Raw genomic sequence first — 288,358 nt, forward strand, 5'->3', positions numbered from 1 at the left:
AAAAATGTAATGGAACAGTTTGATGACATGTGTTATAGAATATTGTGTTGCCAGGGATCATGGATCTTTGGGATGAAAAGGGTCATGGAGCATTTTGATGACAGCGGTTATGGAACATTGTGATGTCAGGGGTCAAGGAAAATTGTGCTGATAAGGGGATGCAGCATTGTGATGACAGGGGTCATGGAACATTGTGATAACAGGGTTGAGCAAGGATTGTGATGACTAGTGATGGAACATTGTGATATCACATGTGAGAGAGCATTTGGATGAGAAGTGCATGGAGCATTGTGATTACAAGGTTTATGGAGGATAGCGATGACAACGTTGTGGATCATTGTGATGAAAAGCGCATGGCACATTGTGATGAAAAGGGTCATGGAGCATTGTTCTGACAAAGGCATGGAGCATTGTGATGACAAGGGTCACGGAGCATTGTGATGAAATGTTCATGGAGCATTGTGGTTACAAAGGTCACAGAGCCTTGAGATGACGCGGGCATGGAGTGTTGTGATGACAAGCGTTATGAAGCATAGTGATGACTGGAGTCACGGGGCATTGTGATGACAGGGGTCATGGAGCATTGTGATGACAAGGGCATGGAGCATTGTGATGACAGGGGCATGGAGCATTGGTCTGACAAGTTTCATAGATTATTGTGATGACAGTTGACATGGTGCATTGTGATGACAAGGGCATAGAGCATTGTGAAGACATGGGCATGGAGTATTGAGAAGACAGGTGTCAGGGAGCATTGTGATGACCTATGCCATGGTCCATTGCGATGACAATAGCATGGAGCATTGTGATGCCAAATGTAATGGAGGATGTGATGACAAATATAATGGAGTATTCTGATGATTAGGGCTTGGAGCATTATGTTGACATGGGCCATTGAGAATTTTCATGACAATGTCGTGAAGCATTGTGATGACAGGTCCTGGAGCATTGTGATGAGAAAACCATGGAGGCTTGTGATGACAAGTCTCAAGGAGCATACTGATGAAAAGGGGCCTGGAGCATTCTGATTACAGGGGACTTGGAACTTTTTGATACAAGGGCATGGAGCATTGTGATGACAAGGGCCTGCATTATTGTGAAGAGAGGTGTCAGGGAGCATTGTGATGACAAGTGTATTGAGAATTGTGATGACAAAGGTCATGGAACATTGTGATGAAAAGGGCATGGAGTATTGTGATGACAGGCATCATGGAGCTTTGTGATGACAAGTGTTACAGAACATTGTGATCACAAGTGTTTGGATCATCGTGATGACAGAGGTCATGGATCATTTTGAATTCAAGGAACAGGGAGCATTGTGATGACAAGGGCATGAAGCCATGTGATCCCAAGTTTCATGGAGGATTCTGATGACTATGGTAAATGTGTATTGTGATGACAAGCGCATAGAGAATTGTAATGACAAGGTCATGTAGCATTTTGCTGACAAAGGCATGGAGCATGGTGATGACATGTGTCATGGAGCACAGTGATGACAAGCGTCACGGAGCATTGTGAATACAGGTGTCATGGAGCATTGGGATGACAAGGGCATGGATCATTGTGATGACAAGCGTCATGGAGCATTGGGCTGAAAATGTTAATGGAGTACTGTGATGACAGGGGTCATGGAGCATTGTGATGATATTGGTCATGGAGCATTGTGATGAGAAGGTCATGCATCAATGGGCTGAAAATGTTCATGGAGTATTGGTATGACATGGGTCATGGAGCATTGTGATGACTAGGGAATGGAGCATGGTGATGACAAGGTCCTGGAGCATTGTGATGAGATGACCGTGGAGATTTGTGATGACAAGTCTCATGGAGCATTCTGATGAAAAGGGGCATGGAGCATTGTGATTACAGGGGTCTTGGAGCATTGTGATGACAAAGGCATGGAGCATTGTGAGGAGAAAGCCATGGAATATTCTGATGACATGCGACATGGATTTTTGTGATGACAAGTGCATGGAGCATTGTGATGACAAGGCCGTGGAACACTGTGATGGCAGGGGTCATGGAGCATTGTTATGACAGAGGTAATGGAGCATTGTGATGAGAATGGCATTGACCATTAGTCTGAAATGTTTCATGGATTATTGTGATGAGTGTGGGCATGGAGCATTGTGATGACAAGGGCACGTTACACTGTGATACTTGGGTCATGGATGATTGTAATGACAAGGGCATGGACATTGTGATGAGAAGGGCATCGAGCACTGTGATGACAAGTGTCATGGAGCTTTATGATGACAAGGGCATGGGGCAATGTGATGAGAGTGTTCATGTAGCATTGTGATGGCAATGATATGGAGCATTGTGATGCCAAGGCTCATGGAGCATTGTGATGACAATTGTCAGGGAGCATTTTGATGACAAGTGTGTGGTGCATTGTGATGAGAAGGGCAGGGAGCATTTTGATGACAGGGTCATGGAGCAATTTGATGAAAAGTGTAATGGAATATTTTGATGACAGTGGTTATAGAACATTGTGATGCCATGGGTCATGGAGCTTTGGGATGAAAAGTGTCATGGAGAATTCTGATGACAGTGGTTATGGAACATTGTGATGTCAGGGGTCATGGAACTTTGTGTTGATAAGGGGATATAGCATTGTGATGACAGGTGTCATGGAACACTGTGATTACAGGGATGAGGGAGGATTGTGATAACTAGTGAGGGAACATGGGGATATCTCAGTTGAGAGAGCATTTGGATGAGAATAGCCTGGAGCATTGTGATTACAAAGTTTATGGAGCATAGCGATGACAAGGTTGTGGATCATTGTGATGAAAAGCACGTGGCACATTGTGATGACAAGGGTCATGGAGCATTGTTCTGACAAAGGCATGGAGCATTGGGATGATAAAGGTCACAGAGCATTGTGATGAAAAGTTCATGGAGCATTGTGTGTACAAAGGACACAGAGCCTTGTGATGACGTGGGCATGGACTGTTGTGATGACAAACGTTATGAAGCATTGTGATGACTGCCATCACGGAACATTGTGATGACAGGGGTCATGGAGCATTGTGATAACAAGGGCATGGAGCATTGTGATGACAGGGGAATTGAGCATTGGTCTGACAATTTTCATAGATTATTTTGATGACAGTGGACATGGTGCATGGTGATGACTAGGGCATGGGGCATTGTGATGAGAAGGTCATGGAGTATTTTGAAGACAGGTGTCAGGGAGCATTGTGATGACATATGTCATAGTCCATTGCGATGACAATGGCAGGGAGCATTGTGATGCCAAATGTAATGGAGGATTGTGATGACAAATATAATGGAGCATTGTGATGACTAGGGCTTGGAGCATTATGATGACAAAACCATGGAGCCATGTGATGACAAGTCTCATGGAGCATACTGATGAAAAAGGGCATGGAGCATTGTGATTACACGGGTCTTGGAAATTTGTGATGACAAGGGCAAGGAGCATTGTGAGGAGAAAACCAAGGAGCATTCTTATGGCATTCGTCATTGAGCTTTGTGATGACAAGGGCATGGAGCATCGTGATTACATGGGTCTTGGAGCATTGTGTTGAAAAGGGCATGGATTATTGTGATGAAAAAGGCATGGAGCCTTGTCATGACAGGGTAAAATGAGCATACAGACAACAAGTGTCAGGGAGCATTTTGATGACAACTGTATTGAGCATTGTGATGACGAAGGTCATGGAGCATTGTGATGAGAAGACCATGGATAATTGTGATGACGAGCGTCATGGGGCATTGTGATGACAAGTGTTATGGAATATTGTGATCACAAGTGTTTGGAGCATTGTTATGACAGATGTCATGGAGCATTTTGATTTCATTATTATGACAATAGCAGGAAGCATTATGATGATGGGCATGGTGCATTGTGATGACAGGGTTCATGGATCACTGAGATGAAAAGGGGCATAGAGCATTGTGATTACAGTGTTCTTGGAGCATTGTGATGAGAAGGGTCATGGAGCCATGTGATGACAAGTCCATGGAACATCGTGATAGCAGGGGTCATGGAGCATTGTTATGACAGGGTTAATAGAACATTGTGATATCAAGGGCATGGAACATTGTGATGAGAAGGTCATGGACCATTCTAATGACATGTGTCATGGAGCTATGTGAAGACAACTTCATGGAGCAATGTGATGAGAGCGTTCATGGAGCATTGTGATGACAATGACATGGAACATTGTGATGCCAAGTGTCATGGATCTTTGTGATGACAAAGGTCATGGAACATTTTGGTGGCAAGGGCGTTGTGCATAGTGATGCGAAGGACAGGGAGCATTATGATGACAGGGTCTTGGAGCTATTTGATGAAAAGTGTCATGGAACATTTTGATGACAGGTGTTATAGAACTTTGTGATGTCATGGGTCATCGAACATTGTGATGATAAGTGCATGTAGCATTGTGATGACAGGAGTCATGGAACATTGTGATGACAGGGGTGAGGGAGTATTGTGACAAATAGTGATGTAGCATTGTGATATCAGTGGTGAGAGAGCATTTTGATGAGAAGTGCATGGAGCATTGTGATGACAAATTTTAAGGAGCATTGTGATGACAAGATTGTGGAGCACTGTGATGACAAGCGCATGGTGCATAGTGATGACATGTGTCATGGAGCATTGTGCTGAGAAGCGCATGGAGCATTTTGATGACAAGGTTCATGGAGCATTGTGCTGAGAAAGGCATAGAGCATTGTGATGACAAGGGTCAAAGAGCATTGTGATGAAAACTTCATGGAGCATTGTGGTTAAAAAGGTCACAGAGAGTGTTGATGATGAGGGCATGGACCATTGTGATGACAAAGGTCATGACGGACTGTGATGACTGGGGTCACGGAGCATTGTGATGACAGGGGTCATGGAGCATTGTGATAACAAGGGCATGGAACATTGTGATGACAAGGGCATGGAACATTTGTCTAATAAGTTTCATGGATTATTGCGATGACAGTTGGAATGGCACATTGTGATGACAAGGGCATGGAGCATTGTGATGACCAGGTCATGCAGTATTGTGAAGACAGGTGTCAGGGAGCATTGTGATGACATATGTAATGGCCCATTGTGATGACGATGGCATGGAGCATTGTGATGTCAAGTGTCATGGAGGATTCTGATGACAAAGGTAATGGAGCATTGTGATGACAATGGCTTGGAGCATTGCGATGCTAAGTGCATGGATTATTTTGATGGCAAGTGTCATGGAGCATTCTGATGACAAGCTTGTGGAGTATTTTGATGACAATGGCATGGAGCATTGTGATGAAAACGGCATGGGTCATTGTGATGGAAAAGCCATGGAGCCTTGTGATGAAAACGGCATGGGTCATTGTGATGGAAAAGCCATGGAGCCTTTTCATGACAGTGTTCAAGGAGCATTCTGAAGACAAGTGTCAGGGAGCATTGTGATGACAAATTTATTGAGAATTGTGATGACAAAGGTCATGGAGCATTGTGATGAAAAGGGCATGGAGTATTGTGATGACAGGTATCATGGAGCGTTGTGATGACAAGTGTTATGGAACATTGTGTTCACAAGGGTTTGGAGCATTGTGATGACAGAAGTCATGGATCATTTTGATTTCAAGGAGCATGGAGCATTGTGATGACAAGGGCATGAAGCAATGTGATCCCAAGGTTAATGGAGGATTGTGATGACAATGGAAAAGGAGTATTGTGGTGACAAGCGCATAGAGCATTGTAATGACAAGGTCATGTTGCATTTTGCTGACAAAGGCATGGAGCATTGTGATGACATGTGTCATGGAGCACTGTGATGACAAGCGTCACGGAGCATTGTGAATACAGGGGTCATGGAGCATTGGGATGAGAATGGCATGGATCATTGTGATGACAAGTGTCATGGAGCACTGGGCTGAAAATTTTCATGGAATGTTGTGATGACAGGGGTCATGGAGCATAGTGATGACTAGGGAATGGAGCACTGTTATGACAAGAGTCCCGGATCATTGTGTTTTCAGGTGTCAAGTAGTGTTGTGATGACAGTGGTCATGGAGCATTGTGATGATATTGGTCATGTAGCATTGTGATGAGAAGGTCGTGGATCATTGGGCTGAAAATATTCATGGATTATTGTGATGACAGGGGTCATGGAGCATTGTGATGACAAGGGAATAGAGCATGGTGATGACAAGGTCCTGGAACTTTGTGAGGAGAAGGCCATGGAGACTTGTGATGACAAGTCTCATGGAGCATTCTGATGAAAACTGGCATGGAGCATTGTGATTACAGGGGTCTTGGAGCATTGTGATGACTAGGGCATGGAGCATTGTGATGAGAAGGCCATGGAACATTCTGATGACATGCGTCATGGAGTTTTGTGATGACAAGGGCATGGAGCATTGTTATTACAGGGATCTTGGAGCATTGTGATGAAAAGTCATGGATCATTGTGATGAAAAAGGCATGGAGCCTTGTCATGACAGGGTTCAAGGAGCATACTGATGACAAGTGTCAGGGAGCATTGTGATGACAAATGTATTGAGCATTGTGATGACAAACATAATGGAGCATTTTGATAAGAAGACCATGGATAATTGTGATGATGAGCGTCATGGGGTGTTGTGATGATAAGTGTTATGCAACATTGTGATCACAAGTGTTTGGAGCATTATGATGACAGGGGTCATGCAGAATATTGATTTCACTCTGTTGACAATAGATTGAAGCATTATGATGATGTGCATGGTGCACTGTGATGACAGGGTTCATGGAGCATTGAGATGAAAAGGGGCATGGAGCATTGTGATTACAAGGGTCTTGGAGCATTGTGATGACAAGGGCATGGAGCACTGTGATGAGAAGTCCATGGAACAATCTGATGACATGCGTCATGGAGCTTTGTGATGACAAGGGCAAGGAGCATTGTGATTACAGGGGCCTTCAGCATTGTGATGACAAGTGTCATGGAACCTTGTGATGACTAGGCCGTGGAACATTATGATGGCTTTGGTCATGGTGCATTGTTATGACAGAGGTAATGGAGCATTGTGATGAGAAGGTCATGGAACATTGGTCTGAAATGTTTCATGGATTATTGTGATGAGAGTGGGCATGGAGCATTGTGATGACAAGGGTACGGAACACTATGATACATGGGCCATGCAGGATTGTAATGAATAGGGCATGGAGCATTGTGATGGGAATGGCATTGAGCATTGTGATGACACGTGTCATGGAGAATTGTGATGACAAGGGCATGGAGCAATGTGATGAGAGGGTTCATGTAGCATTGTGATGACAATGACATGGAGCATTGTGATGCCAAGGGTCATGGAGCTTTGTGATGACAAGTCATGGAGCATTTTGATGACAAGGGCATGGTGCATTGTGATGAGAAGGGCAGGGAGCATTTAGATGACAGGTTCATGCAGCAATTTGATGAAAAGTGTAATGGAACATTTTGATGGCAGGGGTCATAGAACATTGTGATGTCAGGGGTCTTGGAGCTTTGGGATGAAAAGGGTCATGGAGCATTTTGATGACAGGTGTATGGAACATTGTGATGTCAGGGGTCAAGGAACATTGTGATGATAAGGCGATGAAGCTGTGTGATGACAGTGTCATGGAACATTTTGATTACATGTGTGAGGGATTATAGTGATGACTAGTGATGTAGCACTGTGATATCTCTGGTAAGAGAGCATTTTGATGAGAAGTGGATGGAGCGTTGTGATTACAATGTTTATGGATCATTGCAATGACAAGGTTGTGGACCGTTGTGATGAAATGCGTGTGGCACATTGTGATGACAATGGTCATGGAGCATTGTTCTGACAAAGACAAGGAGCATTGTGATGACAAGAGTCACTGTGAATTGTAATGAAAATTTCATGGAGCATTGTGGTTACAAAGGTCAAAGAGCCTTGTGATGACGCGGGCATGGACCATTTTGATGACAAACGTTATGAAGCATTGTGATGACTGGAGTCACGGAGCATTGTGATGACATGGGTCATGGAGCATTGTGATGACATGTGTCATGGAGCATTGTGCGGAGAAATCATAGAGCATTGTGATGACAAGGGTCAAAGAGCATTGTGATGAAAAGTTCATGGAGCATTGTGGTTAAAAAGGTCACAGAGACTGTTGATGACGAGGGCATGGACCATTGTGAGGACAAAGGTCATGAAGAATTGTGATGACTGGAGTCACGGAGCATTGTGATGACAGGGATCATGGAGCATTGTGATGACAATGGCAAGGAGCATTGTGATGAGAAGGGCATGGAACATTGGTCTAATAAGTTTCATGGATTATTGCGATGTCATTTGGAATGGCAAATTGTGATGACAAGGGCATGTAGCATTGTGAGGACCAGGTCATGCAGTATTGTGAAGACAGGTGTCAGGGAGCATTGTTATGATATATGTAATGGCCCATTTTGATTCCAATGGCATGGAGCATTTTGATGCCAATTGTCATGGAGGATTGTGATGACAAAGGTAATGGAGCATTGTGATGACAATGGCTTGGAGCATTGTGATGACAAGGGTCAGGGAGCATTGTGGTGACAAGTGCATGGAGAATTTTGATGACAAGGGTCATGGAGCATTCTGATGACAAGCTTGTGGAGTATTTTGATGACAATGGCATGGAGCACTGTGATGAAAACGGCATGGGGCATTGTGATGAAAAAGGCATGGAGCCTTTTCGTGACAGGTTTCAAGGAGCATTCTGATGACAAATGTCAGGGAGCATTGTGATGACATGTATATTTAGAATTGTGATGACAAAGCTCATGGAGCATTGTGATGAAAAGGGCATGGAATATTGTGATGACAGGCATCATGGAGCATTGTGATGACAAGTTTTATGGAACATTGTGATCACAAGGGTTTGGAGCACTGTGATGACAGATGTCATGGATCATTTTGATTTCAAGGAGCAGGGAGCATTGTGATGACAAGGGCATGAAGCAATGTGATCCCAAGGTTCATGGAGGATTGTGATGACAATGGAAATGGAGTATTGTGATGACAAGCGCACAGATCATTGTAATGACAAGGTCATGTAGCATTTTGCTGAAAAAGGCATGGAGCATTGTGATGACATGTGTCATGGAGCACTGTGATGACAAGCGTCACGAAACATTGTGAATACAGGGGTCATGAAGTATTGGGGTGACAAGGGCATGGATCATTTTGATGACAAGGGTCATGGACCACTGGGCTGAAAATGTTCATGGAGTGTTGTGATGACAGGGGTCATGGATCATTGTGATGAATAGGGCATGGAGCATTGTAATGAGAAGGCCATGGAGGATTCTGATGACATGCATCTTGGAGATTTGTGATGACAAGGGCATGGAGCATTGTGATTCCATGGATCTTTGAGCATTGTGATGAAATGGGCATGGATCATTGTGATGAAAATGGCATGGAGCCTCGTCATGACAGGGTTCAAGGAGCATACTGACGTCAAGTGTCAGGGAGCATAGTGGTGACAATTGTATTGAGCATTGTGATGACAAAAGTCATGGAGCATTGTGATGAGAAGACCATAGATAATTGTGATGATGAGCGTCATGGGGTGTTGTGATGATAAGTTTTATGGAACATTGTGATCACAAGGGTTTAGAGCATTATGATGACAAAGGTCATGGAGAATATTGATTTCTTTGTGATGACAATAGCGTGAAGCATTATGATGATGGGCATGGTGCATTGTGATGACAGGGTTCATGGATCATTGAGATGAAAAGGGGCATGGAGCATTGTGATTACAAGGGTCTTGGAGCATTGTAATGACAAGGGCAGGGAGCATTGTGATGAGAAGGCCATGGAACATTCTGATGACATGCGTCATGGAGTTTTGTGATGACAAGGGCATGGAGCATGGTGATTTCAGGGGTCTTGAGCATTGTGATGACAAATGTCATGGAACCTTGTGATGACTAGGCCGTGGAAAATTGTGATGGCAGGGGTGTTGGAACATTGTTATCACAGGTGTAATGGAGCATTTTGATGAGAAGGGCATGGAACATTGGTCTGAAATGTTTCATGGATTATTGTGATGAGAGTGGGCATGGAGCATTGTGATGATTAGGGCACGGAACACTGTGATATATGGGTCATGCAGGATTGCAGTGACAGGGGCTTGGAGCATTGTGATGAGAAGGGCATTGAGCATTGTGATGACAAGTGTCATGGAGCTTTGTGATGACAAGGGAATGGAGCAATATGATGAGAGGGTTTATGGAGCATTGTGATGACAATGACATGGAGAATTGGGATGCCAAGGGTCATGTTGATTTGTGATGACAACTCATGGAGCATTTTGATGATAAGGGTGTGGTGCATTGTGATGAGAAAGGCAGGGAGCATTTTGATGACCGGTTCCTGCAGCATTTTGATAAATAGTGTGGTGGAACATTTTGATAGCAGGGGTTATAGAACATTGTGATGCCAGGGGTCATGGAGCTTTGGGATGAAAAGGTTCATGGAGCATTGTGATGACAGGGGTTATGGAACATTGTGATGTCAGGGGTCATGCAACATTGTGATGATAATGGGATGTACCAGTGTGATGACAGGGTCATGGAACATTGTGATTACAGGGGTGAGGGAGTATTGTGATGACTAGTGATGGAACATTGTGATATCTCTGGTGAGAGAGCATTTTGATGAGAAGTGCTTGGAGCATTGTGATTACAAGTTTTATGGACCATTGCAATGACAAGGTTGTGGACCGTTGTGATGAAATGCGTGTGGCACATTGTGATGACAGTGTTCATGCAGCATTGTTTTGACAAAGACATGGAGCACTGTGATGACAAGGGTAACAGATAATTGTGATGAAAAGTTCATGGAGCATTGTGGTTACAAACGTCACAGAGCCTTGTGATGACGCGGGCATGTACCATTGTGATGACAAACGTTATGAAACATTGAGATGACTGGCGTCACGGAGCATTGTGATGACAGGTGTCATGGAACATTGTGATGACAAGGGCATGGAGCATTGTGATGACCGGGTCATTGAACATTGGTCTGACAAGTTTCCTAGATTATTGTGATGACAGTGGACATGGTTCATTGTGATGACAAGGGCATGGAGCATTGTGATGTCAAGGGCATGGAGTATTGTGAAGACAGGTGTCAGGGAGCATTGTGATGACATATGTCATGGTCCATTGTGATGACAATGGCATGGAGCATTGTGATGCCAAACGTAATGGAGGATTGTGATGACAAATATAATGGAGCATTGTGATGGTTAGGGCTTGGAGCATTATGATGACAAGGGCCATTGAAAATTTTCATGACAAGGTCGTGAAGCATTGTGATGACAAGGTCCTGGAACATTGTGATGACAAAACCATGGAGCCTTTTGATGACAAATCTCATGGAGCATACTGATGTAAAGGGGCATGGAACATTTTGATTACAGGGGTCTTGGAACATTGTGATGACAAGGGCATTGAGCATTGTGAGGAGAAGACCAAGGAGCATTCTGATGGCATGCGTCATTGAGCTTTGTGATGACAAGGGCATGGAGCATTGTTATTATATGGGACTTGGAGCATTGTGATGAAAATGGCATGGATCATTGTGATGAAAAAAGCATGGAGACTTGTCATGAAAGGGTTCAAGGAGCATACAGACAACAAGTGTCAGGGAGCATTTTGATGACAAGTGTATTGAGCATTGTGATGACGAAGGTCATGGAGCATTGTGATGAGAAGACCATGGATAACTGTGATGACGAGCATCATGGGGCATTGTGATGACAAGTGTTATGGAATACTGTGATCACAAGGGTTTCGAGCATTTTTATGCCGAAGGTCATGGATCATTTTGATTTCAAGGAGCATGGAGCATTTTGATGCCAAGGGTCATGGATCTTTGTGAGGACAAAGGTCATGGAGCATTTTGATGGCAAGGGCGTTGTGCATTGTGATGAGAAAGGCAGGGAGCATTCTGATGACCGGTTCATGGAGCAATTTGATGAAAAGTGTCATGGAACATTTTGATGACAGTTGTTATGGAACATTGTGATGTCAGGGGTCATCGAATATTGTGAGGATAAGTGCATGTAGCACTGTGATGACAGGAGTGATGGAGTATTGTGATAAATAGTGATGTAGCATTGTGATATCAGTGGTGAGAGAGCATTTTGATGAGAAGTGCATGGAGCATTGTGATGACATATTTTAAGGAGCATTGTGATGACAAGCGCATGGAGCATTGTGATGACAAGTGTATTGAGAATTGTGATGAAAAAGGTCATGGATCATTTTGATTAAAAGGGCAAGGAGTATTGTGATGACAGGCATCATGGAGCATTGTGATGACAAGTGTTATGGAACACTGTGATCACAAGGGTTTGGAGCATTGTGATGACAGAGGTCATGGATCATTTTGATTTCAAGGAGCATGGAGAATTGTGATGACAAGGGCAAGAAACAATGTGATCCCAAGGTTCATGGAGGATTGTGATGACAATGGAAATGGAGTATTGTGAGGACAAGCGCATAGAATATTGTAATGACAATCTCATGTAGCATTTTGCTGACAAATGCATGGAGCATTGTGATGACATGTGTCATGGAGCACTATGATGACAAGCGTCATGGAGCATTGTGAATACAGTTGTAATGGAGGATTGGGATGACAATGGTATGGATCATTTTGATGACAAGGGTCCTGGAGCACTGGGCTGAAAATGTTCATGGAGTGTTGTGATGAAAGGGGTCATGGAGCATTGTGATGACTAGGGAATGGAGCATTGTGATGACAAGAGTCCCGGATCATTGTGTTCTCCGGAGTCATGGAGTGTTGTGATGTCAGTGGTCATGGAGCATTGTGATGATATTGGCCATGGAGCATTGTGATGAGTAGCTCGTGGAGCATTGGGCTGAAAATGTTCATGGATTATAGTGATGACAGGTGTCATGGAGCATTGTGATGACAAGGGAATGGAGCATGGTGATGAGAAGACCATGGAGACTTGTGATGATAAGTCTCATGGAGCATTCTGATGAAAAGTGGCATGGAGCATTGTGATTACAGGGGTCTTGGAGCATTGTGATCACTAGGGAATGGAGCATTGTGATGAGAAGGCCATGGAGCATTCTGATGACATGCATCATGGAGGTTTTGATGACACGGGCATGGAGCATTGTGATTACAGGGGTCTTGGAACATTGTGATGATAAGGGCATGGATCATTCTGAGGAGCAGAACAAGGAGAATTCTGATGGCATGCGTCATTCAGCTTTGTGATGACAAGGGCATGGAGCATTGAGATTACATTGGTATTGGAGCATTGTGATGAAAAGGACATGGATCATTGTGATGAAAAAGGCATGGAGCCTTGTCATGACAGGGTTCAAGGAGCATACAGACAAAAAGTGTTAGGGAGCGTTTTGATGACAAGTGTATTGAGCATTGTGATGACAAACGTCATGGAGCATTGTGATGAGAAGACCATGGATAATTGTGATGACGAGCGTCATTGGGCATTTTGATGACAAGTGATATGGAATATTGTGATCACAAGGGTTTGGAGCATTGTTATGACAGAGGTCATGGAGCATTTTGCTTTCATTGTGATGACAATAGCATGAAGCATTATGATGATGGGCATGGTGCATTGTGATGACAGTGTTAATGGATCATTGAGATGAAAAAGGGGCATAGAGCATTGTGATTACAGGGTTCTTGGAGCATTGTGATGAGAAGAGTCATGGAGATTTGTGGTGACAAGGCCATGGAACACCGTGATAGCAGGGGTCATGGAGCATTGTTATGACAGGGGTAATGGAGCATTGTGATGGCAAGGGCATGGAGCATTGTGATGAGAAGGCCATGGAGCATTCTGATGACATGTGTCATGGAGCTTTGTGAAGAGAAGGGCAAGGAGCAATGTGATGAGATTGTTCATGGAGAATTGTGATGACAATGACATGGAGCATTGTGATGCCAAGGGTCATGGATCTTTGTGATGACAAAGGACATGGAGCATTTTGATGGCAAGGGCGCTGTGCATTGTGATGAGAAAGGCAGGGAGCATTCTGATGAGAGGGTCATGGAGCAATTTGATGAAAAGTGTCTTGGAATATTTTGATGACACGTGTTATGGAACATTGTGATGTCAGGGGTCATCGAACATTGTGATGATAAGTGCATGTAGCATTGTGATGACAGGAGTCTTGGAACATTGTGATGACAGGGGTGAGGGTGTATTGTGACAAATAGTGATGTAGCATTGTGATATCAGTGGTGAGAGAGCATTTTGATGAGAAGTGCATGGAGCATTGTGATGCCAAATGTCATGGAGCTTTGTGATGACAAATCATGGAGCATTTTGATGACAAGGCCATGGAGCACTGTGAGGAGAAGGCCATGGAACATTCTGATGACATGCGTCATGGAGCTTTGTGATGACAAGTGCCTGGAGCATTGTTATTACAGTGGTCTTTATCATTGTGATGACATGTGTTATGGAACCTTGTGATGACTAGGCCATGGAACATTGTTATGGCAGGGGTCATGGAGCATTGTTCTCACAGGCGAAATGGAGCACTGTGATGGCAAGGGCATGGAGCATTGTGATGAGAAGGCCATGGAGCATTCTGAAGATATGTATCATGGAGCTTTGTGTAGACAAGGGCATGGAGCAATGTGATGAGAGCGTTCATGGAGCATTGTGATAACAATGACATGGAGCATTGTGATGGCAAAGGTCATGGATATTTGTGATGACAAATGTCATGGAGCATTTTGATGGCAAGGGCGTTGTGCATTGTGATGAGAAGGGCAAGGAGCATACTGATGACAGGGTCATGGAGCAATTTAATGAAAAGTGTCATGGAACATTTTGATGACAGGTGTTATGGAACATTGTGATGGCAGGGGTCATCGAACATTGTGATTATAAGTGCATGTATCATTGTGATGACAGGAGTCATGGAACATTGTGATGACAGGGGTGAAGGGGTATTGTGACCAATAGTTATGTAGCATTGGGATATCAGTGGTGAGAGAGCATTTTGATGAGACGTGCATGGAGCATTGTGATGAGAAATTTTATGCAGCATGGTGATGAGAAGTTTGTGGAGCACTGTGATGACAAGTGCATGGTGCATTGAGATGACTTGTGTCATGAAGCATTGTGCTAACAAGCGCATGGAGCATTGTGATGACAAAGGTCATGGAGCATTGTGCTGAGAAAGGCATAGAGCATTGTGATGTCAAGGGTCAAAGAGCATTGTGATGAAAACTTCATGGAGCATTGTCGTTAAAAAGGTCACAGAGACTGTTGATGACGAGGACATGGACAATTGTGATGACAAATTTCATGAAGCATTTTGATGACTGGAGTCACGGAGCATTGTGATGACAGGGGTCATGGAGCATTGTGATAACAAGGGCATGGAGCATTGTGATGACAAGGGCATGGAGCATTGTTCTAATAAGTTTCAAGGATTCTTGCGATGACAGTTGGAATGGCGCATTGTGATGACAAGGGCATGGAGCATTGTGATGACCAGGTCATGAAGTATTGTGAAGACAGTTGTCAGGGAGAATTGTGATGACATATGTAATGGCCCATTGTGATGACAATGGCATGGAGCATTGTGATGCCAAGTGTCATGGAGGATTCTGATGACAAAGGTAATGGAGCATTGTGATGACAATGGCTTGGAGTATTGTGATGACAAGGGTCATGGAACATTGGGCTGAAAATGTCCATGGAGTATTGTGATGACAGGTGTCATGGAGCATTGTGATGACTAGGGAATGGAATATTGTGATGACAAGTGTCCCAAATCATTGTGTTGTCAGGTGTCATGGAGAGTTGTGATGACAGTGGTCATGGAGCATTGTGATGATATTGGCCAATGAGCATTGTGATGAAATGACCTTGGGTAATTGTGATGTCGAACATCATGGAGCACTGTAGTGACATGGGGCATGAAGCATTGTGATGACAGGTGTCAGGGAGCATTGTGATGACAGGGGTCATGGAGCATTGTAATGACAAAGGCATGGAGCTTTGTGATGACATGTGCATGGAGCATTGTGATGACAAGTGCATGGAGCATTGCAATGACAAGTGGATGGAGAATTGTGATGACAAGAGCATGTAACATTTTGATGAGAAGTGTCATGTAGCATTGTGATGACAAGGACGTGGAGAATTGTGATGACAAGGGACATGGAGCATTGTGATAACCAGGGCATGGTGCATTGTGATGACAGGGGACATGGAGCATTATTATGAGAACGGCAATGGTGCATTCTGACATAAGATATCACTTATGAAGGGAATGTAAACATGGCTACATATGAACTGATTTAGTGAAGAGAACAGAGTCTCAGATTTAGAAAACAATCTAATGCTTGCTTAAGGGGAATGAGAGGTGGGGAGATGCACAAAACATAAGATTGATATTAGCACAGGTACCGTTCCATAATCCAAAAACAGAAGAGACAAGCCCTACTCCTTCCTCAGTGAACGGAACTCAACATCCCTATTCCCCGCAGAGAAATATATCTGACTAGTAAGAATTTTAAAACCTATGTATTGATATGTCTCCGTAAGGGAACCAAGTGTGTCTAAAATGACATAAACATGGCAGTGAGAATCAGCTCAAACACACTATAAAAATGAATTTCAAAACAAAACATAAAAACAGTAAAATTCTTACACAATACCTTCAGGGGTTCTGATGAAACCTGGAATGACCCTATCTACAATGACAGCTGGATGTGGCATAAGGCTGGTCACTTGGGACTGAGAGGATTGTTGAGATTGGGTGAAAAAATGCAGACCCTTTAAAGCAATAATGCCTGCCACCCATTCCATGGTTCCCAACTCTCCAGGTAGAAGGGAATATCACTACAGTTATAACGTGTATGGGAACCTAGAGAATGGAAACCATCTGATGGTGAAAGGTTTCTAAAACTCTACTTGTACTCCAGTTTGACATACCAATTGCTTTACTATCAATCTCCCAACTTGGAAAGTCAGCCCCTATAACCTCCTGGTTCGCACAGTTGGCAAATTGTGCACAGGATATAAGGGAAGAGAGAGAACCAATGAGAGAGTAGCTGTAGGCATTTGGACGGCCACATGTCTCTCTAATTTCCCGTCACAAAGAGGAATTAACCAAAGTCTCAGCCTGCCCCCCAGAACCAGTATAAGTCCAGAAGCAAAATTGTTGATTTGCGGTCAGCTCACAAAAACGCGAGTTGAAAAATGGAGCTCAGGGCCACAGCAATTCACTAACCTGCAGAGTTATAAAGGACTACTCGCTGCTAAAAATCTGTTGAGGGAAAGCCACGAGGCGGAAGAGAAAATGAGGAAGAATGGCATGAAGCAGATTTCAAGAGGTACATTGGAATCGCCTTTAAACACAGGAAAAGCATTACAACTTCGAAAATAATGGAAATGGCCATAAAGGGCATATGGGTTTTCACGTGAATATATTCAGGAGAAAACACATATGCCCTTTTTGGACAAGCAAGCAAGCGGGCAATGCAAATCAGCACTACAACTAAGTATCACTTCCCACCGGTCAAAAGGGACATCCGCAAAATGTGTAAAAACCAGAAAGGCAAGACAGGCCCTGGAGAACAGGGAGCCTTGTTATGCTGATGGGCGGGATGTAAATTGCCAACTGCCTCTCTGGAGGTGTGCATTGTGTTCCCTAAAACAAGTAAACAACAGAGCTACAGAGCCAAGGGCACTTCCAGTCTAGGGAATATACCTTGGGAAAACTGAAAATAAATAAGACAGATCGACACCAAAATTCAGGGCTGCACTGCTTACAAAAACCTCAACTTGCGTACACCTTAAATATCCCAGGAAAGACAAAAATGGTTCAAGAAACTGTGGTACTTACATACGATGGAATATCCCTCAGCCATGAAATCAATGTCATAAGGCCAGTAGCAGCAAAATGAGTGGATTCAGGTACGATAATTCTAAGTGAAAAAAGTCACACAGAAAAAGAAACTTATCATACGATATCAGTTATGAAGATCCTGTAAACATGGCTACACATGAACTGAGTTAGGAAAGAGAAGAGAGACTCACATTTAAAAAACACGCTTATGCCTGCTTAAGGGGGAAGGAGAGGTGGGGTGATGCATAAAACCAGAGTTTGATATTAGTACAGGTACCTTTCCAAAAACCAAATACGGAATAGACAAGACCTACACCTTCCTCAGTGAAAGGGACTCAACTCCCCATATTCCATGCGGAGGGATATATATTACCAGTAAGAATATTAAAACCTATGTATTGATATGTCCCCGTAATGGAATTAAGTGTGTCTAGACTGGCATAAACATGGCAGTGAGAATCAGATCAAACCCACTATAAAATGGAATTTCAAAAACAAAACAAAAGAACAGGGAAAGTCTTTTCAATTCCTTCAGGGTCTCTGATGAAACCTAGAATGACCCTATCTACAACGACAGCTGGATATGGCATAAGCCTGGACACATGGGTCTGAGAGGATTGGTGAGATTGGGTGAGCAAATGCAGACGCTTTAAAGCAACAATGCATGGCACCCATTCCATGGGTCCCAACTCTCCAGGTTGAAGGGAATATTACTACAGCTATAACATGTATGGGAAACCTAGAGAATGGACACACTGTGAATACGAAAGGTCTCTAAAACTCAACAAATAGTCCCTATCCTGGTGCTCCGGTTTGACTTTCCAACTGCTTTACTATCAATCTCCCAAATTGGAGAGACAGCCCCTTTAACCTCCTGTTTCACACAGGTTGCCAATTTGGCAGAGGATGAAACGGAAGAGGGAGAACCAATGAGAGAGTAGCTCTTAGGCATTTGGACGGGCACATGTCACTCTTGTTTCCCGGGAGGAAGAAGTATTAACCAAAGTCTCAGCCACCCACCCGGTACCAGTATAGGTCCTGAACCAAAATTTTGGACTTGCGTTCAGCTCACAAAAAACGAGTTAAATAATGGAGCTCTGGGGCACAGCAATTCTCAAACAGGCAGAGTAATAAAGGACAACTATTTTCGAAAAATCTGTTGAGGAAAGGCAACGAGGCGGACTTGAAAGTGAGGCAGAATAGCCGGAAACAGATTTCAAGAGGTACGTTGGATTCGCCTTTAAAGCACAGAAAGAGGGGCACAACTTCGACAATGATGCACTTGGCCAAAAAGGGGGTATGCATTTTCTCCTGAATATATTCAGCAGAAAACGCATATGCCCTTTTTGGCCAAACAAGCAAGTGGGCAATGCAAATCTGCACTAAAAAGAAGTATCACTTCCCACCGGTCAAAAGAGACATCGAAAAAATGGGTAAAAACCAGAAAGGCAAGACAGGTCCTGGAGAACAGGGAGCCTTGTTATGCTGATGGGCATGATGTAAATTGCCAACTGCCTCTCTGGAGGTGTGCATTGTGTTCCCTAAAACAAGTAAACAACAGAGTTACAGAGACAAGGGCACTTGCAGTCTAGGGAATATACCTTGGGAAAACTGAAAATCAATAAGACAGAGCCACCCCAAAATTTAGGGCTGCTCTGCTTACAAGAACCTCAACTTGGGTACACCTTAAATATCCCAGGAAATATAAAAATGTTTCAAGAATTTGTGGTACTTAGATACGATGGAATATCCCTCAGCCATGAAATCCATTTCGTAAGACCAGTAGCAGCAAAATGAGTGGATTCATGTACGATGATTCTAAGTGAAATAAGTCACAAAGAAAAAGAAGCTTATCATAAGATATCACTTATGAAGATCCTGTAAACATTGCTACACATGAACTGAGTTAGGAAAGAGAAAAGAGTCTCACATTTAGAAAACACTCTCATGCCTCCTAAAGGGGGAAGGAGAGGTGGGGTGATGCATAAAACCAGAGTTTGATATAAGCACAGGTACCGTTCCCAAAACCAACTATGGAATAGACAAGACCTAGCTATACCTTCCTCAGGGAAAGGGACTCAAAACCCTATATTTCCTGCAGAGGAATATATCTGACTAGTAAGAACCTTAAACCCTAAGTATTGATATGTCTCTGTAAGGAATCAAGTGTGTCTAGACTGGCAAAAACATGGCAGCGAGAATCAGCTCAAACCCACTATAAAAAGGAATTTCAAAAACAGAACCAAAAAACAGAGACATTCTTTACAATTCCTTCAGGGTCTCTGATGAAACGAGGAATGACCCTGTCTACAAGGAGAGCTGGATGTGGCATAAGGCTGGACACTTGGGACTGAGAGGATTGGTGAGATTGGGTGAGCAAATGCAGACCCCTTAAAGCAATAATGCATGGCACCCATTCCATGGGTCCCAACTCTCCAGGTTGAAGGGAACATTACTACATCTATAACATGTACGGGAAACCTAGAGAATGGACACACTGTGAATACGAATGGTTTCTAAAACTCAGTGAATAATCCCTCCCCTGGTGCTCCAGTTTGACTTTCCAACTGCTTTACTATCATATTCCCAACTTGGAGAGACAGCCCCTTTAACCTCCTGGTTCTCACAGGTTGCCAATTTGGCAGAGGATGAAAGGGAAGAGGGAGAACCAATGAGAGAGTAGCTGTTAGGCATTTGGACGGACACGTGTCACTCTAATTTCCCGGCAGGAAAAAGAATTAACAAAAGTTGCAACCAACCACGGGGAACGAGTATAGGTCCTGAACCAAAATTTTGCACATGCGTTCAGCTCACAAAAAAACGAGTTGAAAAATGGAGCTCAAGGGCACTGCAATTCACAAACTTGCAGAGTAATAAAGGCCAACTATTGTCCAGAAATCTGTTGAGGGAAGGCAACGAAGCGGACTTGAAAGCGAGGCAGAATAGCAGGAAACAGATTTCAAGAGGTACGTTGGAATCACCTGTAAAGCACAGGAAGTGGGGCACAACTTCAACAATGATGCACTTGGACAAAAATGGCATATGCATTTTCTCCTGACTATATGCAGGGGAAAACACATACGCCCTTTTTGGCCAAGCAAGCAAGCGGGCAATGCAAAACTGCACTAAAAAGAAGTATCACTTCCCAACGGTCAAAAGGGACATCCACAAAATGTGTAAAAACCAGAAAGGCAAGACAGGCCGTGGAGAACAGGGAGCCTTGTTATGCGGATGGGTGGGATGTAAATTGCCAACTGTCTCACTGGAGGAGTGCATTGTGTTCCCTAAAACAAGTAAACAACAGAGCTACAGAGCCAAGGGCACTTCCAGTCTAGGGAATATACCTTGGGAAAACCGAAAATCAATAAGACAGAGCCAACCCCAAATTTAGGGCTGCACTGCTTACAACAACCTCAACTTGGGTACACCTCAAATATCCCAGGAAATATAAAAATGGTTCAAAAAATTGTGGTACTTACGTACGATGGAATATCCCTCACCCATGAAATCAATGTCATAAGACCAGTAGATGCAAAATGAGTGGATTCAGGTACGATGATTCTAAGTGAAAAAAGTCACACAGAAAATGAAGCTTATCATAAGATATCAGTTATGAAGATCCTGTAAACATGGCTACACATGAACTGAGTTAGGAAAGACAACAGAGTCTCACATTTAGAAAACACTCTTATTCCTGCTTAAGGGGGAAGGAGAGGTGGGGTGATGCATAAAACCAGAGTTTGATATAAGCACAGGTACCTTTCCCAAACCCAACTATGGAATACACAAGACCTACCTATACCCTCCTCAGTGAAAGGGACTCAAAACCCCATATTTCCCGCAGAGGAATATATCTGACTAGTAAGCATCTTAAAACCTATGTATTGATATGTCTCCATAAGGGAATCAAGTGTGTCTAGACTGGCAAAAGTATGGCAGCGAGAATCACCTCAAACCCACTATAAAAAGGAATTTCAAAAACAAAACAAAAAAACAGGGAAATTCTTTACAATTCCTTCAGGGTCTCTGTTGAAACCTGGAATGACCCTATCTTCAACGACAGCTGGATGTGACATAAGGCTGGACAAGTGGGACTGAGAGGATTGGTGAGATTGGGTGAGCAAATGCAGACCCTTTAAACAATAATGCATGGCACACATTCCATGGGTCCCCTGTCTCCAGGATGAAGGGAATATTACTACAGCTATAACATGTACGGGAAACCTAGAGAATGGACACACTGTGAATACGAAAAGTCTCTAAACCTCAAAGAATAGTGCCTCTCCTGGTGCTCCAGTTTCTCTTTCTAACTGCTTTACTATCAATCTCCCAACTTGGAGAGACAGCACCTTTAACCTCCTGGTTCGCACCAGTTGCCAATTTGGCAAAGCATGAAAGGGAAGAGGGAGAACCAATGAGAGAGTAGCAGTTAGGCATTTGGACGGGCACCTGTCACTCTTATTTCCTGGGAGGAAGAAGAATTAACCAAAGTCTCAGCCACCCACCAAAAACCAGTATAGGTCCTGAACCAAAATACTGGACTTGCATTCAGCTCACAAAAAACGAGTTAAATAATGGAGCTATGGGGCAGAGCAATTCACAAACTGGTAGAGTAATGAAGGCCAACTATCATCCAAAAATCTGATGAGGGAAGGCACTGAGGCCGACTTGAAAGTGAGGCAGAATAGCAGGAAACAGATTTCAAGAGGTACGTTGGAATCACCTTTAAAGCACAGGAAGAGCGGCACAACTTCGACAATGATGCACTTGGACAAAAAGGGCGTATGAGTTTTCTCCTGAGTATATTCAGCAGAAAACGCAAACGCTCTTTTTGGCCAAGCAAGCAAGTGGGCATAGCAAGTCTGCACTACAAAGATGTATCACTTCCCACTGACCAAAATGGACATCCACAATATGGGTAAAATTCAGAAAGGCAAGAGAGGCCCTGGAGAAAAGGGAGCCTTGTTATGCTGATGGGTGGGATGTAAATTGCCAACTGCCTCTCTGGAGGAGTGCATTGTGTTCCCTTAACAAGTAAACAACAGAGCTACAGAGCCAAGGGCATTTCCAGTCTAGGGAATATACCTTGGGAAAACTGAAAATCAATAAGACACAGCCACTCCAAAATTTAGGGATGCACTGCTTACAAGAACCTCAACTTGGGGACACCTTAAATATTCCAGGAAGGATAAAATTGTTTCAGAAAATTGTGCTAATTACGTACGATGGAATATCCCTCAGCCATGAAATCAATGTCATAGGACAAGTAGCAGCAAAATGAGTGGATTCAGGTACCATGATTCTAAGTGAAATACGTCACACAGAAAAAGAAACGTATCATAAGATATAACTTATGAAGATCCTGTAAAGATGGCTACACATGAACGGAGTTAGGAAAGAGAACAGAGTCTCACATTTAGAAAACACTCTTATGCCTGCTTAAGGGGGAAGGAGAGGTGGGGTGATGCATAAAACCAGAGTTTGATATAAGCACAGGTACCGTTCCGAAAACCAACTATGGAATAGACAAGACCTACACCTTCCTCAGTGAAAGGGACTCAAAATCCCATATTTCCCGCAGAGGAATGTATCTGACTAGTAAGAAATTAATACCAATGTACAGATATGTCTCCGTAAGGCAATCAAGTGTGTCTAGACTGCCATAATCATGGCAGCGAGAATCAGCTCAAATCGACTATAAAAAGGAATTTCAAAAACAAACCAAAAAAAACAGGGAAATTCTTTACAATTCCTTCAGGGTCTCTGATGAAACCTGGAATGACCCTATCTACAATGACAGCTGGATGTGGCATAAGTCTGGACACATGGGACTGAGAGGATTGGTGAGATTGGGTGAGCAAATGCAGACAGTTTAAAGCAATAATGCATGGCACCCGTTCCATGGGTCCCAACTCTCCAGGTTGAAGGGAATATTACTACAGCTATAACATGTATGGGAAACCTAGAGAATGGACACACTGTGAATATGAAAGGTTTCTAAAACTCAAAGAATAGTCCCTCTCCTGGTGCTCCAGTTTGACTTTCCAACTGCTTTACTATCAATCTCCCAACTTGGAGACACAGCACCTTATACCTTCTGGTTCGCACAGGTTGCCAATTTGGCAAAGGAGGAAAGGGAAGAGGGAGAACCAATGAGAGAGTAGCTGTTAAGCATTTGGACGGGCACATATCACTCTTATTTTCCAGGAGGAAAAATAATTAACCAAAGTCTCAGCCACGCAGCGGGAATCAGTATAGGTCCTGAACCAAAATATTGGACTTGCGTTCAGCTCACAAAAAACGAGTTAAATAATGGAGCTACGGGGCAGAGCATTTCACAAACTGGCAGAGTAATAAAGGCCAATTATCATCCAAAAATCTGTTGAGGGAAGGCAACGAGGCGGACTTGTACGTGAGGGAGAATAGAAGGAAACAGATTTAAAGAGGTACGTTGGAATCGCCTTTAAAGCACAGGAAGAGGGGCACAACTTCGACAATGATGCAGTTGGCCAAAAAGGGCGTATGCGTTTTCTCTTGTGTATATTCAGGAGAAAACTAATACGCCCGTTTTGGCCAAGCAAGCAAGCGGGAAATGCAAATCTGCACTACAAAGAAGTAGCACTTCCCACCTGTCCAAATGGGCATTCGCAAAAAGGGTAAAAACCAGAAATTCAAGACAGGCCCTGCAGAACAGGGAGCCTTGTTATGCTGAAGGGCGGGATGTAAACTGCCAACTTCCTCTCTGGAGGAGTGCATTGTGTACCCTAAAACAGGTAAACAACAGAGCTACAGAGCCAAGGACACTTCCAGTCTAGGGAATATACCTTGGGAAAACTGAAAATCAATAAGACAGAGCCACCCCAAAATTTAGGGTTGCAATGCTTACAAGAACCTCAACTTGGGTACACGTTAAATATCCCAGGAAGGATAAAATTGTTTCAAAAAATTGTGCTACTTACGTACGATGGAATATCCCTCAGCCATGAAATCAATGTCATAGGACAAGTAGCAGCAAAATGAGTGGATTCAGGTACCATGATTCTAAGTGAAATAAGTCACACAGAAAAAGAAACATATCATAAGACAGCACTTATGAATATCCTGTAAACATGGCTACACATTAATGGAGTTAGGAAAGAGAACAGAGTCTCACATTTAGAAAACACACTTATGCCTGCTTAAGGGGGAAGGAGTGGTGGGGTGATGCATAAAACCAGAGTTTGATATAAGCACAGGTACCGTTCCAAAAACCAACTATGGAATAGACAAGACCTACACCTTCCTCAGTGAAAGGGACTCAAAACCCCATATTTCCCGCAGAGGAATATATCTGACTAGTAAGAATCTTAAAACCTATGTATTGATATGTCTCCGTAAGGGAATCAATTGTGTGTAGACTGGCATAAAGATGGCAGCGAGAATCAGCTCAAACCCAGTATAAAACGATATTTCAAAAACAAAACAAAAAAACAGCTAAATTCTTTACAATTCTTTCAGGGTCTCTGATGAAACTTAGAATGACCCTATCTGCAACGACAGCCTCAGGTGGCATAAGGATGGACACATGGGACTGAGAGGATTGGTGAGATTGGGTGAACAAATGCAGACCATTTAAAGCAATAATGCATGGCACCGAGTCCATGGCTACCAACTCTCCAGGTTGAAGGGAATATTACTACAGCTATAACATGAATGGGAAACCTAGAGAATGGACACACTGTGAATACGAAACTTTTCTAAATCTCAACGAATAGTCCCTCTCCTGGTGCTCCAGTTTGACTTTCCAACTGCTTTAGTATAAATCTCCCAACTTCGAGAGACAGCACCTTTAACCTCCTGGTTCGCACAAGTTGCCAATTTGGCAGACGATGAAAGGGAAGAGGGAGAACCAATGAGAGAGTAGCTGATAGGCATTTGGACGGGCACATGTCACTCTTATTTCCCGGGAGGAAGAAGAATTAACCAAAGTCTCAGCCACCCACCAGGAAGCAGTATATTTCCTGAACTAAAATATTGGACTTGCGTTCAGCTCACAAAAAACGAGTTAAAAATGGAGCTATAGGGCAGAGCAATTCACAAACTGGCAGAGTAATAAAGGACAACTATCATCCAAAAATCTGTTGAGGAAGGGCATCAAGGTGGACTTGAAAGTGAGGCAGAATAGCAGGAAACAGATTTCAAGAGGTACGTTGGAATCGCCTTTAAAGCATAGGAAGAGGGGCATAACTTCGACAAAGATGCACTTGGACAAAAAGGGCTTATGCGTTTTCTCCTGAGTATATTCAGGAGAAAACACATACGCCCTTTTTGGCCAAGCAAGCAAGCGGGCAATGCAAGTCTGCACTACAAAGAAGTATCACTTCCCACCGGTCAAAAGGGATATCCACAAAAAGGGTAAAAACCAGAAATTCAAGACAGGCCCTGGAGAACAGGGAGCCTTATTATGCTGATGTGCGGGATGTAAACTGCCAACTGCCTCCCTGGAGGAGTGCATTGTGTTCCCCCAAAAAAGTAACCAACAGAGCTACAGAGCCAAGGACACTTCCAGTCTAGGGAATATACCTTGGGAAAACTGAAAATCAATAAGACAGAGCCACCCCACAATTTAGGGCTCCACTGCTTACACGAACCTCAACATGGGTACACCTTAAATATCCCAGGAAATATAAAAATGGTTCAAAACATTGTGGTAATTAGGTACGATGGAATATCCCTCAGCCATGAAATCAATGTCATAAGACCAGTAGCAGCAAAATGAGTGGATTCAGGTACGATGATTCTAAGTGAAATATGTCACACAGAAAAAGAAATGTATCATAAGATATCAATTATGAAGATCCTGTAAACAAGGCTACACATGAACTGAGTTAGGAAAGAGAACAGAGTCTCACATTTAGAAAACACTCTTATGCCTGCTTAAGGGGGAAGGAGAGGTGGGGTGATGCATAGAAAAAGAAACTTATCATAAGATATCATTTATGAAGATCCTGTAAACCTGGCTAAACATGAAATGAGTTAGGAAAGAGAACAGAGTCTCACATTTAGAAAACACTCTTATTCCTGCTTAAGGGGGAAGGAGAGGTGGGGTGGTGCATAAAACCAGAGTTTGATATAAGCATGGGTACCATTCCAAAAACCAACTATGGAATAGACAAGACCTACCTATACCTTCCTCAGTGAAAGGGACTCAAAACCCCATATTTCCCGCAGAGGATTATATCTGACTAATAAGAATCTTAAAACAAATGTATTGATATGTCTCCGTAAGGGAATCACGTGTGTCTAGACTGGCATAAACATGGCAGCGAGAATCAGCTCAAACCCACTATAAAAAGGAATTTCAAAAACAAAACTAAAAAGCAGGGAAATTCTTTATATTTCCTTGAGGGTCTCTGATTAAACGTGGAATGACCCTGTCTACAATGACTGCTGGATGTGGCATAATGCTTGATACTTGGGACTGAGAGGATTGGTGAGATTGGGTGAGCAAATGCAGACGCTTTAATGCAATAATGCATGGCACCCATTCCAATGGTCCCAAATCTCCAGGTTAAAGGGAATATTACTACAGCTATAACATGTATGGGAAACCCAGAGAATGACCCCTATGTGAATACGAAAAGTTTCTAAAACTCAACGAATAGACCCTATCCTGTTGCTCCAGTTTGACTTTGCAACTGCTTTACTATCAATCTCCCAACTTGGAGAGACAGCCCCTTTACCCTCCTGGTTCTCACAGGTTGCTAATTTGGCAGAGGATGAAAGGGAAGAGGGAGAACCAATGAGAGAGTAGCTGTTAGGCATTTGGACGGGCTTATGTCACTGTAATTTCCCGGCTGGAAGAAGAATTAACCAAAGTTGCAACCACCCACAGGGAACCAATATAGGTCCTGAACCAAAATATTGGACTTGCATTCAGCTTACAAAAAACGAGTTGAGAAATGGAGCTCAGTGGCAGAGCAATTCACAAACTGGCAGAGTAATAATGGCCAACTATAGTCCAGAAATCTGTTCAGGGAAGGCAACGAATCGGACATGAATGTGAGGCCAAATAGCAGGAAACAGATTTCAAGAGGTACGTTGGAATCGTCTGTAAAGCACAGGAAGAGGGGCACAACTTCGACAATGATGCACTTGGCCAAAAACGGCCTAGGCATTTTCTCCTGAATATATGCAGGAGAAAACGCATACGCCCTTTTTGGCCAAGCAAGCAAGCAGGCAATGCAAATCTGCACTACAAAGAAGTACCACATCCTACCGGTCAAAAGGGACATCCACAAAATGTGTAAATACCAGAAAGGCAAGACAGGCCCTGGAGAACTCGGAGCCTTGTTATGCTGATGGGCGGGATGTAAATTTCCAACTGCCTCTCTGGAGGAGTGCATTGTGTTCCCTAAAACACGTAAACAACAGAGCTACAGAGCCAAGGGCACTTCCAGTCTAGGGAATATACCTTAGGAAAACTGAAAATCAGTACGACAGAGCCACCCCCAAATTTAGGGCTGCACTGCTTACAAGAACCTCAACTTGGGTACACCTTAAATATCCCAGGAAATATAAAAATTGTTGAAAAAATTGTGGTACTGACGTACGATGGAATATCCCTCAGACATGAAATCTATGTCATAAGAAGAGTAGCAGCAAAATGAGTGGATTCAGGTACGATGATTCTAAGTGAAATAAGTCACACAGAAAAAGAAGCTTATCATAAGATATCACTTATGAAGATCCTGTAAACTTGGTTAAATATGAACTGAGTTAGGAAAGAGAACAGAGTCTCACATTTAGAAAACACTCTTATGCCTGCTTAAGGGGGAAGGAGAGGTGGGTGATGCATAATACCAGAGTTTGATATGAGCACAGATACCGTTCCAAAAACCAACTATGGAATAGACAAGACCTACCTATACCTTCCTCAGTGAAAGGGACTCAAAACCCCATATTTTCCGCAGAGGAATATATCTGACTAGTAAGAATATTAAAACCTATGTGTTGATATGTCTCCATAAGGGAATCAAGTGAGTCTAGACTGCCATAAACATGGCAGCAAGAATCAGCTCAAACCCACTATAAAACGGAATTTCAAAAACAAAACAAAAAAACAGGGACATTCTTTGCAATTCCTTCAGCGTCTCTGATGCAACGTGGAATGACCTTGTCTACAATGACAGCTGGATGTGGCATAAGGCTGGACACTTGGGATTGAGAGGATTGGTGAGAATGGTTGAGCAAATGCAGACCCTTTAAAGCAATAATGCATGGCACCCATTCCATGGGTCCCAACTCTCCAGGTTGAAGGGAATATTACTACAGCTATAACATGTACGGGAAACCTAGAGAATGGACCCACTGTGAATATGAAAAGTTTCTAAAACTCAACGAATAGACCCTATCCTGTTGCTCCAGTTTGACTTTGCAACTGCTTTACTATCAATCTCCCAACTTGGAGAGACAGCACCTTTAACTTCTTGGTGCGCTCAGGTTGCCGATTTGGCAAAGGATGAAACGGAAGAGGGAGAACTAATGAGAGAGTAGCTGTTAGGCATTTGGACGGGCATATGTCACTCTAATTTCCCGGCAGGAAGAAGAATTAACCAAAGTTGCAACCACCCACAGGGAACCAATATAGGTCCTGAACCAAAATATTGCACTTGCATTCAGCTCACAAAAAAACGAGTTGAAAATGGACCTCAGTGGCAGAGCAATTCACAAACTGGCAGAGTAATAAAGGTCAACTATAGTCCAGAAATCTGTTGAGAGAAGGCACCAAATCGCACATGAAATTGAGGCCGAATAGCAGGAAACAGATTTCAAGACGTACGTTGGAATCGTCTGTAAAGCACAGGAAGAGGGGCACAACTTCGACAATGATGCACTTGGCCAAAAAGGGCCTAGGCATTTTCTCCTGAATATATGCAGGAGAAAATGCATACACCCTTTTTGGCCAAGCAAGCAAGCGGGCAATGGAAATCTGCACTACAAAGAAGTATCACTTCCCACCGGTCAAAAGGGACATCCACAAAATGTGTAAATACCAGAAAGGCAAGAGAGGCCCTGGAGAACAGGGAGCCTTGTTATGCTGATGGGCGGGATGTAAATTGCCAACTGCCTCTCTGGAGGAGTGCACTGTGTTCCCTAAAAAAAGTAAACAACAGAGCTAAAAAGCCAAGGGCACTTCCAGTCTAGGGAATATACCTCTGGGAAACTGAAAATAAATAAGACAGAGCCACCCCCAAATTTAGGGCTGCACTGCTTACAAGAACATCAACTTGGGTACACCTTAAATGTCCAAGGAAAGATAAAAATGGTTCAAAAAATTGTGGTACTGACGTACGATGGAATATCCCTCAGCCATGAAATCAATGTCATAAGACCAGTAGCAGCAAAATGAGTGGATTCAGGTACGGTGATTCTAAGTGAAATAAGTCACACAGAAAAAGAAACTTATCATAAGATATCACTTATGAAGATCCTGTAAACATGGCTACACATGAACTGAGTTAGGAAAGAGAAGAGCGTTTGACATTTAGAAAACATACTTATGCCTGCTTAAGGGGGAAGGAGAGGTGGGGTGATACATTAAAGCAGATTTTGATATTAGTTCAGGTACTGTTCCAAAAACCAAATACGGAATAGACAAGAACTACACCTTCCACAATGAAAGGGACTCAACTCCCCATATTCCAATCAGAGGTATATATCTTACTAGAAAGAATCTTCAAACCTATGTATTGATATGTCCCCGTAATGGAATCAAGTGTGTCTAGACTGGCATAAACATGGCAGTGAGAATCAGCTCAAACCCACTATAAAATGGAATTTCAAAAACGAAACAAAAAACAGGGAAATTCTTTTCAATTCCTTCAGGGTTTTTGATGAAACCTGGAATGACGCTATCTACAACGACAGCTGGATGTGGCATAAGGCTGGACACATGGGACTGAGAGGATTGTTTAGATTGGGTGAGCACATGCAGACCCTTTAAAGCAATAATGCATGGCACCCATTCCATGGGTCCCAACTCTCCAGGGTGAAGGGAATATTACTACAGCTATAACATGTATGGGAAACCTAGAGAATGGACACACTGTGAATACGAAAGGTCTCTAAAACTCAACAAATAGTCCCTCTCCTGCTGCTCTGGTTTGACTTTCCAACTGCTTTACTATCAATCTCCCAACTTGGAGAGACAGACCCTATAACCTCCTGTTTCACACAGGTTACCAATTTGGCAGAGGATGAAATGGAAGAGTGAGAACCAATGAGAGAGTAGCTGTTAGGCATTTGGACGGGCACATGTCACTCTTGTTTCCCGGGAGGAAGAAGAATTAACCAAAGTCTCAGACACCCACCGGGTACCAGTATAGGTCCTGAACCAAAATATTGCACTTGCGTTTAGCTCACAAAAACGAGTAAAATAATGGAGCTCTGGGGCACAGCAATTCACAAACAGTCAGAGTAATAAAGGACAACTATCGTCCAAAAATCTGTTGAGGGAAGGCATCGAGGCGGAATTGAAAGCGAGGCAGAATAGCAGGAAACAGATTTCAAAAGGCACGTTGGAATCGTCTGTAAAGCACAGGAAGAGGGGCACAACTTCGACAATGATGCACTTGGCCAAAAAGGGCATATGCATTTTCTCCTGAATATATGCAGGAGAAAACGCATACGCCCTTCTTTGCCAAGCAAGCAAGCGGGCAATGCAAATCTGCACTACAAAGAAGTATCACTTTCCACCGGTCAAAAGGGACATCCACAAAATATGTAAAAACCAGAAAGGCAAGACAGGGCCTGGAGAAAAGGGAACCTTGTTATGCTTATGGGCGGGATGTAAACTGCCAACTGCCTCACTGGAGGAGTGCATTGTGTTCCCTAAAACAAGTAAACAACAAAGCTACTGAGCCAAGGGCACTTCCAGTCTAGGGAATATACCTTGGGAAAACTGAAAATCAATAAGACAGAGCCACCCCCAAATTTAGGGCTGTACTGCTAACAACGACCTCAACTAGGGTACACCTTAAATATCCCAGGAAGGATAAAATTGTTTCAAAAAATTGTGGTACTTACGTACGATGGAATATCCCTCAGCCATGAAATCCATGTCATAAGACCAGTAGCAGCAAAATGAGTGGATTCAGGTATGATGATTCTAAGTGCAATAAGTCACACAGAAAAAGAAGCTTATCATAAGATATCACTTATGAAGATCCTGTAAACATGGCTACACATGAACTGAGTTAGGAAAGAGAACAGAGTCTCACATTTAGAAAACACTCTTATGTCTGCTTAAGGGGGAAGGAGAGGTGGGGTGATGCATAAAATCAGAGATAGATATAAGCACATGTACCATTCCCAAAACTAACTATGGAAGAGACAAGACTTACCTATACCTTCCTCAGTGAAAGGGAATGAAAACCCCATATTTCCCACAGAGGAATATATCTGACTAGTAAGAATCTTAAAATCTATGTATTGATATGTCTTCATAAGGGAATCAAGTGTTTCTAGACTGGCATAATCAAGGTCGCGAGAATCAGCTCAAACCCACTATAAAACGGAATTTCAAAAACCAAACAAAAAAACAGGGAAATTCTTTAAAATTCCTTCAGGGTCTCTGATGAAACTTGCAATGACACTATCTACAACTACAGCTGGATGTGGCATAAGGCTGGACACATGGGACTGAGAGGATTGGTGAGATTGGGTGAGCAAATGTAGACCCTTTAAAGCAATAATGCATGGCACCCATTCAATGGTTCCCAAATCTCCAGGTTGAAGGGAATATTACTATAGCTATAACATGTATGGGAAACCTAGAGAATGGACACACTGTGAATATGAAAGGTTTCTAAAAATCAACAAATAGTCCCTCTCCATGTGCTACAGTTTGACTTTCCAACTGCATTACTATCAAGCTCCCAACTTGGAGAGACAGCCCCTTAAACCTCCTGGATCGCACATGTTGCCAATTTGGCAAAGGATGAAAGGGAAGTGGGAGAACCATTGAGAGAGTAGCTGTTATGCATTTGGATGGGCACATGTCACTCTTATTTCCCAGGAGGAAGAAGAATTAACCAAAGTCTCAGCAACCCACCGAAAACCAGTATAGGTTCTGAACCAAAATATTGGACTTGAGTTCAGCTCACAAAAAACGAGTTAAAAAATGGAGCTCAGGGGCACATCAATTCACAAACTGGCAGAGTAATAAAGGGCAACTATCGTCCAAAAATCTGTTGAGGGATGGCAACGATGCAGACTTGAAAGCGAGGCAGAATAGCAGGAAACAGATTTCAAGAGGTACGTTGGAATTGCCTTTAAAGCACATGAAGAGGGGCACAACTTCGACTATGATGCACTTGGCCAAAAAGAGCGTATGCGTTCAGGAGAAAACGCAACGCCCTTTTTCGCCAAGCAAGCATGCGGGCTATGCAAATCTGCACTACAAAGTAGTTTCACTTCCGACCCGACAAAAGGCACATCCGCAAAATGTCTAAAAATCAGAAAGGCAAGACAGGCCCTGGAGAACAGGGAACCTGGTTATGCTGATGGGCGGGATGTAAATTGCCAACTGCCACTCTGGATGAGTGCATTGTGTTCCATAAAACAAGTAAACTACAGAGCTACAGAGCCAAGGGCACTTCCAGTCTAGGGAATATACCTTTGGAAAACAGTAAATCAGTACGACAGATCCACCCCATATTTAGGGCTGCACTGCTAACAAGAACCTCAACTTGGGTACACCTTAAGTATCCCACTAAAGATAAATATGGTTCAAAAAGTTGTGGTACTTTTGTACGATGGAATTTCCCTCAGCCATTAAATCAATGTCATAAGATCTGTAGCAGCAAAATGAGTGGATTCAGGTACGATGATTCTAAGTGAAATTAGTCACACAGAAAAAGAAACTTATCATAAGATATCACTTATGAAGGTCCTGTAAACATGGCTACACATGAACGGAGTTAGGAAAGATTACAGAGTAACTAATCTTATCATAAGGTATCACTTATAGCGGGAATGTACACATGACTACACATGAACTGAATGACAAACACAACAGTTTCACACATTTAGAAAACATCTTCTGCCTTCTAAATGGGAAAGCCGATGTGGGGTGATGCATAAAACCACAGTTTTAAATTAGCACAGATACCGTTATATAAACCATGTGTCTAATAGACAACACCTACTCCCGGCACAATGAACTGGACTCAACACCCCCTATTCATTGCAGAGGAATATGTCTGACTCTAAGTATTTTAAAACATATGTATTCTCATGTCTCCATAAAGGAATCATGTGAATGTATAAATGCATGAACACAGCACTGAAATTCAGTTAAACCCACTTATAAAAATAAATTTCAAAAGCAAAATGCAAAAACAGATAGAAAGTTTTAAAAACTATGTTCAGGGCCTGTGATGCAAGCTAGATTGACCACCTTTACACCCCCAGCTAGATGAGACATAAGACTGGACACTTGGGGCTGACAAGATTGCTGAGGTTGTGTGAACAAAAGAACACCACTTAGAGAAATACTGTGTGCTATCCATTCTAGTGGTCCCAACTCTCCAGGTTTAAGGGAATCTTCTTCCAGTTAAAACATGCATGGGGGGCTTCCCTGGTGGCACAGTGGTTGAGAGTCCACCTGGCGATGCAGGGGACACGGGTTCGTGACCCGGTCCAGGAAGATCCCACATGCCGCGGAGCGGCTGGGCCCGTGAGCGATGGTCGCTGAGCCTGTACGTCTGGAGCCTGTGCTCCACAAAGTGAGAGGCCCGCGTACAGAAAAAAAAAAAAAAAAAAAAAAAAAAAAAAAAAAAAAAAAAAAAAAACATGCATGGGAAACCCAGTGGATGGTACACTGTGTAATTGGGAAAGTTTTCTATAAGGTACCTCATTTTTCCTTTTGTCGTGCTCGGCTTCGCCATTCCAGCTGCATTACTCAAAATCTCCCCACTTGGAGTGTCAGCACCTTTACCCTCCCGTTATGCACAGTTTGCAAATTGTGCAGAGGATGAACAGGAAGAGGGGAAATAAATGAGAGATTAGCTGTAGGTGTTTGGATGGGCACATGTCACTCTAGTTTCCCATCAGGAAGAAGAATTAACCAAAGGCTCAGCCTGAAGCCCCAGAACCAGACTAGGGCCTAAAGCCATCCTGCGGTATTGCAGCCAGCTCACAAAGAGGCGAGTTGAAAAATGGAAATCAGGGGCACAGCAATTCACAAACTTGCAGAGTTATAAAGGACAACTATCATCCAGAAATATATTGAGGAAAGGCAGTGAAGAGGATTTGAATGCAAGGCAGAATTGAAGGAAACAGATTTCAAGAGGTAGACTGGAGTCGTCTTTAAAGCACATGAAAAGCGACATAATTTCGACAATGTTGCCCTTGGCTGAAAAGGGAGTATGTGTATTTTCTTGAATATATTCGGGAAAAAATGCATATGCCCTTTTTGGCCAAGCAAGCCCTCAGGCTTTGCAAATCCACACTACATAGAAGTGTCCCTTACCTCCAGTCAAAAGGGCCATCCACAAATAGTGTAAAAACCACAAATGCAGGACAGGCCATGGAGAAAAGGGAGCCTGGTTACGCCGATGGACAGGATGTAAATTGCCAACAGCCTCTCTGGAGAACTGTATGTTGTTTTCTAAAACAGAGCTACAGAACATAGCACACTTCCACTCATGGGCGAGTATTTTGAGAAAACTAAAAATCCACAACACACAGACAGCCCAAAGTTTAGGGCTGCTCTGTTTACAAGAACCTCGACTTCGGTACACTTTATATATCCCAGGAAAGAAAAAAAAAATGGATATAGATGTTGTGGTACTTATATACAATGGAATGTCACTCAGACATAAAATCAATGTCATAAGGCCAATAGCAGCATAATGAGTGGCTTTAGGTACGATGATGCTAAGTGAAATGAGCCACAAAGAAAAAGAAACTTATTGTAATATATAACTTATAGAGGAAATGTAAACATGGCTACACATGAACTGAATTTCAAAAGAGAACAGAGTTACACATTTAGAAAACACACTTATGCCTCCCTAAGGGGAAAGGTGACATGGGGTGATGTGTAAAAGCAGAGTTTGAGATGAGCACAGATCCCATTCCATATACCAAATATGTAATAGACAAGACCTACTCCTTTCTCAATAAACTGGACACAAAACACCCTATTCACTGAAGAGGAATATATCTGACTGGTAATAACCTTGAAACCTATGTATTTATATGTCTCCATAATGGAATCAAGTGTATGTAGATTGGCATAAACACAGATCAATGGAACAGGACAGAAAGCCCAGAGATAAACCTACATACCTATGGCTATCTCATCTATGACAAAGGAGCTAAGGATATACAATGGAGAAAAGACAGTCTCTTCAGTAATTGGTGCTGGAAAAACTGGACCCTTACACATAAGGGAATGAAATTAGAACACTCCATAACACCATACACAAAAATAAACTCTAAATTGATTAGAGATCTAAATATAAGACCAGACACTATAAAACACTTAGAGGAAACCATAGGCAGAACACTCTATGACATAAATCACAGCAAGGTCCTTTTGGACCCACCTCCTAGAGAAATGGAAATAAAAACAGAAATCAACAAATGGGACCTAATGAAACTTAAAAGCTTTTACACAGTACAGGAAAACATAAACAAGATGCAAAAACAACCCTCAGAATGGGAGAAAATATTTTCAAATGAAGCAATTGACAAAGGATTAATCTCCAAACTTTACAAGCACCTCATGTAGCTCAATATCACAAAAACAAACAACCCAATCCAAAAACTGGCAGAAGACCTAATAGACATTTCTCCAAAGAAGATATACAGATTACCAAGAAACACATGAAAGGATGCTGAACATCACTAATCATTAGAGAAATGCAAATCAAAACTACCGTGAGGTATCACCTCACAGAAATCAGAGTGGCACTCATCAAAAAAATCTACAAAACAATAAATGCTGGAGAGGCCTTTATTGGAGAAAAGGGAACACACTTGCACTGTGGGTGAGAATATAAATTGATATGGGCACTAAGGAGAACAGTACGGAGGTTCCTTTAAATAACTAACAATAGAAGTACCATACGACACAACAATCCAACTACTGGGCATTTGCCTTGCGAAAACCATAATTCAAAAAGAGTTATGTACAAAAATGTTCATTGCAGCTCTATTTGCATTAGCCAGGACATGGAAGCAACCTAAGTGTCCATCGACAGATGAATGGATAAAGAACATCTGGCACATATATACAATCAAATATTACTCAACCATAAAAAGAAGCAAAACTGAGTTATTTGTACTGAGGTGGATGGACTTAGAATCTGTCCTACACAGTGAAGTAAGTCAGAAAGGGAAAAACAAATACTGTATGTTAACAGAGATATATGGAATCTAATGAAGAAAAAAAAAAGATTTTGAAGAACCTAGTGGCAGGACAGGATTAAGGACACAGACATAGAGAAAGGACTTGAGGACACTGGAAGGGGGATGGGTAAGCTGGGACGAAGTGAGAGAGTGGCATGGACATAAATACATTACCAAATGTAACACCGATAGCTACTGAGAATCAGTCACATAGAACAGGGAGATCAGCTCGGTGCTTTGTGACCACATAAAGGGGTGGGATATGGAGTGTGGGAGGGAGATGCAAGATGGAGGGGATCTGGTGATATTTGTATATGTATAGCTGATTCACTTTGTTATACAGCAGAAACGAACACTCCATTGTAAAGCAATTATACTCCAATAAACGTGTAAAAGGAAAAAAAAAAAAAGAAAGCCCAAGGATAAACCTACACACCTATGGTCAACTAATCTATGGCAAAGGAGGCAAGACTATACAATGGAGATAAGACAGTCTCTTCAATCATTGGTGCTGGGAAATATGGAGAGCTACATGTAAAAGAATGAAATTAGAACACTCCCCAACACCATACATAAAAATATATTCAAAATGGATTAGAGACCTTAATGTAAGACCGGACAGTATAAAACTCTGACAGGAAAACTTACGAAGGATACTCTGACGTAAATCACAGAAAGATCTTTTTTGATCCACCTCCTATAGCAATGAAATTAAAAAGAATTCTAAACAGATGGGACCTAATGAAACGTAAAAGCTATTGCAAAGCAAAGGAAACTACAAAGAAGAAGAAAAGACAACCCTCAGAATGGCAGAAAATATTTGCAAACGAATCAATGGACAAATGATTAATCTCCAATATATATAAACAGCTCATGCAGCTCAATATTAATAAAACAAACAACCCAATACAAAAATGGAAGATCTAAATAGACATTTCTTCCAAGAAGACATAGAGATGGCCAGTACGCACATGAAAATCTGCTGAACATCACTAATTATTAGAGAAATGGAAATCGAAACTACAATGAGGTATCACGTCACACCTGTTAGAATGGGCATCATCAGAAAATCTACAAACAACAAATGCTGGAGAGGGTGTGGAGAAAAGGAACCTTCTTCCACTATTGTTAGGAATGTAAATCGATACAGTCTCTATGGAGAACAGTATGGAGGATCCTTAAACAACTAAAAATAGAATTACCATATAATCCAGCAATCCCACTACTGGGCATATACCCAGAGAAAACCATAAATCAAAAAGACACATTCACCACAATGTTCATTGCAGCACTATTTACAATAGACAGGTAATGAAAGCAACCTAAGTGCCCACAGACAGACGAATGGATAAAGACGTGGTACATATATACAACGGAATATTACTCAGCCATACATAGGAATGAAATTGGGTCATTTGTAGAGACCTTGATGGATCTAGAGACTGTCATACAGAGTGAAGTAAGTCAGAAAGAGAAAAACAAATATTGTATATTAATGCATATATGTGGAACCTAGAAAAATGGTACAGATGAACCAGTTTGCAGGGCAGAGATAGAGACAGATGTAGAGAACAAACATATGGACACCAAGGAGGGAACGTCATGTGAGGGTGGTGGTGGGATGAATTGGGAGACTGGGATTCACATGTGCACACTTATATGTATAAAATAGATATCCAATAAGAACCTGCTGTATAAAAGAAATAAATTAAAAAAAACTAAAAATAAATAAATAACATTTAATAAAATAAAACAGAAAAAAAGTTTTTCCCTTCACATAGACGTCTTTATATTAATGCATTATTTCCATGTTTATATCTCCAAATTAAAAAAAAAAGAGGAATAAATAAAATCTAACTTGAACCAAAAAGAAAAAAAGGAAAATAAAACAGAACTCACCAGTTATACAGAGGAAAATCGTATCAGGGCACTTGCTCCAGTGGTAAAAAATTCTTATGTTGGTCAGAGGTGGGAAATCGTCTCCCATGCACTCAGCAGCGCTGCCCCCTACAAGGAGCATCCTCATTGCAAAGCTTGGGGACTGTGTCGAGGCGTCTGTGAGTAAATGTGAGCTGAGCCCCTGTCCTGCTGCAGCTGAACTCTTCCCAACCTTTCCAGGTAAAACACCTGAATATGTACAAGCACTTGCAAGCCTAGAGGAAGGGCTGTGGAGCCACACTAGTGAGAGCACGCAGGCTGACTTGGTGCCTGCAGGCCAGCCAGGATGGTCCTGGCCCCAGATGCTCTTCTGGAATCTTTCCATTTCCCTGCCTGAGATACGCCTCCTGCCACGGCACCCACTGCTTTTTGACTTCCTCACCTCTGCCTGGGGAGAAATTCCAGTGGCAGGTATGGGGACACATCCTCTTCTTTAGCAGGTGGCAGCCTGGCAACTCCTGCAGAATGTCCAGCAGAGCCCCACTCACACTGGGCCACCCACAAAGCCATGGCCCCTCACTCCCTCCCACCACTCCAGCCCCGACACTGCTGTCGGGGCAGAGAATATGGCGTCAGGCACAGCTACAGGGGCTCTTCCTGACTGGAGATGTGTTTATACTGACCTCAACCCAGGCACACCTGTGGGGGGGGCTGGCAGGCAGTGTCAGGCTGCCCAAATCAGCCAATCCTCACCTCTCAGGGGCTCACAGTTGCAGAAAATGAACCTTGCTAAACGGGTCAGTCCCAAGGAACAGGTGTGGGCTCTTGAGAGTCAGGCTAGACAAGGGGCTGCAGCTGCGGCTTGTTTTCTTATCATTTTATCTGGTCCATGAGTGGAAAACAACTTCAAGAAGACCCTATCCTAATGAGAGGAACCCAAGAGTGAGGGAGAGGAGTGATGGTGGGTGGAGACAGAGGCCTGGTGCCCTGGCTGCAGTGGAAGTGTCTGGAAGACCAGGCAGAGAGAGGCTGCACAGAGTGATAGCCAGGGTCACAGACCTGTCAGAGCTGCTGTTTGTTAGTTCAAGTCCTGCTCTGAGGTGTTCTGTGTCAGCTGTGAGTGACAGGTGAGCTGGGGTTTCTCTGCAAGGTGGGCTATGTGCACAGTTCCTGTGTGTCCAGCCCTCCTGTGGTACCTGCCCAGGGGAGTTCTGTATCCTGGGAAGGGCCTGACTATGAGAGCCCCATGGGCTGCTGGGTAGCTGCACAGGTGAGCTCCGTACCCTGGGAGGGACTTGAACACGAGAGCCCCGTGGCCTGTTGGGTGCGGGATGCAGCCCAGGTGAGCTCCATATCCTGGGATTGGCCTGACCACGAGAGCCCCATGGGCTGCTGGAGACCTGGTAAAGGATATCAGGACAGTCAGTGAAGCCACCGAGGATATACATCCAGTAGCTCCTATTTCCTACACACTGCTGCTCATTCTACCATCCACCAGGCCATGGCATTCTGTATTAGACTTCAATGATGCCTTCTTCTGTATTCCATTCATCTCAGAGTCACAAGAATATTTGGCTTGTGAGTGGCAGGACACAACATGCAACACAAGCAATAATGCTGGGCCGTCCTGCACCAATGGTTCAAAAATCCCCACACCATCATTGGGGAAATGACCTCTAAAGACCTAAAAGTTCTACCTCTGTAAAAGGGAACCCTCCTTCAATATGCAGATGACATTCTGATCGCCAGGCCTACTAAAGACGCCTCTGAACTACCTAGCCAAGAAAGGATAGAAGGTGTCCAAGAAAAAGGCTCAAATATCCCAGGCCCAGGTGACATGCCTGGGGTTCAGTCTCACAGATATTCGGAGAAACATATCCCAGGATAGGGAAGAAGCCATTTGCAGCCTTACCTCTTCTAAAACTAGAAGACAGCTTAGGGGTTCCGGGGGAGGCCAAGGTTTTCTGCATCTGGATCCCTAACTACAGTCTAATAGCTGGGCCTCTATATGAAACACTGACACGAAAAGATGATGATCCTTTTGAATAGAATCCAGAATCAGCCTTCAAGAATGGAAAGAACAGTCAATTCAGACCCTTGCCCAGGAACTCCCTAATTTAGCTAAGCCGTTTGACCTTTACATACCCGGTCAAAGGTTAATCGCCCTTGGAGCCTTAGTGCAAAAACTGGGACCACTTGAAATGGAGCAACACAAGAATGCCCTTCAGGTATGATAAACTATGGTCACCAAGGGCTTTGCCCACCGACTCATCAGGCCAGGATACTGGGGTATCTAAAAAGCTGGAAATCAGCAGCCCACATGGCCAGCTCCCTCCTAATGGAAAAGAGCCCACGTGGTGATCCTAACCACCCATCATGCCCTGAAGTTGCAGGGCTCGCTCTGTGGACACACTGACCTCGAGTGAGGAGGCCCTCCAACTCCAACCTCTAGAGAGAAAAACGGGGGCAATGGGCCCCCAAGTTTACTCATGTTACGATCACTTGACCTGGAGTTTCTCTCAGAAAACAAGAAGACTGTGCCCCGAAAGAGCAGACTACTGCTTGCAGGACTTACTGCACCCAGAGGGGAGCTAATAAGCTTGGCTGGGGAAACGTATATCACGCTTTCACAATAGAAAACCCTACAGACACTGCGGTGATGGTGGCCAATATGACCGGCTGGACTGCTGGCTACTTCTAAAAGCCATTGACTCAGTGGACGTCATGGTCCTGGATCACCAATGACCCTGGACTGTCTGGGAGTTGTACGGGCAAGGCTCTGACACATGGTGCTGTTTGTACATTAATTCAGGGACCTAATTAAAGAAAGCACAGACTACTGGTCAGAGCATCTAGGCTGGCAAAACCCGTCAGCCTAAGGTCGCCGAACAAATGTGGGGTGGGGTGAAACCTGCCACCTCAACATCTATGCGCATCTCTTTCCTGGACGCTTAAAGGTCATTAGAATCTATAACACTTCCAATGCTGGTGCTCAGGCGGACGAGAAGTGAGGCAGGAGGCCTTGGGACAATCAACCTCACCTGGAGGCTGGTGGGGAGACGTTTTTCCCCTCCCCCCAGGTATCAGGGCTGCCACCACAGCATGAAGCAGTTACAAAAGAGGTGTCTGCACCCTCAACACCCCAAGAATGAGGAACGGAACAAAAAGCAGAGGAGGTGTTCGTCTCTGGCAACGTTCATTAAAAATTCCTGGGAGATAAAAAGAGAATCTGAGCAATAAAATAAAGTTTAACATGTTTTTCCTTTGTGATTTGTCTAATTCACGTGCGTCTAGGGTTCCGTATGCAGAGGTCCCACACCCAGCACTTCAGACCAGATTACCTAGTGCAGAATGGCTGGGTCGACACCTCAGCTAGCGGGGTCCCATGCAGACTCCGAGGCTCAGTGCCTGAGCTGCAGCCAACCCAGCCCTCGAGAGCTCCATCCCCTCCCTCCCACTGACGCTGCTGGGATCCCTACACAGCAGTCCAGCCCAGAACCCATGGGGGTGTGCACGCTCTCACCTCTCCATTCTGTTTTCAAAATAATGTTTCCTTTGCTTCTGAACCAAACTGTCTTGATCTGTTGGCTCCAGGGACACTGGGCATGGGGACTCCTGTAGGGGTCCACTCTGGAGGATCAGTAACAGAAATTGAGAACCTTGTAACTTCAATGAACAGATGTGTGAGCCAAACTGTAGTTAACATAGAGCAGTGTATAATGCTCGGGTAAAATAAGATGTTTCTAAGACTTACATTTGATATTTCCATCACTTTACTATAAGCAAGTTCAGTGAAGACATCTGTCTTATTTGTCAGGTCAACATTAGAGAAATGAAGTGATTTATTTCCATGGATGTACATCGAATACTCTTGGCTGAAGCTTCAATCTTGTTTTGAATGCTTTTCCATTGAAAAGGATACCTCTCTTTCAGCTCCCCCATTTCTGAGAAGTATAAAATCTTATAATTTATTATTACCAAAGGGGAAAGGTAGGAGAAGGGATAAATTAACAGTTTGGGATTAACACATACACACTGCTATGTATGAAATAGATCATAAACAAGGAACTACTGTATAGCACAGGGAACTACACTGAATATTTTGCAATAACCTATAAGGGGAAATAATCTGAAAAAGAATCAATATTTTTATTGACATCATCTATCAATTACAGATAAAATGTAACCTAAGCAAGGCCGATGGTGAACGCTTCTGAACCTGAAGATTTCAGTCATCTAAAATTTGGGCTCTGCCTATTTCCCAAGGCTCTTAATGGACATACGTGTAGCTGTAGCTTAAAAATTCCCCAGTTTGGGTACGGGGAGGCACTGATTTGGAAAAATCCCTGGTGTTCTCCTTCCATGCACGGGACCCTTCCTACAGCTAAAACATGCTTGTCACACCTAGAGGATGGTACACCATTTAATCGGAGAGAATTTGGAAAAGGCACCTCATTTCCTCATCGCCTGGTGCTCGGGTTCACCCCTCCAGCATCTTTCCTGACAATCTCCTCACTTGGGGATATCAGCACCGTCAACATCCTGTTGCACACAGTTTGGAATTTGTCCAGAGGTTGAAGCGGAAGGATGAGAAAAATTTAGAGACAAGTCTTAGGTGTTCGGACAGGAACATGTCACTCTAATTTCCAATCTGGAAGACAAATTCATCAAAGGCTAGAATTGCCCATGGGAACAGAATATGTCTAGAGGAAATCCAGCTGTTTTGTGTCCAGTTTCCAAAAACACAAGTTGAAAAATGGAACTCAGGGGCACTAAAATTCATGAAACTGCAGAGTTGAAAATATCTATCATCAAAAAATGTCTTGAGGTAAGTCATAGAAAAGGAGTTGTATGCAAGGGAGAGTGGCAGGAAACAGATTTGAAGAGGTAGAAAGGACTCCCCATTAAAGCACAAGAAAAGGGGCTGAACATCGCCAATGATGCAGTTGGCCCAAAAGGGCGTATGCATGTTTTCTGAATATATTCAAGTAAAGGCCATACACACTTTTTATCCAACCAAACAGGTGGGCACTGGAAATCAATACTACAAAATGTATCACTTCACATCAGTCAGAAGGGCCATGCACATAAAGTGTAAACACCAGAAATGCAGGACAGGGCAAGGAGAAAAGGGAGCCCTGTGAGGCTGATAGTGGAAATGTAATTTGCCAACGGCCACTCTGGAGAAGTGTATTGTGTTTGCTAAAACATCTGAAAACTGAGCTACAGAGCATAGGGCACTTGCACTCATGGGCGTATATCTTGGGAAAAACAAAAAATGACAGAAAACAGGCACCCCGACGTTTACCACCTCTCTGTTAAAAAGGGCCTCCACTTGGATATAACCTAAATGTCCCTGGAAGGATAAAATGGATAAAAGAGATGGGGTACTTATGTAGAGTGGAATATTACTCATCCCGAAATCAATGAAATAAGGCCAGTTGGAAGAACTCTGGAGGAGTTACATACGATCATTCTAGGTAACATATGTCAGAAAGAAAGAGACACATATCATAAGATGTCACTTAAAGGTGGAATCAAAAATGGCTACACATGAAATAAACTACAAAACAGAAACATAGTCAAATATGTAGAAAATAGACATAAGGCTGCTAAATGGGAAAGGTGGGGAATGGTGTGGTATTATCCAGGAGGTTGAAATTAGCAAAGATACCATTCCAAGTACCAAACTGAATAACTGACAAGGCCTACACGGTACCTCAAAGAACTGCACTCAGCCCACTCAAGTCACTGGACAATAATACATATTACTCGTAAGCATCTGAAAAAGAATTTATTGTTGTCTCACAGTACATGAATCAAGTGGATGTACAGCAGCAAAAAACAGAGCTTTGAAAATCAGCTGTAACCAATATAAAATAAATTTAAAAATATTTATAAAAACAGTGAGACAGACAAAAATTCTTACAACTTTTGTTGAAGCGCTACGATGTAACATGGATTGAACACATGTAGACCCACAGCAGGATGATATATAAGGCTGGAAGCTATGCACGCTAAGAGATGTTAGAGAGGCTGGGTGAGGAAATGCAGACGTTTTAAAGTAATGCTGCCTGGTACCCATTCCATGGGTCCCAAATCTGCACTTTCAAGCGAATCTTCTGACAGCGAAAACATGCCTGGGAAACCGAGATGAATGTACACCGTGTGCTCAGGAATGGTGTCTAAAATGCACCTCATTTTTGATCTCCTGGTGCTGGGGTTCTCCATTCCAGCCACATTACTAAAAATCTCCCCAGTTGGAGAATCAGCACCTTTAACCTCCTGTTTCACACAGTTTGCAATTTGTGCAGAGGATAAATGGGAATGGGGGAACCAATGAGAGATTAGCTGTAGGAGTTTTGACAGGCACATGTCACTCTAATTTCCCATTAGGAAGAACAATTTACCAAAGGCTCAGCCTGCCTCCTCAGAACCAGAATAGGGCCAAAAGCAATCCAATGGTTTGGCGGTCAGCTCACAAAAAAAGCGAGTTGCAAAGTGGAGCTCAGGAGCAGACAATTCAAAGATCTGCAAAGATATAAATGATAACCAACGTCCAAAAATATATTCAGGTAAGGCAACAAAGAGGATCTGAATGAGAGGCAGAATTGCAGGAAACATATTTCAAAAGGTAGATTGTACTCACATTTAAAGCATATGAAAAGTAGCAGAATTTCTCAAATGATGCAGTTGGGCAAAAGGGTGTATGCCTTTTTATCGTGAATATCTTCAGGAAAAAAACACATACAGAGTTTTTGGCCAACCAAGCAAGCGGGAAATGCAAATCCTCACAACAAAGAAGTCTCAATTTCCACTGCTCAGAAAGGCCATCCAAAAAATGTGTACAAACCAGAAATGCAGGAGAGGCCATGGAGAACAGGGAGCCTAGTCACCCTGATGGGTGGGGTATAAATATACAAGAGCCACTCTGAAGAAGTGTATGCTGTTTCCTAAAACATTTAAATACAAAGTCCCCGAGCAAAGGGGATTTCAACTCATGGACATATAACTTGGGAAGACTAAATATCGACAAGACACAGGCTCCCCAAAGTTTAGGGCTGCTCTGCATACAAGAACATCAACTTTGGTACACGTAAAATATCCCAGGAAAAAGAGAAATGCATAAATAACTTGTGGTAATTTTGTACAATGGAATATCACTCAGACGTGAAATCAATGTCATAAGGCCAGTAGCAGCATAAAGAGTGGATTTAGGCATGATGATTCTAAGTGAAATTAGTCACACAGAAAAATAATCTATTCATAAGATATCACTTACAGAAGGAATGTCAACATCACAACACATGAACTGAATTAAGAAAGAGAACAGAGTCTCACATTTAGAAAACACTCTTATGCCTGTTTAATGGGAAAGGAGAGGTGAGGTGATGCATAAAACCAGAGTTTGATATTAGCACAAGTACCATCCCATAAACCAAATAGAGAATAGACGAGACCTACACCTTCCTCAGTGAACGGGACTCAAAACACCTATTCCCCGCAGAGGAATATATCTGACTAGTAAGAATCTTAAAACCTATGTACTTATATGTCTCCGTAAGGGAATCAAGTATGTCTAGACCGGCATAAACTGGTCAGTGAAAATCAGCTCAACCTCATTATAAAAATGAATTTCAAAAACAAAACAAAAAAACAGCGAAATTCTTACACAATTCCTTCAGGGGTTCTGATGAAACCTGGAATGACCCTATCTGCAAAGACAGCTGGATGAGACATAAGGCTGAACACTTGGGACTGAGAGGACTGGTGAGATTGGGAGAGAAAATGCAGACCCTATAAAGTATCAATGCATGCCACCATAACATGGGTCCGAAATCTCCAGGTAGAAGGGAATATCACTACAGTTATAACATGTATGGGAAACCTAGAGAATGGACACCCTGTGATGGTGAAAGGTTTCTAAATGTCTCCTAATTTTTCCTCTCCTTGTGCTCCAGTTTGGCATTCCAACTGCTTTACTATCAATCTCCCAACTTAGGAGAGCCAGCCCCTATAACCTCCTGGTTCGCACAGTTTGCTAATTGTGCAGAGGATGAAAGGGAAGAGGGAGGACCAATCAGAGAGTAGATGTAGGCATTTGGACGGGCACATGTCACTCTAAATTCACGTCAGGAAGAAGAATTAACCAAAGCCTCAGCCACCCACAGGGAACCAGTATAGCCACCCCTGGAACCAGTATAGGTCCTCAAGCAAAATTTTGGATTTGCGGTCAGCTCCCAAAAATGGGATTTGAAAATTGGAGCTCAGGGGCACAGCAATTCACAAAACTGCAGAGTTATAAAGGATAACTCTCTTCCAAAAATCTGTTGAGGGAAGGTAACAAATCAGACTTGAAAATGAGGCAGAATTGCACAAAACATATTTCAAGAGGTAAAGTGGAATCGCCTTTAAAGCACAGGAAAAGCATCACAACTTCGACAATGATGCACTTGGCCAAAAACGGCGTATGCCTTTTCTCCTGAATATATTCAGGAGAAAACGCATACCCCCTTTTTGGCCAATCAAGCAAGCGTGCAATGCAAATCCACACTATAAAGAATTGTCACTTCCCACCGGTCAAAAGGGACATCCGAAAATCTGTAAAAACCAGAAAGGCAAGAGAGAGATGAGAAAGGCATGAAGCAATGTGATCCCAAGGGTCATGGTGTATTGTGATGACAAGTGCATGGAGCATTTTGATGACAAGAGTTCCGGATCATTGTGTTGTCAAGGTTCATGGAGCATTGTGATGACAGGTGTCATGGATCATTGTGATGACAGGGGTCATGAAGCATTGTGATGAGAAGGTCATGGAGCATTGGGATGAAAATGTTCATGGAGTACTGTGATGAGAGACGTCATGGAGCATTGTGATGACAACGTACTGGAACATTGTAATGAGAAGACCATGGAGCCTTGTGATGACAAGTCTCATGGAACATTCTGATGAAAAGGGGCATGGATCATTGTGATTACAGGGGTCTTGGAGCATTGTGATGACAAGGGCATTGAAGATTGGGATGAGAAGGCCATGGAGCATTGTGATGACATGAATCATGGAGCTCTGTGATGACAAGGGCATGGGACATTGTGATGAAAATTGCATGGAGCCTTGTCATGACAGGGTTCAAGGATCATACTGACGACAACTGTCAGGGAACATTGTGATGACAAGGGTATTGAGAATTGTGATGACAAAGGTCATGGAGCATTGTGATGAGAAGACCATGGATAATTTTGATGATGAGCATCATGGGGCATTGTGATGATAAGTGTTATGGAACATTTTGATCACAAGGATTTGGAGCACTGTGATGACAGAGGTCATGGAGCATTTTGATTTCATTGTGATGACAATAGCATGAAGCATTATGATGATGGGCATGGTGCATTGTGATGCCAGGATTCATGGATCATTGAGATGAGAAGGGGCATGGAGCATTGTGATTACAGGAGTCTTGGCGCATTGTGATGACAATGGCATGGAGCATCGTGAATGAGAAGGCCAAGGAGCATTCTGATCACATGCGTCCTGGAGCGTTGTGATGACAAGGGCATGGAGCATTGTGATTACAGGGTTCTTGGAGCATTGTGATGACAAGGGTCATGGAGCCTTGTGATGAGAATGCTGTGGAAGATTGTGATGGCAGCGGTCATGGAGCATTGTTATGACAGGGGTTATGGAGCATTGTGATGACAAGGGCATGGAGAATTGGTCTGAAATGTTTCATGGATTATTGTGATGAGAGGGGGCAGGGAGCATTGTGATGACAAGGGCATGGAACACTGTGATACATGGGTCATGGAGGATTGTAATGACAAGCGCAGGGAGCATTGTGAGAAGAATGGCATCGAGCATTGTGATGAAAAGCATCATGGAGCCTGTGATGACAAGGGCATGGAACAATGTGATGAGAGGGTTCATGGAGCATTGTGATGACAATGGCATGCAGCATTGTGATGCCAAGGGTCATGGAGATTTGTGATGACAAAGGTCATGGAGAATTTTGATGACAAGGGTGTGGTGCATTCTGTTGTGAAGGGCAGGGAGAATTGTGATTACAGGGTCATGGAGCAATTTGATGAAAAGTGTCATGGAACATTTGGATGACAGGGCTTATGGAACATTGTGATGTCAGGGGTCATGGAACATTTTCATGACAGGGGTTATGGACCATTGTGATGACAGGGGAGTGAGTGTATTGTGATGACTAGTGAGGGAACATTTTGATATCAGTGGTGAGTGAGCATTTTTATAAGACGTGCATGGAGCATTGTGATGACAAGCTTTATGGAGCATTGTGATGAAAAGGTTGTGGAGCATTCTGATGCCAAGTTTTATGGAGGATTGTGATGACAAAGGTAATGAAGTATTGTGATGACAAGGGCTTGGAGCATTGTGATGGCAAGGGTCATTGAGCATTGTGATGACAAGGGAATGGAGCATTGTGGTGACAACGGCCATTGAGAATTTTGATGAAAAGGTCGTGAAGCATTGTGATGACAAAGGCATGGAACTTGCTATGACAGGGTTCATGGGTCATTGCAATGAAAAGTGCATGGAGAATTGTGATGATAAGAGCATGTAACATTGTGATGAGAACTGTCTTGGAGCATTGTGATGACAAGGACGTGGAGAATTGTTATGACAAGGGACATGGGGCATTGTGATAACCAGGGCATGGAGCATTGTGATGGCAAGACCGTGGAGCACTGTGATGAGAAGACCATGGATAATTGTGGTGACTAGCATCATAGAGCACTGTAATGACAAGGGGCTTGGAGCAGTTTGATGACACGTGTCATGGAGCATTGTGATGAGAGGCGTCATGGATCATTGTGATGACAAGGGTCATGGAGCATTCTGATGACAAGATTGTGGAGTATTGTGATGACAATGCATGTAACTCTGTGATGAGAAGTGTCATGGAACAGAGTAATGCCAAGAAAGTGGAGAATTGTGATGACAGGGAACATGGAGCATTGTGATGACTAGGGCATGGAGCATTGTGATGGCAAGACCGTTGAGCATTGTGATGAGAAGACTATGGATAATTGTGATGACAAGCGTCATGGAGCACTGTAATGACAAGGGGTATGGAGCATTGTGATGACAGTGGACATGGAGCATTGCGATGGCAAGGGTCATGGAGCATTCTGATGACAAGCTTGTGGAGTATTGTGATGACAGTGGTATGGAGCATTGTGATGAAAACAGCATGGGGCATTGTGATGAAAAAGGCATGGAGCCTTTTCGTGACAGGGTTCAAGGAGCATTCTGACGACAAGTGTCAGGGAGCATTGTGAGACAAGTGTATTGAGAATTGTGATGACAAAGGTCATGGAGCATTGTGATGAAAAGGGCATGGAGTAATGTGATGACAGGCATCATGGAGCGTTGTGATGACAAGTGTTATGGAACATTGTGATCACAACGGTTTGGAGCATTGTGATGACAGAGGTCATGGCTCATTTTGATTTCAAGGAGCATGGAGCATTGTGAGGAGAAGGGCATGAAGCAATGTGATCCCTAGTTTCATGGAGGATTGTGATGACAATGGTAATGGGGTATTGTGATGACAAGTGCATAGAGCATTGTAATGACAAGGTCATGTAGCATTTTGCTGACAAAGGCATGGAGCATTGTGATGACAGGTGTCATGGAGCACTGTGATGACAAGCGTCATGGAGCATTGTGAATACAGGGGTCATGGAGCATTGGGATGACAAGGGCATGGATCTTTGTGATGACAAGTGTCATGTAGCATTGGGCTGAAAATGTTCATGGAGTGTTGTGATAACAGGGGTCATGGAGCATTGTGATGACTAGGGAATGGAGCATTGTGATGACAAGAGTCCCGGATCATTGTATTGTCAGGTGTCACGGAGTGTTGTGATGACAGTGGTCATGGAGCATTGTAATGATATTGGTCATGGAGCATTGTGATGAGAAGGTCATGGAGCATTGGGCTGAAAATGTTCATGGAGTATTGTGATGACAGGGGTCATGGAGCATTGTGATGACAGAGGTCATGGAACATTTTGATTTCATTTTGATGACAATAGCCTGAAGCATTATGATGATGGGCATGGTGCATTGTGATGACAGGGTTCATGGAGCATTGAGATGAAAACTGGCATGGAGCATTGTGATTACAGGGGTCTTGGAGCATTGTGATGACAAGGGCATGGAACATTGTGATGAGAAGGCCATGGAACATTCTGATGGCATGCGTCATGGAGATTTGTGATGACAAGGGCATGGAGCATTGTGATTACAGGGGTCTTAGAGCATTGTGATGACAAGTGTCATGGAGCCTTGTGATGACAAGGCCGTGGAATATTTTGATGGCAGGGGTCATGGAGCATTGTTATGACAGAGGTAATGGAGCATTGTGATGAGAAGGGCATGGAGCATTCAATTAAATGTTTTATGGAGCATAGCGATGACATATTTGTGGAAAGTTGTGATGAAAAACACGTTTCACACTGTGATGAAAAGGTCATGAGGCATGGTTCTGACAAATGCATGGAGCATTGTGATGACAAGGGTCACCGAGCATTGTGATGAAAAGTTCATGGAACATTGTTGTTACAATGGTCACAGAGCCTTGTGATGACACGGGCATGGACCATTGTGATGACAAACGTTATGCCGCATTGTGATGACTGGAGTCATGGAGCATTGTGATGACAAAGGCATGCAGCACTGTGATGAGAAGTTCATGGAGTATTTTGAAGACAGGTGTCAGGGAGCATTGTGATGACATATGTCATGTTCCACTGTGATGACAATGGCATGGGGCATTGTGATGCCAAATTTAATGGAGGATTGTGATGACAAATATAATGGAGCATTGTGATGACTAGGGATTGGAGCATTATGATAACAAGGGCCATTGAGAATTTTCATGACAATGTCATGAAGCATTGTGATGACAAGGTCCTGGAGCATTGTGATGAGAAAACCATGGAGCCTTGTGATGACAAGTCTCATGGAGCATACTGATGAAAAAGGGCATGGAGCATTGAGATTATAGGGGTCTTGGAACATTGTGATGACAAGGGCCTGGAGCATTGTGAGGAGAAGGCCAAGGAGCATTCTGATGACATGGGTCATTGAGATTTGTGATGACAAGGGCATGTAGCAATGTGATGATAGCGTTCATAGAGCACTGTGATAACAATGACATGGATCTTTGTGATGACATAAGTAATGGAGCATTTTTATGACTGAAGTCATGGAGCATTGTGATGACAGGTGTCATGGAATATTGTAAAGACTGGGGAGAGTGATTATTGTGATGAATAGTGATGTAACATTGTGATATCAGTGGTGAGAGAGCATTTTGATGAGAAGTTAATGGAGCCTTCTGATGACAAGTTTTAAGGAGCATTGTGATGACAAGATTGTGGAGCACACTGATGACAAGCGCATGGCACATTGTGATGACAAGGGTCATGGAGCATTGTGCTGAGAAAGGCATAGAGCTTTGTAATGACAAGAGTCAAAGAGCATTGTGATGAAATGTTCATGGAGCATTGTGGTTAAAATGGTCACAAAGACTGTTGAGGACGAGGGCATGGATCATTGTGATTACAAAGTTCATGAAGCATGGTGATGACTGGAGTCATGGAGCATTGTGATGACAGGGGTCATGAAGAATTGTGATAACAAGGGCATGTAGCATTGTGATGACAAGGACATGGATCATTTGTCTAATAAGTTTCATGGATTGTTGTGATGACAGTTGGAATGGCGCATTGTTATGACAAGGGCATTCAGCATTGTGATGACGAGGTCATGCAGTATTGTAAAGACAGGTGTCAGGGAGCATTGTGATGACATATGTAATGGCCCATTGTGATTACAATGGCTTGGAGCATTGTGATGACAATGGTCAGGGAGCATTATGCTGACAAGTGCATGGATAATTGTGATGACAATTGTCATAGAGCATTCTGATGACAATCTTGTGGAGTATTTTGATGACAATGGCATGGAGCATTGTAATGAAAACGGAATGGGACATTGTGATGAAAAATGCATGGAGCCTTTTCGTGACAGGTTTCAAGGAGCATTCTCACGACAAGTGTCAAGGAGGATTGTGATGACAAGTGTATTGAGAATTGTGATGACAAAGGTCATGGAGCATTGTGATGAAAAGGGCATGGAGTATTGTGATGACAGGCATCATGGAGCGTTGGGATGACAAGTGTTATGGAACATTGTGATCACAAGTGTTTGTAGCATTGTGATGACGGAGGTCATGGATCATTTTGATTTCAAGGAGCATGGAGCATTTTGATGACAAGGGCATGAAGCAATGTGATCCCAAGGTTCAAGGAGGATTGTAAAGACAATGGTAAAGGAGGATTGTGATGACAAGCGCATAGAGCACTCTAATGACAAGGTAATGTAACATTTTGCTGCCAAAGGCATGGAGCATTGTGATGATGGGCATGATGGATTGTGATGACAGTGTTCATGGAGCATTGAGATGAAAAGGGGCATGGAGCATTGTGATTACAGGGGTCTTGGAGCATTGTGATGACAAGGGCATGGATCACTGTGATGAGAAGGCCATGGAACATTGTGATGACATGCGTCATGGAGCTTTGTGATGATAAGGGCATGGAGCATTGTGATTAAAGGGGTCTTGGAGCATTGTGATGACAAGTGTCATGGAGCCATGTGAAGACAAGGCCATGGAACATTGTGAGAGCAGGGGTCATGGAACACTGTTATGACAGGTGTAATGGAGCATTGTGATGAGAAGGGAACGGAGATTGTGATTACAAGGTTTATGGAGCATTGCAATGACAGATTTGTACACCATTGTGATGAAAAGCGCGTGGCACATTGTGATGACAAGGGTCATGGATCATGGTTCTGACAAAGACATGGAGCATTGTGATGACAATGCTCACGGAGCACTGTGATGTAAAATTCATGGATCATTTTGGTTACAAAGGTTACAGAGCCTTGTGATGATGCGGGCATGCACCATTGTGATGAAAAACGTTATGAAGCATTGTGATGAATGGAGTCACGGAGCATTGTGATGACAGGGGACATGGAGCATTGTGATGACAAGTGCATGGAGCATTGTGATGACAGGGGCATGGAGCATTTGTCTGACAATTTCATAGATTTTTGTGATGACAGTGGGCATGGTGCATTGCGATGACAAGGGCATGGAGCACTGTGATGAGAAGTTCATGGAGTATTGTGAAGAGAGTTGTCAGGGAGCATTGTGATGACATATGTCATGGTCCATTGCGATGACAATGGCATGGATCATTGTGATGCCAAATGTAACGGAGGATAGTGATGACAGATAAAATGGAGCATTGTGATGACTAGGGATTGGAGCATTATGATGACCAGGGCCATTGAGAATTTTCATGACAAGTTCGTGAAGCATTGTGATGACAAGGTCCTGGAGCATTGTGATGACAAAATCATGGAGCCTTGTGATGACAATTCTCATGGAGCATTCTGAAGAAAAGGCGCATGGAGCATTGTGATGATAGGGGTCTTGGAGCATTGTGATGACAAGGGCATGGAGCATTGTGTGGAGAAGGCCAAGGAGCATTCTGATGACATGCGTCATTGAGCTTTGTGATGACAAGGGCATGCAGCATTGTGGTTACAGGGGTCTTGGAGCATTGTGATGAAAAGGGCATGGATCATTGTGATGAAAAAGGCATGGAGCCTAGTCATGACAGGGTTCAAGGAGCATACAGACAACAATTGTCAGGGAGCATTTTGATGCCAAGTGTAATGAGCATTGTGATGATAAAGGTCATGGAGCATTGTGATGAGAAGACCATGGATAATTGTGATGACGAGCGTCATGGGGCATTGTGAGGACAAGTGTTATGGAATATTGTGATCACAAGGGTTTGGATCATTGTTATGACAGAGGTCATGGAGCATTTTGATTTCACTGTGATGACAGTAGCATGAAGCATTATGATGATGGGCATGGTGCATTGTGATGACAGGGTTCATGGAGCATTGAGATGAAAAGGGGCATGGAGCATTGTGATTACAGGGGTCTTGGAGCATTGTGATGAGAAAGGTCATGGAGCCTTGTGATGACAAGTCCATGGAACATCGTGATGGCAGGGGTCATGGAGCATTGTGATGAGAAGGCCGTGGAGCCTTCTGATGACATGTGTCATGGAGCTTTGTGATGACAAGTGCATGGAGCAATGTGATGAGAGCGTTCATGGAGCATTGGGATGACAATGACATGGAGCATTGTGATGCCAAGGGTCATGGTTCTTTGTGATGACAATGGTCATGGAGCATTTTGATGACAAGAGTGTTGTGCATTGTGATGAGAAGGGCAGGGAGTATTGTGATGACAGTGTCATGGAGCAGTTTGATGAAAAGTGTCATGGAACATTTTGAGGACAGTGGTTATGGAACATTGTGATGTCAGGGGTCATGGAGCATTTTGATGAAAAGGGTCATGGAGCATTTTGATGACAGAGTTTATGGAAGATTGTGATGTCAGTGGTCATCGAACATTGCGATGATATGTGCATGTAGCATTGTGATGACACGGTTTATGGAGCATTGTGAGGACAAGATTGTGGACCACTCTGATGACAAGGGCATGGCGCTTTGTGATGACATGTGTCATGAAGCACTGTGCTGACAAGCGCATGGAGCACTGTGTTGACAAGGGTCATGGAGCATTGTGCTGAGAAAGGCAGAGAGAATTGTGATGACAAGGGTCAAAGAGCAATATGATGAAAAGTTCATGGAGCATTGTGGTTAAAATGGTCACAGAGGCTGTTGATGAGGGGGCATGGACCATTGTTATGACAGGGGTCATGAAGAATTGTGATGACTAGAGTCTCAGAACATTATGATGACAGGGGTAATGAAGCATTGTGATAACAAGGGCATGGGGCATTGTGATGACAAGGGTCAGGGAGCATTTTGCTGACAAGTGCATGGAGAATTGTGATGACAAGAGTGATAGAGCATTGTGATGAAAAGCTTGTGGAGTATTTTGATGACAATGGCATGGAGCATTGTGATGAAAATGGCATGGGGCATTGTGATGAAAATGGCATGGACCCTTTTCGTGACAGGGTTCAAGGAGCATTCTGACGACAAGTGTCAGGGAGCATTGTGATGACAAGTGTATTGAGAATTGTGATGACAAATGTCATGGAGCATTGTGATGAAAATGGTATGGAATATTATGATGACAGGCATCATGGAGCATTGTGATGAAAACTGTTATGGAACATTGTGATCAAAAGGGTTTGGAGCATTTTGATGACAGAGGTCTTGGATCATTTTGATTTCAAGGAGCATGGAGCATTGTGATGACAAGGGTATGAAGCAATGTGATCCCAATGTTCATGGAGGATTGTGATGACAATGGTAATGGAGTATTGTGATGACAAACGCATAGAGCATTGTAATGACAAGGTCATGTAGCATTTTGCTGACAAAGGCATGGAGCATTGTGTTGACAGGTGTCATGGAGCACTGTGATGACAAGCGTCATGGAGCATTGTGAATACACGGGTCATGGAGCATTGGGATGACAAGGGCATGGATCATTGTGATGACAAGAGTCATGGAGCATTGGGCTGAAAATGTTCATGGAGTATTGTGATGACAGGGGTCATGGAGCATTTTGATGACAGAGGTCATGGAGCATTTTGATTTCATTGTGATGACAATAGCCTGAAGCATTATGATGATGGGCATGGTGCATTGTGATGATAGGGTTCATGGAGCATTGAGATGAAAAGGGGCGTGGAGCAATATGATTACAGGTGTCTTGGAGCATTGTGATGACAAGTGCATGGAGTATTTTGGTGACAATAGCATATATCATTGTGATGAGAAGTGCCATGGAGCATTGTAATGACAAGGACGTGGAAAATTTTGAGGACAAAGGACATTGAGCTTTGGGATGACCAGTGCATGGAGCATTGTGATGGCAAAACCGTGGAGCATTGTCATGAGAAGACCTTGGGTATTTGTGATGACGAGCATCATGGAGCACAGTAATGACAAAGGTCATGAAGCATTGTTATGACCGGTGTCAGGGAGCACTGTGATGACAGGATTCATTGAGCATTGTGATGACAAGGGCAGGGAGTATTGTGATGACAAGGGCATGGAGCATTGTGATGACAAGGGCCATTGAGAATTTTGATGACAAGGTCGTGAAGCATTGTGATGACAAACAATTGAAGCTTGCTCTGACAGGGGTCATGGAGAATTGCAATGACAAGTGCATGGAGAATTGTGATGACAAGAGCATGTAACATTGTGATGAGAAGTGTCATGTAGCATTGTGATGACAAGGACTTGGAGAATTGTGATGACAAGGGACATGGAGCACTGTGATAACCAGGACATGGAGAATTTTGATGACAGTGGTTATGGAGCATTATTATGACAAGGGCCATGGTGCATTCTGACATAAGATATCACTTATGAAGGACATGTAAACATGGCTACATATGAACTGAATTCAGAAAGAGAACTGAGTCTCAGATTTAGAAAACACTCTTATGCTTGCTTAAGGGCAAAGAGACGAGGGGAGGTGCACAAAACCAGAGTTTGATATTAGCACAGGTACCGTTCCATAATCCAAACACAGAAGAGACAAGCCCTACTCCTTCCTCAGTGAACGGAACTCAACACCCTATTCCCCGCAGAGAAATATATCTGACTAGTAAGAATTTTAAAACCTATGTATTGATATGTCTCCATAAGGGAACCTAGTGTGTCTAGAATGACATAAACACGGCAGTGAGAATCAGCTCAAACCCACTATAAAAATGAATTTCAAAACAAAACAAAATAACAGTGAAATTCTTACACAATACCTTCAGGGGTTCTGATGAAACCTGGGATGACCCTATCTACAACGACAGCTGGATGTGGCTTAAGGCTGGTCACTTGGGTTTAAGAGGATTGGTAAGATTGGGTGAGAAAATGCAGACCCTTTAAAGCAATAATGCCTGACACCCATTCCATGGTTCCCAACTCTCCAGGTAGAAGGGAATATCACTACAGTTATAAAATGTAATGGAAACCTAGAGAATGGACACCCTCTGATGGTGAAAGGTTACTAAAACTCTACTAATTTTTTATCTCCTTGTGCTCCAGTTTGACATTCCAACTGATTTACTATCAATCACCCAAGTTGGAGAGTCAGCCCATATAACCTCCTGGTTCGCACAGTTGGCAAATTGTTCAGAGGATATAAGGGAAGAGGGAGAACCAATGAGAGAGTAGCTGTAGGCATTTGCACGGCCACATTTCACTCTAATTTCCCGTAAAGAAGAATAATTAACAAAAATCTCAGCCTGTGCCGCACCCCTGGAACCAGTATAGGTCCTGAACCAAAATTTTGGGCTTCTGCTCAGCTCACAAAAAACTAGTGGAAAAATGGAGCTCTGGGGCACAACAATTCACAAACTTGCAGAGTTATAAAGGACTACTCTCTTCCAAAAATCTGTTGAGGAAAAGCCACGAGGAGGACTTGAAAATGAGGCAGAATTGCACGAAACAGATTTCAAGAAGTACATTGGAATCTCCTTTAAACACAGGAAAAGCATCACAACTTCGACAATTATGGAATTGACCATAAAGGGTGTATGCGTTTTCTCCTGAATATATTCAGGAGAAAACGCATACACCATTTTTGGCCAACCAAGCAACTGCACAATGCACTTGTGCACTACAAAGAAGTATCACTTCCCACCAGTCAAAAGGGACATCCACAACTGTGTAAAAACCAGAAAGACAAGACAGGCCCTGGAGAAGAGGGAGCTTTTTTATGCTAATGTGCGGGATGTAAATTGCCAACTGCCTCTCTGGAGGAGTGCATTGTGTTCCCTAAAACAAGTAAACAACAGATATACAGAGCCAAGGGCACTTCCAGTCTAGGGAATATACCTTCGGAAAACTGAAAATCAATAAGACAGAGCCACCCCAAAATTTAGGGCTGCACTGCTTACAAGAACCTCAACTTGGGTAAACTTTAAATATCCCAGGAAAGAAAAATATGGTTCAATAAATTGTGGTACTTATGTATGATGGAATATCCCTCAGCCATGAAATCAATGTCATAAGGCCAGTAGCAGCAAAATGAGTAGATTTAGGTACGATGATTCTAAGTGAAATAAGTCACAGAGAAAAAGAAACTTATCATAAGGTATCACTTATGAAGATCCTGTAAACATGGCTACACATGAACTGAGTTAGGAAAGAGAAGAGAGTCTCACATTTAGAAAACACTCTTATGCCTGCTTAAGGGGGAAGGAGAGGTGGGGTGATGCATAAAACCAGAGTTTGATATTAGTACAGGTAGCATTCCAAAAAACAAATACGGAATAGACAAGACCTACACCTTCCTCAGTGAAAGGGACTCAAAACCCCATATATCCCGCAGAGGAATATATCTGACTAGTTAGAATCTTAAAACCTATGTATTGATATGTCTTTGTAAGGGAATCAAGTGTGTCTAGACTGGCATAAACATGGCAGTGAGAATCAGATCAAAACCACTCTAAAAAGGAATTTCAAAAACAAAACAAAAAAACAGGGAAATTCTTTACAATTCCTTCAGGGTCTCTGATGAAACCTGGAATGACCCTATCTACAAAACAGCTGGATGAGACATAAGGCTGGACACTTGGCACTGAGAGGACTGGTGAGATTGGGAGAGAAAATGCAGACCCTTTAAAGTAGTAATGCATGCCACCATTCCATGGGTCCCAAATGTCAAGGTAGAAGGGAATATCACTACAGTTGTAACATGTATGGGAAACCTAGAGAATGGACACCCTGTGATGATGAAATGTTTCTAAGAGTCTCCTAATTTTTCCTATCCTTGTGCTCCAGTTTGGCATTCCAACTGCTTTACTATCAATCTCCCAAGTTAGGAGAGTCAGAACCTATAACCTCCTAGTTTGCACAGTTTGCTAATTGTGCAGAAGATGAAAGGGAAGAGGGAGAACCAATCAGAGAGTAGATGTAGGCATTTGGATGGGCACATGTCACTCTAAATTCCCGTCAGGAAGAAGAATTAACCGAAGCCTCAGCCACCCACAGGGAACCAGTATAGTCACCCCTGGAACCAGTATAGGTCCTGAAGCAAAATTGTGGATTTGTGGTCAGCTCCCAAAAATGGGATTTGAAAATTGGAGCTCAGGGGCACAGCAATTCACAAAACAGCAGAGTTATAAAGGACTACTCTCTTCCAAAAATCTGTTGAGGGAAGGCAATGAAGCGGACTTGAAAATGAGGCAGAATTGCACAAAACATATTTCACGAGGTAAATTGGAATCGACTTTAAAGCACAGGAAAAGCATGACAACTTCGACAATGATGCACTTGGCCAAAAATGGCGTATGCATTTTCTCCTGAATATATTCAGGAGAAAACACATACGCACTTTTTGGCCAATCAAGCAAGTGCACAATGCAAATCCACACTACAATGAATTGTCACTTCCCACTGGTCAAAAGGGAAATCGAAAATCTGTAAAATCCAGAAAGGCAAGAGAGAGATGTCAAGGGCATAAAGCAATGACTTCCCAAGGGTCATGGAGGATTGTGTTGAAAAGCGCATGGAGCATTGTGATGACAAGGTTCATTGAGCACTGTGACGACAAGCGTCACAGAGCATTGGGATTACAGGTGTCATGGTGCACTGGGATGACAAGGGCATGGAGCATTTTGATGACAAGTGTCCCGGATCATTGTGTTGTCAGGGTTCATGGAGCATTGTGATGACAGGGGTCATGGAGCATTGTGATGACAAAGTACTGCAGCATTATGATGAGAAGACCATGGAACCTTGTAATGACAAGTCTCATGGAGCATTCTGATGAAAAGGGTCATGGAGCATTGTGATTACAGGGGTGTTGGAGCACTGCGATGACAAGGGCAAGGAGCATTGGGATAAGAAGGCCATGGAGCATTGTGATGACATGCATAATGGGGCTTTGTGATGACAAGGGCATGGAGCATTGTGATTACAGTGGTCTTGGAGCACTGTGAGGAAAAGGGCGTATTACATTTTGATGAAAAAGGTATTGAGCCTTGTCATGACAGTGTTCAAGGAGCATACTGACAACAAGTGTCAGGGAGCATTGTGATGACAAGGGTATTGAGCATTGTGATGACAAAGGGCATGGAGTATTGTGATGACAGGCATCATGGAGCATTGTGATGACAAGTGTTATGGAACATTGTGATCACAAGGTTTTGGAGCATTGTGATGACAGAGGTCATGGATCATTTTGATTTCAAGGAACATGGAGCATTGTGATCACAGGCGCATGATTCAATGTGATCCCAAGTTTCATGGAGGACTGTGATGACAATGAAATTGAGTATTGTGATGACAAGCTCACAGAACATTGTAATGAAAAGGTCATATAGCATTTTGCTGACAAAGGCATGGAGCATTGTGATGACATGTGTCATGGAGCACTGTGATGACAAGCGTCAGAGAGCATTGTGAATACAGGGGTCATGGAGCATTGGGATGACCAGGGCATGGATCATTGTGATGACAAGGTTCATGCAGCACTGGGCTGAAAATGTTCATGGCGTGTTGTGATGACGGGGGTCATGGAGCATTGTGATGACTAGGGAATGGAGCATTGTGGTGACAAAAATCCCGGATCACTGTGTTGTCAGGTTTCAAGGACTGTTGTGATGACAGTGGTCATGGAGCATTGTGATGATACTGGCCATGGAGCATTGTGATGAGAAGGTCGTGGAACATTGGGCTGAAAATGTTCATGGATTATTGTGATGACAGGGGTCATGGAGCATTGTGATGACAACGGAATGGATCATGGTGATGACAAGGTCCTGGAGCATTGTGATGAGAAGGCCATGGAGACTTGTGATGACATGTCTCATTGAGCATTCTGATGAAAATGGGCATGGAGCTTTGTGATTACAGGGGTCTTGGAGCACTGTGATGACAAGGGCATGGAGCATTGTGATGAGAAGGCCATGAAGCATTCTGATGACATGCGTCATGGAGCTTTTTGATGACAAGGGCATGGAGCATTGTGATTACATGTATCTTGCATCATTGTGATGAAAAGGGCATGGATTATTGTGATGAAAATGGCATGGAGCCTTGTCATGACAGGTTTCAAGGAGCATACTTACGACAAGTGTCAGGGAGCATTGTGATGACAAGTGTATTGAGCATTGTGATGACAAAGATCATTGAGCATTTTGATGAGAAGACCATGGATAATTGTGATAATGAGCGTCATGGGGTTTTGTGATGATATGTGTTATGGAACATTGTGATCACAAGGATTTAGAGCATTATGATGACAGAGGTCATGGAGAACATTGATTTCACTGTGATGACAATAGCCTGAAGCATTATGATGATGGGCATGGTGCTTTGTGATGACAGGGCTCATGGAGCATTGAAATGAAAAAGGGCATGGAGCATTGTGTTTACAGGGGTCTTGGAGCATTGTGATGACAAGGGCATGGAGCATTGTGATGAGAAGGCCATGGAACATTCTGATGACATGCGTCATGGAGCTTTGTGATGACAAGGTCATGGAGCATTGTGATTAAAAGGGTATTCATCATTGTGGTGACAAGTGTCATGGAAATTTGTGATGACTAGGCCAGGGAACATTGTGATGGCAGGGGTCATGGTGCATTGTTATGACAGAGGTAATGGAGCATTGTGATGAGAAGGGCAAGGAACATTGGTCTGAAATGTTTCATGAATTTTTGTGATGAGAGTGGACATGGAGCATTGTGATGACAAGGGCACGGAACACTATGATACATTTGTCATGCAGGATTGTAATGACAAGGGCATGGAGCATTGTGATGAGAAGGGCATCGAGCATTGTGATGACAAGTGTCATGGAGCTTTGTGAGGACAAGGGCATTGGGCAATGTTATGAGAGGGTTCATGGAGCATTGTGATGACAATGACATGGAGCATTGTGATGCCAAGGGTCATGGAGCTTTGTGATGACAAGTCATGGAGCATTTTGATGACAAGGGCATGGTGCATTGTGATGAGAACGGCAGGGAGCATTTTGATGACCGGGTCATGCAGCAATTTGATGAAAAGTGTAATGGAACATTTTGATGGCAAGGGTTATAGAACATTGTGATGTCAGGGGTCTTGGAGCTTTGGGATGAAAAGTGTCAAGGAGCATTTTGATGACAGGGGTTATGGAACATTGTGATGTCAGGGGTCATGGAACATTGTGATTACAGGGGTGAGGGAGTATTGTGATGACTAGTGATGGAACACTGTGATATCTCTGGTGATAGAGCATTTTGATGAGAATTGCATGGAGCATTGTGATTACAAGGTTTATGGAGCATTGCAATGACAATGTTGTGTACCACTGTGATGAAATGGGTGTGGCATATTGTGATGACAATGGTCATGGAGCACTGTTCTGACAAAGATTTGGAGCATTGTGATGAAAATTTCGTGGAGCATTGTGGTTACAAAGGTCACAGAGCCTTGAGATGACGCGGGCCTGGATCATTGTGATGACAAACGTTATGAAACATTTTGATGACTGGAGTCATGGAGCATTGTGATGACATGTGTCATGGAACATTGTGCTGACAAGTGCATGGAGCATTGTGATGACAAGTGTCTTGGAGCATTGTGCTGAGAAAGGCATAGAGCATTGTGATGACAAGGGTCAAAGAGCATTGTGATGATAAGTTCATGGAGCATTGTGGTTAAAAATGTCACAGAGACTGTTGATGACGAGGGCATGGAGCATTGTGATGACAAAGGTCATGAAGCATTGTGATGACTGGAGTCACGGAGCATTGTGATGACAGGGGTCATGGAGCATTGTGATGACATGTTTCATGGAACATTGTGCTGACAAGTGCATGGAGCACTGTGATGACAAGTGTCTTGGAGCATTGTGCTGAGAAAGGCATAGAGCATTGTGATGACAAGGGTCAAAGAGCATTGTGATGATAAGTTCATGGAGCATTGTGGTTAAAAATGTCACAGACACTGTTGATGACGAGGGCATGGACCATTTTGATGATAAAGGTCATGAAGCATTGTGATGACTGGAGTCACGGAGCATTGTGATGACTGGTGTCATGGAGCATTGTGATGACAAGGGCATGGAATATTGGTCTAATAAGTTTCATGGATTATTGTGATGACATTTGGAATGGCGCATTGTGATGACCAGGGCATGGAGCATTGTGATGACCAGGTCATGCAGTATTGTGAAAAGAGGTGTCAGGGAGCATTGTGATTACCTATGTAATGGCCCATTGTGATTACAATGGCATGGAGCATTGGGATGCCAAGTGTCATGGAGGATTCTGATGACAAAGGTAATGGAGCATTGTGATGACAATGGCTTGGAGCATTGTGATGACAAGGGTCAGAGCGCATTGTGCTGACACGTGCATGGAGAATTGTGATGACAAGGGTCATGGAGCATTCTGATGACAAGCTTGTGGTGTATTTTGATGACAATGGCATGGAGCATTGTGATGAAAACGGCATGGGGCATTGTGATGAATAAGGCACGGAGCGTTTTCATGACAGTGTTCAAGGAGCATTCTGATGACAAGGGTCATGGAGCATTGTGATGACATGTATATTGAGAATTGTGATGACAAAGGTCATGGAACATTGTGATGAAAACGGCATGGAATATTGTGAATTACAGGCATCATGGTGCGTTTTGATGACAATTGTTATGGACCATTGTGATCACAAGGGTTTGGAGCATTGTGATGAAAGATGTCATGGATCATTTTGATTTCAAGGAGCATGGAGCATTGTGATGACAAGGGCATGAAGCAATGTGATCCCACGGTTCATGGAGGATTGTGATGACAATGAAAATGGATTATTGTGATGACAAGGGCATGGAGCATTGTGATGACCAGGTCATGCAGTATTGAGAAGAGAGCTGTCAGGGATCATTGTGATGACATATGTAATGGCCCATTGTGATGACATATGTAATGGCCCATTGTGATGACAATGGCATGGAACATTGTGATGCCAAGTGTCATGGAGGATTCTGATGAGAAAAGTAATGGAGCATTTTGATGACAATGGCTTGGAGCATTGTGATGACAAGGGTCAGGGACATTGTGCTGACAAGTTCATGGAGAATTGTGATGACAAGGGTCATGGAGCATTCTGATGAGAAGCTTGTGCAGTATTTTGATGACAATTGCATGGAGCATTGTGATGAAAACGGCATGGGGCATTGTGATGAAAAAGGCATGGAACATTTTTGTGACAGGGTTCAAGGAGCCTTCTGACAACAAGTGTCAGTGAGCACTGTGATGACAAGTGTATTGAGAATTGTGATGACAAATGTCATGGAGCATTGTGATGAAAAAGTCATGGAGTATTGTGATGACAGGCATCATGGTGCGTTGTGATGACAAGTGCTATGGAACATTGTGATCACAAGGGTTTGGGAAATTGCGATGACAGAGGTAATGGATCTCTTTGATTTCAAGGAGCATGGAGCATTTTGATGACAAGGGCATGAAGCAATGTGATCCCAAGGTTCATGGAGGATTGTGGTGACAATGGTAATTGAGTATTGTGATGACAAACCCATAGAGCATTGTAATGACAAGGTCATTTAGCGTTTTGCTGACAAAGGCATGGAGCATTGTGATGACAGGTGTCATGGAGCACTGTGATGACAAGCGTCACGGAGCATTGTGAATACAGGGGTCATGGAGCATTGGGATGAGAAGGGCATGGATCATTGTGATGACAAGGGTCATGGAGCACTGGGCTGAAAATGTTCATGGAGTGTTGTGATGACAGTGATCATGGAGCATTGTGATGATATTGCTCATGGAGCATTGTGATGAGAAGGTCATGGAGCATTGGGCTGAAAATGTTCATGGAGTATTGTGATGACGGGGTCATTGAGCATTTTGATGACATGAGAATGGAGCATGGTGATGACAAGGGCCTGGAGCATTTTGATGAGATGACCATGGTGACTTGTGATGACAAGTCTCATGGAGCATTCTGATGAAAAGGGGCATGGAGCATTGTGATTACAGGGGTCTTGGAGAATCGTGATGACAAGGGCATGAAGCAATGTATGGAGAATGCCATGGAGCATTCTTATGACATGCGTCATGGAGCTTTTTGATGACAAGGGCATGGAACATTATGATTACAGGGGTTTTGGAGCATTCTGATGTAAAGGGCATGGATCATTGTGATGAAAAAGGCATGGAGCCTTGTCCTGACAGGGTTCAAGGAGAATACTGATGACAAGTGTCAGGGAGCATTGTGATGACAAGAGAATTGAGCATTGTGATGACAAAGATCATGGAGCATTGTGATGAGAAGACCATGGATAATTGTGATGATGATGGTAATTGGGTGTTGTGATGATAAGTGTTATGGAACATTGTGATTGCAAGGGTTTGGAGCATTATGATGACAGAGGTCATGGAGAATTTTTATTTCATTGTAATGACAATAGCCTGACGCATTATGATGATGGGCATGGTGCATTGTGATGACAGAGTTCATGGAACATTGAGATGAAAAAGGGCATGGAGCATTGTGATTGCAGGGGTCTTGGAGCATTGTAATGAAAAGGGCATGGGGCATTGTGATGAAAAAGGCATGGAGACTTTTTGTGACAGGGTTCAAGGAGCATTCTCATGAAAAGTGTCAGGGAGCATTTTGATGACAAGGGCATGGATCATTGTGATGACAAGGGTCATGTAGCACTGGGCTGAAAATGTTCTTGGAGTGTTGTGATGACAGGGTTCATAAAGCATTGTGATGACTACGGAATGGAGCATTGTGATGACAAGAGTCCCGGATCATTGTGTTGTCAGGTGTCATGGAGTGTTGTGATGACAATGGCCATGGAGCATTGTGATGATATTGGCCATGGAGCATTGTGATGAGAAGGTCGTGGATCATTGGGCTGAAAATGTTCATGGTTTATTGTGATGACAGGGGTCATGGAGCATTTTGATGACAAGGGAATGGAGCATGGTGATGACAAGGTCCTGGAACATTGTGATGAGAAGACCATGGAGACTTGTGATGACAAGTCTCATGGAGCATTCTGATGAAAAGGGGCATGGAGCATTGTGATTACACGGGTCTTGGAGCATTGTGATGACTAGGGCATGGAACATTGTGATGAGAAGGCCATGGAGCATTCTGATGCCATGCGTCATGGAATTTTGTAATAACAAGGGCATGGAGCATTGTGATTTCATGGGTCTTGAGCATTGTGATGACAAGTGTCATGGAACCATGTGATGACTAGGCCGTGGAATATTTTTATGGCAGGGGTCATGGTTCATTGTTATGATGGGGTAATGGAGCATTTTGATGAGAAGGACATGGAACATTGGTCTGAAATGTTTTATGGATAATTGTGATGAGAGTGGGCTAGGAGCATTGTGATGACAAGGTCACGGTACACTGTGATACATGGGTCATGCAGGATTGCAATGACAAGGACATGGAGCATTGTCATGAGAAGGGCATGGAGACTTGTGATGACAAGTCTCATGGAGCATTCTGATGAAAAGGGGCATGGAGCATTGTGATTACAGGGGTCTTGGAGCATTGTGATGACTAGGGCATGGAGCATTCTGATGAGAAGGCCATGGAGCATTCTGATGACATGCGTCATGGAGTTTTGTGATGACAAGGTCATGGAGCATTGTGATTACAGTGGTCTTGGAACATTGTCATGACAAGGGCATGGAGCATTCTAAGGAGAAGACCAAGGAGCATTCTGATGGCATGCGTCATTGAGCTTTGTGATGACAAGGGCAAGGAGCATTGAGATTACATGGGTTTGGAGCATTGTGATGAAAAGGGCATGGATCATTGAGATGAAAAAGCATGGAGCCTTGTCATGACAGGGTTCAAGGAGCATACTGACGACAAGTGTCAGGGTGCATTGTGATGACAATTTTATTGAGCATTGTGATGACAAAGGTCATGGAGCATTGTGATGATAAGACCATGGGTAATGGTGATGATGAGCGTCATGAAGAGTTGTGATGATAAGTTTTATGGAACATTGTGATCATAAGGGTTTGGGGCATTATGATGACACACGTCATGAAGAATATTGATTTCATTGTGATGACAATAGCCTGAAGCATTATGATGATGGGCATGGTGCATTGTGATGACAGGGTTCATGGATCTTTGAGATGAAAAGGGGCATGGAGCATTGAGATTACAAGGGTCTTGGAGCATTGTGATGACAAGGGCATGGAGCATTGTGATGAGAAGGCCATGGAACATTCTGATGACATCCGTCATGGAGCTTTGTGATGAAAAGTGCATGGAGCATTGTGATTTCAGGGGTTTTCGGCATTGTGATGACAAGTGTCATGGAACCTTGTGATGACTAGCCATTGGAACATTGTGATGGCAAGGGTCATGGTGCATTGTTATGACAGGGGTAATGGAGCATTTTGATGAGAAGGGTATGGAACACTGGTCTGAAATGCTTCATGGATTATTGTGATGAGAGTGGGCATGGAGCATTGTGATGACAAGGGCACGGAACACTGATACATGGCTCATGCAGGATTGTAATGACAAGGGCATAGAGCATTGTGATGAGAAGGGCATCGAGCATTGTGATGACAAGTGTCATGGAGCTTTGTGATGAGAAGGGCATGGAGCAATGTGATGAGAGGGTCATGGAGCATTGTGATGACAATGACATTGAGCATTGTGATGCCAAGGGTCATGGAGCTTTGTGATGACAAGTCATGGAGCATTTTGATTACAAGGGCATGGTGCATTGTGATGAGAAGGGCAGGGAGCATTTTGATGACCGGGTCATGCAGCAATTTGATAAAAATTGTAATGGAACATTTTGATGGCAGTGGTTATAGAACATTGTGATGTCAGGGGTCTTGGAGCTTTGGGATGAAAAGGGTCATGGAGCATTTTGATGACAAGGGTTATGGAACATTGTGATGTCAGGTGTCATGGAACATTGTGATGATAAGGGGATGTAGCATTGTGATGACAGGGTCATGGAACATTGTGATTCCATGGTTGAGGGAGTATTGTGATGACTAGTGATTGAACATTGTGATATCTCTGGTGAGAGAGCATTTTGATGAGAAGTGCATGGAGCATTGTGATTACAAAGTTTATGGAGCATTGCAATGACAATGTTGTGGACCGTTGTGATGAAATGTGCATGGCACATTGTGATGACAATGGTCATGGAGCATTGTTCTGACAAAGACTTGGAGCATTGTGCTGACAAGAGTCACAGAGAATTATTTTGAAAAGTTCATGGAGAATTTTGGATACAAAAGTCACAGAGCCTTGTGATGACGCGGGCATGGACCATGGTGATGACAAACGTTATGAAACATTGTGATGGCTGGTGTCACGGAGCATTGTGATGACAAGGGTCATGGAGCATTGTGATGACAAGGGCATGGAGCATTGTGATGACAGGGGCATGGAGCATTGGTCTGACATGTTTCATAGATTATTGTGATGACAGTGCACATGGTGCTTTGTGATGACAAGGGCATGGAGCATTGTGATGAGAAGGTCATGGAGTATTGTGAAGAGAGGTGTCAGGGAGCATTGTGATGACAAAAACATGGAGCCTTGTGATGACAATTCTCATGGAGCATACTGATGAAAAGGGGCATGGAGCATTGTGATTACAGGAGTCTTGGAACGTTGTGATGACAAGGGCATGGAGCATTGTGAGGCGAAGACCAAGGAGCATTCTGATGGCATGCGTAATTGAGATTTGTGATGACAAGGGCATGGAGCATTGTGATTACATGGGTCTTGGAGCATTGTGATGAAAAAGGCATGGATGATTGTGATGAAAAAGGCATGGAGCCTTGTCATGACAGGGTTCAAGGAGCATACAGACAAAAAGTGTCAGGGAGCATTTTGATGACAATTGTATTGAGCATTGTGATGACAAAGTTCATGGAGCATTGTGATGAGAAGACCATTGATAATTGTGAAGACGAGTGTCATGGGGCATTGTGATGACAAGTGATAGGGTATATTGTGATCGCAAGGGTTTCGAGCATTGTTATGACAGAGGTCTTGGAGCATTTTGATTTCATTGTGATGACAATAGCATGAAGCATTATGATGATGGGCATGGTGCATTGTGATGACAGGGTTCATGGATCATTGAGATGTAAAGGGGCATAGAGCATTGTGATTACAGGGTTCTTGGGGAATTTTGATGAGAAGGGTCATGGAGCTTTGTGATGACAAGGCCATGGAACATCGTGATGGCAGTGGTCATAGAGCATTGTTATGACTGGGGTAATGGAGCATTGTGATGGCAAGGGCATGGAGCCTTGTGATGCGAAGGACATGGAGCATTCTGATGACATGTGTCACGGAGCTTTGTGAAGACAAGGGCATGGATCAATGTGATGAGAGCGTTCATGGAGCACTGTGATGACAATGACATGGAGCATTGTGATGCCACATGTCATGGATCTTTGTGATGACAAAGGTCATGGAACATTTTGATGGCAAGGGATTTGTGAATTGTGATGAGAAGGGCAGGGAGCATTCTGATGACAGTGTCATGGAGCAATTTGATGAAAAGTGTCATGGAACATTTTGATGACAGGTGTTATGGAACATTGGGATGTCAGGGGTCATCGAACATTTTGATGATAAGTGCATGTAGCATTGTGATGACAGGAGTCATGGAACATTGTGATGACAGGGGTGAGGGAGTATTGAGAAAAATAGTGATGTAGCATTGTGATATCAGTGGTGAGAGAGCATTTTGATGAGAAGTGCATGGAGCATTGTGATGACAAATTTTAAAGAGCATTGTGATGACAAGATTGTGGAGCACTGTGATGACAAGCGCATGGTGTATTGTGATGACATTTGTCATGGAGCATTGTGATGACAAGGGTCAAAGAGCACTGTGATGAAAAGTTCATGGAGCATTGTGGTTAAAATGGTCACAGAGACTATTGATGAGGAGGGCATGGACCATTGTGATGACAAAGGTCATGAAGCTTTGTGATGACTGGAGTCATGGAGCATTGTGATGACAGTGTTCATGGAGCATTGTGATGACAAGGGCATGGAGCATTTTGATGACAAGGGCATGGAATATTGGTCTAATAAGTTCCATGGATTATTGCGATGAGAGTTGGTATGGCACATTATGATGACAAGGTCATGGAGCATTGTGATGACCAGGTCATGCAGTACTGTGAAGACAGGTGTCAGGGAGCATTGTGATGACCTATGTAATGGTCCATTGTGATGACAATGGCATGGAGCATTGTGAGGCCAAGTGTTATGGAGGATTCTGATGACAAAGATAATGGAACATTGTGATGACAATGGTTTTGAGCATTGTGATGACAAGGGTCAGGGAGCTTTGTGCTGACAAGTGCATGGAGAATTGTGATGATAAGGGTCATGGAGCATTCTGATGACACGCTTGTGGAGTATTTTGATGACAATGACATGGAGCATTGTGATGAAAATGGCATGGAGCATTGTGATGAAAAGGGCATGGAGTATCGTGATGACAGGCATCATGGAGCGTTGTGATGAAAAGTGTTATGGAACTTTGTGATCACCAGGGTTTGGAGCATTGTGATTACAGAGGTCATGGATCATTTTGATTTCAAGGAGCATGGAGCATTGTGATGACAAGAGCATGAAGCAATGTGATCCCAAGGTTCATGGAGGATTGTGATGACAATGGAAATGGAGTATTGTGATGACAAGTGCATAGAGCATTGTAATGAAAATGTCATGTAGCATTTTGCTGACAAAGGCATGGGGCATTGTGATGACATGTGTCATGGACCACTCTGATGACAAACGTCATGGATCATTGTGAATACACGCGTCATGGAGCACTGGGATGACAAGGGCATGGATCATTGTGATGACAAGGGTCATGGGGCATTGGGCTGAAAATGTTCATGGAGTGTTTTGATGACAGGGGTCATGGGGCATTTTGATGACAAGGGAATGGAGCATTGTGATGACAAGTGTCCCGGATCATTGTGTTGTCAGGTGTCATGGAGTGTTTTGATGACAGTGGTTATGGAGCATTGTGATGATATTGGCCATGGAGCATTGTGATGATATTGGCCATGGAGCATTGTGATGAGTAGGTCGTGGAGCATTGGGCTGAAAATGCTCATGGATTATTGTGATGACATGGGTCATGGAGCATTTTGATGACAAGGTCCTGGAGCATTGTGATGAGAAGACCATGGACACTTGTGGTGACAACTCTCATGGAGCATTCTGATGAAAAGGGGCATGGAGCATTGTGATTACAGGGGTCTTGGAGCATTGTGATGACAAGTGTCATGGAGGATTCTGATGACAAAAGTAATGCTGCATTGTGATGACAATGGCTTGGAGCATTGTGCTGACAAATGCATGGAGAATTGTGATGACAAGGGTCATGGAGCATTCTCATGACAAGCTTGTGGAGTGTTTTCATGACAGTAACGTGGAGCATTTTGATGAAAACGGCATGGGGCATTGTGTTGAAAAAGGCATGGAGCATTTTCGTGACAGGGTTCAAGGAGCATTCTGACGACAAGTGTCAGGGAGCATTGTGATGACAAGTGTATTGAGAATTGTGATGACAAAGGTCATGGAGCATTGTGATGAAAAGGGCATGGAGTATTGTGATGACAGGCATCATGGAGCGTTGTGATGACAAGTGTTATGGAACATTGTGATCACAAGGGTTTGGAGCATTGTGGTGACAGTGGTCATGAATCATTTTGATTTCAAGGAGCATGGAGCTTTGTGATAACAAGGGCATGAAGCAGTGTGATCCCAAGATTCATGGAGGATTGTGATGACAATGGTAATGGAGTATTGTGATGACAAGCGCTTAGAGCATTTTAATGACAATGTCATGTAGCATTTTGCTGACAAAGTCATGGAGTATTGTGATGACAGGTGTCATGGAGCACTGTGATGACAAGCGTCACGCAGCATTGTGAATACATGGGTCATGGAGCATTGGGATGACAAGGGCATGGAGCATTGTGATGACACGTTTCATGGAGCACTGTGATGACAAGCGTCACGGAGAATTGTGAATACAGGGGTCATGGAGCATTGGGATGACAGAGGTCATGGAGAATTTTGATTTCATTGTGCTGACAATAGCCGGAAGCTTTAAGATGAAGGGTATAATGCATTGTGATGACAGAGTTCATGGAGCATTTAGATGAAATGGGACATGGAGCATTGTGATTACAGTGGTCTTGGAGCACAGTAATGAAAAGGGCATGGAGCATTTTGATGCGAAGGCCATCGAACATTCTGATGACATGTGTCATGGAGCTTTGTGATGACAAAGGCATGGAGCATTTTGATTACAGTGGTCTTGGAGCATTGTGATGACAAGTGTCATGGATCCTTGTGATCACAAGTCCGTGGAACATTGTGATGACAGGGGTCATGGACCATAGTTATGACAGGGGTAATGGAGCATTGTGATGAGAAGGGAATGAAGCATTGTGATTACAAGGTTTATGGAGCATTGCTATGACAAATTTGTGGACCGTTGTGATGAAAAGTGTGTGGCCCATTGTGATGACAAAGGTCATGGAGCATTTTTCTGACAAAGGCATGGAGCATTGTGATGACAAGGATCACGGAGCATTTTGATGAAAAGTTCATGCAGCATTGTGGTTACCAAGGTCACAGAGACTTGTGATGACGCTGGCATGGACAATTGTGATGACAAATATTATGAAGCATTGTGGTGACTGGTGTCACGGAGCATTGTAATGACAGGCGTCATGGAGTACTGTGATAACCAAGGCATGGAGCATTGTGACGACAGGTGTCATGGAAGACTGTGATGACAAGCGTCACGGAGCATTTTGAATACAGGGTTCATGGAGCTTTGGGATGACAAGGTCTTGGAGGATTGTGATGTCAGGTGTCATGGAGCACTGTGATGACAATCGTCACGGAGCATTGGTAATACAGGGGTCATGGAGCATTGGGATGACAAGGGCATGGACCATTGTGATGACAAGGGTCATGGAGCATTGGGCTGAAAATATTCATGGAGTATTGGAATGACAGGGGTCATGGAGCATTGTGATGACAGAGGTCATGGAGCATTTTGATTTCATTTTGATGACAATAGCATGAAGCATTTTGATGATGGGCATGGTGCATTGTGATGACAGGGTTCATGGATCATTGAGATGAAAAGGGGCATGGAGCATTGTGATTACAGGGTTCTTGGATTGTTGTGATGAGAATGGTCAAGGAGCCTTGTGATGACAAGGCCGTGGAACATCGTGAGGGCAGGGGTCATGGAGCATTTTTATGACTGGGGTAATGGAGCATTGTGATGGCAAGGGCATGGAGCATTGTGATGAGAATGCCATGGAGCATTCGGATGACATGTGTCATGGAGCTTTGTGAAGACAAGGGCATGGAGCAATGTGATGAGAGCGTTCATGGAGCATTGTGATGACAATGACATGGAGCATTGTGATGCCAAGGGTCATGGATCTTTGTGATGACAAAGGTCATGGAGCATTTTTATGGCAAAGGCGTTTTGCATTGTGATGAGAAGGTCAGGGAGCATTCTGATGACAGGGTCATGGAGCAATTTGATGAAAAGTGTCATGGAACATTTTGATGACAGGTGTTATGGAACACTGTGATGTCAGGGGTCATCGAAAATTGTGATGATAAGTGCATGTAGCATTGTGATGACAGGAGTCATGGAACATTGTGATGACAGGGGTGAGGGAGTATTGTGACAAATAGTGATGTAGCATTGTGATATCAGTGGTGAGAGAGCATTTTGATGAGAAGTGCATGGAGCATTGTGATCACGAATTTTATGGAGCATTGTGATGACAAGATTGCGGAGCACTGTGACTACAAGCGCATGGTGCATTGTGATGACATGTGTCATTGAGCACTGTGCTGACAAGCGCGTGGGGCATTGTGATGACAAGGGTCAAAGAGCATTGTGATTAAAAGTTCATGGAGCATTGTGGTTAAAAATGTCACAGAGACTGTTGATGACGAGGGCATGGACCAGTGTGATGAAAAAGGTCATGAAGCATTGTGATTACTGGAGTCACGGAGCATTGTGATGACAGGGGTCATGGAGTATTGTGATAACTAGGGCATGCAGCATTTTGATGACAATGGCATGGAACATTGGTCTAATATGTTTCATGGATTATTGTGATGACACTTGGAATGGCACATTTTGATGACAAGGGCATGGAGTATTGTGATGACCAGGTCATGGAGTATTGTTAAGACAGGTGTCAGGGAGCATTGTGATGACATATGAAATGGCCCATTGTGATGACAATGGCATGGAGCATTGTGATGCCAAGTGTCATGGAGGATTCTGATGACAAAGGTAACGGAGCATTGTGATGACAATGGCTTGGAGCATTGTGATGACAAGGGTCAGGGAGCATTGTGCTCACAAGTGCATGGACAATTGTGATAACAAGGGTAATGGAGCCTTTTGATGACAAACTTGTGGAGTATTTTGATGACAATGGCATGGAACATTGTGATGAAAACGGCATGGAGCATTGTGATGAAAAAGGCACGGAACATTTTCGTGACAGGGTACAAGGAGAATTCTAATGACAAGTGTCAGGGAGCATTGTGATGACAAGTGTATTTAGAATTGTGATGACAATTTCATGGAGCATTGTGATGAAAAGGACATGGAGTATTGTGATGACAGGCATCATGGAGCTTTGTGCTGACAATTGTTATGGAACATTGTTATCAGAAGATTTTGGAGCATTGTGATGACAGTGTTCATGGATCATTTTGATTTCAAGGAGCATGGAGCATTGTGATGACAAGGTTATGAACCAATGTGATCCCAAGTTTCATTGAGGATTGTGATGACAATGGAAAAGGAGTATTGTGATGACAAGCGCATAGAGCATTGTAATGACACAGTCATGTAGCATTTTGCTGACAAAGGCATGGAGCAGTGTGATGACATGTGTCATGAAGCACTGTGATGACAAGCGTCACGGACCATTGTGAATACAGGGGTCATGGAGCATTGTGATGTCTAGGGAATGGAGCATTGTGATGAGTAGTTCGTGGTGCATTGGGCTGAATATGTTCATGTATTACTGTGATGACTGGGGTCATGGAGCATTGTGATGACAAGGGAATGGAGCATTGTGCTGACGAGGTCCTTGAGCATTGTGATGAGAAGACCATGGAGACTTGTGATGACAAGTCTCATGGAGCATTCTGATGAAAAGGGGCATGGAGCATTGTGATTACAGGGGTCTTGGAGCTTTGTGATGACTAGGGCATGGAGCATTTTGATGAGAAGGCCATGGAGCATTCTGATGACATGTGTCATGGAGCTTTTTAATGACAAGGGCATGGAGCATTGTGAATACAGTGATCTTGGAGCATTGTGATGAAAAGGGCATGGATTATTGTGATGAAAAATGCATGGAGCCTTGTCATGACAGGGTTCAAGGAGCATTCTGACGACAAGTGTCAGGGAGCATTGTGATGACAAGTGTATTGAGCATTGTGATGACAAATATCATGGAGCATTGTGATGAGAAGACCATGGATAATTGTGATGATGAGCGTCATGGGGTGTTGTGATGATAAGTGTTAAGGAACATTGTGATCACAAGAGTTTGGAGTATTATGATGACAGAGGTCATGGAGAATATTGATTTCATTGTGATGACAATAGCCTGAAGCATGATGATGTTGGGCATGGTGCATTGTGATGACAGGGTTCATGGAGCATTGAGATGAAAAGGGGTATGGAGTATTGTGTTTACAGTGTTCTTGGAGCATTGTGATGACAAGGGCATGGAGCACTGTGATGAGAAGGCAATGGAACATTCTGATGACATGCGTCATGGAGCTTTGTGATGAAAAGGGCATGGAGCTTTGTGATTACAGGGTCTTCAGCATTGTGAGGACAAGTGTCATGAAACCTTGTGATGACTACGCCGTGGAACATTGTGATGGCAAGGGTCATGGTGCATTGTTAGGACAGGGGTAATGGAGCATTTTGATGACAAGGGCACGGAATACTGTGATACATGTGTCATGCAGGATTGTAATGACCAGAGCATGGAGCATTGTGATGACAAGGCACGGAATACTGTGATACATGTGTCATGCAGGATTCTAATGAACAGGGCATGGAGCATTGTGATGAGAAGGGCATCGAGCATTGTGATGACAAATGTCATGGAGCTTTGTGATGACAAGGGTATGGAGCAATGTGATGAGAGGGTTCATGGAGCATTGTGATGACAATGACATGGAGCATTGTGATGTCAAGGGTCATGGAGCTTTGTGATGACAAATGTCATGTAGCATTTTGATGCCAAGGGCATGGTGAATTGTGATGAGAAGGGCAGGGAGCATTTTGATGACTGGGTCATGCAGCAATTTGATAAAGAGTGTAATGGAACATTTTGATGGCAGGGGTTATAGAACATTTTGATGTCAGGGTTCTTGGAGCTTTGGGTTGAAAAGGGTCATGGATCATTTAGATGACAGGGGTTATGGAACATTGTGAAGTCAGGGGTCATGGAACATTGTGATGATAAGGGGATGTAGCATTGTGATGACAGGTTCATGGAACATTGTGATTACAGGGGTGAGGGAGTATTGTGATGACTAGTGATGGAACATTGTGATATCTCTGGTGAGCGAGCATTTTGATGAGAAGTGCATGGACCATTGTGATTACAAGGTTTATGGAACATTGCAATGAGAAGGTTGTGGACCGTTGTGATGAAATGTGTGTGGCACATTTTGATGACAATTGTAATGGAGCATTGTTCTGACAACGACAAGGAGCATTGTGATGACAATGGCCACAGAGAATTGTGATGAAAAGTTCATGGAAGGACTTCCGGGTAAGATGGCGGAAGAGTAAGACGCGGAGATCACCTTCCTCCCCACGGATACACCAGAAATACAGCTACACGTGGAACAACTCCTACAGAACACATACTGAACGCTGGCAGAAGACCCCAGACCTCCAAAAAGGCAAGAAACTCCCCACATACCTGGGTAGGGCAAAGCGGAGAGATCCCCACACAGAGGATCGGTGACGAGCGGCACTCACCAGCCTGAGAGGCTTGTCTGCTCGCCCGGCAGGGCGCACAGCGCTGGAAGCTGAGGCTCGGGCTTCGGTCAGAGCGCAGAGAGAGGACTGGGGCTGGCGGCGAGAACTCAGCGTGAAGGGGGCTAATGTGCCACAGCTAGCCGGCAGGGAGTCCGGGAAAACTCTGGATCTTCCGAAGAGGCAAGAGACTTTTTCTTCCCTCTTTGTTTCCTGGTGCGTGAGGAGAGGGGATTGAGAGCGCTACTTAAAGGGGCTCCACAGATGGGCGCGAGTCGCGACTGAAAGCGCGGAGCCCAGTGACGGGCGTGGGACGCTGGGGCTGCAGCTGCTGCCGCCAAGAAACCTGTGTGCGAGCGCAGGTCACTGCCCACACCACCCTTCCGGGAGCCTGTGCAGCCTGCCACTGCCAGGGTCCCGGGATCCAGGGGCGGCTTCCCTGGGAGAACGCACGGTGCACCTCGGGCTGGTGAAACGTCACGCCGACCACTGCCGCTGCAGGCTCGCCCCGCACTCCGTCCCCCTCACTCCCGCCCGGCCTGAGTGAGCAAGAGTCCCCAAAGCGGCTGCTCCTTTAACCCTGTCCTGTCTGAGCGAAGAACAGACGCCCTCCAGCGACCTACACGCAGAGGCGGGGCCAAATCCAAAGCTGAGACCCAGGAGCTGTGAGAACAAAGAAGAGAAACAGAAACCTCTCCCAGCAGCCTCAGAAGCAGCGGATTAAAGCTCCACAATCAACTTGATGTACCCTGCATCTGTGGAATACATGAATAGACAACACATCATCCCAAATTGAGGAGCCCGGAGTCAGTGCTGTGCCTCTGAGTTGGGAGAGCCAACTTCAGGACACTGGTCCACAAGAGACCTCCCAGCTCCACATAATATCAAACGACAAAAATCTTCCAGAGATCTCCATCTCAACACCAGCACCCAGCTTCACTCAACGACCAGCAAGCTACAGTGCTGGACACCCTATGCCAAACAACTAGCAAGACAGGAACACAACACCACCCATTAGCAGAGAGGTGGCCTAAAATCATAAAAAGTCCGCAGACACCCCAAAACACACCACCAGACGTGGACCTGCCCACCAGAAAGACAAGATCCAGCCTCATCCACCAGAACACAGGCACTAGTCCCCTCCACCAGGAAGCCTACACAACCCACTAAACCAACCTTAGCCAAAGGGGACAGACACCAAAAACAACGGGAACTACGAACCGGCAGCCTGCAAAAAGGAGACACCAAACACAGTAACATAAGCAAAATGAGAAGACAGAAAAACACACAGCAGAAGAAGGAGCAAGATAAAAACCCACCAGATCTAACAAATGAAGAGGTAATAGGCAGTCTACCTGAAAAAGAATTCAGAATAATGATGGTAAAGATGATCCAAGATTCTATTTCCCAGATCCAAAATCTTGGAAATAGAATAGACAAAATGCAAGAAACAGTTAACAAGGACCTAGAAGAACTAAAGATGAATCAAGCATCAATTAAAAACACAATACATGAAATAAAAAATACTCTAGATGGGATCAACAGCAGAATAACTGAGGCAGAAGAACGGATAAGTGAGGTGGAAGATAAAATAGTGGAAATAACTGCTGCAGAGCAAAATAAAGAAAAAAGAATGAAAAGAACAGAGGACAGTCTCAGAGACCTCTGGGACAACATTAAACGCACCAACATTCGAATTATAGGGGTTCCAGAAGAAGAAGAGAAAAAGAAAGGGACTGAGAAAATATTTGAAGAGATTATAGTTGAAAACTTCCCTAATATGGGAAAGGAAATAGTTAATCAAGTCCAGGAGGCACAGAGAGTCCCATACAGAATAAATCCAAGGAGAAATACGCCAAGACACATATTAATCAAACTGTCAAAAATTAAACACAAAGAAATCATATTAAAAGCAGCAAGGCAAAAACAACAAATAACACACAAGGGAATCCCCATCAGGATAACAGCTGATCTCTCAGCAGAAACTCTACAAGCCAGAAGGGAGTGGCAGGACATAATTAAAGTGATGAAGGAGAAAAACCTGCAACCAAGATTACTCTACCCAGCAAGGATCTCATTCAGATTTGATGGAGAAATTAAAAGGTTTACAGACAAGCAAAAGCTGAGAGAGTTCAGCACCACCAAACCAGCTTTACAACAAATGCTAAAGGAACTTCTCTAGGCAAGAAACACAACAGAAGGAAAAGACATACAATAACGAACCCAAAACAATTAAGAAAATGGGAATAGGAACATACATATCGATAATTACCTTAAATGTAAATGGACTAAATGCTCCCACCAAAAGATACAGATTGGCTGAATGGATACAAAAACAAGACCCATATATATGCTGTCTACAAGAGACCCACTTCAGACCTGCAGACACATACAGACTGAAAGTAAGGGGATGGAAAAAGATATTCCATGCAAATGGAAACCAAAAGAAAACTGGAGTAGCAATTCTCATATCAGACAAAATAGACTTTAAAATAAAGACTACTAGAAGAGACAAAGAAGGACACTACATAATGATCAAGGGATCGATCCAAGAAGAAGATATAACAATTGTAAATATTTATGCACCCAATATAGGAGCACCTCAATACATAAGGCAAATACTAACAGCCATAAAAGCAGAAATCGACAGTAACACAATCATAGTAGGGGACTTTAACACCCCACTTTCACCAATGGACAGATCATCCAAAATGAAAATAAATAAGGAAACACAAGCTTTAAATGATACATTAAACAAGATGGACTTAATTGATATTTATAGGACATTCCATCCAAAAACAACAGAATACACATTTTTCTCAAGTGCTCATGGAACATTCTCCAGGATAGATCATATCTTGGGTCACAAATCAAGCCTTGGTAAATTTAAGAAAATTGAAATTGTATCAAGTATCTTTTCTGACCACAATGCTATGAGACTAGATATCAATTACAGGAAAAGAGCTGTAAAAAATACAAACACATGGAGGCTAAACAATACACTACTTAATAACGAAGTGATCACTGAAGAAATCAAAGAGGAAATTAAAAAATACCTAGAAACAAATGACAATGGAGACACGACGACCCAAAACCTATGGGATGCAGCAAAAGCAGTTCTAAGAGGGAAGTTTATAGCAATACAATCCCACCTTAAGAAACAGGAAACATCTCGAATAAACAACCTAACCTTGCACCTAAAGCAATTAGAGAAAGAAGAACAAAAACATCCCAAAGTTAGCAGAAGGAAAGAAATCATAAAAATCAGATCAGAAATAAATGAAAAAGAAATGAAGGAAACGATAGCAAAGATCAATAAAACTAAAAGCTGGTTCTTTGAGAAGATAAACAAAATTGATAACCCATTAGCCAGACTCATCAAGAAAAAAAGGGAGAAGACTCAAATCAATAGAATTAGAAATGAAAAAGGAGAAGTAACAACTGACACTGCAGAAATACAAAAGATCATGAGAGATTACTATAAGCAACTCTATGCCAATAAAATGGACAACCTGGAAGAAATGGACAAATTCTTAGAAATGCACAACCTGCCGAGACTGAACCAGGAAGAAATAGAAAATATGAACAGACCAATCACAAGCACTGAAATTGAAACTATGATAAAAAATCTTCCAACAAACAAAAGCCCAGGACCAGATGGCTTCACAGGCGAATTCTATCAAGCATTTAGAGAAGAGCTAACACCTATCCTTCTGAAACTCTTCCAAAATATAGCAGAGGGAGGAACACTCCCAAACTCATTATACGAGGCCACCATCACCTTGATACCAAAACCAGACAAGGATGTCACAAAGAAAGAAAACTACAGGCCAATATCACTGATGAACATAGATGCAAAAATCCTCAACAAAATACTAGCAAACAGAATCCAACAGCACATTAAAAGGATCATACACCATGATCAAGTGGGGTTTATTCCAGGAATGCAAGGATTCTTCAATATACGCAAATCAATCAACGTGATACACCATATTAACAAATTGAAGGAGAAAAACCATATGATCATCTCAATAGATGCAGAGAAAGCTTTCGACAAAATTCAACACCCATTTATGATAAAAACCCTGCAGAATGTAGGCATAGAGGGAACTTTCCTCAACATAATAAAGGCCATATATGACAAACCCACAGCCAGCATCGTCCTCAATGGTGAAAACCTGAAACGATTTCCACTAAGATCAGGAACAAGACAAGGTTGCCCACTCTCACCACTCTTATTCAACCTAGTTTTGGAAGTTTTAGCCACAGCAATCAGAGAAGAAAAGGAAATAAAAGGAATCCATATTGGAAAAGAAGAAGTAAAGCTGTCACTGTTTGCAGATGACATGATACTATACATAGAGAATCCTAAAGATGCTACCAGAAAACTACTAGAGCTAATCAATGAATTTGGTAAAGTTGCAGGATACAAAATTAATGCACAGAAATCTCTGGCATTCCTATATACTAATGATGAAAAATCTGAAAGTGAAATCAAGGAAACACTCCCATTTACCATTGCAACAAAAAGAATAAAATATCTAGGAATAAACCTTCCTAAGGAGACAAAAGACCTGTATGCAGAAAACTATAAGACACTGATGAAAGAAATTAAAGATGATACAAATAGATGGAGAGATGTACCATGTTCTTGGATTGGAAGAATCAACATTGTGAAAATGACTCTACTACCCAAAGCAATCTACAGATTCAATGCAATCCCTATCAAACTACCACTGGCATTTTTCACAGAACTAGAACAAAAAATTTCACAATTTGTATGGAAACACAAAAGACCCCGAATAGCCAAAGCAATCTTGAGAACGAAAAATGGAGCTGGAGGAATCAGGCTCCCTGATTTCAGACTATACTACAAAGCTACAGTAATCAAGACAGTATGGTACTGGCACAAAAACAGAAAGATAGATCAATGGAACAGGATAGAAAGCCCAGAGTTAAACGCACGGACATATGGTCACCTTATCTTTGATAAAGGAGGCAGGAATGTACAGTGGAGAAAGGACAGTCTCTTCAATAAGTGGTGCTGGGAAAACTGGATAGGGACATGTAAAAGTATGAGATTAGATCACTCCCTAACACCATACACAAAAATAAGCTCAAAATGGATTAAAGACCTAAATGTAAGGCCAGACACTATCAAACTCTTAGAGGAAAACATAGGCAGAACACTCTATGACATAAATCACAGCAAGATCCTTTTTGACCCACCTCCTAGAGAAATGGAAATAAAGACAAAAATAAACACATGGGACCTAATGAAACTTAAAAGCTTTTGCACAGCAAAGGAAACCATAAACAAGACCAGAAGACAACCCTCAGAATGGGAGAAAATATTTGCAAATGAAACAACTGACAAAGGATTAATCTCCAAAATTTATAAGCAGCTCATGCAGCTCAATAACAAAAAAAACAAACAACCCAATCCAAAAATGGGCAGAAGACCTAAATAGACATTTCTCCACAGAATATATACAGACTGCCAACAAACACATGAAAGGATGCTCAACATCTTTGCTCATTAGAGAAATGCAAATCAAAACTACAATGAGATATCATCTCACACCAGTCAGAATGGCCATCATCAAAAAATCTAGGAACAATAAATGCTGGAGAGGGTGTGGAAAAAAGGGAACACTCTTGCACTGCTGGTGGGAATGTGAATTGGTACAGCCGCTATGGAGAACGGTATGGAGGTTCCTTAAAAAACTACAAATAGAACTACCATAAAACCCAGCAATCCCACTACTAGGCATATAACCTGAGAAAACCATAATTCAAAAAGAGACATGTACCAAAATGTTCATAGCAGCCCTATCTACAATAGCCCGGAGATGGAAACAACCTAAGTGTCCATCATCGGATGAATGGATAAAGAAGATGTGGCACAAATATACAATGGAATATTACTCAGCCATAAAAAGAAATGAAATTGAGCTATTTGTAATGAGGTGGATAGACCTAGAGTCTGTCATACAGAGTGAAGTAAGTCAGAAAGAGAAAGACAAATACTGTATGCTGACACATATATATGGAATTTAAGAAAAAAAAATTGTCATGAAGAACATAGGAGTAAGAGAGGAATAAAGACACAGACCTACTAGAGAATGGACTTGAGGATATGGGGAGGGGGAAGGGTAAGCTGTGACAAAGTGAAAGAGCGGCATGGACATATATACACTACCAAACGTAAGGTAGATAGCTAGTGGGAAGCAGCCGCATAGCTCAGGGAGATCAGCTCGGTGCTTTGTGACCGCCTGGAGGGGTAGGATAGGGAGGATTGGAGGGAGACGCAAAAGGGAGGGGATATGGAAACATATGTATATGTATAACTGATTAAATTTGTTATAAAGCAAAAAAATAAAAAAAATAAAAAAAAGACTACTAGAAGAGACAAAGAAGGACACTACATAATGATCAAGGGATCGATCCAAGAAGAAGATATAACAATTGTAACTATTTATGCACCAAACATAGGAGCACCTCAATACATAAGGCAAATACTAACAGCCATAAAAGGAGAAATCGACAGTAACACACTCATAGTAGGGGACTTTAACACCCCACTTTCTCCAATGGACAGATCATCCAAAATGAAAATAAATAAGGAAACACAAACTTTAAATGATACATTAAACAAGATGGACTTAATTGATATTTATAGGACATTCCATCCAAAAACAACAGAATACACATTTTTCTCAAGTGCTCATGGAACATTCTCCAGGATAGATCATATCTTGGGTCACAAATCAAGCCTTGGTAAATTTAAGAAAATTGAAATTGTATCAAGTATCTTTTCCGACCACAATGCTATGAGACTAGATATCAATTACAGGAAAAGAGCTGTAAAAAATACAAACACATGGAGGCTAAACAATACACTACTTAATAACAAAGTGATCACTGAAGAAATCAAAGAGGAAATTAAAAAATACCTAGAAACAAATGACAATGGAGACACGACGACCCAAAACCTATGGGATGCAGCAAAAGCGGTTCTAAGAGGGAAGTTTATAGCAATACAATCCCACCTTAAGAAACAGGAAACATCTCGAATAAACAACCTAACCTTGCACCTAAAGCAATTAGAGAAAGAAGAACAAAAACATCCCAAAGTTAGCAGAAGGAAAGAAATCATAAAAATCAGATCAGAAATAAATGAAAAAGAAATGAAGGAAACGATAGCAAAGATCAATAAAACTAAAAGCTGGTTCTTTGAGAAGATAAACAAAATTGATAACCCATTAGCCAGACTCATCAAGAAAAAAAGGGAGAAGACTCAAATCAATAGAATTAGAAATGAAAAAGGAGAAGTAACAACTGACACTGCAGAAATACAAAAGATCATGAGAGATTACTATAAGCAACTCTATGCCAATAAAATGGACAACCTGGAAGAAATGGACAAATTCTTAGAAATGCACAACCTGCCGAGACTGAACCAGGAAGAAATAGAAAATATGAACAGACCAATCACAAGCACTGAAATTGAAACTGTGATAAAAAATCTTCCAACAAACAAAAGCCCAGGACCAGATGGCTTCACAGGCGAATTCTATCAAGCATTTAGAGAAGAGCTAACACCTATCCTTCTGAAACTCTTCCAAAATATAGCAGAGGGAGGAACACTCCCAAACTCATTCTATGAGGCCACCATCACCTTGATACCAAAACCAGACAAGGATGTCACAAAGAAAGAAAACTACAGGCCAATATCACTGATGAACATAGATGCAAAAATCCTCAACAAAATACTAGCAAACAGAATCCAACAGCACATTAAAAGGATCATACACCATGATCAAGTGGGGTTTATTCCAGGAATGCAAGGATTCTTCAATATATGCAAATCAATCAACGTGATACACCATATTAACAAATTGAAGGAGAAAAACCATATGATCATCTCAATAGATGCAGAGAAAGCTTTCGACAAAATTCAACACCCATTTATGATAAAAACCCTGCAGAAAGTAGGCATAGAGGGAACTTTCCTCAACATAATAAAGGCAATATATGACAAACCCACAGCCAGCATCGTCCTCAATCGTGAAAAACTGAAACCATTTCCACTAAGATCAGGAACAAGACAAGGTTGCCCACTCTCACCACTCTTATTCAACCTAGCTTTGGAAGTTTTAGCCACAGCAATCAGAGAAGAAAAGGAAATAAAAGGAATCCATATTGGAAAAGAAGAAGTAAAGCTGTCACTGTTTGCAGATGACATGATACTATACATAGAGAATCCTAAAGATGCTACCAGAAAACTACTAGAGCTAATCAATGAATTTGGTAAAGTTGCAGGATACAAAATTAATGCACAGAAATCTCTGGCATTCCTATATACTAATGATGAAAAATCTGAAAGTGAAATCAAGGAAACACTCCCATTTACCATTGCAACAAAAAGAATAAAATATCTAGGAATAAACCTACCTAAGTAGACAAAAGACCTGTATGCAGAAAATTATAAGACACTGATGAAAGAAATTAAAGATGATACAAATAGATGGAGAGATGTACCATGTTCTTGGATTGGAAGAATCAACATTGTGAAAATGACTCTACTACCCAAAGCAATCTACAGATTCAATGCAATCCCTATCAAATTACCACTGGCATTTTTCATAGAACTAGAACAAAAAATTTCACAATTTGTATGGAAACACAAAAGACCCCGAATAGCCAAAGCAATCTTGAGAACGAAAAATGGAGCTGGAGGAATCAGGCTCCCTGACTTCAGACTATACTATAAAGCTACAGTAATCAAGACAGTATGGTACTGGCACAAAAACAGAAAGATAGATCAATGGAACAGGATAGAAAGCCCAGAGATAAACCTACGGACATATGGTCACCTTATCTTTGATAAAGGAGGCAGGAATGTACAGTGGAGAAAGGACAGTCTCTTCAATAAGTGGTGCTGGGAAAACTGGATAGGGACATGTAAAAGTATGAGATTAGATCACTCCCTAACACCATACACAAAAATAAGCTCAAAATGGATTAAAGACCTAAATGTAAGGCCAGACACTATCAAACTCTTAGAGGAAAACATAGGCAGAACACTCTATGACATAAATCACAGCAAGATCCTTTTTGACCCACCTCCTAGAGAAATGGAAATAAGGACAAAAATAAACACATGGGACCTAATGAAACTTAAAAGCTTTTGCACAGCAAAGGAAACCATAAACAAGACCAAAAGACAACCCTCAGAATGGGAGAAAATATTTGCAAATGAAACAACTGACAAAGGATTAATCTCCAAAATTTATAAGCAGCTCATGCAGCTCAATAACAAAAAAACAAACAACCCAATCCAAAAATGGGCAGAAGACCTAAATAGACATTTCTCCACAGAATATATACAGACTGCCAATAAACACATGAAAGGATGCTCAACATCTTTACTCATTAGAGAAATCCAAATCAAAACTACAATGAGATATCATCTCACACCAGTCAGAATGGCCATCATCAAAAAATCTAGAAACAATAAATGCTGGAGAGGGTGTGGAAAAAAAGGAACACTCTTGCACTGCTGGTGGGAATGTGAATTGGTACAGCCGCTATGGAGAACGGTATGGAGGTTCCTTAAAAAACTACAAATAGAACTACCATATGACCCAGCAATCCCACTATTAGGCATATACCCTGAGAAAACCATAATTCAAAACGAGACATGTACCAAAATGTTCACAGCAGCCCTATTTCCAATAGCCCGGAGATGGAAACAACCTAAGTGTCCATCATCGGATGAATGGATAAAGAAGATGTGGCACATATATACAATGGAATATTACTCAGCCATAAAAAGAAATGAAATTGAGCTATTTGTAATGAGGTGGATAGACCTAGAGTCTGTCATACAGAGTGAAGTAAGTCAGAAAGAGAAAGACAAATACTGTATGCTGACACATATATATGGAATTTAAAAAAAAAATTGTCATGAAGAACATAGGAGTAAGACAGGAATAAAGACACAGACCTACTAGAGAATGGACTTGAGGATATGAGGAGGGGGAAGGGTAAGCTGTGACAAAGTGAAAGAGCGGCATGGACATATATACACTACCAAACGTAAGGTAGATAGCTAGTGGGAAGCAGCAGCATAGCTCAGGGAGATCAGCTCGGTGCTTTGTGACCGCCTGGAGGGGTGGGATAGGGAGGATTGGAGGGAGACGCAAAAGGGAGTGGATATGGAAACATATGTATATGTATAACTGATTAAATTTGTTATAAAGCAAAAAATTAAAAAAAAACTGGAAAAAAAAGAATGAGAGTTTAAAAAAAAAGACTTAAACAAGCCATTTGTCATACAAGAAATTGAAGTAGGAACTGGAAAATAGTCTTATCTAAATGAAAATGGGAATACATCTTTGCCAAAGTAGTCAAACTTGTGAGACACAGATAAAGCACAGCTTAGAGAGAAATTCATAGAACTAAGTGCCTATATTAGAAGAGAAGGAATATTTGAAATCAATGACTTCAGCTTCTACCTTTAAATATTAGAAAAAGAAGAGCCCATTAAATTCAAAGTAAGCAGAAGAGTAAATAAAAAGTTAAGAACAGAAATCAATAACATAAAACACACACATGAAAGTAGAAAAAATAAATGAAACAAAAAGCTGATTCTTTGAGAAGATGAGCAAAATTGATAAATATCTAGCCAGACTGATTAGGAGGAAAAGGAAATAAGGCACAAATGACCAATATCAGGAAGAGTAGAGGATGTCATTACAGACTTTATAGATGTTTAAATGATAATAAAGAAACATTATGAACAAAAATAAAAAATAAAAAATAAATAAAATAAAATGACAGCTGCATGTGGCATAATGCTGGACACATGGGACTGAGAGGATTGGTGAGATGGGGTGAGCAAATGCAGACCATTTAAAGCAATAATGCATGGCACCCATTCCATGGGTCCCAACTCTCCAGGGTGAAGGGAATATTACTACAGCTATAACATGTACGGGAAACCGAGAGAATGGACACACTGTGAATACGAAAGGTTTCTAAAACTCAACGAATAGTCCCTCTACTGGTGCTCCAGTTGGGCTTTCCAACTGCTTTACTATCAATCTCCCAACATGGAGAGACTGCCCCTTTAACCTCCTGGTTTGCACAGGCTGCCAATTTGGCAGAGGATGAAAGGGAAGAGGGAGAACCAATGAGAGAGTAGCTGTTAGGCATTTGTACGGGCACATGTCACTCTTATATCCCGGGAGGAAGATGAATTAATCAAAGTCTCTTCCACCCACCGAAAAGCAGCATAGGTCCTGAACCAAAATATTGGACTTGCGATCAGCTCACAAAAAACGAGTTAAGAAATGGAGCTCAGGGGCACAGCAATTCACAAATTGGCAGAGGAATAAAGGGCAACTATCGTCCAACAATCTGTTGAGGAAGGCAACGAGGAAGACTTGAAAGCAAGGCAGAATAGAAGGAAACAGATTTCAAGAGGTACGTTGGAATCGCCTTGAAAGCACAGGAAGAGGGGCACAACTTCGACAATGATGCACTTGGCCAAAAAGGGCATATGCATTCAGGAGAAAACGCATACGCCCCTTTTGGCCAAGCAAGCAAGCGGGCAATGCAAATCTGCACTACAAAGAAGTATCACTTCCCACCGTCAAAAGGGACATCCACAAAATGAATAAAAACCAGAAAGGCAAGACAGGCCCTGGAGAACAGGGAGCCTTGTTATGCTGATGGGCCGGATGTAAATTGACAACTGCCTCTCTGGAGGAGTGCATTGTGTTCCCTAAAACAAGTAAACAACAGAGCTACATAGCCAAGGGCACTTCCAGTCTAGGGAATATACCTTGGGAAAACAGAAAACCAATAAGACACAGCCACCCCAAAATTTAGGGCTGCACTGCTTACAAGAACCTGAACTTGGGTACACCTTAAGTATACCAGGAAAGATAAAAATTGTTCAAAAAATTGTGGTACTTACGTATGATGGAATATCCCTTAGCCATGAAATCAATGTAATAAGACCAGTAGCAGTAAAATGAGTGGATTCAGGTACGATGATTCTAAGTGAAATAAGTTACACAGAAAAAGAAACTTATCATAAGATATCACTTATGAAGATCCTGTAAACATGGCTACACATGAACTGAGTTAGGAAAGAGAAGAGAGTCTCACATTTAGAAAACACTCTTATGCCTGCTTAAGGGGGAAGGAGAGGTGGGGTGATGCATAAAACCAGAGTTTGATATAAGCACAGGTACCGTTCCAAAAACCAAGTATGGAATAGACAAGACCAACACCTTCCTCAGTGAAAGGGACTCAAAACCCCATATTTCCTGCAGAGGAATATATCTGACTAGTAAAAATCTTAAAACCTATGTATTGATATGTCTCCTTAAGGGAATCAAGTGTGCATAGACTGGCAAAAACATGGCAGTGAGAATCAGCTCAAACCCACTATAAAAAGGAATTAAAAAAAAAATAATGGGAAATTCTTTACAATTCCTTCAGGATTTCTGATGAAACCTGGAAAGACCCTATCTACAATGACAGCAGGATGTGGCATAAGGCTGGTCACATGGAACTGAGAGGATTGGTGAGATGGGGTGAGCAAATGCAGACCATTTAAAGCAATAATGCATGGCACCCATTCCATGGGTCCCAACTCTCCAGTTTGAAGGGAATATTACTACAGCTATAACATGTATGGGAAACCTAGAGAATGGACACACTGTGAATAAGAAAGGTCTCTAAAATTCAACGAATAGTCCCCATCCTGGTGCTCCGGTTTGACATTCCAACTGCTTTACTATCAATCTCCCAACTTGGAGAGACAGCCCCTTTAACCTCCTGGTTCACACAGGTTGCCAATTTGGCAGAAGATAAAAGGGAAGAGGGGGAAACAATGAGAGAGTAGCTGTTAGGCATTTGGACGGGCACATGTCACACTTATATCACGGGAGGAAGAAGAATTAACCAAAGTCTCAGCCCCCCACCGAAAACCAGTATAGGTCCTGAACCAAAATATTGGACTTGAGTTCAGCTCACAAAAAAACGAGTTAAATAATGAAGCTCAGGGGCACAGCAATTCACAAAATGGCAGAGTAATAAGGGGCAACTATCGTCCAACCATCTTTTGAGGGGAGGCAACGAGGCGGACATGAAAGCGAGGCAGAATAGCAGGAAACAGATTTCAAGAGGTACGTTGGAATCGCCTTTAAAGCACAGAAAGAGGGGCACAACTTCGACAATGATGCACTTGGCCAAAAAGGGCGTATGCGTTTTCTCCTGAATATATTCAGGATAAAGTGCATACGCCCTTTTTGGCCAAGCAAGCAAGTGGGCAATGCATGTCTGCACTACAAAGAAGTATCACTTCCCACCGGTCAAATGGGACATCCACAAAATGGGTAAAAACCAGAAAGGCAAGACAGGCCCTGGAGAAATGGGAGCCTTGTTATCCTGATGAGCGTGTTGTAAATTTCCAACTGCCTCTCTGGAGGAGTGCATTGTTTTCCCTAAAACAAGTAAACAACAGAGCTACAGAGCCAAGGGCACTTCCAGTCTAGGGAATATACCTTGGGAAAACTTAAAATCAATAAGACACAGCCACCCCAAAATTTAGGGCTTCACTGCTTACAAGAACCTCAACTTGGGTACACCTTAAGTATACCAGGAAAGATAAAAATTGTTCAAAAAATTGTGGTACTTACGTATGATGGAATATCCCTCAGCCATTAAATCAATGTCATAAGACCAGTAGCATAAAATGAGTGGATTCAGGTACGATGATTCTAAGTGAAATATGTCACACAGAAAAATAAACTTATCATAAGATATCACTTATGAAGATCCTGTAAACATGGCTACACATGAACTGAGTTAGGAAAGAGAACAGAGTCTCACATTTACAAAACACTCTTATGCCTGATTAAGGGGGAAGGAGAGGTGGGGTGATGCATAAAACCAGAATTTGATATAAGCACCGGTACCATTCCAAAAACGAAGTATGGAAAAGACAAGACCTACACCTTCCTCAGTGAAAGGGACTCAAAACCCCATATTTCCCGCAGGGGAATATATCTGACTAGTAAGAATCTTAAAACCTATGTATTGATATGTCTCCATAAGGGAATCAAGTGTGTCTAGACTGGCATAAACATGGCAGTGACAATCAGCTCAAACCCACTATAAAAAGGAATTTGAAAAACAAAAAATAATGGGTAATTCTTTACAATTCCTTCAGGATTTCTGATGAAACCTGGAATGACCCTATGTACAATGACAGCTGGATGTGGCATAAGGCTGGACACATGGGACTGATAGAATTGGTGAGATTGGGTGAGCAAATGCAGACCCTTTAAAGCAATAATGCATGGCACCCATTCCATGGGTCCCATGTCTCCAGGTTGAAGGGAATATTACTACAGCTATAACATGTACGTGAAACCTTGAGAATTTACACACAGTGAATACGAAAGGTCTCTAAAACTAAATGAATAGTCCCTCTCCTGGTGCTCTGGTTTGACTTTCCAACTGCTTTACTATCAATCTCCCAACTTGGCGAGACAGCACCTTTAACCTCCTGGTTCGCACAGGTTGCCAATTTGACAGAGGAGGAAAGGGATTGACAGAGTAGGAAAGGGAAGAGGGAGAACCAATGAGAGAGTAGCTGTTAGGCATTTGGACGGGCACATGTCAGTCTTATATCCAGGGAGGACGAAGAATTAACCAAAGTCTCAGCTACCCACCGAAAACCAGTATAGGTCCTGAACCAAAATTATGGACTTGCGTTCAGCTCAGAAAAAACAAGTTAAAAAATGGAGCTCAGGGGCACAGGAATTCACAAACTGGCAGAGTAATAAAGGACAACTCTCGTCCAAAAATCTGTTGAGGGAAGGAAACGTGGCGTACTTGAAAGCGAGGCAGAATAGCAGGAAAAAAGACTTCACGAGGTACACAGGAATCACCTTTAAAGCACAGGAAGAGGGGCACAACATCGACAATGGTGCACTTGGCCAAAAAGGGGCTTATGCGTTTTCTCCTGAATATATTCAGGAGAAAACACATACAACCCTTTTGGCCAAGCAAGCAAGAAGGCAATGCAAATCTGCACTACAAAGAAGTATCACTTCCCTCCGGTCAAAAGGGACATCCACAAAATGGATAAAAACAAGAAAGGCAAGACAGGTCCTGGAGAACAGGGAGCCTTGTTATGCTGATGGGCGGGATGTAAATTATCAACTGCCTCTCTGGAGGAGTGCATTGTGTTCCCTAAAACAAGTAAACAACAGAGCTACAGAGCCAAGGGCACTTCCAGTCTAGGGAATATACCTTGGGAAAACAGAAAATCAATAAGACACAGCCACCCCAAAATTTAGGGCTGCACTGCTTACAAGAACCTCAACTTGGGTACACCTTAAGTATACCAGGAAAGAAAAAAATTGTTCAAAAAATTGTGGTATTTACGTATGATGGAATATCCCTCAGCCATGAAATCAATGTCATAAGACCAGTAGCACAAAAGGAGTGGATTCAGGTACGATGATTCTAAGTGAAATAAGTCACACAGAAAAAGAAACTTATCATAAGATATCACTTATGAAGATCCTGTAAACATTGCTACACATGAACTGAGTTAGGAAAGAGAACAGAGTCTCCCATTTACAAAACACTCTTATGCCTGCTTAAGGGGGAAGGAAAGGTGGGGTGATGCATAAAACCAGAGTTTGATATAAGCACAGGTACCATTCCAAAAACCAAGTATGGAATAGACAAGACCTACACCTTCCTCAGTGAAAGGGACACTAAACGCCATATTTCCCGCAGAGGAATATATCTGACTAGTAAGAATCTTAAAACCTATGTATTGATATGGCTCCTTAAGGGAATCAAGTGTGCATAGACTGGCAAAAACATGGCAGTGAGAATCAGCTCAAACCCACTATAATAAGGAATTTGAAAAACAAAAAATAATGGGAAATTCTTTACAATTCCTTCAGGATTTCTGATGAAACCTGGAAAGACCCTATCTACAATGACAGCTGGATGTGGCATAAGGCTGGACACATGGAACTGAGAGGATTGGTGAGATGGGGTGAGCAAATGCAGACCCTTTAAAGCAATAATGCATGGCACCCATTCCATGGGTCCCATGTCTCCAGGTTGAAGGGAATATTACTACAGCTAAAACATGTACGTGAAACCTTGAGAATTTACACACTGTGAATACGGAAGGTCTCTAAAACTCAACGAATAGTCCCTCTCCTGGTGCTCTGGTTTGACTTTCCAACTGCTTTACTATCAATCTCCCAACTTGGAGAGACAGCACATTTAACCTCCTGGTTCGCACAGGTTGCCAATTTGACAGAGGAGGAAAGGGATTGACATAGGAGGAAAGGGAAGAGGGAGAACCAATGAGAGAGTAGCTGTTAGGCATTTGGACGGGCACATGTCAGTCTTATATCCCGGGAGGAAGAAAAATTAAACAAAGTCTTAGCTACCCACCGAAAACCAGTATAGGTCCTGAACCAAAATTTTGGACTTGCGTTCAGCTCACAAAAAACAAGTTAAAAAATGGAGCTCAGGGGCACAGCGATTCACAAACTGGCAGAGTAATAAAGGACAACTCTCGTCCAACAATCTGCTGAGGGGAGGCAACGAAGCGGACTTGAAAGCGATGCAGAAGAGCAGGAAACAGATTTCAAGAGGTACGTTGGAATGGCCTTTAAAGCTCAGAAAGAGGGGCACAAGTTCGACAATGATGCAGTTGGCCAAAAAGGGCGTATGTGTTTTCTCCTGAATATATTCAGGATAAAACGCATACGCCCTTTTTGGGCAAAAAAAGCAAGTGGGAAATGCAAGTCTGCAATACAAGGAAGTATCAGTTCCCACCAGTCAAAAGTGTCATCATCAAAATGGGTAAAAAACAGAAAGGCAAGACAGGCCCTGGAAAACAGGGAGCCTTGTTATGCAGATAGGTGGGATGTAAATAGCCAACTGCCTCTCTGGAGGAGTGAATTGTGTTCCCTAAAACAAGTAAACAACAGAGCTACAGAGCCAAGGGCACTTCCAGTCTAGGGAATATACCTTGGAAAAACTGAAAATCAATAAGACACAGACACCCCAAAATTTAGGGCTACACTGCTTACAAGAACTTCAACTTGGGTACAACTTCAATATCCCAGGAAATATAAAAATGGTTCAAAAAATTGTGGTACTTACGTACGATGGAATATCCCTCAGCCAGGAAATCAATGTCATAAGACCAGTAGCATCAAAATGAGTGGATTCAGGTACGATGATCCTAAGTGAAATATGTCACACAGAAAAATAAGCTTATCATAAGATATCACATATGAAGATCCTGTAAACATGGGTACACATGAACTGAGTTAGGAAAGAGAACAGAGTCTCACATTTAGAAAACACTCTTATGCCTGCTTAAGGAGGAAGGAGAGGTGGCGTGATGCATAAAACCAGAGTTTCATATAAGCACAGGTACTGTTCCAAAAACCAATTATGGAATACACAAGACCTACACCTTCCTCAGTGAAAGGGACTCAAAACCCCATATTTCCCACAGAGGAATATATCTGAGTAGTAAGAATCTTTAACCTCTGTATTGATATGTCTCCATAAGGGAATCAACTGTGTCTAGACTGGCAAAAACATGGCAGCGAAAATCAGCTCAAACCCACTATAAAAAGGAATTTCAAAAACAAAACAAAAAAACAGGGAAATTCTTTACAATTCCTTCAGGGTCTCTGTAGAAACGTGGAATGACCTTTTCTAAAATGACAGCTGCATGTGGCATAAGGCTGGACACATGGGACTGAGAGGATTGGTGAGATTGGGTGAGCAAATGCAGACCCTTTAAAGCAATATGCATGGCACCCATTCCATGGGTCCCATGTCTCCAGGTTGAAGGGAATATTACTACAGGTATAACATGTACGGGAACCCTAGAGAATGGACACACTCTAAATACGAAAGGTTTCTAAAACTCAACGAATCGTCCCTCTCCTTGTGCGCCAGTTTGACTTTCCAACTCCTTTACTATCAATTTTCCAACTTGCAGAGACAGCACCTTTAACCTCCTGGTTCTCACAGGTTGCCAATTTTGAAGAGGATGAAAGGGAAGAGGGAGAAGCAATGAGAGAGTAGCTGTTAGGCATTTGGACGGGCACATGTCACTCTAATTGCCCGGTAGGAAGAAGAATTAACCAAAGTCTCAGCCACCCGCCATGAACAAGTATAGTTCCTGAACCAAAATATTGGACTTGCGGTCAGCTCACAAAAAACGTGTTGAAAAATGGAGCTCAGGGGCACAGCAATACAAAAAACTGGCAGAGTAATAAAGGACAACTATCGTCCAAAAAATCTGTTAAGGAAAGGCAACGAGGTGGCCTTCAAAGCAAGGCAGAATAGCAGGAAACAGATTTCAAGTGATTCGTTGGAATCACCTGTAAAGCACAGTAAGAGGGGCACAACTTCGAAAATGATGCACTTGGCCAAAAAGGGCGTATGCGTTTTCTCCTGAATATATTCAGGAGAAAATGCATACGCCCTTTTTGCCCAAGCAAGCAAGTGGGCAATTCAGATCTACACAGAAATGTTGTATCACTTCCCACCAGTCAAAAGGGACATCCACAAAATGTGTAAAAACCAGAAATCCTAGAGAGGCCCTGGAGAACATGGAGCCTTGTTATGCTGAAGGGCGGGATGTAAGTTGCCAACTGCCTCTCTGCAGGAGTGCATTGTGTTCCCTAAAACAAGTAAACAACAGAGCTACAGAGCCAAGGGCACTTCCAGTCTAGGGAATATACCTTGGGAAAACTGAAAATCAATAAGATAGAGCCACCCCAAAATTTAGGGCTGCACTGCTTATAAGAATCTCAAAGTGGGTACTCTATAAATATCCCAGGATAGTTAAAAATGGTTCAAAAATTTGTGGTACTTATGTACGATGGATTATCCCTCAGCCATGAAATCAATGTCATAATGCCAGTAACAGGAAAATGAGTGGATTCAGGTACGATGATTCTAAGTGAAATAAGTCTCACAGAAAAACAAACTTATTATAAGATAGCACTTATGAATTTTCGGTAACATGGCTACAAATGAACTGAGTTAGGAAAGGGAACAGAGTCTCACATTTAGAAAACACACTTATGCCTAATTAAGGAGGAAGGAGAGGTGGGGTGATGCATAAAACCAGAGTTTGATATTAGTACAAGTACCATTCCAAAATCGAAATACTGAACAGACAAGACCTACACCTTCCTCAGTGAAAGGGACTCAAAACCCAATATTCTGTGCAGAGGAATATATCTGACTAGTAAGAATCTTAAAACCTATGTATTGATATGTCACCGTAAGGGAAACAAGTGTGTCTAGACTGGCATAAACATGGCAGTGAGAATCAGCTCAAACCCACTATAAAAGGAATTTCAAATACAAAGCAAAAAAACAGGGAAATTCTTTACAATTCCTTCAGGGGGTCTGATGAAACCTGGAATGACCCCACCTACAATGAGAGCTGGATGTGTCATAAACCTGGACACTTGAGACTGAGAGGTTTGGTGAGACTGGTTGAGCAAATGCAGACCCTTTAAAGCAATAATGTGTGGCACCCATTCCATGGGTCCCAACTCTCCATGTGTAAGGGAATATTACTACAGCCATAACATTTACGGGAAACCTAAAGAATGGACACACTGTGAATAGGAAAGGTTTCTAAAACTCAACTTATAGTCCCTCTCCTTGTGCTCCATTTTGACCTTCCAACTGCTTTACTATCAATCTCCCAACTTGGAGCGATAGCCCGTAAAACCTCTTGGTTCGCACAGGTTGCCAATTTGGCAGAGGATGAAAGGGAAGAGGGAGAACCAATGAGCGAGTAGCTGTTAGGCATTTGGACGGGTACATGTCACTTTAATTGCACGGCAGGAAGTAGAAGTAACCAATGTCTCAGCCACCCGCCGGGAACCAGTATAGGTTTTGAACCATAATTTTGGATTTGCGGTCAGCTCACAAAAACGAGTTGAAAAATGCAGCTCAGGGGCACAGCAATTTACAAACTGGCAGAGTAATAGAGGACAACTATCGTCCAAAAATCTTTTGAGGGAAGGCAGAGAGGCGGACTTTAAAACGAGGCAGAATAGCAGGAAACAGATTTCAAGAGGTACGTTAGAATCACCTTTCAAGCACAGGAAGAGGGGCACTACTTTGACAATGATGCACTTGACCTAAAAGTGTGTATGCGTTTTCTCCTGAATATATTCAGGAGAAAATGCATACGCCCTTTTTGGCCAAGCAAGCAAGCAGCAATGCAACTCTGCACTACAAAGAAGTATCCCTTCCCACCGGTCAAAAGGGACATCTGCAAAATGTGTAAAAACCAGAAAGGCAAGACAGGCCCTGGAGATCAGGGAGCCTTGTTATGCTGATGGGTGAGATGTAAGTTGCCAACTCCCTCTCTGGAGGAGTGCACTGTGTTCCCTAAAACAAGTAAACAACAGAGCTACAGAGCCAAGGGCACTTCCAGTCTAGGGAATATACCTTGGGAAAACTGAAAATCAATAAGACAGAGCAACCCTAAAATTTAACACTGCACTGCTTACAAGAACCTCAACTTGGGTACACCTTAAGAATCCCAGGAAAGACAAAAATGGTTCAAGATATTGTGGTACTTACGTACGGTGGAATACTGCTCAGCCATGAAATCAATGTCATACGGCCAGTAGCAGCAAAATGAGTGGATTCATGTACGATGATTCTAAGTGAAATAAGTCACACAGAAAAAGAAACTTATCATAAGATATCACTTATGAAGATCCTGTAAACATGGCTACACATGAACTGAGTTAGGAAAGATTACAGAGTAACTAATCTTATCATAAGATATCACTCATAGCGGGAATGTACACATGACTACACATGAACTGAATGACAAACACAACAGATTCACACATTTAGAAAACATCTTCTGCCTGCTTATTGGGAAAGCCGAGGTGGGGCTATGCATAAAACCAGAGTTTTAAATTAGCACATATACCGTTATATAAACCATGTATGTAATAGACAACACCTACTCCCGACACAATGAACTGGACCCAACACCCCCTATTCATTGCAGAGGAATATGCCTGACACTAAGTATTTTAAATGATATGTATTCTCATGTCTCCATAAAGGAATCATGTGTGTGTATAACGGCATGAACACAGCACTGAAATTCAGTTAAACCCTCTTATAAAAATAAATTTCAAAAGCAAAATGCAAAAACAGATAGAAAGTTTTAAAAATTACGTTCAGGGCCTGTGATGCAAGCTAGATTGACCACCTTTACACCCACAGCTGGATGAGACATAAGACTGGACACTTGGGGCTGACAAGATTGCTAAGGCTGTGTGAACAAAAGAACACCACTTAGAGCAATACTGTGTGCTACCCATTCTAGTGGTCCCAACTCTCCAGGTTTAAGGGAATCTTCCTACAGTTAAAACATGCATGGGAAACCCAGTGGATGGTACACTGTGTAATTGGGAAAGTTTTCTATAAGGTACCTCATTTTTCCTTTTGTCGTGCTCGTCTTCGCCATTCCATCTGCATTACTCAAAATCTCCCCACTTGGAGTGTAAGCGCCTTTACCCTCCCGTTATGCACAGTTTGCAAATTGTGCAGAGGATGAACAGGAAGAGGGGAAATAAATGAGAGATTAGCTGTAGGAGTTTGGATGGGCACATGTCACTCTAGTTTCCCATCAGGAAGAAGAATTAACCAAAGGCTCAGCCTGAAGCCCCGGAACCAGACTGGTGCCTAAAGCCATCCTGCGGTATTGCAGCCAGCTCACAAATAGGCGAGTTGAAAAATGGAAATCAGGGGCACAGCAATTCACAAACTTGCAGAATTATAAAGGACAACTATCATCCAGAAATATATTGAGGAATGGCAGTGAAGAGGATTTGAATGCAAGGCAGAATTGAAGGAAACATATTTCAAGAGGTAGATTGGAGTCGTCTTTAAAGCACATGAAAAACGACAGAATTTCGACAATGTTGCCCTTGGCTGTAAAGGGACTATGTGTATTTTCTTGAATATATTCGGGAAAAAATGCATATGCCCTTTTTGGCCAAGCAAGCCATCAGGCATTGCAAATCCACACTACATTGAAGTGTCCCTTACATCCAGTCAAAAGGGCCATCCACAAATAGTGTAAAAACCACTGCAGGACAGGCCATGGAGAAAAGGGAGCCTGGTTACGCCGATGGACCAGATGTAAATTGCCAACAGCCTCTCTGGAGAACTGTATGTTGTTTTCTAAAACAGAGCTACAGAGCATAGCACACTTCCACTCATGGGCGTGTATTTTGGGAAAACTATAATTCCACAACACACAGCCAGCCCAAAGTTTAGGGCTGCTCTGTTTACAAGAACCTCGACTTCGGTACACTTTATATATCCCAGGAAAGGAAAAAAAAATGGATATAGATGTTGTGGTTCTTATATACAATGGAATGTCACTCAGACATAAAATCAATGTTATAAGGCCAATAGCAGCATAATGAGTGGCTTTAGGTACGATGATGCTAAGTGAAATGAGCCACAAAGAAAAAGAAACTTATTGTAATATATCACTTATAGAGGAAATGTAAACATGGCTACACATGAACTGAATTTCAAAAGAGAACAGAGTTACACATTTAGAAAACACACTTATGCCTCCTTAAGGGGAAAGGTGACGTGGGGTGATGTGTAAAAGCAGAGTTTGAAATTAGCACATATCCTATTCCATATACCAAATAGTTAATAGACAAGACCTACTCCTTTCTCAATGAACTGGGCAGAAAACACCCTATTCACTGAAGAGGAATATATCTGAATGGTAATAACCTTGAAACCTATGTATTTATATGTCTCCATAATGGAATCAAGTGTATGTAGATTGGCATAAACACAGATCAATGGAACAGGACAGAAAGCCCAGAGATAAACCTACATACCTATGGCTATCTCATCTATGACAAAGGAGCTAAGGATATACAATGGAGAAAAGACAGTCTCTTCGGTAATTGGTGCAGGAAAAACTGGACCCCTACACATAAAAGAATGAAATTAGAACACTCCATAACACCATACACAAAAATAGACTCTAAATTGATTAGAGATCTAAATATAAGACCAGACACTATAAAACACTTAGAGGAAACCATAGGCAGAACACTCTATGACATAAATCACAGCAAGATCCTTTTGGACCCACCTCCTAGAGAAATGGAAATAAAAACAGAAATCAACAAATGGGACCTAATGAAACTTAAAAGCTTTTACACAGTACAGGGAAACATAAACAAGATGCAAAAACAACCCTCGGAATGGGAGAAAACATTTTCAAATGAAGCAATTGACAAAGGATTAATCTCCAAACTTTACAAGCACCTCATGTAGCTCAATATCACAAAAACAAACAACCCAATCCAAAAACGGGCAGAAGACCTAATAGACATTTATCCAAAGAAGATATACAGATTACCAAGAAACACATGAAAGGATGCTGAACATCACTAATCATTAGAGAAATGCAAATCAAAACTACCCTGAGGTATCACTTCACAGCAGTCAGAGTGGCAATCATCAAAAAATTCTACAAAACAATAAATGCTGGAGAGGCCTTTATTGGAGAAAAGGGAACACACTTGCACTGTGGGTGAGAATATAAATTGATATGGGCACTAGGGAGAACAGTACGGAGGTTCCTTTAAATAACTAACAATAGAAGTACCATACGACACAACAATCCAACTACTGGGCATTTGCCTTGTGAAAACCATAATTCAAAAAGAGTTATGTACAAAAATGTTCATTGCAGCTCTATTTGCATTAGCCAGGACATGGAAGCAACCTAAGTGTCCATCGACAGATGAATGGATAAAGAAGATTTGGCACATATACGCAATCAAATATTACTAAACCATAAAAGAGGCAAAACTGAGTTATTTGTACTGAGGTGGATGGACTTTGAATCTGTCCTACACAGTGAAGTAAGTCAGAAAGGGAAAAAGAAATACTGTATGTTAACAGAGATATACGGAATCTAATGAAGAAGAAAAAAAGGTTTTGAAGAACCTAGTGGCAGGACAGGATTAAGGACACAGACATAGAGAAAGGACTTGAGGACACCGGAAGGGGGATGGGTAAGCTGGGACGAAGTGAGAGAGTGGCATGGACATAAATACATTACCAAATGTAACACCGATAGCTACTGGGAAGCAGCCACATAGAACAGGGAGATCAGCTCGGTGCTTTGTGACCACATAAAGGGGTGGGATATGGAGTGTGGGAGGGAGATGCAAGAGGGAGGGGATCTGGTGATATTTGTATATGTATAGCTGATTCAGTTTGTTATACAGCAGAAAGGAACACTCCACTGTAAAGCAATTATACTCCAATAAACGTGTAAAAGGAAAAAAAAAAAAGAAAGCCCAAGGATAAACCTACACACCTATGGTCAACTAATCTATGACAAAGGAGGCAAGACTATACAATGGATGTAAGACAGTCTCTTCAATCATTGGTGCTGGGAAATATGGACAGCTACATGTAAAAGAATGAAATTAGAACACTCCCCAACACCATACATAAAAATATATTCAAAATGGATTAGAGACCTTAATGTAAGACCGGACAGTATAAAACTCTGAGAGGAAAAATTACGAAGGATACTCTGACGTAAATCACAGCAAGATCTTTTTTGATCCACCTCCTATAGTAATGAAATTAAAAAGAAAACTAAACAGATGGGACCTAATGAAACATAAAAGCTTTTGCAAAGCAAAGGAAACTACAAACAAGACGAAAAGACAACCCTCAGAATGGCAGAAAATATTTGCAAACGAATCAATGGACAAATGATTAATCTCCAATATATATAAACAGCTCATGCAGCTCAATATTAATAAAACAAACAACCCAATACAAAAATGGAAGATCTAAATAGACATTTCTTCCAAGAAGACATAGAGATGGGCAGTACGCACATGAAAATCTGTTGAACATCACTAATTATTAGAGAAATAGAAATCGAAACTACAATGAGGTATCACGTCACACCAGTTAGAATGGGCATCATCAGAAAATCTACAAACAACAAATGCTGGAGAGGGTGTGGAGAAAAGGAACCTTATTCCACTATTGTTGGGAATGTAAATTGATACAGTCTCTATGGAGAACAGTATGGAGGTTCCTTAAAAAACTAAACCTAGAATTACCATATAATCCAGCAATCCCACTACTGGGCATATACCCAGAGAAAACCATAAATCAAAAAGACACATTCACCACAATGTTCACTGCAGCACTATTTACAATAGACAGGTAATGAAAGCAACCTAAGTGCCCACAGACAGACGAATGGATAAAGATCTGGTACATATATACAACGGAATATTACTCAGCCATACATAGGAATGAAATTGGGTCATTTGTAGAGACCTTGATGGATCTAGAGACTGTCATACAGAGTGAAGTAAGTCAGAAAGAGAAAAACAAATATTGTATATTAATGCATATATGTGGAACCTAGAAAAATGGTACAGATGAACCAGTGTGCAGGGCAGAGATAGAGACACAGATGTAGAGAACAAACATATGGACACCAAGGAGGGAAAGCCATGTGAGGGTGGTGGTGGGATGAATTGGGAGACTGGGATTCACATGTGCACACTTATATGTATAAAATAGATATCCAATAAGAACCTGCTGTATAAAAGAAATAAATTTAAAACAATTAAAAATAAATAAATAACACTTAATAAAATAAAACAGAAAAAAAACTTTTTCCCTTCACATAGACGTCTTTATATTAATGCATTATTTCCATGTTTATATCTCCAAATTAAAAAAAAAGAGGAATAAATAAAATCTAACTTGAACCAAAAAGAAAAAAAGAAAAAAAAAAAAAACAGAACTCACCAGTTATACAGAGGAAAATCGTATCAGGGCACTTGCTCCAGTGGTAAAAAATTCTTAAGTTGATCAGAGGTGGGAAATCGTCTCCCATGCACTCAGCAGCGCTCCCTCCCACAAGGTGCATCCTCATTGCAAAGCTGGGGGACTGTGTCGAGGCGTCTGTGAGTAAATGTGAGCTGTGCCCCAGTCCTGCTGCAGCTGAACTCTTCCCACCCTTTCCAGGTAAAACACCTGAATATGTACAAGCACTTGCAAGCCTAGAGGAAGGGCTGTGGAGCCACACTAGTGAGAGCACGCAGGCCGACTTGGTGCCTGCAGGCCAGCCAGGATGGTCCTGGCCCCAGATGCTCTTCTGGAATCTTTCCATTTCCCTGCCTGAGATACCCCTCCTGCCACGGCCCCCATTGCTTTTTTACTTCCTCACCTCTGCCTGGGGAGAAATTCCAGTGGCAGGTATGGGTGACACATCCTCTTCTTTAGCAGGTGGCAGCCTGGCAACTCCTGCAGAAAGTCCAGCAGAGCCCCACTCACACTGGGCCACCCACAAAGCCACGGCCCCTCACTCCCTCCCACCACCCCAGCCCCGAAACTGCTGACGGGGCAGAGAATATGGCGTCAGGCACAGCTACAGGGGCTCTTGCTGACAGGAGATGTGTTTATATTGACTTCAACACAGGCACACCTGTGGGGGGGGCTGGCAGGCAGTGTCAGCCTGCCGAAATCAGCCAATCCTCACCCCTCAGGGGCTCACAGTTGCAGATAATGAACCTTGCTAAACGGGTCAGTCCCAAGGAACAGGTGTGGGCTCTTGAGAGTCAGGCTAGACAAGGGGCTGCAGCTGCGGCTTGTTTTCTTATCATTTTATCTGGTCCATGAGTGGAAAACAACTTCAAGAAGACCCTATCCTAATGAGAGGAACCTAGGAGTCAGGGAGAGGAGTGATGGTGGGTGGAGACAGAGGCCTGGTGCCCTGGCTGCAGTGGAAGTGTCTGGAAGACCAGGCAGAGAGAGTCTGCACAGAGTGATAGCCAGGGTCACAGACCTGTCAGAGCTGCTGTTTGTTACTTCAAGTCCTACTCTGAGGTGTTCTGTGTCAGCTGTGAGTGACAGGTGAGCTGGGGGTTCTCTGCAAGGTGGGCTATGTGCACAGTTCCTGTGTGTCCAGCCCTGCTGTGGTACCTGCCCAGGGGAGTTCCATATCCTGGGAGGGGCCTGACTATGAGAGCCCCATGGGCTGCTGGGTAGCTGCACAGGTGAGCTCCATACCCTGGGAGGGACTTGAACACGAGAGCCCCGTGGGCTGTGGGGGTGCGGGATGCAGCCCAGGTGAGCTCCATATCCTGGGATTGGCCTGACCACGAGAGCCCCATGGGCTGCTGGAGACCTGGTAAAGGAAATCAGGACAGTCAGTGAAGCCACCGAGGATATACATCCAGTAGCTCCTATTTCCTACACCCTGCTGCTCATTCTACCATCCACCAGGCCATGGCATTCTGTATTACACTTCAATGATGCCTTCTTCTGTATTCCATTCATCTCAGAGTCACAAGAATTTTTGGCTTGTGAGTGGCAGGACACAACATGCAACAAAACTAATAATGCTGGGCCGTCCTGCACCAATGGTTCAAAAATCCCCACACAATCATTGGGGAAATATCCTCTAAAGACCTAAAAGTTCTACCTCTGTAAAAGGGAACCCTCCTTCAATATGCAGATGACATTCTGATCACCAGGCCTACTAAAGACGCCTCTGAACTACCTAGCCAATAAAGGATAGAAGGTGTCCAAGAAAAAGGCTCAAATATCCCAGGCTCAGGTGACATGCCTGGGCTTCATTCTCACAGATATTCGGAGAAACGCATCCCAGGATAGGGAAGAAGCCATTTGCAGCCTTACCTCTTCTAAAACTAGAAGACAGCTTAGGGGTTCCTGGGGAGGCCAAGGTTTTCTGCATCTGGATCCCTAACAACAGTCTAATAGCTGGGCCTCTACATGAAACACTGACACGAAAAGATGATGATCCTTTTGAATAGAATCCCGAAGCAGCCTTTCAAGAATGGAAAGAGCCGTCAATTCAGATCCTTGCCCAGGAACTCGCTAATTTAGCTAAACCCTTTGACCTTTACATACCCGGTCAAAGATTAATCGCCCTTGGAGCCCTAGTGCAAAAACTGGGACCACTTGAAATGGAGCAACACAAGAATGCCCTTCAGGTATGTTAAACTATGGTCCCCAAGGGCTTTGCCCACCGACTCATCAGGCCAGGATACTGGGGTATCTAAAAAGCTAGAAATCAGCAGCCCGCAAGGCCAGCTACCTCCTAAGGGAAAAGGACCCCACGTGGTGATCCTAACAACCCATCATGCCCTGAAGTTGCAGGGGTCGCTCTGAGGACTCACTGACCTCGAGTGAGGAGGCCCTCCAACTCCAACCTCCAGAGAGACAAATGGGGACAACGGGCCCCCAATATGACTCGTGTGAGCATCACTTGACCTGGAGTTTCTCTCAGAAAACAAGAAGACTGTGCCCCAAAAGAGCAGACTACTGCTTGCAGGACTTACTGCACCCAGAGGGGAGCTAATAAGCTTGGCGGGGGAAACGTATATCACGCTTTCACCATAGAAAACCCTACAGACACCGTGGTGATGGTGGCCAATATGACCGCCTGGACTGCTGGCTACTTCTAAAGGCCGTTGACTCAGTGGACGTCATGGTCCTGGATCACCACTGACCCTGGACTGTCTGGGAGTTGCACGGGCAGGGCTCTGACACATGGTGCTGTTTGTACATTAATTCAGGGACCTAATTAAAGAAAGCACAGACTACTGGTCAGAGCATCTAGGCTGGCAAAAACCGTCAGCCTAAGGTCACGGAACAAATGTGGGGTGGGGTGTAACCTGCCACCACAACATCTCTGTGCATCTCTTTCCTGGACCCTTAAAGGTCATTAGAATCAATAACACTTCCAATGCTGGTGCTCAGGCGGACGAGAAGTGAGGCAGGAGGCCTTGGGACAATCAACCTCACCTGGAGGCTGGTGGGGAGACGTTTTGCCCCTCCCCTCAGGTATCAGGGCTCCCACCACAGCATGAAGCAGTTACAAAAGAGGGGTCTGCACCCTCAACACCCCAAGAATGAGGAACGGAACAAAAAGCAGAGGAGGGGTTCGTCTCCGGCAACGTTCATTAAAAATTCCTGGGAGATAAAAAGAGAATCTGGGCAATAAAATAATGTCTAAGCTCTTTTTCCTTTGTGCTTTGTCTAATTTCACGTGCTCCTAGGGTTCCGCATGCAGAGGTCACACACCCGGCACTTCAGACCCGATTTCCTAGTGCAGAATGGCTGCGTCGACACCTCAGCTAGCGGAGTCCCATGCAGACTCCACGGCATGGAGCCTGAGCTGCAGCCAACCCAGCCCTCGAGAGCTCCATCCCCTCCCTCCCACTGACGCTGCCGGGATCCCTACACAGCAGCCCAGCCCACAGCCCGTGGGGGAGTGCACACTCTCACCTCTCCATTCGGTTTTCAAAATAATGTTTCCTTTGCTTCTGAAGCAAACTCAGTCTTGATCTGTTGGCTCCAATTACACTGGGCACGGGGACTCCTGTTGTGGTCCACTCTGGAGGATCAGTAACAGAAATTGAGAACATTGTAACTTCAATGAACAGATGTGTGAGCCAAACTGTAGTTAACATAGAGCAGTGTATAATGCTCCGGTAAAATAAGATTTTTCTAAGACTTATATTTGATATTTCCATCACTTTACTATAAGCAAGTTCAGTGAAGACGTGTGTCTTATTTGTCAGGTCAACATTAGAGAAATGAAGTGATTTATTTCCATGGTTGTACATCGAATACTCTTGGCTGAAGCTTCAATCTTGTTTTGAATGCTTTTCCATTGAAAAGGATACCTCTCTTTCAGCTCCGCCACTTCTGAGAAGTATAAGATCTTATAATTTATTATTACCAAAGGGGAAAGGTAGGAAAAGGGATAAATTAACAGTTTGGGATTAACACATACACACTGCTATGTATAAAATAGATCATCAACAAGGAATTACTGTATAGCACAGGGAACTACACTGAATATTTTGCAATAACCTATAAGGGGAAATAATCTGAAAAAGAATCGATATTTTTATTGACATCATCTATCAATGACAGAGAAAATGTAACCTAAGCAAGGCCGATGGTGAGCGCTTCTGAACCTGAAGATTTCAATCATCTAAAGTTTGGGCTCTGCCTATTTCCCAAGGCCTTTAATGGACATACGTGTAGCCGTAGCTTAAAAATTCCCCAGTTTGGGGTTCGGGGAGGCACTGATTTGGAAAAATCCCTGGTGTTCTCCTTACATGCATGGGACCGTTCCTACAGCTGAAACATGCCTGTCACACCTAGAGGATGGTGCACCGTTTGATCGGAAAGAGTTTGGAAAAGGCACCTCATCTCCTCATCGCCTGGTGCTCGGGTTCAACCCTCCAGCATCTTTCCTAACAATCTCCTCACTTGGGGATATCAGCACCGTCAACATCCTGTTGCACACAGCTTGGAATTTGTCCAGACGATGAAGCGGAAGGATGAGAAAAATTTAGAGACAAGTCTTAGGTTTTCGGACAGGCACATGCCACTCTAATTTCCAATCCGGAAGACAAATTCATCAAAGGCTAGAATTGCCCACGGAAAGAGAATAGGGCTAGAGGAAATCCCGCTGTTTTGTGTCCAGTTTCCAAAAACACAAGTTGAAAAATGGAACTCAGGGGCACTAAAATTCATGAAACTGCAGAGTTGAAAATATCTATTGTTGAAAAATGTCTTGAGGTAAGTCACATAAAAGGACTTGTAAGCAAGGGGGAGTGGCAGGAAACAGATTGGAAGAGGTAGAAAGGACTCCCCATTAAAGCACAATAAAAGAGGCTGAACATCGCCAATGATGCACTTGGCCCAAAAGGGCGTATGCATTTTTTCTGAATATATTCAAGTAAAGGCCATACACACTTTTTGTCCAACCAAACAGGTGGGCACTGGAAATCAATACTACAAAATGTATCACTTCACATCAGTCAGAAGGGCCATCCACATAAAGTGTAAACACCAGAAATGCAGGACAGGGTGAGGAGAAAAGGGAGCCCTGTGAGGCTGATAGTGGAAATGTAATTTGCCAACGGCCACTCTGGAGAAGTGTATTGTGTTTGCTAAAACATCTGAAAACTGAGCTACAGAGCATAGGGCACTTGCACTCATGGGCGTATACCTTGGGAAAAACAAAAAAATGACAGAAAACAGGCACCCCAACGTTTACCACCTCTCTGTTAAAAAGGGCCTCCACTTGGATATAACCTAAATGTCCCTGGAAGGATAAAATGGATAAAAGAGATGGGGTACTTATGTAGAGTGGAATATTACTCATCCAGAAATCAATGAAATAAGGCCAGTTGGAACAACTCTGGAGGAGTTACATACGATCATTCTAAGTGATACATGTCAGAAAGAAAAAGACATATCATAAGATGTCACTTAAAGGTGGAATCAAAAATGGCTACACATGAAATAAACTACAAAACAGAAACATAGTCAAATATGTAGAAAATAGACATAAGGCTGCTAAATGGGAAAGGTGGGGAATGGTGAGGTATTATCCAGGAGGTTGAAATTACCAAATATACCATTCCAAGTACCGAATTGAATAACTGGCAAGGCCTACACGGTACCTCAAAGAACTGCACTCAGTCCAATCAAGTCACTGGAAAATAATACATATGACTCATAAGCATCTGAGAAAGAATTTATTGTTGTCTCACAGTACATGAATCAAGTGGACGTACAGCAGCAAAAAACAGAGCTTTGAAAATCAGCTGTAACCAGTATAAAAATAAATTTAAAAATATTTATAAAAACAGTGAGACAGACAAAAATTCTTACAACTTTTGTTGAAGGGCTACGATGTAACATGGATTGAACACATGTAGACCCACAGCAGGATGATATATAAGGCTGGAAGCTATGCACGCTAAGAGATGTTAGAGAGGCTGGGTGAGGAAATGCAGACCTTTTAAAGTAATACTGCCTGGTACCCATTCCATGGGTCCCAAATCTGCAGTTTCAAGGGAATCTTCTGACAGGGAAAACATGCCTGGAAAACCGAGATGAATGTACACCGGGTGCTCAGGAGAGGTGTCCAAAATGCACCTCATTTTTGATCTCCTGGTGCTGGGGTTCGCCATTCCAGCCACATTACTAACAATCTCCCCACTTGGAGAATCAGCACCTTTAACCTCCTGTTTCACACAGTTTGCAAATTTTGCAGAGGATAAATGGGAAGAGGAGGAACCAATGAGAGATTAGCTGTAGGAGTTTTGACAGGCACATGTCACTCAAATTTCCCATTAGGAAGAAGAATTAACAAAAGACTCAGCCTGCCTCCCCAGAACCAGAATAGGGCTGGAAGCAATCCAATGGTTTGGCGGTCAGCTCACAAAAAAAGCGAGTTGCAAAATGGAGCTCAGGAGCAGACAATTCAAAGACCTGCAAAGATATAAATGATAACCAACATCCAAAAATATATTCAGGTAAGGCAACGAAGAGGTTCTGAATGAGAGGCAGAATTCCAGGAAACATTTTTCAAAAGGTAGATTGTACTCACATTTAAAGCATATGAAAAGCAGCAGAATTTGTAAAATGATGCAGTTGGGCAAAAGGGTGTATGCGTTTTTTTCGTGAATATCTTCAGGAAAAAAACACATACAGAGTTTTTGGCCAACCAAGCAAGAGGGAAATGCAAATCCGCACAATAAAGAAGTCTCACTTTCCACTGCTCAGAAAGGCCATCCAAAAAATGTGTACAAATCAAAAATGCAGGAGAGACCATGGAAAACAGGGAGACTAGTCACTCTGATGGGTGGGGAAAAAATATCCAAGAGCTACTCTGAAGAAGTGTATGCTGTTTCCTAAAACATCTAAAATACAAAGCCAGTAGCAGCATAATGAGAGGATTTAGGTATGATGATTCTAAGGGAAATTAGCCACACAGAAAAAGAATCTTATCATAAGATATCACTTACAGATGGAATGTCAACATCACAACACATGAACTGAATTAGGAAAGAGAGCAACATCTCACATTTAGAAAACACTCTTATGCCTCCTTAAGGCGAAATGAGAGGTGGGGTGATGCATAAAACCAGAGTTTGATATTAGCACAGGTACCATTCCATAAACCAAATACAGAATAGACAAGACCTACACCTTCCTCAGTGAACGGGACTCAAAACCCCTATTCCCCACAGAGGAATATATCTGATTAGTAAGAATCTTAAAACCTATGTATTGATATGCCTCTGTAAGGGAATCTAGTGTGTCTAGACCGGCATAAACACGTCAGTGAAAATCAGCTCAACCCCATTATAAAAATGAATTTCAAAAACAAAAAAAATATACAGCGAAATTCTTACACAATTTCTTCAGGGGTTCTGATGAAACCTAGAATGACCCTATCTGCAAAGACAGCTGGATGAGACATAAGGCTGGACACTTGGGACTGAGAGGACTGGTGAATTGGGAGAGAAAATGCAGACCCTTTTAAGTAGTAATGCATGCCACCATTCCATGGGTCCCAAATTTCCAGGTAGAAGGGAATATCACTACAGTTATAACATGTATGGGAAACCTAGAGAATGGACACCCTGTGATGGCGTAAGGTTTCTGAAAGTCTCCTACTTTTTCCTCTCCTTGTGCTACAGTTTGGCATTCCAACAACTTTACTATCAATCTCCCAACTTAGGAGAGTCATCCCCTATAACCTCCTGGTTCGCACAGTTTGCTAATTGTGCAGAGGATGAAAGGGAAGAGGGAGAACCAATCAGAGAGTAGATGTAGGCATTTGGATGGACACATGTCACTCTAAATTCCCGTCAGGAAGAAGAATTAACCAAAGCCTCAGCCACCCTCAGGGAACCAGTATAGCCACCCCTGGAACCAGTATAGGTCCTCAAGCAAAATTGTGGATTTGCGGTCAGCTCCCAATAATGGGATTTGAAAATTGGAACTCAGGGGCAAAGCAAATCAAAATCCTGCAGAGTTATAAAGGATAACTCTCTTCCAAAAATCTGTTGAGGGAAGGCAACAAAGCGGACATGAAAATGAGGCAAAATTGCACAAAACATATTTCAAGAGGTAAATTGGAATCGCCTTTAAAGCACAGGAAAGGCATCACAACTTCGAAAATGATGCACTTGGCCAAAAACAGCGTATGACTTTTCTCCTGAATATATTCAAGAGAAAAGGCATAGGCCCTTTTTGGCCAATCAAGCAAGCGTGCAATGCAAATCCACACTACAAAGAATTTTCACTTCCCACTGGTCCAAAAGGACATCCGAAAATCTGTAAAAACCAGAAAGGCAAGATAGAGATGACAAGGGCATAAAGCAATATGATCCCAAGGGTCATGGAGGATTGTGATGACAAGCGCATGGAGCATTGTGATGACAAGATTATGTATCATTTTGCTGTCAAAGGCATTGTGATGACAAGATTCATGGAGCACTGTGATGACAAGTGTCATGGAGCATTGTGATTACAGGGTTCATGGAGCATTGGGATGACAAGGGCATGGAGCATTTTGATGACAAGATTCCCGGATCATTGTGTTGTCAGGGTTCAAGGAGCGTTGTGATGACAGTGGTCATGGCGCATTGTGATGACAGAGGTCATGGAGCATTGTGATGAGAACGTCATGGAGCACTGGGCTGAAAATGTTCATGGAGTATTGTGATGACAGCGGTCAAGGAGCATTGTGATGACAAGGTACTGGAGCATTGTGATGAGGAGACCATGGAGCCATTTGATGTCATGTCTCATGGAGCATTCTGATGAAATGGGTCATGGAGCATTGTGATTACAGGGGTCTTGGAGCATTGTGATGACAAGGGCATGGAACATTGGGATGAGATTATCATGGAGCATTATGATGCCATGCATCATGGAGCTTTGTGATGACAAGGGCATGGAACATTGTGATTACAGGGCTCTTGGAGCATTGTGATGACAAGGGCATTGAACATTGGGATGAGAATGTCATGGAGCGTTCTGATGACATGCATCATGGAGCTTTGTGATGAAAAGGGCATGAAGCATTGTGATTACAGGGGTCTTGGAGCACTGTGAGGGAAAGGGCATGTAACACTGTGATGAAAAAGGCATGGAGCCTTGTCATGACAGGGTTCAAGGAGCATACTGATGACAAGTGTCAGGGACCATTGTGATGACAAGGGTATTGAGCATTGTGATGACAAATGTCATGGAGCATTGTGATTAGAAGACCATGGATACTTGTGATTACAAGCGTTATGGGGAGTTGTGATGATAAGTGTTATGGAATATTGTGATCACAAGGATTTGGAGCATTGTGATGACAGAGGTCATAGAGTATTTTGATTTCATTGTGATGAAAATAGCATGAAGCATTATGGTGATGTGCATTGGTGCATTGTGATGACAGCGTTCATGGAGCATTAAGATGAAAAGGGGAATGGAGCATTATGATTACAGGAGTCTTGGATCATTGTGATTAAAAGGGCATGGAACATTGGTCTGAAATGTTTCATGGATTATTGTGATGAGAGGGGGCAAGGAACATTGTGATAACAAGGGCAAGGAACACTGTGATACATGGTTCATGGAGGATTGTAATGAGAAGCGCATGGAGCATTGTGAGAAGAATGGCATCGAGCATTGTGATGAAAAGCATCATGGATCCTGTGACGACAAGGGCCTGGAACAATGTGATGAGAGGTTTTTGGAGCATTGTGATGATAATGGCATGGAGCATTGTGATGCCAAGGGTCATGGAGTTTTGTGATGACAAAGGTCATGGAGCATTTTGATGACAAGGGTGTGGTGCATTCTCTTGTGAAGTGCAGGGAGCATTGTGATGACAGGGTCATGGAGCAATTTGATGAAAAGTGTCACGGAACATTTTGATGACAGGGGTGATGGAACATTGTGATGTCAGGAGTCATGGAACATTTTCATGACGGTGTTGTGGACCATTGTGATGACAGGGGAGTGGGTGTATTGTGATGACTAGTGAAGGAACATTTTGATATCAGTCGTGAGAGAGCATTTTGATAAGAAGTCCATGGAGCATTGTGATGACAATTTTATGGAGCATTGTGATGACAAGATTGTGGAGCATTGTGATGACAAGCACATGGCACATTGTGATGACATGCGTCATGGAGCACTGTGCTGACAAAGGCATGGAGCATTGTGATGACAAGGGTCACCGAGCATTGTGATGAAAATTTCATGGAGCATCTTGGTGACAAAGGTAACAGAGCCTTGTGATGACGAGGGCATGGACCATTGTGATGACAAAGGTCATGAAGCATTGTGATGACTGGAGTCACGGAGAATTGTGATGACAGGGGTCATAGAGCTTTGTGATGAAAAGGCAATTAGCATTGTGATGACATGGGCATGGAGCATTGGCCTGACATGTTTCATGGATTATTGTGATGACAGTGGGCATGGTGCAATGTGATGACCAAGTCATTGAGCATTGTGATGAGAAGGTCATGGAGTATTTTGAAGACAGGTCTCAGGGAGCATCGTGATGACATATGTCATTGTCCATTGCGATGACAATGGAATGGAACATTGTGATGCCAAGTGTCATGGAGGATTGTGATGACAAATGTAATGGAGCATTTTGGTGACAAGAGCTTGGAGCATTGTGATGACAATGGACATGGAGCATTGTGATGACAAGGGCATGGAGCATTGTGATGACAAGGGCCATTGAGAATTTTGATGACAAGTTCATGAAGCATGGTGATGAGAAGCACATGGAGCTTCCTATGACAGGGGTCTTGGAGCATTGCGATGACAAGTGCATAGAGAATTGTGATGACAATTCATGTAACACGGTGATGAGAAGTGTCATGGAGCATAGTGATGCCAAGAACGAGGAGAATTGTGATGACAGGGGACATGGAGCATTGTGATGACCAGGGCATGGAACATTGTTATGGCAAGACCGTGGAGCTTTGTGATGAGAAGACCATGGATAATTGTGATGACGAGCGTCATGGAGCACTGAAATGACAAGGAGAATGGAGCATTGTGATGACAGTGGCCATGGAGCATTGTGATGATAAGGGTCATGGAGCATTTTGATGACAAAGGCGTGGAGAATTGTGATGAGAAGACCATGGATAATTGTGATGACGAGCGTCATGAAGCACAGTAATGACAAGGGGTATGGAGCATTGTGATGACAGTGGCCATGGAGCATTGTGATGACAAGTGTCATGGAGCATTCTGATGACAAGCTTGTGGAGTATTGTGACGACAATGGCATGGAGCATTGTGATGAAAAGGGCATGGAGCATTGTGATGAAAAAGGCATGAAGCCATTTCATGACAGGTTTCAAGGAGCATTCTGACGACAAGTGTCAGGGAACATTGTGATGACAAGTGTATTGAGAATGGTGATTAAAAAGTTCATGGAGCATTTTGAAGAAAAGTGCATGGAGTATTGTGATGACAGGCATCATGGAGCGTTGTGATGACAAGTGCTATGGAACATTTTGATCACAAGGGTTTGGAGCATTGTGATGATATAAGTCATGGATCACTTTGTTTTCAAGGAGCATGGAGCATTGTGATGACAAGGGCATGAAGCAACGTGATCCCAAGGTTCATGGAGGATAGTGATGAGAATGGTAAGGGAGTATTGTGATGACAAACAAATGGAGCATTGTGATGAGAAGGTCATGTAGCATTTTGCTGACACAGGAATGAAGCATTGTGATGACATGTGTCATGGAGCACTCTGATGAGAAGCATCACGGATCATTGTGATTACAAGGGTCATGGAGCATAGGGATGGCAAGGGCATGGATCATTGTGATGACAAGTGTCATGGAGCATTGGGTTGAAAATGTTCATGGAGCATTGTGATGACTAGGGAATGGATCATTGTGATGACAAGAGTCCCGGATCACTGTGTTGTCAAGGGTCATGGAGAGTTGTGATGATAGGGATCATGAAGCATTGTGATGAGAAGTTCCTGGAGAATTGGACTGAAAATATACAGGAAGGATTGTGAGGACAGGGGTCATGGAGCATTGTGATGACAAGTGAATGGAGCACTGTGATGAAAAGTTCCTTGAGCATTGTGATGAGAAGACCATGGAGCCTAGTAATAACAAGTCTCATGGAGCATTCTGATGAAAAGGGGCATGGAGTATTGTGATTACAGGGGTCTTGGAGCATTGTGATGACAAGGGAATGGAGCATTGTGATTACTTGTGTCTTGGAGCATTGTGTTGAAATTGGCATGTATCATTGTTATGAAAATGGTATGGAGCCTTGTCATGACAGCGTTCCAGGAGCATACTGATGACAAGTGTCAGGGAGCATTGTGATAACAAGTGTACAGAGCATTGTGATGACAAAGGTCATGGAGCACTGTGATGAGAAGAGCATGGATAATTGTGATGATGAGCGTCATGGGGCGTTGTGATGATAAGTGTTATAGAACATTGTGATCACAAGGATTTGGAGCTTTGTGATGAGACAGATCATCGAATATTTTTATTTCATTGTGATGACAAGAGCCTGAAGCATTATGATGATGGGCATGGTGCATTTTGATGACAGGGTTCATGGAGCACTGAGATGCAAAGTTGCATGGAGCATAGTGATTAGAGGTTTCATGGAGCATTTTGATGACAATGGCATGGAGCATTGAGATGCCAAGTGTCATGAAGCTTTGTGATGACAAAGGTCATGGAGCATTTTGATGACAAGGGGGTGGTGCATTCTGATGAGAAGGGCAGGGAGCATTGTGATGACAGGGTCATAGAGTAATTTGATGAAAATTGTAATGGAATATTTTGATGACAGGGGTTATGGAACATTGTGATGTCAGCCGTCATGGAGCATTTTGATGAAAAGGATCATGGAGAATTATGATGACAGGGGTTATGGAACATTGTGATGTCAGGTGTCATTGAGCATTTTGAGGAAAAGTGTTACGGAGAATTTTGATGACAGGGGTTATGGAACATTGTGATGTCAGGGGACATCGAACTTTGTGATGATATGTGCATGTAGCATTGCTAAGACAGGAGTCATGGAAAATTGTGATGACAGGGGTGAGGGAGTATTGTGATGAATAGTTATGTAACATGGTGATATCTGTGGTGAGAGAGAATTTTGATGATAAGTGCATGGAGAATTGTGATGACAAGTTTTATGGAGCACTGTGGTGACAAGATTGTGGAGCACTATGATGACAAGTGCATGGTGCATTGGGATGACATGTGTCATGGAGCATTGTGATGACAAGCACATGGAGCATTGTGATGACAAGGGTCATGGAGCATTGTGCTGAGAAATGCATAGAGTATTTTGATGACAAGTTTCAAAGAGCATTGTGATGAAAAGTTCATGGAGCATTGTTGTTAAATATGTCACAGAGACTGTGGATGACGAGGGCATGGACCATTGTGATGACAAAGGTCATGAAACATTGTGATGAATGGAGTCATGGAGCATTGTGATGACAGGGGTCATGGAGCATTGTGATAAAAAGGGCATGGAACATTCTGATGACAAGGGAATGGAGCATTGGTCTAATAAGTTTCATGGATTATTGCGATGACAGTTGGAATGGCGCATTGTGATGACAAGGGCATGGAGCATTGTGATGACCAGGTCATGCAGTATTGTGAAGACAGGTGTCAGGGAGCATTGTGAAGACATATGTAATGGCCCATTGTGATGACAATGTCATTGAGCATTGTGATGCAAAGTGTCATGGAGGATTCTGATGACAATGGAAATGGAGCATTGTGATGACAATGGCTTGGAGCATTGCGATGACAAGGGTCAGGGAGCATTGTCCTGACAAGTGCATGGAGAATTGTGATCACAAGGGTCATGGAGCATTCTGATGAAAAGCTTGTGGAGTATTTTGATGCCAATGGCATGGAGCATTGTGATGAAAACGGCATGGGGCATTGTAATGAAAAAGGCATGGAGCATTTTAGCGCAAGCGTTCAAGGAGCATTCTGACGAGAAGTGTCAGGGAGCATTGTGATGACAAGTGTATTGAGAATTGTGATGACAAATGTCATGGAGCATTGTGATGAAAAAGGCATGGAGTATTGTGATAACAGGCATCATGGAGCATTGTGATGACAAGTGCTATGGAACATTGTGATCACAAGGGTTTGGAGCATTGTGATGACAGAGGTCATGGATCATTTAGATTTCAAGGAGCATGGAGCATTGTGATGACAAGGGCATGAAGCAATGTGATCCCAAGGTTCATGGAGGACTGTGATGACAATGGTAATGGAGTATTGTGATGACAAGCGCATAGAGCATTGCAATGACAAGGTCAGGTAGTATTTTGCTGACAAACGCATGGAGCATTGTGATGACAGGTGTCATGGAGCACTGTGATGACAAGCGTCATGGAGCATTGTGAATACATGGTTCATGGAGCATTGGGATGACAAAGGCATGGATGATTTTGATGACAAGGGTCATGGAGCATTGGGCTGAAAATGTTAATGGAGTATTTTGATGACAGGGGTCATGGAGCATTTTGATGAGAAGGTCATGGGGCATTGGGCTGAAAATGTTCATGGAGTATTGTGATGAGAGGGATCATGGTGCATTTTGATGACAAGTTCCTGGAGCACTTTGATGAGAAGACAATGGAGACTTGAGATGACAAGTCTCATGGAGCATTCTGATGAAAAGGGACATGGAGCATTGTGATTACAGGGGTCTTGGAGCATTGTGATGACAAGGGCATGGAGCACTGTGATTACAGGGGTCTTGGAGCATTGTGATTAAAAGGGCATGGATCATTGTGATGAAAAAGGCATGGAGATGTGACATGACAGGGTTAATGGAGCATACTGATGACAAGTGTCAGGGAGCATTGTTATGACAACTGTATTAAGCATTGTGATGACAAAGGCCATGGAGCATTGTGATGAGAAGACCATGGATAATTGTGATGATGAGCGTCATGGGGTGTTGTGATGATAAGTGTTATGGAACATTGTGATCACCAGGGTTTGGAGCATTGTGATGACAGAGGTAATGGAGCATTTTGATTTCATTGTGATGACAATAGCCTGAAGCATTATGATGATGGACATGGTCCATTGTGATGACAGTGTTCATGGAGCATTGAGATGAAAAGGGGCATAGAGCATTTTGATTACAAGGGTCTTGGAGCATTGTGATGACAAGGGCATGGAGCATTTTGATGACAGGGCCATGGAACATTCTGATGACATGCGTCATGTAGCTTTTTGATGACAAGGGCATGGAGCATTTTGATTAGAGGGGTCGTGGAGCATTGTGATGACAAGTGTCATGAGCCTTGTGATGACAAGGCCGTGGAACATTGTGATGGCAGGTGTCATGGAGCATTGTTATGACAGAGGTAAAGGAGTATTTTGATGAGAAGGACATGGAGCATTGGTCTGAAATGTTTCATGGATTATTGTGATGAGAGTGTGCATAGAGCATTGTGATGATAAGGGCATGGAACACTGTGATACATGGGTCATGGAGGATTGTAATGACAACGGCATGGGGCATTGTGATGAGAAGGGCATCGTGCATTTTGATGACAAGTGTCATGGAGATGTGTGATGACAAGGGCATGGAGCAATGTGATGAGAGAGTTCATGGAGCATTGTGATGACAATGACATGGAGCACTGTGATGCCAAGGGTCATGGAGCTCTGTGATGACAAAAGTTATGGAGCATTTTGTTGACAAGTGCATGGTGCACTGTGATGAGAAGGGCAGGGAGTATTTTGATGCCAGGGTCATGCAGCAATTTGATGAAAAGTGTATTGGAACATTTTGATGACAGGGGTAATAGAACATTGTGATGTCAGGGGTCATGGAACATTGTGATGATAAGGCGATGTAGCATTGTGATGACAGTGGTCATGGGACATTGTGATTATAGGGGTGAGGGAGTATTGTGACGACTAGTGATGAAACACTGTGATATCTCTGGTGAGAGAGCATTTTGATGAGAAGTGTATGGAGCATTGTGATTACAAGGTTTATGGAGCATTGCAATGACAAGTTTCTGGACCGATGGGATGAAAAGCGAATGGCACATTGTGATGACAAGGGTCATGGAACATTTTTCAGACTAAGGCATGGAGCAGTGTGATGACAATGGTCACGGAGCATTGTGATGAAAACAGCATGGGGCATTGTGATGAAAAAGGCATGGAGCCTTTTCGTGACAGTGTTCAAGGAGCATTCTGATGACAAGTGTCAGGGAGCATTGTGATGACAAGTGTACAGAGCATTGTGATGACAAAGGTCATGGAGCATTGTGATGAAAAGGGCATGGAATTTTGTGATGACAGTCATCATGGTGCATTGTGATGACAAGTGTTATGGAACATTGGGATCATAAGGGTTTGGAGCATTGTGATGACAGAGGTCATGGATCATTTTGATTTCAAGGAGCATGGAGCATTGTGATGAAAAGGGCATGAAGCAATGTGATCCCAAGGTTCATGGAGGATTGTGATGACAATGGAAATGGAGTATTTTGATGACAAGCACATAGACAATTGTAATGACGAGGTCATGTAACATTTTGCTGACAAAGTCATGGAGCATTGTGATGACAGGTGTCATGGAGCACTGTGATGACAAGTGTCACGAAAAATTGTGAATACAGGGGTCATGGAGCATTTGATGACAAGGGCATGGATCATTGTGATGACAAGTGTCATGGAGCAGTGGGCTGAAAATGTTCATGGAGTATTGTGATGACAGGTGTCATGGAGCATTGTGATGACACAGGTCAAGGAGAAATTTGATTTCATTGTGCTGACAATAGCCGGAAGCATTATGATGATGGGCATGATGCATTGTGATGACAGGGTTCATGGAGCATGGAGATGAAAAGGGGCATGGAGCATTGTGATTACAGGGGTCTTGGAGCACTGTGATGACAAGGGCATGGAGCATTTAATGAGAAGGCCATGGAACATTCTGATGACATGTGTCATGGAGCTTTGTGATGACAAGGGCTTGGAGCATTGTGATTACACGGGTCTTGGAGCATTGTGATGACATGTGTCATGGAGCCTTGTGATGACAAGGCCATGGAACATCGTGATGGATGGGGTCATGGAGCACAGTTATGACAGGGGTAATGGAGCATTGTGATTACAAGTTTTAAGGAGCATTGCAATGAAAAACCTGTGGACCGTTGTGATGAAAAATGTGTCGCACATTGTGATGACAAGGGTCATGGAGCATTTTTCTGACAAATGCATGGAGCATTGTGATGACAAGGGTCACGGAGCATTGTGGTGAAATGTTCATGGAGCATTGTGGTTACAAAGGACACAGAGCCTTGTGATGACGTGGGCATGGAGCACTGTGATGACAAGGGCATGGAGCATTGTGATGACAGGGGCATGGAGCATTCGTCTGATAAGTTTCATAGATTATTGTGATGACAGTGGACATGATGCATTGTGATGACAAGGGCATGGATCATTGTGATGAGAAGGTCATGGAGTATTTTTAAGACAGGTGTCAGGGAGCATTGTGATGACATATGTCATGGTCCATTGCGATGACAATAGCAGGGAGCCTTCTGATGCCAAATGTAATGGAGGATTGTGATGACAAATATAATGGAGCATTGTGATGACAAGGGCTTGGAGCATTATGATGACAAGGGCCATTGAGAATTTTCAGGACAAGGTCGTGAAGCATTGTGATGACAATGTCCTAGAGCATTGTGATGAGAAAACCATGGAGCCTTGTGATGAAAAATCTCATGGAGCATACTGATGAAAATGGACATGGACCATTGTGATTACAGGCGTCTTGGAACATTGTGATGACATGTGCATGGAGCATTGTGAGTAGAAGGCCAAGAGCATTCTGAAGACATGCGTCATTGAGCATTGTGATTACAAGGGCATGGAGCATTGTGATTGCATGGGTCTTGGTGCATTGTGATGAAAAGGGCATGGATCATTGTGATGAAAAAGACATGGAGCCTTGTCATGACAGGGTTCAAGGAGCATACAGACAACAAGTGTCAGGGAGCATTTTGATGACAAGTGTATTGAGCATTGTGATGAGAAAGGTCATGGAGCATTGTGATGAGAAGACCATGGATAACTGTGATGACGAGCGTCATGGAGCATTGTGATGGCAAGTGTTTTGGAACATTGTGATCTCAAGCGTTTGGAGCATTGTTATGACAGAGGTCATGGAGCATATTGATTTTATTGTGATGACAATAGCATGAAGCATTATGATGATGGGCATGGTGCATTTTGATGACAGGTTTCATGAATCATTGAAATGAAAAGGGGCATGGAGCATTGTGGTTACAGGGGTCTTGGAGCATTGTGATGAGAAGGGTCAAGGAGCCTTGTGATGACAAGGCCATGGAACATCGTGATGGCAGGGATCATGGATCATGGTTATGACAGGAGTAATGGAGCATTGTGATGGCAAGGGCAAGGAGCATTGTGATGAGAAGGCCATGGAGCACTCTGATGATATGTGTCATGGAGGTTTGTGATGACAAGGACATGGAGCAATGTGATGAGAACCTTCATGGAGCATTGTGATGACAATGATATGGAGCATTGTGATGACAAGTGTTATGGATCTTTGTGATGACAAAGGTCATGGAGCATTTTGATGACAAGTGCATTGTGCATTGTGATGAGAAGGGTAGGGAGCATTGTGATGACAGGGTCATGGAGCAATTTGATGAAAAGTGTCATGGAACATTTTGATGACAGGGGTTATGGAACATTGTGATGCCACAGCTCATCGAACATTGTGATGATAAGTGCATGTAGCATTGTGATGACAGGAGTCATGGCACATTTTGATGACAGAGGTGAGGGAATATTGTGACGAATAGTGATGTAACATTGTGATATCAGTGGTGAGAGAGCATTTTGGTGAGAAGTCCATGGAGCATTGTGATGACAAAGTTCATGGAGCATTGGGATGACAGGTTTGTGGAGCACTGTGATGACAAGTGCATGGTTCATTGGGATGACATGTGTCATGGAGCATTGTGATGACAAGCGCATGGAGCATTGTGATGACAAGGGTCATGGAGCATTGTGCTGAGAAAGGCATAGAGCATTGTGATGACAAGGGTCAAAGAGCATTGTGATGAAAAGTTCATGGAGCATTGTAGTTAAAAAGGTCACAGAGACTGTTGATGACGAGGTCATGGACCATTGTGATGACAAAGGTCATGAAGCATTGTGATAACTGGAGTCACGGAGCATTGTGATGACAGGGGTCATGGAGCATTGTGATAACAAGGGCATGGAGCATTGTGATGACAAGGGCATGGAGCATTGGTCTAATAAGTATCATGGATTATTGCGATGACATTTGGAATGGTGCATTGTGATGACAAGGGCATGGAGCATTGTGATGAGCAGGTCATGCAGTATTGTGAAGACAGGAGTCAGGGAGCATTGTGATGACATATGTAATGGCCCATAGTGATGACAATGGCATGGAGCATTGTGATGCCAAGTGTCATGGAGGAATCTGATGACAAAGGTAATGGAGCATTGTGATGGCAGTGGATTGGAGCATTGTTATGACAAACGTCAGGGAGCATTGTGCTGACAAGTGTATGGAGAATTGTGATGACAAGGTCATGGAGCATTCTGATGACAAGCTTCTGGCGTATTTTGATGACAATGGCATGGAGCATTGTGATGAAAACTGCATGGGGCATTGTGATGAAAAAGGCATGGAGCCTTTTTCTGACAGGGTTCAAGGATCATACTGATGACAAGTGTCAGGGAGCATTGTGATGACAAATGTATTGAGAATTGTGGTGACACAGGTCATGGAGCATTGTGATGAAAAGGGCATGGACTATTGTGATGACAGGCATCATGGAGCGTTGTGATGACAAGTTTTATGGAACATTGTGATCACAAGGGTTTGGAGCATTGTGATGAGAGAGGTCATGGATCATTTTGATTTCAAGGAGCATGGAGCATTGTGATGACAAGGGCATGAAGCAATGTGAACCCAAGTTTCATGGAGGATTGTGATGACAATGGTAATGGAGTATTGTGATGACAAGCGCATAGAGCATTGTAATGACAAGGTCATGCAGTATTTTGCTAACAAAGGCATGGAGCATTGTGATGACAAGTGTCATGGAGCACGGAGATGACTAGCGTCATGGAGCATTGTGAATACAGGGGTCATGGAGCATTGGGATGACAAGGGCATGGATCATTGTGACGACAAGTGTCATGGAGCATTGGGCTGAAAATGTTCATGGAGTATTGTGATGACAGGGGTCATGGAGCATTGTGATGACAGAGTTCATAGAGAATTTTGATATCATTGTGCTGACAATAGCCAGAACCATTATGATGATTGGCATGATGCACTGTGATGACAGGGTTCATGGAGCATTGTGATGACAAGGGCATGGAGCATTGTGTGGAGAAGGACATGGAACATTCTGATCACATGTGTCATGGAGCTTTGTGATGACAAGGGCATGGAGCATTAGTGATGACATGAGTCTTGGAGCATTGTGATGACAAGTGTCATGGAGCCTTGTGATGACAAGGCCATGGAAAATTTTGATGGCAGGGGTCATGGAGCATTGTTATGACAGGGGTAATGGAGCATTGTGATGAGAAGGGAATGGAGCATTGTGATTACAAGGTTTATGGAGCATTGCGATGACAAATTTGTGAACTATTGGGATAAAAAGTACGTGGCACATTGTGATGACAAGTGTCATGGAGCATTTTTCTGACAAAGGCATGGAGCATTGTGATGACAAGGGTCACGGAGCATTGTGATGACAAGGGTCACGGAGCATTGTGATGAAAAGTTCATGGAGCATTGTTGTTACAAAGGTAACAGAGCCTTGTGATGACATGGGTATCGACCATTGTGATGAGAAATATTATGAAGTATTGTGATGACTGGAGTCACGGAGCATTGTGATGACAGGGGTCATGGAGCATTGTGATGAAAAGGGCATGGAGCATTGTGCTGAGAATGGCATAGAGAATTGTGATGACATGTGTCATGGAGCACTGTGATGACAAGCATCACGGATCATTGTGAATACAGGGGTCATGGAGCATTTGGATGACAAGGGCATGGATCATTGTGATGACAAGGGTCATGGAGAATTGGGCTGAAAATGTCCATGGAGTATTGTGATGACAGGGGTCATGGAGCATTGTGATGACAATGGAATGGAGCATGGTGATGACAAGGTCCTGGAGCATTGTGATGAGATGACCCTGGAGACTTGTGATGACAAGCCTCATGCAGCATTCTGATGAAAAGGGGCATGGAGTATTGTGATTACAGGGGTCTTGGAGCATTGTGATGACAAGGGCATGGAGCATTGTGAGGAGAAGGCCATGGAACATTCTGATGACATGCGTCATGGAGCTTTGTGATGAAAAGGGAATGGAGAATTGTGATTACAGGGGTCTTGGAGCATTGTGATGGCAAGGGTCATGGAGCCTTGTGATGACAAGGCCGTGGAACATTGTGATGGCAGGGTTCATGGAGCATTGTTATTACAGAGTTAATGGAGCATTGTGATGAGAAGGGCATTGAGCATTGGTCTGAAATGTTTCATGCATTGTTGTGATGAGAGCGGGCATGGAGCATTGTGAAGACAAGGACACGCAACCCTGTGATATATGGGTCATGGAGGATTGTAATGTCAAGTGCATGGAGCATTGTGATGGGAAGGGCATCGAGCATTGTGATGACAAGTGTCATGGTGCTTTGTGATGACAAGGGCATGGAGCCATGTGATGAGAGTGTTCATGGAGCATTGTGATGACAATGACATGGAGCATTATGATGCCAAGGGTCATGGAGCTTTGAGATGACAAATATCATGGAACATTTTGATGACAAGGGTGTGGTGCATTGTGATGAGATGGGCATGGGACATTTTGAGGACAGGGTCATGCAGCAATTTGATGAAAAGTGTAATGGAACATTTTGATGACAGGGGTTATAGAACATTGTGATTCAAGGGGTCATGGATCTTTGGGATGAAATGGGTCAAGGAGCATTTTGATGACAGGGGTTATGGAACATTGTGATGTCAGGCTTCATGGAACATTGTGCAGATAAGGGGATGTAGCATTGTGATGACAGGGGTCATGGAACATTGTGATAACAGGGGTGAGGGAGGATTGTGATGACTAGTGATGGAACATTGTGATATCTCATGTGAGAGAGCATTTGGATGAGAAGTTCATGGAGCATTGTGATTACAAGTTTTATGGAGCATAGCGATGACAAGGTTGTGAATCATTGTGATGAAAAGCGCATGGCACATTGTGATGACAAATGTCATGGAGCATTGTTCTGACAAAGGCATGGAGCATTGTGATGACAAGGGGCACGGAGCATTGTGATGAAAAGTTCATGGAGCATTGTGGTTAAAATGGTTACAGAGCCTTGTGATGACGCGGGCATGGACCGTTGTGATGACAAACTTTATGAAGCATTGTGATGACTGGAGTCACGGAGCATTGTGATGACAGGGTTCATGGAGCATTGTGATGAAAAGGGCATGGAGCACTGTGATGACAGGGGCATGGAGCATTGGTCTGACAAGTTTCATAGATGATTGTGATGACAGTGGACATGGTGCATTGTGATGACAAGGGCATGGAGCATTGTGATGCAAGGTCATGGAGTATTGTGAAGACAGGTGTCAGGGAGCATTGTGATGACATATGTCATGGTCCATTGCGGTGACAATGGCATGGAGCATTGTGATGCCAAATGTAATGGAGGATTGTAATGACAAATATAATGGAGCATTGTGATGACTACGGCTTGGAGCATTATGATGACAAGGGCCATTGAGAATTTTCATGACAATGTCGTGAAGCATTGTGATGACAAGTCTCATGGAGCATACTGATGAAAAGGGGCATGGAGCATTCTGATTACAGGGGTCTTGGAACATTGTGATAACAAGGGCATGGACCATTGTGATGACAAGTGCGTGGAACATTGGTCTAATAAGTTTCATGGATTATTGTGATGACAGTTGGAATGGCGCATTGTGATGACAAGGGCATGGAGCATTGTGATGACCAGGTCATGCAGTATTGTGAATAGAGGTGTCACGGAGCATTGTGATGACATATGAATTAGCCCATTGTAATGACAATGGCATGGAGCACTGTGATGCCAATTGTCATGGAGGATTCTGATGACAATGGTAAAGGAGCATTGTGATGACAATGGCTTGGAGCATAGTGATGACAAGGATCAGGGAGCATTGTGCTGACAAGTGCATGGAGAATTGTGATCACAAGGGTCATGGAGCATTCTCATGACAAGCTTGTGGAGTATTTTCATGACAATGGCATGGAGCATTGTAATGAAAACGGCATGGGGCTTTTGTGATGAAAAATGCAAGAAGCCTTTTCCTGACAGGGTTCAAGGAGCATTCTGATGACAAGTGTCATGGAGCATTGTGATGGCAAGTGTATTGAGAATTGTGATGACAAAGGTCATGGAGCATTGTGATGAAAAGGGCATGGAGTATTTTGATGACAGGCATCATGGAGAGTTGTGATGAAAAATGTTATGGAACATTGTGATCACAAGTGTTTGAAGCATTGTGATGACAGAGGTCATGGATCATTTTGATTTCAAGGAGCATGGAGCATTGTGATGACAAGGGCATGAAGCAATGTGATCCCAACGTTCATGGAGGATAGTGATGACAATGGTAATGGAGTATTGTGATGACAAGTGCATAGAGCATTGTAATGACAGGGTCATGTAGCATTTTGCTGACTAAGGCATGGAACATTGTGATGACAGTTGTCATGGAGCACTGTGATGACAAGCGTCAAGGAGCACTGTGAATATAGGGGCCATGGAGCATTGGGATGACAAGGGCATGGATCATTTTGATGTCAAGCGTCATGGAGCTTTGGGCTGAAAATGTTCATGGAGCATTGTGATGACAGGGGTCTTGGAGCATTGTGATGACAAGGGTCATGGAGCCTTGTGATGACAAGGCCGTGGAACATTGTGATGGCAGGGGTCATGTAACATTGTTATGACAAAGGTAATGGAGCATTATGATGACAAGACCATTGCACATTGGGATGAGAATGTCATGGAGCGTACTGATGACATGCATCATGGAGCATTGTGATGACAAGGGCATGGAACCTTGTGATTACAGGGGTCTTGGAGCACTGTGAGGAAAAGGGCATGTAACATTGTGATGAAAAAGTCATGGAGCCTTGTCATGACAGGGTTCAAGGAGCATACTGATGACAAGTGTCAGGGACCATTGTGATGACAAGGGTATTGAGCATTGTGATGACAAATGTCATGGAGCATTGTGATTAGAAGACCATGGATATTTGTGATGACGAGCGTTATGGGGAGTTGTGATGATAAGTGTTATGGAATATTGTGATCACAAGGATTTGGAGCATTGTGATGACAGAGGTCATAGAGCATTTTGATTTCATTGTGATGACAACAGCATGAAGCATTATGGTGATGTGCATTGGTGCATTGTGATGACAGCATTCATGGAGCATTGAGATGAAGAGGGGCATGGAGCATTATGATTAGAAGAGTCTTGGATCATTGTGATGAAAAGGGCATGGAACATTGGTCTGAAATGTTTCATGGATTATTGTGATGAGAGGGGGCAAGGAGCATTGTGATAACAAGGGAACGGAACACTGTGATACATGGTTCATGGAGGATTGTAATGACAAGCTCATGGAGCATTGTGAGAAGAATGGCATTGAGCATTGTGATGAAAAGCATCATGGATCCTGTGATGACAAGGGCTTGGAACAATGTGATGAGAGGTTTTTGGAGCATTGTGATGACAATGGCATGGAGCATTGTGATGCCAAGGGTCATGGAGTTTTGTGATGACAAAGGTCATGGAGCATTTTGATGACAAGGGTGTGGTGCATTCTCTTGTGAAGGGCAGGGAGCATTGTGATGACAGGGTCATGGAGCAATTTGATGAAAAGTGTCATGGAACATTTTGATGACAGTAGTTATGGAACATTGTGATGTCAGGAGTCATGGAACATTTTCATGACGGTGTTGTGGACCATTGTGATGACAGGGGAGTGGGTGTATTGTGATGCCTAGTGAGGGAACATTTGATATCATTCGTGAGAGAGCATTTTGATAAGAAGTGCATGGAGCATTGTGATGACAGATTTTATGGAACATTGTGAGGACAAGGTTGTTGAGCATTGTGATGACAAGCACATGGCACATTGTGATGACATGCGTCATGGAGCACTGTGCTGACAAAGGCATGGAGCATTGTGATGACAAGGGTCAACGAGCATTTTGATGAAAATTTCATGGAGCATTTTGGTTACAAATGTCACAGAGCCTTGTAATGACGAGGGCATGGACCATTGTGATGACAAAGGTCATGAAGCATTGTGATGACTGGAGTCACGGAGCATTGTGATGACAGGGGTCATAGAGCATTGTGATGAATAGGCAATGAGCATTGTGATGACAGGGGCATGGAGCATTGGCCTGACATGTTTCATGGATTATTGTGATGACAGTGGGCATGGTGCAATGTGATGACAAAGGCATGGAGCATTGTGATGAGAAGGTCATGGAGTAATTTGAAGACAGGTCTCAGGGAGCATTGTGATGACATATGTCATGGCCCATTGCGATGACAATGGAATGGAACATTGTGATGCCAAGTGTCATGGAGGATTGTGATGACAAATGTAATGGAGCATTTTGATGACAAGTGCTTGGAGCATTGTGATGACAAGGGACATGGAGCATTGTGATGAGAAGGGCATGGAGCATTGTGATGACAAGGGCCATTGAGAGTTTTGATGACAAGTTGAAGAAGCATTGTGATGAGAAGCACATGGAGCTTCCTATGACAGGGATCATGGAACATTGCGATGACAAGTGCATAGAGAATTGTGATGACAAATCATGTAACACGGTGATGAGAAGTGTCATGGAGCATAGTGATGCCAAGAACGAGGAGAATTGTGATGACAGGGATCATGGAGCATTGTGATGACCAAGGCATGGAGCATTGTGATGGCAAGACCGTGGAGCATTGTGATGAGAAGACCATGGATGATTGTGATGACGAGAGTCATGGTGCATTGTAATGACAAGGGGAATGGAGCATTGTGATGACAGTGGCCATAGAGCACTGTGATGACAAGGATCATGGAGCATTTTGATGACAAAGGCGTGGAGCATTGTGATGAGAAGACCATGGAAAATTGTGATGACGAGCGTCATGGAGCACAGTAATGACAAGGGGTATGGAGCATTGTGATGACAGTGGCCATGGAGAATTGTGATGACAAGGGTCATGGAGTATTCTGATGACAAGCTTGTGGAGTATTGTGACAACAATATCATGGAGCATTGTGATGAAAAGGGCATGGAGCACTGTGATGAAAAAGGCATGAAGCCATTTCATGACAGGTTTCAAGGAGCATTCTGATGACAAGTGTCAGGGAACATTGTGATGAAAAGTGTATTTAGAATTGTGATGAAAAAGATCATGGAGCATTTTGACGAAAAGGGCATAGAGTATTGTGATGGCAGGCATCATGGAGCGTTGTGATGACAAGTGCTATGGAACATTGTGATCACAAGGGTTTGGAGCATTGTGATGATAGAAGTCATGGATCATTTTGTTGTCAAGGAGCATGGAGCATTGTGATGACAAGGGCATGAAGCAATGTGATCCCAAGGTTCATGGAGGATTGTGATGACAATGGTAAAGGAGTATTGTGATGACAAGCAAATGGAGCATTTTGATGATAAGGTCATGTAGCCTTTTGCTGACACAGGCATGGAGCATTGTGATGATAAGGGTCATAGAGCACTGTGATGTGAAGCATCACGGATCATTGTGATTACAGGGGTCATGGAGAATTGGGATGGCAAGGACATGGATCATTGTGATGACAAGTGTCATGGAGCATTGGGCTGAAAATGTTAATGGAGCATTGTGATGAGTAGGGAATGGAGCATTGTGATGACAGGAGTCCCGGATCACTGTGTTGTCAGGGGTCATGGAGTGTTGTGATGTCAGTGGTCATGGAGCATTGTGATGATAGGGATCATGAAGCATTGTGATGAGAAGTTCCTGGAGAATTGGACTGAAAATGTTCAGGAAGTATTGTGAGGACAGGGGTCATGGAGCATTGTGATGACAAGGGAATGGAGCACTGTGATGAAAAGTTCCTGGAGCATTGTGATGAGAAGACCATGGAGACTTGTAATAACAAGGTCATGGAGCATTCTGATGAAAAGGGGCATGGAGCATTGTGATTACTGGTGTCTTGGAGCATTGTGATGAAATTGGCATGGATCATTGTTATGAAAATGTTATGGAGCCTTGTCATGACAGGGTTCCAGGAGCATACTGATGACAAGTGTCAGGGAGCATTGTAATGACAAGTGTATAGAGCATTGTGATGACAAAAGTCATGGAGCACTGTGATGAGAAGACCATGGATAATTGTGATGATGAGCGTCATGGGGCGTTGTGATGATAAGTGTTATGGAACATTGTGATCACAAGGATTTCGAGCATTGTGATGAGATAGATCATCGAATATTTTGATTTCATTGTGATGACAATAGACTGAAGCATTATGATGATGGGCATGGTGCATTTTGATGGCAGGGTTCATGCAGCATTGAGATGCAAAGGATCATGGAGCATTGTGATTAGAGGGTTCATGGAGCATTGTGATGACAATTGCATGGAGCATTGAGATGCCAAGGGTCATGCAGTTATGTGATGACAAAGGTCATGGAGCATTTTGATGACAAGGGCGTGGTACATTGTGATGAGAATGGCAGGGAGCATTGTGATGACAGGTTCATAGAGCAATTTGATGGAAAGAGTCATGGAATATTTTGATGACAGGGGTTATGGAACATTGTGATGTCAGGGGTCATGGAGCATTTTGATGAAAAGGATCATGGAGAATTATGATGACAGGGGTTATGGAACATTGTGATGTCAGGGGTCATTGAGCATTTTGAGGAAAAGTGTTATGGATCATTTTGATGACATGGGTTATGGAACATTGTGATGTCAGGGGTCATCGAACTTTGTGATGATATGTGCATGTAGTATTGCAAAGACAGAAGTCATGGAACATTGTGATGACAGGGGTGAGGGAGTATTGTGATGAATTGTGATGTAACATTGTGATATCAGTGGTGAGAGAGCATTTTGATGAGAAGTGCATGGAGAATTTTGATGACAAGTTTTATGGAGCATTGTGGTGACAAGATTGTGTAGCACTGTGATGAGAAGTGCAGGGTGCATTGTGATGACATGGGTCATGGAGCATTGTGCTGACAAGCGCATGGAGCATTGTGATGACAAGGGTCATGGAGCACTGTGCTGAGAAAGGCATAGAGCATTGTGATGACAAGGGGCAAAGAGAATTGTGATGAAAAGTTCATGGAGCATTGTGGTTAAATATGTCACAGAGTCTGTTGATGACGAGAGCATGGACAATTGTGATGACAAAGGTCATGAAGCATTGTGATGAATGGAGTCATGGAGCATTGTGATGACAGGGGTCATGGAGCATTGTGATAACAAGGACAAGGAGCATTGTGATGACAAGGGAATGGAGCATTGGTCTAATAATTTTCATGGATTATTGTGATGACTGTTGGAATGGCGCATTGTGATGACAAGGGCATGGAGCATTGTGATGACCAGGTCATGCAGTATTTTGAAGACAGGTGTCAGGGAACATTATGATGACATATGTAATGGCCCATATTGATGACAATGGCATGGAGCAATTTGATGCCAAGTGTCATGGAGGATTCTGATGACAAAGGTAATGGAGCATTGTGATGACAATGGCTTGGAGCATTGTGATGACAAGCGTCAGGGAGCATTTTGTTGACAGGTGCATGGAGAATTGTGATGAAAAGGGTCATGGAGTATTGTGATGACAAGCTTGTGGAGTATTTTGATGACAATGGCATGGAGCATTGTAATGAAAAAGGCATGGGGAATTGTGATGACAAGTGTATTGAGAAATGTGATGACAAAGGTTATGGAGCATTGTGATGAAAAGGGCATGGAGTATTGTGTTGAAAAAGGCATGGAGCCTTTTCTTGACAGGGTTCAAGGAGCATTCTGACGACAAGTGTCAGGGAGCATTGTGATGGCAAGTGTATTGAGAATTGTGATGACAAATGTCATGGAGATTTGTGATGAAAAGTGCATGGAGTATTGTGATGACAGGCATCATGGAGCGTTGTGATGACAAGTGCTATGGAACATTGTGATCACAAGGGTTTGGAGCATTGTGATGACAGAGGTCATGGATCATTTTGATTTCAAGAAGCATGGAGCATTGTGATGACAAGGGCATGAAGCATTATGATCCCAAGGTTCATGGAGGATTGTGATGACAATGGTAATGGAGTATTGTGATGACAAGCGAATAGAGCATTGCAATGACAAGGTCAGGTAGCATTTTGCTGAAAAAGGCATGGAGCATTGTGATGACAGGTGTCATGGAGCACTGTGATGACAAGCGTCATGGAGCATTGTGAATACACGGGTCATGAAGCAATGGGATGACAAGGGCATGGATGATTGTGATGACAAGGGTCATGGAGCATTGGGCTGAAAATGTTCATGGAGTATTGTGATGACAGGGGTCATGGAGCATTTTGATGAGTAGGTCATAGAGCAATGGGCTGAAAATGTTCATGGAGTATTGTGATGACAGGGATCATGGAGCATTTTGATGACAAGTTCCTGGAGCACTTTTATGAGAATACAATGGAGACTTGTGATGACAAGTCTCATGGAGCATTCTGATGAAAAGGGACATGGAGCATTGTGATTACAGGGGTCTTGGAGCATTGTGATGACAAGGGCATGGAGCATTGTGAGGAGAACGCCATGGAGCATTCTGATGACATGCGTCATTGAATATTGTGACGACAAGTGCATGGAGCATTGTGAGTACATGGGTCTTGGAGCATTGTGATTAAAATGGCATGGATCATTGTGATGAAAAAGGCATGGAGACGTGTCATGACAGGGTTAATGGAGCATACTGATGACAAGTGTCAGGGAGCACTGTGATGACAAGTGTATTGAGCATTGTGATTACAAATGTCATGGAGCATTGTGATGAGAAGACCATGGATAATTGTGATGATGAGCGTCATAGGGTGTTGTTATGATAAGTGTTATGGAACATTGTGATCACAAGGGATTGGAACATTGTGATAACAGAGGTCATGGAGCATACTGATTTCATTGTGATGACAATAGCCTGAAGCATTATGAGGATGTGCATGGTCCATTGTGATGACAGGCTTCATGGAGCATTGAGAGGAAAAGACGCATGGAGCATTTTGATTACAAGTGTCTTGGAGCTTTGTGATGACAAGGGCATGAGCATTGTGTTGACAGGGCCATGGAATATTCTGATGACATGCGTCATGTAGCTTTTTGATGAAAAGGGCATGGAGCATTTTGATTAGAGGGGTCGTGGATCATTGTGATGACAAGTGTCATGGAGCCCTGTGATGACAAGGCCGTGGAACATTGTGATGGCAGGTGTCATGGAGCATTGTGATGAGAAGGGAATGGAGCATTGGTCTGAAATGTTTCATGGATGATTGTGATGAGAGTGGGCATAGAGCATTGTGATGATAAGGGCATGGAACACTGTGATACATGGGTCATGGAGGATTGTAATGACAAGGGCATGGGGCATTGTGATGAGAAGGGCATCGTGCATTGTGATGGCAAGTGTCATGGAGCTTTGTGATGACAAGGGCATGGAGCAATGTGATGAGAGGGTTCATGGAGCATTGTTATGACAGTGACATGGAGCATTGTGATGCCAAGGGTCATGGCGCTTTGTGATGACAAAGGTAATGGAGCATTCTGATGATAAGTGCATGGTGCATTGTGATGAGAAGGGAAGGGAGTATTTTGATGACAGGGTCATGCTGCAATATGATGAAAAGTGTTTTGGAACATTTTGATGACAGGGGTTATAGAATATTGTGATGTCAGGGGTCATGGAACATTGTGATGATAAAGGGATGTAGCATTGTGATGACAGGAGTCATGGGACATTGTGATTACATGGGTGAGGGAGTATTGTGACGACTAGTGATGGAACACTGTGATATCTCTGGTGAGAGAGCATTTTGATGAGAAGTGTATGGAGCATTGTGATTACAAGGTTTATGGAGCATTGCAATGACAAGTTTCTGGACCGCTTTGATGAAAAGTGAATGGCACATTGTGATGACAAGGGCCATGGAATATTTTTCAGACTAAGGCATGGAGCATTGTGATGACAATGGTCACGGAGCATTGTGATGAAATGGAATGGGGCATTGTGATGAAAAAGGCATTGAGCCTTTTCGCGACAGGGTTCAAGGAGCATTCTGATGACAAGTGTCAGGGAGCATTGTGATGACAAGTGTACAGAGCATTGTGATGACAAAGGTCATGGAGCATTGTGATGAAAAGGGCATGGAATTTTGTGATGACAAGCATCATGGAGCATTGTGATGACAAGTCTTATGGAACATTGGGTTCACAAGTGTTTGGAGCATTGTGATGACAGAGGACATGGATCATTTTGATTTCAAGGAGCATGGAGCATTTTGATGACAAGGGCATGAAGCAATGTGATCCCAACGTTCATGGAGGATTGTGATGACATCGGAAAAGGAGTATTGTGATGACAAGCGCATAGACCATTGTAATGACAAGGTTATGTAGCATTTTGCTGAAAAAGTCATGGAGCATTGTGATGACAGGTGTCATGGAGCACTGTGATGACAAGCGTCATGGAGCATTGTCAATACAGGGGTCATGGAGCATTGCGATGACAAGGGCATGGATCATTGTGATGACAAGTGTCATGGAGCATTGGGCTGAAAATGTTCATGGAGTATTGTGATGACAGGGGTCATGGAGCATTGTGATGACAGAGGTCACGGAGAATTTTGATTCCATTGTGCTGACAATAGCCGGAAGCATTATGATGATGGGTATGATGCATTGTGATGACAGGTTTCATGGAGCATTGAGATGAAAAGGGGCATGGAGCATTGTGATTACAGGGGCCTTGGAGCACTGTAATGACAAGGGCATGGAGCATTTTGATGAGAAGGCCATCGAACATTGTAATGACATGTGTCATGGAGCTTTCTTATGACAAGGGCATGGATCATTGTGATTATAGGTGTCTTGGAGTATTGTGATGACAAGTGTCATGGAACCTTGTGATGACAAGGCCGTGGAACATCGTGATGACAGGGGTCATGGAGCATTGTTATGACAGGGGTAATGGAGCATTTTGATGGGAAGTGCATGGAGCATTGTGATTACAAAGTTTATGGAGCATTGCTATGACAAATTTGTGTACCGTTGTGATGAAAAGCACGTGGCACATTGTGATGACAAAGGTCATGGAGCATTTTTCTGACAAAGGCATGGGTCATTGTGATGACAAGGATCACGGAGCATTGTGTTGAAAAGTTTATGGAGCATTGTGGTTACAAACGTCACAGAACCTTTTGATCATGCGAGCATGGACAATTGTGATGACAAATGTTATGAAGCATTGTGATGACTGGAGTCACGTAGCATTGTGATAACAGGGGTCATGGTGTACTGTGATGACAAGGGCATGGAGCATTGTGATTACAGGGGTCTTGGAGCATTGTGATGACAAGGGCATGCAGCATTGTGATGAGAGGGGAATGGAGCATTGTGATGACAAGGGCATGAAGCATTGTGATGACAGTGGAATGGAGCATTCGTCTGACAAATTTCATAGATTATTGTGATGAGAGTGGGCATGGTGCATTGTGATGACAAGGGCATGGAGCATTGTGATGAGAAGGTCATGGAGTATTGTAAAGACAGGTGTCAGGGAGCATTGTAATGACATATGTCATGGTCCATTGCGATGACAATGGCATGGAGCATTGTGATGCCAAATGTAATGGAGGATTGTGATGACAAATATAATGCAGCATTGTGATGACTAGGCCTTGGAGCATTATGATGACAAGGGCCATTGAGAATTTTCATGACAAGGTCGTGAAACATTGTGATGACAAGGTCCTGGAGCATTGTGATGACAAAACCATGGAGCCTTGTAATGACAAGTCTCATGGAGCATACTGATGAAAAGGGGCATGGAGCATTGTGATTACATGGGTCTTGGAACATTGTGATGGAAAGGGCATGGAACATTGTGAGGAGAAGACCAAGGAGCATTCTGATGGCATGCGTCATTGAGCTTTGTGATGACAAGGGCATGGAGCATTGTGATTACATTCGTCTTGGAGCATTGTGATGAAAAGGGCATGGATCATTGTGATGAAAAAGGCATGGAGCCTTGTCATGACAGGGTTCAAGGAGCATACAGACAACAAGTGTCAAGGAGCATTTTGATGACAAGTGTATTGAGCATTGTGATGACAAAGGTCATGGAGCATTGTCATGAGAAGACCATGGATAATTGTGATGACGACTGTCATGAGGCATTGTGATGACAAGTGTTATGGAATATTGTGATCACAAGGGTTTGGAGCATTGTTATGACAGAGGTCATGGAGCATTTTGATTTCATTGTGATGACAATAGCATGAAGCATTATGATGATGGGCATGGTGCATTGTGATGACAGGGTTCATGGAGCATTGAGATGAAAAGGGGCATGGTGCATTGTGATTACAGGGTTCATGGAGTGTTGTGATGAGAAGGGTGATGGAGCCTTGTGATGACAAGGCCATGGAACATCGTGATGGCAGGGGTCATGGAGCATTGTTATGACAGTGGTAAATGGAGCACTGTGATGGCAAGGGCATGGAGCATTGTGATGAGAAGGCCATGCAGCATTCTGATGACATGTGTCATGGAGCTTTGTGAAGACAAGGGCATTGAGCAATGTGATGAGAGCGTTCATGTTGCATTGTGATGACAATGACATGGAGCATTGTGATGTCAAGGGTCATGGATCTTTGTTATGACAAAGGTCCAGGAGCATTTTGATGGCAAGGGCGTTGTGCATTGCGATGAGAAGGGCAGGGAGAATTGTGATGACATGGTCGTGGAGCAATTAGATGAAAATTGTCATGGAACATTTTGATGACAGGTGTTATGGAACACTGTGATGTCATGGGTCATCAAATATTGTGATGATAAGTGCATGTAGCATTGTGATGACAGGAGTCATGGAACATTGTGATGACAGGGGTGAGGGAGTATTGTGACAAATAGTGAGGTAGCATTGTGATATCATTGGTGAGAGAGCATTTTGATGAGAAGTGCATGGAGCATTATGATGACAATGTTTATGGAGCATTGTGATGACAAGATTGTGGAGCACTGTGACGACAAGTGCATGGTGCATTTTGATGACATGTGTCATGGAGCATTGTGCTGACAAGCGCATGGAGCATTGTGATGACAAGGGTCATGGAGCATTGTGGTGAGAAAGGCATAGAGCATTGTGATGACAAGGGTCATGGAGCATTGTGGTGAGAAAGGCATAGAGCATTGTGATGACAAGGGTCAAACAGCATTGTGATGAAAAGTTCATGGAGCAACGTGTTTAAAATGGTCAGAGAGACTATTGATGAAGAGGGCATGGACCATTGTCATGAAAAAGGTCATGAAGCATTGTGATGACTGGAGTCACGGTGCATTGTGATGACTGGGGTCATGGAGAATTGTGATAACAAGGGCATGGAGCATTGTGATGACCAGGTCATGCAGTATTGTGAAGTCAGGTGTCAGGGAGCATTGTGATGACATATGTAATGGCCCATTGTGATGACAATGGCATCGAGCACTGTGATGCCAAGTGTCATGGAGGATTCTGATGACAAAGGTAATGGAGCATTGTGATGACAATGGCATGGAGCATTGTGCTGACCAGTGCATGGGGAATTATGATGGCAATGGTCATGGAGCATTCTAATGACAAGCTGGTGGAGTATTTTGATGACAATGGCATGGAGCATTGTGAAGAAAACGGCATGGGGCATTGTGATGAAAAATGCATGGAGATTTTTTGTGACAGGTTTCAAGGAGCGTTCTGACGACAAGTTTCAGGGAGCATTGTGATGACAAGTGTATTGAGAATTGTGATGACAAAGGTCATGGAGCATTGTGGTGAAAAGTGCATGGTGTATTGTGATGACAGGTGTCGGAGCATTGTGATGACATATTTCACGGTCCATTACGATGACAATGGCAGGGAGCATTGGATGCCAAATATAATGGAAGATTGTGATGACAAATAAAATGGAGCATTTTGATGACTGGGGCTTAGAGCATTATGATGACAAGTGCCATTGAGAATTTTCAGGACAAGTCTTGAAGCATTGTGGTGACAATATCCTGGAGCATTGTGATGAGAATACCATGGAGCCTTGTGATGACAAATCTCATGGAGCATACTGATTAAACAGGGCATGGACCATTGTGATTACAGGGGTCTTTGAACATTGTGATGACTTTGGCATGGAGCATTGTGAGGAGAAGGCCAATGAGCATTCTGAAGACATGCATAATTGAGCTTTGTGATGACAAGGGCATGGAGCATTGTGATTACAGGGGTCTTGGAGCATTGTGAGGAAAAGTGCATGGATCATTGTGATGAAAAATACATGGAGCCTTGTCCTGACAGGGTTCAAGGATCATACAGATAACAAGTGTCAGGGACCATTTTGATGACAAGTGTATTGAACATTGTGATGACAAAGGTCATGGAGCATTGAGATGAGAAGACCATGGATAATTGTGATGATGTGCGTCATGGGGTGATGTGAAGGTAAGTGTTATGGGACATTGTGATCACAAGGGTTTGGAGCATTATGATGACAGAGATCATGGAGAATATTGATTTCATTGTGATGACAATAGCCTGAAGAATTATGATGATGGGCATGGTGTTTTGTGATGACAGAGTTCATGGTGCATTGAGATGAAAAGGGGCATGGAACATTGTGTTTACAGGGGTCTTGGAGCATTGTGATGACAAGGGCATGGAGCACTGTGATGAGAATGCCATGGAACATTCTGATGACATGCGTCATGGAGCTTTGTGATGACAGGGGCATGGAGAATTGTGATTACAGCGGTCTTCAGCATTGTGAGGACAAGTGTCATGGAACCTTGTGATGACTAAGCCGTGGAACATTGTTATGTCAAGGATCATGGTGCATTGTTATGACAGGGGTAATGGAGCATTGTGAGGACACGGGCACGGAATACTGTGATACATGTGTCATGCAGGATTGTAATGACCAAGGCATGGAGCATTGTGATGAGAAGGGCATCGAGCATTGTGATGACAAGTGTCATGGAGCTTTGTGATGACAAGGGCATGGAGCAATGTGATGAGAAGGTTCATGGAGCATTGTGATGACAATGACATGGAGCATTGTGATGTCAAGGGTTATGGAGCTTTGTGATGACAAAAGTCATGGAGCATTTTGATGACAAGGGCATGGTGCATTGTGATGAGAAGGGCAGGGAGCATTTTGATGACCGGGTCATGCAGCAATTTGTTAAAAAGTGTAATGGAACATTTTGATGGCAGGGGTTATAGAACTTTGTGATGTCAGGGGTCTTGGAGCTTTGTGATGAAAAGGGTCATGGAGCATTTTGATGACAGGCGTTATGGAACATTGTGAAGTCAGGGGTCATGGAACATTGTGATGATAAGGGGATGTAGCATTGTGATGACAGGGTCATGGATCATTGTGATTACAGGGGTGAGGGAGTATTGTGATGACTAGTAATGGAACATTGTGATATCCCTGGTGAGAGAGCATTTTGATGAGAAGTGTATGGACCATTGTGATTACAAGGTTTATGGAACATTGCAATGACAATGTTGTGGACCGTTGTGATGAAATGTGTGTTGCACATTGTGATGACAATTGTCATGGAGCATTGTTCTGACAAAGACAAGGAGCATTGTGATGACAATGGTCACAGAGAATTGTGATGAAAAGTTCATGGAGCATTGTGGTTACAAAGGTCAGAGAGCCTTGTGATGACGCGGGCATGTACCATTGTGATGACAAATGTTATGAACTGGAGTCACAGAGCATTGTGATGACAGGTGTCATGAAGCAATGTGATGACAAGTGCATGGAGCATTGTGATGACAGGGGCATGGAGCATTGGTCTGACTAGTTTCATAGATTACTGTGATTACTGTGATGACAGTGGGCATGGTTTATTGTGATGACCAGGGCATGGAGCATTGTGATGAGAAGGTCATGGAGTATTGTGAAGACAGGTGTCAGGGAGAATTGTGATGACATATGTCATGGTCCATTGCGATGACAATGGCAGGGAGTATTGTGATGCCAAATATAATGGAGGATTGTGATGACAAATATAATGGAGCATTGTGATGACTAGGGCTTGGAGCATTATGATGACAAGGACCATTGAGAATTTTCATGACAAGGTCATGAAGCACTGTGATGACAAGATCCTGGAGCACTGTGATGAGAAAACCATGGAGCTTTGTGATGACAAGTCTCATGGAGCATACTGAAGAAAAGGGGCATGGAGAATTCTGATTACAGGGGTCTTGCCACATTGTGATGACAAGGGAATGGAGCATTGTGAGGAGAAGGCCAAGGAGCATTCTGATGACATGTGTCATTGAGCTTTGTGATGACAAGTGCATGGAGCTTTGTGATTACAGGGGTCTTGAAGCATTGTGGTGAAAAGGAAATGGATAATTGTGATGAAAAAGTCATGGAGCCTTGTCATGACATGTTTCAAGGAGCATACAGAAAACAAGTGTCAGGGAGAATTTTGATGACAAGTGTATTGAGCATTGTGATGACAAAGGTCATGGAACATTGTGATGAGAAGACCATGGATAACTGTGATGATGAGCGTCATGGGTCATTGTGATGAGAAGTGTTATGGAATATTGTGATCAGAAGGGTTTGGAGGATTGTTATGACAGAGGTCATGGAGCATTTTGATTTTATTGTGATGACAATAGCATGAAGCATTATGATGATGGGCATGGTGCATTGTGATGACAGGGTTCATGGATCATTGAAATGAAAAGGGGCATAGAGCATTGTGATTACAGTGTTCTTGGGGCATTGCGATGAGAAGGGTGATGGAGCCTTGTGATGACAAGGCCATGGAGTATCGTGATGGCAGGGGTCCTGGAGCATTGTTATGACAGGGGTAATGAAGCATTGTGATGACAAGGGCATGGAGCATTGTGTTGACAGGAGTCCCGGATCATCGTGTTGTCAGTTGTCATGGAGTGTTGTGATGACAGTGGTCATGGAGCATTGTGATGATATTGGCCATGGAGCATTTTGATGAGTAGGTCGTGGAGCATTGTGATTACAGGTGTCTTGATGCATTGTGATGAAAAGGGCATGTATCATTGTGATGAAAAAGGCATAGATACTTGTCATGACAGGGTTCAAGAAGCATACTGAAGACAAGTGACAGGGAGCATTGTGATGACAAGTGTATTGAGCATTTGATGACAAATGTCATGGAGCATTGTGATGAGAAGAACATGGATAATTGTGATGATGAGTGTCATGGGGTGTTGTGATGATAAGTGTTATGGAACATTGTGATCACAAGGGTTTGGAGCATTATGATGACAGAGTTCATGGAGAATTTAGATTTCATTGTGATGACAATAGCCTGAAACATGATGATGATGGGCATGGTGCATTATGATGACAGGGATGATGGAGCATTGAGATGAAAAGGGGCATGGAGCATTGTGATTACAGGGGTCTTGGAGCATTGTCATGGCAAGGGCATGGAGCATTGTGATGAGAAGGCCATGGAACATTGTGATGTCATGTGTCATGGAGCACTGTGATGACAAGGGCATGGAGCATTGTGATTACAGGGGTCTTGGAACATTGTGATGACAAGGGTCATGGAGCCTTGTAATGACATGTCATTGAACACTGTGATGGCAGGTGTCATGGAGCATTGTTATGACAGAGGTAATGGAGCATTGTGATGAGAAGGGCATTGAGCTTTGGTTTAAAATGTCTCATGGATTATTGTGATGAGAGTGGGCATGGAGCATTGGGAACAAGGGCATGGAACACTGTGATACATGGTTCATGGAGGATTGTAATGACAATGGCATGGAGCATTGTGATGAGAAAGGCATCGAGCATTTTGATGACAAGTGTCATGGATCTTTGTGATGACAAGGGCATGGAACAATGTGATGAGAGTGTTCATGGAGCATTGTGATGACAATGACATTGAGCATTGTGTTGCCAAGTGTCATGGAGTTTTGTGATGACAAATAACAGGGAGCATTTCGATGACAATGGTGTGGTGCATTGTGATGAGAATGGCAGGGAGCATTTTGTTTACAGGTTCATGCAGCAATATGATTAAAAGTGTAAAGGAATATTTTGAGGGCAGGTGTTATGGAACATTGTGATGTCAGGGTTCATGGAACATTTTGATGATAAGGGTATGTAGCATTGTGATGACGGGGGTCATGGAATATTATGAATACAGGGGTGAGGGAGTATTGTGATGACTAGTGGTGGAACATTGTGATATCTCTGGTGAGAGAGCATTTGGATTAAAGTGCATGGAGCATTGTGATTATAAGGTTTATGGAGCATAGCGATGACAAGGTTGTGGACCGATGTGATGAAAAGCACGTGGCACATTGTGATGAAAAGGGGCATGGAACATTGTTCTTACAAAGGCATGGAGCATTGTGATGACAAGGGTCACGGAGCATTGTGATGAAAATTTCATGGAGCAGTGTGGTTACAACGGTCACAGAGCCTTGTGATGACGCGGGCATGGACCGTTTTGATGACAAACGTTATGAAGCATTGTGATGACTGGAGTCACGGAGCATTGTGATGATAGGGGTCATGGAGCATTGTGATTACAAGGGCATGGATCACTGTGATGACAGGGGCATGGAGCACTGGTCTGACAAGTTTCATAGATTATTGTGATGACAGTGGACATGGTGCATTGTGATGACAAGGGCATGGATCATGGTTATGAGAAGGTCATGGAGTATTGTGAAGACAGGTGTCAGGGAGCATTGTGATGACATATGTCATGGTCCATTGCGATGACAATGGCATGGAGCATTGTGATGCCAAATATAATGGAGGATTGTGATGACAAATAAAATGGAGCATTGTGATGACTAGGGCTTGGAGCACTATGATGACAAGGGCCATTGAGAATTTTCATGACAAGGTCGTGAAGCATTGTGAAGACAAGGTCCTGGAGCATTGTGATGAGAAATCCATGGAGCCTTGTGATGACAATTCTCATATAGCACACTGATGAAAAGGGACATGGACCATTGTGATTACAGGGGTCTTGGAACATTGTGATGACAAGGGCATGGAGCATTGTGAAGAGAAGGCCAAGCAGGATTCTGAGGACATGCGTCATTGAGTTTGTGATGACAAGCGCATGGAGCATTGTGATTACACGCGTCTTGGAGCATTGTGATGAAAAGGGCATGGATCACTGTGATGAAAAATGAATGGAGCCTTGTCATGACAGGGTTCAAGCAGCATACAGATAACAAGTGTCAGGGAGCATATTGATGACAAGTGTATTGAGCATTGTGATGACAAAGGTCATGGAGCATTGTGATGAGAAGTCCATGGAGCATTCTGATGACATGTGTCATGAAGCTTAGTGTTGACAAGGGCATGGAGCAATGTGATGCCAAGGGTCATGGATATTTGTGATGACAAAGGTCATGGAGCATTTTGACGAAAAGGGCGTTGTGCATTGTGATGAGAAGTTCATGTAGCATTGTGATGACAGGAGTCATGGAACATTGTGATGACAGGGGTGAGGGAGTATTGTGTCGAATAGTGATGTAACATTGTGATATCCGTGGTGAGAGAGCATTCTGATGAGAAGTGAATGGAGCATTGTGATGACAAGGTTTATGGAGCATTGTGATGACAAGATTGTGGAGCACTGTGATGACAAACGCATGGTGCATTGTGAGGACATGTGTCATGGAGCATTGTGCTGACAAGTGCATGGAGCTTTGTGATGACAAGGGTCATGGAGCATTGTGCTGAGAAAGGCATAGAGCATTGTGATGACAAGGGTCAAAGAGCATTGTGATGAAAACTTCATGGAGCATTGTGGTTAAAAAGGTCACAGAGACTGTTGATGACGAGGGCATGGACCATTGTGATGACAAAGGTCATGAAGCATTGTGATGACTGGAGTCACGGAGCATTGTGATGACAGGGGTCATGGAGCATTGTGATAACAAGGGCATGGAGCATTGTGATAACAAGGGCAAGGAGCATTGGTCTAATAATTTTCATGGATTATTGCGATGACAGTTTGAATAGCGCATTGTGATGACAAGGGCATGGAGCATTGTGAAGACCAGGTCATGCAGTATTGTGAAGACAGGTGTCAGGGAGCATTGTGATGACATATGTTATGGCCCATTGTGATGACAATAGCATGGAGCATTGTGATGCCAAGTGTCATGGGGGATTCTGATGACAAAGGTAATGGAGCATAGTGATGACAATGGCTTGGAACATTGTGATGACAAGGGTCAGGGAGCATTGTGTTGACAAGTGCATGGAGAATTGTGATGACAAGGGTCATGGAGCATTTTGATGACAGGGTTTATGGAACATTGTGATGTCAGGGGTCATGGCACATTGTGATGATAATGTGTTGTAGCATTGTGATGACAGGGTCATGGAACATTGTGATTCCAGGGGTGAGGGAGTATTGTGATGACTAGTGATGGAACATTGTGATATCTCATGTGAGAGATCATTTTGATGAGAAGTGCATGGACCATTGTGATTATAAGGTATATGGAGCATAGCGATGAAAAGGTTGTGGACCGATGTGATGAAAAGCACATGGCACATTGTGATGACAAGGGTCACGGAGCATTGTGATGAAAAGTTCATGGAGCATTGTGGTTACAAAGGTCACAGAGCCTTGTGATGACACGGGCATGGACCGTTTTGATGACATACGTTATGAAGCATTGTGATGACTGGAGTCACGGAGCATTGTGATGATAGTGGTCATGGAGCATTGTGATGACAAGGGCATGGAGCATTGTGGTTACAGGGGCATGGAGCACTGGTCTGACAAGTTTCAAAGATTATTGTGATGACAGTGGACATGGTGCATTGTGATGAAATGGCATGGATCATTGCGAAGAGAAAGTCATATAGTATTGTGAAGACAGGTGTCAGGGAGCATTGTGATGACATATGTCATGGTTCATTGCAATGACTATGGCAGGGAGCATTGTGATTCCAAATGTAATGGAGGATTTTGATGAGAAATAAAATGGAGCATTGTGATGCCTAGGGCTTGGAGCATTATGATGACAAGGGCCATTGAGAATTTTCAGAACAATGTCGTGAAGAATTGTAATGACAAGGTCCTGGAGCATTGTGATGAGAAATGCATAGAGACTTGTGATGACAAATCTCAGGGAGCATACTGATGAAGAGGGGCATGGAGCATTGTGATTACAGTGGTCTTGGACATTGTGATGACATGGGCATTGAGCATTGTGAGGGGAAGGCCAAGGAGCATTATGAAGACATGTTTCATTGAGCTTTGTGATGACAAGGGCATGGAGCATTGTGTTTCAAGGGGTCTTGGAGCATTGTGAGGAAAAGGGCATGGATCATTGTGATGAAAAAGGCATGGAGCCTTGTCATGACAGGGTTCAAGGAGCATACAGACAACAAGTTTCAGGGAGCATTTTGATGGCAAGTGTATTGAGCATTGTGATGACAAAGGTCATGGAGCTTTGTGATGAGAAGACCATGGATAATTGTGATGACAGGCGTCACGGGGCACTGTGATGACAAGTGTTATGGAATATTGTGATCACAAGGGATTGGAGCATTGTTATGACAGATGTCATGGAGCATTTTGATTTCATTGTGATGACAACAGCATGAAGCATTATGATAATGGGCATGGTGAATTGTGATGACAGGGTTCATGGAGCATTGAGATGAAAAGGGGCATAGAGCATTGTGATTAAAGGCGTCTTGGAGCATTGTGATGAGAAGGATCATGGAGCCTTGTGATGACAAGGCCACAGAACATCGTGATGGCAGGGGTCATGGAGCACTGTTATGAGAGGGGTAATGGAGCATTGTGATGACAGGTTCATGGAGCAATTTGATGAAAAGCGTCATGGAACATTTTGATGACCGGGCTTATGGAATATTGTGATGTCAGGGGTCATCGAACATTGTGATGATAAGTGCAGGTACCACTGTGATGACAGGAGTCATGGAACATTGTGATAACAGGGTTGAGGGAGTATTGTGACGAATAGTGATGTAACATTGTGATATCTGTGGTGAGAGAGCATTTTGATGAGAAGTTCATGGAGCATTCTGATGACAAGGTTTATGGAGCATTGTGATGACAATGGCTTGGAGCATTGTGATGACAAGGGTCAGGGAGCATTGTGCTGACAAGTGCATGGAGAAATGTGATGACAAGGGTCATGGAGCATTCTGATGACAAGCTTGTGGAGTATTTTGATGACAATGGCATGGAGCATTGTGATGAAAACGGCATGAGGCACTGTGATGAAAAAGGCATGGAGCCTTTTCCTGACAGGGTTCAAGGAGCATACTGACGACAAATTTCAGGGAGTATTGTGATGACACATGTATTGAGCATTGTGATGACAAAGGTCATGGAGCATTGTGATGAGAAGACCATGGATAATTGTGATGATGATCGTCATGGGGTGTTGTGATCATAAGAGTAATGGAACATTGTGATCACAAGGGTTTGGAGCATTATGATGACAGAGGTCATGGAGAATTTTGATTTCATTGTGATGACAATAGCCTGAAGCATTATGATGATAGGCATGGTGCATTGTGATGACAGGGTTCGTGGAGCATTGAGATGCAAAGGGGCATGGTGCATTGTGATTACAGGGGTCTTGGAGCATTGTGATGACAAGGGCATGGAGCATTGTGATGAGAAAGCCATGGAACATTCTGATGACATGTGTCATGGAGCTTTGTGATGAAATGGGCATGGAACATTGTGATTACAGGGGTCTGGGAGCATTGTGATGACAAGGGTCATGGAGCCTTGTGATGACAAGGCCGTGGAACACTGTGATGGCAGGGATCATGGAGCATTGTTATGACAGAGGTAATGGATGATTGTTATGAGAAGGGCATTGAGCATTGGCCTGAAATGTTTCATGGATTATTGTGATGAGAGTGGGCATGGAGCATTCTGATGACAAGTGCATGGAACCCTTTGATACATGGGTCATGGAGGATTGTGATGAAAAGGACATGGAGCATTTTGATGAGAAGGGCATCGAGAATTGTGATGACAACTGTCATGGAGCTTTGTGATGACAAGGACATGGAACAATGGGATGAGAGCGTTCATGGAGCATTGTGATGACAATGACATGGAGCATTGTGATGCCAAGGGTCATGGAGCTTTGTGATAACAACGGTCATGGAGCATTTTGATGACAAGCGTGTGTTGCATTGTGATGAGAAGGAGAGGGAGGATTTTGATGACGGGGTCATGCAGCAATTTGATGAAAAGTGTAATGGAAAATTTTGATGACAGGGGTTACAGAACATTGTGATGCCATGGGTCATGGAGCTTTGGGATGAAATATGTCATGGAGCATTTTGATGACAGTGGTCATGGAATATTGTGATGTCAGGGGTCATGGAACATTGTGATTACAGGGTTGAGGGAGGATTGTGATGACTAATGATGGAACATTGTGATATCTCAGGTGAGAGAGCATTTTGATGAGAAGTGCATGGAGCATTGTGATTACAAGTTTTATGGAGCAGAGTGATGACAAGGTTGTGGATCATTGTGATGAAAAGTGCGTGGCACATTGTGATGAAAAGGGTCATGGAACATTGTTCTGACAAAGGCATGGAGCATTGTGATGACAAGGGTCACAGAGCATTGTGATGAAAAGTTCATGGAGCATTTTGGTTACAAAGGTCACAGAGCCTTTTGATGAGGCGGGCATGGACCGTTTTGATGACAAACCTTATGAATCACTGTGATGACTTGGGTCACGGAGCATTGTGATGACAGGTGTCATGGAGCATTGTGATGACAATGGCATGGAGCATTGTGATGACAGGGGCATGGGGCATTGGTCTGACAAGTTTCCTAGATTATTGTGATGACAGTGGACATGTTGCATTGTGATGACAAGAGCATGGAGCATTGTGATGACAAGGTCATGGAGTATTGTGAAGACAGGTGTCAGGGAGCATTGTGATGACATATGTCATGGTCCATTGCGATGACAATGGCATGGAGCATTGTGATGCCAAATGTAATGGAGGATTGCGATGACAAATAAAATGGAGCATTGTGATGACTAGGGCTTGGATCATTTTGATAACAAGGGCCATTGAGAATTTTCATGAAAACGTCGTGAAGCATTGTGATGACAAGGTCCTGGAGCATTATGATGAGAAAACCATGGAGACTTGTGATGACAAATCACATAGAGCATACTGATCAAAAGGGGCATGGAACATTCTGAATACAGGGGTTTTGGAACATTGTGATAACAAGGGCATGGAGCATTGTGATGACAAGGCCGTGGAACACTGTGATGGCAGGGGTCATGGAGCATTGTTACGACAGGGGTAATGGAGGATTGAGATGAGAAAGGCATGGAGCATTGTGATTACAATGTTTATGGAGCATTGCGGTGACAAATTTGTGGACAGTTGGGATGAAAAGCGCATGGCATATTGTGAGGACAAGGGTCATGGAGCATTTTTATGACAAAGGCATGGAGCATTGTGATGACAAGGGTCACGGAGCATTGTGATGAAAAGTTCATGGAGCATTGTGGTTACAAAGGTAAGAGAGCCTTTTGATGACGCGGGCATCGAACCTTGTTATAAAATATGTTATGAAGAATTGTGATGACTGGAGTCACGGAGCATTGTGATGAAAGGGGTCATGGAGCAGTGCGGTGAAAAGGGCATGGAGCATTGTGCTGCGAAAGGCATAGAGCATTGTGATGACAAGGGTCAAAGAGCATTGTCATGAAATGTTCATGGAGCATTGTGCTTAAAAAGGTCACAGAGACTGTTGATAATGAGGGCATGGACCATTGTGATGACAAAGTTCATGGAGCATTGTGATGACTGGAGTCACGGAGCTTTGTGATGACAGGGGTCATGGAACATTGTGATAAAAAGGGCAAGGAGCACTATGATGACAAGGGCATGGAGCATTGGTCTAATAAGTTTCATGGAATATTGCGATGACAGCTGGAATGGCGCATTGTGATGACAAGGGCATGGAGCATTGTGATGACCAGGTCTTGCAGTATTGTGAAGAGACGTGTCAGGGAGCATTGTGTTGACATATGTAATGGCCCATTGTGATGACAATGGCATGGAGCATTGTGATGCCAATTTTCATGGAGGATTCTGATGACAAAGGTAATGGAGAATTGTGATGACAATGGCTTGGAGCATTGTGATTACAAGGGTCAGGGAGCATTGTGATGAGAAGACCATGAATAATTGTGATGATGAGCGTCATAGGGTGTTGTGATGATAAGTGTTATGGAACATTGTGATCACAAGGGTTTGGAGCATTATGATGACAGTGGTCATGGATAATTTTGATTTCATTGTGATGACAATAGCCTGTAGCATTATGATGATGCGCATGGTGCATTTTGATGACAGGCTTCATGTAGCATTGAGATGAAAAGGAGCATGGAGCATTGTGATTACAGGGGTCTTGGAGCATTGTCATGACAAGGGCATGGAGCATTGTGATGAGAAGGAAATGGAACATTCTGATGGCATGTGTCATGGAGATTTGTGATGAAAATGGCAAGGAGCATTGTGATTACAGGGGTCTTGGAGCATTGTGATGACAAGGGTCATGGAGCCTTGTGATGACAAGGCCGTGGAACATTGTGATGGCAGTGGTCATGGAGCATTGTTATGACAGAAGTAATGGAGCATTGTGATGAGAAGGGCATTGAGCATTTCTCTGAAATGTTTCATGGATTATTGTGATGAGAGTGGGCATGGAGCATTGTGATGACAAGGGCACGGTACACTGTGATACATGGGTCATGGGGGATTGTAATGACAAGGGCATGGAGCATTGTTATGAGACGGGCATTGAGCATTGTGATGAAAAGTGTCATCGAGATGTGTGATGACAAGGGCATGGAGCAATATGATGAGAGGTTTCATGGAGCATTGTGATGACAATGGCATGGAGCATTGTGATGCCAAGGGTCATGGAGCTTTGTGATGACAAAGGTCATGGAGCATTTTGATGACAAGGGTGTGGTGCATTGTGATGAGAAGGGCAGGGAACATTTTGATGACAGGGTCATGCAGCAATTTGATGAAAAGTGTAATGGAACATTTTGTTGACAGGGGTTATAGAACATTGTGATGCCAGGGGTCATGGAGCTTTGGGATGAAATGGGTAATGGAGCATTTTGATGACAGGGGTTATGGAACATTGTGATGTCAGGGGTCGTGGAACATTGTGCTGATAAGGGGATGTAGCATTGTGATGACAGAGGTCATGGAACATTGTGATAACAGGGGTGAGGGAGGATTGTGATGACTAGTGATGGAACATTGTGATATCTCATGTGAGACAGCATTTGGATGAGAAGTGCATGGAACATTGTGATTACAAGGTATATGGAGCATAGCGATGACAAGGTTGTGGATCATTGTGATGAAAAGCGCATGGCACATTGTGATGACTAGGGTCATGGAGCATTGTTCTGACATAGACAAGGAGCATTGTGATGACAAGGGTCACAGAGCATTGGGATGAAAAGTTCATGGAGCATTGGGGTTACAAAGGTCACAGAGCCTTGTGATGAGGCGGGAATGGACCGTTGTGGTGACAAACGTTATGAAGCATTGTGATGAGTGGAGTCAGGGAGCGTTGTGATGGCAGGGGTCATGGAGCATTTTGATGACAAGGGACGTGGAGCATTGTGATGACAGGGGCATGGAACATTGGTCTGACAAGTTTCATAGATTAATGTGATGACAGTGGACATGGTGCATTGTGATGACAAGGGCATGGAGCATTGTGATTAGAAGGTCATGGAGTATTGTGAAGACAGGTGTCAGGGAGCATTGTGATGACATATGTCATTGTCCATTGCGATGACAATGGCAGGGATCATTGTGATGCCAAATATAATGGAGGATTGTGATGACACATATAATGGAGCATTGTGATGACTAGGGCTTGGAGCATTATGATGACAAGGGCCATTGAGAATTTTCATGACAAGGTCGTGAAGCATTGTGATGACAAGGTCCTGGAGCACTGTGATGAGAAAACCATGGAGCCTTGTGATGACAAGTCTCATGGAGCATACTGATGAAAAGGGGCATGGAGCTTTCTGATTGCAGGAGTCTTGGAACACTGTGATAACAAGGGCATGGAGCTTTGTGATGACAAGGGAATGGAGCATTGGTCTAATAAGTTTCATGTATTATTGTGATGACAGTTGAAATGGCGCATTGTGATGACAAGGGCATGGAGAATTGCGTTGACCAGGTCATGCAATATTGTGAAGAGAGGTGTCAGGCAGCATTGTGATGACATATGTAATGGCCCAATGTGATGACAATGGCATGGAGCATTGTGATGCCAAGTGTCATGGAGGATTCTGATGACAAATGTAATGGAGCATTGTGATGCCAATGGCTTGGAGCACTGTGACGACAAGGGTCAGGGAGCATTGTGCTGAGAAGTGCATGGAGAATTGTGATGACAAGGGTCATGGAGCATTCTGATGACAAGCTTGTGGAGTATTTTGATGACAGTGGCATGGAGCATTGTGATGAAAATGGCATGGGGCTTTGTGATGAAAAAGGCATGGAGCCTTTTCGTGACAGGGTTCAAGGAGCTTTCTGACGACAAGTGTCAGGGAGCATTGTGATGACAAGTGTATTGAGAAGAGTGATGACAATGGTCATGGAGCATTGTGATGAAAAGGGCATGGAGTATTGTGATGACAGTCATCATGGAGCGTTGTGATGACAAGTGTTATGGAAAATTGTGATCACAAGGGTTTGGAGCACTGTGATGACAGAGGTCAAGGATCATTTTGATTTCAAGATGCATGGAGCATTGTGATGACAAGGGCATGAAGCAATGTGATCCCAAGGTTCATGGAGGATTGTGATGATAATGGTAATGGAGTATTGTGATGACAAGCACATAGAGCATTGTAAAGACAAGGTCATGTAGCATTTTGCTGACAAAGGCATGGAGCATTGTGATGACGTGTCATGGAGCACGGTGATGACAAGCATCACGGAGCATTGTGAATACAGGGGTCATGGAGCATTGGGATGACAAGGGCTTGGATCATTTTGATGACAAGTGTCATGGAGCACTTGGCTGAAAATGTTCATGGAGTGTTGTGATGACAGGGGTCATGGAGCATTGTGATGAGAAGGCCATTGATAATTGTGATGACGAGCGTCATGGGGCATTGTGATGACAAGTGTTATGGAATATTGTGATCACAAGGGTTTGGAGCATTGTTATGACAGAGGACATGGAGCATTTTGATTTCATTTTGATGACAACAGCATGAAGCATTATGATGATGGGCATGGTGCATTGTGATGACAGGGTACATGGATCATTGAGATGGAAAGGGGCATAGAGCATTGTGATTACAGGGTTCTTGGAGCATTGTGATGAGAAGGGTCATGGAGCTTTGTGTTGACAAGGACATGGAACATCGTGATGGCAGGGGTCATGGAGCATTGTTATGACTGTGGTAATGGTGCATTGTGATGGCAAGGGCATGGATCATTGTGATGAGAAGGCCATGGAGCATTCTGATGACATGTGTCATGGAGCTTTGTGAAGACAAGGGCATGGAGCAATGTGATGAGACCGTTCATGGAGCATTGTGATGACAATGACATGGAGCATTGTGATGCCAAGTGTCACGGATCTTTGTGATGACAAATGTCATGGAGCATTTTGATGGCAAGGGCGCTGTGCCTTGTGAGGAGAAGGGCAGGGAGCATTGTGATGACAGGGTCATGGAGCAATTTAATGAAAAGTGTCATGGAACATTTTGATGAGAGGTGTTATGGAACATTGTGATGTCAGGGGTCATCGAACATTGTGATGATAATTGCATGTAGCATTCTGATGACAGGAGTCATGGAACATTGTGATGACAGGGGTGAGGGAGTATTGTGACAAATAGTGATGAAGCATTGTGATATCAGTGGTGAGAGAGCATTTTGATGAGAAGTGCATGGAGAATTGTGATGACAAATTTTTTGGAGCATTGTGATGACAAGATTTTGGAGCACTGTGATGACAAGCGCATGGTGCATTGTGATGACATGTGTCATGGAGCATTGTGCTGAGATGCACATGGAGCTTTGTAATGACAAGAGTCATGGAGCATTGTGCTGAGAAAAGCATAGAGCATTGTGATGACAAGGGTCAAAGAGCATTGTGATGAAAAGTTCATGGAGCATTGTGGTTAAATGGGTCACAGAGACTATTGATGACGAGGGCATGGACCATTGTGATGACAAATGTCATGAAGCATTGTGATGACTGGAGTCACGGAGCATTGTGATGACAGGGGTCATGGAGTACTGTGATGACCAGGGCATGGAGCATTGTGATGACAAGTCATGGAGTATTGTGAAGACAGGTGTCTGGGAGCATTTTGATGACATATGTCATGGACCATTTCGATGAAAATGGCATGGTGCATTGTGATGCCAAATGGAGCATTGTGATTACAGGGTTCTTGGAGCATTGTGATGAGAAGGGTCATGGAGCTTTGTGTTGACAAGGCCATGGAACATCGTGATGGCAGGGGTCATGGAGCATTGTTATGACTGTTGTAATGGTGCATTGTGATGGCAAGGGCATGGATCATTGTGATGACAAGGGCATGAAACATTGTTCTAATAAGTTTCATGTATTATTGCGATGACAGTTGGAATGGCACATAGTGATGACAAGGGCATGGAGCATTGTGATGACCAGGTCATGCAGTATTGTGAAGACAGGTGTCAGGGAGCATTGTGATGACATATGTATTGGCCCATTGTGATGACAATGGCATGGAGCATTGTGATGCCAAGTGTCATGGAGGATTCTGATGACAAAGGTAATGGAGCATTGTGATGACAATGGCTTGGAGCATTGTGATGACAAGTGACAGGGTGCATTGTGCTGACAAGTGCATGGAGAAATGTGATGACAAGGGTCATGGAGCATTCTGAGGACAAGCTTGTGGAGTATTTTGATGACAATGGCATGGAGCATTGTGATGAAAACGGCATGGGGCATTGTGATGAAAAAGGCATGGAGCCTTTTCGTGACAGGGTTCAAGGAGCATTCTGATGACAAGTGTCAGGGAGCACTGTGATGACAAGTGTATTGAGAATTGTGATGACAAAGGTCATGGAGCATTGTGATGAAAAGGGCATGGAGTATTGTGATGACAGGCATCATGGAGCGTTGTGATGACAAGTGTTATGGAACACTGTGATCACAAGGGTTTGGAGCATTGTGATGACAGAGGTCATGGATCATTTTGATTTCAAGGAACATGGAGCTTTGTGATGAGAAGGGCATGAAGCAATCTGATCCCAAGTTTCTTGGAGGATTGTGATGACAATGGAAATGGAGTATTGTGATGACAAGCGCATAGAGTTTGTAATGACAAGGTCATGTAGCATTTTGCTGACAAAGGCATGGAGCATTGTGATGACATGTGTCATGGAGCACTGTGATGACAAGGGTCACGGAGCATTGTGAATACAGGGGTCAAGGAGCATTGGGATGACAAGTGCAAGGATCATTTTGATGACAAGGGTCATGGAGCACTGGGCTGAATATGTTCATGGAGTGTTGTGATGACAAGGGTCATGGAGAATTGTGATGACTACGGAATGGAGCAATGTGATGACAAGAGTCCCGGATCATTGTGTTTTCAGGTGTCATGGATTGTTGTGATGACAGTGGTCATGGAGCATTGTGATGATATTGGCCATGGAGCATTGTGATGTGTAGGTCGTGGAGCATTCGGCTGAAAATGCTCATGGATTATTGTGATGACAGGGGTCATGGAGCATTGTGATGACAAGGGAATGGAGCATGGTGATGACAAGGTCCTGGAGCATTGTCATGAGAAGGCCTTGGAGACTTGTGATGACAAGTCTCATGGAACATTCTGATGAAAAGGGTCATGGAGCATTGTGATTACAGGGGCCTTGGAGCATTGTGATGACAAAGGCATGGAGCATTGTGATGAGAAGGCCATGAAGCATTCTGATGACATGCGTCATGGAGCTTTTTGATGACAAGGGCATGGAGCATTGTGATTACAAGGGTCTTGGAGCATTGTGATGAAAAGGGCATGGATTATTGTGATTAAAAAGGCATGGAGCCTTGTCATGACAGGGTTCAAGGAGCATACTGACGACAAGTGTCAGGGAGCATTGTGATGACAAGTGTATTGAGCATTGTGATGACAAAGATCATGGAGCATTGTGATGAGAAGACCATGGATAATTGTGATGATGTGCGTCATGGGGTGATGTGAAGGTAAGTGTTATGGGACATTGTGATCACAAGGGTTTGGAGCATTATGATGACAGAGATCATGGAGAATATTGATTTCATTGTGATGACAATAGCCTGAAGAATTATGATGATGGGCATGGTGTTTTGTGATGACAGAGTTCATGGTGCATTGAGATGAAAAGGGGCATGGAACATTGTGTTTACAGGGGTCTTGGAGCATTGTGATGACAAGGGCATGGAGCACTGTGATGAGAATGCCATGGAACATTCTGATGACATGCGTCATGGAGCTTTGTGATGACAGGGGCATGGAGAATTGTGATTACAGCGGTCTTCAGCATTGTGAGGACAAGTGTCATGGAACCTTGTGATGACTAAGCCGTGGAACATTGTTATGTCAAGGATCATGGTGCATTGTTATGACAGGGGTAATGGAGCATTGTGAGGACACGGGCACGGAATACTGTGATACATGTGTCATGCAGGATTGTAATGACCAAGGCATGGAGCATTGTGATGAGAAGGGCATCGAGCATTGTGATGACAAGTGTCATGGAGCTTTGTGATGACAAGGGCATGGAGCAATGTGATGAGAAGGTTCATGGAGCATTGTGATGACAATGACATGGAGCATTGTGATGTCAAGGGTTATGGAGCTTTGTGATGACAAAAGTCATGGAGCATTTTGATGACAAGGGCATGGTGCATTGTGATGAGAAGGGCAGGGAGCATTTTGATGACCGGGTCATGCAGCAATTTGTTAAAAAGTGTAATGGAACATTTTGATGGCAGGGGTTATAGAACTTTGTGATGTCAGGGGTCTTGGAGCTTTGTGATGAAAAGGGTCATGGAGCATTTTGATGACAGGCGTTATGGAACATTGTGAAGTCAGGGGTCATGGAACATTGTGATGATAAGGGGATGTAGCATTGTGATGACAGGGTCATGGATCATTGTGATTACAGGGGTGAGGGAGTATTGTGATGACTAGTAATGGAACATTGTGATATCCCTGGTGAGAGAGCATTTTGATGAGAAGTGTATGGACCATTGTGATTACAAGGTTTATGGAACATTGCAATGACAATGTTGTGGACCGTTGTGATGAAATGTGTGTTGCACATTGTGATGACAATTGTCATGGAGCATTGTTCTGACAAAGACAAGGAGCATTGTGATGACAATGGTCACAGAGAATTGTGATGAAAAGTTCATGGAGCATTGTGGTTACAAAGGTCAGAGAGCCTTGTGATGACGCGGGCATGTACCATTGTGATGACAAATGTTATGAACTGGAGTCACAGAGCATTGTGATGACAGGTGTCATGAAGCAATGTGATGACAAGTGCATGGAGCATTGTGATGACAGGGGCATGGAGCATTGGTCTGACTAGTTTCATAGATTACTGTGATTACTGTGATGACAGTGGGCATGGTTTATTGTGATGACCAGGGCATGGAGCATTGTGATGAGAAGGTCATGGAGTATTGTGAAGACAGGTGTCAGGGAGAATTGTGATGACATATGTCATGGTCCATTGCGATGACAATGGCAGGGAGTATTGTGATGCCAAATATAATGGAGGATTGTGATGACAAATATAATGGAGCATTGTGATGACTAGGGCTTGGAGCATTATGATGACAAGGACCATTGAGAATTTTCATGACAAGGTCATGAAGCACTGTGATGACAAGATCCTGGAGCACTGTGATGAGAAAACCATGGAGCTTTGTGATGACAAGTCTCATGGAGCATACTGAAGAAAAGGGGCATGGAGAATTCTGATTACAGGGGTCTTGCCACATTGTGATGACAAGGGAATGGAGCATTGTGAGGAGAAGGCCAAGGAGCATTCTGATGACATGTGTCATTGAGCTTTGTGATGACAAGTGCATGGAGCTTTGTGATTACAGGGGTCTTGAAGCATTGTGGTGAAAAGGAAATGGATAATTGTGATGAAAAAGTCATGGAGCCTTGTCATGACATGTTTCAAGGAGCATACAGAAAACAAGTGTCAGGGAGAATTTTGATGACAAGTGTATTGAGCATTGTGATGACAAAGGTCATGGAACATTGTGATGAGAAGACCATGGATAACTGTGATGATGAGCGTCATGGGTCATTGTGATGAGAAGTGTTATGGAATATTGTGATCAGAAGGGTTTGGAGGATTGTTATGACAGAGGTCATGGAGCATTTTGATTTTATTGTGATGACAATAGCATGAAGCATTATGATGATGGGCATGGTGCATTGTGATGACAGGGTTCATGGATCATTGAAATGAAAAGGGGCATAGAGCATTGTGATTACAGTGTTCTTGGGGCATTGCGATGAGAAGGGTGATGGAGCCTTGTGATGACAAGGCCATGGAGTATCGTGATGGCAGGGGTCCTGGAGCATTGTTATGACAGGGGTAATGAAGCATTGTGATGACAAGGGCATGGAGCATTGTGTTGACAGGAGTCCCGGATCATCGTGTTGTCAGTTGTCATGGAGTGTTGTGATGACAGTGGTCATGGAGCATTGTGATGATATTGGCCATGGAGCATTTTGATGAGTAGGTCGTGGAGCATTGTGATTACAGGTGTCTTGATGCATTGTGATGAAAAGGGCATGTATCATTGTGATGAAAAAGGCATAGATACTTGTCATGACAGGGTTCAAGAAGCATACTGAAGACAAGTGACAGGGAGCATTGTGATGACAAGTGTATTGAGCATTTGATGACAAATGTCATGGAGCATTGTGATGAGAAGAACATGGATAATTGTGATGATGAGTGTCATGGGGTGTTGTGATGATAAGTGTTATGGAACATTGTGATCACAAGGGTTTGGAGCATTATGATGACAGAGTTCATGGAGAATTTAGATTTCATTGTGATGACAATAGCCTGAAACATGATGATGATGGGCATGGTGCATTATGATGACAGGGATGATGGAGCATTGAGATGAAAAGGGGCATGGAGCATTGTGATTACAGGGGTCTTGGAGCATTGTCATGGCAAGGGCATGGAGCATTGTGATGAGAAGGCCATGGAACATTGTGATGTCATGTGTCATGGAGCACTGTGATGACAAGGGCATGGAGCATTGTGATTACAGGGGTCTTGGAACATTGTGATGACAAGGGTCATGGAGCCTTGTAATGACATGTCATTGAACACTGTGATGGCAGGTGTCATGGAGCATTGTTATGACAGAGGTAATGGAGCATTGTGATGAGAAGGGCATTGAGCTTTGGTTTGAAATGTCTCATGGATTATTGTGATGAGAGTGGGCATGGAGCATTGGGAACAAGGGCATGGAACACTGTGATACATGGTTCATGGAGGATTGTAATGACAATGGCATGGAGCATTGTGATGAGAAAGGCATCGAGCATTTTGATGACAAGTGTCATGGATCTTTGTGATGACAAGGGCATGGAACAATGTGATGAGAGTGTTCATGGAGCATTGTGATGACAATGACATTGAGCATTGTGTTGCCAAGTGTCATGGAGTTTTGTGATGACAAATAACAGGGAGCATTTCGATGACAATGGTGTGGTGCATTGTGATGAGAATGGCAGGGAGCATTTTGTTTACAGGTTCATGCAGCAATATGATTAAAAGTGTAAAGGAATATTTTGAGGGCAGGTGTTATGGAACATTGTGATGTCAGGGTTCATGGAACATTTTGATGATAAGGGTATGTAGCATTGTGATGACGGGGGTCATGGAATATTATGAATACAGGGGTGAGGGAGTATTGTGATGACTAGTGGTGGAACATTGTGATATCTCTGGTGAGAGAGCATTTGGATTAAAGTGCATGGAGCATTGTGATTATAAGGTTTATGGAGCATAGCGATGACAAGGTTGTGGACCGATGTGATGAAAAGCACGTGGCACATTGTGATGAAAAGGGGCATGGAACATTGTTCTTACAAAGGCATGGAGCATTGTGATGACAAGGGTCACGGAGCATTGTGATGAAAATTTCATGGAGCAGTGTGGTTACAACGGTCACAGAGCCTTGTGATGACGCGGGCATGGACCGTTTTGATGACAAACGTTATGAAGCATTGTGATGACTGGAGTCACGGAGCATTGTGATGATAGGGGTCATGGAGCATTGTGATTACAAGGGCATGGATCACTGTGATGACAGGGGCATGGAGCACTGGTCTGACAAGTTTCATAGATTATTGTGATGACAGTGGACATGGTGCATTGTGATGACAAGGGCATGGATCATGGTTATGAGAAGGTCATGGAGTATTGTGAAGACAGGTGTCAGGGAGCATTGTGATGACATATGTCATGGTCCATTGCGATGACAATGGCATGGAGCATTGTGATGCCAAATATAATGGAGGATTGTGATGACAAATAAAATGGAGCATTGTGATGACTAGGGCTTGGAGCACTATGATGACAAGGGCCATTGAGAATTTTCATGACAAGGTCGTGAAGCATTGTGAAGACAAGGTCCTGGAGCATTGTGATGAGAAATCCATGGAGCCTTGTGATGACAATTCTCATATAGCACACTGATGAAAAGGGACATGGACCATTGTGATTACAGGGGTCTTGGAACATTGTGATGACAAGGGCATGGAGCATTGTGAAGAGAAGGCCAAGGAGGATTCTGAGGACATGCGTCATTGAGTTTGTGATGACAAGCGCATGGAGCATTGTGATTACACGCGTCTTGGAGCATTGTGATGAAAAGGGCATGGATCACTGTGATGAAAAATGAATGGAGCCTTGTCATGACAGGGTTCAAGCAGCATACAGATAACAAGTGTCAGGGAGCATATTGATGACAAGTGTATTGAGCATTGTGATGACAAAGGTCATGGAGCATTGTGATGAGAAGTCCATGGAGCATTCTGATGACATGTGTCATGAAGCTTAGTGTTGACAAGGGCATGGAGCAATGTGATGCCAAGGGTCATGGATATTTGTGATGACAAAGGTCATGGAGCATTTTGACGAAAAGGGCGTTGTGCATTGTGATGAGAAGTTCATGTAGCATTGTGATGACAGGAGTCATGGAACATTGTGATGACAGGGGTGAGGGAGTATTGTGTCGAATAGTGATGTAACATTGTGATATCCGTGGTGAGAGAGCATTCTGATGAGAAGTGAATGGAGCATTGTGATGACAAGGTTTATGGAGCATTGTGATGACAAGATTGTGGAGCACTGTGATGACAAACGCATGGTGCATTGTGAGGACATGTGTCATGGAGCATTGTGCTGACAAGTGCATGGAGCTTTGTGATGACAAGGGTCATGGAGCATTGTGCTGAGAAAGGCATAGAGCATTGTGATGACAAGGGTCAAAGAGCATTGTGATGAAAACTTCATGGAGCATTGTGGTTAAAAAGGTCACAGAGACTGTTGATGACGAGGGCATGGACCATTGTGATGACAAAGGTCATGAAGCATTGTGATGACTGGAGTCACGGAGCATTGTGATGACAGGGGTCATGGAGCATTGTGATAACAAGGGCATGGAGCATTGTGATAACAAGGGCAAGGAGCATTGGTCTAATAATTTTCATGGATTATTGCGATGACAGTTTGAATAGCGCATTGTGATGACAAGGGCATGGAGCATTGTGAAGACCAGGTCATGCAGTATTGTGAAGACAGGTGTCAGGGAGCATTGTGATGACATATGTTATGGCCCATTGTGATGACAATAGCATGGAGCATTGTGATGCCAAGTGTCATGGGGGATTCTGATGACAAAGGTAATGGAGCATAGTGATGACAATGGCTTGGAACATTGTGATGACAAGGGTCAGGGAGCATTGTGTTGACAAGTGCATGGAGAATTGTGATGACAAGGGTCATGGAGCATTTTGATGACAGGGTTTATGGAACATTGTGATGTCAGGGGTCATGGCACATTGTGATGATAATGTGTTGTAGCACTGTGATGACAGGGTCATGGAACATTGTGATTCCAGGGGTGAGGGAGTATTGTGATGACTAGTGATGGAACATTGTGATATCTCATGTGAGAGATCATTTTGATGAGAAGTGCATGGACCATTGTGATTATAAGGTATATGGAGCATAGCGATGAAAAGGTTGTGGACCGATGTGATGAAAAGCACATGGCACATTGTGATGACAAGGGTCACGGAGCATTGTGATGAAAAGTTCATGGAGCATTGTGGTTACAAAGGTCACAGAGCCTTGTGATGACACGGGCATGGACCGTTTTGATGACATACGTTATGAAGCATTGTGATGACTGGAGTCACGGAGCATTGTGATGATAGTGGTCATGGAGCATTGTGATGACAAGGGCATGGAGCATTGTGGTTACAGGGGCATGGAGCACTGGTCTGACAAGTTTCAAAGATTATTGTGATGACAGTGGACATGGTGCATTGTGATGAAATGGCATGGATCATTGCGAAGAGAAAGTCATATAGTATTGTGAAGACAGGTGTCAGGGAGCATTGTGATGACATATGTCATGGTTCATTGCAATGACTATGGCAGGGAGCATTGTGATGCCAAATGTAATGGAGGATTTTGATGAGAAATAAAATGGAGCATTGTGATGCCTAGGGCTTGGAGCATTATGATGACAAGGGCCATTGAGAATTTTCAGAACAATGTCGTGAAGAATTGTAATGACAAGGTCCTGGAGCATTGTGATGAGAAATGCATAGAGACTTGTGATGACAAATCTCAGGGAGCATACTGATGAAGAGGGGCATGGAGCATTGTGATTACAGTGGTCTTGGACATTGTGATGACATGGGCATTGAGCATTGTGAGGGGAAGGCCAAGGAGCATTATGAAGACATGTTTCATTGAGCTTTGTGATGACAAGGGCATGGAGCATTGTGTTTCAAGGGGTCTTGGAGCATTGTGAGGAAAAGGGCATGGATCATTGTGATGAAAAAGGCATGGAGCCTTGTCATGACAGGGTTCAAGGAGCATACAGACAACAAGTTTCAGGGAGCATTTTGATGGCAAGTGTATTGAGCATTGTGATGACAAAGGTCATGGAGCTTTGTGATGAGAAGACCATGGATAATTGTGATGACAGGCGTCACGGGGCACTGTGATGACAAGTGTTATGGAATATTGTGATCACAAGGGATTGGAGCATTGTTATGACAGATGTCATGGAGCATTTTGATTTCATTGTGATGACAACAGCATGAAGCATTATGATAATGGGCATGGTGAATTGTGATGACAGGGTTCATGGAGCATTGAGATGAAAAGGGGCATAGAGCATTGTGATTAAAGGCGTCTTGGAGCATTGTGATGAGAAGGATCATGGAGCCTTGTGATGACAAGGCCACAGAACATCGTGATGGCAGGGGTCATGGAGCACTGTTATGAGAGGGGTAATGGAGCATTGTGATGACAGGTTCATGGAGCAATTTGATGAAAAGCGTCATGGAACATTTTGATGACCGGGGTTATGGAATATTGTGATGTCAGGGGTCATCGAACATTGTGATGATAAGTGCAGGTACCACTGTGATGACAGGAGTCATGGAACATTGTGATAACAGGGTTGAGGGAGTATTGTGACGAATAGTGATGTAACATTGTGATATCTGTGGTGAGAGAGCATTTTGATGAGAAGTTCATGGAGCATTCTGATGACAAGGTTTATGGAGCATTGTGATGACAATGGCTTGGAGCATTGTGATGACAAGGGTCAGGGAGCATTGTGCTGACAAGTGCATGGAGAAATGTGATGACAAGGGTCATGGAGCATTCTGATGACAAGCTTGTGGAGTATTTTGATGACAATGGCATGGAGCATTGTGATGAAAACGGCATGAGGCACTGTGATGAAAAAGGCATGGAGCCTTTTCCTGACAGGGTTCAAGGAGCATACTGACGACAAATTTCAGGGAGTATTGTGATGACACATGTATTGAGCATTGTGATGACAAAGGTCATGGAGCATTGTGATGAGAAGACCATGGATAATTGTGATGATGATCGTCATGGGGTGTTGTGATCATAAGAGTAATGGAACATTGTGATCACAAGGGTTTGGAGCATTATGATGACAGAGGTCATGGAGAATTTTGATTTCATTGTGATGACAATAGCCTGAAGCATTATGATGATAGGCATGGTGCATTGTGATGACAGGGTTCGTGGAGCATTGAGATGCAAAGGGGCATGGTGCATTGTGATTACAGGGGTCTTGGAGCATTGTGATGACAAGGGCATGGAGCATTGTGATGAGAAAGCCATGGAACATTCTGATGACATGTGTCATGGAGCTTTGTGATGAAATGGGCATGGAACATTGTGATTACAGGGGTCTGGGAGCATTGTGATGACAAGGGTCATGGAGCCTTGTGATGACAAGGCCGTGGAACACTGTGATGGCAGGGATCATGGAGCATTGTTATGACAGAGGTAATGGATGATTGTTATGAGAAGGGCATTGAGCATTGGCCTGAAATGTTTCATGGATTATTGTGATGAGAGTGGGCATGGAGCATTCTGATGACAAGTGCATGGAACCCTTTGATACATGGGTCATGGAGGATTGTGATGAAAAGGACATGGAGCATTTTGATGAGAAGGGCATCGAGAATTGTGATGACAACTGTCATGGAGCTTTGTGATGACAAGGACATGGAACAATGGGATGAGAGCGTTCATGGAGCATTGTGATGACAATGACATGGAGCATTGTGATGCCAAGGGTCATGGAGCTTTGTGATAACAACGGTCATGGAGCATTTTGATGACAAGCGTGTGTTGCATTGTGATGAGAAGGAGAGGGAGGATTTTGATGACGGGGTCATGCAGCAATTTGATGAAAAGTGTAATGGAAAATTTTGATGACAGGGGTTACAGAACATTGTGATGCCATGGGTCATGGAGCTTTGGGATGAAATATGTCATGGAGCATTTTGATGACAGTGGTCATGGAATATTGTGATGTCAGGGGTCATGGAACATTGTGATTACAGGGTTGAGGGAGGATTGTGATGACTAATGATGGAACATTGTGATATCTCAGGTGAGAGAGCATTTTGATGAGAAGTGCATGGAGCATTGTGATTACAAGTTTTATGGAGCAGAGTGATGACAAGGTTGTGGATCATTGTGATGAAAAGTGCGTGGCACATTGTGATGAAAAGGGTCATGGAACATTGTTCTGACAAAGGCATGGAGCATTGTGATGACAAGGGTCACAGAGCATTGTGATGAAAAGTTCATGGAGCATTTTGGTTACAAAGGTCACAGAGCCTTTTGATGAGGCGGGCATGGACCGTTTTGATGACAAACCTTATGAATCACTGTGATGACTTGGGTCACGGAGCATTGTGATGACAGGTGTCATGGAGCATTGTGATGACAATGGCATGGAGCATTGTGATGACAGGGGCATGGGGCATTGGTCTGACAAGTTTCCTAGATTATTGTGATGACAGTGGACATGTTGCATTGTGATGACAAGAGCATGGAGCATTGTGATGACAAGGTCATGGAGTATTGTGAAGACAGGTGTCAGGGAGCATTGTGATGACATATGTCATGGTCCATTGCGATGACAATGGCATGGAGCATTGTGATGCCAAATGTAATGGAGGATTGCGATGACAAATAAAATGGAGCATTGTGATGACTAGGGCTTGGATCATTTTGATAACAAGGGCCATTGAGAATTTTCATGAAAACGTCGTGAAGCATTGTGATGACAAGGTCCTGGAGCATTATGATGAGAAAACCATGGAGACTTGTGATGACAAATCACATAGAGCATACTGATCAAAAGGGGCATGGAACATTCTGAATACAGGGGTTTTGGAACATTGTGATAACAAGGGCATGGAGCATTGTGATGACAAGGCCGTGGAACACTGTGATGGCAGGGGTCATGGAGCATTGTTACGACAGGGGTAATGGAGGATTGAGATGAGAAAGGCATGGAGCATTGTGATTACAATGTTTATGGAGCATTGCGGTGACAAATTTGTGGACAGTTGGGATGAAAAGCGCATGGCATATTGTGAGGACAAGGGTCATGGAGCATTTTTATGACAAAGGCATGGAGCATTGTGATGACAAGGGTCACGGAGCATTGTGATGAAAAGTTCATGGAGCATTGTGGTTACAAAGGTAAGAGAGCCTTTTGATGACGCGGGCATCGAACCTTGTTATAAAATATGTTATGAAGAATTGTGATGACTGGAGTCACGGAGCATTGTGATGAAAGGGGTCATGGAGCAGTGCGGTGAAAAGGGCATGGAGCATTGTGCTGCGAAAGGCATAGAGCATTGTGATGACAAGGGTCAAAGAGCATTGTCATGAAATGTTCATGGAGCATTGTGCTTAAAAAGGTCACAGAGACTGTTGATAATGAGGGCATGGACCATTGTGATGACAAAGTTCATGGAGCATTGTGATGACTGGAGTCACGGAGCTTTGTGATGACAGGGGTCATGGAACATTGTGATAAAAAGGGCAAGGAGCACTATGATGACAAGGGCATGGAGCATTGGTCTAATAAGTTTCATGGAATATTGCGATGACAGCTGGAATGGCGCATTGTGATGACAAGGGCATGGAGCATTGTGATGACCAGGTCTTGCAGTATTGTGAAGAGACGTGTCAGGGAGCACTGTGATGACATATGTAATGGCCCATTGTGATGACAATGGCATGGAGCATTGTGATGCCAATTTTCATGGAGGATTCTGATGACAAAGGTAATGGAGAATTGTGATGACAATGGCTTGGAGCATTGTGATTACAAGGGTCAGGGAGCATTGTGATGAGAAGACCATGAATAATTGTGATGATGAGCGTCATAGGGTGTTGTGATGATAAGTGTTATGGAACATTGTGATCACAAGGGTTTGGAGCATTATGATGACAGTGGTCATGGATAATTTTGATTTCATTGTGATGACAATAGCCTGTAGCATTATGATGATGCGCATGGTGCATTTTGATGACAGGCTTCATGTAGCATTGAGATGAAAAGGAGCATGGAGCATTGTGATTACAGGGGTCTTGGAGCATTGTCATGACAAGGGCATGGAGCATTGTGATGAGAAGGAAATGGAACATTCTGATGGCATGTGTCATGGAGATTTGTGATGAAAATGGCAAGGAGCATTGTGATTACAGGGGTCTTGGAGCATTGTGATGACAAGGGTCATGGAGCCTTGTGATGACAAGGCCGTGGAACATTGTGATGGCAGTGGTCATGGAGCATTGTTATGACAGAAGTAATGGAGCATTGTGATGAGAAGGGCATTGAGCATTTCTCTGAAATGTTTCATGGATTATTGTGATGAGAGTGGGCATGGAGCATTGTGATGACAAGGGCACGGTACACTGTGATACATGGGTCATGGGGGATTGTAATGACAAGGGCATGGAGCATTGTTATGAGACGGGCATTGAGCATTGTGATGAAAAGTGTCATCGAGATGTGTGATGACAAGGGCATGGAGCAATATGATGAGAGGTTTCATGGAGCATTGTGATGACAATGGCATGGAGCATTGTGATGCCAAGGGTCATGGAGCTTTGTGATGACAAAGGTCATGGAGCATTTTGATGACAAGGGTGTGGTGCATTGTGATGAGAAGGGCAGGGAACATTTTGATGACAGGGTCATGCAGCAATTTGATGAAAAGTGTAATGGAACATTTTGTTGACAGGGGTTATAGAACATTGTGATGCCAGGGGTCATGGAGCTTTGGGATGAAATGGGTAATGGAGCATTTTGATGACAGGGGTTATGGAACATTGTGATGTCAGGGGTCGTGGAACATTGTGCTGATAAGGGGATGTAGCATTGTGATGACAGAGGTCATGGAACATTGTGATAACAGGGGTGAGGGAGGATTGTGATGACTAGTGATGGAACATTGTGATATCTCATGTGAGACAGCATTTGGATGAGAAGTGCATGGAACATTGTGATTACAAGGTATATGGAGCATAGCGATGACAAGGTTGTGGATCATTGTGATGAAAAGCGCATGGCACATTGTGATGACTAGGGTCATGGAGCATTGTTCTGACATAGACAAGGAGCATTGTGATGACAAGGGTCACAGAGCATTGGGATGAAAAGTTCATGGAGCATTGGGGTTACAAAGGTCACAGAGCCTTGTGATGAGGCGGGAATGGACCGTTGTGGTGACAAACGTTATGAAGCATTGTGATGAGTGGAGTCAGGGAGCGTTGTGATGGCAGGGGTCATGGAGCATTTTGATGACAAGGGACGTGGAGCATTGTGATGACAGGGGCATGGAACATTGGTCTGACAAGTTTCATAGATTAATGTGATGACAGTGGACATGGTGCATTGTGATGACAAGGGCATGGAGCATTGTGATTAGAAGGTCATGGAGTATTGTGAAGACAGGTGTCAGGGAGCATTGTGATGACATATGTCATTGTCCATTGCGATGACAATGGCAGGGATCATTGTGATGCCAAATATAATGGAGGATTGTGATGACACATATAATGGAGCATTGTGATGACTAGGGCTTGGAGCATTATGATGACAAGGGCCATTGAGAATTTTCATGACAAGGTCGTGAAGCATTGTGATGACAAGGTCCTGGAGCACTGTGATGAGAAAACCATGGAGCCTTGTGATGACAAGTCTCATGGAGCATACTGATGAAAAGGGGCATGGAGCTTTCTGATTGCAGGAGTCTTGGAACACTGTGATAACAAGGGCATGGAGCTTTGTGATGACAAGGGAATGGAGCATTGGTCTAATAAGTTTCATGTATTATTGTGATGACAGTTGAAATGGCGCATTGTGATGACAAGGGCATGGAGAATTGCGTTGACCAGGTCATGCAATATTGTGAAGAGAGGTGTCAGGCAGCATTGTGATGACATATGTAATGGCCCAATGTGATGACAATGGCATGGAGCATTGTGATGCCAAGTGTCATGGAGGATTCTGATGACAAATGTAATGGAGCATTGTGATGCCAATGGCTTGGAGCACTGTGACGACAAGGGTCAGGGAGCATTGTGCTGAGAAGTGCATGGAGAATTGTGATGACAAGGGTCATGGAGCATTCTGATGACAAGCTTGTGGAGTATTTTGATGACAGTGGCATGGAGCATTGTGATGAAAATGGCATGGGGCTTTGTGATGAAAAAGGCATGGAGCCTTTTCGTGACAGGGTTCAAGGAGCTTTCTGACGACAAGTGTCAGGGAGCATTGTGATGACAAGTGTATTGAGAAGAGTGATGACAATGGTCATGGAGCATTGTGATGAAAAGGGCATGGAGTATTGTGATGACAGTCATCATGGAGCGTTGTGATGACAAGTGTTATGGAAAATTGTGATCACAAGGGTTTGGAGCACTGTGATGACAGAGGTCAAGGATCATTTTGATTTCAAGATGCATGGAGCATTGTGATGACAAGGGCATGAAGCAATGTGATCCCAAGGTTCATGGAGGATTGTGATGATAATGGTAATGGAGTATTGTGATGACAAGCACATAGAGCATTGTAAAGACAAGGTCATGTAGCATTTTGCTGACAAAGGCATGGAGCATTGTGATGACGTGTCATGGAGCACGGTGATGACAAGCATCACGGAGCATTGTGAATACAGGGGTCATGGAGCATTGGGATGACAAGGGCTTGGATCATTTTGATGACAAGTGTCATGGAGCACTTGGCTGAAAATGTTCATGGAGTGTTGTGATGACAGGGGTCATGGAGCATTGTGATGAGAAGGCCATTGATAATTGTGATGACGAGCGTCATGGGGCATTGTGATGACAAGTGTTATGGAATATTGTGATCACAAGGGTTTGGAGCATTGTTATGACAGAGGACATGGAGCATTTTGATTTCATTTTGATGACAACAGCATGAAGCATTATGATGATGGGCATGGTGCATTGTGATGACAGGGTACATGGATCATTGAGATGGAAAGGGGCATAGAGCATTGTGATTACAGGGTTCTTGGAGCATTGTGATGAGAAGGGTCATGGAGCTTTGTGTTGACAAGGACATGGAACATCGTGATGGCAGGGGTCATGGAGCATTGTTATGACTGTGGTAATGGTGCATTGTGATGGCAAGGGCATGGATCATTGTGATGAGAAGGCCATGGAGCATTCTGATGACATGTGTCATGGAGCTTTGTGAAGACAAGGGCATGGAGCAATGTGATGAGACCGTTCATGGAGCATTGTGATGACAATGACATGGAGCATTGTGATGCCAAGTGTCACGGATCTTTGTGATGACAAATGTCATGGAGCATTTTGATGGCAAGGGCGCTGTGCCTTGTGAGGAGAAGGGCAGGGAGCATTGTGATGACAGGGTCATGGAGCAATTTAATGAAAAGTGTCATGGAACATTTTGATGAGAGGTGTTATGGAACATTGTGATGTCAGGGGTCATCGAACATTGTGATGATAATTGCATGTAGCATTCTGATGACAGGAGTCATGGAACATTGTGATGACAGGGGTGAGGGAGTATTGTGACAAATAGTGATGAAGCATTGTGATATCAGTGGTGAGAGAGCATTTTGATGAGAAGTGCATGGAGAATTGTGATGACAAATTTTTTGGAGCATTGTGATGACAAGATTTTGGAGCACTGTGATGACAAGCGCATGGTGCATTGTGATGACATGTGTCATGGAGCATTGTGCTGAGATGCACATGGAGCTTTGTAATGACAAGAGTCATGGAGCATTGTGCTGAGAAAAGCATAGAGCATTGTGATGACAAGGGTCAAAGAGCATTGTGATGAAAAGTTCATGGAGCATTGTGGTTAAATGGGTCACAGAGACTATTGATGACGAGGGCATGGACCATTGTGATGACAAATGTCATGAAGCATTGTGATGACTGGAGTCACGGAGCATTGTGATGACAGGGGTCATGGAGTACTGTGATGACCAGGGCATGGAGCATTGTGATGACAAGTCATGGAGTATTGTGAAGACAGGTGTCTGGGAGCATTTTGATGACATATGTCATGGACCATTTCGATGAAAATGGCATGGTGCATTGTGATGCCAAATGGAGCATTGTGATTACAGGGTTCTTGGAGCATTGTGATGAGAAGGGTCATGGAGCTTTGTGTTGACAAGGCCATGGAACATCGTGATGGCAGGGGTCATGGAGCATTGTTATGACTGTTGTAATGGTGCATTGTGATGGCAAGGGCATGGATCATTGTGATGACAAGGGCATGAAACATTGTTCTAATAAGTTTCATGTATTATTGCGATGACAGTTGGAATGGCACATAGTGATGACAAGGGCATGGAGCATTGTGATGACCAGGTCATGCAGTATTGTGAAGACAGGTGTCAGGGAGCATTGTGATGACATATGTATTGGCCCATTGTGATGACAATGGCATGGAGCATTGTGATGCCAAGTGTCATGGAGGATTCTGATGACAAAGGTAATGGAGCATTGTGATGACAATGGCTTGGAGCATTGTGATGACAAGTGACAGGGTGCATTGTGCTGACAAGTGCATGGAGAAATGTGATGACAAGGGTCATGGAGCATTCTGAGGACAAGCTTGTGGAGTATTTTGATGACAATGGCATGGAGCATTGTGATGAAAACGGCATGGGGCATTGTGATGAAAAAGGCATGGAGCCTTTTCGTGACAGGGTTCAAGGAGCATTCTGATGACAAGTGTCAGGGAGCACTGTGATGACAAGTGTATTGAGAATTGTGATGACAAAGGTCATGGAGCATTGTGATGAAAAGGGCATGGAGTATTGTGATGACAGGCATCATGGAGCGTTGTGATGACAAGTGTTATGGAACACTGTGATCACAAGGGTTTGGAGCATTGTGATGACAGAGGTCATGGATCATTTTGATTTCAAGGAACATGGAGCTTTGTGATGAGAAGGGCATGAAGCAATCTGATCCCAAGTTTCTTGGAGGATTGTGATGACAATGGAAATGGAGTATTGTGATGACAAGCGCATAGAGTTTGTAATGACAAGGTCATGTAGCATTTTGCTGACAAAGGCATGGAGCATTGTGATGACATGTGTCATGGAGCACTGTGATGACAAGGGTCACGGAGCATTGTGAATACAGGGGTCAAGGAGCATTGGGATGACAAGTGCAAGGATCATTTTGATGACAAGGGTCATGGAGCACTGGGCTGAATATGTTCATGGAGTGTTGTGATGACAAGGGTCATGGAGAATTGTGATGACTACGGAATGGAGCAATGTGATGACAAGAGTCCCGGATCATTGTGTTTTCAGGTGTCATGGATTGTTGTGATGACAGTGGTCATGGAGCATTGTGATGATATTGGCCATGGAGCATTGTGATGTGTAGGTCGTGGAGCATTCGGCTGAAAATGCTCATGGATTATTGTGATGACAGGGGTCATGGAGCATTGTGATGACAAGGGAATGGAGCATGGTGATGACAAGGTCCTGGAGCATTGTCATGAGAAGGCCTTGGAGACTTGTGATGACAAGTCTCATGGAACATTCTGATGAAAAGGGTCATGGAGCATTGTGATTACAGGGGCCTTGGAGCATTGTGATGACAAAGGCATGGAGCATTGTGATGAGAAGGCCATGAAGCATTCTGATGACATGCGTCATGGAGCTTTTTGATGACAAGGGCATGGAGCATTGTGATTACAAGGGTCTTGGAGCATTGTGATGAAAAGGGCATGGATTATTGTGATTAAAAAGGCATGGAGCCTTGTCATGACAGGGTTCAAGGAGCATACTGACGACAAGTGTCAGGGAGCATTGTGATGACAAGTGTATTGAGCATTGTGATGACAAAGATCATGGAGCATTGTGATGAGAAGACCATGGATAATTGTGACGATGTGTGTCATGGGGTGATGTGAAGGTAAGTGTTATGGGACATTGTGATCACAAGGGTTTGGAGCATTATGATGACAGAGATCATGGAGAATATTGATTTCATTGTGATGACAATAGCCTGAAGAATTATGATGATGGGCATGGTGTTTTGTGATGACAGAGTTCATGGTGCATTGAGATGAAAAGGGGCATGGAACATTGTGTTTACAGGGGTCTTGGAGCATTGTGATGACAAGGGCATGGAGCACTGTGATGAGAATGCCATGGAACATTCTGATGACATGCGTCATGGAGCTTTGTGATGACAGGGGCATGGAGAATTGTGATTACAGCGGTCTTCAGCATTGTGAGGACAAGTGTCATGGAACCTTGTGATGACTAAGCCGTGGAACATTGTTATGTCAAGGATCATGGTGCATTGTTATGACAGGGGTAATGGAGCATTGTGAGGACACGGGCACGGAATACTGTGATACATGTGTCATGCAGGATTGTAATGACCAAGGCATGGAGCATTGTGATGAGAAGGGCATCGAGCATTGTGATGACAAGTGTCATGGAGCTTTGTGATGACAAGGGCATGGAGCAATGTGATGAGAAGGTTCATGGAGCATTGTGATGACAATGACATGGAGCATTGTGATGTCAAGGGTTATGGAGCTTTGTGATGACAAAAGTCATGGAGCATTTTGATGACAAGGGCATGGTGCATTGTGATGAGAAGGGCAGGGAGCATTTTGATGACCGGGTCATGCAGCAATTTGTTAAAAAGTGTAATGGAACATTTTGATGGCAGGGGTTATAGAACTTTGTGATGTCAGGGGTCTTGGAGCTTTGTGATGAAAAGGGTCATGGAGCATTTTGATGACAGGCGTTATGGAACATTGTGAAGTCAGGGGTCATGGAACATTGTGATGATAAGGGGATGTAGCATTGTGATGACAGGGTCATGGATCATTGTGATTACAGGGGTGAGGGAGTATTGTGATGACTAGTAATGGAACATTGTGATATCCCTGGTGAGAGAGCATTTTGATGAGAAGTGTATGGACCATTGTGATTACAAGGTTTATGGAACATTGCAATGACAATGTTGTGGACCGTTGTGATGAAATGTGTGTTGCACATTGTGATGACAATTGTCATGGAGCATTGTTCTGACAAAGACAAGGAGCATTGTGATGACAATGGTCACAGAGAATTGTGATGAAAAGTTCATGGAGCATTGTGGTTACAAAGGTCAGAGAGCCTTGTGATGACGCAGGCATGTACCATTGTGATGACAAATGTTATGAACTGGAGTCACAGAGCATTGTGATGACAGGTGTCATGAAGCAATGTGATGACAAGTGCATGGAGCATTGTGATGACAGGGGCATGGAGCATTGGTCTGACTAGTTTCATAGATTACTGTGATTACTGTGATGACAGTGGGCATGGTTTATTGTGATGACCAGGGCATGGAGCATTGTGATGAGAAGGTCATGGAGTATTGTGAAGACAGGTGTCAGGGAGAATTGTGATGACATATGTCATGGTCCATTGCGATGACAATGGCAGGGAGTATTGTGATGCCAAATATAATGGAGGATTGTGATGACAAATATAATGGAGCATTGTGATGACTAGGGCTTGGAGCATTATGATGACAAGGACCATTGAGAATTTTCATGACAAGGTCATGAAGCACTGTGATGACAAGATCCTGGAGCACTGTGATGAGAAAACCATGGAGCTTTGTGATGACAAGTCTCATGGAGCATACTGAAGAAAAGGGGCATGGAGAATTCTGATTACAGGGGTCTTGCCACATTGTGATGACAAGGGAATGGAGCATTGTGAGGAGAAGGCCAAGGAGCATTCTGATGACATGTGTCATTGAGCTTTGTGATGACAAGTGCATGGAGCTTTGTGATTACAGGGGTCTTGAAGCATTGTGGTGAAAAGGAAATGGATAATTGTGATGAAAAAGTCATGGAGCCTTGTCATGACATGTTTCAAGGAGCATACAGAAAACAAGTGTCAGGGAGAATTTTGATGACAAGTGTATTGAGCATTGTGATGACAAAGGTCATGGAACATTGTGATGAGAAGACCATGGATAACTGTGATGATGAGCGTCATGGGTCATTGTGATGAGAAGTGTTAAGGAATATTGTGATCAGAAGGGTTTGGAGGATTGTTATGACAGAGGTCATGGAGCATTTTGATTTTATTGTGATGACAATAGCATGAAGCATTATGATGATGGGCATGGTGCATTGTGATGACAGGGTTCATGGATCATTGAAATGAAAAGGGGCATAGAGCATTGTGATTACAGTGTTCTTGGGGCATTGCGATGAGAAGGGTGATGGAGCCTTGTGATGACAAGGCCATGGAGTATCGTGATGGCAGGGGTCCTGGAGCATTGTTATGACAGGGGTAATGGAGCATTGTGATGGCAAGGGCATGGAGAATTGTGATGAGAAGGCCATGAAGCATTCTGATGACATGCGTCATGGAGATTTATGATGATAAGGGCATGGAGCTTTGTGATTACAGGGATCTTGGAGCATTGTGATGAAAAGGGCATGGATTATTGTGATGAAAAAGGCATGGAGCCTTGTCATGACAGGTTTCAAGGAGCATTCTGACGACAACTGTCAGGGAGCATTGTGATGACAAGTGTATTGAGCATTGTGATGACAAAGATCATGGAGCTTTGTGATGAGAAGGCCATGGATAATTGTGATGATGAGCGTCATGCGGTGTTGTGATGATAAGTGTTATGGAACATTGTGATCACAAGGGTTTGGAGCATTGTTATGACAGAGGTCATGGAGAATATTGATTTCATTGTGATGAAAATAGACTGAAGCATTATGATGATGGGCATGGTGCATTGTGATGACAGGGTTCATGGAGCATTGAGATGAAAAGGGGCATGGAGCATTGTGTTTACAGAGGTCTTGGAGCATTGTGATGAGAAGGCAATGGAACATTCTGATGACATGCGTCATGGATCTTTGTGATGACAAGGGCATGGAGCATTGTGATTTAAGGGGCCTTCAGCATTGTGATGACAAGTGTCATGGAGCCTTGTAATGACTAGGCCGTGGAACATCGTGATGGCAGGGGTCATGGTGCATTGTTATGACAGAGGTAATGGAGCATTGTGATGAGAAGGGCATGGGACATTGGTCTGAAATATTTCATGGATTATTGTGATGAAAGTGGGCATGGAGCATTGGAATGACAAGGGTACCGAACACTATGATACATGCGTCATGGAGGATTGTAATGACAAGGGCATGGAGCATTGTGATGAGAAGGCCATGGAGCATTCTGATGACATGTGTCATGGAGCTTTGTGATGACAAGCACATGGAGCAATGTGATGAGAGCATTCATGGAGCACTGTGATGGCAATGACATGGAGCATTGTGATGCCAAGGGTCATGGCGCTTTGTGATGACAAATGTCATGGAGCATTTTCATGGCAAGGGCGTTGGGCATTGTGATGAGAAGGTCAGGGATCATTGTGACTACAGGGTCATGGAGCAATTGGATGAAATGTGTCATGGAATATTTTGATGACAGTTGTTATGGAACATTGTGATGTCAGGGGTCTTGGAGCCTTTTGATGAAAAGGGTCATGGACCATTTTGATGACAGGTGTTATGGAACATTGTGATGTCAGGGGTCATCGAACATTTTGATGATAATTGCATGTAGCATTGTGATGACAGGAGTCACGGAACATTGTGATGAGAGGGATGAGGGAGTACTGTGACAAATAGTGATGTAGCATTGTGATATCAGTGGTGAGAGAGCATTTTGATGAGAAGTGCATGGAGCATTGTGATGCGAATATTGTGGAGCACTGTGATGACAAGCGCATGGTGCATTGTGATGACTTGTGTCATGGAGCATTGTGCTGACTAGCGCATGGAGCATTGTGATGACAGGGTCATGGAGCATTGTGCTGAGAATGGCATAGAGCATTTTGATAACAAGGGTCAAAGAGCATTGTGATGAAAATTCTTGGAGCATTGTGGTTAAAAAGTTCACAGAGACAGTTGATGATGAGGACATGGACTACTGTGATGACAAATGTCATGAAGCATTGTGATGACTGGAGTCACGGAGCATTGTGATGACAGGGGTCATGGAGCATTGTGATAACAAGGGCATGGAGCATTGTGATGACAAGGGCATGGAACATTGGTCTAATAAGTTACATGAATTATTGTGATGACAGTTTGAATGGCGCATTGTGATGAGAAGGGCATGGAGCATTGTGATGACCAGTTCATGCAGTATTGTGAAGACAGGTGTCAGGGAGAATTGTGATGACATATGTAATGGCCCATTGTGATGACAATGGCATGGAGCATTGTGATGCCAAGTGTCATGGAGGATTCTGATGACAAATGTAATGGAGCATTGTGATGACAATGGCTTGGAGCACTGTGATGACAAGGGTCAGGGAGCATTGTGCTGACAAGTGCATGGAGAATTGTGATGACAAGGGTCATGGAGCGTTCTGATGACAAGCTTGTGGAGTATTTTGATGACAATGGCATGGAGCATTGTGATGAGAAGGGCATGGAACATTGGTCTGAAATGTTTCATTGATGATTGTGATGAGAGTGGGCATGGAGCATTGTGATGAAAAGGGCACGGAACACTTTGATACATGGGTCATGGGTCATGCAGCTTTGTGATGAAAATTCATGGAACATTATGATGACAAGGGCATGAAGCATTGTGATGACAGGCATCATGGAGCGTTGTGATGACAAGTGTTATGGAACATTGTGATCACAAGGGCTTGGAGCATTGTGATGACAGAGGTCATGGATCATTTTGATTTCAAGGAGCATGGAGCATTGTGATGACAAGGGCATGAAGCAATGTGATCCCAAGGTTCATGGAGGGTTGTGATGACAATTGTAATGGAGTATTGTGATGAGAAGCACATAGAGCATTGTAATGAGAAGGTCATGTAGCATTTTGCTGACAAAGGCATGGAGCATTGTGATGGCAGGTGTCATGGAGCACTGTGATGACAAGCGCCATGGAGCATTGTGAATACAGGGGTTATGGAGCATTGGGATGACAAGGGCATGGATCATTGTGATGACAAGTGTCCTGGAGCATTGTTATGACTAGGGAATGGAGCATTGTGATGAAAATAGTCCCGGATCATTGTGCTGTCAGGTGTCATGGAGTGTTGTGATGACAGTGGTCATGGAGAATTGTGATGATATTGGTCATGGAGCATTGCGATGACAAGCGAATGGAGCATGGTGATGACAAAGTCCTGGAATATTGTGATGAGAATACCATGGAGACTTTTGATGAGAAGTCTCATGGAGCATTCTGTTGAAAAGGGGCATGGAGCATTGTGATTACAGGATTCTTGGAGCATTGTGATGACAAGGGCATGGAGCATGGTCATGAGAAGGCCATGGAGCATTCTGATGACATGCGTCATGGAGCTTTGTGATGACAAGGGCATGGAGCATTGTGATTTCACGCATCCTGAGCATTGTGATGACAATTGTCATGGAACCATGTGATTACTAGGCCGTGTAACATTGTGATGGCGGTGGTCATGGTGCATTGTTATGAAAGGGGTAATGGAGCATTGTGATGAGAAGAGCATGGAATATAGGTCTGAAATGTTTCATGGATTATTGTGATGAGAGTGGGCATGGAGCATTGTGATGACAAGGGTACGGAACACTATGATACAAGGGTCATGCAGGATTGTAATGACAAGGGCATGGAGCATTGTGATGAGAAGGGCTTCGAGCATTGTAATGACAAGTGTAATGGAGCTTTGTGATGAAAACTGCATGGAGCAATGTTATGACAGGGTTCATGGAACATTCTGATGACAATGGCATGGAGCATTGTGATGCCAAGAGTCATGGAGATTTGTGATGACAAGTCATGGAGCATTTTGATAACAAGGGCATGGTGCATTGTGATGAGAAGGGCAGGAACCATTTTGATGACTGGGTCATGCAGCAATTTGATGAAAAGTGTAATGGAATATTTTGATGGCACAGGTTAGAGAACATTGTGATGTTAGGGGTCTTGGAGCTTTGGGATGAAAAGGGTCATGGAGCATTTTGATGACAGGGGTTATGGAACATTGTGATGTCAGAGGTCATGGAACATTGTGATGGTAAGTGGATGTAGCATTGTGATGACAGGGTCATGGAACATTGTGATTAGAGGGGTGAGGGATTATTGTGATGACTAGTGATGGAACACTGTGATATCTCTCGTGAGAGAGCATTTTGATGAGAAGTGCATGGAGCATTGTGATTACAAAGTTTATGGAGCATTGCAATGATAAGGTTGTGGACCGTTGTGATGAAATGCGCATGGCACATTGTGATGACAATGGTCATGGAGCATTGTTCTGACAAAGACATGGAGCATTGTGATGACAAGGGTCACAGAGAATTTTGATGAAAAGTTCATGGAGCATTGTGGTTACAAAAGTCACAGAGCCTTGTGCTGATTCGTGCATGGAACATTGTGATGCCAAACGCTATGAAGCATTGTGATGACTGGAGTCACGGAGCGTTGTGATGACAGGGGTCATGGAGCATTGTGAGGACAATGGCATGGAGCATTGTGATGACAGGGGCATGGAGCATTGGTCTGACAAGTTTCATAGATTATTGTGATGATATTGGGCATGGTGCATTGTGATGACAAGGGCATGGAGCATTGTGATGAGAAGCTCATGGAGTATTGTGAAGACAGGTGTCAGGGAGCATTGTGATGACATATGTCATGGTCCATTGCGATGACAATGGCAGGGATCATTGTGATGCCAAATGTAATGGAGGATTGTGATGACAAATATAATGGAGCATTGTGATGACTAGGGCTTGGAGCATTATGATGACAAGGGCCAGTGAAAATTTTCATGACAGTGTCGTGAAGCATTGTGATGACAAGGTCCTGGAGCATTGTGATGACAAAACCATGGAGCCTTGTGTTGAGAAGTCTCATGGTGCATACTGATGAAAATGGGAATGGAGCATTGTGATTACAGGGGTCTTGGAACATTGTGATGACAAGGGCATGGAACATTGTGAGGAGAAGACCAAGGAGCATTCTGATGGCATGCGTCATTGAGCTTTGTGATGACAAGGGCATGGAGCATTGTGATTACATGGGTCTTGGAGCATTGTGATGAAAAGGGCATTGATCATTGTGATGAAAAAGGCATGGAGCCTTGTCATGACAGGGTTCAAGGAGAATACAGAAAACAAGTGTCAGGGAGCACTTTGATGACAAGTGTATTGAGCATTGTGATGACAAAGGTCATGGAGCATTGTGATGAGAAGACCATGGATAATTGTGATGACGAGCGTCATGGGGCATTGTGATGACAAGTGTTATGGAATATTGTGATCACAAGCGTTTGGAGCATTGTTATGACAGAGGTCATGGAGCATTTTGATTTCATTGTGATGACAATAGCATGAAGCATTATGATGATGGGCATGGTGCATTGTGATGACAGTGTTCATGGATCATTGAGATGAAAAGGGGCATAGAGCATTGTGATTACAGGGTTCTTGGAGCATTGTGATGAAAAGGGTCATGGAGCCTTGTGATCACAAGGCCATGGAACATCGTGAGGGCAGGTGTCATGGAGCATTGTTATGACAGTGGTAATGGAGCATTGTGATGGCAAGGGCATGGAACATTCTGATGAGAAGGCCATGGAGCATTCTGATGACATGTGTCATGGAGCTTTGTGATGACAAGGGCATGGAGCAATGTGATGAGAGTGTTCATGGAACATTGTGATGACAATGATATGGAGCATTGTGATGCCAAGTGTCATGGATATTTGTGATGACAAAGGTTATGGAGCATTTTGATGGCAAGTGCGTTGTGCATTGTGATGAGAAGGGCAGGGAGCATTGTGATGACAGTGTCATGGAGCAATTTGATGAAATGTGCATTGGAACATTTTGATGACATGTGGTATGGATCATTGTGATGTCAGGGGTCATGGAGCATTTTGAAGACAGATGTTATGGAACATTGTGATGTCAGGGGTCATCGAACATTGTGATGATAAGTGCATGTAGCATTGTGATGACAGGAGTCATGGAACATTGTGATGAGAGGGATGAGGGAGTACTGTGACAAATAGTGATGTAGCATTGTGATATCAGTGGTGAGAGAGCATTTTGATGAGAAGTGCATGGAGCATTGTGATGACAAGATTGTGGAGCACTGTGATGATAAGCGCATGGTTCATTGTGATGACGTGTCAAGGAGCATTTTTGAGACAAGCGAATGGAGCATTGTGATGACAAGTGTCATGGAGCACTGTGCTGAGAAAGGCATAGAGCAGTTTGATGAAAAGAGTCAAAGAGAATTGTGATGAAAATTCATGGAGCATTGTGGTTAAAAATGTCACAGAGACAGTTGATGACGGGGACATGGACCATTGTGTTGACAAAGGTCATGAATTATTTTGATGACTGGAGGCATGGAGCATTGTGATGACCGGGGTCATGGAGCATTGTGATAACAAGGGCATGGAGCATGATGATGACAAGGGCATGGAACATTGGTCTAATAAGTTTCATGAATTATTGCGATGAGAGTTGGAATGGTGCATTGTGATGACAAGGGCATTGATCATTGTGATGATCATGTCATGCAGTATTGTGAAGACAGGTGTCAGGGAGCATTGTGATGACATATGTCATGGCCCATTGTGATGACAATGGCGTGGAGCATTGTGATGCCAAGTGTCATGGAGGATTCTGATGACAAAAGTAATGGAGCATTGTGATGACAATGGCTTGGAGCATTGTGATGACAAGGGTCAGGGTGCATTGTGCTGACAAGTGCATGGAGATTTGTGATGACAAGTGTCATGGAACTTTCTGATGACAAGCTTGTGGAGTATTTTGATGACAATGGCATGGAGCATTGTGATGTAAACGGCATGGGGTATTGTGATGAATAAGGCAAGGAGCCTTTTCGTGACAGTGTTCAAGGAGCATTCTGACGACACGTGTCAGGGAGCATTGTGATGACAAGTGTATTGAGAATTGTGATGAGAAAGGTCATGGAGCATTGTGATGAAAAGGACATGGAGTATTGTGATGACTGGCATCATGGAGCGTTGTGATGACAAGTGTTATGGAACATTGTGATCACAAGGGCTTGGAGCATTGTGATGACAGAGGTCATGGATCATTTTGATTTAAAGGAGCATTGAGCATTGTGATGACAAGGGAATGAAGCAATGTGATCCCAAGTTTCATGGAGGGTTGTGATGAAAATGGTAATGGAGTATTGTGATGACAAGCACATAGAGCATTGTAATGACAAGTTCATGTAGCATTTTGCTGACAAAGGCATGGAGCATTGTGATGACAGGTGTCATGGAGCACTGTGATGACAAGCGTCATGGAGGAGTCTGATGACAAAGGTAATGGAGCATTGTGATGACAATGGCTTGGAGCATTGTGATTACTAGAGTCAGGGAGCATTGTGCTGGCTAGTGCATGTAGAATTGTGTTGACAATGTCATGGAGCATTTTGATGACAGGGTTTATGGAACATTGTGATGTCAGGGGTCATGGAACATTGTGATGATAAGGGGATGTAGCATTGTGTTGACAGGGTCATGGAACATTGTGATTCCAGGGGTGAGGGAGTATTGTGATGACTAGTGATGGAACACTGTGATATCTCTGGTGAGAGAGCATTTTGATGAGAGGTGCATGGAGCATTATGATAACAAAGTTTATGGAGCATTGCAATAATAAAGTTGTGGACTGTTGTGATGAAATGCACGTGGCACACTGTGATGACAATGGTTATGGAGCATTGTTCTGACAAAGACATGGAGCATTGAGATGAGAAGGGTCACAGAGAATTGTGATGAAATGTTCATGGAGCATTGTGGTTACAAATTTCACAGAGCCTTGTGATGACGCTGGCATGGACAACTGTGATGACAAACGTTATGAAGCATTGTGATGACTGGAGTTACGGAGCATTGTGATGACAGGGGTCATGGAGCTTTGTAATGACAAGGGCATGGAGCATTGTTATGACAGGAGAATGGAGCATTGGTCTAACAAATTTCATAGATTATTGTTATGACATTGGGCATGGTGCATTGTGATGACAAGGGCATGGAGCATGGTGATGAGAAGGTCATGGAGTATTGTGAAGACAGGTGTCAGGGAGCATTGTGATGACATATGTCATGGTCCATTGTGATGACAATGGCATGAAGCATTGTGATGCCGAATGTAATGGAGGATTGTGATGACAAATATAATGGAGCATTGTTATGATTAGCGCTTGGAGCATTATGATGACAAGGGCCATTGATAATTTTCATGATAAGGTCATGAAGCATTGTGATGACAAGGTCCTGGAACATTGTGATGAAAAAACTATGGAGCCTTGTGATGACAAGTCTCATGGAGCATACTGATTAAAAGTGTCATGGAACAATTTGATGACAGGTGTTATGGAACATTGTGATGTCAGGGGTCATTGAACATTGTGATGATAAGTGCATGTGGCATTGTGATGACAGGAGTCATGGAACATTGTGATGACAGGGGTGAGGGAGTATTGTGACAAATAGTGACGTAGCATTGTGATATCATTGGTGAGAGAGCATTTTGATGAGAAGTGCATGGGGCATTTTGATGACAATATTTATGGAGCAGTGCGATGACAAGTTTGTGAGCACTGTGATGACAAGCGCATGGTGCATTGCGATGACATGTGTCGTGGAGCATTGTGCTGACAAGCGCATGGAGCATTGTGATGACAAGGGTCATGGAGCATTGTGCTGAGAAAGGCATAGAGCATTGTGATGACAAGGGTCAAAGAGCATTGTGATGAAAAGTTCACGGAGCATTGTGGTTCAAATGGTCACAGAGACTGTTGATGACGAGGGCATAGACAATTGTGATGACAAACGACATGAAGCATTGTGATGACTGGAGTCACGGAGCATTCTGTTGACAGGGGTCATGGAGCATTGTGATAACAAGGGCATGGAACATTGTGATGACAAGGGCATGGAACATTGGTCTAAAAAGTTTCATGGATTGTTGCAATGACAGTTGGAATGGCGCATTTTGATGACAAGTGCATGGAGCATAGTGATGACCAGGTCATGCAGTATTGTGAAGAGAGGTGTCAGGGAGCATTGTGATGACATATGTAATGGCCCATTGTGATGAGAATGGCATGGAACATTGTGATGCCAAGTGTCATGGAGGATTCTGATGACAAATGTAATGGAGTATTGTGATGACAATGGCTTGGAGCATTGTGATGACAAGGGTCAGGGAGCATTGTGCTGACAAGTGCATGGAGAATTGTGATGACAAGGGTCATGGAGCATTCTGATGACACGCTTGTGGATTATTTTGATGACAATGGCATGGAGCATTGTGATGAAAACGGTATGGGGTATTGTGATGAAAAAGACTTGGAGCCTTTTCGTGACAGGGTTCAAGGAGCATTTTGATGACAAGTGTCAGGGAGCATTGTGATGACAAGTGTATTGAGAATTGTGATGACAAAGGTCATGGAGTATTGTGATGAAAAGCGCATGGAATATTGTGATGACAGGCATCATGGAGCGTTGTGATGACAAGTGTTATGGAACATTGTGATCACATGGTTTTGGAGGATTGTGATGACAGAGATCATGGATCATTTTGATTTCAAGGAGCATGGAGCATTGTGATGACAAGGGCATGAGGCAATGTGATCCCAAGTTTCTTGGAGGATGGTGATGACAATGGAAAAGGAGTATTGTGATGACAAGGGCATAGAGCATTGTAATGACAAGGTCATGTAGCATTATGCTGACAAAGGCATGGACCATTGTGATGACATGTGTCATGGAGCACTGTGATGACAGGCGTCACGGAGCATTGTGATGACAAGGGTCATGGAGCATTGTGCTGAGAAAGGCATAGAGCATTGTGATGACAAGGGTCAAAGAGCATTGTGATGAAAATTTCACGGAGCATTGTGGTTCAAATGGTCACAGAGACTGTTGATGACGAGGGCATAGACAATTGTGATGACAAACGACATGAAGCATTGTGATGACTGGAGTCACGGAGCATTCTGTTGACAGGGGTCATGGAGCATTGTGATAACAAGGGCAAGGAACATTGTGATGACAAGGGCATGGAACATTGGTCTAAAAAGTTTCATGGATTGTTGCAATGACAGTTGGAATGGCGCATTTTGATGACAAGTGCATGGAGCATAGTGATGAACAGGTCATGCAGTATTGTGAAGAGAGGTGTCAGGGAGCATTGTGATGACATATGTAATGGCCCATTGTGATGAGAATGGCATGGAACATTGTGATGCCAAGTGTCATGGAGGATTCTGATGACAAATGCAATGGAGTATTGTGATGACAATGGCTTGGAGCATTGTGATGACAAGGGTCAGGGAGCACTGTGCTGACAAGTGCATGGAGAATTGTGATGACAAGGGTCATGGAGCATTCTGATGACACGCTTGTGGAGTATTTTGATGACAATGGCATGGAGCATTGTGATGAAAACGGTATGGGGTATTGTGATGAAAAAGACTTGGAGCCTTTTCGTGACAGGGTTCAAGGAGCATTTTGATGACAAGTGTCAGGGAGCATTGTGATGACAAGTGTATTGAGAATTGTGATGACAAAGGTCATGGAGTATTGTGATGAAAAGTGCATGGAATATTTTGATGACAGGCATCATGGAGCTTTGTGATGACAAGTGTTATGGAACATTGTGACCACATGGGTTTGGAGCATTGTGATGACAGAGATCATGGATCATTTTGATTTCAAGGAGCATGGAGCATTGTGAAGACAAGGGCATGAGGCAATGTGATCCCAAGTTTCTTGGAGGGTGGTGATGACAATGGAAAAGGAGTATTGTGATGACAAGTGCATAGAGCATTGTAATGACAAGGTCATGTAGCATTTTGCTGACAAAGGCATGGACCATTGTGATGACATGTGTCATGGAGCACTGTGATGACAGGCGTCACGGAGCATTGTGAATACAGGGGTCTTGGAGCTTTGGGATGACAAGGGCATGGATCATTGTGATGACAAGGGTCATGGTGCACTGGGCTGAAATGTTCATGGAGTGTTGTGATAACAGCGGTCATGGAGCATTGTGATGACTAGGGAATGGAGCATTGTGATGACAAGAGTCCCGGATCATTGTGTTGTCAGGAGTCATGGCGTGTTCTGATGACAGTGATCATGGAGCATTGTGATGATATTGGCCATGGTGCACTATGATGTGTAGATCGTGGAGCATTGGGCTGAATATGTTCATGGATTATTGTGATGATACGGGTCATGTAGAATTGTGATGACAAGGGAATGGAGCATGGTGATGACAAGGTCCTGGAACATTGTGATGAGAAGACCATGGAGACTTGTGATGACAAGTCTCATGGAGCATTCTGATGAAAAGGGGCATGGAGCATTGTGATTACAGGGGTCTTGGAGCACTGTGATGACTAGGGCATTGAGCATTGTGATGAGAAGGCAATGGAGCATTCTGATGACATGTGTCATGGAGTTTTGTGATGACAAGGGCATGGAGCATTGTGATTACAGGGATCTTGGAGCATTGTGATGAAAACAGCACGGATCATTGTTATGAAAAATGTATGGAGCCTTGTCATGACAGGGTTCAAAGAGCATATTGACGACTAGTGTCAGGGAGCATTGTGATGAAAAGTGTATTGAGAATTGTGATAACAAAGCTCATGGAGCATTGTGATAAGAAGACCATGGTTAATTGTTATGATGAGCGTCATGGGGTGTTGTGATGATAAGTGTTATGGAACATTGTGATCACAAGGGTTTGGAGCATTATGATGACAGAGGTCATGGAGATTATTGATTTCATTGTGATGACAGTAGCCTGAAGCATTATGATGAGGGGCATGCTGCACTGTGATGACAGTGTTCATGGAGCATTGAGATGAAAAGTGGCATGGAGCATTTTGTTTACAGGGGTCTTGGAGCATTGTGATGACAAGGGCATGGAGCATTGTGATGAGAAGGCCATGGAACATTCTGATGACATGCGTCATGGAGCTTTGTGATGACAAGGGCATGGAGCATTTTGATTACAAGGGTCTTAAGCATTGTGATAACAAGTGTTATGGAACATTGTGATGACTAGGCCGTGGAACACTGTGATGGCAGGGGTCATGGTGCATTGTTATGACAGAGGTAATGGAGCATTGTGATGAGAAGGGCATGGAACATTGGTCTAAAATGTTTCATGGATTATTGTGATGAGAGTGGGCATAGAGCATTGTGATGACAAGGGTACGGAACACTATGATGCATGAGTCATGCAGGATTGTAATGAAAAGGGCATGGAGCATTGTGATGACAATGGTCATGAAGCATTGTGATGACTGGAGTCACGGAGCATTGTGATGACAAGGGCATGGAGCATTGTGATGAGAAGGTCATGGAGTATTGTGAAGACAGGTTTCAGGGAGCATTGTGATGACCTATGTCATGGTCCATTGCGATGAAAATGGCATGGAGCATTGTTATGCCAAATGTAATGGAGGATTGTTATGACAAATATAATAGATCATTGTGATGACTAGGGTTTGAAGCATTATGATGACAAGGGCCATTGAGAATTTTCATGACAATGTCGTGAAGCATTGTGATGACAAGGTCCTGGAGCATTGTGATGAGAAAACCATGGAACCTTGTGATGACAAATCTCATGGAGCATACTGATAAAAAGGGTCATGGACCATTGTGATTACAGGGGTCTTGGATTATTGTGATGAAAAGGGCATGGAACCTTGTTATGACAGCATTCATGGAGAGGACAGACAACAAGTGTCAGGGAGCTTTTTGATGACAAGAGTATTGAGCATTGTGATGACAAAGGTCATTGAGCATTGTGATGAGAAGACCATAGATAACTGTGATGACGAGCATCATGGGGCATTGTGATGACAAGTGTTATGGAATATTGTGATCACAAGGGTTTGGAGCATTGTTATGACAGAGGTCATGGAGCATTTTGATTTCATTGTGATGACAATAGCATGAAGCATTAGGATGATGGGCATGCTTTATTGTGATGACAGGGTTCATGGAGCATTGTGATGAAAAGTGTCATGGAGCTCTGTGATTACAGGGTTATGGAGCATTTTGATGACAAGGGCATGGAGCATTGTGATTACAGGGGTCTTGGAGCATTGTGATGACAAGGGTCATGGAGCCTTGTGATGACAAGGCCGTGGATCATTGTGATGGCAGGGTTCAAGGAGCATTGTTATGACAGAGGTAATGGAGCATGTGATGAGAAGGGCATTGATCACTGGTCTGAAATGTTTCATGAATTATTGTGATGAGAGTGGGCATGGAGCATTGTGATGACAAAGGCACGGAACACAGTGATACATGGGTCATGGAGGTGTGTAATGACAAGGGCATGGAGCATTGTGATGAGAAGAGCATCGAGCATTGTGATGACAAGTGTCATGGAGCTTTGTGATGACAAGAGCATGGAACAATGTGATGAGAGTGTTAATGGAGCATTGTGATGACAATGACATGGAGCATTGTGATGCCAAGGGTCATGGAGCTTTGTGATGACAAAGATCATGGAGCATTTTGATGAGAAGAGTGTGGTGCATTGTGATGAGAAGGGCAGGGAGCATTTTGATGACAGGGTCATGCAGCAATTTGATGAAAAGTGTCATGGAACATTTTGATGACAGGGGTTATAGAACATTGTGATGCCAAGGGTCATGGAGCTTTGGGATGAAAAGTGTCATGGAGCATTTTGATGACAGGGTTTATGGAACATTGTGATATCTGGGGTCATGGAACATTGTGATGATAAGGGGTGAGGGAGTATTGTGATGACTAGGGATGGAACATTGTGATATATCTGGTGAGAGAGCACTTGGATGAAAAGTTCATGGAACATTGTGATTACAAGATTTATGGAGCATAGCAATGACAAGGTTGTGGACCGTTGTAATGAAAAGCGCGTGGCACAGTGTGATGACAAGGGTCATTGAGCATTGTTCTGACAAAGGCATGGAGCATTGTGATGACAAGGGTCACGGAGCATTGTGATGAAATGTTCAAGGAGCACTGTGGTTACAAATTCACAGAGCCTTGTGATGACGCGGGCATGGACCATTGTGATGACAAACGTTAGGAAGCATTGCGATGACTGGAGTCACGGAACATTGTGATGACATGGGTCATGGAGCATTGTGATGACAAGGGCATGAAGTATTGTGATGATAGGGGCATGGAGCATTTGTCTGACATGTTTCATAGACTATTGTGATGACAGTGCACATGGTGCATTGTGATGGCAAGGACATCGAGCTTTGTGATGAGAAGGGCATGGAGCACTGTGATTACAAGGTTTATGGAGCATTGTCATGACAAATTTTTGGACCGTTGGGATGAGAAGCGCGTGGCACATTGTGATGACAATGGTCATGGAGCATTTTCCTGACAAAGGCATGGAGCATTGTGATGACAAGGGTCACGGAGCATTGTGATGAATAGTTCATGGAGCATTGTGGTTACAAATGTCACAGAGCCTTGTGATGATGTGGGGATGGACCGTTGTGATGACAAACATTATGAAGCATTGTGATGACTGGAGGCATGGAGCATTGTGATGACGGGTCATGGAGCATTGTTATGACAGGGGCATGGAGCATGGTGATGACAGGGGCATGGAACATTGGTCTGACTTTTTTCATAGATTATTGTGATGTCAGTGGACATGGTGCATTGTGATGACAAGGGCATGGAGCATTGTGATGACAAGGGCATGGAGCATTGTGTTGAGAAGGTCATGGAGTATTGTGAAGACAGTTGTCAGGGAGCATTGTGATGACATATGTCATGGTCCCTTGCGAAGACAATGGCATGGAGCATTTTGATGCCAAATGTAATGGAGGATTGTGATGACAAATATAATGGAACATTTTGATGACGAGGGCTTGGAGCATTATGATGAAAAGGGCCATTGAGAATTTTCATGACAATGTCGTGAAGCATTGTGATGACAAGGGCATGGAGCATTGTGATGACAAGGGCATGGAGTACTGTGATGACAGGCATCATGGACCGTTGTGATGAAAAGAGTTATGGAACATTGTGATCACAATGGTTTGGAGCATTGCGATGACAGAGGTCATGGATCATTTTCATTTCAAGGAGCATGGAGCACTGTGATGACAAAGGAATGAAGCAATGTGATCCCAAGGTTCATGGAGGACTGTGATGACAATGGAAATGGGGTATTGTGATGACAAGCGCACAGAGCATTGTAATGACAAGGTCATATAACATTTTGCTGACAAAGGCATGGAGAACTGTGATGACAGGTGTCATGGAGCACTGTGATGACAAGGGCATGGAGCATTGGTCTGACAATTTTCATAGATTATTGTGATGAGAGTGGGCATGGTGCATTATGAAGACAACGTCATGGTGCACTGTGATGCCAAATGTAATGGAGGATTGTGAGGACAAATGTATTGGAGCATTGTGATGACTAGGGCTTGGAGCATTATGATGACAAGGTCCAGTGAGAATTTTCATGACAATGTCGTGAAGCACTGTGATGACAAGGTCCTCGTGCATTGTGATGAGAAAACCATGGAGCCTTGTGATGACAGGTCTCATGGAACATACTGATGAAAAGGGGCATGGAGCATTCTGATTACAGGGGTCTTGGAACATTGTGATGGCAAGGGCATGGAGCATGGTGAGTAGAAGACCATGGAGAATTCTGATGGCATGCGTCATTGAGCTTTGTGATGACTAGGGCATGGAATATTGTGATTACATGGGTCTTGGAGCATTGTGATGAAAAGGGCATGGATCATTGTGATGAAAAATGCATGGAGCCTTGTCATGACAGGGTTCATGGAGCATACAGAGAACAAGTGTCAGGGAGCATTTTGATGACAAGTGTATTGAGCATTGTGATGACGAAAGTCATGGAGCATTGTGATGGGAAGACCATGGATAATTTTGATGACGAGCATCATGGGGCATTGTGATGAGAAGGGTTATGGAATATTGTGATCACAAGGGTTTGGAGCATTGTTATGACAGAGGTCATGGAGCATTTTGATTTCATTGTGATGACAATAGCATGAAGCATTATGATGATGGGCATGGTGCATTTTGATGACAGGTTTCGTAGATCATTGAGATGAAAAGGGGCATAGAGCATTGTGATTACAGTGTTCTTCAGCATTGTGATGAGAAGGGTCTTGGAGCTTTGTGATGACAAGGCCATGGAACTTCTTGATGGCAGGTGTCATGAAGCATTGTTTTGACAGGGGTAATGTAGCATTGTGATGGCAAGGGCATGGAGCATTGTGATGAGAAGGCCATGGAGCATTCTGAAGACATGTGTCATGGAGCTATGTGAAGACAAGGGCATGGAGCAATGTGATGACAATGACATGGAGCATTGTCATGCCAAGGGTCATGGATCTTTGTGATGACAAAGATCATGAAACATTTTGATGGCAAGGGCGTTGTGCATTGTGATGAGAATGGCAGGGAGCATTGTGATGACGGTCATGGAGCAATTTGATGAAAAGTGTCATGGAACATTTTGATGACAGGTGTTATGGAACATTGTGATGTCAGGTGTCATCGAACATTGTGATGATAAGTGCATGTAGCATTGTGATGACAGGAGTCATGGAACATTGTGATGAAAGTGGTGAGGGAGTATTGTGACAAATAGTGATGTAGCATTGTGATATCAGTGGTGAGAGAGCATTTTGATGAGAAGTGCATGGAGCATTGTGATGACAAATTTTTGGAGCATTGTGATGACAAGATTGCGGAGCACTGTGATGACAAGAGCATGGTGCATTATGATGACAAGGGACATGGAGCATTGTGCTAAGAAAGGCATAGAGCATTGTGATGACAAGGGTCAAAGAGCATTGTGATGAAAAGCTCATGGAGCATTGTGGTTAAAAAGGTCACAGAGACTATTGATGAGGAGGGCATGGACCACTGTGATGAGAAATGTCATGAAGCATTGTGATGACTGGAGTCACGGAGCATTGTGATGACAGGGGTAATGGAGCATTGTGATAAAAAGGGCATGGAGCATTGTGATGACAATGGCATGGAACATTGGTCTAATAAGTTTCATGGATTATTGTGATGACAGTTGGAATGGCGCATTGTGATGACAAGGGCATGGAGCATTATGATGAGAAGGCCATGGAACATTCTTAGGACATGCGTCATGGAGCTTTGTGATGAAATGGGAATGGAGCATTGTGATTACAGGGGTCTTCAGCATTGTGATGACAAGTGTCATGGAACCTTGTGATGACAGGGCCGTGGAACATTGCGATGGCATTGGTCATGGTGCATTGTTATGACAGTGGTAATGAAGCATTGTGATGAGAAGGGCATGGAACATTGGTCTGAAATATTTCATGGATTATTGTGATGAGAGTGGGCATGGAGCATTGTGATGACAAGGGTATGGAACACTATGATACATGGGTCATGCAGGATTGTAATGACAAGGGCATGGAGCATTGTGATGAGAAGGGCATTGAGCATTGTGATGACAAGTGTCATGGAGCTTTGTGATGACAAGTGCATTGAGCAATGTTATGAGAGTGTTCATGGAGCATTGTGATGACAATGACATGGAGCACTGTGATGCCAAGTGTCATGAAGCTTTGTGATGACAAGTCATGGAGCATTTTGATGACAAGGGCATGGTGCATTGTAATGAGAATGGCAGGGAGCATTTTGATGACCGGGTCATGCAGCAATTTGATGAAAAGTGTAATGGAACATTTGGTGGCAGGGGTTATAGAACATTGTGATGTCAAGGGGCTTGGAGCTTTGGGATGAAGAGGGTCATGGAGCATTTTGATGACAGGTGTCATGGAACATTGTGATGATAAGTGGATGTAGCAGTGTGATGACAGGGTCATGGAACATTGTGATTACAGGGGTGAGGGAGTACTGTGATGACTAGTGATGGAACACTGTGATATCTCTGGTGAGAGAGCATTTAGATGAGAAGTGCATGGATCATTGTGATTACAAGGTTTATGGAGCATTGCAATGACAAAGTTGTGGACCGTTGTGATGAAATGTGCGTGGCACATGGTGAAGACAATGGTCATGGAGCATTGTTCTGACAAAGAGATGGAGCATTGTGATGACAAGTGTCACAGAGAATTGTGATGAATAGTTCATGAAGCATTGTGGTTACAAAGGTCACATAGCCTTGTAATGACGCGGGAATGGACCATTGTAATGACAAACGTTATGAAGCATTGAGATGACTGGAGTCACGGAGCATTGTGATGACAGGGGTCATGGAGCATTGTGATAACAAGGGCATGGAGCATTGTGACGACAAGGGCATGGAACATTGGTCTAATATATTTCATGGATTATTGTGATGACAGTTGAAATGGCGCATTGTGATGACCTGGTTATGCAGTATTGTGAAGGCAGGTGTCAGGGATCATTGTGATGACATATGTAATGGCCCATTGTGATGACAATGGCATGGAGCATTGTGATGCCAAGTGTCATGGAGGATTCTGATGACAAAGGTAATGGAGCATCGTGATGACAATGGCTTGGAGCATTGTGATGACAGGGGTCAGGGAGCACTGTGCTGACAAGTGCATGGAGAATTGTGATGATAAGGGTCATGGAGCATTCTGATGACACGCTTGTGGAGTATTTTGATGACAATGACATGGAGCATTGTGATGAAAACGGCATGGGGCATTGTGATGAAAAATGCATGGAGCCTTTTCGTGACAGGGTTCAAGGAGCATTCTGATGACAACTGTCAGGGAGCATTGTGATGACAAGTGTATTGAGAATTGTGATGACAAAGGTCATGGAGCATTGTGATGTTAAGGGCATGGAGTATTGTGATGACAGGCATCATGAAGCGTTGTGATGACAAGTGTTATGGAACACTGTGATCACAAGGGTTTGGAGCATTGTGATGACAGAGGTCATGGATCATTTTGATTTCAAGGATCATGGAGCATTGTGATGACAAGGGCATGAAGCAATGAGATCCCGAGGTTCATGGAAGATTGTGATGACAATGGAAATGGAGTATTGTGATGACAAGCGCATAGAGCATTGTAATGACAAGGTCATGTAGAATTTTGCTGACAAAGGCATGGAGCATTGTGATGACATGTGTCATGGAGCACTGTAATGACAAGCGTCATGGAGCATTGTGAATACAGGGGTCATGGAACATTGGGATGACAAGGGCATGCATCATTTTGATGACAAGGGTCATGGAACACTGGGCTGAAAATGTTCATGGAGTGTTGTGATGACAGGGAACATGGAGCATTGTGATGACTAGGGAATGCAGCATTGTGATGACAAGAGTCCCGGATCATTTTGTTGTCATGTGTCATGGAGTGTTGTGATGACAGTGGTCATGGAGCATTGTGATGATATTGGCCATGGAGCATTGTGATGAGAAGATCGTGTAGCATTGGGATGAAAATATTCATGGATTATTGTGAGGACAGGGGTCATGGAGCATTGTGATGACAAGGGAATTGAGCATGGTGATGACAAGGTCCTGGAGCACTTTGATGAGAAGGCCATGAAGCATTCTGATGACATGCGTCATGGAGCATTTTGATGACAAGGGCATGGAACACTTTGATTTCAGGGATCTTTGAGCATTGTGATGAAAAGGGCATGGATTATTGTGATGAAAAAGGCATGGAGCCTGGTCATGACAGGGTTGAAGGAGCATACTGACGACAAGTGTCAGGGAGCATTGTGATGACAAGTGTATTGAGCATTGTGATGACAAAGATCATGGAGCAATGTGATGAGAAGACCATGGATAATTGTGATGATGAGCGTCATAGGGTGTTGTGATGATAAGTGTTATGGAACATTGTGATCACAAGGGTTTAGAGCATTGTTATGACAGAGGTCATGGAGCATTTTGATATCATTGTAATGACAATAGCATGAAGCATTATGATGATGTGCAAGGTGCATTGTGATGACAGGGTTCATGGATCATTGAGATGAAAAGGGGCATAGAGCATTGTGATTACAGGGTTCTTGGAGCATTGTGATGAGAAGGGTCTTGGAGCTTTGTGATGACAAGGCCATGGAACATCGTGATGGCAGGGTTCATGGAGCATTGTTATGACTGTTGTAATGGAGCATTGTGATGGCAAGGGCATGGAACTTTGTGATGAGAAGGCCATGGAGCATTCTGATGACATGTGTCATGGAGCTTTGTGAAGACAAGGGCATGGGGCAATGTGATGAGAGCGTTCATGGAGCATTGTGATGACAATGACATGGAGCATTGTGATGCCAAGTGTCATGGATCTTTCTGATGACAAAGGTCATGGAATATTTTGATGGCAAGGGCATTGTGCATTGTGATGAGAATGGAAGGGAGCAGTCTGATTACAGGGTCATGGAGCAATTTTATGATAAGTGTTATGGAATATTTTGATGACAGGTGTTATGGAACACTGTGATGTCAGGGTTCTTGGAGCATTTTGATGAGAAGGGTAATGGAGCTTTGTGATGACAAGGCCATGGAACATCGTGATTTCAGGGGTCATGGAGCATTTTGATGAAAAGTGTCATGGAGCATTTTCGTGACAGGGGTTATGGAACATTGTGATGTCAGTGGTCATGGAGCATTATGAAAAGTGTCATGGAGCATTTTGATGACATGGGTTATGGAACATTGTGATGTCAGGCGTCATCGAACATTGTGATGATAAGTGAATGTAGCATTGTGATGACAGGAGTCATGGAACACTGTGATGACAGGAATGAGGTAGTATTGTGACAAATAGTGATGTAGCATTGTGATATCAGTGGTGAGAGAGCGTTTTGATGAGAAGTGCATGGAGCATTGTGATGACAAGTTTTATGGAGCATTGTGATGACAAGATTGTGGAGCACTGTGCTGACAGGTGCATGGCGCATTGTGATGACATGTGTCATGGAGTTTTTTGCAAACAAGCGCATGGAGCACTGTGATGACAAGTGTTATGGAGCATTGTGCTGAGAAAGGCATAGAGCACTTTGAAGACAAGGGTCAAACAGCACTGTGATGAAAATTTCATGGAGCACTGTGGTTAAAAGGTCACAGAGACTGTTGATAATGAGGGCATGGATCATCGTGATGACAAACGTCATGGAACATTGTGATGACTGGAGTCATGGAACATTGTGATGACAGGGGTCATGGAGCATTTTGATAACATGGGCATGAAGCATTGTGATATCAAGGGCATGGAACATTGGTCTAATAAGTTTCATGGATTATTGCGATGACAGTTCGAATGGCGTATTGTGATGACAAGGGCATGGAGAATTTTGATGACCAGGTCAAGCAGTGTTGTGAAGACAGGTGTCAGGGAGCATTGTGATGACATATGTAATGGCCCATTGTGATGACAATGGCATGGAGCATTGTGATGCCAAGTGTCATGGAGGATTCTGATGACAAACATAATGGAGCATTGTGATGACAATAGCTTGGAGTATTGTGATGACAAGGGTCAAGGAGCATTTTGCTGACAAGTGCAAGGAGAAGTGTGATGACAAGGGTCATGGAGCATTCCGATGACAAGCTTGTGGAGTATTTTGATGACAATGGCATGGAGCTTTGTGATGAAAACTGCATGGGGCATTGTGATGAAAAACGCATGTAGCCTTTCGTGACAGGGTTCAAGGAGCATTCTGACGACAGGTGTCAGGGAGTATTGTGATGACAAGTGTATTGAGAATTGTGATGACAAAGGTCTTGGAGATTTGTGATAAAAAGGGCATGGAGTATCGTGATGATAGGCATCATAGAGCGTTGTGATGACAAGTGTTATGGAACACTGTGATCACAAGTGTTTGGAGCATTGTGATGACATGTGTCATGGAGCACTGTGATGACAAGCGTCACGGAGCATTGTGAATACAGGGGTCATGGAGCACTGGTATGACAAGAGCATGGATCATTGTGATGACAAGGGTCATGGAGCAATGGGCTGAAAATGTTCATGGATTATTGTGATGACAGGGGTCATGGAGCATTGGGATGACAAGGGCATGCATCATTGTGATGAGAAGGGTCATGGATCATTGGGCTGAGAATGTTCATGGATTATTGTGATGACAGGGGTCATGGAGCATTTTGATGACAAGGGAATGGAGCACTGTGATGACAAGGTCATGGAGCACTGTGATGTGAAGACCATGGAAACTTGTGATGACAATTCTCATGGAGCATTCTGATGAAATGTCGAAGGGAACATTGTGATTACAGGGGTCTTGGAGCATTGTGATGACAAGGGCATGGAAAATTATGATGAGAAGGCCATGGAGCATTCTGATGACATGCGTCATGGAGCTTTGTGATGACAAGTGCAAGGAGCATTGTGATCACAGGTGTCTTGGAGCATTGTGATGAAAAGGGCATGGATCATTGTGATGAAATAGGCATGGAGCCTTGTCATGAGAGTTCAAGCTGCATACTGAGGGCAATAGTCAGAGAGCATTGTGATGACAAGTGTATTGAGCATTGTTTTGACAAAAGTCATGGTGCATTGTGATGAGAAGACCATGGATAATTGTGCTGACCAGCGTCATGGGGCATTGTGATGACAAGTGTTATGGAACATTGTGATTACAAGGTTTGCAGCATTGTGAGGACAGAGGTCATGGAGCATTTTGATTTCATTGTGATGACAATAGCATGAAGCATTATGATGATGGGCATGGTGCATTGTGATGACACCATTCATGGAGCACTGTGATGAAACGTGGCATGGAGCATTGGTCTGACAAGTTTCATGGATTATTGTGATAAGATTGGGCATGGCACATTGTGATGACAAGGGCATGGAGCACTGTGATGACAAGGTCATGGATTATTTTGAAGAAAGGTGTCAGGGAGCATTGTGATGAAATATGTCATGTTCCAGTTTGATGACAATATCATGGAGCAATGTGATGCCAAGAGTCATGGAGGATTGCTGTGACAAAGTAAAGGAGCACTGTGATGACAAGGGCATGGAGCATTGTGATATCAAGGGCCATTGATAATTTTAATGTCCAGGTCGTGAAACATTGTGATGAACAGCGCATGGAACTTCCTATGACAGGGGTCATGGAGCATTGCAATGACAAGTGCATGGAGTATTGTGATGACAAGAGCATATAACATTTTGATGTGAAGTGCCATGGAGCATTGTAATGACAAGGACGTGGAGAATTGTGAGGAAAAGGGATATTGAGCTTTGATTTGACAAGGCATGGAGCATGGTGATGGCAAAACCGTGGAGCATTGTGTTGAGAAGACCTTGGGTAATTGTGGAGTTGAGCATCATGGAGCACTGTAATGACAAGGGGCATGAAGCATTGTGATGACAGGTGTCAGAGAGCATTGTGATGACAGGTGTCATGGAGCAATGTGATGACAAGGGCATGGAGAATTGTGATGACAAGTGCATGGAGCATTGTGATGACAAGTGCATGGAGCATTGCAATTTCAAGTGCATGGAGAATTGTGATGACAAGAGCATGTAATATTTTGATGAGAAGTGTCATGTATCATTGTGATGACAAGGACGTGGAGAATTGTGATGACAAGGGACATGGAGCATTGTGATAACCAGGGCATGGAGCATTGTGATGACAGGGTTCATGGAGCATTATTATGACAAGGCCATGGTGCATTCTGACATAAGATATCACTTATGAAGGGAATGTAAACATGGCTACATATGAACTGAATTAGGGAAGAGAACAGAGTCTCAGATTTAGAAAACACTCTAACGCTTGCTTAAGGGGAAAGAGAGGTGGGGAGATGCACAAAACAAAAGTGTGATATTAGCACAGGTACCGTTCCATAATCCAAAAACAGAAGAGACAAGCCCTACTCCTTCCTCAGTGAACGGAACTCAACATCCTTATTCCCCACAGAGAAATATATCTGACTAGTAAGAATTTTAAAACCTATGTATTGATATGTCTCCGTAATGGAACTAAGTGTGTCTAGAACGACATAAACATGGCAGTGAGAATCAGCTCAAACCCAATATAAAAATGAATTTCAAAACAAAACATAAAAACAGTAAAATTCTTACACAATACCTTCAGGGGTTCTGATGAAACCTGGAATGACCCTATCTACAATGACAGCTGGATGTGGCATAACGCTGGTCACTTGAAACTGAGAGAACTGGTGAGATTGGGTGAAAAAATGCAGACCCTTTAAAGCAATTATGCCGCCACCCATTCCATGGTTCCCAACTCTCCAAGTAGAAGGGAATATCACTACAGTTTTAACATGTATGGGAACCTAGAGAATGGAAACCATCTGATGGTGAAAGGTTTCTAAAACTCTACTACTTTTTTTCTCTCCTTGTGCTCCAGTTTGACATTCCAACTGCTTAACTATCAATCTCCCAACTTGGAGAGTCAGCCCCTATAACCTCCTGGTTCGCACAGTTGGCAAATTGTGCAGAGGATATAAGGGAAGAGAGAGAAACAATGAGAGAGTAGCTGTAGGCATTTGGACGGCCACATTTCACTCTAATTTCCCATCACGAAGAGGATTTAACCAAAGACTCAGCCTGCCCCCACCCAGAACCAGTATAGGTCCAGAAGCAAAACGGTGGATTTGCGGTCAGCTCACAAAAACGTGATTTGAAAAATGGAGCTCAGGGCCACAGCAATTCACTAACCTGCAGAGTTATAAATGATTACTCTCTTCCAAAAATCTGTTGAAGGAAAGCCACGAGGCGGAAGTGAAAATGAGGCAGAATGGCATGAAACAGATTTCAAGAGGTACATTGGAATCGCCTTTAAACACAGGAAAAGCATCATCACTTCGAAAATAATGGAAATGGTCATAAAGGGCATATGGGTTTTCACGTGAATATATTCAGGAGAAAACGCATATGCCCTTTTTGGCCAAGCAAGCAAGCGGGAAATGCAAATCTGCACTACAAAGAAGTATCACTTCCCACCAGCAAAAAGGGCCATCCGCAAAATGTGTAAAAACGAGACAGGCAAGACAGGCCCTGGAGAACAGGGAGCCTTGTTATGCTGATGGGCGGGATGTAAACTGCCAACTGCCTCTCTGGAGGAGTGTATTGTGGTCCCCAAAACAAGTAAACAACAGAGCTACAGAGCCAAGGGCACTTCCAGTCTAGGGAATATAGCTTGGGAAAACTGAAAATTAATAACACAGATCCACACCAAAATTCAGGGCTGCACTGCTTACAAAAACCTCAACTTGGGTACAACTTAAATATCCCAGGAAAGACAAAAATGGTTCAAGAAATTGTGGTACTTACGTATGATGGGATATCCCTCAGCCATGAAATCAATGTCATAAGGCCAGTAGCAGGAAAATGAGAGGATTCAGGTACGATAATTCTAAGTGAAATAAGTCACACAGAAAAAGAAAATTATCATAAGATATCAATTATGAATATCCTGTAAACATGGCTACACATGAACTGAGTTAGGAAAGAGAAGGGAGTCTCACATTTAGAAAACACCCTTATGCCTTCTTAAGGGGGAAGGAGTGGTGGGGTGATGCATAAAACCAGAGTGTGATATTAGTACAGGTACAGTTTCAAAAACCAAATATGGAATAGACAAGACCTACAACTTCCTCAGTGAAAAGGAATCAACACCCCATAATCAACGAAGAGTAATATATCTTACTAGTAAGAATTTTAAAACCTATGTATTGATATGTCTCCGTAAGGGAATCAAGTGTGTCTAGACTGGCATAAACATGGCAGTGAGAATCAGCCCAACCCACTATAAAAAGGAATTTCAAAAACAAAACAAAAAAAAAAGGAAATTCCTTACAATTCCTTCAGGGTCTCTCATGAAACCTGGAATGACCCTATCTACAATGACAGCTGGATGTGGCATAAGGCTGGACACTTTGGACTGAAAGGATTGTTGAGATTGTGTAAGCAAATGCAGACCCTTTAAAGCAATAATGAGTGGCACCCATTCCATGGGTCCCAACTCTCCAGGTTGAAGGGAATATTTCAACAGCTATAACATATACGGGAATCCTAGAGAATGGACACACTGTGAATACGAAAGGTTTCTAAAACTCAACTAATAGTCCCTCTCCTGGTGCTCCGGTTTGACTTTCCAACTGCTTTACTATCAATCTCCCAACTTAGAGAGAGAGCCCCTTTAACCTCCTGCTTCTCACAGGTTGCCAATTTGGCAGAGGATGAAAGGGAAGAGGGAGAACCAATGAGAGAGTAGCTGTTAAGCATTTGGACTGCCAAATATTACACTAATTTTCCGGCCGGAAGAAGAATTAATCAAAGTCTCAGCCACCCACCGGACACCAGTATAAGTCCTGAACCAAAATTTGGACTTGCATTCAGCTCACAAAAAACGAGTTGAATAATGGAGCTCAGTGGCACAGCAATTCACCAAATGGCAGAGTAGTAAAGGACAACTATCGTCCAAAACTCTGTTGAGGGAAGGTTAAGAGACAGACGTGAAAGCGAGGCAGAATAGCAGGAAACAGATTTCAAGAGGTATGCTGGAATCACCTTTAAAACACAGGAAGAGGGGCTCAACTTCGACAATGATGCACTTGGCCAAAAAGGGTGTATGAGTTTTCTCTTGAATATATTCAGGATAAAACACATACACCCTATTTGGCCAAGCAAGCAAGCAGGCAATGCAAATCTGCACTACAAAGAAGTATAACATCCCTCAAGTCAAAAGGGATATCCACAGAATATGTAAAAACCAGAAAGGCAAGACAGGCACTGGCGAACTGGGAGCCTTGTTATGCTGATGGGTGGGATGCAAATTGCCAACAGACTCTCTGGAGCAGTGCATTGTGTTCCCTAAAACAAGTAAACAACAGAGCTACAGAGCCAAGGGCACTTCCTTTCTACGTAATATACCTTGGGAAAACTGAAAATGAATAAGACACTGCCACAGCAATATTTAGGGGTGCACGGCTTACAAGACCCTCATCTTGGATTCAACTTAAATATCCCAGGAAAGATAAAAATGATACAAAAATTTGGGGTACTTACGTACAATGGAATATCCATCAGCCATGAAATCAATGCTATAAGACATGTAGCAGCAAAATGAGTGGATTCAGGTACGATGATTCTAAGTGAAATAAGTCACACAGAAAAAGAAAGTTATCATAATATATCACTTATAGAGATCCTGTAAACATGGCTACACATGAACTGAGTTAGGAAAGAGAACAGAGACTCACATTTAGAAAACACTCTTATGCCTGCTTAAGGGGGAAGGAGAGGTGGAGTGATGTATAAAACCAGAGTTTGATATAAGCACAGGTACCGTTCCCAAAACCAACTATGGAATAGACAAGATCTACCTATACATTCCTCAGTGAAAGGGACTCAAAACACCATATTGCCCGGAGAGGAATATATATGACTAGTAAGAATCTTAAAACCTATGTATTGATATGTCTCCGAAAGGGAATCAAGAGTGTCTAGACTGGCATAAACATGGAAGTGAGAATCAGCTCAAACCCAGTATAAAAAGGAATTTCAAAATCAAAACAAAAAAACAGGGAAATTCTTTACAATTCCTTCAGGGTCTCTGATGAAACCTGGAATGAACCTGTCTACAATGACAGCTGGATGTGGCATAAGGCTGGGCACTTGGGACTGAGAGGATTGGTGAGATTGGGTGAGCAAATGCAGACCCTTTAAAGCAATAATGCATGGCACCCATTCCATGGGTCCCATGTCTCCAGGTGGAAGGGAATATTACTACAGCTATAACATGTATGGGAAACCTAGAGAATGGACACACTGTGATATGAAAGGTCTGTAAAACTCAACGAATAGTCCCTCTCCTGGTGCTCCGGTTTGACTTTCCAACCTCTTTACTATCAATCTCCCCAACTGGAGAGAGAGCACCTTTAACCTCCTGTTTCGCACAGGTGGCCAATTTCGCAGAGGATGAATGGGAAGAGGGAGAACCAATGAAAGAGTAGCTGTTAGGCATTTGGATGGGCATATGTCACTCTTATTTCCCGTGAGGAAGATGAATTGACGAAAGTCTCAGCCAACCACCGGCAACCAGTATAGGTCCTGAACCAAAATATAGGACCGGAGTTCAGCTCACAAAAAACGAGTTAAAAAACGGAGCTATAGGGCAGAGCAATTCACAAAGTGGCAGAGTAATAAAGGACAACTATCATCCAAAAATCTGTTGAGGGAAGGCAACGAGGCGAACTTGAAAGTGAGGCAGAATAGAAGGAAACAGATTTCAAGAGGTACTTTGGAAACGCCTTTAAAGCACAGGAAGAGGGGCACAACTTCGACAATGATGCACTTGGCCAAAAAGGGCGTATGCGTTTTCTCCTGAGTATATTCAGGAGAAAACGCATACACTCTTTTTGGCCAAGCAAGCAAGCGGACAATGTAAGTATGCACTACAAAGAAGTATCACTTCCCACGGGTCCAAAGCGACATCCACACAAAGCGTAAAAACCAGAAGTTCAAGACAGGCCCTGGAGAATTGGGAGCATTGTTATGCTGATGGGCGGGATGTAATTTGCCAACTGCCTCTCTGGAGCAGTGCATTGTGTTCCCTAAAACAAGTAAACAACAGAGCTACAGAGCCAAGGACACTTCCAGTGTAGGGAATATACCTTGGGAAAACTGAAAATCAATAAGACAGAGCCACCCCAAAATTTAGGGCTGCACTGCTTACAAGAAGCTTAACTTGGGTACACCTTAAATATCCCAGGAAATATAAAAATGGTTCAAAAAATTGTGGTACTTACGAACGATGGAATATTCATCAGCCATGAAATCAATGTCATAAGACCAGTAGCAGCAAAATGAGTGGATTCAGGTACGATGATTCTAAGTGAAATAAGTCACACAGAAAAAGAAACGTATCATATGACATCACTTAAGAAGATCCTGTATACATGGTTACACATGAACTGAGTTAGGAAAGAGAACAGTGTCTCACATTTAGAAAACACTCTTATGCCTGCTTAAGGGGGAAGGAGAGGTGGGGTGATGCATAAAACCAGAGTTTGATATAAGCACAGGTACCGTTCCAAAAACCAACTATGTAATAGACAAGACATACACCTTCCTCAGTGAAAGGGACTCAAAACCCCATATTGCCCGCAGAGGAATATATCTGGCTAGTAAGAATCTTAAAACCTATGTATTGATATGTCTCCATAAGGGAATCAAGTGTTTCTAGAATGGCATAAACATGGCAGCGAGAATCAGCTCAAACCCACTATAAAAAGGAATTTCAAAAACAAAACATGAAAATAGGGAAATTCTTTACAATTCCTTCAGAGTCTCTGATGAAACCTGGAATGACCCTATCTACAAATACAGCTGGAAGTGGCATAAGGCTGGACACATGGGACTGAGAGGATTGGTGAGATTGGGTGAGAAAATGCAGACCCTTTAAAGTAATAATGCGTGACACCCATTCCATGTGTCCCAACTCTCCCGGTTGAAGGGAATATTACTATAGTTATAACATGTTAGGGAAACCAAAGAATGGACACACTGTGAATACGAAAGGTTTCTAAAACTCAACGAATAGTCCCTCTCCTTGTGCGTCACTTTGACTTTCCAACCGCTTTACTATCAATCTCCCAACTTGGAGAGACAGCACCTTTAACCTCCTGGTTCTCACAGGTTGCCAAATTTGCAGAGGATGAATGGGAAGAGGGAGAACCAATGAGAGAATAGCTGTTAGACATTTGGACGGGCATATGTCACTCTTATTTCCCGGGAGGAAGAAGAATTGACCAAAGTCTCAGCCACCCACCGGGAACCAGTATAGTTCCTGAACCAAAATATTGGACTTGCGTACAGCTCAGAAAAAAACAGTTAAAAAACGGAGCTCAGGGGAACAGCAATTCACAAACAGGCAGAGTAATAAAGGACAACTATCGTCCAAAAATCTGTTGAGGCAAGGCAGCGAGGCGGACTTGAAAGCAAGGCAGAATAGCCGGAAACAGATTTGAAGAGGTACGTTGGAGCAACATTTATAGCACAACAAGAGGGGCACAACTTCGACAGTGATGCACTTGGCCAAAATGGGCTTATGCATTTTCTCCTGAGTATATTCAGGATAAAACGCATACGCCATTTTTGGCCAAGCAAGCAAGCGGGCTTGCAAGTCTGCACTACAAAGTAGTATCACTTCCCACCGGTCCAAAGGAACATCCACAAATGTGTAAAACCCAGAAATTCAAGACAGGCCCTGGAGAACAGGGAGCCTTGTTGTGCTGATGGGCGGGATGTAAATTGTCACCTGCCTCTCTGGAGGAGTGCAGTGTTCCCTAAAAGAAGTAAACAACAGAGCTACAGAGCCAAGGGCACTTCCAGTCTAGGGAATATACATTTGGAAAACTGAAACTCTATAAGACAGAGCCACCGCAAAATTTAGGGCTGCAATATTTACAAGAATCTCAACTTGGGTACACCTTAAATATCCCAGGAAATATAAAAATGGTTCCAAAAATTGTGGTACTTACGTACGATGGAATATCCGTCAGCCATGAAATCAAAGTCATAAGACCAGTAGCAGCAAAATGAGTGGATTCAGGTGATTCTAAGTGAAATAAGTCACACAGAAAAAGAAGCTTATCATAAGATATCACTTATGAAGATCCTGTAAACATGGCTACACATGAACTGAGTTAGGAAAGAGAACAGAGTCTCACATTTAGAAAACACTCTTATGCCTGCTTAAGGGGGAAGGAGAGCTGGGGTGATGCATAAACCCAGAGTTTGATATAAGCACAGGTACCGTTCCAAAAACCAACTATGAAATAGACAAGACCTACACCTTCCTCAGTGAAAGGGACTCAGAACACCATATTTCCCGCAGAGGAATATATCTGACTAGTAAGAATCTTAAAACCTATGTATTGATATGTCTCTGTAAGGGAATCAAGTGTGTCTAGACTGGGATAAACATGGCAGCGAGAATCAGCTCAAACCCACTATAAAAAGGAATTTCAAAAACAAAACCAAAAAAACAGGGAAATTCTATACAATTCCTTCAGGGTCTCTGTTGAAACCTGGAATGACCATACCTACAACGACAGCTGGATGTGGCATAAGGCTGGACACATGGGACTGAGAGTATTGGTGAGATTGGGTGAGCAAATGCAGACCCTTTAAAGCAATAATGCATGGCACCCATTCCATGGGTCCCATGTCTCCAGGTTGAAGGGAATTTTACTACAGCTATAACAGGTACGGGAAACCTAGAGAATGGACACACTGTGAATACGAAAAGTCTCTAAAACTCAAAGAATAGTGCCTCTCCTGGTGCTCCAGTATGACTTTCCAACTGCTTTACTATCAATCTCCCAACTTGGAGAGACAGCACCTTTAACCTCTTGGTGTGCTCAGGTTGCCAGTATGGCAATGGATGAAAGGGAAGAGGGAGAACAAATGAGAGAGTAGCTTTTAGGCATTTGGACGGGCACCTGTCACTCTTATTTCCTGGGAGGAAGAATAATTTACCAAAGTCTCAGCCACGCACCAAAACCAGTATAGGTCCTGAACCAAAATATTGGCCAAGCGTTCAGCTCACAAAAAAACGATTTAAAAAATGGAGCTTTGGGGCAGAGCAATTCACAAACTGGCAGAGTAATAAAGGCCAACTATCATCCAAAAATCTGTTGAGGGAAGGCAACGAGGCGGACTTGAAAGTGAGGAAGAATAGCAGAAAACAGATTTCAAGAGGTACGTTGGAATCGCCTTTAAAGCACAGGAAGAGGGGCACAATTTCGACAATGATGCACTTGGACAAAAAGGGCGTATGCGTTTTCTCCTGAGTATATTCAGGAGAAAACGCATACACCCTTTTTGGCCAAGCAAGCAAGTGGGCAATGCAAGTCTGCAGTACAATGAAGTATCACTTCCCACTGGTGAAAAGGAACATCCACCATATGGTTAAAATTCAGAAAGGCAAGAGAGGCCCTGGAGAACAGGGAGCGTTGTTATGCTGATGGGTGGGATGTAAATTGCCAACTGCCTCTCTGGAGGAGAGCACTGTGTTCCCTAAACAAGAAAACAACAGAGCTACAGAGCCAAAGGCACTTCCAGTCTAGGGAATATACCTTGGGAAAACTGAAAATCAATAAGACAGAGCCACACCAAAATTTAGGCCTGCACTGATTACAAGATCCTCAACTTGGGTTCACCTTGAATATCCCAGGAAATATAAAAATGGTTCAAAAAATTGTGGTACTTACATATGATGGAATATCCCTCAGCCATGAAATCAATGTCATAAGACCAGTAGCAGCAAAATGAGGGGATTCAGGTACGATGATTCTAAGTGAAATAAGTCACACAGAAAAAGAATCTTATCATAAGATATCACTTAAGAAGATCGTGTAAACATGGCTACACATGAACTGAGTTTGGAAAGAGAACAGAGTCTCACATTTAGAAAACACTTTTATGCCTGCTTAAGGGGGAAGGACAGGTGGGGTGATGCATAAAACCAGATTTTGATATAAGCACGGGTACAGTTCCAATAACCAACTATGGAATAGACAAGAACTACACCTTCCTCAGTGAAAGGGACTCAAACCACAATATTTCCCGCAGAGGAATATATCTGACTAGTAAGAATCTTAAAACCTATGTATTGATATGTCTCTGTAAGGGAATCAAGTGTGTCTAGACTGGCATAAACATGGCAGCGAGAATCAGCTCAAACCCACTATAAAAAGGAATTTCAAAAACAAAAAAAAACAGGGAAATTCTTTACAATTCCTTCAGTGTCTCTGATGAAACCTGGAATGACCCTATCTACAAAGAAAGCTGGATGTGGCATAGGGCTGGACACATGGGACTGAGAGGGTTGGTGATATTGGGTGAGCAAACGCAGACCCTTTAAAGCAATAATGCATTGCACCCATTCCTTGGGTCCCAACTCTCCAGGTTGTAGGGAATATTACTACAGCTATAACATGTATGGGAAACCTAGAGAATGGACATACAGTGAATATGAAACGTTTCTAAAACTCAACGGATATTGTCTCTCCTTGTGCTCCAGGTTGACTTTTCAACTGCTTTACTATCAATCTCCCAACTTGGAGAGACAGAACCTTTAACCTCCTGGTTCGCACAGGTTGCCAATTTGGCAAACGATGAAAGGGAATATGGAGAATCAATGAAAGAGTAGCTGTTAGGCATTTGGACGGGCACCTGTCACGCTTATTTCCTGGGAGGAAGAAGAAGTAAACAAAGTCTCAGCCACCCATCGAAAACCAGTATAGGTCCTGAACCAAAATATTGGACTTGTGTTTAGCTCACAAAAAACGAGTTGAGCAATGGAGCTCAGGGGCACAGCAATTCACAAACTGGCAGATTAATAAAGGGCAACTATCTTCCAAAAATCTGTTGAGGGAATGCAAGGAGGCGGACTTGAAAGCGAGGCAGAATATCAGGAAACAAATTTCAAGAGGTACGTTGGAATCACCTTTAAAGCACAGGAATAGGGGTACAACTTCGACAATGATGCACTTGGCCCCAAAGGGCGTATGCGTTTTCTCCTGAATATATTCAGGAGAAAACGCATACGCCCTTTTTGGCCAAGCAAGCAAGCCGGCAATGCAAATCTGCACTACAAAGAAGTACAACTTCCCACCAGTCAAAAGGGACATCCACAAAATGTGTAAAAACCAGAAAGGCAAGACAGGCCCTGGAGAACAGGGAGCCTTGTTATGCTGATGGGTGGGATTTAATTTGCCAACTGCCTCTCTGGATGAGTGCATTGTGTTCCCTAAAACAAGTAAACAAGAGAGCTACAGACAAGGGCACTTCCAGTCTATGGAATATACCTTGGGAAAACTGAAAATAAGTAAGACAGAGCCACCCCAAAATTGAGGCCTGCACTGCTTACAAGAACCTCAACTTGGGTACACCTTAAATATCCCTGGAAATATAAAAATGGTTCAAAAAATTGTGGTACTTACATACGATGGAATATCCCTCAGCCATGAAATCAATGTCATAAGACCAGTAGCAGCAAAATGAGTGGATTCAGGTACGATGATTCTTAGAGAAATAAGTCACACAGAAAAAGAAACGTATCATAAGATATCACTTATGAAGATCATGTAAACCTGGCTACACATGAACTGTGTTAGGAAAGAGAAGAGAGTCTCACATTTAGAAAACACTCTTATGCCTGCTTAAGGGGGAAGGAGAGGTGGGGTGATGCATAAAACCAGAGTTTGTTATAAGCACAGGTACCGTTCCAAAAACCAACTATTGAATAGACAAGACCTACACCTTCCTCAGTGAAAGGGACTCAACATCCCATATTTCCTGCAGGGGAATATATCTGACTAGTAATAAATTTAAAACCTATGTACAGATATGTATTCGTCAGGCAATCAAGTGTGTCTGGACTGGCATAATCATGGCAGCAAGAATCAGCTCAAACCCACTATAAAAAGGAATTTCAAAAACAAACCAAAAAAACAGGGAAATTCTTTACAATTCCTTCAGGGTCTGTGATGAAACCTGGAATGACCCTATCTACAACGACAGCTGGATGTGGAATAAGGCTGGACACATGGGACTGAGAGGATTGGTGAGATTGGGTGAGCAAACGCAGACCATTTATAGCAATAATGCATGGGCTCAATTCCTTGGGTCCCAACTCAACAGGTTGTAGTGAATATTAGTACAGCTATAACAGGAACGGGAAACCTAGAGAATGGAAACACTGTGAATATGAAAGTTTTCTAAAACTCAACTAATTGTCCCTTTTCTGCTACTCTGGTTTCACTCTCCAATTGCTTTACTATCAATCACCCAACTTGGAGAGACAGGCCCTTTAACCACCTGGTTCACACAAGTTGCCAAATTGGCAGAGGATGAAAGGGAAGAGGGAGAACCAATGAGAGAGTAGCTGTTAGGCCTTTGGACGGGCACATGTAACTATAATTGCCCAGCAGGAATAAGAATTAACCAAAGTCTCAGTCACCCACCAAGAACCAGTATAGGTCCTGAACCAAAATTTTGGACTTGCGGTCAGATCAGAAAAAACGAGTTGAGCAATGGAGCTCAGGGGCACAGCAATTCACAAACTGGCAGAATAATAAAGGACAACTATCTTCCAAAAATCTTCTGAAGGAAGGCCCCGATGCGGACTTGAAAGTGAGGCACAATAGTAGTAAACACATTTCATGAGGTATGTTGGAAACACCTGTAAAGCAAAGGAAGAGGGGCAAAACTTCGACAATGATGCACTTGGTCAAAAAGAGCATATGCGTTTTCTCCTGAATATATGCAGGAGAAAACGCATACGCCATTATTTGCCAAGCAAGCAACCGTGCAATGCAAATCTGAACTACAAAGAAGTATTACTTCCCACCGGTCAAAATGGACATCCACAAAATGTGTAAAAACCAGAAAGACAAGACATTCCCTGGAGAACATGGAGCCTTGTAATGCTGATGGGCGGGAAGTAAACTGCCAACTGCCTATCTGGATGAGTGCATTGTGTTCCCTAAAACAAGTAAACAAGAGAGCTACAGACAAGGGCACTTCCAGTCTAGGGAATATACCTTGGGAAAACTGAAAATAAGTAAGACAGAGCCACCCACAAACTTAGGGCTGCAGTGCATACAAGAACCTCAACTTGGGTACACCTTAAATATCCCAGGAAAGATAAAAATGGTTCAAAAAATTGTGGTACTTACGTACGATGGAATATCCCTCAGCCATGAAATCAATGTCATAAGACCAGCAGCAGCAAAATGCGTGGATTCAGGTACGATGATTCTAAGGGAAATAAGTCACACAGAAAAAGAAACTTATCATAAGATATCACTTATGAAGATCCGGTAAACATGGCTACACATGAACTGAGTTAGGAAAGAGAACAGAGTCTCACATTTAGAAAACAATCTTATGCCTGCTTAAGGGGGATGGAGAGGTGGGGTGATGCATAAAACCAGAGTTTGATATAAGCACATGTACCATTCCAAAAACCTAATACGGATTAGACAAGACCTACACCTTCCTCAGTGAAAGGGACTCAACACCCCATATTCCCCGCAGAGGAATATATCTTACTAGTAAGAATCTTAAAACCTATGTATTGATATGTCTCCATAAGGGAAACAAGTGTGTCTAGACTGGCATAAACATGGCAGTGAGAATCATCTCAAACCCACTATAAAAAGGAATTTCAAAAACAAAACAACAAAACAGGGAAATTCTTTACAATTCCTTCAGGGGCTCTGATGAAACCTGAAATGACCATATCTACAATGACAGCTGGATGTGTCTTATGGCTGGATACTTGTGATTGAGAGGATTGGTGAGATTGGGTGAGCAAATGAAGACCCTTTAAAGCAATAATGAGTGGCACATATTGCATTGGTCCCAACTCTCCTGGTTGAAGGGATTATTACTAGAGCTATAACATGTACGGGAATCCTAGAGAATGGACACACTGTGGATACGAATGGTATCTAAAACTCACAAACAGTCCCTCTCCTGGTGCTTCGGTTTGACCTTTTAACTGCTTTACTATCAATATGCCTACTTGGACAGACATCCCCTTTAACGTCCTGGTTCGCACAGGTTACCAATTAGGCAGAGGATGAAAGGGAAGAGGGAGAACCAATTAGAGAGTAGTTGTTAGGCATTTGGACGGGCACATGTCACTCTAATTTCCCATCAGGAAGAAGAATTAACCAAAGTCTCAGCCTGCCTGTAGGAACGAGTATAAGTCCTGAACCAAAATTGTGGATTTGCGGTCAGATCACAAAAAACCGAGCTGAAAAATGGAGCTCAGGGGCACAGCAATTCACAAATTGGCAGAGTAATAAAGGACAACTATCGTCCAATAATCTATTGAGGGAAGGCAATGAGGCGGATTTGAAAATGAGGCAGAATAACAGGAAACAGATTTCATGAAGTACATTGGAATTGACTTTGAAGCACAGGAAGAGGGGCACAACTTCGACAGTGATGCACTTGGCCAAAAAGGGCGTATGTGTTTTATCCTGAATATATTCAGGAAAGAACGCATATGCCCTTTTTGGCCAAGCAAGCAAGCGGGCAATGCAAATCTTCACTAAAAGAACGATCACTTCCCACAGGTCAAAAGGGATATCCGAAAAATGTGTAGAAACCATAAAGTCAAGACAAGCCCTGGAGATCAGTGAACCTTGTTAGTCTAAAGGGCAGGATATAAATTGCCAACTACCTCTCTGGAGGAGCGCATTGTGTTCCCTATATCAAATAAACAACAGAGCTAAAAATCCAAGGGCAGTTCCCGTCTAGGGAATATACCTTTGGAAAACTGAAAATCGATAAGACACATCCATGCCCAAATTTAGGGCTGCACTGCTTACAAGAACCTCAACTTGGGTACACCTTAAATATCCCAGGAAAGACAAAAATGTTTCAAGAAATTGTGGTACTTATGTAAAATGGAATATCCCTCAGCCATGACATTAATGTCATAAGGCCAGTAGCAGCAAAATGAGTGGACTCAGGTACGATGATTCTAAGTGAAATAAGTCACACAGAAAAAGAAACTTATCATAAGATATCACTTATGAAGGTCCTGAAAACATGGCTACAGATGAACTGATTTAGGAAAGATAACAGAGTAACGAGTCTTATCATAAGATATCACTCATAGTGGGAGTGTACACATGACTACACATGAACTGAATTAGAAACACAACAGAGTCACACATTTAGAAAAGAATCTTCTTCCTGCTTAATGGGAAAGGCGAGGTGAGGTGATGCATAAAACCACAGTTTTAAATTAGCACACATACCGTTACATAAACCAAGTATTTAATAGACCGCAACTACTCCCGGCATAATGAACTGGACTCAACAACCCTTATTCATTTCTGAGAAATATATATGACACTAAGAATTTTAAAACATATGTATTCTCATGTCTCCATAAAGGAATCATGTGTGTGTATAACAGCACGAACACAGCACTGAAATTCAGCTAAACCCCCTTATAAAAATAAATTGCAAAAGCAAAATACAAAAACAGCGAAACAGAGAGAAAGTCTTACAATTTACGTTCAGGGCCTGTGATGCAACTTGGATTGTACACCTTTACACCCACAGCTTGATGAGACATAAGACTGGACACTTGGGGCTGACAAGATTGCTGAGGTTGTGTGAGCAAAAGAGAACCACTTAGAGCAATACTGTGTGCTACCCATTCTAGTGGTCCCAACTCTCCAGGTGTAAGGGAATCCTTCTACAGTTAAATCATGCATGGGAAACCCAGTGGATGGTACACTGTGTAATTGGGAAAGTTTTCTAAAAGGTACCTCATTTTTCCTTTTGTCGTGCTCTTCTTCGCCATTCCATCTGCATTACTAAAAATCTCCCCACTTGGAGTGTCAGTGTCTTTACCCTCCTGTTATGCACAGTTTGCAAACTGTGCAGAGGATAAACAGGAAGAGGGGAAATAAATGAGAGATTAGCTGTAGGTGTTTGGATGGGCACATGTCACTCTAGGTTCCCATCAGGAAGAATAATTATCCAAAGGCTCAGCCTGAAGCCCCGGAACCAGAGTAGGGCCTAAAGCCATCCTGCGGTATTGCAGCCAGCTCACAAAGAGGCGAGTTGAAAAATGGAAATCAGGGGCACAGCAATTCACAAACTTGCAGAGTTATAAAGGACAACTATCATCCAGAAATATATTGAGGAAAGGCAGTGAAGAGGATTTGAATGCAAGGCAGAATTGAAGGAAACAGATTTCAAGAGGTAGATTGGAGTCGTCTTTAAAGCACATGAAAAGCGACAGAACTTCGACAATGTTGCTCTTGGCTGAAAAGGGAGTATGTGTATTTTCTTGAATATATTCGGGAAAAAATGCATACACCCTTTTTGGCCAAGCAAGCCCTCAGGCATTGCAAATCCACACTACAGAGAAGTGTCTCTTACCTCCAGTCAAAAGGGCCATCCACAAATAGTGTAAAAACCACAAATGCAGGACAGGCCATGGAGAAAAGGGAGCCTGTTTATGCCGATGGACAGGATGTAAATTGCCAACAGCCTCTCTGGAGAGCTGTATGTTGTTTTCTAAAACAGAGCTACAGAGCATAGCACACTTGCACTCATGGGCGTGTATTTTGGGAAAACTAAAAATCCACAACACACAAACAGCCCAATCTTTAGGGCTGCTCTGTTTACAAGAACCTCGACTTCGGTACACTTTAAATATCCCAGTAAAAGAAAAAAAAATGGATATAGATGTTGTGGTACTTATATACAATGGAATGTCACTCAGACATAAAATCAATGTCATGAGGCCAATAGCAGCATAATGAGTGGCTTTAGGTACGATGATGCTAAGTGAAATGAGGCACAAAGAAAAAGAAACTTATTGTAATATATCACTTATAGAGGGAATGTAAACATGGCCACACATGAACTGAATTTCAAAAGAGAACAGAGTTTCACATTTAGAAAACACACTTATGCCTCCTTAAGGGGAAAGGTGACGTGGGGTGATGTGTAAAAGCAGAGTTTGAAATTAGCACAGATCCCATTCCATATACCAAATATGTAATAGACAAGACCTACTCCTTTCTCAATGAACTGGACACAAAACACCCTATTCACTGAAGAGGAATATATCTGACTGGTAATAACCTTGAAACCTATGTATTTATATGTCTCCATAATGGAATCAAGTGTATGTAGATTGGCATAAACACAGATCAATGGAACAGGACAGAAAGCCCAGAGATAAACCTACATACCTATGGCTATCTCATCTGTGACAAAGGAGCTAAGGATATACAATGGAGAAAAGACAGTCTCTTCAGTAATTGGTGCTGGGAAAACTGGACCCCTACACATAAAAGAATGAAATTAGAGCACTCCATAACACCATACACAAATAGAAACTCTAAATTGATTAGAGATCTAAATATAAGACCACACACTATAAAACACTTAGAGGAAACCATAGGCAGAACACTCTATGACATAAATCACAGCAAGATCCTTTTTGACCCACCACATAGAGAAATGGAAATAAAAACAGAAATCAACAAATGGGACCTAATGAAACTTAAAAGTTTTTATGCAGTACAGGAAAACATAAACAAGATGCAAAAACAACCCTCAGAATGGGATTAAATATTTTCAAATGAAGCAATTGACAAAGGATTAATCTCCAAACTTTACAAGCACCGCATGTAGCTCAATATCACAAAAACAAACAACCCAATCCAAAAACGGGCAGAAGACCTAAATAGACATTTCTCCAAAGAAGATATACAGATTACCAAGAAACACATGAAAGGATGCTGAACATCACTAATCATTAGAGAAATGCAAATCAAAACTACCTTGAGGTATCACCTCACAGCAGCCAGAGTGGCAATCATCAAAAAAATCTACAAAACAATAAATGCTGGAGAGGCCTTTATTGGAGAAAAGGGAACACACTTGCACTGTGGGTGGGAATGTAAATTGATATGGGCACTAGGGAGAACAGTACGGAGGTTCCTTTAAATAACTAACAATAGAAGTACCATACGACACAACAATCCAACTACTGGGCATTTGCCTTGCGAAAACCATAATTCAAAAAGAGTTATGTACAAAAATGTTCATTGCAGCTCTATTTGCAATAGCCAGGACATGGAAGCAACCTAAGTGTCCATCGACAGATGAATGGATAAAGAAGATTTGGCACATATATACAATGGAATATTACTCAGCCATAACAATAAGCAAAACTGAGTTATTTGTACTGAGGTGGATGGAGTTAGAATCTGTCCAACACAGTTAAGTAAGTCAGAAAGGGAAAAACAAATACTGTATGTTAACAGAGATATACGGAATCTAATGAAGAAAAAAAAAAGATTTTGAAGAACCTAGTGGCAGGACAGGATTAAGGACACAGACATAGAGAAAGGACTTGAGGACACCGGAAGGGGGATGGGTAAGCTGGGACGAAGTGAGAGAGTGGCATGGACATAAATACATTACCAAATGTAACACCAATAGCTACTGGGAAGCAGCCACATAGAACAGGGAGATCAGCTCGGTGCTTTGTGAGCACATAAAGGGGTGGGATATGGAGTGTGAGAGGGAGATGCAAGAGGGAGGGGATCTGGTGATATTTGTATATGTATAGCTGATTCACTTTGTTATACAGCAGAAACGAACACTCCATTGTAAAGCAATTATACTCCAATAAACGTGTAAAAGGAAAAAAAAAAAAGAAAGCCCAGGGATAAACCTACACACCTATGGTCAACTAATCTATGACAAAGGAGGCAAGACTATACAATGGAGATAAGAGAGTCTCTTCAATCATTGGTGCTGGGAAATATGGACAGCTACATGTAAAAGAATGAAATCAGAACACTCCCCAACACCATACATAAAAATATATTCAAAATGGATTAGAGACCTTAATGTAAGACCGGACAGTATAAAACTCTGAGAGGAAAACTTACGAAGGATACTCTGACGTAAATCACAGCAAGATCTTTTTTGATCCACCTCCTATAGTAATGAAATTAAAAAGAAAACTAAACAGATGGGACCTAATGAAACGTAAAATCTTTTGCAAAGCAAAGGAAACTACAAACAAGACGAAAAGACAACCTTCAGAATGGCAGAAAATATTTGCAAATGAATCAATGGACAAATGATTAATCTCCAATATATATAAACAGCTCATGCAGCTCAATATTAATAAAACAAACAACCCAATACAAAAATGGAAGAAAATCTAAATAAACATTTCTTCCAAGAAGACATAGAGGTGGCCAGTACGCACATGAAAATCTGCTCAACATCACTAATTATTAGAGAAATGGAAATGGAAACTACAATGAGGTGTCACGTAACACCTGTTAGAATGGGCATCATCAGAAAATCTACAAACAACAAATGCTGTAGAGGGTGTGGAGAAAAGGAACCTTATTCCACTACTGTTGGGAATGTAAATTGATACAGTCTCTATGGGGAACAGTATGGAGGTTCCTTAAAAAACTAAACATAGAATTACCATATAATCCAGCAAACCCACTACTGGGCATATACCCAGAGAAAACCATAAATCAAAAAGACACATTCACCACAATGTTCACTGCAGCACTATTTACAATAGCCAGGTAATGAAAGCAACCTAAGTGCCCACAGACAGACGAATGGATTAAGATGTGGTTCATATTTACAATGGAATATTACTCAGCCATACATAGGAATGAAATTGGGTCATTTGTAGAGACCTTGATGGATCTAGAGACTGTCATACAGAGTGAAGTAAGTCAGAAAGAGAAAAACAAATATTGTATATTAATGCATATATGTGGAACCTAGAAAAATGGTAAAGATGAACCGGTTTGCAGGGCATAGATAGAGACACAGATGTAGAGAACAAACATATGGACACCAAGGGGGGAACGCCATGTGAGGGTGGTGGTGGGATGAATTGGGAGACTGGGATTCACATGTGCACACTTATATGTATAAAATAGATATTCAATAAGAACCTGCTGTGTAAAAGAAATAAATTTAAAAAAATAAAAATAAATAACATTTAATAAAATAAAACAGAAAAAAAGTTTTTCCCTTCACATAGATGTCTTTATATTAATGCATTATTTCCATGTTTATATCTCCAAATTAAAAAAAAAAAGAGGAGTAAATAAAATCTAACTTGAACCAAAAAGAAAAAAAGAAAAAAAAAAAAAACAGAACTCACCAGTTATAGAGAGGATAATCGTATCAGGGCACTTGCTCCAGTGGTAAAAAATTCTTACGTTGGTCAGAGGTGGGAAATCGTCTCCCATGGAGTCAGCAGCGCTCCCCCCGACAAGGAGCATCCTCATTGCAAAGCTGGGGGACTGTGTCGAGGCGTCTGTGAGTAAATGTGAGCTGAGCCCCAGTCCTGCTGCAGCTGAATTCTTCCCACTCTTTCCAGGTAAAACACCTGAATATGTACAAGTACTTGCAAGCCTAGAGGAAGGGCTGTGGAGCCACACCAGCGAGAGCACGCAGGCCGACTTGGTGCCTGAAGGCCAGCCAGGATGGTCTTGGCCCCAGATGCTCTTTTGGAAGCTTTCCATTTCCCTGTCTGAGATACCCCTCCTGCCATGGCCCCCACTGCTTTTTTACTTCCTCACCTCTGCCTGGGGAGAAATTCCAGCGGCAGGTATGGGTGACACATCCTTTTCTTTAGCAGGTGGCAGCCTGGCAACTCCTGCAGAAAGTCCAGCAGAGCCCCACTCATACTGGGCCACCCACAAAGCCACGGCCCCTTACTCCCTACCACCACCCCAGCCCCGACACTGATGATGGGGCAGAGAATATGGTGTCAGGCACAGCTACAGGGGCTCTTGTTGACTGGAGAGGTGTTTATATTGACCTCAACCCAGGCACACCTTGGGGGGGGGGCTGGCATGCCGTGTCAGGCTGCCCAAATCAGCCAATCCTCACACCTCAGGGGCTCACAGTTGCAGAAAATGAACCTTGCTAAACGGGCCAGTCCCAATGAACAGGTGTGGGCTCTTCAGAGTCAGGCTAGACAAGGGGCTGCAGCTGCGGCTTGTTTTCTTATCATTTTATCTGGTCCATGAGTGGAAAACAACTTCAAGAACACCCTATCCTAATGAGAGGAACCCAGGAGTCAGGGAGAGGAGTGATGGTGGGTGGAGACAGAGGCCTGGTGCCCTGGCTGCAGTGGAAGTGTCTGGAAGACCAGGCAGAGAGAGGCTGCACAGAGTGATAGCCAGGGTCACAGACCTGTCAGAGCTGCTGTTTGTTAGTTCAAGTCCTGCTCTGAGGTGTTCTGTGTCAGCTGTGAGCGACAGGTGAGCTGGGGGTTCTCTGCAAGGTGGGCTATGTGCACAGTTCCTGTGTGTCCAGCCCTGCTGGGGTACCTGCCCAGGGGAGCTCCGTATCCTGGGAAGGGCCTGACTATGAGAGCCCCATGGGCTGCTGGGTAGCTGCACAGGTGAGCTCCATACCCTGGGAGGGACTTGACCACGAGAGCCCCGTGGGCTGTGGGGTGGTGGGTGCAGCCCTGGTGAGCTCCAATCCTGGGATTGGCCTGACCACGAGAGCCCCATGGGCTGCTGTAGGCCTGGTAAAGGATATCAGGACAGTCAGTGAAGCCACCGAGGATATACATCCAGTAGCTCCTATTTCCTACACCCTGCTGCTCATTCTACCATCCACCAGGCCATGGCATTCTGTATTACACTTCAATGATGCCTTCTTCTGTATTTCATTCATCTCAGAGTCACAAGAATTTTTGGCTTGTGAGTGGCAGGACACAACATGCAACACAAGCAATAATGCTGGGCCGTCCTGCCCCAATGGTACAAAAATCCCCACACCATCATTGGGGAAATGTCCTCTAAAGACCTAAAAGTTCTACCTCTGTAAAAGGGAACCCTTCTTCAATATGCTGATGACATTCTGATCGCCAGGCCTACTAAAGAAGCCTCTGATCTACCTAGCCAAGAAAGGATAGAAGGTGTCCAAGAAAAAAGCTCAAATATCCCAGGCTAAGGTGACATGCCTGGGCTTCATTCTCACAGATATTCAGAGAAACGCATCCCAGGATAGGGAAGAAGCCATTTGCAGCCTTACCTCTTCTAAAACTAGAAGACAGCTTAGGGGTTCGTGGGGAGGCCAAGGTTTTCTGCATCTGGATCCCTAACTACAGTCTAATAGCTGGGCCTCTACATGAAACACTGACACAAAAAGATGATGATCCTTTTGAATAGAATCCAGAAGCAGCCTTCAAGAATGGAAAGAGCAGTCAATTCAGATCCTTGCCCAGGAACTCCCTAATTTAGCTAAGCCCTTTGACCTTTACATACCCGGTCAAAGTTTAATCGCCCTTGGAGCCTTAGTGCAAAAACTGGGACCACTTGAAATGGAGCAACACAAGAATGCCCTTCAGGTATGATAAACTATGGTCCCCAAGGGCTTTGCCCACTGACTCATCAGTCCAGGATATTGGGGTATCTAAAAAGCAAGAAATCAGCAGCCCACAAGGCCAGCTCCCTCCTAAGGGAAAATTACCCCACGTGTTGATCCTAACCACCCATCATGCCCTGAAGTTGCAGGGGTCGCTCTGTGGACACACTGACCTCGAGTGAGGAGGCCCTCCAACTCCAACCTCTAGAGAGACAAACGGGGGCAATGGGCCCCCAAGATGACTCATGTGACCATCACTTGACCTGGAGTTTCTCTCAGAAAACAACAAGACTGTGCCCTGAAAGAGCAGACTACTGCTTGCAGGACTTACTGCACCCAGAGGGGAGCTAATAAGCTTGGCGGGGGAAACGTATATCACACATTCTCCATAGAAAACCCTACAGACACCGCGGTGATGGTGGCCAATATGACCGGCTGGACTGCTGGCTACTTCTAAAGGCCTTTGACTCAGTGGACGTCATGGTCCTGGATCACCACTGACCCTGGACTGTCTGGGAGTTGCACGGGCAGGGCTCTGACACATGGTGCTGTTTATACATTAATTCAGGGACATAATTAAAGAAAGCACACACTACTGCTCAGAGCATCTAGGCTGGCAAAAACCATCAGCCTAAGGTCGCCAAACAAATGTGGGGTGGGGTGAATCCTGCCACCACAGCATCTATGTGCATCTCTTTCCTGGACCCTTAAAGGTCATTAGAATCTATAACACTTCCAATGCTGGTGCTCAGGCGGACGAGAAGTGAGGCAGGAGGTCTTGGGATAATCAACCTCACCTGGAGGCTTGTGTGGAGACGTTTTGCCCCTCCCCCAGTTATCAGGGCTCCCACCACAGCATGAAGCAGTTACAAAAGAGGGGTCTGCACACTCAACACCCCAATAATGAGGAACGGAACAAAAAGCAGAGGAGGTGTTCGTCTCCGGCAACGTTCATTAAAAATTCCTGGGAGATAAAAAGAGAATCTGGGCAATGAAATAAAGTCTAACATATTTTTCCTTTGTGCTTTGTCTAATTCACGTGCTCCTAGGGTTCCGCATGCAGAGGTCCCACACCCGGCACTTCAGACCCGATTTCCTAGTGCAGAATGGCTGGGTCGACACCTCAGCTAGCGGGGTCCCATGCAGACTCCGAGGCTTAGTGCCTGAGCTGCAGCCAAACAAGCCCTCGAGAGCTCCATCCACTCCCTCCCTCTGACGCTGTCGGTATCCCTACACAGCAGTAGAGCCCACAGCCCATGGGGGCGTGCACGCTTTCACCTCTCCATTCTGTTTTCAAAATAATGTTTCCTTTGCTTCTGAAGCAAACTCAGTCTTGATCTGTTGGCTCCAATGACACTGGGCGTGGGGACTCCTGTTGGGGTCCACTCTGGAGGATCAGTAACAGAAATTGAGAACACTGTAACCTAATAAACAGATGTGTGAGCCAAACTGTAGTTAACATAGAGCATTGTATAATGCTCGGGTTATATAAGATGTTTCTAAGACTTACCTTTGATATTTCCATCACTTTACTATAAGCAAGTTCAGTGAAGACGTCTGTCTTATTTGTCAGGTCAATATTAGAGAAATGAAGTGATTTATTTCCATGGATGTACATCGAATACTCATGGCTGAAACTTCAATCTTGTTTTGAATGCTTTTCCATTGAAAAGGATACCTCTCTTTCAGCTCCCCCATTTCTGAGAAGTATAAAATCTTATAATTTATTATTACCAAAGGGGAAAGGTAGGAGAAGGGATAAATTAACAGTTTGGGATTAACACATACACACTGCTATGTATAAAATAGATCATCAACAAGGAACTACTGTATAGCACAGGGAACTACACTGAATATTTTGCAATAACCTATAAGGGGAAATAATCTGAAAAAGAATCGATCTTTTTATTGACATCATCTATCAATGACAGATAAAATGTAACCTAAGCAAGGCCGATGGTGAGCGCTTCTGACCCTGAAGATTTCAATCATCTAAAGCTTGGGCTCTGCCTATTTCCCAAGGCCCTTAATGGACATACGTGTAGCCGTAGCTTAAAAATTCCCCAGTTTGGGGTTCGGGGAGGCACTGATTTGGAAAAATCCCTGGTGTTCTCCTTCCATGCACGGGACCCTTCCTACAGCTAAAACATGCCTGTCACACCTAGAGGATGGTACACCGTTTGATCGGAAAGAGTTTGGAAAAGGCACCTCATCTCCTCATCGCCTGGTGCAGGGGTTCACCCCTCCAGCATCTTTCCTGACAATCTCCTCACTTGGGGATATCAGCACCGTCAACATCCTGTTGCACACAGTTTGGAATTTGTCCAGAGGATGAAGCGGAAGGATGAGAAAAATTTAGAGACAGGTCTTAGGTGTTTGGACAGGCACATGCCACTCTAATTTCCAATCCGTAAGACAAATACATCAAAGGCTAGAATTGCCCACGGAAACAGAATACGGCTAGAGGAAATCCCGCTGTTTTGTGTCCAGTTTCCAAAAACACAAGTTGAAAAATGGAACTCAGGGGCACTAAAATACATGAAACTGCAGAATTGAAAATATCTATCATCGACAAATGTCTTGAGGTAAGTCACAGAAAAGGACTTGTAAACAAGGGAGAGTGGCAGGAAACAGATTTGAAGAGGTAGAAAGGACTCCCCATTAAAGCACAAGAAAAGGGGCTGAACATCCCCAATGATGCAGTTGGCCCAAAAGGGCGTATGCATTTTTTCTGAATATATTCAAGTAAAGGCCATACACACTTTTTATCCAACCAAACAGGTGGGCACTGGAAATCAATACTACAAAATGTATCACTTCACATCAGTCAGAAGGGCCATCCACACAAAGTGTATACACCAAAAATGCAGGACAGGGCGAGGAAAAAAGGGAGCCCTGTGAGGCTGATAGTGGAAATGTAATTTGCCAACGGCCACTCTGGAGAAGTGTATTGTGTTTGCTAAAAAATCTGAAAGATGAGCTACAGAGAATAAGGCACTTGCACTAATGGGCGTATACCTTGGGAAAAACAAAAAATCAACAGAAAACAGGCACCCCAACGTTTACCTCCTCTCTGTTAAAAAGGGCCTCCACTTGGATATAACCTAAATGTCCCTGGAAGGATAAAATGGATAAAAGAGATGGGGTGCTTATGTAGAGTTGAATATTACTCATCCAGAAATCAATGAAATAAGGCCAGTTGGAACAACTCTGGAGGAGTTACATACGATCATTCTAAGTGACATATGTCAGAAAGGAAAAGACACATATCATAAGATGTCACTTAATGGTGGAATCAAAAATGGCTACACCTGAAATAAACTACAAAACAGAAACATAGTCAAATATGTAGAAAATAGACATAGGGCTGCTTAATGGGAAAGGTGGAGAATGGTGAGGTATTATCCAGGAGGTTGAAATTAGCAAAGATACCATTCCAAGTACCGAATTGAATAACTGGCAAGGCCTACACGGTACCTCAAAGAACTGCACTCAGCCCACTCAAGTCACTGGAAAATAATACATATGACTCGTAAGCATCTGAAAAAGAATGTATTATTGTCTCACAGTACATGAATCAAGTGGATGTACAGCAGCAAAAAACAGAGCTTTAAAAATCAGCTTTAACCTATATAAAAATAAATTTAAATATATTTATAAATACAGTGAGACAGACAAAAATTCTTACAACTTTTGTTGAAGGGCTACGATGTAAAATGGATTGAACACATGTAGACCCACAGCAGGATGATATATAAGGCTGGAAACTATGCAGGCTAAGAGATGTTAGAGAGGCTGGGTGAGGAAATGCAGACCTTTTAAAGTAATACTGCCTGGTACCCATTCCATGGGTCCCAAATCGGCAGGTTCAAGGGAATCTTCTGACAGTGAAAACATGCCTGGGAAACCGAGATGAATGTACACCGTGTGCTCAGGAAAGGTGTCTAAAATGCACCTCATTTTTGATCTCCTGGTGCTGGGGTTCGCCATTCCAGCCACATTATTAACAACCTCCCCTCTTGGAGAATCAGCACCTTTAACCTCCTGTTTCACACAGTTTGCAATTTGTGCAGAGGATAAATGGGAAGGGGGGAACCAATGAGAGATTAGCTGTAGGAGTTTTGACAGGCACATGTCACTCTAATTTCCCATTAGGAAGAAGAATTAACCAAAGGCTCATCCTGCCTCCTCAGAACCAGTATAGGGCCAGAAGCAATCCAATGGTTTGGCGGTGAGCTCACAATAAAAGCGAGTTGCAAAATGGAGCTCAGGAGCAGACAATTCAAAGACCTGCAAAGATATAAATGATAACCAACGTCCAAAAATATATTCAGGTAAGGCAACGAAGAGGATCTGAATGAGAGGCAGAATTGCAGGAAACAGATTTCAAAAGGTAGATTGTACTCACATTTAAAGCATATGAAAAGCAGCAGAATTTCTAAAATGATGCATTTGGGCAAAAGGGTGTATGCGTTTTTTTTCGTGAATATCTTCAGGAAAAAAACACATACAGAGTTTTTGGCCAACCAAGCAAGAGGGAAATGCAAATCCGCACAACAAAGAAGTCTCAATGTCCAATGCTTAGAAAGGCCATCCAAAAAATGTGTACAAACCAGAAATGCTGGAGAGGCCATGGAGAACAGGGATCCTAGTCACGCTGATGGGTGGGGTATAAATATCCAAGAGCTACTCTGAAGAAGTGCATGCTGTTTCCTAAAACATTTAAATACAAAGCCCCTGAGCAAACGGGACTTCAACTCATGGGTATATAACTTGGGAAGACTAAATATCGACAAGACACATGCACCCCAACGTTTAGGGCTGCTCTGCATACAAGAACCTCAACTTCGGTACACCTAAAATATCCCAGGAAAAAGAGAAATGCATAAAGAACTTGTGGTAATTTTGTACAATGGAATATCACTCAGACGTGAAATCAATGTCATAAGGCCAGTAGCAGCATAATGAGAGGATTTAGGTATGATGATTCTAAGGGAAATTAGTCACACAGAAAAAGAATCTTATCATAAGATATCACTTACAGAGGGAATGTCAACATCACAACACATGAACTGAATTAGGAAAGAGAGCAGCGTCTCACATTTAGAAAACACTCTTATGCCCCCTTAAGGGGAAAGGAGAGGTGGGGTGATGCATAAAACCAGAGTTTGATATTATCACATGTACCATTCCATAAACCAAATACAGAATAGACAAGACCTACACCTTCCTCAGTGAACGGGACTCAAAACCCCTATTCCCCACAGAGGAATATATCTGAATAGTAAGAATCTTAAAACCTATGTATTGATATGCCTCTGTAAGGGAATCAAGTGTGTCTAGACCGGCATAAACACGTCAGTGAAAATCAGCTCAACCCCATTATAAAAATGAATTTCAAAAACAAAACAAAAAAAAAACAGCGAATTTCTTACACAATTCCTTCAGGGGTTCTGATGAAACCTAGAATGATGCTATCTGCAAAGACAGCTGGATGAGACATAATGCTGGACACTTGGGACTGAGAGGACTGGTGAGATTGGGAGAGAAAATGCAGACCCTATAAAGTAGCAATGCATGCCACCATTCCATGGGTCCCAAATCTCCAGGAAGAAGGGAATATCACTACAGTTATAACATGTATGGGAAACCTAGAGAATGGACACCCTGTGATGGTGAAAGGTTTCTAAATGTCTCCTAATTTTTCCTCTCCTTGTGCTCAGTTTGGCATTCCAACTGCTTTACTATCAATCTCCCAACTTAGGAGAGCCAGCCCCTATATCCTCCTGATTTGCAAAGTTTGCTAATTGTGCAGAGGATGAAAGGGAAGAGGGAGAACCAATCAGAGAGTAGATGTAGGCATTTGGACGGGCACATGTCACTCTAAATTCACGTCAGGAAGAAGAATTAACCAAAGCCTCAGCCACCCGCAGGGAACAGTATAGCCACGCCTGGACCAAGTATAGGTCATGAAGCAAAATTGTGGATTTGCGGTCAGCTCCCAAAAATGGGATTTGAAAATTGGAGCTCAGGGGCACAGCAATTCACAAAACTGCAGAGTTATAAAGGATAACTCTCTTCCAAAAATCTGTTGAGGGAAGGCAACAAAGCAGAATTGAAAATGAGGCAGAATTGCACAAAACATATTTCAAGAGGTAAATTGGAATCGCCTTTAAAGCACAGGAAAAGCATCACAACTTCGACAATGATGCACTTGGCCAAAAATGGCGTATGCCATATATTCAGGAGAAAACGCATACCCCCTTTTTGGCCAATCAAGCAAGCGTGCAATGCAAATCCACACTACAAATAATTGTCACTTCCCACCGGTCAAAAGGGACATCCGAAAATCTGTAAAAAACAGAAAGGCAGGAGAGAGATGAGAAGGGCATGAAGCAATGTGATCCCAAGGGTCATGGAGTATTGTGATGACAAGCGCATGGAGCATTGTGATGACAAGAGTCCCGGATCATTGTGTTGTCAGGGTTCATGGAGCATTGTGATGACAGGTGTCATGAAGCATTGTGATGAGAAGGTCATGGAGAATTGGGATGAAAATATTCATGGAGTATTGTGATTACAGGTGTCATGGAGCATTGTGATGACAAGTCTCATGGAATATTCTGATGAAAAGGGGCATGGAGCATTGTGATTACAGGGGTCTTGGAGCATTGGGATGACAAGGGAATGGAGCATTGGGATGATAAGGCCATGGAGCGTTCTGATGACATGCATCATGGAGCTTTGTGATGACAAGGCGATGGAACATTTATGATGAAAAATGCATGGAGCCTTGTCATGACAGGTTTCAAGGAGCATACTGATGACAAGTGTCAGGGAACATTGTGATGACAACGGTATTGAGCATTGTGATGACAAAGGTCATGGAGCATTGTGATGAGAAGACCATGGATAATTGTGATGACGAGCGTGATGGGGCATTGTGATGATAAGTGTTATGGAACATTTTGATCACAAGGATTTGGAGCATTGTGATGACAGAGGTCATGGAGCATTTTGAATTCATTGTGATGATAATACCATGAAGCATTATGATGATGGGAATGATGCATTGTGATGCCAGGGTTCATGGAGCTTTGAGATGAAGAGGCGCATGGAGCATTGTGATTACAGGAGTCTTGGCGCATTGTGATGACAAGGGCATGGAGCATCGTGAATGAGAAGGCCATGGAGCATTCTGATGACATGCGTCCTGGAGCTTTTGATGACAAGGGCATGGAGCATTGTGATTACAGGGGTCTTGGAGCATTGTGATGACAAGGGTCATGGAGCCTTGTGATGACAAGGCTGTGGAACATTGTGATGGCAGTGGTCATGGAGCATTGTTATTACAGGTGTAATGGAGCATTGTGATGACAAGGGCATGGAGAATTGGTCTGAAATGTTTCATGGATTATTGTGATGAGAGGGGGCAAGGAGCATTGTGATTACAAGGCTCATGGAGCCTTGTGATGACAAGGCTGTGGATCACTGTGTTGGCATCGGTCATGGAGCATTGTTATGACAGGTGTAATGGAGCATTGTGATGACAAGGGCATGGAGAATTGGTCTGAAATGTTTCATGGATTATTGTGATGAGAGGGGGAAAGGAGCATTGTGATGACAAGGGCATGGAACACTGTGATACATGGGTCATGGAGGATTGTAATGACAAGCGCAGGGAGCATTGTGAGAAGAATGGCATCGAGCACTGTGATGAAAAGCATCAAGGAGCCTTTGATTACAAAGGCATGGAACAATGTGATGAGAGGTTTCATGGAGCATTGTGATGACAATGGCATGCAGCATTGTGATGCCAAGGGTCATGGAGCTTTGTGATGACAAAGGTCATGGGGAATTTTGATGACAAGTATGTGGTGCATTCTGTTGTGAAGGGCAGGGAGCATTGTGATGACAGGGTCATGGAGCAATTTGATGAAAAGTGTCATGGAACATTTTGAGACAGGGGTTATGGAACATTGTGATGTCAGGGGTCATGGAACATTTTCATGACAGGGGTTATGGACCATTGTGATGACAGGGTAGTGAGTGTCTTGTGATGATTAGTAAGGGAACATATTGATATCAGTGGTGAGAGAGCATTTTGATAAGACGTGCATGGAGCATTGTGATGACAAGGTTTATGGAGCATTGTGATGAAAAGCTTGTGGAGCATTGTAATGCCAGGTTTTATGGAGGATTGTGATGACAAATGTAATGGAGTATTGTGATGACAAGGGCTTGGAGCATTGTGATGACAAGGGTCATGAAGCATTGTGATGACAAGGGAATGGAGCATTGTTATGACAACGGCCATTGAGTATTTTGATGAAAAGGTCGTGAAGCATTGTGATGACAAAGGCATGGAGGTTGCTATGACAGGGGTCACGGGTAATTGCAATGACAAGTGCATGGAGAATTGTGATGACAAGACCATGTATCATTGTGATGAGAACTGTCATGGAGCACTGTGATGACAAGGACGTGGAGAATTGTGATGACAAGGAACACGGGGCATTGTGATAACCAGGGCATGGAGCATTGTGATGGCAAGACCGTGGAGCACTGTGATGAGAAGACCATGGATAATCGTGGTGATGAGCATCATGGAGCACTGTAATGACAAGGGACTTGGAGCAGTGTGATGACACGTGTCATGGAGCATTGTGATGACAGGCGTCACGGATCATTGTGATGACAAGGGTCATGAAGAATTCTGATGACAAGCTTGAGGAGTATTGTGATGACAAATCATGTAACTCTGTGATGAGCAGTGTCAAGGAACATAGTGATGCCAAGAACGTGGAGAATTGTGATGAGAGGGAACATGGAGCATTGCGATGACCAGGACATGGAGCATTGTGATGGCAAGACCGTGGAGCATTGTGATGAGAAGACCATGGATAATTGTGATGAAGAGCGTCATGGATCACTGTAATGACAAGGGGAAGGGAGCATTGTGATGACATTGGCCATGGAGCATTGCGATGACAAGGGTCATGGAGCATTTTGATGACAAGCTTGTGGAGTATTGTGATGACAGTGGCATGGAGCATTGTGATGAAAACGGCATCGGGCCTTGTGATGAAAAAGGCATGGAGCCTTTTCGTGCAAGGGTTCAAGGAGCATTCTGATGACAAGTGTCAGGGAGCATTGTGATGACAAGTGTATTGAGAATTGTGATAACAAAGGTCATGGAGCATTGTGATGAAAAGGACATGGAGTATTGTGATGACAGGCATCATGGAGCGTTGTGATGACAAGTGTTATGGAACAATGTGATCACAAGTGTTTGGAGCATTGTGATGACAGAGGTCATGATTCATTTTGATTTAAAGGAGCATGGAGCATTGTGATGACAAGGGCATGAAGCAATGTGATCCAAAGTTTCATGGAGGATTGTGATGAAAATGGTAATGGAGTATTGTGATGACAAGTGCATAGAGCATTGTAATGACAAGGTCATGTAGCATTCTGCTGACAAAGGCATGGAGCATTGTGATGACAGGTGTCATGGAGCACTGTGATGACAAGCATCACGGAGCATTGTGAATACAGGGGTCATGGAGCATTGGGATGACAAGGGCAAGGATCAGTGTGATGACAAGTGTCAAGGAGCATTGGGCTGAAAATGTTCATGGAGTGTTGTGATAACAGGGGTCATGGAGAATTGTGATGACAAGGGAATGGAGCATTGTGATGACAAGAGTCCCCGATCATTGTGTTGTCAGGTGTCATGGAGTGTAGTGATGACAGTGGTCATGGAGCACTGTAATGATATTGGTCATGGAGCATTGTGATGAGAAGGTCATGGAGCATTGGGCTGAAAATGTTCATGGAGTATTGTGATGACAGCGGTCATGGAGCATTGGGATGACATAGGTCATGGAGCATTTTGATTTCACTGTGATGACAACAGCCTGAAGAATTATGATGATAGGCATGGTGCATTGTGATGACAGGGTTCATGGAGCATTGAGATGAAAAGGGGCATGGAGCATTGTGATTACAGGGGTCTTGGAGCATTGTGATGACAAGGACATGGAACATTGTGATGAGAAGGCCTTGGAACATTTTGATGACATGCGTCATGGAGATTTGTGATGACAAGGGCATGGAGCATTGTGATTACTGGGGTCATAGATCATTGTTATGACAGGGGTAATGGAGCATTGTGATGAGAAGGACATGGAGCATTCAATTAAAAGTTTTATGGAGCACTGCGATGACAAATTTGTGGACTGTTGTGATGAAAAGCACGTTTCACACTGTGATGACAAGGGTCATGTGGCATGGTTCTGACAAAGGCATGGAGCATTGTGATGCCAAGGGTCACCGAGCATTGTGATGAAAAGTTCATTGAGCACTGTGGTTACAAAGGTCACAGAGCCTTGTGATGACGTGGGCATGGACCATTGTGATGACAAACGTTATGCAGCATTGTGATGACTGGAATCACGGAGGATTGTGATGACAGGGGTCATGGAGCATTGTGATGACAAGGGCATACAGCATTGTGATGAGAAGTTCATGGAGTATTGTGAAGACAGGTGTCAGGGAGCATTGTGATGACATATGTCATGTTCCACTGTGATGGCAATGGCATGGGGCATGTGATGCCAAATTTAATGGAGGATTGTGATGACAAATATAATGGAGCATTGTGATGACTAGGGATTGGAGCATTATGATAACAAGGGCCATTGAGAATTTTCATGACAATGTCGTGAAGCATTGTGATGACAATGTCCTGGAGCATTGTAATGAGAAAACCATGGAGCCTTGTGATGACAAGTCTCATGGAGCATACTGATGAAAAGTGGCATGGAGCATTGTGATTACAGGGGTCTTGGAACATTGTGATGACACGGGCATGGAGCATTGTGAGGAGAAGGCCAAGGAGCATTCTAATGACATGCATCATTGAGCTTTGTGATGACAAGTGCATGGAGCATTGTGATTACATGGGTCTTGGAGCATTGTGATGAAAAGGGCATGGATCATTGTGATGAAGAAGGCATGGAGCCTTGTCATGACAGGGTTCAAGGAGCATACAGACAACAAGTGTCAGGGAGCATTTTGATGACAAGTGTATTGAGCATTGTGATGACAAAGGTCATGGAGCATTGTGATGAGAAGACCGTGGATAATTGTGATGACGAGCGTCAAGGGGCATTGTGAGGACAAATGTTATGGAATACTGTGATCACAAGGGTTTGGAGCATTGTTATGACAGAGGTCATGGAGCATTTTGATTTCATTGTGATGACAATAGCATGAAGCATTATTATTATGGGCATGGTTCATTGTGATGACAGGGTTCATGGCGCATTGAGATGAAAAGGGGCATGGAGCATTGTGATTACAGTGTTCTTGGAGCATTGTGATGAGAAGGGTCATGGAGCCTTGTGATGAAACGGCCATGGAAAATCGTGATGGCAGGGGTCATGGAGCATTGCTATGACAGGTGTAATGGAGCATTGTGATGGCCAGGGCATGGAGCATTTTGATGACAAGGGCGTTGTGCATTGTGATGAGAAGGGCAGGGTGCATTGTGATTACAGGGTCATGGAGCAATTTGATGAAAAGGGTCATGGAATATTTTGATGACAGGGCTTATGCAACATTGTGATGTCAGGGGTCATGGACATTTTGATGAAAAGGGTCATGGAGCATTTTGATGACAGGGGTTTTTGAACATTGTGATGTCAGGGGTCATCAAACAATGTGATGATAAATGCATGTAGCACTTTGATGACAGGAGTCATGGAACACTGTGATGACAGGGGTGAGGGAGTATTGTGACGAATAGTGATGTAACATTGTGATATCAGTGGTGAGAGAGTATTTTGATGAGAAGTGCATGGAGCATCGTGATGACAAGTTTTATGGAGCATTGAGATGACAAGATTGTGGAGCACTGTGATGACAAGCGCATGGTGCATTGTGATGACATGTGTCATTGAGCATTGAGCTGACAAGCGCAAGGAGCATTGTGATGACAAGGGTCATGGAGCATTGTGCTGAGAAAGGCATAGAGCATTGTGATGACAAGGGTCAAAGAGCATTGTGATGAAAAGTTCATGGAGCATTGTGTTTAAAATGTCACAGAGACTGTTGATGACGAGGGCATTGACCATTGTGATGACAATGGTCATGAAGCATTGTAATGACTGGAGTCAAGGAACATTGTGATGACAGGGTTCATGGAGCACTGTGATAACAAGGGCATGGAGCATTGTGATGACAAGGGCATGGAGCATTGGTCTAATAATTTTCATGGATTATTGCGATGAAAGTTAGAATGGCACATTGTGATGACACGGGCATGGAGCATTGTGATGACCAGGTCATGAAGTATTGTGAAGAGAGGTGTCAGGGAGCATTGTGATGACATATGTAATGTCCCATTGTGATGACAATGGCATGGAGCATTGGGATGCCAAGTGTCATGGAGTATTCTGATGACAAAGTTAATGGAGCATTGTGATGACAATGGCTTGGAGCATTGTGATGACAAGGGTCAGGGAGCATTCTTATGAGAAGCTTGTGGAGTATTTTGATGACAAGAGCATGGAGCTTTGTGATGACATATTTATGTATCATTTTGCTCACAAAGGCATTGTGATGACAAGGTTCATGGAGCACTGTGATGACAAGCGTCATGGAGAATTGTGATTACACGTGTCATGGAGCATTGGGATGACAAAGACATGGAGCATTTTGATGACAAGTGTCCCGGATCATTGTGTTGTCAGGATTCATGGAGCGTTGTGATGACAGTGGTCATGGAGCATTGTGATGACAGGGGTCATGGAGCATTGGGATGAGAAGGTCATGGAGCATTGCGCTGAAAATATTCATGGAGTACTGTGATGACAGAGGTCATCGAGCATTGTGATGACAAGGTCCTGGAGCATTGTGATGAGAAGACCATGGAGCCTTGTGATGACAAGTCTCATCGAGCATTCTGATGAAAAGGGGAATGGAGCATTGTGATTACAGGGGTCGTGGAGCATTGTGATGACAAGGGCATGGAGCATTTGGATGAGAATGCCATGGAGCTTTCTGATGACATGCATAATGGAGCTTTGTGATGACAAGGGTATAGAACATTGTGATTACAGAGGTCTTGGAGCACTGTGAGGAAAAGGGCATGGAAAACTGTGATGAAAAAGGCATGGAGCCTTGTCATGACAGGGTTCAAGGAGCATACTGATGACAAGTGTCAGGGACCTTTGTGATGACAAGGGTATTGTGCATTGTGATAACAAATGTCATGGAGCATTGTGATGAGAAAACCATGGATAATTGTGATGACGAGCGTCATGGGGAGTTGTGATGATAAGTGTTAAGGAAAATTTTGATCACAGGGATTTGGATCATTGTGATGACAGAGGTCATGGAGCATTTTGATTTCATTTTGATGACAATAGCATGAAGCATTATGATGAAGCTCATGGTGCATTGTGATGATAGGGTTCATTGAGCATTGAGATGAAAATGGGCATGGAGCATTGTGATTACAGGGGTCCTGGATCATTGTGATGAGAAGGGTCATGGAGCCTTGTGATGACAAGTTCATGGAACATCGTGATGGCAGGGGTCATGGAACATTGTTATGCCAGGGGTAATGGAACTTTGTGATGGCAAGGGTATGGAACATTGTGATGAGAAGGCCTTGGAGCATTCTGATGACATGCGTCATGGAGCTTTGTGATGACAAGGGCATGGTGCAATGTGATGAGAGCGTTCTTGTAACATTCTGATGACAATGGCATGGAGCATTTTGATGCCAAGGGTTATGGATCTTTGAGATGACAAAGGTCATGGAGCATTTTGATGACAAGGGCGTTGTGCATTGTGATGAGAAGATCAGGGTGCATTGTGATGACAGAGTCATGGAGCAATTTCATGAAAAGTGTCATGGAACATTTTGAGGACAGGGGTTAAGGAACATTGTGATGTCAGGGGTCATGGAGCATTTTGATGAAAAGGGTCATGGAGCATTTTGATTACAGGGGTTGTGGAACATTGTGATGTCAGGGGTCAACGAACATTGTGATAAGTGCATGTACCATTGTGATGACAGGAGTCATGGAACATTGTGATGACAGGGGTGAGGGAGTATTGTGACGAATAGTGATGTAACATTGTGATATCAGTGGTGAGAGAGCATTTTGATGAGAAGTGCATGGAGCATTGTGATGACAAGTTTTATGGAGCATTGCGATGACAAGACTGTGGAGCACTGTGATGACAAGTGCATGGCGCATTGTGATGACATGTGTCATGGAGCATTGTGCTGACAAGCACATGGAGCGTTGTGATGAGAAGGGTCATGGAGCATTGTGCTGAGAAAGGAATAGAGCATTTTGATGACAAGGGTCAAAGAGCATTGTGATGAAAAGTTCATGGAGCATTGGGTTTAAAAAGGTCACAGAGACTGTTGATGATGAGGGCATGGACCATTGTGATGACAAAGGTCATGAAGCATTGTGATGACTGGAGTCACGGAGCATTGTGATGACAGGGTTCATGGGGCATTGTGATAACATGGGCATGGAGCATTGTGATGACAAGGGCATGGAGCTTTGGTCTAATAAGTTTCATGGATTATTGCGATGACAGTTCGAATGGCGCATTGTGATGACAAGGGAAATAGAGTATTTTGATGACCAAGTCATGCAGTATTGTGAAGACAGATATCAGGGAGCATTGTGATGACATATGTAATGACCCATTGTTATGACAATGGCATGGAGCATTGTGATGCCAAGTGTCCTGGAGGATTCTGATGAAAAATGTAATGGATCATTGTGATGAAAAGCTTATGGAGTATTTTGATGACAATGTCATGGATCATTGTGATGAAAATGGCATGGGGCATTGTGATGGAAAAGACATGGAGCCTTTTCATGACCGGGTTCATGGAGCATTCTGACGACAAGTGTCAGGGAGCATTGTGATGACAAGTGTATTGAGAATTGTGATGACAAAGTTCATGGAGCATTGTGATGAAAATGGCATGGAGTACTGTGATGACATGCATCATCGAGCGTAGTGATGACAAGTGTTATGGAACATTGTGATCAGAAGTGTTTGGAGCATTGTGATGACAGAGGTCATGGATCATTTTGATTTCAAGGAGCATGGAGCATTGTGATGACAAGGGCATGAAGCAATGTGATCCCAAGGTTCATGGAGTATTGTGATCGCATTGGTAATGGAGTATTGTGATGACAAGCGCATAGAGCATCGTAATGACAAGGTCATGTAGCATTTTGCTGACAAAGGCATGGAGCATTTTGATGACAAGTATCATGGAGCACTGTGATGACAAGCGTCATGGAGCATTGTGAATACAGGGGTCATGGAGCATTGGGATGACAAGGGCATGCATCTGTGTGATGAGAAGGGTCATGGAGCATTGGGCTGAAATGTTCATGGAGTAATGTGATGACAGGGCTCATGGAGCATTGTGATGAGAAGGGAATGGAGCACTGGGATGACAAGGTCCTGGAGCACTGTGATGTGAAGACCATGGAACCTTGTGATGACAAATTTCATGGAGCATTCTGATGAAAAGGCACAGGGAACATTGTGATTACAGGGGTCTTGGAGCATTGTGATGAAAAGGGCATGGATCATTGTGATGAAAAAGGCATGGAGTTTTGTCATGAAAGAGTTCAAGGTGCATACTGAGGGCAATAGTTAGGGAGCATTGTGATGACAAGTGTATTGAGCATTGTGATAACAAAGTCATGGTGCATTGTGATGAGAAGACCATGGATAATTGTGATGACCAGCATCATGGGGCATTGTGATGACAAGTGTTATGGAACATTGTGATCACAACGGTTTGCAGCATTGTGATGACAGAGGTCATGGAGCATTTTGATTTCATTGTGATGACAATAGCATGAAACATTATGATGATGGGCATGGTGCATTGTGATGACAGTGTTCATCGTGCATTGTGATGAAAAGTGGCATGGGGCATTGTTCTGACATGTTTCATGGATTATTGTGAGAAGAGTGGGCATGGCACATTGTGATGACAAAGGCATGGAGCACTGTGATGACAAGGTCATGGATTATTGTGAAGAAAGGTGTCAGGCAGCATTGTGATGAAATATGTCATGTTCCAGTTTGATGGCAATATCATGGAGCATTGTCATGCCAAGTGTCATGGAGGATTGTTGTGACAAAGTAAAGGAGCATTGTGATGACAAGGGCATGGAGCATTGTGATATCAAGGGCCATTGAGAATTTTAATGTTCAGGTCGTGCAACATTGTGATGAAAATGGCATGGAGCTTCCTATGACAGGGGTCATGGAGCATTGTGATGACAAGTGCATGGAGTATTGTGATGACAAGAGCATATAACATTATGATGTGAAGTGCCATGGAGCATTGTAATGACAAGGACGTGGAGAATTGTGAGAACAAGAGACATAGAGCTTTGTGATGACAAGGCATGGAGCATGGTGATGGCAAAACAGTGGAGCATTGTGATGAGAAGACCTTGTGTAATTGTGATGTCAAGCATCATGGAGCACTGTAATGACAAGGGACATGAAGCATTGTGATGACAGGTGTCAGGGAGAATTGTGATGACAGTGGTCATGGAGCATTGTGATGAAAAGTGCATGGAGCATTGTGATGACAAGTGCATGGAGCATTGTGATGACAAGTGCATGGAGCATTGCAATGTCAAATGCATGGAGAATTGTGATGACAAGAGCATGTAACATTTTGATGAGAAGTGTCATGTAGCATTGTGATGACAAAGACTTGGAAAATTGTGATGACAAAATCATGTAACATTGTGATGAGAAGTGTCATGTAGCACTGTGATGACAAAGACGTGGAGAATTGTGATGACAAGTGACATGGAGCATTGTGATAACCAGGGCATGGAGCATTGTGACGACAGGGGTCATGGAGCATTATTATGACAAGGCCCATGGTGCATTCTGACATAAGATATCACTTATGAAGGGAATGTAAACATGGCTACATATGAACTGAATTAGGGAAGAGAACAGAGTCTCAGATTTAGAATACACTCTAACGCTTCCTTAAGGGGAAAGAGAGGTGGGGAGATGCACAAAACAAAAGTTTGATATTACCACATGTACCATTCCATAATCCAAAAACAGAAGAGACAAGGCCTACTCCTTCCTCAGTGAACAGAACTCAACATCCCTATTCCCCACAGAGAAATATATCTGACTAGTAAGAATTTTAAAACCTATGTATTCATATGTCTCCGTAAGGGAACCAAGTGTGTCTAGAACGACATAAACATGGCAGTGAGAATCAGCTCAAACCCATTATAAAAATGAATTTCAAAATAAAACATAAAAACAGTAAAATTCTTACACAATACCTTCAGGGGTTCTGATGAAACCTGGAATGACCGTATCTACAATGACAGCTGGATGTGGCATAAGGCTGGTCACTAGGGAATGAGAGGATTGGTGAGATTGGGTGAAAAAATGCATACCATTTAAAGCAATAATGCCTTCCACCCAGTCCATGGTTCCCAACTCTCCAGGTAGAAGGGAATATCACTACAGTTATAACATGTATGGGAACCAAGAGAATGGAAACCATCTGATGGTGAAAGATTTCTAAAACACTACCTCTTTTTTTTTCTCCTTGTGCTCCAGTTGGACATTCCAACTGCTTTACTATCAATCTCCCAACTTGGAGAGTCAGCCCCTATAGCCTCCTGGTTTGCATAGTTGGCAAATTGTGCAGAGGATACAAGGGAAGAGAGAGAACCAATGAGAGAGTACCTGTAGGCATTTGGACGGCCACATGTAACTAATTTCCCGTAAGGAAGAGGAATTAACCAAAGTCTCATCCTTCCCCCCCAGAAGAAGTATAGGTCCTGAAGCAAAATTGTGGATTTGGGGTCAGCTCACAAAAACGCGATTTGAAAAATGGAGTTCAGGGCCACAGCAATTCACTAACCTGCAGAGTTATAAAGGACTACTCTCTTCCAAAAATCTGTTGAGGGAAAGCCACGAGGTGGAATTGAAAATGAGGCAGAATGGCATGAAACAGATTTCAAGCGGTACAGTGGAATCGCCTTTAAACACAGGAAAAGCATCACAACTTCGAAAATTATGGAAATGGCCATAAAGGGCATATGGGTTTTCACGTGAATATATTCAGTAGAAAATGCATATGCCCTTTTCGGCCAAGCAAGCAAGTGGGCAATGCAAATCTGCACTACAAAGAAGTAGCACTTCCCACCGGTCAAAAGGGACATCGGCAAAATGTGTAAAAACCAGAAAGACCAGACAAGCCCTGGAGAACAGGGAGCCTTGATATGCTGATGGGCGGGATATAAATTGCCTACCGCCTCGCTGGAGGAATGCATTGTGTTCCCTGAAACAAGTAAATAACAGAGCTACAGACCCAAGGGCACTTAAAGTCTAGGGAATATACCTTGGGAAAACTGAAAATCAATAAGACAGAGCCACCCCCAAATTTAGGGCTGCACTGCTTACAAGAACCTCAATTTGGCTACACATTTAATATACCAGGAAATACAAAAATGGTTTTGAAATTGTGGTACTAACGTACGATGGAATACCCCTCAGCCATGAAATCAATGTCATAAGGCCCGTAGCAACAAAATTAGTGGATTCAGTTACGACGATTCTAAGTTAAATAAGTCACACAGAAAAAGAAACTTATCATAAGGTACCACTTATGAAGATCCTGTAAACATGGCTACACATGAACTGAGTTCGGAAAGAGAACAGAGTCTCACATTTAGAAAACACTCTTATGCCTGCTTAAGGGGGAAGGAGAGGTGGGGTGATGCATAAAACCAGAGTTTGATATAAGCACAGGTACCGTTCCAAAAACCATCTATGGAATAGACAATACGTACACCTTCCTCAGTGAAAGGGACTCAACACCCCATATTCACCGCAGAGTAATATATCTTACTAGTAAGAACCTTACAAAATATGTATTGATATGTCTCCATAAGTGAACCAAGTGTGTCTAGACTGGCATAAACAGGGCAGTGAGAATCAGCTCAAACCCACTATACAAAGGAATTTCCAAAACAAAACAAAAAAACAGGGAAATTCTTTACAATTCCTTCAGGGTCTCTGATGAAACCTGGAATGACCCTATCTTCAATGACAGCTGGATGTGGCATAAGGCTGGACACTTGGGACAGAGAGGATTGGTGAGATTGGGTGAGCAAATGCAGACCTTATAAAGCAATAATGAGTGGCACCCATTCCATGGGTCCCAACTCCACAGGTTTAACGGAATATTACTACAGGTATAACATGTACGGGAAACCTAGAGAATGGACACAATGTGAATATGAAAGCTCTCTAAAACTCAACGAATAGTCCCTCTCCTGGTGTTCCGGTTTGACTTTCCAACTACTTTACTATCAATCTCCCAACTTGGAGAGACAGCACCTTTAAACTCATGGTTCGCACAGGTTGCCAATTTGGCAGGGGATGAAAGGGAAGAGGGACAACCATTGAGAGAGTAGCTGTTAGGCATTTGGAAGGGCACATGTCACTCTTATTTCCCGGGAGGAAGAATAATTAAAGAAAGTCTCAGCCACCCACCGGGAAACAGTATAGTTCTTGAACCAAAATATTGGACTTGCCTTCAGGTCACAAAAAACGAGTTAAATAATAGAGCTCAGGGGCACAGCAATTCACAAACAGGCAGAGTAATAAAGGACAACTATCGTCCAAAAATCTGTTGAGGGAAGGCAATGAGGCGGACTTGAAAGTGAGGCAGAATAGCAGAAAACAGATTTCAAGAGGTACGTTGGAATTTCCTGTAAAGCACAGGAAGAGGGGCACAACTACGACAATGATGCACTTGGCTAAAAAGGGCATATGCGTTTTCTCCTGAATATATTGGGAGAAAACGCATACGCCCTTTTTGGCCAAGCAAGCAATTGGGCAATGCAAATCTGCACTACAAAGAAGTATCACTTCCCACCGGTCAAAAGGGACATCCACAAAATGGGTAAAAACCAGAAAGGCAAGACAGGCCCTGGAGAACAGGGAGCCTTGTTATGCTGATGGGATGGATGTAAATTGTCCACTGCCTCTCTGGAGGAGTGCATTGTGTTCCCTAAAACAAGTAAACAACAGAGCTACAGAGCCAAGGGCACTTCCAGTCTAGGGAATATACCTTGGGAAAACTGAAAATCAATAAGACAGAGCCACCCCAAAATTTAGGGCTGCACTGCTTACAAGAACCACAACTTGTGTACACCTTATATATCCCAGGAAAGATAAAAATGGTTCAAAAAATTGTGGTACTTACGTACGATGGAATATCCCTCAGCCATGAAATCAATGTCATAAGACCAGTAGCAGGAAAATGAGTGGATTCAGGTACGATGATTCTAAGTGAAATAAGTCACACAGAAAAAGAAACTTGTCATAAGATATCACTTATGAAGATCCTGTAAACATGGCTACACATGAACTGAGTTCGGAAAGAGAACAGAGTCTCACATTTAGAAAACAATCTTATGCCTGCTTAAGGGGGAAGGAGAGGAGGGGTGATGCATAAAACCAGAGTTTGATATAAGCACAGGTACCGTTCCAAAAACCAACTATGGAATAGACAAGACCTACACCTTCCTCAGTGAAAGGGACTCAAAACCCCATATTTCCCGCAGAGGAATATATCTGACTAGTAAGAATCTTAAAACCTATGTATTGATATGTCTCCATAAGGGAATCAAGTGTTTCTAGACTGGCATAAACATGGCAGCGAGAATCAGCTCAAACCCAGTATAAAAAGGAATTTCAAAAACAATACATGAAAACAGGGAAATTCTTTACAATTCCTTCAGGGTCTCTGATGAAACCTGGAATGACCGTATCTACAACGACAGCTGAATGTGACATAAGGCTGGACACATGTGACTGAGAGGATTGGTGAGATTGGGTGAGAAAATGCAGACCCTTTAAAGCAATAATGCGTGGCACCCATTCCATGTGCCCCAACTCTCCCGGTTGAAGAGAACATTACTATAGCTATAACATGTAAGGGAAACCTAAGAATGGACACACTGTGAATACGAAAGGTTTCTAAAACTCAAAGAATAGTCCCTCTCCTTGTGCTTCAGTTTGACTTTCCAACCACTTTACTATCAATCTCCCAACTTGGAGAGACAGCACCTTTAACCTCCTGGTTCGCACAGGTTGCCAATTTGGCAAAGGATGAAAGGGAAGAGGGAGAACCAATGAGAGAGTAGCTGTTACGCATTTGGACGGGCACATGTCAATCTTATTTCCTGGGAGGAAGAAGAATTAACCAAAGCCTCAGCCACCCACCGGGAGCCAGTATAGGTCGTCAACCAAAACTTTGGACTTGCGCTCAGCTCACAAAAAACGAGTTAAAAAGTGGAGCTCAGGGGCACAATAATTCCAAACTGGCAGAGTAATAAAGGGCAACTATCGTCCAACAATCTGTTGAGGGAAGGCAACTAGACGGAATTGAAATCGAGGCAGAAGAGCAGGAAACACATTTAAAGGAGTAAGTTGGAATCGCCTTTAAAGCACAGGAAGAGGGGCACAATTTCGACTATGATGCACTTGGCCAAAAAGGGCGTATGCGTTTTCTCCTGAATATATTGGGAGAAAACGCATACGCCCTTTTTGGCCAAGCAAGCAATTGGGCAATGCAAATCTGCACTACAAAGAAGTATCACTTCCCACCGGTCAAAAGGGACATCCACAAAATGGGTAAAAACCAGAAAGGCAAGACAGGCCCTGGAGAACAGGGAGCCTTGTTATGCTGATGGGATGGATGTAAATTGTCCACTGCCTCTCTGGAGGAGTGCATTGTGTTCCCTAAAACAAGTAAACAACAGAGCTACAGAGCCAAGGGCGCTTCCAGTCTAGGGAATATACCTTGGGAAAACTGAAAATCAATAAGACAGAGCCACCCCAAAATTTAGGGCTGCACTGCTTACAAGCACCTCAACTTGTGTACACCTTATATATCCCAGGAAAGATAAAAATGGTTCAAAAAATTGTGGTACTTACGTACGATGGAATATCCCTCAGCCATGAAATCAATGTCATAAGACCAGTAGAAGCAAAATGAGTGGATTCAGGTACGATGATTCTAAGTGAAATAAGTCACACAGAAAAAGAAACTTATCATAAGATATCACTTATGAAGATCCTGTAAACATGGCTACACATGAACTGAGTTTGGAAAGAGAACAGAGTCTCACATTTAGAAAACACTCTTATGCCTGCTTAAGGGGGAAGGAGAGGAGGGGTGATGCATAAAACCAGAGTTTGATATAAGCACAGGTACCGTTCCAAAAACCAGCTATGGAATAGCCAAGACCTACACCTTCCTCAGAGAAAGGGATTCAAAACCCCATATTTCCCGCAGAGGAAAATATCTGACTAGTAAGAATCTTAAAACCTATGTATTGATATGTCTCCATAAGGGAATCAAGTGTTTCTAGACTGGAATAAACCTGGTAGCGAGAATCAGCTCAAACCCTCTATAAAAAGGAATTTCAAAACAAAACATAAAAACATGGAAATTCTTTACAAATCCTTCAGGGTCTCTGATGAAACCTGGAATGACCCTATCTACAACGACAGCTGGATATGGCATAAGGATGGACACATGGGACTGAGAAGATTGGTGAGATTGGGTGAGCAAATGCAGACCCTTTAAAGCAATAATACATGGCACCCATTCCATGTGTCACAACTCTCCCGGTTGAAGGATATATTACTATAGCTATAACATGTAAGGGAAACCTAAGAATGGCACACTGTGAATACGAAAGTTTTCTAAAACTCAACGAATAGTCCCTCTCCTTGTGCGCCAGTTTGACTTTCCAACTGCTTTACTATCAATCTCTGAACTTGGAGAGACAGCACCTTTAACCTCCTGGTTCGCACAGGTTGCCAATTTGGCAAAGGATGAAAGTGAAGAGGGAGAACCAATGAGAGAGTATCTGTTAGGCATTTGGACGGGCACATGTCACTCTCATTTCCCGGGAGGAAGAAGAAATAACCAAACTCTCAGCCACCCACCGAAAACCAGTATAGGTTCTGAACCAAAATATTGGACTTGCGTTCAGCTCACAAAAAACGAGTTAAAAAGTGGAGCTCAGGGGCACAGCAATTCACAAACTTGCAGAGTAATAAAGGGCAACTATCTTCCAAAAATCTGTTGAGGGAAGGCAACTAGGCGGACTTGAAAGCCAGGCAGAATAGCAGGAAACAGATTTCAAGGTGTATGTTGGAATCGCCTTTAAAGCACAGGAAGAGGGGCACAATATCGACTATGATTCACATGGCCAAAATGGGCGTATGCATTTTCTCCTGAATATATTCAGGAGAAAACGCATACGCCCTTTTTGGCCAAGCAAGCAAGTGGGAAATGCAAATCTGCACTACAAAGAAGTATCACTTCCCACCGGTCTAATGGGACATCCACAAAATGGGTAAAATCCAGAAAGGCAAGACAGGCACTGGAGAATAGGGAGCCGTGTTATGCTGATGGGCGGGATTTAAATTGTCAACTGCCTTTCTGGAGGAGTGCATTGTGTTCCCTAAAACAAGTAAACAACAAAGCTACAGAGACAAGGGCACTTCCAATCTATGGAATATAACTTGGGAAAACTGAAAATCAATAAGACAGAGCCACCCCAAAATTTAGGGCTGCACTGCTTACAAGAACCTCAACTTCTCTACACCTTAAATATCCCAGGAAAGATAAAAATGGTGCAAAAAATTGTGGTACTTATGTACGATGGAATATCCCTCAACCATGAAATCAATGTCATAAGACCAGTAGCAGCAAAATGAGTGGATTCAGGTACGATGATTCTAAGTGAAATAAGTCACACAGAAAAAGAAACTTATCATAAGATATCACTTATGAAGATCCTGTAAACATGGCTACACATGAACTGAGTTAGGAAAGAGAACAGAGTCTCACATTTAGAAAACACTCTTATGCCTGCTTAAGGGTGAAGGAGAGGTGGGGCGATGCATAAACACAGAGTTTGATATAAGCACAGGTATCGTTCCAAAAACCAACTATGGAATAGAGAAGACCTACACCTTCCTCAGTGAAAGGGACTCAAAACCCCATATTTCCCGCAGAGGAATATATCTGACTAGTAAGAATCTTAAAACCTATGTATTGATATGTCTCCGTAAGGCAACCAAGTTTTTCTTGAATGACATAAACACGGCAGTGAGAATCAGCTCAAACCCACTATAAAAATGAATTTCAAAACAAAACAAAAAAAAAACAGTAAAATTCTTACAGAATACCTTCAGGGGTTCTAATGAATCCTGGAATGACCCTATCTACAACAACAGCTGGATGTGGCATTAGGCTGGTCACTTGGGACTGAGAGGATTGGTGAGATTGGGTGAGAAAATGCAGACCCTTTAAAACAATAATGCCTGCCACGCATTCCATGGTTCCCTACTCTCCAGGTAGAAGGGAATATCACAACAGTTATAACATGTTTGGGAAACCTAGAGAATGGACACCCACTGATGGTGAAAGGTTTCTAAAACTCTACTATTTTTTTTCTATCTTTGTGTTCCAGTTTGACATTCCAACTGCTTTACTATCAATATCCCAAATTGGAGAGTTAGCCCCTATAACCTCCTCGTTCGCACAGTTGGCAAATTGTTCAGAGGATATAAGGGAAGAGGGAGAACCAATGAGAGAGTAACTGTAGGCATTTGGACGGCCACATGTCACTCTAATTTCCTGTCATGAAGAAGAATTAACCAAACTCTCAGCCTACCCCCCCCCCAGAACCAGTATAAGTCCTGAAGCAAAATTATGGATTTTCGGTCAGCTCACAAAAATGCAAGTTGTAAAAGGGAGCTCAGGGGCACAGCAATTCACTAACTTACAGAATTATAAAGGACTAATCACTTCCAAAAATCTATTGAGGGAAAGCCAGGAGGAGGACTTGAAAATGAGGCAGAATTGCACGAAACAGATTTCAAGAAGTACATTGGAATGGCCTTTAAACATAGGAAAAGCATCAAAACTTCGACAATTATAGAATTGGCCATAGAGGGCATATGCGTTTTCACTTGAATATATTCAGGAGGAAACACATATGCCCTTTTTGGCGAACCAAGCAACCACACAATGCCAATCTGCACTACAAGAAGTATCACTTCCCACCAGTCAAAAGGGACATCAGTAAAAGGTATAAAATCCAGAAAGGCAAGACAGGATCTGGAGAACAGGGAGGCTTGTTATGCTAAAGGGCGGGATGTAAATTGCCAACTGCCTCTCTGGAGGAGTGCATTGTGTTCCCTAAAACAAGGAAAAAACAGAGCTACAGAGCCAAGGGCACTTCCAGTCTAGGGAATATACCTTGGGAAAAATGAAAATCAAAAAGACAGAGCCTCCCCAAAATTTAGGGCTGCACTGCTTACAACAACCTCAACTTGGTACACCTTAAATATCCGAGGAAAGACAAAAATGGTTCAAAAAATTGTGGTACTAACGTACGATGGAATACCCCTCAGCCATGAAATCAATGTCATAAGGCCAGTAGCAGCAAAATGAGTGGATTCAGGTACGATGATTCTAAGTGAAATAAGTCACAGAGTAAAGAAACTTATCATAAGATATCACTTATGAATGTTCAGTAAACATGGCTACACATGAACTGAGTTAGGAAAGAGAACAGAGTCTCACATTTAGAAAACAAACTTATGCCTGCTTATGGGGGAAAGAGAGGTGGGGTGATGCATAAAACACGAGTTTGATATTAGTACAGGTACCGTTCCAAAAACCAAATACGGAATAGACAAGACCTACACCTTCCTCAGTGAAAGGGACGCAACACCCCATATTTCCCGCAGAGGAAGATATCTGACTAGAATGAATCTTAAAATCTATTAATTGATATGTCTCCATTAGCGAATCAAGTGTGCCTAGACTGGCATAAACCTGGCAGCGAGAATAATCTCAAACCCACTCTTAAAAGGAATTTCAAAAACAAAACAAAAAAACAGGGAAATTATTCACACTTCCTTCAGGGTATTTGATGAAACCTGGAATGACCCTATCTACAACGACAGCTGGATGTGGCATAAGGCTGGACACTTGGGACTGAGAGGATTGGTGAGTTTGGGTGAGCAAATGCAGACCCTTTAAAGCAATAATGCGTGGCACCCATTCCATGATTCCCAACTCTCCAGGTTGAACGGAATATTACTACAGGTATAACATGTATGGGAATCCCAGAGAATGGACACACAGTGAATATGAAAGGTTTCTAAAACTCAACGAATAGTCCCTCTCCGGTGCTCAGTTTCACATTCCAACTGCTTTACTTTCAATATCCCATATTGGAGAGAGAGCCCCTTTAACCTCCTGGTTAGCACAGGATGCCAAATTGTCAGAGGATGAACGGGAAAAGGGAGAACCAATGAGATAGTAGCTGTTAGGCATTTGGACGGGCACATACCGCTCTAATTTCATGGCAGGAAGAAGAATTAACCAAAGTCTCAGCAACCAGCCGGGAACCAGTATAGGTCATGAACCAAAATTTGGACTTGCGGTCAGCTCACAAAAAACGAGTTGAAAATTGGAGCTCAGGGGCACAACAATTCACAAACAGGCAGAGTAATAAATGACAACTCTCGGACAAATATCTGTTGAGGGAAGGCAATGAGGCGGACTTGAAAGCGAGGCAGAATAGCAGGAAACAGATTTAAAGAGGTACGTTGGAATCACATTTAAAGCACAGGAAGAGGGGCACAACTTCGACAATGATGCACTTGGCCAAAAAGGGCGTATGCATTTTCTCCTGAATATATTCAGGAGAAAACGCATACACCCTTTTTGGCCAAGCAAGCAAGTGGGCAATGCAAATCTGCACTACAAAGAAGTATCACTTCCCACTCGTCAAAAGGGACATCTGCAAAATGTGTAAAAACCAGAAAGGCAAGACAGGCCCTGGAGAACAGGGAGCCTTGTTATGCTGATGGGCAGGATTTAAATTGCGAACTGCCTCTCTGGAGGAGTGCATTGTGTTCCCTAAAACAAGTAAACAACAGAGCTACAGAGTCAAGGGCACTTCCAGTCTAGGAAATATACTTTGGGAACACTGAAAATCAATAAGACAGAGCCACCACAAAATTTAGGGCTTCACTGCTTACAAGAACCTCAACTTGGGTATACCTTAAATATCCCAGGAAAGACAAAAATGTTTCAAGAAATTGTGGTACTTACGTACGATCGTATATCCCTCAGTCATGAAATCAATTTCATAAGGCCAGTAGCAGCAAAATGAGTGGATTCAGGGACGATGATTCTAAGTGTAATAAGTCACACAGAAAAAGAAACTTATCATAAGATATCACTTATGAAGGTCCTGTAAACATGGCCTCACATGAACTGAGTTAGGAAAGATACCAGAGTAACGAATCATATCATAAGATATCACTCATAGCGGGAATGTACACATGGCTACACATGAACTGATTTACAAACACAACGGAGTCACAAATTTAGAAAACAAGCTTCTGCCTGCTTAAGGGGAAATGCGAGGTGGGGTGATGCATAAAATCACAGTTTTAAATTAGCACCGATACCGTTATATAAACCAAGCATATAATAGACAACCCCTACTCCCGCCACAATGAACTGGACTCAACACCCCCTATTCATTGCAAGGAATATGTCTGACACTCAGTATTTTAAAACATATGTATTCTCATGTCTCCATAAAGGAATCATGTGTGTGTATAACGGCATGAACAGAGCACTGAAATTCAGTTAAACCCACTTATAAAAATAAATTTCAAAAGCAAAATGCAAAAACAGCGAAACAGTTAGAAAGTCCTAAAAATTTCATTCAGGGCCTGTGATGCAACCTGGATTGACCACCTTTACACCCACAGCTGGATGAGACATAAGACTGGACACTTGGGGCTGACAAGATTGCTGAGGTTCTGTGAGCAAAAGAACACCACTTAGAGCAATACTGTGTGCTACCCATTCTAGTGGTCCCAACTCTCCAGGTTTAAGGGAATCTTCCTACAGTTAAAACATGCATGGGAAACCCAGTGAATGGTACACTGTGTAATTGGGAAAGTTTTCTAAAAGGTACCTCATTTTTCCTTTTGTCGTGCTCGTCTTCGCCATTCCATCTGCATTACTAAAATTCTCCCCACTTGGAGTGTCAGCGCCTTTACCCACCTGTTATGCACAGTTTGCAAATTGTGCAGAGGATGAACTGGAAGTGGGGGAATAAATGAGAGATTAGCTGTAGGTGTTTGGATGGACACATGTCACTCTAGTTTCCCACCAGGAAGAAGAATTAACCAAAGGCTCAGCCTGAAGCCCCGGAACAAGACTAGGGCCTAAAGCCATCCTGTGGTATTGCAGCCAGCTCACAAAGAGGCGAGTTGAAAAATGGAAATCAGGGGCACAGCAATTCACAAACTTGAAGAGTTATAAAGGGCAACTATCATCCAGAAATATATTGAGGAAAGGCAGTGAAGAGGATTTGAATGCAAGGCAGATTTGAAGGAAACAGATTTCAAGAGGTAGATTGGAGTCGTCTTTAAAGCACATGAAAAGCAACAGAATTTCGACAATGTTGCCCTTGGCTGAAAAGGGATTATGTGTATTTTCTTGAATATATTCGGGAAAAAATGCATATGCCCTTTTTGGCCAAGCAAACAATCAGGCATTGCAAATACACACTACAGAGAAGTGTCCCTTACATCCAGTCAAAAGGGCCATCCACAAATAGTGTAAACACCACAAATGCAGGATAGGCCATGGAGAAAAGGGAGCCTGGTTACGCTGATGGACAGGATGTAAATTGCCAACAGCCTCTCTGGAGAACTGTATGTTGTTTTCTAAAACAGAGCTACAGAGCATAGCACACTTCCACTCATGGGCGTGTATTTTGGGAAAATTAAAAATCCACAACACACAAACAGCCCAATCTTTAGGGCTGCTCTGTTTACAAGAACCTCGACTTCAGTACACTTTAAATATCCCAGGAAAGGAAAAAAAATGGATATAGATGTTCTGGTACTTATATACAATGGAATGTCACTCAGACATAAAATCAATGTCATAAGGCCAACAGCAGCTTAATGTGTGGCTTTAGGTATGATGATGCTAAGTGAAATGAGCCACAAAGTAAAAGAAACTTATTGTAATATATCACTTATAGAGGGAATGTAAACATGGCTACACATGAACTGAATTTCAAAAGAGAACAGAGTTACCCATTTAGAAAACACACTTATGCCTCCTTAAGGGGAAAGGTGCCGTGGGGTGATGTGTAAAAGCAGAGTTTGAAATTAGCACAGATCCCATTCCATATACCAGATATGTAATAGACAAGACCTACTCTTTTCTCAATGAACTGGACACAAAACACCCTATTCACTGAAGAGGAATACATCTGACTGGTAATAACCTTGAAACCTATGTATTTATATGTCTCCATAATGGAATCAAGTGTATGTAGATTGGCATAAACACAGATCAATGGAACAGGACAGAAAGCCCAGAGATATACCTACATACCTATGGCTATCTCATCTATGACAAAGGAGCTAAGGATATACAATGGAGAAAAGACAGTCACTTCAGTAATTGGTGCTGGGAAAACTGGACCCCTACACATAAAAGAATGAAATTAGAACACTCCATAACACCATACACAAAAATAAACTCTAAATTGATTAGAGATCTAAATATAAGACCAGACACTATAAAACACTTAGAGGAAACCATAGGCAGAACACTCTATGACATAAATCACAGCAAGATCCTTTTGGACCCACCTCCTAGAGAAATGGAAATAAAAACAGAAATCAACAAATGGGACCTAATGAAACTTAAAAGCTTTTACACAGTACAGGAAAACATAAACAAGATGCAAAAACAACCCTCAGAATGGGAGAAAATATTTTCAAATGAAGCAATTGACAAATGATTAATCTCCTAACTTTACAAGCACTGCATGTAGCTCAATATCACAAAAACAAACAACCCAATCCAAAAACGGGCAGAAGACCTAAATAGACATTTCTCCAAAGAAGATATACAGATTACCAAGAAACACATGAAAGGATGCTGAACATTACTAATCATTAGAGAAATGCAAATCAAAACTACCGTGAGGTATCACCTCACAGCAGTCAGAGTGGCAATCATCAAAAAATTCTACAAAACAATAAATGCTGGAGAGGCCTTTATTGGAGAAAAGGGAACACACTTGCACTGTGGGTGGGAATGTAAATTGATATGGGCACTAGGGAGAACAGTACGGAGGTTCCTTTAAATAACTAACAATAGAAGTACCATACGACACAACAATCCAACTACTGGGCATTTGCCTTGTGAAAACCATAATTCAAAAAGAGATATGTACAAAAATGTTCATTGCAGCTCTATTTGCAATAGCCAGGACATGGAAGCAACCTAAGTGTCCAGCAACAGATGAATGGATAAAGAAGATTTGGCACATATATACAATGGAATATTACTCACCCATACATAGGAATGAAATTGGTTCATTTGTAGAGACCTTGATGGATCTAGAGACTGTCATACAGAGTGAAGTAAGTCAGAAAGAGAAAAACAAATATTGTATATTAATGCATATATGTGGAACCTAGAAAAATGGTACAGATGAACCAGTTTGCAGGGCAGAGATAGAGACACAGATGTAGAGAACAAACATATGGACACCAAGGAGGGAACACCATGTGAGGGTGGTGGTGGGATGAATTGGGAGACTAGGATTCACATGTGCACACTTATATGTATAAAATAGATATCCAATAAGAACCTGCTGTATAAAAGAAATAAATAAATTTAAAAAAATTAAAAATAAATAAATAACATTTAATAAAATAAAACAGAAAAAAAGTTTTTCCCTTCACATAGATGTCTTTATATTAATGCATTATTTCCATGTTTATATCTCCAAATTAAAAAAAAAAGAGGAATAAATAAAATCTACCTTGAACCAAAAAGAAAAAAAGAAAAAACAAAAAAACAAAACAGAAGCCACCAGTTATACAGAGGAAAATCGTATCAGGGCACTTGCTCCAGTGGTAAAAAATTCTTAAGTTGGTTAGAGGTGGGAAATCGTCTCCCATGCACTCAGCAGCACTCCCCCCCACAAGGAGCATCCTCATTGCAAAGCTGGGGAAATATGTCGAGGCGTCTGTGAGTAAATGTGAGCTGAGCCCCAGTCCTGCTGCAGCTGAACTCTTCCCACCCTTTCCAGGTAAAACACCTGTATATGTACAAGCACTTGCAAGCCTAGAGGAAGGGCTGTGGAGCCACACCAGCGACAGCACGCAGGCCGACTTGGTGCCTGCAGGCCAGTCAGGATGGTCCTGGCCCCAGATGCTCTTCTGGAAGCTTTCCATTTCCCTGCCTGAGATACCCCTCCTGCCATGGCCCCCACTGCTTTTTTACTTCCTCACCTCTGCCTGGGGAGAAATTCCAGCGGCAGGTATCGGTGACACATCCTCTTCTTTAGCAGGTGGCAGCCTGGCAACTCCTGCAGAAAGTCCAGCAGAGCCCCACTCACACTGGGCCACCCACAAAGCCACGGCCTCTCCCTCCCTACCACCACCCCAGGCCCGACACTGCTGACGGGACAGAGAATATGGCGTCAGGCACAGCTACAGGGGCACTTGCTGACTGGAGAGGTGTTTATATTGACCTCAACACAGGCACACCTGGGGAGGGCTGGCAGGCAGTGTCAGGCTCCCCAAATCAGCCAATCCTCACCCCTCAGGGGCTCACAGTTGCAGAAAATGAAACTTGTTAAACGGGCCAGGCCCAAGGAAGAGGTGTGGGCTCTTGAGAGTCAGGCTAGACAAGGGGCTGCAGCTGCGGCTTGTTTTCTTATCATTTTATCTGGTCCATGAGTGGAAAACAACTTCAAGAACACCCTATCCTAATGAGAGGAACCCAGGAGTCAGGGAGAGGAGTGATGGTGGGTGGAGACAGAGGCCTGGTGCCCTGGCTGCAGTGGAAGTGTCTGGAAGACCAGGCAGCGAGAGGCTGCACAGAGTGATAGCCAGGGTCACAGACCTGTCAGAGCTGCTGTTTGTTAGTTCAAGTCCTGCTCTGATGTGTTCTGTGTCAGCTGTGAGCGACAGGTGAGCTGAGGGTTCTCTGCAAGGTGGGCTATGTGCACAGTTCCTGTGTGTCCAGCCCTGCTGGGGTACCTGCCCAAGGGAATTCTGTATCCTGGGAAGGGCCTGACTATGAGAGCCCCATGGGCTGCTGGGTAGATGCAGAGGTGAGCTCTATAACTTGGGAGGGACTTGAACACGAGAGCCCCGTGGGCTGTTGGGTAGGGGGTGCAGCCCAGGTGAGCTCCATATCCTGGGATTGGCCTGACCACGAGAGCACCATGGGCTGCTGGAGACCTGATAAAGGATATCAGGACAGTCAGTGAAGCCACCGAGGATATACATCCAGTAGCTCCTATTTCATACACCCTGTTGGAAATTCTACCATCCACCAGGCCATGGCATTCTGTATTACACTTCAATGATGCCTTCTTCTGTATTCCATTCATCTCAGAGTCACAAGAATTTTTGGCTTGTGAGTGGCAGGACACAACATGCAACACAAGCAATAATGCTGGGCCGTCCTGCCCCAATGGTTCAAAAATCCCCACACCATCATTGGGGAAATGTCCTCTAAAGACCTAAAAGTTCTACCTCTGTAAAAGGGAACCCTCCTTCAATATGCAGATGACATTCTGATCACCAGGCCTACTAAAGACGCCTCTGAACTACCTAGCCAAGAAAGGATAGAAGGTGTCCAAGAAACAGGCTCAAATATCCCAGGCTCAGGTGACATGCCTGGGCTTCATTCTCACAGATATCCGGAGAAACGCATCCCAGGATAGGGAAGAAGCCATTTGCAGCCTTACCTCTTCTAAAACTAGAAGACAGCTTAGGGGTTCCTGGGGAGGCCAAGGTTTTCTGCATCTGGATCCCTAACTACAGTCTAATAGCTGGGCCTCTACATGAAACAGTGACATGAAAAGCTGATGATCCTTTTGTATAGAATCCAGAAGCAGCCTTTCAAGAATGGAAAGAGCAGTCAATTCAGACCCTTGCCCAGGAACTCGCTAATTTAGCTAAACCCTTTGACCTTTACATACCCGGTCAAAGGTTAATCGCCCTTGGAGACTTAGTGCAAAAACTGGGACCACTTGAAATGGAGCAACACAAGAATGCCCTTCAGGTATGATAAACTATGGTCACCAAGGGCTTTGCCCACCGACTCCTCAGGCCAGGATACTGGGGTATCTAAAATGATAGAAATCAGCAGCCCACAAGGCCAGCTCCCTCCTAAGGGAAAAGGACCCCACGTCGTGATCCTAACCACCCATCATTCCCTGAAGTTGCAGGGGTCGCTCTGTGGACACACTGACCTCGAGTGAGGAGGCCCTCCAACTCCAACCTCCAGAGAGACAAATGGGGGCAACGGGCCCCCAAGATGACTCGTGTGACCATCACTTGACCTGGAGTTTCTCTCAGAAAAGAACAAGACTGTGCCCCGAAAGGGCAGACTAATGCTTGCAGGACTTACTGCACCCAGAGGGGAGCTAATAAGCTTGGCAGGGGAAACGCATATCACGCTTTCACCTTAGAAAACCCTACAGACACCGCGGTGATGGTGGCCAATATGACCGGCTGGACTGCTGGCTACTTCTAAAGGCCGTTGACTCAGTGGACGTCATGGTCCTGGATCACCACTGACCCTGGACTCTCTGGGATTTGCGCGGGAAGGGTTCTGACACATGGTGCTGTTTGTACATTAGGTCAGCGACCTAATTAAAGAAAGGACAGACTACTGGTCAGAGCATCTAGGCTGACAAAAACCGTCAGCCTAAGGTCGCCGAACAAATGTGGGTTGGGGTGAAACCTGCCACCTCAGCATCTCTGCACATCTCTCTCCTGGACACTTAAAGGTCATTAGAATCTATAACACTTCCAATGCTGGTGCTCAGGCGGACGAGAAGTGAGGCAGGAGGCCTTGGGACAATCAAACTCACCTGGAGGCTGGTGGGGAGACGTTTTGCCCCTCCCCTCAGGTATCAGGGCTCCCACCACAGCATGAAGCAGTTACAAAAGAGGGGTCTGCACCCTCAACACCCGAAGAATGAGGAACAGTACAAAAAGCAGAGGAGGTGTTCGTCTCTGGCAACGTTCATTAAAAATTCCTGGGAGATAAAAATAGAATCTGGGCAATAAAATAAAGTCTTACCTGTTTTTCCTTTGTGCTTTGTCTAATTTCACGTGCTCCTAGGGTTCTGCATGCAGAGGTCCCACACCCGGCACTTCAGACCCGATTTCGTAGTGCAGAATTGCTGGGTCCACACCTCAGCTAGCGGGGTCCCATGCAGACTCCACGGCATAGAGCCTGAGCTTCAGCCAACCCAGCCCTCGAGAGCTCCATCCCCTTCCTCCCACTGACGCTCCTGGTATCCCTACACAGCATCCCAGCCCACAGCCCGTGGGGGAGTGCACGCTCTCACCTCTCCATTCGGTTTTCAAAATAATGTTTGCTTTGCTTCTGAAGCAAACTCAGTCTTGATCTGTTGGCTCCAATGACACTGGGCACGGGGACTCATGTTGGGGTCCACTCTGGAGGATCAGTAACAGAAATTGAGAACCTTGTAACTTCAATGAACAGATGTGTGAGCCAAACTGTAGTTAACATAGAGCAGTGTATAATGCTCGGGTAAAATAAGATGTTTCTAAGACTTACCTTTGATATTTCCATCACTTTACTATAAGCAAGTTCAGTGAAGACCTCTGTTTTATTTGTCAGGTCAACATTAGAGAAATTAAGTGATTTATTTCCATGGATGTACATCGAATACTCATTGCTGAAGCTTCAATCTTGTTTTGAATGCTTTTCCATTGAAAAGGATACCTCTATTTCAGCTCCCCCATTTCTGAGATGTATAAAGTCTTATAATTTATTATTACCAAAGGGGAAAGGTAGGAGAAGGGATAAATTAACAGTTTGGGATTAACACATACACACTGCTATGTATAAAATAGATCATCAACAAGGAACTACTGTATAGCATAGGGAACTACACTGAATATTTTGCAATAACCTATAAGGGGAAATAATATGAAAAAGAATAGATATTTTTATTGACATCGTCTATCACAGACAGATAAAATGTAACCTAAGCAAGGCCGATGGTGAACGCTTCTGAACCTGAAGATTTCAAACATCTATAGTTTGGGCTCTGCCTATTTCCCAAGGCGCTTAATGGACATATGTGTAGCCGTAGCTTAAGAATTCCCCAGTTTGGGGTACGGGGAGGCACTGATTTGGAAAAATCCCTGGTGTTCTCCTTCCATGCACTGGACCCTTCCTACAGCTAAAACATGCCTGTCACACCTAGAGGATGGTACACCATTTGATCAGAAAGAGTTTGGAAAAGGCACCTCATCTCCTCATCGTCTGGTGCTCGGGTTCACCCCTCCAGCATCTTTCCTAAAAATCTCCTCACTTGGGGATATCAGCACCGTCAACATCCTGTTGCACACAGTTTGGAATTTGTCCAGACGATGAAGCGGAAGGATGAGAATAATTTAGAGACAAGTCTTAGTTGTTCAGACAGGCACATGTCACTCTAATTTCCAATCTGGAAGACAAATTCATCAAAGGCTAGAATTGCCCACGGAAACAGAATATGTCTAGAGGAAATCCTGCTGTTTTGTGTCCAGTTTCCAAAAACACAAGTTGAAAAATGGAACTCAGGGACAGTAAAATTCATGAAACTGCAGAGTTGAAAATATCTATCGTCGAAAAATGTCTTGAGGTAAGTCACAGAAAAGGAGTTGTAAGCAAGGGAGAGTGGCAGGAAACAGATTTGAAGAGGTAGAAAGGACTCCCCATTAAAGCACAAGAAAAGGGGCTGAACATCGCCAATGATGCAGTTGGCCCAAAAGGGCGTATGCAATTTTTTCCGAATATATTCAAGTAAAGGCCATACACACTTTTTATCCAACCAAACAGGTGGGCACTGGAAATCAATACTACAAAATGTATCACTTCACATCAGTCAGAAGGGCCAACCACATAAAGTGTAAACACCAGAAATGCAGGATAGGGTTAGGAGAAAAGGGAGCCCTGTGAGGCTGATAGTGGAATTGTAATTTGCCAACGGCCACTATGGCGAAGTGTATTGTGTTTGCTAAAACATCTAAAAGATGAGCTACAGAGCATAGGGCACTTGCACTCATGGACGTATCTGCACTGTGATGAAAGGATCATGGAGCATTGTGGTGACAAATTTCACAGAGCATTGTGATGATGAGGGCATTGACCATTGTGATGACACAGGTCATGAAGCCTTGTGATGAAGGGACACACGGATCATTGTGATGACTGGGGTAATGTAGCATTGTGATGACAGGGTCATGGAGCATTTGTCTGACAAGTTTCATGGATAATTGTGTTGACAGTGGGCATGGCACATTGTGATGACAAGGGCATGGAGCATTTTGATGACAAGGTCATGGAGTATGGTGAAGACAGGTGTCAGGGAGCATTGTGACGGCATATTTCATGTACCATTGTGATGACAATGGCATGGAGCATTGTGATGCCAAGTGTTATGGAGGATTGTGATGACAAAGGTAATGGAGCATTGTGATGACAAAGGCTTGGAGCATTGTGATGCAAGGGTCATGGAGCATTGTGATGACAAGGGCATGGAGCATTGTGATGACAACGGCCATTGAGAATTTTGAGGAAAATGTCGTGAAGCATTGTGATGACAAAGGCATGGGGCTTGCTATGACAGGGGTCATGGGGCATTGCGATGACAAGTGCATGGAGAATTGTGATGACAAGAGCATGTAACATTGTGATGAGAACTGTCATGGAGCATTGTGATGACAAGGACATGGAGAATTATGATGACCAGGGCATGGAGCATTGTGATGGCAAAACCGTGGAGCACTGTGATGAGAAGACCGTGGATAATTCTGGTGACGAGCATCATGGAGCACTGTAATGACAAGGGGCATGGAGCATTGTGATGATACGTCTCATTGAGCATTGTGATGACAGGGGTCATGGATCATTGTGATGACAAGGGTCATGGAGTATTGTGATGAGAAGCTTGTGGAGTATTGTGATGACAAAGCATTTAACACTGTGATGGGAAGTGTCATGGAACATAGTGTTGCCAAGAACGTGGAGAATTGTGATGACAGGGATTATGGAGCATTGTGACGACCAGGGCATGGAGCATTGTGATGGCAAGACCGTGGAGCACTGTGATGAGAAGACCGTGGATAATTTTGAGGATGAGCGTCATGGAGCGCTATAATGACAAGGGGTATGGATAATTGTGATGACAGTGGCCATGGAGCATTGTGATGACAAGGGTTATGGAACATTGTGATCACATGGGTTTGGAGCATTTTGAAGACAGAGGTCATGGATCATTGTGATTTCAAGGAGCATGGAGCATTGTGATGACAGGGGTCATGGAGAATTGTGATGTCAGGGGACATGGAATATTTTGATGAAAAGGGTCATGGAGCATTTTGGTGTCAGGGGTTATGGAACATTGTGATGGTGATGTCAGGTGTCATCGAACATTTTGATGATAAGTGCATGTAGCATTGTGATGACAAGGTTTATGGAGCATTGTGATGACAAGATTGTGGAGCACTGTGATGACAAGCGCATGGCAAATTGTGATGACATGTGTTAAGGAGCATTGTGCTGTCAAGCACATGGAGCATTGTAATGACAACGGTCATGGAGCATTGTGCTGAGAAAGGCATAGAGTATTGTGATGACAAGGGTCAAAGAACATTGTGATGAAAAGTTCATGGAGCATTGTGGTTAAAAAGGTCACAGAGACTGTTGATGATGAGGGCATGGAACACTGTGATGACAAAGGTCATGAAGCATTGTGATGACTGGAGTCACGGAGCATTGTGATGACAGGGGTCATGGAGCTTTGTGATATCAAGGGCATGGAACATTGTGAAGACCAGATCATACAGCATTTTGAAGACAGGTGTCAGGGAGCATTGTGATGACATATGTAATGGCCCATTGTGATGACAATGGCATGGAGCATTGTGATGCAAGTGTCATGGAGGATTCTGATGACAAAGGTAATGGAACAGTGTGAGGACAATGGCTTGGAGCATTGTGATGACAAGGGTCAGGGAGCATTGTGCTGACAAGTGCATGGGGAATTGTGATGACAAGGGTCATGGAGCATTTTGATGACAAGCTTGAGGAGTATTTTGATAACAATGGCAAGGAGCATTGTGATGAAAACTGCATGGGGCATTGTGAGGAAAAAGGCACGGAGCCTTTTCGTGACAGGGTTCATGGAGCATTCTGAAGACAAGTGTCAGGGAGCATTGTGATGACAAGTGTATTGAGAATTGTGATGACAAAGTTCATGGAGCACTGTGATGAAAAGGGCATGGAGTATTGTGATGACAGGCATCATGGAGATTTTTGATGACAAGTGTTAAGGAACTTGGTGATCAGAAGTGTTTGGAGCATTGTGATGACACAGGTCATGGATCATGTTGATTTCAAGAAGCATGGGGAATTATGATGACAAGGGCAAGAAACAATGTGATACCAAGATTCATGGAGGATTTTGATGACAATGGTAAAGGAGTATTGTGATGACAAGCGCATAGAACATTGTAATGACAAGTTCATGTAGCATTTTGCTAACAAAGGCATGGAGAACTGTGATGACAGGTGTCATGGAACACTGTGATGACATGCATCACAGAGCATTGTGAATACAGGGGTCATGGAGCATCGGGATGAAAGGGGCATGGATCATTGTGATGAAAAGTGTCATGGAAGATTGGGCTGAAAATATTCATGGAGTATTGTGATGACAGGGGTCATGGAGCATTGTGATGACAAGAGTCCCGGATCACTGTGTTGTCAGGGGAAATGGAGTGTTGTGATGACAGTGGTCATGGAGCATTGTGATGATATTGGTCATGGAGCATTGTGATGAGAGTCTCATGGAGAATTGGGCTGAAAATGTTCATGGAATACCCTGATGACAGGGGTCATGGAACATTGTGATGACAAGGAAATGGAGCATGGTGATGACAAGGTCCTGGAGCATTGTGATGAGAGACCATGGAGACATGTGATGACAAGTCTCATGGAGTATTCTGATGAAAAGGGGCATGGAGCATTGTGATTACAGTGTTCTTGGAGCATTGATATGACAGGGGCATGGAGCATTGTGAAGAGAAGTACATGGAGCATTCTGATGAATGCGTCATGGAGCACTGTGATGACAAGTGCATGGAACATTGTGATTACAGGTGTCTTGGAGCACTGTGATGAAAAGGGCATGGATCATTGTGATGAAGAAGGCATGGAGCCTTGTCATGACACTGTTCAAGGAGCATACTGACGACAAGTGTCAGGGAGCATTGTGACGACCAGTGTATTGAGCATTGTGATGACAAAGTTTATGGAGCATAGTGATGAGAAGACCATGGATAACTGTGATTATGAGCGTCATGGGGTGTTGTGATGATAAGTGTTATGGAATATTGTGATCACAACGGTTTGGAGCATTGTGATGACAGAGGTCATGGAGCATTTTCATTTCATTGTGATGACAATAGCCTGAAGCATTATGATGATGGGCATGGTGCATTGTGATGATAGGATTCATGGAGCTTTGAGATGAAAAGGGGCATGGAGCACTTTGATAACAAGGGTCTTGGGGCATTGTGATGACAAGGGCATGGAGCATTGTGATGAGAAGTCCATGGAACATTCTGATGACATGTGTCATGGGGCTTTCTGATGACAAGGGCATGGAGCATTTTGATTACAGGGGTCTTGGAACATTGTGATTACAAGTGTCATGGAGCCTTGTGAATGACAAGGCCGTGGAACATTGTGATGGCAGGGGTCATGAAACATTGTTATGACAGGTGTAATGGAGCATTGTGATGAGAAGGGCAGGAAGCATTGTTGTGAAATATTTCATGGATTATTGTGATGAGAGTGGGCATGGAGCATTGTGATGACAAGAGCACGGAACGCTGTGATACATGGGTCATGGAGGATTGTAATGACAAGGGCATGGAGCATTGTGATGAGAAGGGCATCGAGCACTGTGATGACAAGTGTCATGGAGCTCTGTGATGACAAGGACATGGAACAATGTGATGAGAGGGTTCATGGAGCATTGTGATGACAATGACATGGAGCATTGTGATGTCAAGGGTCATGGAGCTTTGTGATGACAAAAGTCATGGAGCATTTTGATGACAGGGGCGTGGTGCATTGTGATGAGAAGGGCAGGGAGCAGTTTGAGGACAGGGTCATGCAGCAATTTGATGAAAATTGTAATGGAACAATTTGATGACAGGGGTTTTAGAACATTGTGATATCAGGGGTCATGGAGCTTTGGGATGAAAAGGGTCATGGAGCATTTTGATGACAGGGGTTGTGGAACATTGTGATGCCATGGGTCATGGAACTTTGTGATGATAAAGGGAGGTAGCATTGTGATGACAGGGGTCATGGAACATTGTGATTACAGGGGTGAGAGAGTAATGTGATGACTAGTGATGGAACATAATGATATCTCATGTGAGAGAGCATTTTGATGAGAAGTGCATGGAGCATTGGGATTATAAATTTATGGAGCATATCGATGACAAGGTTGTGGAACATTGTGATGAAAAGCGCGTGGCACATTGTGATGAAAAGGGTCATGGAGCATTGTTCTGACAAAGGCATGGAGCACTGTGATGAAAATTTCATGGAACATTTTGGTAAAAAATATCACAGAGACTTTTGATGACTCGGTAATGGACCATTGTGATGACAAAGGTCATGGAGCATTGTGATGAATGGAGTCAGGGAGCACTGTGATGACAGGGGTCATGGGGCAGTGTGATGACAAGGGCATGGAGCATTGTGATGAGAAGACCATGGAGCCTTGTGATGACAACTGTCATGGAGCATACTGATGAAAAAGGGCATGAAGCATTGTGATTACAGGGGTCTTGGAGCATTGTGATGAAGTGGGCATTTAGCATTGTGATGAGAAAGACATGGAATATTATGATGACATACGACATGGAGATTTGTGATGAAATGGGCATAGAGAATTGTGATTACAGGGGTCTTGGAGCATTGTGATGACAAGGGTCATGGAGCCTTGTGATGACAAGGCCGTGGAAAATTGTGATGGCAGGCGTCATGGAGCATTGTTATGACAGAGGTAATGGAGCATTGTGATGAGAAGAGCACTGAACATTGGTCTGAAATATTTCATGAATTATTGTGAAGAGAGTGGGCATGAAGCATTGTGATGACATGGCCACGGAACACTGTTACATGGGTCATGGAGGATTGTAAAGACAACGGCATGGAGCATTGTGATGAGAAGGGCATCGAGCATTGTGATGACAAGTGTCATGGAGCTTTCTGATGACAAGGGCATTGAGCAATGTGATGAGAGGGTTCATGGAGCATTGTTATGACAATGACATGGAGCATACTGATGTCAAGGATCATGGAGCTTTGTGATGACAAAGGTCATGGAGCCTTTTGATGACAAGGGCGTGGTGCATTGTGATGAGAAGGGCAGGGAGCATTTTGATGACAGTGACATGCAGCAGTTTGAGGAAGAGTGTAATGGAATATTTTGATGAGAGGGGTTATAGAATATTGTGATGTCATTGGTCATGGATCTTTGGGTTGAAAAGGGTCATGGAGCATTTTGATGACAGCGGTTGTGGAACATTGTGATGTCAGGTGTCATGGAACATTGTGATGATAAGTGGTTGTAGCATTGAGATGACAGGGGTCATGGAACATTGTGATTACAGGGATGAGGGAGTATGGTGATGACTAGTGATGGAACATTGTGATATCTCTGGTGAGAGAGCATTTTGATGAGAAGTGCATGGATCACTGTGATTACAAGGTTTATGGAGCATAGCGATGACAAGGTTGTGAACCTTTGTAATGAAAATTGCGTAGCACAATGTGATGACAAGGGTCATGGAGCATTGTTCTGACAAAGGCATGGAACATTGTGATGACAAGTGTCACGGAGCATTGTGAGGAAAATTTCATGGAGCATTGTGGTTACAATGGTCACAGAGCCTTGTGGTGACTGGGGCATGGAGCATTGTGATGACAAACGTTATGAAGCATTGTGATGACTGGAGTCACGGAGCAATGTGATGACAGGGGTCATGGAGCATTGTGATGACAAGGACATTGAGCATTGTGATGACAGGTGCATGGAGCATTGGACTGAAAAGTTTCATAGATTATTGTGATGACAGTGGGCATGGTGCATTGTGATGACAAGGGCATGCAACATTGTGATGTGAATGTCATGGAGTATTGTGTAGACAGGTGTCAGCGAGCATTGGGATGATATACGTCATGGTCCATTGCAATGACAATGGCATGGAGCATTTTGATGCCAAATGTAATGGAGGATTGTGATGACAAATATAATGGAGCATTGTGATGACTAATGCTTGGAACATTATGATGACAAGGGCCATTGAGAATTTTCATGACAAGGTCGTGAAGCATTGTGATGACAATGTCCTGGAGCATTGTGATGAGAAAACCATGGAGCCTTGTGATGACGAGTCTCATGGAGCATACTGATGAAAAGGGGCATGGAGCATTGTGAATACAGGGGTCTTGGAACATTGTGATGACAAGGACATGGAGCATTTTGAGGAGAAGGACAAGGAGCATTCTGATGACATGCGTCATTGAGCTTCGTGATGACAAGGGCATGGAGCATTGTGATTAGAGGGGTCTTGGAGCACTGTGAAGAAAAGGGCATGGATCATTGTAATGAAAGAGGCATGGAGCCTCGTCATGACAGGGTTCAAGGAGCATACAGACAACAAGTGTCAGGGAGCATTTTGATGACAATGTCGTTGTGCATTGTGATGAGAAGGGCAAGGAGCATTGTCATCACAGTGTCATGGAGCAATTTGATGAAAAGTGTCATGGAACATTTTGATGACAGGGTTTATGGAACATTGTGATGTCAGGGGTCATTGAGCATTTTGATAAAAAGTGTCAAGGAGCATTTTGATGACAGGGGTTATGGAACATTGTGATGTCAGGGGTCATCGAACATTGTGATGATTAGTGCATGTAGCACTGTGATGACAGGAGTCATGGAACATTGTGATGACAGGGGTGATGAAGTATTGTGACGAATAGTGATGTATCATTGTGATATCAGTGGTGAGAGAGCATTTTGATGAGAAGTGCATGGAGCATTGTGATGACAACGTTTATGGAGCATTGTGTTGACAAGATTGTGGAGCACTGTGATGACAAGTGCATCGAGCATTGTGATGACAAGGGTCATGGAGCATTGTGGTGAGAAAGGCATAGAGCATTGTCATGACAGGGGTCAAAGAGCATTGTGATAAAAAGTTCATGGAGCATTGTGGTTAAAAAGGTCACAGAGACAGTTGATGATGAGGGCATGGACCATTATGATGACAAAGGTCATGAATCATTATGATGACTGGAGTCACGGAGCATTGTGATGACAGGGGTCATGGAGCATTGTGCTGACAAGGGCATGGAGCATTGTGATGACAAGGGTCATGGAGCATTCTGATGACAAGCTTGTGGAGTATTTTGATGACAAAGGCATGGAGCATTGTGATGAAAATGGCATGGGGCATTGTGATGAAAAAGGCATGGAGCCTTTTCGTTACAGGGTTCAAGGAGCATTCTGGCGACAAGTGTCAGGGAGCATTGTGATGACAAGTGTAATGAGAATTGTTATGACAAAGGTCATGGAGCATTGTGATCAAAATGGCATGGAGTATTGTGATGATAGGCATCATGGAGCGTTGTTTTGACAAGTGTTATGGAACATTGTGATCAAAAGGGTTTGGAGCATTGTGATGACAGAGGTCATGGATCATATTGATTTCAAGGAGCATGGAGCATTGTGATGACAAGGACATGAAGCAGTGTGATCCCAAGGTTCATGGAGGATTGTGATGACAATGGAAATGGAGTATTGTGATGTCAAGCGCATAGAGCATTGTAATGGCAAGGTCATGTATCATTTTGCTGACAAAGGCATGGAACATTGTGATGACAGGTGTCATGGAGCACTGTGATGACAAGCGTCACGGATCATTGTGAATACCGGGGTAATGGAGCATTGGGATGACAAGGGCCTGGATCATTGTGATGAAAAGGGTCATGGAGCATTGGGCTGAAAAAGTTCATGGAGTATTGTGATGACAGGGGTCATGGAGCATTGTGATTACAGGGGTGTTTGAGCATTGTGATGACAAGTGTCCCGGAACATTGTGTTGTCTGCTGTCATGGAGTGTATGATGACAGTTGTCATGGAGCATTGTGATGATATTCGTCATGGAGCATTGTGATGAGAAGGTCATGGAGCATTGGGCTGAAAATATTCATGGAGTATTGTGATGACAGGGGTCATGGAGCATTGTGATGACAAGGGAATGGAGCATGGTGATGACAAGCTCCTGGAGCATTTTGATGAGATGACCATGGAGACTTGTGATGACAAATCTCTTGGAGCATTCTGTTGAAAAGGGGCATGGAGCATTTTGATTACGGGTGTCTTGGAGCATTTTGATGACAAGGGCATGGAGTATTGTGAGGAGAAGGCCATGGAATATCCTGATGACATGCATCATGGAGCTTTGTGATGACAACGGCATGGAGCATTGTGATTACAGGGGTCTTGGAGCATTGTGATGACAAGGGTCTTGGAGCCTTGTGATGACAAGGCAGTGGATCTTTGTGATGGCAGAGGTCATTGAGCATTGTTATGACAGAGGTAATGGAGCATTGTGATGAGAAGGGCATTGAGCATTGGTCTAAATATTTCATAGATTATTGTGATGAGAGTGGGCATGGAGCATTGTGATGACAAGGGCATGGTACACTGTGATACATGGGTCATGGAGGATTGTAATCACAAGGGCATGGAGCATTGTGATGAGAAGGTCATCGAGCATTGTGATGACAATGGCATGGACCATTGTGATGCCAAGGGTCATGGAGCTTTGTGATGACAAAGGTCATGGAGCATTTTGATGACAAGGGTGTGGTGCATTGTGATGAGAAGGGCAGGGAACATTTTGATGACCGGGTCATGCAGCAATTTCATGAAAAATTTAATGGAACATTATGATGGCAGTGGCTATAGAATATTGTGATGCCAGGGGTCATGTAGCTTTGGAATGAAAAGGGCCATGGAACATTTTGATGACAGGGATTATGGAACATTGTGATGTCATGGGTCATGGAACATTGTGCTGATAAGGGGATGTAGCATTGTGATGACAGTGGTCATAGAACATTTTGATAAGAAGGGGGAGGGAGGATTGTGGTGATTAGTGATGGAACATTGTGATATCTCATGTGAGAGAGCATTTGGATGAGAAATGCATGGAGCATTGTGATTACAAGGTTTATGGAGCATAGCGATGACAAGGTTGTGGATCATTGTGATGAAAAAGGCATGGCACAATGTGATGACAAGGGTCATGGAGCATTGTTCTGACAAAGGTATGGAGCATTGTGATGACAAGTGTCACGGAGCATTGTGGTGAAAAGTTCAAGGAGCATTGTGGTTACAAAGGTCACAGAGACTTGTGATGACGCGGGCATGGACCGTTGTGATGACAAACGTTATGAAGCATTGTGATGACTGGAGTCACGGAGCATTGTGTTGACAGGGGACATGGAGCATTTGTCTGACAAGTTTCATAGATTATTGTGATGACAGTGCACCTGGTGCATTGTGATGACAAGTGCATGGAGCATTGTGATGACAAGGGCATGGAGTATTGTGAAGACAGGTGTCAGGGAGCATTGTGATGACATATGTCATGGTCCATTGCGATGAAAATGGCATGGAGCATTTTGATGCCAAAAGTAATGGAGGATTGTGATGACAAATATAATGGAGCATTGTGATGACTAGGGCTTGGAGCATTATGATGACAAGGGCCCTTGAGAATTTTCATGACAATGTCGTGAAGCATTGTGATGACAAGAACCTAGAACATGGTGATGAGAAAATCATGGAGCCTTGTGATGACAAGTCTCATGGAGCATACTGATGAAAAGGGGCATGGAGCATTCTGATTACAGGGGTTTTGGAACTTTGTGATAAAATGGGTATGGAACATTGTGATGACAAAGGCATGGAACATTTGTCTAATAAGTTTCATGGATTATTGTGATGACAGTTGGAATGGCACATTGTGATGACAAGGGCATGGAGCATTGTGAAGACCAGGTCAGGCAGTAATGTGAAGAGTGGTATCAGTGAGCATTGTGATGACATATGTAATGGCCCATTGTGATGACAATGGCATGGAGCATTGTGATGCCAAGTGTCATGGAGGATTTTGATGACAAATGTAATGGAGCATTGTGATGACAATGGCTTGGATCACTGGGATGACAAGGGTCAGGGAGAATTGTGCTGACAAGTGCATGGAGAATTGTGATGACATGTGTCATGGAGCATTCTGAGGACAAGCTTGTGGAGTATTTTGATGACAATGGCATGGAACATTGTGATGAAAGTGACATGGAGCTTTGTGATAAAAAAGGCATGGAGCCTTTTTGTGACAGGGTTCAAGGAGCATTCTGACGACAAGTGTCAGGGAGCATTGTGATGACAGGGGTCATGGAGCATTGTGATGAAAAGGGCATGGAGCATTGTGCTGAGAATGGCATACAGCATTGTGATGACATCTGTCATGGAGCACTGTGATGACAATCGTCACGGAGCATTGTGAATACAGGGGTCATGGAGCATTAGGTTGACAAGGGCATGGATCATTGTGATGACAGTGGTCATGGAGAATTGTGCTGAAAATGCTCCTGGAGTATTGTGATGACAGGGGTCATGGAGCATTGTGATGACTAGGGAATGGAGCATTGTGATGACAAGAGTCCCGGATCATTGTGTTGTCAGGTGTCATTGAGTGTTGTGATGACAGTGATCATGGAGCATTGAGATGATGTTGGTCTTGGAGCATTGTGATGAGAAGGTCATGGGGCATTGGGCTGAAAATGTTCATGGAGTATTGTGATGACAGGTGTCATGGAGCATTGTGATCACTAGGGAATGGAGCATGGTGATAACAAGGTCCTGGAGCATTGTGATGAGATGACCATGGAGACTTGTGATGACAAGTCTCATGGAGCATTCTGATGAAAAGGGGCATGGAGCATTGTGATTACATGGGTCTTGGAGCGTTGTGATGACAAGGGCATGGAGCATTGAGTGGAGAAGGCCATGGAACATTCTGATGACATGCGTCATGGAGCTTTGTGATGAAAAGGGCATGGAGCTTTGTGATAACAGGGTTCTTGGAGCATTGTGATGACAGAGGTAATGGAGCATTGTGATGAGAAGGGCATGGAGCATTTTGATGACCAGGTCATGCAGTATTGTGAAAAGTGGTGTCACGGAGCACTGTGATGACATATGTATTGGCCCATTGTGATGACAATGGCATGGAGCATTGTGATGCAAATTGTCATGGATGATTCTGATGACAAAGGTAATGGAGCATTTTGATGACAATGGCTTGCAGCATAGTGATGACAATGTTCAGGGAGCATTGTGCTGACAAGTGCATGGAGAATTGTGATGGCAAGAGTCATGGAGCATTCTGATGACAAGCTTGTGGAGTATTTTGATGACAATGGCATGGAGCTTTGTCATGAAAACGGCATGGGGCTTTGTGATGAAAAAGGCATGCAGCCTTTTCGTGACAGGGTTCAAGGAGCATTCTGACGACAAGTGTCAGGGAGCATTGTGATGAAAAGTGTATTGAGAATTGTGATCACAAAGGTCATGGATCATTGTGATGAAAAGGGCCTGGAGTATTGTGATGACAGGCATCATGGAGCGTTGTGATGACAAGCGTTATGGAACATTGTGATCACAAGTGTTTGGAGCATTGCGATGACAGAGATCATGGATCATTTTGATTTCAAGGAGCATGGAGCATTGGGATGACAAGGGCATGAAGCAATGTGATCCCAAGGTTCATGGAGGATAGTGATGACAATGGTAATGGAGTATTGTGATGACAAGCGCATAGAGCATTGTAATGACAAGGCCATGTAGCATTTTGCTGACAAAGGCATGAAGCATTGTGATGACAGGTGTCATGGAGCACTGTGATGACAAGCGTCACAGAGCATTGTGAATGAAGTGGTCATGGAGCATTGGGATGACAAGGGCATGGATCATTGTGATGACAAGGGTCATGGAGCATTAGGCTGAAAAAGTTCATGGAGTATTGTGATGACAGGGGTCATGGAGCATTGTGATTACATGCGTCTTGGAGCATTGTGATGACAGGAGTCCCGGATCATTGTGTTGTCAGGTGTCATGGAGTGTTGTGATGACAGCGGTCATTCAGCATTGTGATGATATTGGTCATGGAGCATTGTGATGAGAAGGTCATGGACAATTGGGCTGAAAATATTCATGGATTATTGTGATGACAGCGGTCATGGAGCATTGTGATGACAAGGGAATGGAGCATGGTGACGACAAGGTCCTGGAGCATTTTGATTAGAGGACCATGTAAACTTGTGTTGACAATTCTCATGGTGCATTCTGAAGAAAAGTGGCATGGAGCATTGTGATTACAGGGGTCTTGGAGCATTGTGATGACAAGGGCATGGAGCATTGTGAGGAGAAGACCATGGAACATTCTAATGACATGCATCATGGAGCTTTGTGATGACAAGGGCATGGAACATTGTGATTACAGGGGTCTTGGAGCATTGTGATGACAAGGGTCATGGAGCCTTGTGATGACAAGCCCGTGGAACATTGTGATGGCAGGGGACATTGAGCATTGTTATGACAGAGGTAATGGAGCATTGTGATGAAAAGGGCATTGAGCATTGGTCTGAAATGTTTCATGGATTATTGTGATGAGTGTGGGCATGGAGCATTGTGATGACAAGGGCACGGTACACTGTGATACATGAGTCATGGAGGATTGTAATGACAAGGACATGGAACTATGTGATGAGAGGGTTCATGGAGCAATGTGATGACAATGACATGGAGCAATGTGATGCCAACGGTCATGGAGATTTGTGATGACAATGACATGGAGCATTGTGATGGCAAGGGTCATGGAGCTTTGTGATGACAATGACATGTAGCATTGTGATTCCAAGGGTCATGGCGCTTTGTGATGACAAAGGTCATGGAGCATTTTGATGACAAGTGTGTGGTGCATTGTGATGAGAAGGGCAGGGAGCATTTTGATGACAGGGTCATGCAGCCATTTGATGAAAAGTGTAATGGAACATTTTGATGACAGTGGTTATAGAACATTGTGATGCCAGGGGTCATGGATCTTTGGGATGAAAAGGGTCATGGAGCATTTTGATGACAGTGGTTATGGAACATTGTGATGTCAGGGGTCAAGGAATATTGTGCTGATAAGGGGATGTAGCATTGTGATGACAGGGGTCATGGAACATTGTGATAACAGGGGTGAGAGAAGATTGTGATGACTAGTGATGGAACATTGAGATATCTCTGGTGAGAGAGCATTTTGATGAGAAGTGCATGGAGCATTGTCATTACAATGTTTATGGAGCATAGCGATGACAAGATTGTGGATCATTGTGATGAATAGCACATGGCACTTTGTGATGAGAAGGGTCATGGAGCATTGTTCTGACAAAGACATGGAGCATTGTGATGACAAGAGTCACGGAGCATTGTGATGAAAAGTTCATGGAGCATTGTGGTTAAAATGGTCACAGAGCCTTGTGATGATGCGGGCATGGACCGTTGTGATGACAAACGTTATGAAGCATTGTAATGACTGGAGTCATGGAGAATAGTGATGACAGGGGTCATGGAGCATTGTGGTGACAAGGGCATGGAGCATTGTGATGACAGGGGCATGGAGAATTGGTCTGAAATGTTTCATAGATTATTGTGATGACAGTGGGCATGGTGCATTGTGATGACAGGGGCATGGAGCATTGTGATGACAAGGTCATGCAGTATTGTGAAGAAAGTTTTCAGGGAGCATTGTGATGATATATGTAATGGCCCAATGTGATGACAATGGCATGGAAAATTGTGATGTCAAATGTCATGGAGGATTCTGATGCCAAATATAATGGAGCATTGTGATGACAAGGGCTTGGAGCATTGTGATGACAAGTGTCAGTGAGCATTGTGCTGACAAGTGCATGGAGAATTGTGATGACCAGGGTCATGGAGCATTCTGATGACAAGCTTGTTGAGTATTTTGATGACAATGGCATGGAGCATTGTGATGAAAATGGCATGGGGCTTTGTGATGAAAAAGGCGTGGAGCTTTTTCGTGACAGGTTTCAAGGAGCATTCTGACGAGAAGTGTCGTGGAGCATTGTGATGACAAGTGTACTGAGAATTGTGATGACAAAGGTCATGGAGCATTGTGATGAAAAGGGCATGGAGTATTGTGATGACAGGCATCATGGAGCATTGTGATGACAAGAGTTATGGAAAATTGTGATCACAAGGGTTTGGAGCATTGTGATGACAGAGGGCATGGTTCATTTTGATTTCAAGGAGCATGGAGCATTGGGATGACAAGGGCATGAAGCAATGTGATCCCAAGGTTCATGGAGGATAGTGATGACAATGGTAATGGAGTATTGTGATGACAAGCGCATAGAGCATTGTAATGACAAGGCCATGTAGCATTTTGCTGACAAAGGCATGAAGCATTGTGATGACAGGTGTCATGGAGCACTGTGATGACAAGCGTCACAGAGCATTGTGAATGAAGTGGTCATGGAGCATTGGGATGACAAGGGCATGGATCATTGTGATGACAAGGGTCATGGAGCATTAGGCTGAAAAAGTTCATGGAGTATTGTGATGACAGGGGTCATGGAGCATTGTGATTACATGCGTCTTGGAGCATTGTGATGACAGGAGTCCCGGATCATTGTGTTGCCAGGTGTCATGGAGTGTTGTGATGACAGCGGTCATTCAGCATTGTGATGATATTGGTCATGGAGCATTGTGATGAGAAGGTCATGGACAATTGGGCTGAAAATATTCATGGATTATTGTGATGACAGCGGTCATGGAGCATTGTGATGACAAGGGAATGGAGCATGGTGACGACAAGGTCCTGGAGCATTTTGATTAGAGGACCATGTAAACTTGTGATGACAATTCTCATGGTGCATTCTGAAGAAAAGTGGCATGGAGCATTGTGATTACAGGGGTCTTGGAGCATTGTGATGACAAGGGCATGGAGCATTGTGAGGAGAAGACCATGGAACATTCTAATGACATACGTCATGGAGCTTTGTGATGACAAGGGCATGGAGCATTGTGATTACAGGTGTCTTGGAGCATTGTGATGACAAGGTCATGGAGCCTTGTGATGACATGGCCGTGGAACATTGTGATGGCAGGGGACATTGAGCACTGTTATGACAGAGGTAATGGAGCATTGTGATGAGAAGGGCATTGAGCATTGGTCTGAAATGTTTCATGGATTATTGTGATGAGTGTGGGCATGGAGCATTGTGATGACAAGGGCACGGTACACTGTGATACATGAGTCATGGAGGATTGTAATGACAAGGGCATGGAGCAATGTGATGAGAGTGTTCATGGAGCATTGTGATGACAATGACATGGAGCAATGTGATGCCAAGTGTCATGGAGATTTGTGATGACAAAAGTCCTGGAGCATTTTGATGACAAGTGTGTGGTGCATTGTGATGAGAAGGGCAGGGAGCATTTTGATGACAGGGTCATGCAGCAATTTGATGAAAAGTGTAATGGAACATTTTAATGTCAGGTTTTATAGAACATTGTGATGCCAGGTGTCATGGAGCTTTGGGATGAAAATGGTCATGGAGCATTTTGATGACAGGGGTTATGGAACATTGTGATGTCAGGGGTCATGGAATATTGTGCTGATAAGGGGATGTAGCATTGTGATAACAGGGGTCATGGGACATTGTGATAACAGGGGTGAGAGAGGATTGTGATGACTAGTGATGGAACATTGTGATATCTCTGGTGAGAGAGCATTTGGATGAGAAGTGCATGGAACATTGTGATTACAAGGCTAATGGAGCAAAACAATGACAAGGTTGTGGATCATTGTAATGAAAAGCGCATGGCACATTGTGATGACAAGGTTCATGGAGCATTGTTCTGACAAAGGCATGGAGCATGGTGATAACAAGGGTCACGGAGCATTGTGATGAAAAGTTCATGGAGCATTGTGGTTACAAATGTCACAGAGACTTGTGATGATGTGGGCATGGACCGTTGTGATGACAAACGTTATGAAGCATTGTGATGACTGGAGTCATGGAGCATTGTGACGACAGGCGTCATGGAGCATTGTGATGACAAGGGCATGGAGAATTGTGATGACAGGTGCATGGAGCACGGTGATGACATGTGTCACGGAGCATTGTGAATACAGGGGTCATGGATCATTGTGATGACAAGGGTCATGGAGCATTGGGCTGAAAATGTTCATGGACTATTGTGAAGACAGGGGTCATGGAGCATTGTGATGACAGAGGTCATGGATAATTTTGATTTCATTGTGCTGACAATAGCCGGAAGCATTATGATGATGGGCATGATGCATTGTGATGACAGGGTTCATGGATCATTGAGATGAAAATGGGCATGGAGCATTGTGTTTACAGGGGTCTTGTAGCATTGTGATGATAAAGGCATGGAGCATTGTGATGAGATGGCCATGGAACATTCTGATGACATGCGTCATGGAACATAGGGCTGAAAATGTTCATGGACTATTGTGTTGACAGGGGTCATGGAGCATTGTGATGAGAAGGGCATGGAGCATTGTGATTACAAGTTTTATGGAGATTGTGATGACAAATTTGTGGACCGTTGGGATAAAAAGCCCATGGCACATTGTGATGACAAGGGTCATGGAGCATTTTTCTGACAAAGGCATGGAGCACTGTGATTACAATGGTCACGGAGCACTGTGATGAAAAATTCATGAAGCATTGGGGTTAAAAAGGTCACAAAGCGTTGTGATGACGCGGTCATGGACCGTTGTGATGACAAATGTTATGAAGCATTGTGATGAGAGGGTCATGGAGCATTGTGATGATAATGGCATGGAGCATTGTGCTGAGAAATGCATAGAGCATTTTGATGACAAGTGTCAAAGAGCATTGTTATGAAAATTTCATGGAGCATTGTGGTTAAAAAGGTCACAGAGACTGTTGATGATGAGGGAATGGACCATTGTGATGACAAACGTCATGAAGCATTGTGATGACTGGAGTCAAGGAGCATTGTGATGACAGGGGTCATGGAGCATTGTGATAACAAGGGCATGGAGCATTGTGATGACAAGGGCATGGAGCATTGATTTAATATGTTTCATGGATTATTGCGATGACATTTGGAATGACGCCTTGTGATTACAAGGGCATGGAGCATTGTGCTGAACAGGTCATGCAGTATTGTGAAGAGAAGAGTCAGGGAGCATTGTGATGACAAATTTTTGAATTGTTGGGATGAAAAGCGCGTGGCACATCGTCATGACAATGGTCATGGAATATTTTACTGACAAAGGCATGGAGCATTGTGATGACAAGGGTCAAGGAGCATTGTGATGAAATGTTCATGGATCATTGTGGATACAAAGGAAAGAGAGCCTTGTGATGACGCAGGCATGAACCACTGTGATGACAAATATTATGAAACACTGTGATGACTGGAGTCACAGAGCATTGTGATGACAGGAGTCATGGAGCAGTGTGATGACAGGGTCCTGGAGCATTGTGATGAGATGACCATGGAGACTTGTGATGACAAGTCTCATGGAGCATTCTGATGAAAAGGGGCATGGAGCATTGTGATTACAGGGGTCTTGGGGCATTGTGATGACAAGGACATGGAGCATTGTGAGGAGAAGGCCATGGAGCATTCTGATGACATGCGTCATGCAGCATTGTGCTGAGAAAGGCATAGAGCATTGTGATGACAGGGGTCAAAGAGCATTGTGAAGAAAAGTTCATGGAGCATTGTGGTTAAAAAGGTCACAGAGACTGTTGATGATGAGGGCATGGACCATTGTTATGACAAAGGTCATGAAGCATTGTGATGACAGGAGTCACGGGGCACTGTGATGACAGGGGTCATGGAGCATTGTGATAATAAGGGCATGGAGCATTGTGATGACAAGGGCATGGAGCATTGTGATGACCAGGTGATGCAGTATTGTGAAGACAGTTGTCAGGGAGCATTGTGATGACATATATAATGGCCCATTGTGATGACAATGGCAAGGAGCATTGTGATGCCAATTGTCATGGAGAATTCTGATGACAAAGGTAATGGAGCATTGTGATGACATTGGCTTGGAGCATTGTGATGACAAGGGTCAGGGAGCATTGTGCTGACAAGTGCATGGAGAATTGTGATGACAAGGGTCATGGAGCATTCTGATGACAAGCTTGTGGAGTATTTTGATGACAATGGCATGGAGCATTGTGATGAAAACGGCATGGGGCATTGTGATAAAAAAGGCATGTAGCCTTTTCGTGACAGGGTTCAAGGAGCATTCTGACGACAATTGGCAGGGAGCATTGTGATGACAATGTATTGAGAATTGTGATGACAAAGGTCATGGAGCATTGTGATGAAAAGGGCATGGAGTGTTGTGATGACAGGCATCATGGAGCGTTGTGATGACAAATGCTATGGAACATTGTGATCACAAGGGTTTGGAGCATTGTGATGACAGAGGTCATGGATCATTTTGATTTCAAGGAACATGGAGCATTGTGATGCCAAGGGCATGAAGCAATGTGATCCCAAGGTTCATGGAGGATTGTGATGACAATGGAAATGGAGTATTGTGATGACAAGCGCATACAGCATTGTAATGATAAGGTCATGTAGCATTTTGCTGACCAAGACATGGAGCATTGTGAAGCCAGGTGTCATGGAGCACTGTGATGACAAGCATCACGGAACATTGTGAATACAGGGGTCATGGAGCATTGGGATAACAAGGGCATGGTCATTTTGATGACAAGGGTCATGCAGCATTGGGCTGAAAATATTCATGGAGTATTGTGATGACAGGGTTCATGGAGCATTGTGATGACTAGGAACTGGAGCATTGTAATGACAAGAGTCACGGATCATTGTCTTGTCAGGTGTCATGGAGTGTTGTGATGACAGTGGTCATGGAGCATTGTGATGATATTTGTCATGGAGCATTGTGATGAGAATGTCATGGAGTATTTGGCTGAAAATGTTCATGGAGTATTGTGATGACAGGGTTCATGGAGCATTGTAATGACAAGGGAATGGAACATGGTGATGACAGGGGTCATGGAACATTTTGATTAAAGGGGTGAGGGAGGATTGTGATGACTAGTGAGGGAACATTGTGATATCCCAGGTGAGAGAGCATTTGGATGAGAAGAACATGGAGCATTGTGATTACAAGGTTTATGGAGCACAGCGATGAGAAGGTTGTGGATCATTGAGATGGAAAGCCCGTAGCACATTTTGATGACAAGGGTCATGGAGCATTGTTCTGACAAAGACATGGAGCATTGTGATGACAAGGGTCACGGAGCATTGTGATGTAAATTTCATGGAGCATTGTGGTTACATAGGTCACAGAGCCTTGTGATGACGCGGGCATGGACCGTTGTGATGACAAATGTTATGAAGCATTGTGATGACTGGAGTCACGGAGCATTTTGTTGACAGGGGTCATGGAGCATTGTGATGACAAGGGCATGGAGCATAGTGATGAGAAAGTCATGGAGTATTGTGAAGACAAGTGTCAGGGATCATTGTAATGACATATGTCATGGTCCATTTCGATGACAATGGCATGGTGCATTGTGATGCCAAAAGTAATGGAGGATTGTTATGACAAATATAATGGAGCATTGTGATGACTAGGGCTTGGAGCATTATGATGACAAGGGCCATTGAGAATGTTCATGACAATGTCGTGAAGCATTGTGATGACAAAGTCCTGGAGCATTGTGATGAGAAAACCATGGAGCCTTGTGATGACAGGTCTCATGGAGCATACTGATTAAAAGGGGCATGGAACATTCTGATTACAGGAGTCTTGGAACATTGTGATAGCAAGGGCATGGAGCATAGTGATGACAATGGCATGGAGCTTTGTTCTAATAAATTTCATGGATTATTGTGATGACAGTTGGAATGGCGCATTGTGATGACAGTAGTCATGGAACTTTGTGATAATACTGGTCATGGAGCATTGTGATGAGAAGGTCATGGAGCAATGGGTTGAAAATGTTCATGGAGTATTGTGATGACAGGGGTCATGGAGCATTGTGATGACAAGGGAATGTAGCATGGTGATGAAAAGTTCCTGGAGCATTGTGATGAGATGACGATGGAGACTTTTGTTGACAATTCTCATGGAGCATTCTGATGAAAAGGGGCATGGAGCATTCTGATTACAGGAGTCTTGGAACATTGTGATAGCAAGCGCATGGAGCATTGTGATGACAAGGGCATGGAACATTGTGAGGAGAAGGCAATGGAACATTCTGATGACATGAGTCATGGAGCTTTGTGATGACAAGGGCATGGAGCACTGTGATTACAGGGGTCTTGGAGCATTGTGATGAAAAGGTTCATGGAGCCTTGTGATGACAAGGCCGTGGAACATTGTGATGGCAGGGGTCATGGAGCATTGTTATGACAGAGGTAATGGAGCATTGTGATGAGAAGGGCATTGAGCATTGTGATGAGAAGAGCATCGAGCATTGTGATGACAATGTTATGGAGCTTTGTGATGACAAGGGCATGGAGCAATGTGATGAGATGGTTCATGGGGCATTGTGATGACAATGACATGGAGCATTGTGATGCCAAGGGTCATGGAGCTTTGTGATGACAAAGGTCATGGAGCATTTTGATGACAAGTGTGTGGTGCATTGTGATGAGAAGGGCAGGGAACATTTTGATGACAGGGTCATGCAGCAATTTGATGAAAAGTGTAATGGAACATTTTGATGACAGGGGTTATAGACCATTTTGATTCCAGGGATCATGGATCTTTGGGATGCAAAGGGTCATGGAGCATTTTGATGACAGGGGTTATGGAACATTGTGATGTCATGGGTCAAGGAACATTGTGCTAATACGGGGATGTAGCATTGTGATGACAGGGGTCATGGAACATTGTGATAACAGGGGTGAGGTAGGATTCAGATGACTAGTGATGGAACATTGTGATATCTCATGTGAGAGAGCATTTGGATGAGAAGTGCATGGAGTATTGTGATTACAAGTTTTATGGAGCATAGCGATGACAAGGTTGTGGATCATTGTGATGAAAAGCGCATGGCACATTGTGATGACAAGCGTCATGGAGCATTGTTCTGACAAAGGCATGGAGCATTGTGATGACAAGGGTCACGGAGCATTGTGATGAAAAGTTCATGGAGCATTGTGGTTACAAAGGTAACAGAGCCTTGTGATGACGTGGGCATAGACCGTTATGATGACAAACGTTTTGAAGCATAGTGACGACTGGAGTCACGGAGAATTGTGATGACAGGGGTCATGGAGCATTGTGATGACAAGTGCATGGAGCATTGTGATGACAGGGGCATGGAGCATTGGTCTGAGAAGTTTCATAGATTATTGTGATGACAGTGGACATGGTGCATTGTGATGACAAGGGCATGGAGCATTGTGAAGAAAAGAGCATGGAGTATTGTGAAGACAGGTGTCAGGGAGCATTGTGATGACCTATGTCATGGTCCATAGTGATGACAATAGAATGGAGCATTGTGATGCCAAATGTAATGGAGGATTGTGATAACAAATATAATGGAGCATTGTGATGACTAGGGCTTGGAGCATTATGATGACAAGGGCCATTGAGAATTTTCATGACAATGTCGTGAAGCATTTTGATAACAAGGTCCTGGAGCACTGTGAAGAGAAAGCCATAGAGGCTTGTGATGACAAGTCTCAAGGAGCATACTGAATAAAAGCAGCATGGAGCATTCTGATTACAGGGGACTTGGAACATTGTGATAACACTGGCCTGGAGCATTGTGATGAAAAGGGCATGCAGTATTGTGAAGAGAGGTGTCAGGGAGCATTGTGATGACATATGTAATGGCCCATTGTGATGACAATGGCATGGAGCATTGTGATGCCAAAGGTCATGGAGTATTTTGATGACAAAGGTAATGGAGCATTGTGATGACAAGGGCTTGGAGCATTGTGATGACAAGGGTCAGGGAGCATTGTGCTGACAAGTGCATGGAGAATTGTGATGACAAGGGTCATGGAGCATTCTGATGACAAGCTTGTGGAGTATTTTGATGACAATAGCATGGAGCATTGTGATAAAAACGGCATGGGGCATTGTGATGAGAAAGGCATGGAACATTGGTCTGTAATGTTTCATGGATTAATGTGATGAGAGTGGGCATAGAGCATTGTGATGACAAGGGTACGGAACACTATGATACATGGGTAATGCAGGATTGTAATGACAATGGCATGGAGCATTGTGATGAGAAGGGCATCGAGCATTGTGATGACAAGTGTCATGGAGCTCTGTGATGACCAGGGCATGGGGCAATGTGATGAGAGGGTTCATGGAGCATTGTGATGACAATGACATGGAGCATTGTGATTCCAAGGTTCATGGAGCTTTGTGATGACAAACGTCATGGAGCATTTTGATGACAAGTGTGTGGTGCATTGTGATGCGAAGGGCAGGGAGCATTTTGAGGACACAGTATTGCAGCATTTTTATGAAAAGTGTAATGGAACATTTTGTTGACAGGGGTTATGGAACATTGTGATAACAGGGGTCATGGAGCTTTGGGATGAAAAGGGTCATGTAGCATTTTGATGACAGGGGTTATGGAACATTGTGATTACATGGGTCTTGGAGCATTGTGAGGACAAGAGTCCCGGATCATTGTGTTGTCAGGTATCATGGAGTGTTGTGATGACAGTGGTCATGGAGCATTGTGGAGCCTTGTGATGACAAGTCCATGGTACATCGTGATGGCAGGTGTCATGGAGCATTGTGATGACAAGGGAATGGAGCATGGTGATGACAAGGTCCTGGAGCATTGTGATGAGAAGACCATGGAGACTTGTGATGACAATTCTCATGGAGCATTCTGATGAAAAGGGGCATGGAGCATTGTGATTACAGGGGTCTTGGAGCATTGTGATGACAAGGGCATGGAGCATTGTGAGGAGAAGGCCATGGAGAATTCGGATGACATGCGTCATGGAGCTTTTTGATGACAAGGGCATGGATCATTGTGATTTCAGGGATCTTGGAGCATTGTGATGAAAAGGGCATGGATCATTGTGATGAAAAAGGCATGGAGCCTTGTCATGACAGGTTTAAAGGAGCATACAGACAACAAGTGTCAGGGAGCATTTTGATGACAAGTGTATTGAGCATTGTGATGACAAAGGTCATGGAGCATTGTGATGAGAAGAACATTGATAATTGTGATGACGAGCGTCATGGGGCATTGTGATGACAAGTGTTATGGAATATTGTGATCACAATGGTTTGGAGCATCGTTATGACAGAGGTCATGGAATATTTTGATTTCATTGTGATGACAATAGCATGAAGCATTATGATGATGGGCATTGTGCATTGTGATGACAGGGTTCATGGATCATTGAGATGCAAAGGGGCATAAAGCATTTTGATTACAGGGTTCTTGGAGCATTGTGATGGGAATTGTCATGGAGCTTTGTGATGACCAGGCCATGGAACATTGTGATGGCAGGGCTCATGGATCATTGTTATGACAAGTGTAGTGGAGCATTTGGATGGCAAGGGCATGGAGCATTCTGATGAGAAGGCCATGGAGCATCCTGATGACATGTGTCATGGAGCTTTGTGAAGACAAGGGCATGGAGCAATGTGATGAGAGCGTTCATGGAGCATTGTGATGCCAATGACATGGAGCATTGTGATGCCAAGGGTCATGGATCTTTGTGATGACAAAGTTCATGGAGCATTTTGATGGCAAGGGCTTTGTGCATTGTAATGAGAAAGGCAGGGAGCTTTCTGATGACAGGGTCATGGAGCAATTTGATGAAAAGTGTCATGGAACATTTTGATGACAGGTGTTATGGAACATTGTGATGTCATGGGTCTTCGAACATTGTGATGATAAGTGCATGTAGCATTGTGATGACAGGAGTCATGGAACATTGTGATGACAGGGGTGAGGGGGTATTGTGACAAATATTGATGTAGCATTGAGATATCAGTGGTGAGAGAGCATTTTGATGAGAAGTGCATGGAGCATTGTGATGACAAATTTTAAGGAGCATTTTCATGAGAAGATTGTGGAGCACTGTGATGACAAGCGCATGGTGCATTGTGATGACATGTGTCATAGAGATTTTTGATGACAAGCGCATGGAGCATTGTGATGAAATGGGTCAAAGAGCATTGTGATGAAAAGTTCATGGAGCACTGTGGTTAAAAAGGTCACAGAGACTATTGATGACGAGGGCATGGACCATTGTGATGACAAAGGTCATGAAGTATTGTGATGACTGTAGTCACGGAGGATTGTGATGACAGGGGTCATGGAGAATTGTGATAACAAGAGCATGGAGCATTGTGATGACAAGGGCATGGAATATTGGTCTAATATGTTTCATGGATTATTGCGATGACAGTTGGAATGGCGCATTGTGATGACAAGGGCATGGAGCATTGTGTTGACCAGGTCATGAAATATTGTGAAGAGAGGTGTCAGGGAGCATTGTGATGACTAGGGAATGGAGCATTGTGATGAAAAGAGTCCCGGATCATTGTGTTGTCAGGTGTCATGGAGTGTTGTGATGACAGTGGTCATGGAGCATTTTGATGATATTTGACATGGAGCACTGTGATGAGAATTTCATGGATCATTGGGCTGAAAATGTTCATGGAGTATTGTGATGACAGGGGTCATGGAGCATTGTGATGACAAGGGAATGGAACATGGTGATGACAAGGTCCTGGAGCACTGTGATGATAAGAGCATGGAGATTTGTGATGACAAGTCTCATGGAGCATTCTAATGAAAAGGGGCATGGAGCATTGTGATTACAGGGGTCTTGGAGCATTCTGATGACATGTGTCATGGAGCTTTGTGATGACAAGGGCATGGAGCAATGTGATGAGTGTGTTCATGGAGCATTGTGATGACAATGACATAGAGCACTGTGATGCCATGTGTCATGGAGCTTTGTGATGACAATTCATGGAGCATTTTGATGACAAGTGCATGGTGCATTGTGATGAGAAAGGCAGGGAGCTTTTTGATGAATGCGTCATGTAGCAATTTGATAAAATGTGTAATGGAATATTTTGATGGCAGGGGTTATAGAACTTTGAGATGTCAGGGGTCGTGGAGCTTTGGGATGAAAAGGGTCATGGAGTATTTTGATGACAGGGGTTATGTAACATTGTGATGTCAGGGGTCATGGAACATTGTGATGATAAGGGGATGTAGCATTGTGATGACAGGGTCATGGAACATTGTGATTACAGGGGTGAGGGAGTATTCTGATGACTAGTGATGGAACATTGTGATATCTCTGGTGAGAGAGCATTTTGATGAGAAGTGCATGGACCATTTTGATTACAAGGTTTATGGAGCATTGCAATGACAAGGTTGTGGACCGTTGTGATTAAATGCGCATGGCACATTGTGATGACAATGGTCATGGAGCATTGTTCTGACAAAGACATGGAGCATTGTGATGACAAGGGTCACAGAGAACTGTGATGAAAATTTCATGGAGCATTGTGGTTACAAATGTCACAGAGACTTGTGATGACGCGGGCATGGACCACTGTGATGACAAATGTTATGAAACTTTGTGATGACTGGAGTCACAGAGCATTGTGATGACAGAGGTCATGGAGCATTGTGATGACAAGGGCATGGAGCATTGTGATGAAAGTGGCATGGAGCATTGGTTTGACAAGTTTCATAGATTATTGTGATGACAGTGGGCATGTGCATTGTGTTGACATGGGCATAGAGCTTTGTGATGATTAGGTCATGGAGTATTGTGAAGACAGGTGTCAGGGAGAATTGTGATGCCAAATGTAATGGAGAATTGTGATGACAAATATAATGGAGCACTGTGATGACAATGACATGGAGCATTGTGATGCCAAGTGTCATGGATCTTTGTGATGACAAAAGTCATGGAGCATTTTGATGGCAAGGGCGTTGTGCATTGTGATGAGAAGGGCAGGGAGCATTCTGATGACAGGGTCATGGAGCAATTAGATGAAAAGTGTCATGGAACACTTTGATGACAGGTGTTATAGAACATTGTGATGTCATGGGTCATCGAACATTGTGATGATAAGTGCATGTAGCTTTCTGATGACAGGAGTCATGGAACATTGTGATGACATGGGTGAGGGTGTATTGTGACAAATAGTGATGTAGCATTGTGATATCAGTGGTGAGAGAGCATTTTTATGAGAAGTGCATGGAGCATTGTGATAACAAGGTTCATGGAGCATTGTGATGACATGATTGTGGAGCACTGTGATGACAATAGCATGGTGCATTGGAATGAAATGTGTCATGGAGCATTATGCTGACAAGCGCATGGAGCATTGTGATGACAAGGGTCTTAGAGCATTGTGCTGAGAAAGGCATAGAGCATTGTGATGACAAGGGTCAAAGAGCATTGTGATGAAAAGTTCTTGTAGCATTGTGGTTAAAAAGGTCACAGAGACTGTTGATGACGAGGGCATGGACCATTGTGATGACAAAGGTCATGAAGCATTGTGATGACTGGAGTCATGGAGCATTGTGATAACAAGGGCATGGAGCATTGTGATGACACGGGCATGGAGCATTGGTCTAATAAGTTTCATGGATTTTTGCGATGACATTTGAAATGGCGCATTGTGATGACAAGGTCATGGAGCATTGTGATGACCAGGTCATGCAGTATTGTGAAGACAGGTGTCAGGGAGCATTGTGATGAGATATGTAATGGCCCATTGTGATGACAATGGCATGGAGCATTGTGATGCCAAGTGTCATGGAGGATTCTGATGACAAAGGTAATGAGCATTGTGATGACATTGACTTGGAGAATTGTGATGACAAGGGTCAGGGAGCATTGTGCTCACAAGTGCATGGAGAATTGTGATGACAAGGGTCATGGAACTTTCTGATGACAAGCTTGTGGAGTATTTTGAAGACAATGGCATGGAGCATTGTGATGAATACGGCATGGGGCATTGTGATGAAAAAGGCATGGAAAATTTTCGTGACAGGTTTCAAGGAGTATTCTGACAACAAGTTTCAGGAAGCATTGCAATGACAAGTATACTTAGAATTGTGATGACAAAGGTCATGGAGCATTGTGATGAAAAGGCCATGGAGTATTCTCATGACAGGCATCATGGAGCGTTGTGATGACAAGATTTATGGAACACTGTAATCACAAGGGTTTGGAGCATTGTGATGACAGAAGTCATGGGTCATTTTGATTTCAAGGAGCATGTAGCATTGTGATGACAAGGGCAGGAACCAATGTGATCCCAAGGTTCATGGAGGATTTTGATGACAATGGTAAAGGAGTACTGTGATGACAAGTGCATAAAGCATTGTAATGAAAAGGTCATGTAGCATTTTGCTGACAAAGGCATGGAGCATTGTGATGACAGGTGTCATGGACCACTGTGATGACAAGCGTCACGGAGCATTGTGAATACAGGGGTCATGGAGCATTGGGATGACAAAGGCATGGATCATTGTGATGACAAGTGTCATGGAGCATTGGGCTGAAAATGTTCATGGAGTATTGTGATGACAGGGGTCATGGTGCATTGTGATTACAGGGGTCTTGGAGCATTGTGATGACAAGAGTCCCGGATCATTGTGTTGTCAGGTGTCATGGAGTGTTGTGATGACAGTGGTCATGGAGCATTGTGATGATATTGGTCATGGAGCATTGTGATGAGAATTTCATGGAGCATTGGGCTGAAAATATTCATGGAGTATTGTGATGACAGGTGTCATGGAGCATTGTGATGACATGGGAATGGAGCGTGGTGATGACAAGGTCCTGGAGCATTATGATGAGAAGACCATGGAGACTTATGATAACAAGTCTCATGGAGCATTCTGATGAAAAGGGGCATGGAGCATTGTGATTACAGGGGTCTTGGAGCATTGTGATGACAAGGGCATGCAGCACTGTGAGAAGGCCATGGAACATTCGGATGACATGCATCATGGAGCTTTGTGATGACAAGGGCATGGAGAATTGTGATTACAGGGGTTTTGGAGCATTGTGATGACAAGGGTTATGGAGCCTTGTGATGACAAGGCCGTGGAGCATTGTGATGGCAGGTGTCATGGAGCATTGTTATGACAGAGGTAATGGAGCATTGTGATGAGAAGGGCATTGATCATTGGTCTGAAACGTTTCAAGTATTATTGTGATGAGAGTGGGCATGGAGCCTTGTAATGACAAGGGCACGGTACACTGTGATATATGGGTCATGAGGGATTGTAATGACAAGGGCATGGAGCATTGTGATGACAAGGGCATTGAGCATTGTGATGACAAGTGTCATGGAACTTTGTGATGACAAGGGCATCGAGCAATGTGATGAGAGTGTTCATGGAGCATTGTGATGACAATGACATGGAGCATTGTGATGCCAAGGGTCATGGAGCTTTGTGATGACAAAGGTCATGGAGCATTTTGATGACAAGTTTGTGGTGCATTGTGATGAGAAGGGCAGGGAACTTTTTGATGAAAGGGTCATGCAGTAATTTGATGAAAAGTATAATGGAACATTTTGATGACAGGGGTTATAGAACATTGTGATTCCAGGGGTCATGGGGCTTTGCGATGAAAAGGGTCATGGAGCATTTTGATGACAGGGGTTATGGAACATTGTGATGTCAGGGGTCATGGAACATTTTGCTGTTAAGGGGATGTAGCATTGTGATGACAGGGGTCACGGAACATTGTGATAACAGGGGTGAGGGAGGATTCTGATGACTAGTGATGGAACATTGTGATATCTCATGTGAGAGAGCATTTGGATGAGAAGTGCATGGAGCATTGTGATTACAAGGTTTATGGAGCATAGCGATGACAAGGTTGTGGATCATTGTGATGAAAAGTGCATGGCACATTGTGATGACAAATGTCATGGAGCATTGTTCTGACAAAGACATGGAGCCTTGTGATGTCAAGGGTCACGGAGCATTGTGATGAAAATTTCTTGGAGCATTGTGGTTACAAAGGTCACAGAGCCTTGTGATGATGCGGGCATGGACCGTTGTGATGACAAACGTTATGAAGCATAGTGATGACTGGAGTCACAGAGCACTGTGATGACAGGGCTCATGGAGCCTTGTGATAACAAGGGCATGGAGCATTGTGATGACAGGGGCATGGAGCATTGGTCTGACAAGTTTCATAGATTAATGTGATGACAGTGGACATGGTGCATTGTGATGACAAGAGAATGGAGCATTTTGATGACAAGGGCATGGAGTATTGTGAAGACAGGTGTCAGGGAGCATTCTGATGACATATGTCATGGTCCATTGCGATGACAATGGCATGGAGCATTGTGATGCCAAATGTAATGCATGATTGTGATGACAAATAAAATGGAGCATTGTGATGACTAGGGCTTGGAGCATTATGATGACAAGGGCCATTGAGAATTTTCATGACAATGTCGTGAAGCATTGTGATGACAAGGTCCTGGAGCATTGTGATGAGAAAACCATGGAGCCTTGTGATGACAGGTCTCATGGAGCATACTGATGAAAAGGGGCATGGAGCATTCTGATTACAGGGGTCTTGGAACATTGTGATAACAAGGGCATGGATCATTGTGATGACAAGGGCATGTAGTATTGTGATGACAGGCATCATGGATCGTTGTGATGACAAGTGTTATGGAACATTGTGATCACAAGGTTTTGCAGCATTACGACGACAGAGGTCATGGATCATTTTGATTTCAAGGAGCATGGAGCACTGTGATGACTACGGCATGAAGCAATGTGTTCCCAAGGTTCTTGGAGGATTGTGATGACAATGGTAATGGAGTATAGTGATGACAGGCGCATAGAGCATTGTAATGACAAGGTGATGTAGCATTTTGCTGACAAAGGCATGGAGAATTGTGATGACAGGTGTCATGGAGCGCTGTCATGACAAGCGTCACGTAGCATTGTGAATACAGGGGTCATGGAGCATTGGGATGACAAGGGCATGGATATTTGTAATGACAAGTGTCATGGAGCATTGGGCTGAAAATGTTCATTGAGTTTTGTGATGACAGGGGTCATGGAGCATTGTGATTACAGGGGTCTTGGAGCATTGTGATGACAAGGGTCATGGAGCCTTTTGATGACAATGCTGTGGAACATTGTGATGGGTGGGATCATGGAGCATTGTTATGACAGAATTAATGGAGCATTGTGATGTGAAGGGCATTGAGCATTGGTCTGAAATATTTCAAAGATTATTGTGATGAGAGTGGGAATGGAGCATTGTGATGAGAAGGGCACGGTACAGTGTGATACATGGGTCATGGAGGATTGTAATGACAATTGCATGGAGCATTGTGATGAGAAGGGCATTGAGCATTGTGATGACAAGTGTCATGGATCTTCGTGATGACAAGGGCATGGAGCAATGTGATGAGAGGGTTCATGAAGCATTGTGATGACAATGACATTGAGCACTGTGATGCCAAGGGTCATGGAGCTTTGTGATGACAAAGATCATGGAGCATTTTGATGACAAGTTTGTGGTGCATTGTGATGAGAAGGGCAGGGAGCATTTTGATGACAGGGTCATGCAGCAATTTGATGAAAATTGTAATGGAACATTTT

The sequence above is a fragment of the Mesoplodon mirus genome (assembly GCF_964341445.2).
Source record: "Mesoplodon mirus genome assembly, contig: HAP1_SCAFFOLD_29, whole genome shotgun sequence".
NCBI classification, from domain to species: Eukaryota; Metazoa; Chordata; class Mammalia; order Artiodactyla; family Ziphiidae; genus Mesoplodon; species Mesoplodon mirus.